The sequence below is a fragment of the Delphinapterus leucas genome, chromosome 1 (genome assembly GCF_059928025.1).
Source record: "Delphinapterus leucas isolate spDelLeu-1000000601 "Yukka" chromosome 1, BTC_Dleu_Yukka2, whole genome shotgun sequence".
Classification (NCBI taxonomy): domain Eukaryota; kingdom Metazoa; phylum Chordata; class Mammalia; order Artiodactyla; family Monodontidae; genus Delphinapterus; species Delphinapterus leucas.
In genome coordinates this window covers 112,327,157-112,615,514 of record NC_143129.1, presented here as the reverse complement: position 1 = coordinate 112,615,514, position 288,358 = coordinate 112,327,157, and the positions used below count along the sequence as shown (strand labels likewise).

The 288,358-nt window shown below is 36.4% G+C and overlaps 2 protein-coding genes and 1 non-coding gene across 10 annotated transcripts; 1 reads left to right on the top strand and 2 right to left on the bottom strand.

Moving 5' to 3' along the window:
• The first annotated feature begins 101,410 nt into the window (after positions 1-101,410).
• Positions 101,411-270,851, top strand: PKN2 (protein kinase N2). Of its 5 annotated transcripts, none has more exons than XM_089919907.1 (24): positions 101,413-101,834; positions 140,080-140,380; positions 157,360-157,514; positions 164,414-164,531; positions 164,865-165,010; positions 165,101-165,314; positions 189,029-189,214; positions 190,187-190,296; positions 206,166-206,309; positions 206,629-206,704; positions 207,300-207,474; positions 207,704-207,830; positions 209,896-210,026; positions 210,107-210,182; positions 210,261-210,352; positions 215,998-216,174; positions 220,469-220,531; positions 221,779-221,855; positions 223,891-224,033; positions 226,165-226,272; positions 226,478-226,558; positions 229,840-229,869; positions 244,425-244,575; positions 249,006-270,851. In XM_089919907.1, exons 1-24 carry the CDS (start codon positions 101,787-101,789, stop codon positions 249,068-249,070), a joined length of 2,994 nt encoding a protein of 997 aa, XP_089776033.1. In that variant the 5' UTR covers positions 101,413-101,786; the 3' UTR covers positions 249,071-270,851. The 5 variants fall into 5 exon arrangements, with proteins under 5 accessions (XP_089776039.1, XP_089776033.1, XP_089776038.1 ...); XM_089919909.1 differs by lacking the exon at positions 101,413-101,834 and adding an exon at positions 101,841-119,566; XM_089919913.1 differs by lacking the exon at positions 140,080-140,380 and having other exon boundaries at positions 101,411-101,834.
• On the bottom strand, positions 228,221-280,507 carry GTF2B (general transcription factor IIB). 4 transcript variants are annotated; one of them, XR_016394787.1, is made up of 8 exons: positions 280,399-280,507; positions 276,268-276,374; positions 260,017-260,150; positions 257,638-257,784; positions 257,383-257,512; positions 255,923-256,204; positions 244,311-253,761; positions 228,221-243,263 (listed from the first exon to the last, which is right to left on the bottom strand). XR_016394787.1 is itself a non-coding variant. In XM_022553316.2 (7 exons), exons 1-7 carry the CDS (start codon positions 280,413-280,415, stop codon positions 253,628-253,630), a joined length of 951 nt encoding a protein of 316 aa, XP_022409024.1. In that variant the 5' UTR covers positions 280,416-280,507; the 3' UTR covers positions 228,221-253,627. The 4 variants fall into 4 exon arrangements, 1 of the variants encoding a protein (XP_022409024.1); XR_016394788.1 differs by having other exon boundaries at positions 246,001-253,761; XR_016394789.1 differs by having other exon boundaries at positions 246,051-253,761.
• Positions 262,944-263,016, bottom strand: TRNAR-CCU (transfer RNA arginine (anticodon CCU)). The gene has a single exon. It is a non-coding gene; the product is annotated as a tRNA-Arg (tRNA).
• Positions 280,508-288,358: the final 7,851 nt, after the last annotated feature.

Below are 288,358 nucleotides of genomic sequence, written 5' to 3'. Positions count from 1 at the left end.
ATAATGTTCTAGACCATAATTCTATGAGCCTCTACTAGCATTAAAATCATGGACAGAAAAATGTAAGAATAGAAGTTACCGTGGATGATCTGTGCCCTGCTTACCAAAACAACTAATAAATAATATCTCTCTCTCATTCTAACAAATATATAGTAATAAGTATAATATATTGTACATATATGTGTTTAATATACACATACTGATTTAAAAATAGATGCACAACTTGAAAACATACTAAAAATTCATTTAGGGTGTTCTGTTTTAAAACTTTAACATACTTTTAAGACTGGGGAACTTACTGTCACACAGGAACAATTATTGAAACATACATTTTCAACACCAGGGCAGAGCAAACTGCTTCGATTAGGAAACCTAGAGGATATTTCATTTGATTGCTCCAGAGATGAAAAGGCAAGAAAGAAAAAGGATGAAACAATTTCAGATGCTTTCAATGCATTTATCAAATCAGAATGAACTGCTTTTGACGGTGCGTGTAGTAAGTCAGAAGGCATTCACTAAACCAAAAGGCAAGAACTTCTTTTCCACTGTGACTAATTCAACTTAATGAAATTATTAAAAAAAATAAAAACTACACATATTAGATATAAGAAGAAAATGGAAGATGATAGAAAGGCAAGCAACAGCTAGTACATTTCATGAAAAGACAACAGCCACAATTTTGAACCGATTAATATTAGAATTTCTACCTGACCTTGAATTTGACAAAACTCACTCTAAAGGCCAAGCTTACAAAAGAACTTCAATTATAAGAGGTTATCTAAAGAGTGTTAAACTGGTTCTCCAGATGAAATACTAACTGAAGTTTGTATTTATTTCGTAAACAGCCATGTTAACCTTGCTATTTGTGCTGCCAATGACATCTTCCCAAAACTGTAGAATCCCTCTGCTATAAATCTTTATAGATAAGCAGCTCATTCCTTGTTTGTCAAACTATGGTAGGAAGTTGTACCAGGAAAATAATAAAGAAATGAATCAAATGCAATAATGTATATTAAAGAAACAAAATATATTATAGCACATGCCATATAATTCATAATAATCTTTTCTCCCCTAGAAACAAAATTGACATTACAGTAACCAACACTTATACCTCTGAGAATGGTCTTAAGAGCTAGTAAAATATAATAATAGCATTAATAATCCCTTGCATGTGTTTATTGCTTTATAGTTTACAAACCTCCTTTGCCAGTGTTCTATCAGTTGATCATTACAAGAGTCCTGTGAGACAGGTAAGGCATCTGAGACTTAGGGAACTTGATTTACCCAAGGTCATATGGCTAATAAGAGGAAACTTAGAATTCAAACACAATCTAGTTTTTTGGGCAACTATTTCTCTGAAGTTAATATGGCTGTTCAGGGATAGGAGATATGCAACAAGAAAATATTGCAGTGTCAACACTCATAAAATTTTATTTGATCTATTATAAAAAAACAGAAAGCCACAATTCTTTCAACATTTAATATTTCTTCAAATTGTCTTCCACAGATTTAAGATTTTAATCAAGCAATATAGCACAGAATTCCTTATACAGCAGGAGCCTTCTTATCAAATGTAATCAGGTCCAGTATTAGGACCTGATTGAAATCAGTGGAAGTATGAAATCCCTAAAAGATAATAAATACTTTAAATATTTTATTTTGTTAAAACCTATAAATGTTTAAATGCTTTGTATGAAACATTATATAAAATATTCATTCACCACTTTTTTAAAACGTAGAGTCAAAGACTTCTGTTTGAGAATGGGCTCAGTGACTGTCCTCCTAAATATCCGTCTTATAACAACCCCACCTATAACTTATCATGTACAAGTACTTGAGGAGAAACGGGATTTGCCTAACCCCAAAGGATCTCCCCCAAGAAAGATACCAACTAGAAAGGGAAAAAAAGAAACTTTACAACAGAGAAACCCATCAGTCACCCCCTTAAGCAAGTGATCACTTCACCAGCAGTAAAATGTATCAACATCATAAACCCTTTGATATGACATACTGAGAAGAGCAGAACATCACTTCTGTGGTATTTTTGCCCAAAGTGTGTAAACTCATTCCAGTCATAAGAAAACAGGAGACAAACCCAAATTGAGGGGCATCCTACAAAATAACTGGTCAGCTTTCTTTAAAAGTGTCATGGTCACAAAAGACAAAGAAAAGATTGTGCAACAGTCACAAATTGGACAAGATTAAGGAGAAGTAAAGGCTAAATGCAATGTGGGATCCTGGGCTGCACGCTGGAACACAGAAAGGAAACTAGTGGGAACACTGGTAAAATTCAAACAAGGTCTGTTAGTAGTTAGTTTAGTAATATTATGCTAATGTTAATTTCGTGGTTTTGTTGATTGTGCTATGGTTATATAAGATTCACACATTAGAGGAAGTTGGGTAAAGGGTATACAAGAACTCTATGCACGATATTTATAAATTTGTAAGTCCAAACAAAATTAGTTCAAAATAAAAATTTAAAAATAACAAACACACAAAAACACTTGCAAGGCAATCTGACTGCAAACGAGTAGAAAGGCAGTCAAACCCCAATAGGAAAAATAAGCAAAAAGGAGGAGAGCAAGTTGTAAAAGGAAAGGAGACAAACGGCCAGCAGTAAGCACAAAGAAAGAAGGTTCTTAACTTAGTAGTTAATCAAAGAAATGCAAATTAAAATGAAATATTTTTGTCTTCAAATTGGCACATTGATTTTACCTATAAAATTCAGTGTTTTATGTATACAGTTCAGCGTGTGAAGATACAGGGAGAAAAGCATTCATAACCACTACAGGTGGGAGTGTAAATTGGTATAAACTTCTCTGAGAAACATTTTTAAAATTTAAGTGTCTATATCCTTAAGACTATATCCTTAAGCATTTCCATTTTCTAAAAAATTATTTTGAAGAAATAAATGTCAGGAATACAAAAGAAGTTTATTGCCTGAAAAATTTTAAACAACTTAAATGTTCATCAATACGGAAAGGTTAAATTATAATGATATACTCATATAATAAAATATTATGAAATAATTTTAAAATATAATATAGATTTATATTCATTGACATAAATAAATATACATGAATTATTATTATGTGACTTATGGTTATCAAAGAACACTTATAGTAATTGTCAATTATAGTACAATTCATAATATAAAAAACATTTATAGTATGTATGTGTATATACATATACACCTGATTTACTTTTTTCTTTTTTTTTATATTTTGATCTTCTATATTTTCTACAACTAACATGTACGACTTTGCAATAAAACTTTTAAAATTCATGGCCCACTCAAACAGTATTTACTTTTCAGGGATCTTTGTGTGAGGAGGGTCACTTGACTCCATTCTGGGACGGGATAGAAAACCATCTATGGGATATGCCTGCACTTTTAGGAATTGTCACTAGGTGGTACACTGTTTCTCTAGGAGATATTCAAGACATTTTAATTTAAGTTTGCCATACACACTTAGTACTATGACCCAGAGACAATAACCCAGTCCCATACAGGCATACCTCGGAGATATTGCTAGTTTGGTTCCAGACCACTGCAATAAAGCAACATTGCAACAAAGCATGTCACGAGAATTTTGGGGTTTCCCAGTGTATAAAAAAGTTATGTTTACACTGTACTGTAGTCCATTAAGTGCACAATAGCATTATATCTTAAAAAAAAAAAAGTAGATACCTTAAGTAAAAACACTTTATTCCTAAAATTGCCAACCATCATTTGAGCCTTCAGTGAGTCATAATCTTTTTGCTGGTGGAGGGTCCTGCCTTGATGCTGATGGCAGCTGACTGATCAGGGTGGTGGCTGCTGAAGGATGGGGTGACTGTGACAATTTCTTAGAATGAGGTTTGCCTCACTGATTGCCTCTTCCTTTCATGAATGATTTCTCTGTAGTGTGCAGTGCTGTTTGATAGCATTTTAACCACAGTAGAACTTCTTTCAAAACTGGAGTTAATCCCCTCAAAACCTGCTGCTGTTTTATCAACTTAGTTTATGTAATATTTTAAATCCTTTGCTGTCATTTCAACCATCTTCACAGCATCTTCAACAGGAGCAGATTCCATCCCAAGAAACCACTTTCTATGCTCAACTATAAGAAGCAACTTCTCATCTATTGTAGTTTTGTCTTAAGATTACAGTAAGTCAGTCACATCTTCAGGCTCCACTTCTAATTCTAGTTCCCTTGACATTACTCCTTGGTCCATGTGCTGCAGAACGGACGCTGGCTTAACAGGCATGAAAACAACCTTAATCTCATTGCACATCTTCATCGGAGCTCTTGAGTGACCAGGTGCATTGTCAATGAGCAGTAGTATTTTGAAAGGAATCTTTTTACTAAGAAGTAGGTCTCAACAGTGGGGTTAAAACACTCAGTAAACCACATTGTAATCAGATGTGCTGTCATCCAGGCTTTGCTGTTCCCATTTATAGAGCACAGGCAGAATAGAGTTAGCATAATTCTTAAGGACCCTAGGATTTTCAGAATAATAAATGAGCATTGGCTTCAACTTCAGGTCACCACCTGCATTAGCCCCTAACAAGAGAGTCAGCCTGTCCTTTGAAGGCTTGAAGCCAGGCATTGACTTCTCCTCTGTAGCTATGAAAGTCCTATATAGCATCTTCTTCCAGTAGAAGGCTATTAGATGAAATAGAAACTAGATGAAGTTGAAAATCTGTTGTTTAGGGTAGCTACCTTCATTAATGATCTTAGCTGGATCTTCTGGATAACTCACTGTAGCTTCTACATCAGCACTTTCTGCTTCACTTTGCACTTTTATGTTATGGAGATGGCTTCTTTATTTAAACCTCATGAACCAACCTCTGCTGACTTCAGACTTTTCTTCTGCATCCTCCTCACCTCTCCCAGCCTTCAAAGAATTGAAGAGAGTTAGGGCCTCACTCTGGATTAGGCATTGGCTTAAAGAAATGTTGTAGCTGGTTTGATCTCCTATCCAGATCACTAAAACGTTCTCCATATCAACAACAAGGCTGTTTTGTTTCGTTATCATTCATGTGTTCACTGGAATAGCACTTTTAATTTCCTTGAAGAACTTTTCCTTTGCATTCACAACTTGGCTGTCTGACACAAGAGACCTAGTTTTCAGCTCGTCTCGCTTTTGATATGCCTTCCTCACTAAGCTTAATCATTTCTAGCTTTTGATTTAAATTTAGAGATATGCAACTTTCTTTCACTGGAACACTTAAAGGCTATTATATGGTTATTAATTGCCTAATTTCAATATTGTTGTGTCTCAAGCAATAGGGAGGCCAATAGAAACAGAGAGTAAATTGGTGGATGCCAGGGGCTGGGGGGTGAGAGAAAAGGGAAGATGTTGATCAAAGAGTATAAACTTCCAGTAAGATGAAGAGCTTCTAGAGATCTAATGTACACCATAGTGTTTATAATTAACAATACCATATAGTATTTTTTAAAGTTCCTAAAAGAGTACATCCTAGGAAGATGGCGGAAGAGTAAGAAGCGGAGATCACCTTCCTCCCCACAGGTACACCAGAAATACATCTACACGTGGAACAACTCCTACAGAACATCTACTGAACGCTGGCAGAAGACCTCAGACCTCCCAAAAGGCAAGAAACCCCCCACGTACCTGGGTAGGGCAAAAGAAAAAAGAAACAACAGAGACAAAAGAATAGGGACTGGACCCGCACCAGTGGGAGGGCACTGTGAAGGAGGAAAGGTTTCCACACACTAGGAAGCCCCTTCGTAGGCAGAGACTGCGAGTGGCGGAGAGGGGAAGCTTCGGAGCCGCGGAGGAGAGCACAGCAACCGGGGTGCGGAGAACAAAGCAGAGAGATTCCCGCACAGAGGATCAGGGCCTACCGGCACTCACCAGCCCGAGAGGCTTGTCTGCTCACCCGCCGGGGCGGGCGGGGCCTGGAGTTGAGGCTCGGGCTTCGGTCAGAGCGCCGGGAGAGGACTGGGGTTGGCGGCGTGAACACAGCCTGCAGGGGGTTAGTGCGCCACGGCTGGCCGGGAGGTAGTCCAGGGAAAAGTCTGGACCTGCCGAAGAGGCAAGAGACTTTTTCTTCCCTCTTTGTTTCCTGGTGCGCAAGGAGAAGGGATTAAGAGCGCTGCTTAAAGGAGCTCCAGAGATGGGCGCGAGCCGCGGCTGACAGCGCGGACCCCAGAGACGGGCATGAGATGCTAAGGCTGCTGCTGCTGCCACCAAGAAGCCTGTGTGCGAGCACAGGGCACTATCCACACCCCTCTACCGGGGAGCCTGTGCAGCCCGCCACTGCCAGGGTCCCAGGATCCAGGGACAACTTACCCGAGAGAATGCACGGCGCGCCTCAGGCTGGAGCAACGTCACGCCGGCCTCTGCCGCCGCAGGCTCGCCCCGCACTCCGTGCCCCTCCCTGCCCCCCGGCCTGAGTGAGCCAGAGCCCTCGGATCAGCGGCTCCTTTAACCCCGTCCTGTCTGAGCGAAGAGCAGGCGCCCTCCGTCGACCTACACGCAGAGGTGGGGCCAAATCCAAAGCTGAGCCCCTGGGGGCTGTGAGAACAAAGAAAACAAAGGGAAATCTCTCCCAGCAGCCTCATAAGCAGCGGATTAAAGCTCCACAATCAACTTGATGTACCCTGCATCTGTGGAATACATGAATAGACAACCAATCATCCCAAATTAAGGTGGACTTTCAGAGCAAGATTTATGATTTTTTTCTCTTTTCCTCTTTTTGTGAGTGTGTATGTGTATGCTTCTGTGTGAGATTTTGTCTGTATAGCTTTGCTTCCACCATTTGTCCTAGGGTTCTATCCGTCCATTTTGGTTTTTGGTTTTTTTTTAATTTTTTTTCTTAATAATTATTTTTTATTTTAATAACTTTATTTTATTTTACTTTATCTTCTTTCTTTCCTTTTTTCCTTCCTTCCCTCCTTCCTTCCTTCCTTCCTCCCTCCCGCCCTCCCTCCCTTCTTTCTCTCTTTCTTTCTTTCTACTTTTATTAATTCTTTCTTTCTATTTTTCTCTGTTTTATTCTGAGCCATGTGGATGAAAGGCTCTTGGTGCTGCAGCCAGGAGTCAGTGCTGTGCCTCTGAGGTGGGAGAGCCAACTTCAGGACACTGTTCCACGAGACCTCCCAGCTCCACATAATATCAAATGGCGAAAATCTCCCAGAGATCTCCATCTCAACACCAACACCCAGCTTCACTCAACGACCAGCAAGCTATAGTGCTGGACATCCTATGCCAAACAACTAGCAAGACAGGAGCACAACCCCACCCATTAGCAGAGAGGCTGCCTAAAATCATAACAAGTCCACAGACACCCCAAAACACACCACCAGACATAGACCTGCCCACCAGAAAGACAAGATCCAGCCTCATCCACCAGAACACAGGCACTACTCCCCTCCACCAGAAAGCCTACACAACCCACGGAACCAACCTTAGCCACTAGGGAGAGACACCAAAAAAAACGGGAACTACGAACCTGCAGCCTGCAAAAAGGAGACTCCAAACACAGTAAGATAAGCAAAATGAGAAGACAGAAAAACACACAGCAGATGAAGGAGCAAGATAAAAACCCACCAAACCTAACAAATGAAGAGGAAATAGGCAGTCTACCTGAAAAAGAATTGAGAATAATGATAGTAAAGATGATCCAAAATCTTGGAAATAGAATAGACAAAATGCAAGAAACATTTAATAAGGACCTAGAAGAAATAAAGATGAAACAAACAACAATGAACAAGACAATAAATGAAATTAAAAATACTCTAGATGGAATCAATAGCAGAATAACTGAGGCAGAGGAACGGATAAGTGACCTGGAAGATAAACTAGTGGAAATAACTACTGCAGAGCAGAATAAAGAAAAAAGAATGAAAAGAACTGAGGACAGTCTGAAAGACTTCTGGGACAACATTAAACGCACCAACATTCGAATAATAGGGGTTCCAGACGAAGAAGAGAAAAAGAAAGGGACTGAGAAAATATTTGAAGAGATTATAGTTGAAAACTTCCCTAATATGGGAAAGGAAATACTTAATCAACTCCAGGAAGCACAGAGAGTCCCATACAGGATAAATCCAAGGAGAAATATGCCAAGACACATATTAATCAAACTGTCAAAAATTAAATACAAAGAAAACATATTAAAAGCAGCAAGGGAAAAACAACAAATAACACACAAGGGAATCCCCATAATGTTAACAGCTGATCTTTCAGCAGAAACTCTGCAAGCCAGAAGGGACTGGCAAGACATATTTAAAGTGATGAAGGAGAAAAACCTGCAACCAAGATTACTCTACCCAGCAAGGATCTCATTCATATTTGATGGAGAAATTAAAACCTTTACAAACAAGCAAAAGCTGAGAGTTCAGCACCACCAAACCCACTTTACAACAACAGCTAAAGGAACTTCTCTAGGCAAGAAACACAAGAGAAGGAAAAGACCTACAATAACGAACCCAAAACAATTAAGAAAATGACAATAGGAACATACATATCAATAATTACCTTAAATGTAAATGGACTAAATGTTCCCACCAAAAGACACAGATTGGCTGAATGGATACAAAAACAAGACCCATATATTTGCTGTATACAAGAGACCCACTTCAGACCTAGAGACACATACAGACTGAAAGTAAGGGGATGGAAAAAGATATTTCATGCAAATGGAAACTAAAAGAAAGCTGGAGTAGCAATTCTCATATCAGACAAAATAGACTTTAAAATAAAGACTATTACAAGAGACAAAGAAGGACACTACAGAATGATCAAGGGATCGATCCAAGAAGATATAACCATTGTAAATATTTATGAACCCAACATAGGAGCACCTCAATACATAAAGCAAATACTAACAGCCGTAAAAGGGGAAATCGACAGTAACACATTCATAGTAGGGGACTTTAACACCCCACTTTCACCAATGGACAGATCATCCAAAATGAAAATAAATAAGGAAACTCAAGCTTTAAATGATACATTGAACAAGATGGACTTAATTGATATTTATAGGACATTCTATCCAAAAACAACAGAATACACATTTTTCTCAAGCGCTCATGGAACATTCTCCAGGATAGATCATATCTTGGGTCACAAATCAAACCCTGGTAAATTTAATAAAATTGAAATTGTATCTAGTATCTTTTCTGACCACAACGCTATGAGACTAGATATCAATTACAGGAAAAGATCTGTAAAAAATACAACAATGGAGGCTAAACATACACTACTTAATAACGAAGTGATCACTGAAGAAATCAAAGAGGAAATAAAGAAATACCTAGAAACAAATAACAATGGAGACACGACGACCCAAAACCTATGGGATGCAACAAAAGCAGTTTTAAGAGGGAAGTTTATAGAAATACAATCCTACCTTAAGAAACAGGAAACATCTCAAATAAACAATGTAACCTTGCACCTAAAGCAATTAGAGAAAGAAGAACAAAAAAAACGCCAAAGTTAGCAGAAGGAAAGAAATCATAAAGATCAGATCAGAAATAAATGAAAAAGAAATGAAGGAAATGATAGCAAAGATCAGTAAAACTAAAAGTTGGTTCTTTGAGAAGATAAACAAAATTGATAAACCATTAGCCAGACTCATCAAGAGAAAAAGGGAAAAGACTCAAATCAATAGAATTAGAAATGAAAAAGGAGAAGTAACAACTGACACGGCAGAAATACAAAAGATCATGAGAGATTACTACAAGCAACTCTATGCCAATAAAATGGACAACCTGGAAGAAATGGACAAATTCTTAGAAATGCACAACCCGCCAAGACTGAATCAGGAAGAAATAGAAAATATGAACAGACCAATCACAAGCACTGAAATTGAAACTGTGATTAAAAATCTCCCAAAACAAAGCCCAGGACCAGATGCCTTCACAGACGAACTCTATCAAACATTTAGAGAAGAGCTAACACCTATCCTTCTCAAACTCTTCCAAAATATAGCAGAGGGAGGAACACTGCCAAACTCATTCTACGAGGCCACCATCACCCTGTTACCAAAACCAGACAAGGATGTCACAAAGAAAGAAAACTACAGGCCGATATCACTGATAAACATAGACGCAAAAATCCTCAACAAAATACTACCAAGCAGAATCCAACAGCACATTAAAAGGATCATACACCATGATCAAGTGGGGGTTATTCCAGGAATGCAAGGATTCTTCACTATACGCAAATCAAGCAACGTGATACACCATATTAAAAAGTTGAAGTAGAAAAACCATATGATCGTCTCAATAGATGCAGAGAAAGCTTTTGACAAAATTCAACACCCATTTATGATAAAAACTCTGCAGAACGTAGGCATAGAGGGAACTTTCCTCAACATAATAAAGGCCATATATGACAAACCCACAGCCAACATTGTCCTTAATGGTGAAAAACTGAAAGCATTTCCACTAAGATCAGGAACAAGACAAGGTTGCCCACTCTCACCACTCTTATTCAACATAGTTTTGGAAGTTTTAGCCACAGCAATCAGAGAAGAAAAGGAAATAAAAGGAATCCAAATCGGAAAAGAAGAAGTAAAGCTGTCACTGTTTGCAGATGACGTGATACTATACATAGAGAACCCTAAAGATGCTACCAGAAAACTGCTAGAGCTAATCAATGAATGTGGTAAAGTAGCAGGATACAAAATTAATGCATAGAAATCTGTGGCATTCCTATACACCAATGATGAAAAATCTGAAAGTGAAATCAAGAAAACACTCCCATTTATCATTGCAACAAAAAGAATAAAATATCTAGGAATAAACCTACCTAAGGAGACAAAAGACCTGCATGCAGAAAATTATAAGACACTGATGAAAGAAATTAAAGATGATACAAATAGATGGAGAGATATACCATGTTCTTGGATTGGAAGAATCAACATTGTGAAAATGACTCTCCTACCCAAAGCAATCTACAGATTCAATGCTATTCCTATCAAACTACCACTGGCATTTTTCACAGAACTAGAACAAAAAATTTCACAATTTGTATGGAAACACAAAAGACCCCGAACAGCCAAAGCAACCTTGAGAACGAAAAACGGAGCTGGAGGAATCAGGCTCCCTGACTTCAGACTATATTACAAAGCTACAGTAATCAAGACAGTATGGTACTGGCACAAAAACAGAAAGATAGATCAATGGAACAGGATAGAAAGACCAGAGATAAACCCACACATATATGGTCACCTTATCTTTGATAAAGGAGGCAGGAATGTACAGTGGAGAAAGGACAGCCTCTTCAATAAGTGGTGCTGGATAAACTGGACAGGTACATGTAAAAGTATGAGATTAGATCACTCCCTAACACCATACACAAAAATAAGCTCAAAATGGATTAAAGACCTAAATATAAGGCCAGAAACTATCAAACTCTTAGAGGAAAACATAGGCAGGACACTCTATGACATAAATCACAGCAAGATCCTTTTTGACCCACCTCCTAGAGGAATGGAAATAAAAACAAAAATAAGCAAATGGGACCTAATGAAACTTCAAAGCTTTTGCACAGCAAAGGAAAGCATAAACAACACCAAAAGACAACCCTCAGAATGGGAGAAAATATTTGCAAACGAAACAACTGACAAAGGCTTAATCTCCAAAATTTATAAGCAGCTCATGCAGCTCAATAACAAAAAAACAAACAACCCAATCCAAAAATGGGCAGAAGACCTAAATAGACATTTCTCCAAAGAAGATATACAGATTGCCAACAAACACATGAAAGAATGCTCAACATCACTAATCATTAGAGAAATGCAAATCAAAACTACAATATCATCTCACACCAGTCAGAATGGCCATCATCAAAAAATCTAGAAACAATAAATGCTGGAGAGGGTGTGGAGAAAAGGGAACCCTCTTGCGCTGTTGGTGGGAATGTAAATTGATACAGCCACTGTGGAGAACAGTATGGAGGTTCCTTAAAAAACTGCAAATAGAACTACCATATGACCCAGCAATCCCACTACTGTGCATATACCCTGAGAAAACCATAATTCAAAAAGAGTCATGTACCAAAATGTTCATTGCAGCTCTATTTACAATAGCCCGGAGATGGAAACAACCTAAGTGTCCATCATCGGATGAATGGATAAAGAAGATGTGGCACATATATACAATGGAATATTACTCAGCCATAAAAAGAAACGAAATTGAGCTATTTGTAATGAGGTGGATGGACCTAGAGTCTGTCATACAGAGTGAAGTAAGTGAGAAAGAGAAAGACAAATACTGTATGCTAACACATATATATGGAATTTAAGAAAAAAAAAATGTCATGAAGTACCTAGGGGTAAGACAGGAATAAAGACACAGACCTACTAGAGAATGGACTTGAGGATATGGGGAGGGGGAAGGGTAAGCTGTGACAAAGCAAGAGAGTGGCATGGACATATATACACTACCAAACGTAAAATAGATAGCTAGTGGGAAGCAGCCGCATAGCACAGGGAGATCAGCTCGTGCTTTGTGATCGCCTGGAGGGGTGGGATAGGGAGGGTGGGAGGGAGGGAGACGCAAGAGGGAAGAGATATGGGAACATATGTATGTGTATTACTGATTCACTTTGTTATAAAGCAGAAACTAACACACCATGGTAAAGCTGTTATACTCCAATAAAGATGTTAAAAAAAAAAAAAATAGGGAGACCAAAGGAGAGGGAGAGAGGTGGGAGAATAGCCAGTCAGTGGAGCAGTCAGAACACACAACATTTATCAGTTGAGTTCGCCGTCTCACATGGGCATGGTTTGTGGCACCCCAAAACAATTACAATAGTAACTTAAAAGATCTCGGATCAGAGATCACCATAACAAACATAATAATAATGAAAATATTTGAAATATTTCCAAGAGTTTCTATCATATGACACACAGACACAAAGTGAGCAAATGCTGTTTGGAAAATGGTGCCAATAGATTTGCTCGATGCAGGGTTGCTACAAAACTTCAATTTGTAAAATATGCAATATCTGCAAAGCACAATTAACTGACGTACAATAAAACAAGCTGTGCCTTTTTTTCATTTATTTAAAAATTATTTTACCTTCTCCCAAATCTCTGTTCATTTAATAGTCAGTTGCTCCATTGCCTTATGGTAGGCATTCAAGAAATCATTGTTGGGCAAAAAAAGACATAATTAAAAATAGAAATGACAGACATCAAAAATTGAGCAGTTTCTTCACATAATTTTGTTGTCTTTCTAAATGAAGTTGAACTGTTTTCATGAGGGCCTTTAATATGATATTCTGCATTGTGAATCTACATTAAAGGAAAGGATTAGCATTTCTCAAATGTATTTCATTCCTTTTTTTCATAAAGTATCTTTGAAGGAATGACATTCTAAGGAATATGATTTGGAAAATCCTGGCCTCAACACTTGTCCATCTTGTTTAATGTAATCACCCTAGCGTCAACCCAGCTGAAGTTTCCATCTTCCTCACTCCTTGTTGTGGATTTCACCTTGGCTGTTCTCATATTCCCCACAGCAATCAGGTCCCATCTTGGCACTTGCTATCATGTTGCCTCCTAGGTGCTGAAGTCTCATATACAAACTCTCTGTACTTAAAACTCCTCTCCCTGAGTGTCAGTGGTCTCGTCACAGGTGTTGATTAAATAGATCCCTTTCCTATTCACATCTGATTCCAGTCTGAACTAAGCTCAATTCAAAGGCAAAAACATGCCACCTCCCTGGCCTCCAGTTCATGTGAGATAATAGGATTTCATTTCCCTGAAATGCTTATGAAATAGAGTTAAGTAGGTTGATTTACCACTCATCAAGGCAAACTTTGAAAATGTCCTCATTGTCTAAAGAAAAGAAAAAATCAGTCAGGAGGATAAGCATCCTTTATCATACATAGTAGTGATAGTCTTATCACTACTAAGAAATGGTTTACAGAAGCAATTATTATTGTCTGGGTACTTGTTTGTCTCTCACACTAGACGATGAATTCATTGGAAATAGGAAATATGTATAGTTCATCTCAGTATCTCCTACTAACTACCATGGTATCTGGAACATCATAGGCCTTATTATACATTTGAAGAATGGATAAATTAATAAATAAGTAAATGAGTGAAAACAGTGATATATTTGTTAGTAAATACTAGAAGGAGCAGCTCAGTTCTAAAAACACCAAAATTAAAAACCTGTATTAAATATGCTAACATCAAAATGACTTTCTCACTCGTTCATTCACTGATACAAAAAATGTTTATTAAGTACACAGTGTATTGCAGACACTGTGCTAAGGATACAAAAATGAATAAAAAATAATTCTGCCTTCAATAAGTGCACAGTGTAGTAGATTAAAATAACTTATGTTTATTTAATACTTCAAATACTTTCATGTCAGATATTCACAGTAATCCAACAAGACTGATATCTTTCCATATCTACATTTTAAATCTTTTAAAAGTCATGTGTAGCAAGATGGCAGAGGAGTAAGAGGTGGAGATCACCTTCTTCCCCACAAACACATCAGAAATACATCTACATGTGGAACAACTCCTACAGAACACCTACTGAACGCTGGCAGAAGACCTCAGACCTCCCAAAAGGCAAGAAACTCCCCACATACCTGGGTAGGGCAAAAGAAAAAAGAAGAAACAGAGACAAAAGAATAGGGACAGGACCTACACCTCTGGAGGGAGCTGTGAAGGAGGAAAAGTCTCCATTGACTAGGAAGCCCCTTCACTGGCGGAGATGGGGTGTGGCGAGGTGGTAAAGCTTTGGAGCCACAGAGGAAATCACAGCAACAGGGGTGCAGAGGGCAAAGCGGAGAGATTCCTGCAGAGAGGATTGGTGCTGACCTGCACTCACCAGCACATGAGGCTTGTCTGCTCACCCGCTGGGGCAGGTGGGGGCTGGGAACTGAGGCTCTGGCTTTGGAGATCAGATCCCAGGGAGAGGACTGGGGTTGGCTGCATGAACACAGCCTGCAGGCGGCTACTGCACCAAAGCTAGCCGGGAGGGAGTCTGGGGAAAAGTCTGGACCTGCGGAAGAGGCAAGAGACCATTGTTTCTGGTGCGCGAGGACAGGGGATTCTGAGCACCACCTAAATGAGTTCCAGAGACAGGCACAAGCCGTGGCTATCAGCTTGCACACCAGAGATGGACATAAGACGCTAAGGCTGCTGCAGCCACCAAGAAGCCTGTGTGCAAGCACAGGTCACTATCCACACCTCCCCTCCCGGGAGCCTGTGCAGGCCGCCACTGCCAGGGTCCTGTGATCCAGGGACAACTTCCCCGGGAGAACACACGGTGCGCCTCAGGCTATGCAACATTACACAGGCCTCTGCCGCCGCAGGCTCGCCCTGCATTCCATACCCCCCTCCCCCAGCCTGAGTGAGCCAGAGCCCCCGAATCAGCTGCTCCTTTAACCCCGTCCTGTCTGACCAAAGAACAGACGCCCTCAGGCGACCTACATGCAGAGGCAGGGCCAGATACAAAGCTGAACCCCAGGAGCTGTGCGAACAAAGAAGAGAAAGGGAAATCTCTCCAGCAGCATCAGAAGCAGCGGATTAAATCACCACAATCGACTTGATGTACCCTGCATCTCTGGAATACCTGAATAGACAATGAATCATCCCAAAATTGAAGCGGTGGACTTTGGGAGCAATTGTAGACTTGGGGTTTGCTTTCTGCATCTAATTTGTTTCTGGTTTTATGTTTATCATAGTTTAGTATTTAGAGTTTATTATCATTGGTAGATTTGTTTATTGATTTGGTTGCTCTCTTCCTTTTTTTTAATATATAGAAGTATTTTTTTTTCCTTTTTCTCTTTTTGTGAGGGTGTACGTGTATGATTCTTTGTATGATTTTGTCTGTATAACTTTGCTTTTACCATTTGTCCTGGAGTTCCATCTGTCCAATTTTTTTTTCGTATAGTTTTAGCACTTGTTATCATACGTGGATTGTTTTTTGCTTTGGTTGCTTTCTTCTTTCTTTCTTTTTTTTATTACTTTTTCATTTTTTTATTTTTAATAGATTTTTTATTTTAAGAACTTTATTTTATTTATTTTTTTCTTTCTTGGTTGTGTTCTCTCTTTCTTTCTTTTTTTTTTTTTTCTCCCTTTACTTCTGAGCTGTGTGGCTAACAGGGTCTTGGTGCTCCAGTTGGGTTTCAGGCCTGTGCCTCTGAGGTGGGAGAGCTGAGTTCAGAACTTGGTCCACCAGAGACCTCCAGGCTCCACGTAATATCAAACAGCAAAAGCTCTCCCAGAGATCTCCATCTCAATGCTAAGAACCTGCTCCACTCAATGACCAGCTAGCTACAGTGCTGGACACGCTATGCCAAACAGCTACGAAGAAAGGAACAAAATACCACCCATTAGCAGAGAGGCTGCCTAAAATCATAACAAGGTCACAGACACCCCAAAACACACCACCAGACATGGTCCTGACAACAGAAAGACAAGATCCAGCCTCAGCCACCAGAACACAGGCACCAGTCCCCTCCACCAGGAAGCCTACACAACCAATGAACCAAACTTAGCCATTGGGGGCAGACGCCAAAAACAATGGGAGCTACAAACCAGCAGCCTGCAAAAAGGACACACCAAACACAGTAAGTTAAGCAAAATGGAAAGGCAGAGAAACACACAGAAGTTGAAGGAGAAAGGTAAATACACACCAGACCAAACAAATGAAGAGGAAATAGGCAGTCTACCTGAAAAACAATTCAGAGTAAACATGATCCAAAATCTTGGAAATAGAATGGAGAAAATATAAGAAATGTTTAACAAGGACCTAGATGAACTAAAGAGCAAACAAACAAGGATGAACAATACAATAAGTGAAATTAAAAATTCTCTAGAAGGAATCAATAGCATAATAACTAGGCAGAAGAATGGATAAATGACCTGGAAGATAAAATAGTGGAAATAAATACTGCAGAGTAGAATATAAAAAAGAATGAAAAGCATTGAGGACAATCTCAGAGATCTCTGGGAAACATTAAACACACCAACATTCGAATTATAGCAGGCCCAGAAGAAGAATAGAAAAAGAAAGGGTCTGAGAAAATATTTGAAGAGATTATAGTTGAAAACTTCCCTAACATGGGAAAGGAAATAGTTAATCAAGTCCAGGAAGCACACAGAGTCCCATAAAGGATAACTCCAAGGAGAAACACGCCAAGAAACATATTAATCAAACTATCAAAACTTAAATACAAAGAAAAAATATTAAAAGCAGCAAGGGAAAAGCAACAAATAAGATGCAAGGGAATCCTCATAAGGTTAACAGCTGATCTTTCAGCAGAAACTCTTCAAGCCAGAAGGGACTGGCAGGACATATTTAAATGATGAAAGGGAAAAGCCTACAACCAAGATTACTCTACCCAGCAAGGATCCCATTCAGATTCGATGGAGAAATTACAACCTTTACATACAAGCAAAACTTAAGAGAATTCAGCACCACCAAACCAGCTTTACAACAAATACTAAAGGAACTGCTCTAGGCAGGAAACACAAGGGAAGGAAAAGCCCGACAAAAACAAACCCAAAACAATTAAGAAAATGGTAATAGGAGCATACATTTGATAATTACCTTAAATGTAAATGGATTAAATGCTTCAACCAAAAGACATAGACTGGCTGAATGGATACAAAAACAAGACCTGTATATATGCTGTCTACAAGAGACCCACTTCAAACCTAGGGACACATACACACTGAAAGTGAGGGATTGGAAAAAGATATTTCATGCAAATGGAAATCAAAAAAAGCTGGAGTAGCAAATCTCATATCAGACAAGACAAACTTTAAAATAAAGACTATTACAAGAGACAAAGAAGGACACTACATAATGATCAAGAGATCAATCCAAAAACAAGACATAACAATTGTAAATATTTATGCACCCAACATAGGGGCACCTCAATACATAAGGCAAATGCTAACAACCATAAAAGGGGAAATCGACAGAAACACAGTCATAGTAGGGGACTTTAACACCCCACTTTCACCATTGGACAGATCATCCAAAATGAAAATAAATAAGGAAACACAAGCTTTAAACAATACATTAAACAAGATGGACTTAATTGATATTTAAAGGACATTCCAACCAAAAAAAAAGAATACACTTTCTTCTCAAGTGCTCATGGAACATTCTTCAGGATATATCATATCTTGGTTCACAAATCAAGCCTTGGTAAATTTAAGAAAATTGAAATCATATCAAGTATCTTTTTCAACCACTACGCTAACAGACTAGACATTCAATTACAGCAAAAAATATGTAAAAAATACAAACATATGGAGGCTAAACAATACACTACTAAATAACCAAGAGATCACTGAAGAAATCAAAGAGGAAATCAAAAAATACCTAGAAACATATGAAAACACGACAAACTCAAAACCTATGTGATGCATCAAAAGCAGTTCTAAAAGAGAAGTTTATAGCAATACAATCCTAACTCAAGACACAAGAAACATCTGAAATAAACAACCTAAACTTACACCAAAAGCAATTAGATAAAGAAGAACAAGAAGATCCCAAATTAACAGAAGGAAAGAAATCATAAAGTTCAGAACAGAAATAAATGAAAAAGAAATGAAGGAGACAATAGCAGAGATCAATAAAACTAAAAGCTGGTTCTTTGAGAAGAGAAATAAAATTGTTAAACCATTAGTTTAACTCATCAAGACAAAAAGGGAGAAGACTCAAATCAATAGAATTAGAAATGAAAAAGGAGAAATAACAACTGACACTGCAGAAATACAAAGGATCATGAAAGATTACTACAAGCCACTATATGCCAATAAAATGGACAACCTGGAAGAAATGGACAAATTCTTAGAAAACACAACGTGCTGAAAATGAACCAAGAGGAAATAGAAAACATAAACAGACCAATCACAAGCACTGAAATCGAAATAGTAATTAAAAATCTTCCAACAAACAAAAGCCCAGGACCAGATGTCTCCACAGGTGAATTATATCAAACACTTAGAGACTTCTCAACCTCTTGCAAAATATAGCAGAGGGAGGAACACTCCCAAACTCTTCTGCGAGGCCACCATCACCCTGATACCAAAACCAGACAAAGATGTCACAAAGAAAGAAAATTACAGGCAAATATTACTGATGAACATAGATACAAAAATCATCAACAAAATACTAGTAAATAGAATCCAACAGCACTTTAAAAGGATCATACACCATGATCAAGTGGGGTTTATGCCAGGAATGCAAGGATTCTTCAATATACGCAAATCAATCAATGTGATACACCATAATAACAAACTGAAAGAGAAAAACCATATGATCACCTCAATAGAAGCAGAAAAAGCTTTTGACAAAATTCAACACCAATTTATGATAAAAACTGTCCAGAAAGTAAGCACAGAGGGAACTTACCTCAACATAATAAAGGCTATATATGACAAAAACACAGCCAACATTGTTCTCAATGGTGAAAAAATAAAACCATTCCCTCTAAGACAGGGAAGAAGACAAGGTTGTCCACTCTCACCACTAATATTCAACATAGTTTTGGAAGTCTTAGCCACAGCAATCAGAGAAGAAAAAGAAATAAAAGGAATCCAATTGAAAAAGAAGAAGTAAAGCTGTCACTGATGAAAGAAATTAAAGATGATACAAACAGATGGAGAGATATACCATGTCCTTGGATTGGAAGAGTCAACATTGTGAAAATGACTATACTACCCAAACCAATCTACAGATTCAGTGCAATCCCTATCAAACTACCAATGGCATTTTTCACAGAACTAGAACAAAAATTTTCACAATTTGTATGGAAACACAAAAGATCCCGAATAGCCAAAGTAATCTTGAGAAAGAAAAACGGAGCTGGAGGAATCAGGCTCCCAGACTTAAGACTATACTACCAAGCTACAGTAATGAAGACAGTATGGTACTGGCACAAAAAGAGAAATATAGATCAATGGAACAGGATAGAAACCTCAGAGATAAACCCACGCACAGATGGTCACCTTATCTTTGACAAAGGAGGCAAGAATATACAATGGAGAAAAGACAGCCTCTTCAATAAGTGGTGCTGGAAAAACTGGACAGCTACATGTAAAAGAATGAAATTAGAACACTCCCTAACACCATACACAAAAATAAACTCAAAATGGATTAAAGACCTAAATGTAAGGCCAGACACTATAAAACTCTTAGAGGAAAACATAGGCAGAACACTAGGACACAAATGACAGCAAGATCTTTTTTAATCCACCTCCTATAGAAATGGAAATAAAAACAAAAATAAACTAATGGGACCTAATGAAACTTAAAAGCTTTTGAATAGCAAAGGAAATCATGAACAAGGCAAAATGACAACCCTCAGAATGGGAGAAAATATTTGCAAATGAAGCAACTGACAAAGGATTAATCTCCAAAATTTACAAGCAGCCCATGCAACTCAATATCAAAAAACAAACAACCCAATTGAAAAATGGGCCAAAGACCATTTATCCAAAGAAGATATACAGATTGTAACAAACACATGAAAAGTTGCTCAACATCACTAATCATTAGAGAAATGCAAATCAAAACTGCAATGAGGTATCACCTCACACTGGTCAGAATGGCCATCATCAAAAAATGTACAAACAATAAATTCTGGAGAGGGTGTGGAGAAGGGAACCCTGTTGCACTCTTGGTGGGAATATAAGCTGATGCAGCCACTATGGAGAACAGTATAGAGGTCCCTTAAAAAACTTGAAAAAGAACTACCATATGACCCAGCAATCCCACTACTGGGCATATACCCTGAGAAAACCATAATTCAAAAAGAGTCATGTACCACAATTTTTACTGCAGCTCTATTTACAATAGCCAGGACATGGAAGCAACCTAAATGTCCATCAACAGATGAAGGCATAAAGAAGATGTGGCACATATATACAATGGAATATTACTCAGCCATAATAAAAACAAAATTGAGTTATTTGTAGTGAGGTGGATGGACCTGGAGTCTGTCATACAGAGTGAAGTAAGTCAGAAAGAGAAAAATGAACACCATATGCTAACACATACACATGGAATCTAAAAATAAACAAAAAAAATTGTTCTGAAGAAACTAGGGGCAGGACAGGAATGACAATGCAGACGTAGAGAATGGACTTGAGGACATGGGGAGGGGGAAGGGTAAGCTGGGATGAAGTGAGAAAGTGGCACAGACTTATATATACTACCAAATGTAAAATAGCTAGTGGGAAGCAGCCACATAGCACAGGGAGATCAGCTCAGTGCTTTGTGACCACCTATAGGGGTAGGATAGGGAGGGTGTGCAGGAGATACAAGAGGGAGGAGATGTGGGGATATATGTATATGTATAGCTGATTCACTTTGTTATAAAGCAGAAACTAACATGCCATTGTAAAGCAATTATACTCCATTAAAGATGCTTAAAAAATAATGTGTAAGGTATACTGTATAATGACTTAACAAGCTTCTGTGTAGGCTCCACCCAACTTAAAAACAAGAACATTTAGATCCTCCATCTCCCCTTTTATTCCTCCTGAGAGGAAATGGAATCCTGAATTTTCTCTTTACCTTTTTTTTCCCAGTTTATATTTAACCATGTTGGTTTTATCAAGCACTATATTACATAGTTTTGTATGCTTTGGACTTTGTACAAGTGGAGACATACTGGAAGCTTACTATTTCCACTCAACATTGTAGTTCTGCCTTGTACATGTAAGCCTTAATCCACATGTATTTCATTTTTTTTCCATTTTTCATGTTGTGAGATACGTTTCTGAAGTCATCTTTTCACATTCAGATTACCAATTGTTCCAATTCCATTATTGAAAAGTTTATCTTTCCCTAACCAATGTGTAGTGTCAATGTCATCTCAGTCAGAGATAAATTGTCCATTTTTGGTATTGGTCTTGGGGCTCTCCTTTCTATTTTTTTGTCAATATGTACAGCCCTGACCTAATCCCAGACCATCTGAAGAAATAGAGCTGTATAATAAATTCTTAATTTCTGATAAAAAAAAAACAACAACTGTCCTTCCACCTTGTACTTCTTCTTTAGGAATGTCTTATTTATTCTTAATCATTTGCTCTTGCATATAAATGTAAAACTCAGTTTGCCATATCTCCTTTCACATGTAATTGAGCTATACCTCAAAGTGGTTCACAGTGAATTTTGGTGAAGCCAAAATTTGAACCCATTCCATGGCTCCTTCCGTATAATACTGAACATTTCAGAGGAGATCTTCTCTTAAATATTCCAACAAAAGACAAGCTTGTAAAGCTACTTCAGTATGTGTCATGCAACTAATTCATCAGGAGACCCATCAAAATGTAAAATGTTCTTTAAAATAAAGGGTTCCCTGGGCCCTTGCTAAGGTTTCTCAAAAGATAGTTACAGCAAGACTGCTAGTGTTGATTCAATATCCATTCTCCCATTGTTCCTCACTGACAGAAACTTTATTTTGTTGGGAGATGAGGGCAAAATGCCCAGCTAATAAAAACTAAATTTCCCAGCCTTCATTGTAGACAGATGTACACATGAACAGAGACATCCATGTGTCAGAGTTCTAGCCAAGTAGAAATAAGTAGGTGTGTGGAGGCAGGAAAAATAAAAATATGTAAAGAAGGTGGGGACAGACTTAGCTGACATGTCCTTTCTACCCTGTGTGCCCTTTGTTCTCTCGCCTTCATGCATCCTCAAGTGCAAGCATGATGGCTGGTACTGTAGCAGCCACTTGCATTTGACCACAAAGGAAAGGCTAGGAGGACCTGCAAAGATCTTACAGACTTGATATACTTGAGCTTCTTACCATGCCTGCCTTCCTGCATACTTTTTGTTTCATGAATAAAAATTAAGCCCCTCTCTAACTCAAGTCACTATTATTTGGGTGTTTTACTGCACACAGCCAAATTTAAGCCCTATTTGATAAAAGAGTAATCAAATTGAACATTTGCTCTAAAGTGATACCTGTGTACAGTTATCTTTTTCATGGTATATAGCACAGAACTTCAGGGCTTCAAGCAGCCATTAAGTCAAAGCTCTTTTCTAGAGCACAAAGGAGGCTCCAAGTACAGGTACACCTACCACTCATGTTTATGCTCAGGTGGGTTAGCCCTCTATATGCCCCATGTAAACTTTCACTGTTATTCCCTTTCAATTTCTCTCATTCTTGGGTTTGACATAAATGACTCTACTTTAGTAAGCACATATCAACACTTCAAGTACTTTTCAAAAGAGTCATAGGCCCTTAGAGGTAGGCATAAGGGTAGAAATTAGTACAACCTCCCTTGCAATGATGGAAGCGCAGATCTCTGTCATTCTAGACATTAACCATCTGGAAAAACATCACGCTAAAGGTTGTAAGGGATTCAGACGTTTAAGATATAGCCCCTGTCCTGAAAGAGTTTATAATGTAATAAAGAAAACAGACTCACTTGATGATTCAGCCTTCTGAGGTTGGGACTCAAATACTTGGGATATGTGATTGAGTGCAAGGTCAAGGGGAACCTGTTCATTTCTACAGCTGCCATGGACCCAGAAAAAAAAAGAATTGTGGCAACATTTTTCTTATCTCAGATGTCAGAGAGTACCAATTTCCTTAAATTTACCTATAAGATCTCTGTTCTCTTTTATCCTTATTTCCTTATTTTGCATAATGGGTACTATCCCCATTAAATGTGTAAGTCCCCAATTCCTTTTGAAAAAAGAACATAAAACTAATCTATGTGATATAGTGCAAAGACCATTTGTTTTTGAAGACAAATATTTGTTCCAAGACCCATTAGCTATGTGATCTTGAGTAAGCCATCTAATGTCTCTGAACACCATGTTTCTCCCCACAGCCTGAGTGTAACGCTGCTTACCACTTAGAGTTCTTATGAGGATCAAATGATTAAAAATGTGAATTCAGCAAAAAAAAGCAATTCATTGCAAGTCTATCATAAACAAGCACTATTCAAAACATAGTGAATAAAAAAGATACTTCCCGCCCATATGTAATTACAGCGTATATAATAGTATCAGTAGTGATAGTGTTAATAGCAAAAATAAAGTAGGGTATGTAATTATCACTATAATTGAAGATACTGCATTATTGGGGGGAGGTACCTTTTTTGGTAGGCTCAACAAAGAGGAGCATCATTTGAGCAGAGTCCTAAATGAAGTGAGAGAGGGACCATGCAGGTATCTGGAGGAAAACAATTCCAAACAAAGAGACAAAAAAGGCAAAGGCCTAGAGGCTGGAGTGTGTTTGGCCTGTCAAGTACTCAGCAGGTATCCAGGACAGAATAGTTCCTTTACAGCAGTGGGAGTTCCAGCTGCCCACTCTTCAACAAAGTTGCACCGTTTCTTCATCTCCTTTGCTCTGGATTCTGTACGTGACACAAGCTCTATCTTTCTTCTAGATTCCCATAACACAAGCATTCTCTCTCTTCTTCTTCTCTTACTTTCAACCTAAGCCTAGATTCTCCCCAAAAATGCTTAAAGTGTTCTCTTTTTTTAAGTTAACACATACTGAGAGCTAAATATATGTCGAGCACTTTACTAAACAGTTTGTGTATCTTAAGTTATTTGATCCTCAGAAAAATCCTAGAGTGTAGCTCTTCTTGTGTTCCAAATATGGAAACAGCTTTGAGAGGTTAATACGGTCACATTCACATAGCTAATCAGAGCTTGAGTTGGAACTTGAACCCAAGCCATCTCATATTTATGTCCAACAGATTAATCACTGTCCTATGCTCTTGCTTGTACATTGAAGAAGGACCCTGCAAGCCTATTGATGAGTAGATTTGACATGGTCTCTTTCAGGGAAAATCAATTTTCCTAATAAAACGATTCCCAGCCCCAGCCTTTCAGAACATCCAGGATATTCACATTCATTCATTCAACATTTCTTGCACACCAATTATGTGTAAGGACTATGCTGGGTTCTGGGGACAGAACAAGCTGCTAAGAGTTGCCTCTGTCCTAACGAGTCAAAAGAATGTCAAAACCCTGAAAATGAAATTCATGTTCTCCCTTTAAGAGCACATGATATCATACAAAAAAAATAACAAAATAATTATAAATAAACCATTACCACCAAGGTATCTTAACTGCAAATAAAAGTTGATAATCACCTCTCTAAATAAGAGGTGGAGTGTAAAGTAGTCTGCCCTGTCACAATCAGGTCCTATTTACCATCCCCAAGAGACTTCTCTCTACAATAGATTTTCAAGTATCCCATTATAAGAATTAAGCAACATTAGGTCCAAACGTGTTCTTTATTGTTTGAGGATTTCCATCTATGTGCATTTTTATTACTACTTGGGTTTTGACAGGCTTCAAACTAAATTTCAAAAACCATAAAATCTTAAAATGCTATTAACTTCCAGTGAACTAACTCCTTCATTTCCTGCCTCCTTCACCCTTACTGGAGTTTCACGTTTTCTCTTTCCTCTGTGCATACCGGGCTCTGTGTGCTTATGTGGGTGAGTGGCTAGCAAGCACCAAGACTATATTGATTCTGTTCTTATGCTACACAGAAGATTAAGTCCTGTCCTTCAACTACAGACTACAGGCTGGCAAAGCCGAGGAGCAATCAGAATAGCACACTCTGTTAGGCAGGAATGAATTTTACGAAGTTTAAATGATCCCTAACGACTTTGGGGGACAAAATCCAAGCTAACACAATCAGCACTGTGAAATAGAATTTTCTGGGATAACAGAAATATTCTGCGTGTACTGTTCAATACAATAGCCACCAACAATGGTGATAGAGCATTTGCAATGTGGCCAGTGTGACTGAGAAACTGAATTTTTAAATTTCATTTAATTTTAATTAATTTAAATGTTAAAACCCACATTTGGCTGGTGGCTACCATATTGGTCAGCACAAACACATAAGGAAAAGATTTCCCATGATTTTTAAATATTCCTAATGGCATGAAGACTGCTAAAATTCTTAAACTGACTTTTATCATAAAACAATCATTTCATAATCCTCATCTTAGGTCCTCTACTGCTAATAAAAAGTGGCAGTAACCTGATTTGTAAAATTACATTTTATTCTTGAGTGGCAACTGCAGATTTTATAGCTTGTTCATTAATGCCACAGACCTAAATGCCCTACTTTAAATGGTTTATATTTATTTAGTGCAAGATTTGAGGGCATATTTAAAATAAGACTCCACCTAAACGGCAGAAAAAAGCATTTCAGTCCACAGTGAGTGAATGAAGGAATAAACAAAATGTGGTATATACTTAAAGTAGAATATGATTTAGCCTTAAAAAGGAAGAGATTCTGACACAATCTACAAGTGGATGAACTTTTTTTTAATGTTTTTTTAATATCTTTATAAGAGTATAATTACTTTACAACATTGTGTTAATTTCTGCTGTATAACAAAGTGAATCAGCTATATGTATACACATATCTCCATAACCCCTCCCCCTTGAGCTTCCCTCCCACCCTCCATATCCCACCCTTCTAGTTCCTCATGAAGCATCGAGCTGATCTCCCTGTGTTATTCAGCAGCTTCCCACTAGCCATCCATTTTACATTTGGTAGTGTATATATGTCAGTGCTACTTTCTTACTTTGTCCCAGCTTCCCCTCCCACTCCCATGTCCTCAAGTCCATTCTCTGCCTCTGTGTCTTTATTCCTGTTCTGCCACTAGGTTCATCAGTACTGGTTTTTTAGATTCCATATACGTGCGTTAGCATACGGCATTTGTTTTTCTCTTTCTGACTTACTTCACTCTGTATGACAGACTCTAGGTCCACCCACCTCATTACAAATAACTCAATTTCATTCCTTTTTATGGCTGAGCAATATTCCATTATATATATATGTGCCACATCTTCTTTATCCATTCATCTCTCGATGGACACTTAGGTTGCTTCCATGTCTTGGCTATTGTAAATAGTGCTACGATGAACATTGTGGTACATGACTCTTTTTGAATTATAGTTTTCTCAGGGTATATGCCCAGTAGTGGGATTGCTGGGTCATATGGTGGTTCTATTTTTAGTTTTTTAAGGAACCTCCATACTGTTCTCCATAGTGGCTGTATCAATTTACATTCCCACTAACAGTGCAAGAGGGTTCCCTTTTCTCCACACCCTCTCCAGCATTTATTGTTTGTAGATTTTCTGATGATGGCCATTCTGACCAGTGTGAGGTGATACCACATTGTAGTTTTGATTTGCATTTCTCTAATGATTAGTGATGTTAAGCATCTTTTCATGTGTTTGTTGGCAATCTGTATGTCTTCTTTAGAGAAATGTCTATTTAGGTCTTCCACCCATTTGAATTGGATTGTTTGTTTTTCTGATATTGAGCTTCATGAGCTGCTTGTATATTTCGGAGATTAATCCTTTGTCGGTTGCTTCATTTGCAAATATTTTCTCCCATTCTGAGGCTTGCCTTTTGGTCTTGTTTATGGTTTCCTTTGCTGTGCAAAAGCTTTTAAGTTTCATTAAGTCCCATTTGTTTATTTTTGATTTTATTTCCATTACTTTAGGAGGTGAGTCAGAAAGGATCTTGCTGTGATTTATGCCAAGGAGTGTTCTGCCTATGTTTTCCTCTAAGAATTTCATAGTGTCTGGCCTTACATTTAGGTCTTTAATCCATTTTGAGTTTATTTTTGTGTATGGTATTAGGAAGTGTCCTAATTTCCTCCTTTTACATGTAGCTGTCCAGTTTTCCCAGCACCACTTATTGAAGAGGCTGTCTTTTCTCCATTGTATATTCTTGCCTCCTTTGTCAAAGATAAGGTGGCCATAGGTGCGTGGGTTATCTCTGGGCTTTCTCTCCTGTTCCACTGATCTATATTTCTCTTTTTGTGCCAGTACCATACTGTTTTCATTACTGTAGCTTTGTAGTATAGTCTGAAGTCTGGGAGCCTGATTCCTCCAGCTCCATTTTTCTTTCTCAAGAGTGCTTTGGCTATTTGAGGTCTTTTGTGTTTCCATACAAATTATAAAATTGCTTGTTCTAGTTCTGTGAAAAATGCCCTTGGTAATTTGATAGAGATCGCATTGAATCTGTAGATTGGTTTGGGTAGTATAGTCATTTTCACAATGTTGATTCTTCTAATCCAAGAACATGGTATATCTTTCCATCTGTTTGTATCATCTTTTTGATTTCTTTCATCAGTATCTTATAGTTTTCTGAATACAGATCTTTTGCCTTCTTAGGTAGGTTTATTCCCAGGTATTTTATTCTTTTTGTTCCAATGGTAAATGGGAGTGTTTCCTTCATTTCTCTTTCTGATTTTTTGTTGTTAGTGTATAGGAATGCAAGAGGTTTCTGTGCATTAATTTTTTATCCTGCTACTTTACCAAATTCATTGATTAGCTTTAGTAGTTTTCTAGTGGCATCTTTAGGATTCTCTATGTATAGTATCATCTGCAAACAGTGACAGTATTACTTCTTCTTTTCCAATTTGGATTCCTTTTATTTCTTTTTCTTCTCTGATGCCATGGTTAAAACTTCCAAAACTATGTTGAATAATAGTGGTGAGAGTGGGCACCCTTGCCTTGTTCTTGATCTTAGAGGAAATGCTTTCACTTTTTCACCATTGGGAATGATGTTGACTGTGGGTTTGTCATGTATGGCTTTTCTTATGTTGAGGTAGGTTCCCTCTATGCCCACGTTCTGGAGAGTTTTTATCATAAATGGCAGTTGAATTTTGTCAAAAGATTTTCCTGCATCTATTGAGATTATCATATGGTATTTTGGTTTTTTGTTTGTTTGTTTTTTTGCAGTATGCAGGCCTCTCACTGTCGTGGCCTCTTCCATTACGGAGCACAGGCTCCGGACGCACAGGGTCAGTGGCCATGGCTCACGGGCCCAGCCACTCCATGGCAAGTGGGATGTGGGATCTTCCTGGACCGGGGCACAAACCCGTGTCCCCTGCATCGGCAGGTGGACTCTCAACCACTGCGCCACCAGGGAAGCCCTATCATATGGTTTTTAAGAATGGATGAACCTTGAAGACATTATGCTAAGTGAAATAAGGCAGGACAAATGCCATATGATTCCACTTATATGACATACCTAGAGTAGTCAAATTCACAGAGACATAGGGTAGAGCAGTGGTTGCCAGGGGCTAGAGAGAAAGGGTAATGGGGAGTTATTGTTTAATGAGTAGACAGTTTCAGATGAGGAAGAGGAAAAGTTCTGGAAATGGATGGTGGTGACGATTACACAACTATGTGAATGTAGTTAATGCCACAGAACTACACACTTTAAAATGGTTAAAATGATAAATGTTATGTTATATATATATATATTTTTTTAATAATTCTAAAAAAAAAAAGCATTTCAGATGATGAGCTCTTACAGAGTAAATCACACATTACAATATAGTTAACCCTCAATCTGTCTGAAGCTCATAAAGATAAAGTGCAGCTCAGATTCAGCAAATAGTAGACAATCCCAAATTCTTAATAACTCAGACATTCTGCTTAATTTGAGAATCTGTGACTGGGTAATTTTTACTTTTTGTCTTGAGACCATCTTCATCAGTAGGATTGGCCTACAGAAATACTGAATTGCCTGAGTATGCACCACTGACAGCAACTGGTAGCAGAGAGATTTTGGTCTAACTTAGGACTTCCAATGAAAGAATGCACAAAGTACATAATCCACAGACTGATGATGTGGAGGAGGAGGGAGCTGTTAGATCGGATAAGCCAGGGTCATGTCAGTGGTGTTCGCAGCTGCAAATCTGAGACCCAGAACATGCCTTTATGTAGTAGACATTTAGTAAATGTGTTGATAAGTGAAAACAATGAGTTATTCATTAATTAGCCAAGAACTCCAGTTTCAGCCTTAAACTGGATGTCTACATGTTTGGGCTGGTCGGGAAAGCATAGGGTATATTATACCTGAATTCTATTCATTTGTGGGACTGAGAAATAATTTGGGGAAATAGTTCTGCTACAAGTCAAACATGTAAGCTTGACTCAGTAACAATGTTTCAATCATCAGAGAATGGAAGAATGATTTTGAGAACATTGGGTTTTTTGTTACTCAGAACTGTCTTCCATCCCAACACCCAGTCTTGCTGTGAGCCATAAGGAGAGAAGAAGCCATGTGGAAAAGCTAAATTCACTAAAATGTCTATAACATGTTGGAAGCTCTCATCAGTACTTCATCAAGACCAAAGATGGGCTGGGAGGTGATTTAAAGTGTAGCAGGATGGGTGATGGCTTGAGTTGGCACCAATGGCTTTAGCAGAAATGGCAGGCATAAGGCTGCACCAACAGCTTTCGAGAGAAAGCTTTGAGAGTGACTAGAAATTACACTTGACACAGACTTCAGTGCCCTCAAAATGGGCACCAGTGAAAACATCATTTGTAAAACACCTACATATAGTTTCATGGATTTCCAAGTTTCCCAGAGTTGAAATCTAAAAGGATGTTAACAAATATGAAATCCCAAAGAGTTTCAGAAATATTTGAAGGAAATTTTGTGGAATCCTGGAGGTGAATGAAGGTGAAACCTAAATAATTATTGTCTGTTATCATCATTGTGCCCCTAGGTTGATGTTAACAAAGATGGCACACTTACACTTGAACACTGTGACTAAGAAGGTTAATGGGCTCATTCTTGATGGCACAGAGCCATCAAGAAAAAAAAGAAAAGGATCACACTTCCCAGTCTCCTTTGTAGCTATGAATGACCATATGACTCTGTTCTAGCCAAAGAATATGCGCAGAAGTAAAATATGTCCCCCTAGTGGATATTTGACAGGTCTGAAGTCATTTTCATTGACACTACTGGGGGTAAGGGGGATGCTACTGGCATCTAGGGGGTTGAGGCCGGGGATGCTGTTAAACACCCTACAATGCACAGAACATCCTTCCTCAACAAAGAATAATCTGCCCAAAATGTCAATAGTGCCAATGTTAAGAAACTGATTTAAAGAAAAGAAACGTATCCTCCCCTTCTTTGCCCCTTCCACTGGAATTGGGACATAGTAATGACCCATGTTGGACCATAGAGCAACACCCTGGAAAAGGCAGAGCAACACCCTGGTCCTTTCCAATTTCACAGTGCAGAACCACTATACCATTTCAGACTTTAAACAAGAGTGAAATACACTTCTATCTTGTTTAATATACTGTTATTTTGAGTCTTTATTTCATGCACCTGAAACTATATTCTAACCTAAACAGAAACTAAACTTAACTGAAAGTCCTTATCAGGTAGAATGCCAAAAAAGAGAGAAGAAAAAAATTAAGGGTGGCAAAAATCCTTTCTTTGCTCTTTATCTTCCATTTCCCCATTTATCCAGAAACAAAATTTCCTTTGGCAAAATCCTCCAAGCCTGAGTCTCTGCCAACTCAGCTGAGTGGGAAAGATCCCACCCCCACCCCCACCCCCGTGGAGGACACTAATTGACTTAAGCAAAACCTCACAACCCCAACTCCCTGGCCATGGTGACCAGCTCGCAGGAAGAGAAGCTTTCACTCTTCCACTGGATTTTGTAGGTGAAGATATGAAGATTAGAAATGCTGCCACCATCTTGTCTCATTAAAGAAGCAACCCAAAAATGAAGCTGCCACACCAAGGAAGAAAGAGTTGAGAGGTGATGAGAAACCCTCATATGATCTCCCACATCAAACTGCATCTATGACAAGACCTACCTCTGGCCCTTTCAAATATTTGAGCCAATAAATGTTTTGCTTACACAAGTTTGAGTTAATTATTTTGTCACATGCAACTGAAAGATTTCTAAGAGACATAGAAAGTTTTATGGTAGAAAAAAATTCTGATAAGGGAAGGTTCACATTTCAGACCTTTTCATTTTACTCAAGGATTAGGACATCATGTGCAAAGTTTCCTGTAGCAGGAAAACAACTGCAACAGAAGTTTTGCCATTGCCTCATGTATGTGTACTGGGGGAAGTGGGTGTGAATAGATTCGAATCACCAATGTTTCTTGGTGTGATATATACCTCATAGACTTTAGTCTACTACTTTCATGTATGACATACCTGCTTCTCTTCCCCATACTTAACTTACCCAGGTATCTAAATAATCAGACTGGAGAGGGACTCTATTTTCTTTCTTGTTGTTACTCTTGTGATTAGTTGTTAGTCAAGGCTAGAGATGTTTAGCAATCATTCTGATTATGTTTGATTGCTCAATTTCCCTAGGAATCATAAACTGTCAGCCTATGTAAATAGACTTTTATATTTGGGTTTCTTAAACTTCCACTTCATTTGTCTTGCTCTTATTCCTCAGTTCCAGGTTCCTATCTTTACTAAGCATTGCCTAGGAACTTTTTTTGTGCTCAACAAGTTATGGACTTTAAGAGAATTTTAGGAGAAAATTCATGTTCCCAAGACTCAACTACTCTAAAAATAGGATGTTAGGAAGGAGCGATGGCAGGTGATATTGTCAGTGTTTTCAGACTAGAAGGGCTTGATCACTCAAATCAGACAATGAATATGCTTCTGTCTATGATAAGAGTTTTAGTTCCCTGGTTGTCCTGTATTTTTACAGGTAGTAGTCAACCTCTGTGGTTATTCTTGATTTTCATATATTTCAGTGGTCATATTGCTTTTGATTCTAATATGTGGAGAACATTGTTGCCCCAGGTCTAGCCTATAGTTGATATAATAACCATGATTTAATGGCTCTGTAACCTCTGGAAAGGTATATAAGCTCTCTGTGACCCAGTTTCTTCCCTTTAAAATGAGAAGAGATGGAAATAATGGTATTGAGTACCACTGATAATTGCAGTGTTTCATTTCAAAGAGTCAGATCTTAAAAACCAAAAGCTTTGGAATCTTACCAATCCACTGTCCAGGGGTTTATTTTTTAAAAAAATACCTAGAGAGCTTTCAGGGATGGTACAATTCCATCTAAGACTTGAGGCCAAAGAACAGTTGCAAATGGATAAACCTTACAACTTTCATACACCAGATATTCAATGGAACTAACTACTACATTTTTCATAAACAATTCAAGTGAGGATTTCTTACCTGGCAGAGCAGCTATCTTGAAATTTTTATTAAACTACACTGACTTTTGCCTAGGGCCTTTGCACACAGTGTTCTCTCTACTTGGAACATTCTATCATCTCTCTGCCCTGCTCTTACCCATACTTCCCATGAGACCTCAATATATCTCATATTTTCCCATGAGAGCTGAAGGATCAGCTCTCACCCTAGACATCACTTTTTGTGGGAAACCTTCCCTAACCACCACCCTACCTAATCTAACCATCCCACAGTTTTCTTCCCAACTATGGTCTTTATAAAACTGGACTTAAGTTGTCTATTTACTATTTACACAAGAGTATAAGTTCCATGAGGACAGGGATCTTATTTGTTATATACAAATACTAAGTGCTCAATAAATACGCGTTGGGAAAAAAAAGGACGGGAAAGACAGATTGATGGATAGTTGAATCTTAGGAAGGATGAAAAGATTGGTACAGTGAATTTCCTCATGGTTGTCCCTTGCAAATCTGAAAAATGACAGACCCACCTACTATTGCAAAGCATTTTTTTTTTTTTTGCAGTACGCGGGCCTCTCACTGCCGCGGCCTCTCCCGTTGCGGAGCACAGGCTCCGGATGCGCAGGCTCAACGGCCATGGCCCACGGGCCCAGCCGCTCCGCAGCACGTGGGATCCTCCCGGACCGGAGCACGAACCCATGTCCCCTGCATCGGCAGGCGGACTCCCAACCACTGCGCCACCAGGGAAGCCCGCAAAGCGTTTTTAATTTTCAAAGTATTTTCTTTATACAACTTTCCTGAGTGAGAAAGAAAACAAAGGACAATCTATCTTTAACATGTAAGTGTAAAGATTGCTTAAAATATAAGAAAGTGCAGAGAGTTTTAAATGACTTAAGAAAACATAGCTGTATGGAAATCTAATTTTCTGAATTCTAGCTCTGTATTTGTTTTGTTTTTCCACATTCCTCTCCAGGCTTTGAAGCAAGGGCTTGAGAATAAAAAAGGCCACTGAGAAACCCGAATAGTGTGACTCTCTATTCACAATAAGAACTTATTCTACTGCCATCTTAATATCTTCAATCATTTGCATTAGTAAAAATGAAGATATACTCAATGATGATATCAAGAAAACAAATGAGGTTAATTGAATATGACCAACCTGTAAACGTATATGATTGCTTGGACTGCACACAATGGCCATGTGTTTTGCATATTGTTGTTTTCTAAGGGGCTGTAGATTGCAGTTTTGATTAATTGTACTAATTCTTGGACTTAAGAGTCAAACTGAGAGCTATGTAATTCTTAGGCCCTTTCATGTCCTTTATAAACCTTCTTTGGAGGTCTTGAAAATGACTTTCAAAAACTGAAATTAATTTTCTTTCTAATCCCCTAGAGATCAATGCAGAGAATTTCATCATGCCATGATGATTAAAAATGCTGAAATGAGTCATGATATAATTAGGAATTTCTTTGTGCAAATCAAGCTCCATGAACTATACCTAACACTGATTCCGTTTATAAAAATCAGTCTGTTCCTCCTGATGCAGAAGACAAATTTTGGCAAGGAGACATAAAAATCTCATAACTTTAAATATATTTATTAATCGGTCAATTTCTTTAAATGGTACTAAAATATCTCAGTAAATTGGCAGCTTATGCAAAGACATAATAGCAGAGAACAAGGAATACAATGAGAACTTCAGGAAAGCCAGTATGGCTGAAACATGTGTAACAAAATGAAGAAACATTTACTCTCTTAGCAGCTGGTAGAATAATTCCTCTAGGAGCTTAACACAATATTTTTAAATAAACTGTTTAATAAGCTACTTGGGATGAGAGGTGAGACTACAAGGGACATATTCAAACTAAAAATAGTGGCACTAAGCAAGAATGGAATCTAGAAATAGAAGGGCACTTTGTTTTGTTGAGCCCTTGGATGGAGTTGGGAATGTACGTTTATAATCAGGGGCTGGGGCAAAGCCAAATTGCTCAGTATAATAAAGGGATGAGTGTAAAGAGCTGGGGTAGGGGGCAGGCATGATAGGTAGATCCTATCAGGTAGATCCAGGAAGACTGTATACCTTGGGGGAAAAGTAGAGACAAAGAAAAAGAAATTTCCTAAGAATGCCACAGCAGAAAAGAAACTTTGGGGAAAAAATGTCAAATGGTGAATTGGAGGTTGTTACTATACCACATATGATAGAATATTCCCTCATCTCCCCTGTGAATTCTGTGTTTCTCACTAGGACTTTTGTAAAAATGGATTTGGTAACAGAATGTGAAGACATGTAAGAGTTCTATGTCCACATGGGTGTAAGATAAAAACAAAGGTTGCTTTTATAGAGGAGACAGCTGGCCTCTGGGCTTCTATAAATTGTAAGAGGACAGTGAGAAGGAATGAGTCTGGAAGAATAAGCAGGGTGATTTTATGAGAGATCATGTGAGCTATCTAAAAATGTGTGCATCTTATCTCAGGGCAAATAGGGAACAGTTAAAAAGATTGAAGCAGAAGAATGACATCATTAGGTTTGTAGTTTAAAAAGATTAGCAGCAATTCAGAGAATGGGGTAGAGGAAGCAATGATAGAGGCAAAGAAAAGTTACAAAGCTTTGCAGCAACCCAGACAAGAAATGTTACAGCCTTGTACTGGCAGCAGTGGAAATGGAGAGAACTGGACAACTGGACATATTAAAAAGTTAGAGTCAGTGGATCTTGATGATTGACTGGATGAGAGGGAAGGGGCGATCAGCCTCCCTGGTTTGCCCAGGACTGAGGGATTCCCAAGATGTGAGACTTCCAGTTTTAAAATGGGGACAACTCCAGGCAAGCCATTCCAGTTTCCATGGATGTGGGACCCTTTACACTAAAACCCAGAAAGTCCTGGGAAAACTGAGAAGAATTAGTTACCCTAATGGGAGTTGAAGTTGTGGATGAGTGAGGATGACAGCTAATTTCTGGCTTGGGAATGGAGGTACCAGTCACTGACACAGGGAAGGCAGGAATAGGAACAAATTCAGTTGGGAAGAAAACACTGAATTTCATTTAGGGGCATGTTTCAGGAGCCTATAGGACATTAAAGAGAGAATATGGAAATATCCAGTAGACAATTAGAAACTTCTAAAAATCTGGTACTCAAGAAAGAAAGTTGAATTTAAAATATAGTGTTGGAAGTTACTGGCATATAGATGGCACTTGAAGCTATGTGAATGAATGATACTGCCCAGGAATAGTTTATACCAGAGAAGAAGAGAAGAGGAGAGGAGAGGAGGGAAGAGAAAGAGAGGGGATAGAAGGGGAGGGGGCTGAAGACAGAACCCTGGGAAACATCAAGACATATTTACAAGACATATAAAAGGTGACTGAGATGGAGCAGCTACAATGGTAAGATAAAAACTAAGAGTGCGCTGTCTAGAATTCAGGGCAAGACAATGTTGGAAGGAGGTAAGGTAAGTGTCAAGTGCTACAGGCAGATCAAGTAAGATAAAGACTGAAAATTATCCTTTGGATTTAAGAATAACAGATCATTATTGATCTTGGTGAAAGCACTTTTAGAGAAATGGTAGAGAGAATCTAGACTGAAGAATGAATGGCAGATAAGAGAACAGAGATAAAGAGTAAAAAAAAGTCTATTTCAAAAAGTTTCAAAGGAAGAGAGATATAAGTGGAATGGATGGAGGAAGATGTGGGATTGAGGACAACTTTTTTATAATCAGTATCTTGGCCCACGTCCTCTAGGAAACAGAGCCTGAAGTAAGGATTAAAACACTTTTCTTTATTTGTGAAATGTAAGTCCAGGGAAGTAAGGGTAAGGAAAGTGGGAAATAAGACAAGGAGAGATGCAAAGCAATGTGATGAGCTGCTTGAAGAACTGATTGCCAATTTATAATGATCCACAAAGAAACATGGGCTGCTCAGCAGGTATATCTGCAGGGCTTTTTGAAAGGCTGTTAGAAGAAATCACACCTCAGAGTTGTCTGCAAAGGGGAAAGATTTGGGAATTTATTTTATCCTTTCCTACTCTTGAATCTCAATGGTGAAGTTTCATCCCATAGGCAACTTACTCCTTCACATTCCAGGCTATATCATCTGGCCTTCGCAGTCATCAGGAAGTTAAATCCCGTGCCCATAGTATAGTTTTTAACCCGATCTGAATGAAACATTAAGGGCACCCTGGAACAGAGGACTCAGTGTGTGAGCCAGGAGAGCCAGGCAGGCCTAAGGCTCCAACTCAGACTGCAGCCTGTTCAGAGAATTCAGCAAAGGAGAGTAAAGGTGCTAGTGATGGCAGTGGTAACAGTAAGGTCCAGGAGCAAGCAGTGTCTTTGTAAAGAAAGTAACCAGGAGAATCTGAGAAGGTGCCCAAGGTTTGTGTTTGAATTAGTAGAAAAGATTTAACACATTTAAATGTCATTGGGATGGAATCAATAAGAAGAGATTGAAGGTACAGGAGAGAAGGTCTCTCTTTGACTGAGAGGTTTGGGTATTAAGAAAAAAGTAGGTGGAGATAGAATTAATTTCACAGGAAAGGTGAAAGGAGATTGTAAATTCCCCACGTAAACTCTATTAAATTACCTCAGTCCTGGAGCATATTTATTTAGTGCTCACCTCCCTGATACTATTTGAACTGGGCACCAAGGAAAAAATCTACACTATAGTCCACCAACCTTAATCTAGTCTTCCTCTGCCTTTAGAAATCATATGTAATTTAAAGTCCTGCGCTCTTTGGGGGCAGAGACAAAGATATAAGGTGGAATAAGCTATATAATCAAATGTCAGAAAACTAACAACCTGGATAATGTCATCAAGGAATAAGGAATGGCACACTTTCCTGGGAAGGCCCCCTTGGAGAAAGATTGGAGAGGCTGGCAGTGCACCATCATTTAGGCTTTAAGCATTTCTGTAGGACCTGGGTGCTGATCTTACTTTGTCATCTATTGATTGTATCTGCCAAAATTACTGAAACTTTTTAAGTCTTAGTTTCCTCTTCTGCAAAATGGAGACGACAATAACAATTTCTAGTATTTTGCACTGGTGAATTAAATAATATATGATAGGAAAATACTTTGCTTAGCACCTGGAACATGCTAGGTATTATTATTTATGGAACCTAAAGCTATGTTAAGTATTGGGGATACCATGATGAACAAGTCACAGATCCCTAAACTGGATAACCTTGTCAAGGAGGTAAAAAGGTTCGTACATGGAAACAGATCATTGATGAGGAAGTCTCCGCACTCCCTGCTTCTGCCCCACTCTTGACACCCCTGCCCTGGCTCTAAACACAGAAATTCTGGACACAATTTAACAAAAATGGCAAACTTTAAATGCATAGATAAATTGTGAGCAAGAAACAAAAACTATCTAGGGGTTAGAAATAAAGACAGAATTCAAAATGAGAGCTGTAAGCAGAAACTGAAGCCAAAACTTTACAAGGTAATTAGAAAAAAAAAAAAAAAAGAGGCCTGGGGGCTGGGTCTTTAATACCTACCTGAGGGACAGAGATGTCTAAGCCTCAGATACCTGACCTCGGGGACCTGGGCCTGAGCTACATGCATGAGCCTAGGAGTGAGGAAGGCAGCTCACTATGTGAGATGGACCTCGAATAGGTTCATCTATGCTAGAGGCAGTTCTCTCTGTGGTGCAGGAGATTAAAAACTTCTAAAAAATATTAAATCCATGGTCTAAGCTGCACAGAGGCATGTGGTCTGAATTCAAACTACCTATATGGTGAGGTATCCTAAGCTAGGAAGTTGACATAAAAAACCTGGTCCAGAACAGATGGAACTCTTAAAAGTAAAAGCAAACTTGAAACTGTTCATAAGAAGCTCTCCAGGACCCAAGATTCCTATGAAAAACAACTTGCACGAAGTAACAATCCACATTAAAAAAAAGAAAAAAAAACAGGATTTTTATCTTTAAGAACTAGAGAAAAATAAAAATCTGAAATAAACTTCAAAATAAATGAAGTGTTTAAAATTATAAAAGAAGAATATAATAAGGCAATAAAAGAACTGTGCTTCTATAAAACAACAGATAGACTTTTTAAGATAATGAAATAAAAATTCTGGGAGTGAAAAATACAAGCACTAAAATTAAATACTTAATGGATAGGTTGAAATGTAAAGTAGACACAGCTGAAGAGAGAACTGATGAATTAAAAGGTAGAACCTAGAAAATCACTCAAAATGCAGTTTAGAGAAAAAAGAGATGAAATACATGAAAGCAGAATCAAGAGAAATTATGGATAAAGTGAGAAATTCCAACAGACAGTCAATAGAAATTTCAAAAGAGTGAGAATCAGAAAGATGTAATATTTGAAGATAAAATGGCAGGAAATGTTTTAGAACTGAAGAAAGATCCATGTATAGAACATGAATGGTATACATACCATTTTAGTGTGTGTCTCAAGCTTGCCCGTCTCAGCCTTACAGTCTCTTTGAACTACTACTGCAGTGATTGACTTCATGCAGGCACAACCCTTACCTCATCCCCATGTTGCACACTTCTCACTTGTTACCTTGAGGCTTCTGTATTGATATCAAAGCCCAGATGCTACAGTACCCATACATGCATACCCCATGAATGAAAGGGAATTAACACTACATGGGGTGAATCTCTGACATCAGCTAAGTTTTATGCTTATCAAGAATCAATTTGTGGTGTGTTTTCATTACTAATTGCTCTACTGAAATAAAAATTTTGTAAACTGATGAAGTATGTGTGAGAAAAAAGAGAAATTTCTTTAATGAAATTTAAGTGGAATGCTTTGGTAAGACTAGATAAAAGCAGTTGCTAAAAAAAATTGCTGTCATCGTAAGTGTAGGTGAGACAAGCATAAAAGATTGGGGGAAAAAATTAAAATCTTAAGGGATAGTACACTAAGATTGTTTTGCAAGTATCTTTAAACTTTTCTTTGGCTTTCAAGAAAGCAAAACTGGAAATCACAGGCAATGCATTACAGTTATGGTTGTAGCAAAAAACAAAAAAAAAACTTAGAACAAAATAAGGTCTTAACCTAACATCAAAATATTGGTGCATATATGTACATCTTTGGGTTTTAATATAAAGTAAAATGTTAATGTATCATTTTGAATGATTCCCTACTTTAACTGACTCTTTAAAGTGATTACCATTCTCAGTAGCCTTCCACTATACACCACTTCCATGCTTATCTTCCAAATGCTGTGTTTGTTTCCCAAATCCAACCAATAAACTAAACCCTGTGGTTTAACAAATTCTACATAATTTTACCTAACTTAATTTTCCAATTTTATTTTCTAATTGTATATCTTAACTTTAGCTCAATTAGACCTATAATCCTCTGAACACATGCTCTAATGTTAAGCTCCTGCTAGTCTCTTTAACTGGAAGAAAAGGAAGGAGAGAGGGAAACAGGAAGAAAAGAAGGGAAGGAGGAAGAAAGGGAGATGAGGGAGACAGGAAGAAAGAAAGAGAAGGAGGGAGGGATGGGGAGAGACAGGAAGGAAGGAAGGGAGGGAAGGAGAAAGAGAGGGAGGGTGGAAGGGAAAAAGGATTAGCTGGATGAGCTAATTTCATCCCATCACAGATGCCCTGGGACAGATGCTCCCAGGGCATCTGTCCTCCCACTCAGCTCTAGCTACCCCACTTATTATATATATCAAAATCTATGGATTCACAGTAATGTGCTAAAGTGCTATTAAGTGTGGCAAGTATAGGGAATACATCAACCCATGAAAGAGTATAAGTGAAACCAATCTTGTGAAAGAAAGCAGAATTCAAAAATTCTATAAATAGAATGTATGTAGCTAAACTTTAAAAGGACGGATGTAAATTTTGAGTGATGTAAAGAGCTAATGTTCATTTGACTGTTTTATTCTGTAAATTTGCTTCAGTTCACAATCAAAAGAAATTTATAAACATATACAAAATCTACAAGACGAGATTCATTGTGAAGTGAATTGAAGGAAACTAAACCACTCTGAATTGGGAAGGAAAAGACAGGACCCTCTATTAGTTTATAGCTAGTTGAGCCCCAAGCAGGAAGTTCTAGAACAACCAATAGACTATGTGATTTCAAAATAATTTCTAAATTAACAAATACTTAAGCTTTTGAGTCTCTTCACTTCTTTCTTACTCCTGACCCAAGAGAGAATTAACAATTTGATTATTTTCCCATTTTTTGTATTACATTTCTGCCTTTTATTTTTTTCATTGATTCAATGAAGTTTTTCTTAAAAGTGACAGAATTATAAAAACTCTAAGCTGGAAACGACCTTGGGCTATTATCTTCCATTTCCCTACTTTCAGACAACATGACAATAATGCTATCCCAGGCAGATGAAGAGCTATGTTATTTTTTAAACCTCCAGAGAAGATTCTAAAATCTCCCAACATTAACACCTCTCACTGTCAGGAAATTCTTCCACATATAATCTAAGTCTCTCATGCTGCTGTTAAAATCAGTTTCCACTTGGCAGAGCTGAGTCGACATTGAGAACAGCTGGTCTTCAGCCTCTATGTAGAAATTCTTCATTTGCTGCCACTGTAATGTAATGAGATTGAATTTTCTGTATAACTTTGATTTAGTCCTTAGCTTATATCCTTCTCCAAGTTGATTAACCTCAGTTCCCCAACCTCTCCAGAGAGTTCATTCATACTCTCACCTGTATTCCCACTTCACTTTGTAAGCTTCTCTACCAGAACATTATCACAATTTAGTGTAATCCTATGTCTGCAGGACTGTCTCCCCACACCTCTTCCTGTCTTATTTGTGTGCCTATCTCTGTGACTGACATATAATAGGTCCTCAATAAATGACTATTGAATGAATCAATGAAATGGCATACAGATAAACCATTTTCTTCCAACCATTCAGCCATGGTTGTGGCCATCTTGTGTTAGCTAAGTTTCTTTTGATAACAAGTCATAGAAACCAACTCTAGTAGTATGAGCAAAAACAGGGAATTGGTTGCAAGAATACTGGAATATCTTACAGAATCTAAGGAAGAATTAAACCAAGGCTCAGAAAGGGTAGGAACTAGGGCAACTCCATGTATTTCTTCTGTAGGAGGCTGTGGGCTTTTCTCTCAGAGCACTGCAATGTGTCTCAGCTACCAAGAACTTCCAATAACACTGATGCTCTTCTAGCAACATTTCCAGTTCATGGGAGAAACAAATTGATGGGCTCGCCTTAGGTGAGATGACAGACCAGAAACAATAAGCCACGGTCCAGGGGACACTTTCCTAACATTGAGATGGCTGTCAGGGTGGGGGAAAAGAGAGGCCCTATCTGTGCATCTTGGCAGCTCCTCAGAGAAGGGGAACCCTGCACTGTGGATCCACCACAAGAGGTGTCCACTCAGGCTCATTGTCACTGTTGAATTCTTGTGAGGATGTCACAGCTAAATAAATAAGGTAATTCAACCGTAACTTTTCCTTTTCAACTATTTTCTTTAGGACTGCTGGTACCAAGATTTAAGAAGGCAAAAAGTTGTCTTACTGTGTTGGAGTGTAAATTTCCTTTGCACTATGGATCAGTACTTGAGTTAATGACAAACATTATCACAAGATTTACGGCACACAGAAAAATCTTCCTTTCTGAAATCCGATTCAATTTATGCATCATTGAATTGGTAACAGACTCATACATGAAATACTGAATAGCAAGGAACAAATAGGTAGTGGCCAAAGCCCCAAACATGCTCCAGTTGTCTCGGTATGCTCTGCAGTATCCTGTCTTGAACTTCCTCAATAGCATACCTGCCAAAAAGACCCTGGAGAAGGAGAGAAGGAACAATGGGTCAGCTACATGACAGTAACACTCTGCAGTGATTCAGGAGTTTTCCATTTAAGTCCAATCCTTTCATACCTCTTACCCCATTTTGTAATTGAGTTAAACACCTATGATAGATGAAAATTAGCCACCAATTCTTTCTATCTAGCCTCATGAAGAGGAGGAAATTTCCCCATCCCTTGAATAGGGGCTGGCCTTGAGATTTGCTCTGACTGAATGAGGAGGAAGTGACATTGCGAGAATTACAAGCCTAGGCCTCAAGAGACCTTGTGAACACGCCAGATAAGAGGATAGGAAACCATGTGGAAACTTCCAGATTTGGGGGGTGGGGGGGATGCAGACACAGATAACATACATCACAAAACTCACAGCTAATTTCAGACTATAATAAGAAAACAGGGATCCAATAAGTCATTTATATTAAATATATATTTACAAGTACCTCTTGCCTTTTATTTGGTATGACACAAATCTATAATCTTCCTTTAAATTTTTTTGATATTTTTTTTTCTTAACCCATCAAATTTATAAGCAAGTTAAGCTTGGTTTCCTAACATTTTGGAATGATGTTCATACTTAGAATTTGGCTAATTCAGGATCATTCTTCTCCAGGTTATTTAAGACATTCAGACAGTCTATAAAATCTTTTTCCAAATGTAAGACTGTTTTCAAAATTCTTGCAACTCTTTTTGCATCATTTACTGAGAGAATTAAACTTACGTTTTATATGTTTCCAGCTCTGTTCTCCTGAGTGAGTTATCTGAAAGTTAACTGGGTAGTTGAAATCTATGGTCCATCTCCCTGGATGTGGAGATTTGGCTTTGTTCCACTTCATCTTCCCTGACTTCCTGATTTGGAGATCTGTCACAAGACCCTGCTGTGAGATCTTTATTCTGTTTTCTTTTTATCTTTACCTAGAGACTTTCAAGAATTCTTTGTTCCTCTTATTTCCATAGATACTTTGGTATTTGAATACTTCCTATGTCTCATCCTGCTAGAGAGAGAAGTTTATGGATGCTTAGTTTGAATATGGAATGAGAGCTGGGATATTTCATAATTAGCACAGAAGCCAGCCTAGAAATTCCCACAGCTGGCCATATCATATACCCTTCTGTACTCATTATTTTTACTATGTTTTTTGATAATATTCTGCTTCTCAAAGACTAAATGAGTCGCAGTTTCTTGCCTTAAAAAATATATTCATTTTATATGGCTCTACCTTTTATTCATTTTTAATCTAATACCTTTATTGTCCTTATGTCGGTTTCTGGTTTCTGATTTTCCTCTCTCCCCTGATGACTATTGGGTTTTCTATACCTCACTTTCTCTACTCCCCTTTCTTTAAGTCTAGCTTCTCTTTTTACCTCAGAAAAGAGATTATAATCACTCTGATAAACAGTAGACAGAAAACTAAATTCTATAGAGCAAGAGTTAGAAGATTATTTTAAGATATTTCTTCATTCCTACTATTTTCCAGGCACCAGTATACTAGGTGCCTCTATTCATATCACCACTTGCCCTTCTAAAAGAAATAATGCTTTTCTGGAAGGTTGGGGAGAGGGTGGGAGGGTGCTCCATAACAAGATCAGAACATTATTGCCTGAAAACATCAAAAAGAAACTCTAATCCTTTTTATAGGGAGTTTACACTGAGGGGAGGGGAGAGAAAGACAAATATTTGATCCCATTTTTCAAAAAGCACTTATTGAGCACCTTGGTAATACAGTTTACATCTTCATGCCTCAGTTTCCAACGTGTTTCACGTAAATTATCTTATACGTGAGGTAAGTAGGCAGATAATAAATGAGTTGTACATGAAACACTCTAATACACTATATAAATGCAAGAAATAATATTTCCATTTTACACATAAGCAAATGGGGGGTCTCAAAGAAGTTGTGAGACCTATCTAATCTGATATGCCTGCTCTCCTGACCACCATAAGCTTCTGCATCACACTCTCCCACTGTGAGTCTCCTCTGTGCAAATGTCTGACTTGAAAGAGTTTACGAATCAGTTATGGGAAAATAAAGTACACATAAAAGAACAAATAACATCGCCATCACCACGACCATCATCATCATTTAGTGATTACCTTGTGCCAGGCATTGTTTTACATGCAATGATTCATTTAATCCTCTCAGAAATCTTGTTAGATAGGCATTATTTTTATCTCAATGTAGCGTAGAAATAATTAAGGTGCAGAGAGGTTTAGCAACTTGACTGAAGGCACCAGGATAGTGAGCGGTAGCATCAGGATTTGAAGTCAGTTGCCTGTCTCCAGAGTCTATATGTCAGACCACTATACTCGACTGCTTTTCTACAAAACAGTATATGGAATTCCATATTCATGATAGAATGAGTGTGGTAGAGTGTCAGAGAAATTCATGTTGGGGAAAAGAAAGAGAAACGGTGGTGGGGAGGAGAAAAGAAGGAAAGGAAGGAGGATGGAGAGGGAGGGAGGGAGGAAGACAAGATTTTGTCTCACAAAAAAAACTAGTATAGAACAGAAATTTAAGTTAAGATTTACTTAACTGGAAGAAGCTAAGAAAATATCATAAGCAGAAAAGAAAAAGAAAGTCGGTGCTTGGCATTTTCAGGAAGTGCCAATGGAACCATTCTGACTAAAGCAGAGGATTTAGGTAAGGGCATAATGGAAATTAAGACTGGAGTATTAGGTGTGAATAAGTTGTGGCTGGTCTATAATGAAGAGCTAACTTTGGAAACCACAATGGCTTTTTAGTAAGGGACTAAAATCCTCAAAAATTTGTTTTTCTGTGAAAAACAGGACAGATTAGGGAGGGGAAGACACAAGACCTGTGGAGATGAGTTAAGCAACTCTTGCAGTAGTCCCTGGAGGCGTGAGGTCACAAGGGCTTGAACTAGAGTGATGTGGAGAGGAAGGGAAGGACAGAGAGGCCAAGAGGACATCATTCACAGAGGATTCACAGGTTCTGGTGACTGATAGGACGGGGAAAATGGGGATCTCAAAGGTGACTCAAAGCCTGTGTGAATAAGAAAATAATAATGCCATTCATGGGAACAGGGATATTCAGAAGGGAGCTGATTTGGAGACACGTTAGATTTGGACATAGTAGATTTGGGGTGGCAGGATGACATACAAGGGGATACATCCAGGAGTCAATCAACAAATATCTATTGAACCCCTACTTTGTGTTAAGGCAATGTGCTGAAGCCTCGGCTAGTGCTGTGACAAGACAGACAAGGTCTCTATACTTGTGGAGCTTGGGGTATAACCTGGACAGTTAAAGGACTAGGAAGATTTGAAGAAAAGTCAGGGACAGAGAGGAAGAGAGGAAGATTTAGAAGCCTACCTATTCAAGGTGGTGACTAGAACCCGGATGCTGGCCTATTTTCTCTTCTTTTCTCTCTGCCTCTTTTTTATTTTTTATTTTTAAACCTTCTAAGAGATTCAGTTATTACTATTTAACCTCTTACTCCATCAAATGATTTACTATGAAAAGTTGTTTTTCTTCACAGATAATTACAATTTTTAAATGCTTACTTAGGAACCCCAAAGAGGCAAGGAAGTATTCCAGGTCAAGAACTTGCTTGAGTTTGCTACAGATAGGAATGATCAGGCTCCCAGTCACAAGCAGCATCAAAAAGAAGAGAAGGAAAGGAAAAGGTAAAATAGATCATTTTTTAAAAATTCTACACAGCAGTCTATTTGCTGATAAATGAGCTATAGGCCCCTGATGTTGGCCACATGGTCCTAAGGCCAGTGACAACTGTTTGCAGATCATGTCTGTGCATGTCATTGGACCTGGGACTTAGTTGCAGAGCAGAGAAACCAAGAGCTTGGCCATTTTTAATGTATGGGTCAGAGATTGCAAATGGTGCCCAAGGGTTAGATTGGCCCATAGTCCTGTTTTGTTTGGCCTGCACAGTGTTCTTTTAAAATTTGGGTCAACATTTAAAATTCAGGTTTTGAATTTAGAGGTTAAACACAAAACTCAAGATTTCCAAATGCTCTTGAAAAATCAGAGTACCTGTCAACACTGGGTTAGCTTTTCTGACTGACAATACTGGGATGGAGTTAAGTCAGATCTGTTCTTTTGGACACAGCTCATACCCTCGCACAAGAAATACAGCCTCTGAAATGTGTAGTTCTCTGGGGAAGTTCAGCAAAGGCACTTGCCTGCAGGAGATAGTAGACCAAAGATCTGTGGCCCCATCCTAAACTGACGTACTAAGAGGAATAAAAAATGGAGTTGTTCAATAACCAATAGGGGGCTTTTTCAGGAGAAAGGGGCTTTGGTCATTAACAGCGACACCTTGAGCAAGTAATTTATATTTTCTGAAACTCAGCTTCCTGATTTGTAAAATGAAACTAATAAAATTTACCCCCAAAATTCTTGGTGCCATTTAGTGAGGCCATGCTACATAAAACACTTAGTGCAGTGCTTAGCTTCAGGTGCAAATACAAGCTGGTTTTTCTATATATTTTATTCATGCATGTTTATTGTGCACCTCCTGTGGCTCTATCCCTATACAAGACATCAGAAATATATAAGAATAAACATAGGTCATGTCTTTGAGGAATTCCCTAGTAAGAAGTAAAAGGGTTAGAGAAAAATGTGTTAACAAGAGAAAAGAGTTTCTGAAGTGTACAAAACCATCTAAGATGAAAAATTAGAAATAAATGACTGGAAAGAGGCAAAAAAAGTTCAAGACCAGAGTATATGGAAAAATGTCACAAAAGGTGAAAGCGAAAGAATGTTTTAGATTATGTTGAATTTGGAATTTCTAGAAAGAAACAACATTCGTGCTCCACAGAATGAGTATCTTCAAACAACTCTGTAACAACTAACCCCTATATCACTTACTACTTACCAGTCACTATTCTAAGTGCTTTATATAAATTAGTTCATTCACTTTGCAGAACAACTTTTGAGATAGGTAAAATGATTTCCCATTTACAAAAAAATAAACAAGGGCCCACAGAGGTCAATAATTTATCCAAGGTTATCTACTATTAAATGGTGGAGCTAGGATTTAAAACTAGGCATGGCCATAGTCTATGCTCCTAAGGGAATCTGCAAATAGATCCAGGAAGAATGAAGGTATGTTCATGGTAGACACCTTCCCAAGGAAGGTATGTTCATGGCAGACACATTTCCAAAGAAAATATGGTCTAACTTAGTCAACCCAGTGTGCTATTTTCCTGGAATACGTATGCAAGTAGCTTTATGGAAACTGTCCTTCTTTTTCTGATAAATTTGCCTTCAGGAAAGTTTGGCTTTAGTGCCACACCATGGTTTTGAAGATTTGAGGAGGAAATTATCAGACTTTGGGAATGCCCAGGAGCAAGCACACCATCTCTGCTTTCCAGGTGAGTGCTGAAATCCTGGGAGAGAAACCTGGATTTGGAAAGTGAATGACTGACTATATAAATAATGTTGCAGGATGGGACCTGGGTGCTGTCACACTTAAGATATTGCAATGAAGAGACCCTCCCTCAGTGGGAACACTTCACTGACTCGGGGAAGCAAGAGATTCCCAAGGGCTTGCCAAATGGATACCTGAATGCTTGTCACAATTCAATTACCCACCAAATCAACACCCAGAAATCCACAAATACACAAAAGGCAGTAATAATACTAGGAAAATTTCACTGAGTATTTATTCTGTGTCAGAGATAGTCCCAAGTGCTTTCCATGCAGTACCTAATTTAACCTCCATGAGAGGGGTAGTATTATTTTCATTTTATGGATGAAGAAACTGAGACACAAAGGCCTCTCTGGCTAATCAGTGCTGGTGCCAGAATTTGAACCCAAGTAGCCTGACCTGAAGCCCATCTTAACCACAGTTTATTACATTCAAGTACACATGTAATCTTTATTTCTAAATACCTTTAAACTAGATTGATATTTTCCACACAACTCAGAACACTTTTTAGGCCTTATTAAAGCCTGAGTCAAATTCATGCTCTTAACTTCAGAAGGGCTGATCTTCCTACTAGCATTTCTCTCCTACTAATCCAGGCTAGCCCTAAATTTTCTTATATTTCCAGGATAATATATGGATTTTAAATGTAGGTATAGACATAGATATCAGTGCTAGTTCCTAGACTGATTGAGGAAGAAATAATTATTTGAAATTTGACTTGGTTAGCAAATACATCTTTAGGTCTAGTTAGATTAGGTAGTGATGTTTTCTTTTTATGTGGAATAATTCTTTGTCAATTAAGTGGCATAATAAGATGGTGAGTCTATTAAATGCTTACTAGACCAAATTTGAATAAAATCTTCGCCATGAAAAGCTATTATAAAATCTCTTCACTAAAGTCATAAAGTCTTCACTAAAGTTTACCACTAGATGGAGCAATTAAATTTTATATTTTTCCACTCATGGCAAACCTTTAAGCTTGTTTTGAATTTAGTCTGGATTTTAGGTTACTTATTAACTGCTCTCGTTTCTTTTTCTTTATCGGATGTTTGTACATTTATTATAGTCTCTAGTAGAGAAAATTTAACAAAACTACATTGCTATTAGTGCATTTTATGCTTGTAAACTTAAAGCTTTGTGAGAAAAGGTTGATCATAGACAAAAGTTCAGAATTTCAAGCAAAATACATAAGAAATTCAACTTAAACAGACTTTAATATGCTTAATAACTACATTAGCTGCCCTCCTATCTGTAATCTGCTACTGAACAATGTGACCCATCCAGTCACATTGTTCCAAGCAAAAAATACCTCTGACCCACCAGAACAAGTGCCACAGGGTTGGTTTGTAGATGGCTTCATGCATCAATGGTTTTGTGTATGCATTAAACAGTGCAGGTCCTGGCTGGAAGAGCCAGGATGCTGTTTGATAGTGTGGCATAGGAAACGCAACAGTTTAGGGCCATTGATTTCTGCGCAATTGAGGGTCATTTTTCTAGACCATGTGTGTTATTCTCTTCCCACCGAAAACCAGAGGAATTATCCATTCATTTAATATTTACTGAGAGACTGCTATGTATTGTACATCATAATCTCCACTGACTTTCATCTCAGAGACAGAACCTTGTCTCAGAATTAGGCTGAGGCTGACTGTGCACTGGAAATTTCAGCATTACGTGGGGCTGTTCTGGAAAAACAAGAAGGAAGGAGAGCTAGAATGGATGAAAAGAACTGCTGAAGCTTGTGAAAACCCAGATGATGGAAGAAGAATCTAAACTGAATAAGGACAGAGACATTTCTTTACCCACCACTGACTAAGGGTATCACCATTTCCTGGACATAGAATATTAGAGATCAACATCAAAACCACACAGAACATTAAAGTTTGTTCTGAGCATTGTTGTTTAATACACTTATAAGTTATGTGCTCATATTTCAGGCTGAGCCATTTCCATTATAAAAACCTGAGTTAGAGAATACTTTTATATATAACATTAAAATTCTCTCTAGACCAATAATAAGAGTCAAGATTCTGTTGATCAGAAAAACGCAGGTCAGGTAAGCAGTGCCTCTTAACAGAATGATGCCTCATTAAAGCTTTTTCCTGCCTGAATGGGCCAGCTGCAGTAATGCTGCCTTTCCTTATAAGCTAGTTGGTTAAGCATTCACTCAAAGATTGTTTCATTTTATCTTATTTAGAGTTTGAATAAGCCTGGTTATCTGGTTTCCTAATCCTTAGCAGATTTGAAATAACAAATGAGAAAGAGAATAACAATAACAAACATTTATTGAGCATCCATTATTTTCCAGGCATTGTTTCTAAGCAGCTTTATTTCACTTAATCTTCATGACAACCTCACGAGGTAGGTGCTATTATTATCTGCCATTACATACATAAGAAAACTGAAGAGCAGGGCTTCCCTGGTGGCGCAGTGGTTGAGAGTCCGCCTGCCGATGCAGGGGACACGGGTTCGTGCCCCGGTCTGGGAAGATCCCACATGCCGCGGAGCGGCTGGGCCCGTGAGCCATGGCCACTGAGCCTGCACGTCCGGAGCCTGTGCTCCGCAACGGAAGAGGCCACGACAGTGAGAGGCCCGCGTCCCAAAAAAGAAAAAAGAAAAAAGAAAACTGAAGAGCAGAAAGGTTAAGAAACTTACCCAGGCTTTCCTGCTCTTATGTGACAGATCTGAGATTTCCACCCAAACAGCCTGGTTCCAGACTCATTCTTAAGACCACAACCTCTACTGTGAAGAAAGGCTATTAGCTGGCAGGCCCTAGAAATGGCCTGACAGCAAAGGAAGAGAGGACTTGTGAAGGGCAGCCGAACTTATTTAAAATGCACAACAACCTGGGGTCATTTAAAACACCAGCAAACTGCTCTTTGATTACATGTTTTCTGGATTTTTCAGGACACTTCAGATTTTAAGTATTTATTTCCATAATCCCCATAGGGACACTCAAACTTTTTGAACTGTTTTCCCTAATTTTCAATTCAGAAAAATAGTTACTATACCCCAAACTTACTTAGCATTAAGTACAATTAATAATGAAATGTAGCTTAGAGTTTGTGAGAGTTAGTGTCTGAATGTGCTTGTGTCCTGGAGGAAATGTCGCCGATCCCAGTTCTATTGAGTCATTTGTGCTCCAAGTACTAGGGACCATGATTAGGGGCCGGGATTTCCACGAATGAGAGCTTGAGTCTAAAGAGTACATGCAGAGGCCCTCTGCTAAGGGGAAGGCTTAGAGAGAAGCCACCATAAATCTTGTTAAGGTGGCAGGGCATGTGCCCCAACCCAGCTGGAGAGCTAGTTACTGGACCTGCAGGTGTGCATACTAAGGAACCAGTTCTCATAGCCAGTCTTGTGACTCAGCTCAGATCACATGTCTCAGATGAGAAGATGTGAAAGCTGTGATAATACAACCCCCAACCCCCATCTGTAAGACAAATGGACACAAGGGAACACTGAGTACTACTGCCTGGCTGCCCTGGGATCAACATCCCAAGCTAAATTTTCAGGGTATGTCTCTTTTTTCCAAGAAAGGAAGAACTAGAAAGCCTTTGGGGAGGCTCTGTCAGCTTCTTATAGGAAGACAAAAATAGTGTAAAATAAAAAGTTCTGTATGTAAATGATGCTGAGAGAGTGGGGTGGGTACAAGGGTGGGCCCAGGTTTTGTGACGCCTGATGCTAACACAATTTGGGAGCATCTTTTAAGAAAAGGAATAAAAACTTATGAATTTAAAACACTTAAGGTGAAAAATGAATATTCGTATAGAATAAGAAAAGAAATGACAATAAATTACAAACTTTGAAAAGCTGAAAAATATCACAAACATCCCTAAATCCAGAAAAATAATATTTTAATAATTAATTTTATGACATAAACTAGAATATTTTTCTATATTTTTTGGCTGTGTATTCTCCGATAACAACTTTTTTTTTTTTTTTTCTTTTTGCTGTGCACGGGCCTCTCACTGTTGTGGCCTCTCCGGTTGCGGAGCACAGGCTCCGGACGCACAAGCTCAGCGGCCATGGCTCACGGGCCCAGCCACTCCGCAGCATGTGGGATCTTCCCGGACTGGGGCACGAACCTGTGTCCCCTGCATCGGTAGGCGGACTCTCAACCACTGCGCCACCAGGGAAGTCCAACTTTTTTTTTAATTAACATCTTTATTGGAGTATAATTGCTTTACAATGGTGTGTTAATTTCTGCTGTATAACAAAGTGAATCAGCTATATGTATACATATATCACCATATCTCCTCCCTCTTGCGTCTCCCTCCAAGGCTCCCTAACGCACCCTTCTAGGTGGACACAAAGCACCGAGCTGATTTCCTTGTGCTATGCGGCTGCTTCCACTAGCTATCTATTCTACATTTGGTACTGTATATATGGCCATGCCACTCTCTCACTTTGTCCCAACTTACCCTCCCCCCTCCCCATATTCTCAAGTTCATTCTCTACATCTTCATCTTTATTCCTGTCCTGCCCCTAGGGTCTTCAGAACCATTTTTTTTTTTTTTTAGATTCCACATATATGTGTTAGCATATGGTATTTGTTTTTCTCTTTCTGACTTACTTTACTCTCTATGACAGACTCTAGGTCCATCTACCTCACTACAGATAACTCAATTTAGTTTCTTTTTATGGCTGAGTAATATTCCATTGTATATATGTACCACATCTTCTTTATCCATTCATCTGTCCATGGACATTTAGGTTGCTTCCATGTCATGGCTGTTGTAAATAGAGCTGCAATAAACATTGTGGTACATGACTCTTTTTGCATTATGGTTTTCTCAGGGTATATGCCCAGTACTGGGATTGCTGGGTCATATGGTGGTTCTATTTTTAGATTTTTATGGACCCTCCATACTGTTCTCTATAGTGGTTGTATCAATTTACATTCCCACCAACAGTGCAAGAAGGCTCCCTTTTCTCCACACCCTCTCCAGAATTTACTGTTTGTAGATTTTTTGTTGATGGACATTCTGACCAGTGTGAGGTGATACTTCATCATAGTTTTGATTTGCATTTCTCTAATGATTGGTGATGTTGAGCATCCTTTCATGAGTTTCTTGGCAATCTGTATGTCTTCTTTGGAGAAATGTCTATTTAGGTCTTCTGCCCATTTTTGGATTGGTTTTTTGGGTTATTTGATATTGAGCTGCATGAGCTGCTTGTATATTTTGGAGATTAATCCTTTGTCAGTTGCTTTGTTTGCAAATATTTTTTCCCATTCTGAGGGTTGTCTTTGTGTCTTGTATATGATTTCCTTTCCTGTGCAAACTTTTAAGCTTCATTAGGTCCCATTTGTTTATTTTTTATTTTATTTCCATTACTTTAGGAGGTAAGTCAGAAAGGATCTTGCTGTGATTTATGTCAAGGAGTGTTCTGCCTATGTTTTCCTCTAAGAGTTTCATAGTGTCTGGCCTTACATTTATGTCTTTAATCCATTTTGAGTTTATTTTTGTGTATGGTGTTAGGGAGTGTTCTAATTTCATTCTTTTACATGTAACTGTCCAGTTTTCCCAGCACCACTTATTGAAGAGGCTGTCTTTTCTCTGTTGTATACTCTTGCCTCCTTTATCAAAGGTAAGGTGACCATATGTGCGTGGGATTGTCTCTGGGCTTTCTATCCTGTTCCATTGATCTATATTTCTGTTTTTGTGCCAGTACCATACTGTCTTCATTACTGTAGCTTTGTAGTATAGTCTGAAGTCAGGGAGCCTGATTCCTCCAGCTCCATTTTTCTTTCTCAAGATTGCTTTGGCTATTTGGGGTCTTTTGTGTTTCCAAACAAATTGTGAAATTTTTTGTTCTAGTTCTGTGAAAAATGCCATTGGTAGTTTGATAGGGATTGCACTGAATCAATAGATTGCTTTGGGTCGTATAGTCATTTTCACAATGTTGGTTCTTTCAATCCAATAACATGGTATATCTCTCCATCTGTTTGTGTCATCTTTAATTCCTTTCATTACTGTCTTATAGTTTTCTGCATACAGGTCTTTTGTCTCCTTAGGTAGGTTTATTCCTAGGTATTTTATTCTTTTTGTTGCAATAGTAAATGGGAGTGTTTCCTTAATATCTCTGTCAGACTTTTCATCATTAGTGTATAGGAATGCAAGAGATTTGTGTGCATTAATTTTGTATCCTGCTACTTTACCTGATTCATTGATTAGTGCTAGAAGTTTTCTGGTAGCATTTTTAGGATTCTCTATATATAGTATCATGTCACCTGCAAACAGTGAAAGTTTTACTTCTTCCTTTGTGATTTGGATTGCTTTTATTCCTTTGTCGTCTCTGACTGCTGTGGCTAAGCTTCCAAAATTATGTTGAATAATACTAGTGAGAGTGGACAACCTTGTCTTGTTCCTGATATTAGGGGAAATGGTTTCAGTTTTTCACCATTGAAAACAATGTTGGCTGTGGGTTTGTCATTATGGCCTTTATTATGTTGAGGTAAGTTCCCTCTATGATTACTTTCTGGAAGGTTTTTCTCATAAATGGGTGTTGAATTTTGTCAACAGTTTTTTCTGCATCTATTGAGATGGTCATATGTTTTTTCCCCTTCAATTTGTTAATATGGTGTATCACATTGATTGATTTGCGTATATTGAAGAATCCTTGCATTCCTGGTGTAAACCCCACTTGATCATAGTGTATGATCTTTTTAATGTGCTGTTGGATTCTGTTTGCTAGTATTTTGTTGATGATTTTTGCATCTATGTTCATCAGTGATATTTGCCTATAGTTTCTTTTTTTGTGACATCTTTGCTTGGTTTTGGCATCAGGGTGATGGTGGCGTCGTAGAATGAGTTTCGGAGTGTTCCTCCCTCTGCTATATTTTGGAAGAGTTTGAGAAGAATAGGTGTTAGCTCCTCTCTAAATGTTTGATAGAATTCACCTGTGAATCCATCTGGTCCTGGGTTTTTGTTTGTTGGAAGATTTTTAATCACAGTTTCAATTTCAGTGCTTGTTATTGGTCTGTTTATGTTTTCTATTTCTTCTTGGTTCAGTCTCAGAAGGTTGTGCTTTTCTAAGAATTTGTCCATTTCTTCCAGGTTGTCCATTTTATTGGCATAGAGTTGCTTGTAGTAATCTCTCATGATCCTTTGTATTTCTGCAGTGTCAGTTGTTACTTCTCCTTTTTCATTTCTAATTCTATTCATTTGAGTCTTCTCCCTTTTTTACTTGACAATTCTGGCTAATGGTTTATCAATTTTATTTATCTTCTCAAAGAACCAGCTTTTAGTTTTATTGATCTTTGCTGTTGTTTCCTTCATTTCTTTTTCATTTATTTCTGATCTGATCTTTATGATTTCTTTCCTTCTGCTACCTTTGGGGTTTTCTTGTTCTTCTTTCTCTAATTGCTTTTGGTGTAAGTTTATGTTGTTTATTTGAGATGTTTCCTGTTTCTTGAGGTAGGATTGTATTGCTATAAACTTCCCTCTTAGAATTGCTTTTGCTGCATCCCATAGGTTTTGGGTCATCGTGTTTTCATTGCCATTTGTTTCTAGGTATTTTCTGATTTCCTCTTTGATTTCTTCAGTGATCTCTTGGTTATTTAGTAGTGTATTATTTAGCCTCCATGTGTTTGTATTTTTTACAGATCTTTTCCTGTAATTGATATCTAGTCTCATAGCATTGTGGTTGGAAAAGATACTTGATACGATTTCAGTTTTCTTAAATTTACCAAGGCTTGATTTGTGACCCAAGATACGATCTCTCCTGGAGAATGTTCCATGAGCACTTGAGAAGAAAGTGTAATCTGTTTTTTTTTTTTTTTTTGGATGGAATTTCCTATTAATATCAATTAAGTCCATCTTGTTTAATGTATCATTTAAAGCTTGTGTTTCCTTATTTATTTTCATTTTGGGTGATCTGTCCTTTGGTGAAAGTGGTGTGTTAAATTCCCCTACTATTATTGTGTTACTGTCGATTTCACCTTTTATGGCTGTTAGCATTTACCTTATGTATTGTGGTGCTCCTATGTTGGGTGCATAAATATTTACAATTGTTATATCTTCTTCCTGGATTGATCCCTTGATCATTATGTACTGTGCTTCTTTGTCTCCTACAATAGTCTTTATTTTAGAGTCTCTTTTGTCTGATATGAGAATTGCTACTCCAACTGTCTTTTGATTTCTTTTTGCATGGAATATCTTTTTCCATCCCCTCACTTTCAGTGTGTATGTGTCCCTAGGTCTGAAGTGGGTCTCTTGTAGACAGCATATATATGGGTCTTGTTTTTGTATCCATTCAGCCAGTCTATGCCTTTTGGTTGGAGCATTTAATCCATTTACATTTAAGGTAATTATTAAATGTATGTTCCTATTACCATTTTCTTAATTGTTATGGGGTTTTTTTTGTAGGTCTTTTCCTTCTCTTGTGTTTCCTGCCTAGAGAATTTCCTTTAGTGTTTGTTGTAAAGCTGGTTTGGTGATGCTGAATTCTCTTAACTTTGGTTTTCTGTAAAGGTTTTAATTTCTCCATTGAATCTGAATGAGATCCTTGCTGTGTAGAGTAATCTTGGTTGTAGGTTTTTCCTTTTCATCACTTTAAATATGTCCTGCCACTCCCTTCTGGCTTGCAGAGTTTATGCTGAAAGATCAACTGTTAACCTAATGGAGATTCCCTTGTATGTTATTTGTTGTTTTTCCCTTGCTGCTTTTAATATTTTTTTCTTTGTATTTAATTTTTGAAATTTTGATTAATATGTGTCTTGGTGAGTTTTTCATTGGATTTATCATGTATGGGACTCTCTGAGCTTCCTGGACTTAACTGACTATTGCCTTTCCCATGTTAGGGAAGTTTTCAACTATAATCTCTTCAAATATTTTCTCAGACACTTTCTTTTTGTATTCTTCTTCTGGGACCCCTATAATTCAAATGTTGTTGCGTTTAATGTTGTCCCAGAGGTCTCTGAGACTGTCCTCAATTCTTTTCATTCTTTTTTCTTTATTCTGCTCTGCGGTAGTTATTTCCACTATTTAATCTTCCAGGTCACTTATCCATTCTTCTGCCTCAGTTATTCTATTGATTCCTTCTAGAGGATTTTTAATTTCATTTATTGTGTTGTTCATCATTCTTTGTTTGCCCTTTAATTCTTCTAGGTTCTTGTTAACATTTCTTGTATCCTCTCCATTCTATTTCCAAGATTTTGGATCATCTTTACTATCATTACTCTGAATCCTTTTTCAGGTAGACTGCCTTTTTCTTCTTCATTTGTTTGGTATGGTGTGTTTTTACCTTGCTCCTTCATCTCCTGCATATTTCTCTGTCTTCTCATTTTGCTTCACTTACTGTGTTTGGGGTCTCTTTTTCTCAGGCTGCAGGTTCATAGTTCCCATTGTTTTTGGTGTCTGCCCACTCTGGGTAAGACTGGTTCAGTGGGTTGTGTAGGCTTCCTGGTGGAGGGGACTGGTGCCTGTGTTCTGGTGGGGGGGCTGAATCTTTTCTTTCTAGTGGGCAGGGCTACGTCTGGTTGTGTGTTTTGGGGTGTCCTTGAACTTAGTATGATTTTAGGCAGCCTCTCTGCTAATGGGTTTGTTTGTGATCCTATCTTGCTAGTTGTTTGGCATGGGGCATCCAGCACTGGAGCTTGCTGGCCATTGGGTGGAGCTGGGTCTTAGCACTGAGATGAAGATCTCTGGGAGAGCTCTCACCAATTGATATTACTTGGGGCCAGGAGGTTTCTGGTGGTCTAATGTCCTGAAATCAGCTCTCCCACCTCAGAGGCTCAGGCTTGACACCTGGTCAGAGCACCAAAACCCTGTCAGCCACACGGCTGAGAAGAAAAGGGAGAAAGAGAAAGAAAGAAAGAACGAAAGAAAGAAAGAAAGGAAGGAAGGAAGGAAGAAAGAAAGAAAAAAAGGAAAGAAGGAAGGAATAAAGAAAGAAAGAAAAAGAAAAGAAAGTCATTAAAATTAAAAAAGAAAAAGTAATAAAGAAAAAAAGGAAGAAAGAAGGGAGCAATCAAACCAAAAAACAAATCCACCAATGATAACAAGCACTGAAAACTCTACTAAAACAACAACAACAAAAAAAAAACAGACAGACAGAACCCTAGGACAAATGGTAAAAGCAAAGCTGCACAGACAAAATCACACAAAGAAGCATACATATACACACTCACAAAAAGAGAAAAATGAAAATACATATATATATAAAAGGAAGAGAGCAACCAAATCAATAAATATACCAATGATAATGAGCTATAAATACTAAACTAAGATAAACATAAAACCAGAAACAAATTAGATGCAGAAAGCAAACCCCAAGTCTACAGTTGCTCCCAAAGTCCACCACTTCAATTTTGGATTGATTCATTGTTTATTCAGGTATTCCACAGATGCAGGGCACATCAAGTTGATTGTGGAGATTTAATCCGCTGCTCCTGAAGCTGCTGGGAGAAATTTCCCTTTCTCTTCTTTGTTCGCACAGCTCCTAGGCTTCAGCTTTGGATTGGCCCTGTCTCTGCGTGTAGGTCACCTGAGGGTGTCTGTTCCCCACCCAGACAGGACAGGGTTAAGAGTGGCTGATTAGGGGAGTCTGGCTCACTCAGGCTGGGGGAAGGCAGGGGTACGGAATCCAGGTTGAACCTGCAGCAGCAGAGGCCAACATGACATTGCAACAGCCTGAGGCTCACCGTGTGTTCTCCCAGGGAAGTTGGTCCTGGATCACAGGACGCTGGCAGTAGTGCGCTGCACAGGCTCCTGGCAGGATAAGTGTGGATCGTGACCTGTGATTGCACACAGGCTTCTTGGTGGCTGCAGCAGCAGCCTTATCATCTCATGCCTGTCTCTGGTGTCCATGCTGATAGCCATAGCTCCCACCCATCTCTGGAGCTTGTTTAGGCAGTGTTCTGAATCCCCTCTCTTTGCGCACCCTGAAACAATGGTCTCTTGCCTCTTCAGCAGGTCCAGACCTTTTCCCGGATTCCCTCCCTGCTAGCTGTGGTGCACCAGCCCCCTTCAGGCTGTGTTCACACAGCCAACCCCAGTTCTCTCCCTGCACTCTGACCGCAGCCCAAGCCTCAGCTCCCAGCCCCGCCCTCCCCGGCGGGTGAGCAGACAAGCTTCTCAGGCTGGTGAGTGCTGGTCTTCACTGATCTTCTGTGCGGGAATCTCTCCGCTTCGCCCTCTGCACCCCTGTTGCTGCGCTCTCCTCCATGGCTCTGAAGCTTCCCCCCACCCCCCATCTCCGGCCGCGAAGGGGCTTCCTAGTGGTGGAAACTTTTCCTCCTTCACAGCTCCCTCCAGAGGTGCAGGTCCCGTCCCTATTCTTTTGTCCCTGTTTTTTCGGTTTTCTTTTGCCCTACCCAGGTACGTGGGGGAGTTTCTTGCCTTTTGGGAAGTCTGAGGTCTGCCAGCGTTCAGTAGGTGTTCTGTAGGAGTTGTTCCACATGTAGATTTTTTTTGATGTATTTGTGGGGAGGAAGGTGATCTCCATGTCTTACTCCTCCGCCATCTCAAGATTTCAGGTCCCCTGATAACATCTTTAAATGATGGTGATTTTATAACATTACCTGTAGAGGGAATTCAAAGATAATTCATCTTTCCTCTAGAATGGTTGATCAAAATTTTTTTTTTTTTATTACCGATAGATTAGAAAAGTGTCTTTCAGATTCACAGCTCACTACTCCCAATGTCATTTTTAGGACTGCTGTCAAATTTTGAAAATATCAAATTTTTTATCATAAATCAACTACAAGATTTTAGGGCAATTCAAGTTTTTTTGGCAGGAACTATGTTAAGATACTCTTTGAATTCACAACATTCAATTAACCATATTGCTGGTGTCTTGGAAGCAGCCTAGATGGGTGGTGGGCCCTGAAGCTTAACCTTCAATAACTTCATGATAAACCCACTTCTGCATGAGCAGACAATTTCCAGTTCAGATTTGGGAACCTGTAGAAAGTTCAGTGGAAGACATCAATGGCAGCTAGCTAACTATAGTGGAACACTCCCACAAGTAGCCATTTGAAGACTTTGGGAATCACTTCCAGTCTCAAGCCACACAGCACCAGCAACAACACAGAGTCTTCAGCCAGGGGATAAATCTCTGCCAGCAAAATAAGGAAGCATCACATGAATTTGACCACGTCAGTCAGTAGTAAGAGTGGCCTGAGCTATTATACATTATCGCTCAGAGGGAAAACATACGCCTTCTATTTCCTTTCCCAAGGCCTGACTCCTTTAGAGGAAGTTTAATAAGAATTCCGGGCAAAGAAAAAGGAAGAGTTCATCATAATAGGTGGTTTTCAAAAAATCACTACTTTACTTCATTTTAGAGGAGACCTAGGAAATATGGTATTGTAATTAATGGTGTTTGAAGGTCACACCTGATAAAACAGTGTATGGGCTTTGGAATGAAGTAGACTGAACCTCCGATCTCATCACCCACTTTCAAAATTTATTAACTCATGCTAACCTGGTTTCTCCTATATCCCAACCCACACCCAACCCCCTTCACCTCCAAGTAATTTTAAAAACAAATTCCAGGAATCATAACTGCTCACTGGCAAATATTCTAGAATGTATCTTTAAAGGAAAGGACTTGTTTGTTTCAGCTTGGGCTACTCTAACAAAATACCATAAACTGGGTAGCTTATAAGCAACAGAAATTTATTTCTCACAGTTCTGGAAGCTGAAAGTCAGAGGTCAGGGTGTCAGCACATCAAGTTCTGGCCCTCGTCCAGGCTGTAGACAGCTGACTTCTAGTTGTAACCTCACATAGCAGAGCAGAAAAAGGAAGCAAGCTCTCTCCTGACTATTGTAATGGCATCATTCCCATTTATGAAGGCTCCACCCTCAAGTCCTCTTCTGACCCTACTCTCCCAAAGGCCCAATCTCCTAATACCATCACATGGGGGTAAGGGTTCAACATATGAACCTTGGGGGGACACAAATATTCAGTCCATAACAGGACTCTAAAAAAATCATAGTAACCATAACATCACTATCATACCTTCGAAACTAATAGTATAATATCAAGAAATATCTAGGCATATATTTCCTTTACTAATGTAAAAAACTGAAAACTTAAAAAATTAAGAACAAAAATAAAACGAAATAAAACAATGAACTGACAGTGAAAAAAATTATGTTTAAATCTTAGTTTTGTCCAGTATGTATCCATGGCAAATTCTGAACTTCGATTCATAGCTCATACAATGAAGAAAATTCCTGCCCCACTTAACTCTCATTCTCTCATCATTATTACAAAGAGCAAATTACTTAACTTCTTGTAGCTTTAATATCTCATCTATAAAATGGGAATAATAATAACCATGTTTAAAGTTGTTATGAATATAGGAGGAGACAAAACATTTGAAATATCTGGCACACACCACCATTCAAAAAAATATATTAGTTCTCTTTCACTTCTGAATCCCAAATTCAACTTCAAACAGTACTGCTACATTTCACAGTGTACAATCCATGCTATGATTTTCTCTCTCAGGTATTCACAACAATCTGGAAAAGTAAATAGCTCAGGTTGTGTGTAATCCAAGGCTCAGAGCGATTGACAGACTTGCCCAAGTGCACAGATGTTAAATGATGGAACCAGAATTTGCACAGAAAAATCTCCTTAATCTCCTGTGTCTCTTCTTCTTTTGAACCTGTGACATCAAGTGAAAGCTAAGTTTTATTCTGAATGTTCGTTCACAGAGGCAGGTATATATAATAGTCTTAAGGAAAACTTCCATCTAAAATGATTATATATTTAAAGTTTTTTGAACTAATGGAGAAGACTAAGTTATCTCAGAAACTCATTTCTTAGGTGTTCAGTTTCAGTTTTACTCTATGTGAAAAAGAGCCATGTGAAGGTTTTAAAAAACTTAACTACATTGAAGCTCAAGTGTCCAATTAGTTACATATTTAAAGTGCAATTTTTTAAAGCTGAATGTCTATTAGCCTTACATAAATAATCACATTTTAAATCTAACAATGAGAGTCCACAATGATTTTTAATTTCTTAACAAAATGCCTATATTTTCTCATAAAATAAAACTAAAAACTATTGCCTGCAAGGAACACCGCAACCTGACCGAATGTTCGTTATAATTAGCATGTCTATTGTAATTTGGGTTGCAGTAATTTGGGTTGTAATTTGGATACCTTCCAAATACATCTTGATTTGGTGTATTTAGAAAGTAACAAGTCACAAAGTGGTGTGGCTTCCCAACAGCAGCTCTTCCGCTAGAAACACCAGCATCCGTTTGCTTAACTCACTATAGTGCCTCCTGGGTGAATGCTAAGTCCTTCTCAGCTACAAAACCTGTAAAAAATTATTTTATAGCTCAATAGTCCTGTATTTTTCTTTACGTGAGTCTCACATGATTCTTCTTAAGGTTATTTCTAGGTATTTTATATAGTTCGTTGCTATGTGGGTGAAATTACCCTAAAGGGATTTTCTCACTGATATTTGCTGATATGTAGTAAATTATTGCAAACTTAGTGTGAACCTGGTGAGAAGATAGAAGTGATGCTCCCAAATGTCTCTGGTTCAACATCATTAACCATTAGAGAAATGCAAATCAAAACTACAATGAGATATCATCTCACACCGGTCAGAATGGCCATCATCAAAAAATCTAGAAACAATAAATGCTGGAGAGGGTGTGGAGAAAAGGGAACACTCTTGCTCTGCTGGTGGGAATGTGAATTGGTACAGCCACTATGGAGAACAGTATGGAGGTTCCTTAAAAAACTACAAATAGAACTACCATATGACCCAGCAATCCCACTACTGGGCATATACCCTGAGAAAACCAAAATTCAAAAAGAGTCATGTACCAAAATGTTCATTGCAGCTTTATTTACAATAGCCCGGAGATGGAAACAACCTAAGTGCCCATCATCGGATGAATGGATAAAGATGTGGCACATATATACAATGGAATATTACTCAGCCATAAAAAGAAACGAAATTGAGCTATTTGTAATGAGGTGGATAGACCTAGAGTCTGTCATACAGAGTGAAGTAAGTCAGAAAGAGAAAGACAAATACCATATGCTAACACATATATATGGAATCTAAGAAAAAAAAAATGTCCTGAAGAACCTAGGGGTAAGACGGGAATAAAAACACAGACCTACTAGAGAATGGACTTGAGGATATGGGGAGGGGGAAGGGTAAGCTGTGACAGAGAGAGTGGCATGGACATATATACACTACCAAACGTAAAATAGATAGCTAGTGGGAAGCAGCCGCATAGCACAGGGAGATCAGCTCGGTGCTTTGTGACCACCTAGAGGGGTGGGATAGGGAGGGTGGGAGGGAGGGAGACGCAAGAGGGAAGGGATATGGGAACATATGTATATGTATAACTGATTCACTTTGTTATAAGGCGGAAACTAACACACCATTGTAAAGCAATTATACTCCAATAAAGAAAAAATATATATGTCTCTGGTAATGGATAACCATTAGCCAAAAGGTTGCATCAGAATTCAAAATGACTTTGGATAATTAGAGAAGTGCTAGAAACAAAGAATATAGTATTAAGTGGAACAGGTGCAACACAAAACAGCAACAACCAATTTTTTAAAAAGAAAGGGATTGTGGCTATACAAAAGCATGTCAGCAAAACATGTAGGGTCAAAGTGAATAAGTAGCTGACCATGAATAAGCAATGAAGCCCTCCACTTTTTTCTGATCTGTAAACTGGAATCTGGTACGTGAGGAACACCAGGCAAACTCCCTGGTGTGTTTGGTGCTAGTGCAACCTCTACCACGAGGCACACTAATGCTGACAGCCACCACTTTAAGAGCAAGGTAGAGATGTTAGAACCTAAGTTGACGTGACAACTCTGAGGACGCATATAAAGTTTAAAAAAATTAGAAGATGGAATTCCCGAAAAGATAAAGGAAAGGTCCTATAATAATAGGACAGAGACCAACTGTAACCATGTACACTAATGACAAAAGATAAAACAGGCTTAACCTACAACTTGAAGTCTTGCCATAAATGGCAATGTTTTTGGATAGCAGGTTTATTAGTTGTTAAAATGGATTAATTCATGAGATGGTCAAATTTTCTGTTCTGGAAATGTAATTTATTAAAGTTTTCTACTGTGCTCCTCGATTCTAAGAATACTGACAACTTCAGTGACCTCAGGCTGTTTTTGAAGATGCTAGTGGCTAAGCTATCCATAGCTAAGAAAGTAAATAATTCACCTTTTTCCTGAATACAAACAAAAGGACTTTATAGTCCAGCTAGTGAGTGACTGGTAAAGAACAGAATGTTTATCTTACAGTGCTTAGTGGAAGAGGGACATGGGGTGTTTGTTATACCCAGCAACCATCCAGGTCTAGTCTGTGGTGTCTGCTGTGTTTCACAAGAAAAGACAAAGAGAAGCAACTTGGAAGAAAGGTAGGACCTTATTGGGTCAAATACACACCTACCGGGCTTCCCTGGTAATGCAGTGGTTAGGAATCCGCCTGCCAATGCAGGGGACATGGGTTCGATCCCTGGTCCGGGAAGATCCCACATGCTGTGGAGCAAATAAGCCCAAGCACCACAACTATGGAGGCTGAGCTCTAGAGCCTGCGAGCCACAACTACTGAAGCCCAAGTGCCTAGAGGCTGTGCTCCACAACAAGAGAAGCCACCGCTATCCACAACTAGAGAAAACCCACACGCAGAAACGAAGACCAAACACAGCCAAAAATAAATAAATAAAAATAAATAAATTTATTAAAAAAGAACCCTACCTGCTAACCAGTTCAGAGAACAGGCAAAAAAAAGAGACCCCCAGCATGTGAGAAACAAGCCCCTAGTTGAGAGGGACAAATTCATTCAAAGAGATTTAGGACCAAGGTATGTGAGTTTAAGGTTGGTGTAACCTCTTAGAGAAAAATGCTAAGAACTGGCAGGGGAAGACAACAGCAGTGCTGAAGATGATAAGAGAGCCTAGGGCTTCCCTGGTGGAGTAGTGGTTAAGAATCCGCCTGCCTAATGCAGGGGACATGGGTTCGATTCCTGGCCCAGGAAGATCCCACATGTCGTGAAGCAACTAAGCCCCTGTGCCACAACTACTGAGCCTGCGCTCTAGAGCCCGCGAGCCACAATTACTGAAGCCCACATGCCACAACTACTAAAGCCGGTGCGCCTAGAGCCCGTGTTTTGCAACAAGAGAAGCCACAACAATGAGAAGCCCACGCACCATAAGGAAGAGTAGCCCCTGCTCACTACCACTAGAGAAAGTCCACACACAGCAACAAAGACCCAACGTGGCCAAAAATAATAATAAATAAACACAAACAAATAAATAAATTTATTTTTAAAAAGAAGAGAGAGAGAGCCTAAAGAATTATTCTATGCTCCATTTAAAAATAAAAGGATTGTACCTTTTCTTTGATGGTGTATTCAGGACTATTTGAGATATGGCCTCTTGAACTGCCCTAGGTCAGTACTGACATTTTTATTCACCTCCTTCTAGACCCCCATGATGACCATTGTTCAATTTTTTGTACATACTAGTATATTTTCCTTTCCCATAGTCCTATATGTTCTTTCGTTTGCAATATGCTCTCTTTTCTTACTTACGACTTATTCCACAATTCATTACATTTATCCTAAAGACTGCTTCCTATTGTCTTAAACTTAGCCTCATGAAAAATGTGCAGACAAATCTGTAATGCAAACTGACTCTTCCTAAATTGGCTATCTTACGCTTTTCCCACTTTATATCATGTCTTGACCTATAATTCACTACATTGGCAGTGCAGAGCAATGACACTGGGTAAGCCTGGATGAGAAACTGGAAATACATGTGGAAGAGTCAGTCTACTACTTACAGAAGGAAACGATACCTAGAAATCCTACAGTACAGAGGCTTGAGTTGGTGTAGGTTGGAACAGAACATGTGTTCCCATCTTGAATACAAGGAAGTAATACTTTTTTCCTTTGCATTTCTTTCTCAAACTTTTCAGGAGACATCCTTAGAATATCAGATTAATGCTGACCTGAGACAGCAGAGAAGGGTTTCCAGTTCTTACTTCCTGCTGACAACAGATCTTTACACATGGATAAATTATAGGATGTCAACATGACTTTTCTGCATAGATAACAGTGGCACACTTTTGTTTTGTTCACAGGGAGTCCTTGGTTTGGTATGAGTTAGGCTTTAATCATTTTCAAAACATTTTATAAAAGCCCCAGATTTTACAATTAATAAACATTAACAAGATATTATTTTAGGGCCATTTAAAAAAGATGAAAATAATACAATATTTGATAGTTCCATGAACTTTAAAACTATTGCATTTGAATCATTTGAGATTTGGCAGAAATAGCAATAGATTATTACTCTGAATAATCTAGATCACAAGGGGCCTTGTATGACATACAAATGAATTGGACTTTAACTGGGAGGTAATGGGGAGCCACCTTAGAAGGAGTAGCAAAACCAGATTTGCATTTTAGAAATGCATTTCCAGTGGCAGTGTAGAAGATGGATTACAGAGAAAGTGAGGCTAGAGACAGGAAACCCTTTTAGAAGGCTATTTCAGAAGCCCAGAAGAGGCAACAAGCATCTGAGGGAGGACCCAAAGGCAATGGCCATGAGGATTATGAGAAGAAAACTAATCTGAGGCATGTTAGAAGAGTAGGTTTGACATGACTAGTATTAGATGAGAGGTAAAACACAGAACTGAGGACAATTCTGAGTTTTCTGGCTTGCCCAATTAGGTGGCTAGTGGTGCCATTAACTAAAGTAGATAATACAGAAGGAAAAGCAGATTTGGGAAAAACAATAAAATGAGCTTGGTTGAAGATATGTGGGGTTTGAGCTAGAAATACTTGGTTGTTCTTAGAAATATTGTGTTGATTAGAACAAAAGTATGAGCAGAATACAGATATGCATAAGTATTAGCCTAATTAATAGGAGTTGATGAGCTGGCCCAGGTGTGAAACACTGGTTCCTACCATTTCCCAGCCCAACACACCTGCATGATATATCACAGCCCCATTGGTGACTGTGGCAATATAGTGACTTTATAGGCACATGCTCTCAGCAGTCTCCCCTTTGAGTGTTGAGAAACATAAAGTGACAGAATCCCTAAGAGTGGCAATACTTAAGGCACTACTGCTTCAACTTCAGTGTGTGTAGAACACCCAGTAAGCTTGTTAGAACGAACATGCTTAGACCCACCCCCAGACACTTTGATTCAGTGGTGCAGGACTCAGGAATCTACATGTTTAGAAAGCAACTTCTGCTGTGTCTTACACACAACAAAGTTTGAGAAGTTCTTCTGGAAGACCTAATAAAAAGGAAGAAAAAAAAGTAGTCAGAAGTTGGATATGTGAGTTTTGCCTTTAAAATGACCATGTATTTTACTTGAATCAGATTATTTCTTTTGGTTTTAAAGTTCATGGTTTTAGTCAAAATCTAGAGATTACTTTTCCCGGAAAAGTTTATAACAAATAAATTTGCCTGCTTTGATTCATAACAGCATGATTCCATAGGCTTAACAAGGAAAAAAATCTAAAGTTAAAAACAAAACAAGCAGTGAAACGCAACTGGCTTGCAGAATTTGAAAATGACTAATTTAAAATTTTGGACTCATTATGCTTAATGGAAAGGGTGCTGGACTGAAATTCAGAAAACCTGCATTACTTGGCATTAGTAACCTTGGACAAGTCCTTTGAAGTTTCTAGGCTTTCATTTTCCCATTTATCACAATAAAATGTTGGGTTGGAAAAGTCTCATAAGATTCTGGATAAAATTGAAGTGTAGTCTTTTAACTTGTACAGTAGGTTGAGCCAAATGAAAATGATGATATTTAGCCATTTTGACCTACAAATGGTAATTTCATATGGTTCAACATATCTAGGATCGAGCTGACCCATTAGGCATGAGCAGCCCAGGGGCTCTGTATCACTTCATCTCACAGTCAGCTTGCTTTATGTTCTCCAAGTACAACTAGTCTTTCTGCATGGCCATAAGCAGACCCACCTTTCCATCCTTTATCCTCTGTGATTTCAAAGGGCAATAACCTTCTTATCTCTAAATTGAAGACTCCTAGAGAAGGATTCAGATTGACATGGCTTGGACCATACCCTCACCTCAGCCAAATGCTGCAGTCAGAGTACTATTACTAGCTGGAAATGGATCACTTTCCTACTCTAATGACCAGAGGGGTAGAATAGCATGAATGGCCGCCTTTAGTGCTTTAAATGAGGTGTGGTACTGAACAGGCAAAAACTAGATATCCTCTACATGTCTACATGTCTCTGGGTGCGTGATGATTTAAAACATACTTTATTCATTGAAAGTAGACATTATGACTAAACTAAGCCAGAAAGAAGAAGATTTGGATTCAAAATCTTTATGACTTGGGAAGTTATTTTCTTCTTTTGAATCTATTTTCTCATCTGAAAAAATATATTATAAATACCTCAAAGGGTTATTATGGGATCACATGAAATCATGTGTGTGAAATTTTGAAAATTGTAAAGCACTGTAGAATTTAAAGAATCTTTCATTCCATAAACATCTATTGAGTGCCTACTGTGGCTTGTGAACCTTATTAGGTGCTGGGAATATAAAGATGAATACAATATGAAAATTTTTGCCCTCTGTAACATCACAATAGGTTAGGATAACATTCAGTATGTAAACCATCTCAGTGCATCTTTTTAAATATTTTAAATAAATCAAATGCTTGACAGTCAAGTCAGAGAGTACAGCAGTTTAACAAATGGAGGAATAGTCAACATATTAAAGAATAGAGATATTACTCAAAATTGAGTATAAAATGAATTTCTTCAAAGCAAACTTTTCACTTGTTTTACCTATATTGACAACACTATATTTGGTACTGCTCACCTCTTCAACAAATGATTTCTTCCTCAAGATGAACACTTATTGCCTCAAAACTGTCTTTTCTCAAAAATGATCCTGTAGCTAATATTCTACTCAATGTGTCTTGTGTCTATACACACTTAACCTGAATACAGCAATTCTTACCATGTAGTCTCCCTCACACACTATCTTCAAACTCTTTCCCGAACAAGTCAATTTCGAACTTGATTCATGTTAGCTTTTATTTTTATCTTTTCTTGGCACAATTCTCTTACTAAATTATGTTGTCCCACCCAAGCTCATGCTTTGGGAAAGGGTTGATAAAACTGAGACTTGTCTATAAAATGATCTTACAATTGTCCTGCCATTCTGAATCTAAAATTACCAGTTTCACTTGGGGCAGTCAAACATTTCTCATGGTGGTTTACATTCCCATCATCCTAAAATACATTTTGAAACATGACTTATTAAAAATGTTAACAAGATTAAACAATAAATTATAAGAGACTTTTCAGGAATGTCCTGCTAAAAAATATTTGCTTGTTCTGCACACAGTTTATATGCCAATCACATATTTATTCAGCATGAACTGGCCACATTGCAATGAGTTCCTGTCACCACCAGAACTGTATAAAATTCCCACGTTGAAGGCTAGTTTAGTGGTCATAATGCCACTGTTTATTGCTGGTACTTTATACCTATTGCTCAAAGTTTTGTCATGGGTCCCTAGCCTGCTCTTCTTGAAATTCTTTGCCTGGCTTTCCTTTTTCATTTCTTCAGCAAATACTTACTATATCTTCGTTGAGTAGGTACAAGATTAATAAGGCACAGTTTTTGCCCTCAAAGTCCTTACAAAGCAGTAGAGAAGACAGAGACCTAAAAAGACAATTCCAATGCAGGAGAACAGTGGACTATGGGAAGTACTGTTTGTGTTTGTCTCCTCCTAGTTTCTTTAGGCAATTCTTCCTCAATGCCACTGATCTGAAAGAGGCAATCGCATGGGTTCAGGGATGGGCATGAAACTGTCCCAGGTCAATGAAAGTCCTCCTCAGAGCTTTCCTGCTGGAGTTAGAATGGGAGTAGTATCCCTATGTTGCTTTTGGGTCACAAACTCCAAGTGTGGAGTCTAAAGCATGCAGGTGATTGCATTGTTCACGTTAAGTGTGAAATGAGAAGTAGCACTTTTCCCACCATATGGAGAAAGTAATCCAAGAGATACCAAACGTAACATTCCAGGAGGAGCAAAGGAAAGCAAGGCCTGAGAGATGAAGAAAGCTTGTCGATCCCTGGGTCTGGTATGCCTGAAGCTGTCACTTGCCTAGACTGACCAGTTATGTGAGGAGGTAGGCAGTCCTGGGACAGTATGGTGACTCCATAATCATCAGGGATCCAGGCTCCTTCTGCCTTTCTGCTCTGCAATCCTTAACATTTGACTTCCATCCTCAAATAGCAACTGCACTTTTACTGAAGTCCCCATCATTTCTTAATATCTCCCAGATACTGTGTTCTGTGCCAGTTGTCATTTATCCTCAAGCTTATAGTGTTGTTTTCCTTATGCTCTGCCTAGATCACTCATAAACATAACCCACGTAGCCCCTGTAAGCTTTGAAAGTATGGTCCCTGATCAAAATCAAAAGGGACATCTACTTAAGTGCATCCCTACTGGGCTCAAGCAAGAAATCTAACCACTCCTTTGTTGTAAATCTTTTGAAGAAAATAAAGACCCACCAATGGCAATGTCCTCAACCTCAGGGTCATGGGACAATGGTGTATCTACCTATTGTGAAGGATATGCGGTATATCTCAAATAATTCTTACCAGATAGAGATGTGCTTTTAAAGATTGCTAACAGTGCTCTCTTTTTTTAGAGATTTAAGGTCATTCTTATGATAACATTATTTTCTTTCTCTTGCACTCTTGTATGCTTTATAAAAGGGGAAGAAAAATGATCAGAATTACTGGTTAATTCACAACATTGAATTACTGGTTAATTCACAACTGGTTAATTTCACAACATTCACACGTGTGTCACAGATTTGAACTTCATCCTTTATATGTAGCGCAGCAGAATGCCTAAAGTGTAACCACAAAGCAGATAGACATTACGGTAAAGCTTTGAAGGGGACAGGGAGTAGAGACCAACTGTCATCACTAAACATGCAAGTGATTTCACTATTCATGCTAAGTGCCAAATGGAATTCGTTTGTTTGGCCAACTGGGGGCCTATGTGAGCTTTAGTATATGTCAGTAGTCTCCAGGGAAAGAAAGTCCCACTTTATAGTTAGGAAGAGAAGATTGAAGGTAGGTTAGGGATGGGGTGTTGTGAGTAAGAAAAGAGAATGATCTTCTTTGAGACCATGGCTCACTCCTCTAGTAATTCAGAAGGAGCAAGCTGTAAACACAGGGGATTTAAGACTAAGTGAGAATTTCAAATCAGAGATGGTGCTGCCAGAGATGTGGGCTCTGCTACAAGATTTGTCATAATAGAAAAACAGAAGGAATCTAGGCCTTCAGGTGTAGCTGTTAGCCCCAAATGATGAAAAAAGAAAACCAGCCAAGAGAAAAGTGCTGGAGAGAACGCAGAGAACAATATGATGGTGGTGTTGACAGCAATAAGCAGATCCTAGCAGCAGAAAATGCACCAGCCAATTCTGTAGGAACAGCTCATCCAAAAATCCTGTGATTTGGGAGAATACTTAATAAGAGATATTATGAGCCTATGAGATATATTGGAGACAATGACTAGGGAAGTGATCTTAGGAAAAAAGTAAGAGATGGATGTAAGAAACACTAATGAAGTAATAAACAGACAAGACTTCGAAATTGACAATGGGTGAGGTGGGAAAGGAGAAGAGAGTTAAGGAATCAAAAATCACCTTGTGATTTTAGGCCTGAATAACTAGAAGAATGAAAGTAATCTTCATAGAAATAAAGAAACCTGACAGAGAGACTATTTTAAGGGGAAAGGTGATGTGTTCAGCTCTAGATAATTTGAGTTTGAGGTGAATGAGAAATATTCAAGTGGAAATATTCAGAATAGTCAGTAGGTGATAAGAGATGTAAGGCTGAAGTTAAATGAGAGAGGTCAAGTCTACATTTCTAGAGTGGCAGTTATCTCTCAGTGAGGTCAGTGGAAGCTGGAAAAGTAGATGAGATAACCAAGGGAGGTGCTAGGGACCAAAGTTTGACATGTGAGGGTGTCTTTTCCTACATATTAATCTTAAATATGTGGACTGAGGATATTCAATTACTGCCTTGAACTGGTGATCATTTATTGCCTGTCGTCTGAGATATAACAAAACACGGTACTTGATTTGAATTTGAATTTCAAAATTAGATTAGTTCAATCAAGAAATTCAGATATACAGAGTGAGAATATTTGAATACCAAAAAGTTGCTCCTAACTTGTGTTATAAACTAAGTCTCATGTACATTAAAATTTAAACTTGCTAGCCGATGCCTAATGCATAGGTTGGCCTTCACATAATATTTTTCTTTAAATCTATTGTGGTATGTTTTCCAAAGAAGAATTTCCAAATCATCTCTGAATTTTCTTAATTGTATGGTTTTAAGCTAGGCAAATGAAATATGCCTTTTCAAATACCATGTTGAAGAGTTTAGTATACTGTATAATCCAAAGTATCTGTGTTGACGTTTAATTGTATAAAGAATGTTATGCAAATATTTAACTGAATAAGGAAGTAAGATATTATTAATGATGACTTGTGAGTATAATTAGAAATGAGTAATTAGGAAAAATACAATAGTAATAAAGAGTTTATTTCAAAAGTAGTACACTGGCGATATGAAAATAAGCCCATTATATGTCCTTTACGTACCAGTAGAACATACATATGGTGTTCCTGCCTATGAAAATGATTTGAAATGAAAAGGTAAGAATGAAAAGATCATAATGGTCTCCTATCCTCTGAGTAATTTTAATATTAAATACTATATTCTATCTATTACACAGATTTGAATAGACTAGAGATCAAATAAAATACATTCCTAGAGAAAGCCTTATCCTCTGTAGAGCAGATTATAATCTTATCTTCCAAAATCACATACAAAAAAGGAGTTTTGAGGCTGGTAGATCAAGATGGAAGAGTAGGAATATTCTGAGCTCACCTCCTCCCATGGACACACCAAAACTACAACTACCTATAGAAAAATTATCTCTGAGAATGACCTAAAGTCTAGCAGAACAGATTTCCTATAACTAAGGATATAAAGAAAAGGCAATACCAAGAAGGATGGGAGGGGCAGAGATGTGGTCTAGCCAGAACCCGCATGCCCAGTACAGCGACCCACAAGTGGAAGGGTTATCACAACTGTGGAGGTCTCCCCTGAGGAGAAAGGGGTCTGACCCTCACACTGGGTTCCTCAGCCTGGGGAACCTGCACCAGGAGGATGGGCCAACATAACATCTGGCTTTAAAAACCAGTGGGGCTTACATCTGGGAGAGCCAGAGGGCTGTGGGAAACCAAGACTCCACTCTTGAAGGACTTGCACAAAAACTTATTCCTTCCAAGTCCCAGCACAGAGGCAGCAGCTTGAAAAGCACATGGGTCATATGAGAAGGAACCTCAATGACTAACTTTAGAGCATGTGCCAGAGGGGCATGGATCTGATGGAACTCTCTCCAGGGATGGAAGCATTCGTGGCACCATTTTTTTTAACTCTCCTTCCACCTAGCTGGCATAGTGCTGGTAGGTGCCATTTTCGTCACTTTCTATCAACCTAGCTAACACCATGCACCTTGCCCCAGCATTCTTCTGAGGACCAGCCCTGCCCAACACACCTGCCCAAGCAGGCCCCTCCAAAATGGATCCTGCCCCTCCTCACCTGGTGGGCAGCACTGGCCGGCACCAGCAGTACCCCTCCAAAGTAGCTCCTGCTCTGGGAGGTCCAGCCCACACATCAGCATTCCCACAACAGTTGCAGCTGGACATTGCAGCCAGTCATGCTGGGGACTAGTCCAGCATATCAGTGTGCCCACAATCAAAGCAGGGCTTCTCAGCCAGCCAAGCTAAAGGCCAAACTCACCCACCAGCATGACTACAGCACTCACAGCCTAACCACAACAGGAGGACACATGCAGCACACACAAGGGATACCCCTGGAGCACCTGGCTCTGGTGACCAAGGGGGGTTGCACCACTGGGTCCCACAGAACACATTCTACATTAGGCCACTCTTTCAAGACCAGGAGACATAGCTGACTTACCTAATATTGATACATAGAAACAATCACAGAGAGTTAGGGAAAAATGAGCAGACAAAGCAATACCTTCCAAAGGGAAAAATAAGACAAAAACCTCAGAAAAGGAACTAAAGAAATGAGGATAAACAATTTACCAGAAAAAAGGTCAAAGAAATAGTCATAAAGATGCTCACCAAACTTGGGAGAAGAACTCAGTGAAAGTGTTGACAAAGAGATAGGAAATATTAAAAAGAGCCAATTGTAACTGAAGAAAACAATAACTGAAATGAAAAATACACTAGAGGGAATCAACAGCAGATTAGAGGATGCAGAAGAATGGATTGAAATCTGGAAGACAGGGTAGTGGAAATCACCCAATCAGAACAGCAAAAAGAAAAAAGAATTTTAAAAATGAGGATAGTTTAAGGGACCTCTGGGACAACATCAAGCATACTAACGTTTTCATGATAGGGATCCCAGAAGGAGAAGAGAAAGAGACACTAAATCTATTTGAAGGAATAATGGCTGAAAATTTCCCTCTCCTGGCAAAGAAAACAGACATCTAAGTCAAGAAAGCAAAGAGAGTTCCAAATACGATGAAACCAAAGAGACTTACACCAAGACACATTAGAATTAAAATGTCGAAATTTTAAAAATAAAGAGAATCTTAACAGCAGCAAGAGAAAAACAACTAGTTATCTGCAAAGGAACTCCCATAAAGCTATCAGCTGATTTTTCAGCATTAACTATACAGGCAAGAAGGGAGTGGCACTATACATTGAAAGTACTGAAAGGAAAAAAACTTACAAATAAAAATACTCTACCTGGCAAGGTTATCATTCAGAATTGAAAGACAGAGAAAGAATTTTCCAGACAAGCAAAAGTTAAAGAAGTTCGCCACCACAAAACTGACCTTATAAGAAATATTAAAGGGCCTTCTTTAAGTGAAAAAGAAAAAGCCGTAACTGGAAACAAGAAAATTATGAAGAAAAAATTTCACTGGTAAAGGCAAATATAAAGTAAAGGTAGTGGATCAACCACCTACAAAGCTAGCATTAAGGTTAAAAGGCAAAAGTAGTAAAAAATTATGTATATCTAAAATAACTGAGTGATATACAAAATTAAAAGATGTAAAATATGATATAAAAAACATGAAACAATGCAAGTGCTTTTTAGAATGTGCTCAAACTTGAGTGACCATCAACTTAAAATAGACTGCTATGTACATAGGTTGTTATATAAGAACCACATGGTAATCACAAACCAAAAACCTATAACAGATACAAAAAAAAAAATAGAAAAGAATACAAACATAACACTAAAGAAAGTTATCAAATCACAAGAGAACAAGAGAAGAAGAAAGGAACAGAGAAGAACTACCAAAAAAAAACAGAAAACAATTCAAAAAATGGCAATAACTAAATACCTATCGATAATTACTTTAAAAGTAAATGGACTAAATGCTTCAATCAAAAGACACAGGATGGGTGAATAGATTAAAAAAACAAGGCCCGTATATATGCTGACTACAAGAGACTCACTTCAGATCTAAAGACACACACAGATATACACACAGAAAGTGAAGGGATGGAAAAAGATATTTCATGCAAATGGAAATAAAACTGGGGTAGCAAGACTAATATCAGACAAAACATACTTTAAAACATAGACTGTAACAAAAGGCAAAGAAGGGCATTAAATAATGACAAAGGGATCAAGCCAACAAGCAGATATAATACTTATAAATGTATATGCACCCAACATAGGAGTGCCTGAATAAATAAAACAAATACAGACATAAAGGGAGAGATTGACAGTTAACACTTTAATAGCAGGGGGTATTAGGGAATTCTCTAGTGGTCCAGTGGTTAGGACTCCACCCTTCCACTGTAGGGGCCATGGGTTTGATCCCTGGTCAGGGAACGAAGATCCCACATGCTGCTCAGTGCACCAAAAACAAAACAAAACAAACAAATAAAAATAGTAGGGGATTTTAACACCCCACTTACATCAAAGGATGGATCATCCAGACAGAAAATCAATAAGGAAACATTGGCCTTAAACAACATGTTACATCAGACAAACTTAATAGGTATATGCAGAATATTCTACCTCAAAAGAGTAGAATACAGATTTTTTTCCAAGTGTAAATGAAACATTCTCCAGAATAGATCACATGGCATGCCACAAAACAAGTCTCAATAAATTGAAGACGATTAAAATCATATCAAGTATCTTTTCCAACCACACAGTATGAAACTAGAAATTCATTACAAGAAGAAAACTGGAAAAACAAACACATGGAGGTTAAACAACATGCTACTAAACAACCAATGGATCAACAGAGAAATTGAAGAGGAAATTAAACAATATACTGAGGCAAATGAAAATGGAAATACAATATTCCAAAATCTATAGGATGCAGCCAAAGGAGTTCTAAGAGGGAAGTTGATAGCAATAGAGCCTAGCCCAGGAAACAAGAAAAGTCTCAAATAAACAATCTAAACTTACACCTAAAGGAATTAGAAAAAGAACAAACACAATCCAAATTTAGTAGAAGGAAGGAAATAATAACAATCAGAGTGGAAATAAATGAAATAGAGACTAAAAAAAAAATAGAAAAGATGAATGAAGCTAAGAGCTGGTTCCTTAAAAACATAAACAAAATTGATACTCCTTTAGCCAGACTAGAAAGAAAAAAAAAAAAAAAAAGGGCCCAAATAAATAAAATCAGAAGCAAAAGAGAAGTTACAATCAACACCACAGAAATACAAAGGATCATAAGAGGGCTTCCCTGGTGGCGCAGTGGTTGAGCGTCCGCCTACCGATGCAGGGGACACGGGTTCGTGCCCCAGTCCGGGAAGATCCCACATGCCGCGGAGCAGCTGGGCCCGTGAGCCATGGCCGCTGAGCCTGCGCATCCGGAGCCTGTGCTCCGCAATGGGAGAGGCCACAGCAGTGAGAGGCCCGCGTACAGCAAAAAATAAAAAAAAAAAAAAAAAAAAAAGGATCATAAGAAATTTCTGTAGACACTTATACACCAACAAACTGTACAACCTAAAAGAAATGAATAAATTCCTAGAAACATACAATCTTCCAAGACTGAATCAGGAAAACACAAAAAATCTAAACAGACAAATCACTAGTAATGAAATAGAATCAGAAATCAAAAAAACTCCCAATAAAGGGAAGTCCAAGATTAGGAGGCTTCACAGGTGAATTCTACCAAACATTTAAAGAAGGGTTGATACCTATCCTTCTCAAACTATTTCAAAAAATTGAAGTGGAGAGAACACTTCCAGCATAACCCAGATAAAGACACTGCAAAGAAAGAAAATTACAAGCCAATGTTCCTTACGAGAATTGATGTAAAATCCTCAACATATGTTAGCAAACAGAATTCAACAATAAATTAAAAGGATCATACACTATGATCGAGTGGGATTTATTTCAGGGATTCAAATGTCAAATGCCGAAGTTCAGTATTCACAAATCAATCAATGTGATATATCACATTGACAAAATGAAGGATAAAAATCATATGATCTTCTCCATAGATGCAGAAAAAACATTTGAGAAAATTCAACATCTATTTATGATAAAAACTCTCAACAAAGTAAATATAGAGGGAACATACCTCATCATAATAAAGGCCATATATGACAAATCCATAGCTAACACCATATTCAATGGTGAAAAGCTAAAAGCTTTTCCTCTAAGATTGGGAATAAGACAAGGATGCCCACCACTGTCACTTTTATTCAACATAGTATTGGAAGTCCTAGCCTTGACAATCAGAGAAGAAAAAGATAAAAGTCAGCCAGATAAAACTGTCACTATTTGCAGATGGCATTATCCTATATAAAGGAAACCCCAAAGACTCCACCAAAAACTATTAGAACTAATAAATAAATTCAGTAAAGTTGCAGGATACAATATCAATATACAGAAATCTGTTGTGTCTCTACACACTAATAGCAAGCCATCAGAAAGAGAAATTAAGAAAACAATCCCATTTACAATTGTATCAAAAAGAATAAAATGCCTAAGAATAAATTTAACCATGGAGATGAAAGATCTGTACTCTTAATACTATAAGACATTAGTGAAAGAAATTAAAGACCACACAAACAAATGAAAGATATACAGTGCTCATGGACTGGAAGAATTAGTACCGTTAAAATGTCCGTATTAAAATGTCAAAGCAATATACAGATTGAATGCAATCCCTAACAAAATACCAATGTCATTTTTTACAGAACTGGAAATAGTAGTCATAAAATTTGAACGGACCCACAAACGACCCTGAATAGTCAAAGCAATCTTAAGAAAGAAGAAAGAAGAACAAAGCTGGAAGTATCATGCTCCCTGATTTCAAACTGTACTACAATGCTATAGTTATCAAAACTGTATGATACTGGCACAAAAACAGACACATAGTTCAAAAGAACAAAACAGAGCCTAGAAATCAACCCATGCTTATATGGTCAATTAATTTATGATAAAGGAGCCAAGAATATACAGCAGGGAAAAGACAGTCTTTTCAAATAAATGGTGTTGGGAAAACTGAACAGTTACATGCAAAAGAATGAACCTGGACTATGTTCTTATACAACATATAAAAATAAACTGAAAATGGATTAAAGACTTAAATATAAGACATAAAACTTGTAAAAGAAAACCTAGACAGTATGCTCTTTGACATTCGCCTTAGCAATATATTTTTGGATCTGTCACCTCAGGCAAGATCAGCAAAAGCAAAAATAAACAAATGTGACTATATCAAACTAAAAAGTTTTCTGCAGCAAAGCAAACCATCAACAAAACGAAAAGGTTGCCTACTTCATGGCAGAAGATATTTGCAAATGATATATTTGAAAAGGGGTTAATACCCAAAGTATAAAAAGAACTCAGACAACTCTGTATCAAAAAAAAAAAAAAAAAAGGTAAGACGCGGAGATCACCTTCCTCCCCACAGATACACCAGAAATACATCTACACGTGGAACAACTCCTACAGAACACGTACTGAACGCTGGCAGAAGACCTCAGACATCCCAAAAGGCAAGAAACCCCCCACGTACCTGGGTAGGGCAAAAGAAAAAAGAATAAACAGAGACAAAAGGATAGGGACAGTATCTGCACCAGTGGGAGGGAGCCAGGAAGGAGGAAAGGTTTCCACACACTAGGAAGCCCCTTTGCGGGCAGAGACTGCAGGTGGCGGAGGGGCAAAGCTTCGGGGCCTTGGAGGAGAGCACAGTAACAGGGGGGCGGGGGGCAAAGTGGAGAGATTCCCGCACAAAGGATAGGTGCCGACCGGCACTCACCAGCCCGAGAGGCTTGTCTCCTCCCCCGCCGGGGCGGGCAGGGCTGGGAGCTGAGGCTCGGGCTTCGGTAGGAGGCAGGGAGAGGACTGGGGTTGGCGGCGTGAACACAGCCTGCAGGGGGTTAGTGCTCCACGGCTGCCCGGGAGGGAGTCCGGAGAAAAGTCTGGACCTGCCGAAGGCGCAAGAGAATTTTTCGTCCCTCTTTGTTTCCTGGTGCGCGAGGAGAGGGGATTAAGAGCGCTGCTTAAAGGAGCTCCAGAGACAGGCGCAAGCCGCCGCTAAAAGCGCGGACCCCAGAGACAGGCATGAGATGCTAAGGCTGCTGTTGCCGCCACCAAGAAGCCTGTGTGCGAGCATAGGTCACTATCCACACCCCCCTTCCGGGGAGCCTGTGTAGCCCGCCACTGCCAGGGTCCCGGGATCCAGGGACAACTCCTCCGGGAGAACGCACGGCGCCCCTCAGGCTGGTGCAACGTCACGCTGGCCTCTGCCGCCGCAGGCTCACCCCGCCCACCGTGCCCCTCCCTCTCCCCGGCCTGAGTGAGCCAAAGCCCCCGAATCAGTGGCTCCTTTAACCCCGTCCTGTCTGAGCGAAGAAAAGACGCCCTCCGTCGACCTCCACGCAGAGGTGGGGCCAAATCCAAAGCTGAGCCCCTGGGAGCTGTGAGAACAAAGAAGAGAAAGGGAAATTTCTCCCAGCAGCCTCAGAAGCAGCAGATTAAAGCTCCACAATCAATTTGATGTACCCCGGCATCTGTGGAATACATGAATAGACAACGATTCATCCGAAATTAAGGAGGTGGACTTTGAGAGCAAGATTTATGATTTTTTTCCCCTTTTCCTTTTTTTGTGAGTGTGTATGTGTATGCTTCTGTGTGAGATTTTGTCTGTATAGCTTTGCTTCCACCATTTGTTCTAGGGTTCTATCCGTCCGTTTTTGTTTTTTTTTTTTTTTTTTTAGTTTTTTTCATAATAATTACTTTTTATTTTAATAACTTTATTTTACTTTATCTTCGTTCTTTCTTTCCTTCCTTCCCTCCTTTAGACAACGAATCATCACAAATTGAAGAGGTGGACTTTGAGAGTAAGATTTATAATTTTTTCCCCTTTTCCTTTTTTTGTGAGTGTGCATGTGTATGCTTCTATGTGAGATTTTGTCTGTATAGGGTTGCTTCCACCATTTGTCCTAGGGCTCTATCCATCCGTTTTTTTTTTTCTCTTAATAATTATTTTTTTATTTTAATAACTTTTATATTTTATCTTATTTTATTTTACTTTATCTTCTTTCTTTCTTTTTTCCTTCCTTCCCTCCTTCCTTCCTTCCTCCCTCGATCCCTCCCTCCTTCCCTCCCTTTCTTTCTTTCTTTCCTTTTTTCTTTCCTTCTTTCTTCCTACTTCTACTAATACTTTCTTTCTACTTTTTCTTCCTTTTATTCTGAGCCGTGTGGATGAAAGGCTCTTGGTGCTGCAGCCAGGAGTCAGTGCTGTGCCTCTGAGGTGGGAGAGACAACTTCAGGACACTGGTCCACAAGAGACCTCCCAGCTCCACATAGTATCAAACGGAAAAATCTCCCAGAGATCTCCATCTCAACACCAGCACCCAGCTTCACTCAATGACCAGCAAGATACCGTGCTGAACATCCTATGCCAAACAACTAGCAAGACAGGAACACAACCCCACCCATTAGCAGAGAGTTTGCCTTAAATCATAATAAGTCAACAGACACCCCAAAACACACCACCAGCTGTGGACCTGCCCACCAGAAAGACAAGATCCAGCCTCATCCACCAGAACACAGGCACTAGTCCCCTCCACCCGGAAGCCTACACAACTCACTGAACCAACCTTAGCCACTGGGGACAGACAACAAAAACAATGGGAACTACGAACCTGAAGCCTGCAAAAAGGAGACCCCAAACACAGTAAGATAAGCAAAATGAGAAGACAGAAAAACACACAGCAGATGAATGAGCAAGATAAAAATCCATCAGACCTAACAAATGAAGAGGAAATAGGCAGTCTACCTGAAAAAGAATGCAGAATAATGATAGTAAAGATGATCCAAAATCTTGGAAATAGAATAGACAAAATGCAAGAAACATTTAAAAAGGACCTAGAAGAACTAAAGATGAAACAAACAATGATGAACAACACAATAAATGAAATTAAAAATACTCTAGATGGGATCAATAGCAGAATAACTGAGGCAGAAGAATGGATAAGTGACCTGGAAGATAAACTAGTGGAAATAACTACTGCAGAGCAGAATAAAGAAAAAAGAATGAAAAGAACTGAGGACAGTCTCAGAGACCTGTGGGACAACATTAAATGCATGAACATTTGAATTATAGGGGTTCCAGAAGAAGAAGAGAAAAAGAAAGGGATTGAGAAAATATTTGAAGAGATTATAGTTGAAAACTTCCCTAATATGGGAAAGGAAATAGTTAATCAAGTCCAGGAAGCACAGAGAGAGCCATACAGGATAAATCCAAGGAGAAACACGCCAAGACACATATTAATCAAACTGTCAAAAATTAAATACAAAGAAAACATATTAAAAGCAGCAAGGGAAAAACAACAAATAACACACAAGGGAATCCCCATAAGGTTAACAGCTGATCTTTCAGCAGAAACTCTGCAAGCCAGAAGGGACTGGCAGTACATATTTAAAGTGATGAAGGAGAAAAACCTGCAACCAAGATTACTCTACCCAGCAAGTATCTCATTCAAATTTGATGGAGAAATTAAAACCTTTACAGACAAGCAAAAGCTGAGAGAGTTCAGCACTATCAAACCAGCTCTACAACAACTGCTAAAGGAACTTCTCTACGTAAGAAACACAAGAGAAGGAAAAGTCCTACAATAATGAACCCAAAACAATTAAGAAAATGGGAATAGGAACATACATATTGATAATTACCTTAAATGTAAATGGACTAAATGCTCCCACCAAAAGACACAGATTGGCTGAATGGATGCAAAAACAAAACCCATATATTTGCTGTCTACAAGAGACCCACTTCAGACCTAGAGACACATACAGACTGAAAGTAAGGGGATGGAAAAAGATATTTCATGCAAATAGAAGCCAAAAGAAAGCTAGAGTAGCAATTCTCATATCAGACAAAATAGACTTTAAAATAAAGACTATTAGAAGAGACAAAGAAGGACACTACATAATGATCAAGGGATCAATCCAAGAAGAAGATATAACAATTGTAAATATTTATGCACCCAACATAGGACACCTCAATACATAAGGCAAATTCTAACAGCCATAAAGGGGAAATTGACAGTAACACATTCATAGTAGGGGACTTTAACACCCCACTTTCACCAATGGACAGATCATCCAAAATGAAAATAAATAAGAAAACACAAGCTTTAAATGATACATTGAACAAGATGGACTTAATTGATATTTATAGGACATTCCATCCAAAAACAACAGAATACACATTTTTCTCTAGTGCTCAAGGAACATTCTCCAGGATAGATCATATCTTGGGTCACAAATCAAGCCTTAGTAAATTTAAGAAAATAGAAATTGTATCAAATACCTTTTCTGACCACAACGCTATGAGACTAGATATCAATTACAGGAAAAAATCTGTAAAAAATACAAACACATGGAGGCTAAACAATACACTACTTAATAATGAAGTGATCACTGAAGAAATGAAAGAGGAAATATAAAAATACCTAGAAACAAATGACAATGGAGACACGACGACCCAAACCCTATGGGATGCAGCAAAAGCAGTTCTAAGAGGGAAGTTTATAGCAATACAATCCTACCTTAAGAAACAGGAGACATCTCGAATAAACAACCTAACCTTGCACCTAAAGCAATTAGAGAAAGAAGAATAAAAAAACCCTAAAGTTAGCAGAAGGAAAGAAATCATAAAAATCAGATCAGAAATAAAAAGAAATGAAGGAAATGATAGCAAAGATCAATAAAACTAAAAGCTGCTTCTTTGAGAAGATAAACAAAATTGATAAACCATTAGCCAGACTCATCAAGAAAAAAAGGGAGAAGACTCAAATCAATAGAATTAGAAATGAAAAAGGAGAAGTAACAACTGACACTGCAGAAATACAAAAGATCATGAGAGATTACTACAAGCAACTCTATGCCAATAAAATGGACAACCTGGAAGAAATGGACAAATTCTTAGAAATGCAGAACCTGCCAAGACTGAATCAGGAAGAAATAGAAAATATGGACAGACCAATCACAAGCACTGAAATTGAAACTGTGATTAAATATATCCCAACAAATAAAATCCCAGGACCAGATGGCTTCACAGGCAAATTCTATCAAACATTTAGAGAAGAGCGAACACCTATCTTTCTCAAACTCTTCCAAAATATAGCAGAGGGAGGAACACTCCCACACTCATTCTACGAGGCCACCATCACCCTGTTACCAAAACCAGACAAGGATGTCACAAAGAAAGAAAACTACAGGCCAATATCACTGATGAGCATAGATGCAAAAATCCTCAACAAAATACTAGCAAGCAGAATCCAACAGCACATTAAACGGATCATACACCATGATCAAATGGGGTTTATTCCAGGAATGCAAGGATTCTTCAATATACGCAAATCAGTCAACATGATACACCATATTAACAAACTGAAGGAGAAAAACCATATGATCATCTCAATAGATGCAGAGAAAGCTTTCGACAAAATTCAACACCAATTTATGATAAAAACCCTGCAGAACGTAGGCATAGAGGGAACTTTCCTCAACATAATAAAGGCCATATATGACAAACCCACAGCCAACATCGTCCTCAATGGTGAAAACCTGAAAGCATTTCCACTAAGATCAGGAGCAAGACAAGGTTGCCCACTCTCACCACTCTTATTCAACATAGTTTTGGAAGTTTTAGCCACAGCAATTAGAGAAGAAAAGGAAATAAAAGGAATCCAAATCAGAAAAGAAGAAGTAAAGCTGTCACTGTTTGCAGATGATGTGATACTATACATAGAGAACCCTAAAGATGCTACCAGAAAACTGCTAGAGCTAATCAATGAATTTGGTAAAGTAGCAGGATACAAAATTAATGCACAGAAATCTGTGGCATTCCTATACACCAATGATGAAAAATCTGAAAGTGAAATCAAGAAAACACTCCCATTTACCATTGCAACAAAAAGAATAAGATATCTAGGAATAAACCTACCTAAGGAGACAAAAGACCTATATGCAGAAAATTATAAGACACTGATGAAAGAAATTAAAGGTGATAGAAATAGATGGAGAGATATACCATGTTCTTGGATTGGAAGAACCAACATTGTGAAAATGACTCTCCTACCCAAAGCAATCTACAGATTCAATGCAATCCCTATCAAACTACCACTGGCATTTTTCACAGAACTAGAACAAAAAAGTTCACAATTTGTATGGAAACACAAAAGACCCCGAATAGCCAAAGCAATCTTGAGAACGAAAAACGGAGCTGGAGGAATCAGGCTCCCTGACTTCAGACTATATTACAAAGCTACAGTAATCAAGACAGTATGGTACTGGCACAAAAACAGAAAGATAGATCAATGGAACAGGATAGAAAGCCCAGAGATAAACCCACGCACATATGGTCACCTTATCTTTGATAAAGGAGGCAGGAATGTACAGTGGAGAAAGGACAGCCTCTTCAATAATTAGTCTTGGGAAAACTGGACAGGTACATGTAAAAGTATGAGATTAGATCACTCACTAACACCATACACAAAAATAAACTCAAAATGGATTAAAGACCTAAATGTAGGGCCAGAAACTGTCAAACTCTTAGAGGAAAACATAGGCAGGACACTCTATGACATAAATCACAGCAAGATCCATTTTGACCCACCTCCTAGAGAAATGGAAATAGAAACAAAAATAAACAAATGGGACCTAATGAAACTTCAAAGTTTTTGCACAGCAAAGGAAACCGTAAACAAGATCAAAAGACAACCCTCAGAATGGGAGAAAATATTTGCAAATGAAGCAACTGACAAAGGATTAATCTCCAAAATTTATACGCAGCTCATGCAGCTTAATAACAAAAAAAACAAACAACCCAATCCAAATATGGGCAGAAGACCTAAATAGACATTTCTCCAAAGAAGATATACAGACTGCCAGCAAACACATGAAAGAATGCTCAACATCACTAATCATTAGAGAAATGCAACTCAAAACTACAATGAGATATCATCTCACACCAGTTAGAATGGCCATCATCAAAAAATCTAGAAACAATAAATGCTGGAGAGGGTGTGGAGAAAAGGGAACCCTCTTTCACTGTTGGTGGGAATGTAAATTGATACAGTCACTGTTGAGAACAGTATGGAGGTTCCTTAAAAGCTACAAATAGAACTACCATGTGACCCAGCAATCCCACTACTGGGCATATACCCTGAGAAAAGCGTAATTCAAAAAGAGTCATGTACCAAAATGTTCATTGCAGCTCTATTTACAATAGCCCAGAGATGGAAACAACCTAAGTGTCCATCATCGGATGATTGGATAAAGAAGATGTGGCACATTTATACAATGGAATATTACTCAGCCATAAAAAGAAACGAAATTGAGCTATTTGTAATTAGTTGGATAGACCTAGAGTCTGTCATACAGAGTGAAGTAAGTCAGAAAGAGAGAGACAAATACCGTATGCTAACACATATATATGGAATTTAAAAAAAAATGGCATGAAGAACCTAGGGATAAGACAGCAATAAAGACGCCGACCTACTAGAGAATGGACTTGAGGATATGGGGAGGGGGAAGGGTAAGCTGTGACAAAGCGATAGAGAGGCATGGACATACATACGCTACGAAACGTAAGGTAGATAGCTAGTGGGAAGCAGCCGCATAGCACAGGGAGATCAGCTCGGTGCTTTGTGATCGCCTGGAGGGGTGGGATAGGGAGGGTGGGAGGGAGGGAGACGCAAGAGGGAAGAGATTTGGGAACATATGTATATATATAACTGATTCATTTTGTTGTAAAGCAGAAACTAACACACCATTGTAAAGCAATTATACTCCAACAAAGTTGTTTAAAAATTTTTTTAAAAAAACCAATCCAATTTAAAAATGAACAGAGGGGGAATTCTCTGGTGGTCCAGTGGTTAGGACTCAGTGCTTTCACTTCCATGGGTCCCAGGTTCAATCCCTGGTCAGGGAACTAAGATCCCACAAGTAGTGCGGTGCAGCCAAAAAAAAAAAAGAGGGCCTGAATAGACATTTTTCCAAGAAAGACACACAGAACACAGATGGCGAACAGACACATGAAAAGATGCTCAGCATACTCGTGTGCACTGTTGATGGGAATATAATGTGGTGCAGCCACTATGGAAAAAGTATGGAGGTTCTTCAAAAACTTAAAAATAGAACTACTGTACCATCCAGCAATTCCACATCTGGGTATTTATCCAAAGAAAATGAAAACACTGATTTGAAAAAACATGTACATTTCAAAGTTCATTGCAATATTATTTACAATAGGCAAGATATGGGAGGAACCTTAGTGTGCATCCATAGATGAATGGATATAGAAGATGTGATATATATACACAATGGAATATTAGCCACAAAAAAGAATGAAATATTGTCATTTGAGACACTATGGAGGCACTGGGAGGGTATTATGCTAAGTGAAATAAGTCAGACAAAGACAAATACTGTATGATTTTACTTATATGTGGAATCTAAAAGACAAAACAAATGAACAACATATCAGAACACAAGCAGGCTCACAGATCAGAAAATAAACTTGTGATTGCCAGAAGGGAGGAGGTTGTGGGGTTTGGGAAATAGGTGAAGGGAATTAAAATGTAAAAACTTCCAGTTGTAAAATAAATAAGTCATGGGGATATAAAATACAGCATAGGGAATATAGTCAGTAATACCACAATAACTTTGTATAGTGACCGATTATTACTAGATTTATCATGGGCATCAATTTCTAATGTATATAAATGTTAATCACTATGTTGTACACTTGAAACTAATATAATATTGTATGTCAACTATACTTCAATAAAACGTTTTATTTTTAATTTTTAAAGGAGTTTTGCTGCATTTTGTCCAAAGAGGAAGATTTTATTACTATCAAGGCATAAGATGTCAATAAATATTAGGTATCAAAATTATGGCCCATCTATCTGATACTTAGCCCTAAGACTGAACCATTTGGTCAGGAGTCAGAAAATAAAGTTTCTGGCCTATCATTTTTTTGCTCTCTTCTAGCTCTGAAAGCTCTCAGACCTCCCAGACAGTGAATCAACAACCAAAAAAATTTTTTGAATGACTATTATGAGTAGGTGTAACAGGAAGAACAAAATAACCCAAAGGAGGGACTTCCCTGGTAGCGCAGTGGTTAAGAATTTGCCTGCCAATGCAGGGGACACAGCTTCGATCCCTGGTCCAGGAAGATCCACATGTTGCGGAGCAACTAATCCCGCGTGCCGCAACTGCTGATCCTGAGCTCTAGAGCCCGCGAGCCACAACTACTGAGCCCACGAGCCGTAGCTACTGAAGCCATGCACCTAGAGTCCATGCTCTGCAACGAGAGGCCACCACAATGAGAAGCCCGCGCACCGCAATGAAGAGTAGTCCCGGGCTTCCCTAGTGGCACAGTGGGTGGGAGTCCGCCTGCCAATGCAGAGGACACGGGTTTGTGCCCCGGTCCGGAAAGATGCCACATGCCGCGGAGTGGCTGGGCCCATGAGCCATGGCCGCTGAGCCTGCACGTCCGGAGCCTGTGCTCTACAACGGGAGAGGCCACAACAATGAAAGGCCCACGTACCGCTAAAAAAAAAAAAAAAAAGTAGCCCCCACTTGCCACAACTAGAGAAAGCCCGCGTGCAGCAATGAAGACCCAATGCAGTCAAAACTAAAATTGTTTTTTTCTAATTAAGGAAACCATCACATTTAAAAAAAAAGAAGAAGAAAAGAAAGAAACCCAAAGGAAGTATTCAGTATGGTACCACTCTCATTAAGAACTTCACAAAAATATCTGGAATTAATTTAACTGTGTCCCAAATCCTCTTTTTCTAGTAACTGCCTCACTCTACTTCTTTGGTTTCTGTACATGTGTTCTGCCTCAATCCATTAATAAATAGATTTTAGTGTTCATTGTTGGATGAGTGAGTGTTAGCATTAAGAGAGCATAGGCTCTGGAGCCAGACAACTTTGAATCCTGGTTCTGCTTCTTACAGCTTTGAAGCCTTGGGCAGTTCACTCAACTTCTCTGAGCCTCAGTTTCCTCACCTATGAAACATAAGTACTAGTAGTATTTACTTTGTAGGGCTGTTGGGGAGATAAAATATAAGCATTCAGAATAGTACTTCGCATAAATGTTTATTATTGTCATAAGAAATATATTCAAACCATGCAAATATGCATACATACATACACGTTATATTTTGTCGTATGTGATGGTTGGGTACAATGAGTACCAAGGCAAACAGGTAGACAGAAAGAGAATCTTCACTTCAGTCTCGACGAGTTAAACTTAGAGCTAGTATAGGTCCTCTGGAGAGAGGTAAAATTGAATGTGTGTTTTATTTAACTTCTAAGCTCTGTTGTTGTTTCATCCTCTTTGCTTCTTTGTTCTTTACTGTTTTACTCTTTGTGGCTCAATTAAATAGATGCCAATATAATCACACAGAGAAATACCAAACAGTGCAACACAGTCATGTAAAAACAATAACAATAAAATTGTAAGGGCAATTTGAACTAAAGCTAGAACTCAAATCTTAAAATCTGCCTGTCTGAAATGAAAAGAAACAATTTTCTTTTCTGCAGTTTGTCTGGTCATATTGATAAGGTCCACAGGATAATTCAAATTAAGAAGCAAATGGGACCCTAATACATTCCTTTGATATTTAAGAAAATTAAATTTGGATCACATGTAAACAGATTGACAATTGCTGGACAGAGAGTTGAATAAGTCATCCAATTAATTTAATTCTAATATATGCATATATCTGTAAATTATTTCTTTTGTTTTCAATTGCTAAATGTAAAAATCAGATAGTTATTCTATTTTTCAAGTTGAGAATGGAGAACTGACAATTTGACTGAAAAAAATGTGTAGATTTGACAAAAGGAAGAATTTTAAGATTGTAATTTATGGGGAACAGATGGATTATTTTCTTTTGGAAATTTTAAGGTTAGGATTATTCTCTTGGGATAGGTTATGTACAAAACACTTTAGAATTAATAAATTTTTTAAAGTATATATATGGACAAAAAAAAAAATCCAAACCCTGAAATGAATTGATGCTGTAGCTGTGGGATATTACCCTTATTCTACATGTCTTACTTCACCAATCCATTGCACCTAATTTCTAACCATGTGAGGTAAAGAAGGAGGTGAGTAGGGGAGGGCAGGGGGTCTATGTCAGAGGAAAAAATGATGGTATATTGAAAAGCATATTTTGCCACTTATAGATATAACTACAATTTGTCTACAAGCCATCTCCATCAAAGAGACACATCGATATCACAGCAAGTGTAGAAGGAATGAATATGTAGAAAAACCTGACTATCTCACTTCATATCTTTCTCAGCAATGTTCTATCTTTCATCAGTTAACACTGCCTTAGACAAAGGATGTTCTCTATGAACTGCATATAGATAACAAATCAAATCTTTAATATTTTTTAGCTCTGTTTTTCATAAAAGTTTTTATAGCTTCTGGCCTCATTTACTTTTCAAAAAAAACAAATGAATTGAATGTATTATTATAGCTAAGAAATTTAAGTTATCTCACATTTAAGGGATAGGAGAAGGGCCAAACTGAAATCACCTTTCACTTGGTACCTAGGGCAAGTAAAACAGGTGCTAATGAAAAATGATTCACTCAGAGCTGTCATTACTGGCATTATTAATCTATATCACAAGCCAGTGGGAGGAGAAGGATGTATTAGAAAGTTGATAGTTTTAGAATGACAGTTCAAAAGTGAAAATTTGAGGTACCATAAAATCTGCTAAATAATCAATAGGCTATAAAAAGTTATTTGCTTTATTATTCTGTTAACTATACTCATATAATGCCAAAGAAAGAAGTTGAAAATAAAATCTAGCTTATCTGCTGGCTTTATTAAACAAATATAACTGATTTTTATCATTGTATAGTTATACCCGAATGATGTCTACACAGTGAGCTATAAAATATAGTCATAACCTAAATAATATCTTTTAAATAACTGAAAAAAGTAAAAAATGAGCATTTATTTCCCCTTATGTATCTCCTTTATGTATCTATATTCCTTTGTCTTTATTCATATATTGATGAATATATCATAGTGAATTTCAAATTTTAATATGGTTTGATCAGTATCAAAGGTTATAATGTAACTGATTAATGTAACATTTTATTAACTGTCTCAGTACAGAGAATTGTTTATGAAATGTGTTTCAAGTCAGGAAGGCATGCATTTCTTAGGTGAATAATTACTCCAAATACAGATTTTATCAGCATAAGAAAACAGTGAAAAAGGATATTGATAATATAGATAAGCCATTTACCACTATATACTAAGTAAATATAACCTGGAAAAAAATTAAAAGTATGTCATGTTCGTTTGACTAAAAGCCCTTAAAATATGTTTATACCTAAAATAGGTTGTATTATATCATTGTATCTCCATTACTACAAACTTTGATAAAAACCTAATTTACAAGGTCAGTCATTTTCATTCTTTGTTTTAATATAAATAGTTCTGAATAGCTTTCCATTCTTAGCACGTAAAAAATAGGAAGTGTTTTTCTATGCAGCAAATGAAATCGTGAGAATATCTTCTCTGCAGCCCCAATTTCAAATCAATAGATTAAGTGCCCACATTGTTTGCACCTAAGTCACAGCGGTCTAAAATGCTTCAGAAATGTTTAGCAGATTGCTTTATAGCAGGATAACACAGTTTGAACCATAGTTTCCTGAATACATCTTGCTGAGAGCTTATCTCATTCAAATGATGAAGGCAGCTGAAGCATGGTATTTGAATCATCGACATTTTGTTCTAATAAAGAGAACTTTAGGAAGCTCTAGTTGTGATAGGCAACAGAGTAAAGCAATTGAAATGTGGATGTTATATTTTACACCATTCAAACTGCTTGTGTATGTGTGTGTGGTGATAAGATACTTTAAAAATAAAATTTCATTCGGCGAGAAGCTTACAATTAAACGGTAAAAGCAATACACAGATCATGTGAATTGCCAGCATGTAAAAATAAATATGCAAATGACTGCAGTACATACTCTTTTCCAAAATAGCATCTTTAATAGGAAAACCTTCATAAGAATCCTTATAAAGTGACATATTTTAAAGTCATTTTTATAATTCATAAGTACTTATAACTAGCAGTTCTTATTTTTAATTAGAAAATACACATCTCTTCAGCCATACCTGACTAAACTATAGGTATGAACACGAAGAATGCGTACATATATACACTTCTATTATAAATTTAAAAAATTCTTATAGATCAAACAAGTTCTTATCAAGTACTTTCTACTTATAATGAGCTTTACATATACTAGATGCTGTGGTGATTACAGAAGTCTGATATATATTAATTTCTTTTTCACTCAAGAAGCTTAAAATCTACTTGGGAAACATAAGGGTGAATATAACAGGGTCCTAAGGTGTGTGGCTTACAGATATAACCCCAGCAAGTGGTAGATGCTTCATAAATATTGTCAAATAAGTGAATTATATACAAGCTAAACTTTGTTTTTAACTGATTAGAGAATGTAAATTAAATATTTCAGAAAAATTCTATCAATGGGAAGTTTGAGAAGAAGACTTATCTAAATGTCCAGCTTGAAATGTACGTTCCAATTATCTATTGCCATGAATATCTATTGCTCCCCCCCCAAAACAAACAAATAATTTTATTATGCTCACAAATTATAAATTCAGAAATTTGGACGGGGCATAGCAGGGATTGTCTCTTCCCATAATGTCTATGGCCTCAAATAAGATGATTCTAACAGCTGGTGGCTTGAACAAATAGGGGCTGGAATAGCTGAGACAAGATTTGTTACCAAAATGGTTTCTTCACTCACCTGTCTGGTGTCTGGGCTGAAATGATTTGAAAGCTGGGCTTAGCTGGGACTATTCACCAGAATACCTACATATAGCCTTTCGGTGAGGCTTTGGCTTCCTGCAGAATGGTGGCTGGGTTCTAAGAAAGCTCAGACTAAGAGGGAGTATTCTAAGAGAGCAAGTGTTTTAACATAGTAACACTTGCTATAAGTGTGAAAGAATTTATGGGTTTTTTTTTTTAAACTGATACAATATATATTTACTCTAGTGACTGACTAAAGAATCTGATAGTTACAGGTACAGAGCTTGCATTTTAAAGCCTGAGAAGTAGAACACTTTGCTGATTACAAAAAAATCATTGAGGGGCTTCCCTGGTGGCGCAGTGGTTGAGAGTCCGCCTGCCGATGCAGGGGACATGGGTTCGTGCTCCGGTCCGGGAGGATCCCACATGCCGCGGAGCGGCTGGGCCCGTGAGCCATGGCCGCTGAGCCTGCGCGTCCGGAGCCTGTGCTCCGCAAAGGGAGAGTCCACAATAGTGAGAGGCCCGTGTACCGCAAAAAACAAAAACAAAACAAAACAAAACAAAAATCATTGACTAGAAAGTCTATGTGATGGATACTGCGAATTGTCCATTAAAATCCAACTTGTTCCTCTTCTTCAGTAAAAGAGTTGTGGCTTGGCCCATGACTAGTTAGAGAGTACACTTCTCAGCCTTGTTTGGGGCTGTGTGGTCAAATGCTTACATTCTCAAATGGAACGGAATCAGAAATGATATGTGCTAATTTTGAGCCTGGGCCTTAAAACACAGGACATATCATCCCTCATGCTCTCTTTTCCTTCCTACAAGGTAGATTGTGGAGTTGCTTGACCCATCTTCAACGATGCAGTTGAGAATAATGCCATGGTGGATGGCAGAGAAGTAGAACAGAAAGGCCCTGAATCTCTGGATGGCCTCACAGTGCACAGCCAGTCTGATAACTTGGATTTCTTACCTTGTGCAGTCCTTGCGTGTGAGGGAGTAACAAATTTCAGTGTTCTTTAAACCACAGTCTTGTGTCTTTTTGTTAAAAGTTTAGCTTTACTCTAATTCAGAGAGTAGATGCACATTATTCAATAATAGCTGGAATGATGGTAGGGAAAGCCAGCCACCTCCCTGGTGTTCACCTCCCAAACCCTTTAAAATGTTTGGTATGACTGATACTACGTTCTTTGTATCCATTAATTTTTATTGGCATTTTGCAGTTGCAGAAGAGTTTTCCTCTAGAGGAAGTGCCAGTAGTAAAACTGTCATGATTTACACAGATTTTTTCATACTATATTCCTCTTTCATTTTGACAAGGACAGACACATTTTTCGTGTACCACAGCAATATTTCACTTGAAAAGTCCAGAAGTTTGTAATTATTTTGGCATGGTAGTAGATCTTAAACTCTGGAAACACAGAAATCACATTCCCATATTCATATGCAGAGAAACTGTACTAATTCAGAATCATCAGAGGGAGCCTTATAGATTAGAACAGCACATCTCAAAGGGGGTCTGCAAGGTCAAACCTATTTTCATAATAATATTAAGATGTAACTCACCTTTTTCACTTTTATTCTCCCACAGACATAAGGTAGAGTTTTTCAGAGGCTAAGTTCATGGGATGAGGTCATCACTCTGATGGCTAATGAAATGTGAGCTTGTATATTCTTGTGCTTTAAAAACTCTTCAGTTTTAACTTCTAATACAGTAAACATTAGAAGATATAACCCACATAAACGAAAGCTCTTTAGAGTCTTCAATAAGTTTTTTTGGTCAATAGAATTTTAATTTTTAATTATTAAAATGTATTATGGAATACTTTATACATTCCAAAAGAACAAAAAGTTAACAAAAATCTATATGTTAACCACCAGCTGGTTTGCTGATTGTAGAGTACATTTTACTTAAATTATGTAGTACATATGTAATACATGAAACATCTACTTTTTTGCAACAGGCAAATGAATGCCTGCAGACTAAATTTTTTCTCCATTAATTTCTTTTAATTGAGGTATAGTTGATTTACAATGTTATATAAGTTTCAGGTTACAACACAGTGATTCACAATTTTTAAGGTTATATTCCACTTATAGATATTATAAAATATTGTCTATATTCCTTGTACTGTGCAATATATCCTTGTAGTTTATTTTATACATAGTAGTTTGTACCTTTTAATCCCCTGCCCCTATCTGGTCCCTCCCCCTTCCCTTTCCCCACTGTAACCACTAGTTTGCTCTCTATATCTGTGAGTCTGTTTCTTTTTTGTTATACTCACTAGTTTGTTTTATATTTTAGATTCCACATATAAGTGATATCATACAGTATTTGTCTTTATCTGTCTGACTTATTTCACTTAGCATAATACCCTCTGAGTTCATCCATGCTGTTGCAAGTGTCAAAATTTCATTCTTTTTTATGGCTTAGTATTCCACTCTGTGTGTGTGTGTGTGTGTGTGTGTGTGTGTGTACACATTACTTCTTTTTTATTCATTCACTTGTTGATGGACACTTAGGTTGCTTCCATATTAGGTTGCTATGAACATTGGGGTGCATATATCTTTTCTAATTAATGTTCATTTTCTTCAGATAGACACCCAGGAGTGGGATTGCTGGATCATATGGTAGTTCTATTTTTAGTTTTTTGAGGAACCTCCATACTGTTGTCCATAGTGGCTGCACCAATTTACATTCCCACCAACAGTGCACAAGGGTTCCCTTTTCTCCACAACCTTGCCAATATTTGTTATTTGTGGTGTTCAATAATTCTTAAGAGTATGAAGGGATCCTGAGGGTTAGAACAAAAAGTTTAACTTCTCAATGGTGGTTAAAACATTTGTTTTCCATTACTTCAAATACATAAAATTCAAAATGTTACCATTCGATGTCATGTACCGAGCTAGGAAAATGGTATTTTCTGGTATCCTTTTCAGGAGGACATTGCATATTTGGGGGAGAAATTTCCAAACAATCTTGTTTGGTATAACAGTTGAGAATCAGAAGGACCATGAGTATGGTCAAACTCTAAAAGCCTGGGAAAGGAGCAGGATTTGCTTGTTAATCTGTTGAGGGTGGAAAAAGAGAGGTAGACCCAGCGTCAGGGGGAAAGTCATCATATCCTATAGTGTGACCCCTCTTAAATCTTTGGTACGAAGTTAATGAATTAATAAATGCTTGAAAACAGCTTGTATTGGGGATAAGTGGTCATGGGTTGAGCTTTAGGTCCATGTCAATATAGGCAGAAACAAGGGCCATGGACAGTAGGGAGTGGTTATGGGAGTGTTTGTGGAGGGACAGAGAAGCAGGAAAGCATGTGTAAATAACATGTCAGAGTCCCCAAAACTGGATTGGGAGAAACAGAGTCTCTTGACTTTAAAGGCTATGAAACTGGGCATTCACGGTAAGCTTACCTAGCAGACAGTTATCCTAAAATATTTCTGTAATACATACATAAACACACCTACATACATAATATCTATGCATAAGAGATACTATACTAGGCCCTATAGACACATGGACACTCTTTAGGTGGGCTTAAGTCTAGCAGGAAAAAATATTGTATACAATGACTTGACAAAGAGGAAATTTAAGTGCCCAAATAGATGTATCAACAAAGTGCTGTGGGGAGGTTCATATTAGGTTTAATATATACTTGTTTATAATTTGTATATTTGCTGGTGTCAGAATCTTTTGGGAATAATAAGTAGACTGGATAGAAAATGAGTCATTGAAAGAGGAGACAGCAGTATTTAACTTTTGTTGCTTGTCCTACCCACTTCTACCCTATAGCCAGAATGGTGGTGTCATTCGTTCTCTGATGGTTCTCACCTTGGCTTGATGTCTTAACGTCTGCTTTAGAGTGTGTGTGTGTGGCGGGGCACATACACACAGTAGCTTTAGCAAAAAGAAAGACTTATTAGGGGAACACAGGAGACTCCCAAAACACGAGAATAGAGTAGCTGAACTTCCCAGAAGACCGGAGCAAGCAAATGGTAAGACACTGGGAACCAATTCACGTACATTTCTTCCACTGTCCTGGTGCCACAAAGTCTCTCACCTCTGCTTCTCTTTCCACATCACTAGATCCTCCTGTCTTTTAAATCTCTTGGCTTCTCTCTATTTCCAATGCCATGGCCCCAGTCTAAACTACTATTCATTATTTAATCCTAATTTTTCTCCCCCAGTCTACTCTTGCCCATTTCTAATCTTGTTGTCACCATAGCCAGAGTGAATTGTTAAAAAATGGAAAATTTATTCAATGGTTTTCCATTGCTCCTAGGATAAACATCAAAATCTTAAACATGGTGTGGAACTGGATTACTATTCACCTACATTCAGTGCCCATCGCTGTGGTGTCCCTCTCTGTAGGAGGATTATACAACCCTGCCCCTTGTTGCTTTCAGGCACAGCAAAAGTTTGGCTGATGAAATGTGAAAGAAATATGAGCAAACACTTTAAGAACCAGTGGGTGATTTACCACTTTTCTTTTCCTTCTGACATGACAATGGCAATACTCTAGATAAAGACTGCACTGTTAGCCTGAGTCCAGAGTGAAGATGGCATGGAGCAGAACCTTGGTGGCCGTGTAGCATGAAAGATAAATAAACCTTATTGTTGGCCACTGAGAATTTTTGGAATCATTTGTTACTCAACATAACCTAGCCCATCCTAACTGATACACATGATCTATAAGCTCCTGCTTATTGCTCTGTTTCTTTGCTATAGTCCCACTGGTCTTTCAGTACTTAATTAAGATGCTCCCTCCCATTCTAGAACATTTATCTAAGTTATTCTTTCTCTTTGGAAAGTTCTTTACACCTTTTTTGTCCAGTTAACATTTACTCACAAGTGAGATCTCAGCATAAGTGTGAAGTACTTAGGAAAGAATTGCCTGACCTGTCTTTAAAGTACCCTGAATTCACCTTCTTTGTTATTACGTCTCTTTAACTAACCATAAGCCCCATCAAGATAAAGGCCAGTTATGCCTCAATAACCATTATATTCCCAGTGACAGGGAGGAAGGACTTTGTTTTTCTTTCCAAAAACAGCTTTTTCTGCATGTTTGGACACATGGCAAAAAATAGCCATTCTAGCCCTACAACCATAACCCTCCCACCATTTCTGGTCTAGGGCCACCAATTGACCAACATTTCAATACTCTATTTTCAAATTCTTGGGGAGGTAATCTGGTTAGCTACACTTGGACATGTTCTATCATGGCCCACCCATAATTTGCTGAAAGATCTAGATTAAGCCAAATCAACATGGCTACAGAGACTTCTTTTCTGGTGGCAGAGGTAATTCTCAGAGAAGTGAACGTGGGCTGAGCAGACACCTCCAAAAGTATCTACTATGGTCGCTACAACTTAACTCTACTGTGTTCTCAACTTTAACAATCTTGTTCTCAAAATTATTTTCATAGAGCTTGCAAGGGAACATCCCTGCAAGGGGTTTCCTAAGGAAGAAAAAGGTGGTGACCAAGTAGTTCTGACTGTCTCTCTGAGTTTGCCTCTCCTTTGGGAGTCTCTTAGTTTGATTACCACTGCTACTTTACTTTTATCCCTTGGGAGTAGGGAGTTACTTTCTTTTTCTTCCCACTAACTTGCAAAAACAACAATAACAGCGGCTTCCCTGGTGGCGCAGTGGTTAAGAATCCGCCTGCCAATGCAGGGGACACGGGTTCGAGCCCTGGTCCGGGAAGATCCCACATGCCGCAGAGAAACTAAGCCCATGCACCACAACTACTGAGCCTGTGCTCTAGAGCCTGTGAGACACAACTACTGAGCCCATGTGCCATGAATACGGAAGCCCGCGTGCCTAGAGCCCGTGCTCCGCAACAAGAGAAGCCACCGCAATGAGAAGCCCATGCACCGCAACGAAGAGTAGCCCCTGCTCACTGCAACTAGAGAAAGCCCACGCACAGCAACAAAGACGCAGTGCAGCCAAAAATAAAAAAAGTAATAATAACAAACAAATCACTATTTCTACATGTTTGGTCATCTCTACTTCTTAAAGACCTTTAAAATATCTATGAAAATTTTTAAAAGCTACCTGCAAAATTAGTGACACAATTCAGATATTTTTTATGTCTTTAATTTCTTACATGGAAATTAGTAAAATAAAAAAATTCCTCTTTTTCATTGTCAATATAAATTAGAACATAACTTGAGGTGAACTATATTTAGGATTCCTCAAAAATATCTGCAAGTAGGGACTGAATATAGCTCATCTGAATCAACATGATATACGTTTCCATTAAAACTTTTTCAAGTATGCTTCATTTTGATAAATATATTCCATGTCCTATTATTTGTTCTTTTCCCCCACTTACCACCCCCCACCCCCTGAACATAAACAGTGATCTGGGTAGTAGTTTTCAGCTTAAGCTAATTTACTGTTTAAACCATCACATTTTCCAGATTCTCAAGCAGTTTTATATTGTCTTCGCTCCCTTTTGTATTGTACTACTTTCTCCAACATAACTAATCTCAGAAATAATTCCTATAATTTAAAAAACTTTTTATGCTGGTTGCTTACATTTACACGTGATATATAAAATTAAAATTACGATTAATACTTGATTTAGCACTAGAAATATGTAAAGTTTGAAATCTTTTTCTATGGTAAAATATTTGAGAGACTATAATGCTTTGAGTTCATTTTTTAATCTATTTTAAAGTACTTATAGCAGCATGGTTTAAGTTTAAAGAAGCACAGGATTGGCAATTAGGAGATTTAGATTCCAGTTTCCATCTCTGCCACTAAGGGTAATAATGTTCCCATGCTCCTAATAGTTAAGTAAATTATGGCTTATTTTCTTCTACGTATAGTAAGTGTTGGACTCAACATTTTAAGTCTCTTCTACCTTTAAAATACCATGGTGCTAAAAGGTGAACATCTTTCTCTTATATCTACATTTATTTTTAAAAAGAATGCTCATTCACTATATTTCTAACTCCTTACATAGGTACTTTTAAATTACATCATTATTAAGCACCTATTATGTGTGCCAGCTATCTCAAATCCATTCTGGAGTAAGGCAAAAGAAAAATAAGCAAAATATATCTGCATGCATTTAATGCCACTGAATTGTATACTTAAAATTGTTAAAATGGTAAATTTTATGTAATGTATTTTTAGTACACACAAAATATGTATATCTATCTATCATCTATCTGAATGCAGTGGTCCCCTAACGTTTTGTGACTATCATTTAAAATTGCACTATAGTTGTTTGGACACAAGTCTGTTTCTCCAAAGGACTCAATCACTCCAGGGACAAGGACTCTTTCTTAATCCTAGCTGTAGCTCCAGGGTCTAGAACACTGTCTGGCTCTTACCAGGGAGGGCATTTTTATCCTGGTTTTTCCAAGTGTTGTTATAGCATATGTTTTAATTATCATTTTCAACCAAGGCTATGTATTAAACATATAAACAGTTTTTAAACTTTTGAAAGACTCACCAGAAAAATTCTCTATCACATGAATTGGAGTTCAGAAAATGTGATCACAGAACTCTAGACAAGTGTTTGTCAAATAAATGCATTAGACTTTAGAAGGTAAAAGGATAAACTTAAGTCCTAGCATCAGCCCAACAGATCTTACATGCAGCTTAAGAGGTTCATGATAGCATACTTAAGAAGTATGCCTACTAAGCCATTCTTCAAGTAGCTATCTAACTAAACTATCCGTATCACTTTCCCTAAGTAGTTTTTAACAAAGCCATGGCATCTCAGCCTCAAATAATCAAAAGTTAAGCAGGTGCCTAGAATATGCATTCACTCCTCAGACAAAACAAGAGCTACGGGATGGAGATTTTGTTGACAGTCCTGAATATTACAGTGTCATTTCTTAAACCCCCAACTTAAGACTACTTAGCTACATGTTACTAATAGGTTAACCTGGATGTTTACTACAACAGGGAAAGCTGGCTTTTTCCCATTCATGGGGCTAATCCCGCCCCACCGCCTTCACTTTAAATTCAGTTAAAACAATTCAAGAAGCCAACTAATTAAATTCTAAACTCAGCGTAATACTAAAGCCCAAACCACAGTAGTGCAGCGCTTGGGAAAAGGTATCTTTAAAAAACTGTGCATTAAGGCTTCCCTGGTGGCGCAGTGGTTGAGAGTCCGCCTGCCAATGCAGGCGACGCGGGTTCGTGCCCCGGTCCGGGAAGATCCCACATGCCGCGGAGCGGCTGGGCCCGTGAGCCATGGCCGCTGAGCCTGCGCGTCCGGAGCCCGTGCTCCGCAACGGGAGAGCAATAGAGAGAGGCCCGCGTACCGCAAAAAAACAAAAACAAAAACAAAACAAAACAGAAAACTGCATTAAGAATTGCCAGAGGTCGAGAGCCGCTAACATTTCTTGAAAAGTACAGATCACACCCCACTTTCGCCAGCTGTGCACCTTACTGGTCGCAGAAGCGCGCAGAGGGTGGGTGCGAGCAAAAGGCAAGATTAATAGCTTGGGCTGGGGAATATTCTATCAGGTTTGAGTCCCGAAACTCTTTGGGTTGTGGAGGTTAGAAAAGGGTCCGTTTACGTTAGGTATAAACTGTGGCAAGCAAAGAGAAAAGGACCTGGGGAAAAAAACAAAAAGAAGCGAGTAGCTTCCCGATTTCTAGCGTTCACAGCGGGGCAGTTAAACAAGCAGGAAAGCGGGCGTGTGTTTTCTTCTTCCTCTTCCCGCTTCCCAGGAGACGCGAGCCCAGTCCGCTCCCCGCTTTTCACCCTGGCCGGGTCCAATGGCAGTCCCCGCCGCGGAGCCTGGTCGGAAGCCGCCCCGCCCCGCTCCCGCCCTCTGGGTCCCCTCCGCCCCACCTCCTTCGCCCGGCGGGAGGCGGCGGCCGCGGCCGTCACGTGCCCTGGCAGCCGCCAAGTGAGGCCGCTTTTGCGACGCGGTGACAGCCAAATGGTGCGACAGGAGGAGTTGCCGCCGCGGCCGCACAGCCCCGCACCGAGAGGTTCGAGGCGGCTCCTGGCGTCTCCCTGAGGCAGCGACTGAGCAAGGGAGTCCAGCACGGGCGGGCGGCGGCGAGGGGGAGCCCGCTACGAGTGTCCCGGCTCCCCGCCGCTCTCCAAGAACCGGGCGAAATAAGCCGCGCCTCCAGCAGGGGCTGCGCCTCCATGAATCCCTAGGTTTTTTTCTTTCTCTCCCCGCTCCTCACCCCCCACCCCGGATCCCGTCCCGCCTTCTCCCTTCGCCCGCCAGCAGCGGCCGCGTCCAGGTGTGGAGTCCAGAGCGGAACGCAATGGCGTCCAACCCCGAACGGGGGGAGATTCTGCTCACGGAGCTGCAGGTAAGGGCCGCGGCCCGTGCACGAGGCACTGGCGGAGCAGAGGGAGAGAGTCTGGCGCGGGGTAGGGGGCCTAGGGGAGCCGTGCGGCCGCCGCGCCCCTAGCCCGCTAAGTGAGGAAACTCGGGGATGTCACTCGGGAGCCGCTTCCTTCTGGAGCCAGAGCCTCTGCCCCCGCCGGAGCCGTGGCCTGCCACCAACTTAATTTGACTCTGCCTACGAGAGGGACCCCATCCTGCGGCCGGCGTCTGCTCTCACCCGGTCTCCGGGGCGGCCAGTTCGCCTCCCCCTCCCTTGTGTCAGAGCCGCCCGCGGACACCCCTGGCGCCCCCTACCTCCTGCGGGCCGGACCCCGCCCCGCCTTTCCCTCGAACACCGCTCCTTAAACTCCTTTGAATGACTCCCAAGCTGTTTTCTTGTCCCTCCCCTTCCCCTCCGACTCTGCACAAAGAGCGCCCCCATAACTTCCAGCCCCCAGACAAGTTTTTTTTTTTTTTAAAGAAAAAACAAAAATAAAGTGTCTCACTAAATGCTGGCTTCACTTCACCAACCCTCTTTAGGTGACTAGATTTCTTTCTTTTATTTTGAGGGCTAACCCATTTATTTCTTTTTTACCAAGTGATAGTTACATGGTCCCCTTCTCAGCTACTCCCGGCTCAGATCCGGAAGCTCAGATGCTGATGCTTTTCAGGCTTTCATTTTCCCTCCTGTTTGAATACCAAAAAAAGAACTACAGAAGTTGTTTACAAACGGCAAAGCAGTCGACTAAGGGAAAATGTTGGGCACCACATGGTTGCAGAAGATGGGAACAAAATAGATCCCTTAATTAAAGTCCACGTTGAGTAGCAATATTATTCTTCCCATTTTCCAGCTAAATATTTGATGATGTAGGCACGATATTGGTGTTTAGGTCTCTTTGATGTGCAGGGTACGTGCGCTACCTTGTTGGGTTTATTTTTCTTTACTTTGGAGTGTCCCAGAGATGTTTACATCTGGATTAAAGTTTCATGCTTGTTCTTTGACTTAAACTTATTTTGGTTTGTTTAAATATAGTCGTCTTTTAGCTACTCGAAGATTGAGATGGGAGTTAAAAGAAAATAAATAGCCTACTTACATTCGTTTTTGTGTGTTGGGCAGTTAATTTTTTTTGAGAAGGCTGAATCTAGACACTCTGAAGGGTTCATTCTTGATGATTTCAAAATTCAGTTGCTTCTAAGTTTTTTGCTGTTTAAATGTATTTTCGATAAATTCCTATATTAGCTTGGTTTATTGTGCAGTTAGATGTAAGCTTGAAGGTATATAATACTCGATCTTTCCTCCATAAAAATAGATTTCAACAAGGTATATCAATGCACTTTTGCAAATTTGGAATCCTTTGGAAATGCAAGGCTGAATTTCATATTATTGAACATGTTGCTATATAGTGTTTTAATTACTCTTAGCCTTTTCTAAGGAAGTCTTCCAGCATACCAGTTAGCTAAATGAATGGAATTTATTGTTTTATTACTTTACGTGAGCTTTTGAAATGAAGTTTGAGGCACATCAGAAATGCTTTCCACTGCCTAGTCTTGAAATTTGAAAAGCATATTTTACTTCTGACTGAAAAAAAGCCATGAAAATAACAGAATTTTTCCTTGAGTGGAGTGGCTTCAGAATCATAAAGTATTTGGCATCCTTATTTGTATTTTATAGAAAGTTGACATAAAAAACTCTTATTTTGGTACTGAATGTGAAAATATATTTTCATGTATATTAAAATATAACATTTAGGGACTTTTAATAAAACCATTTTTTACAATAACAAAGAAGCAAGTCAAATAAATAGGAATATTTAAATATGAGTATTTTAAAAATGGGACCAGACTAGGGGAACGTCCAATCTAAAGTTAGACTTTTAAATAAACTAAAATGTAACCCCCTCCAGTAAAAGAATAGTTTTTAATAAGTGTTACATTTTAGGTTGTCATGTATATCCAGGACATTTTTCTTGGTGTATTTGACTCCCAATTCTAATAAAAGTTATTGCATTTGGACTTTATCATGTTTATTAAAATAATTGAAAATATTATTTATATCAGCACTCAAGATGAACTATGATAAAATTTGCTTCACCAAGTATATGCATCTGTGCAAACATTTTATTATTTCATTGGGTCATGAAACTAGAATATAGTAACCAAATATTTATCAAACTTGTTTGGAGAAACAGTTTTTAAAAACCTTCTAAGTTGTTTGAATTTATTTAAATTGAAAAGTTGTTTAATGTGAGGTTCTTAATGCTTTTCTGCCATACAGATTTTAAGTAATTAAATAATAATTTGTGTAGCAAGTTTTTAAATTGTTTAGTTGAAATTGTTACTTTGCCATATCTTTTCTCACTCTGAAAGTTACATGTTACAACTTCTTTTAATGAAATTTATACTTATTTATTTAGAAACATTGTATATCCAACATGTAAAAAATTATTTTTCGAATTATATGGCAGAATTTGAAATACTTTACTTGAGGTGGAATTGGCTTATTAATAAGTTTTGATTGTGGAAAGACAAAGAAAATCTGAAACCACGGTCTTGTTAATTGTTGTAATATTTCTATATAATGTAATGTTTCTAACTCTTGTTAGTAATTTAAGAGACATTCAAGAAAGAATCATTAATAAAGTATATACAAACTTTGAAGGCTAGAGGCTTCAATGTGTAAGGAAGAATATTTGCTGTGGTAAAAATAAAAATAGGCTGTTAAAAAACATAAACTTAGTTGGCAATTTCTAATTTTTATCTCTTGTAATTAACTTGTTATGTCAAGTTCTCTTGTTTTTTATTTGAAGTGTAGTGGGAAAATGAGTGTGATACTTTCATGAGGCCAAAGAAATTAAAGTTTATTTTCAAGGAAACTGAGCTAATAATGAAAACTATATAAAGAATCTCAAAATGAAAATGTTGGCTACAACGATAATTTTGTAGAGTGTAGCCCCAGATATCGAGTAGCATACTTATAAAGTTACCTTGTTGATTATCGGATATTCATGTTCATCAAAATAGCTAATAAAGTGTTGGGAATCTTGAATTCCATTCTCAGCAGAATTTATTTAGGTAGAGGTGACTTGCTCAAGTGGAAGGTTGAGGTAGCTGGTCTTAAGCTACAGGGATTCATTTCAAGAAACCTTTATTGAGTATCTACCAAAGGTATATTGGAGGGCATAAAGATGACAGGATATGGCTTTCACTTTCTAGAGGAGAGTACAAATAACGTTTATTGATTATCTGCTGTATGATAGACATTGTACTTGGTACCCTGTGTACCTTATGTAATCTTTAAAACAATCCAATAAAGTGAGTGTTGTTATTACCATTTTACAGATCAGGAAACTAAGTTCAGGAATAGTTAAGTCAGTCATTCATGTTCACAATGTTAAGTCTGAGCTTGAATTTGTATTTATATCTTTTCCACTACACCATTTTGTAATATGCGGACCCATAAATGTTTTGCATTCCAATATTGTAAATGTGTGAACTTTCTAAAAATTGGCCCAAAATGTAGTTAACCAGAGTTAACTTTAATATAAACTTTATACTACTTGTTAGGTTCCTCTCGAACAAGGAAAAGTGATTTCCACATTTTATTTGGTAGTCTGTAATTTTTGTTTGTTTGTTTGTTTTTGTTTTTTTGCGGTACGTGGGCCTCTTTCTGTTGTGGCCTCTCCCGTTGCGGAGCACAGGCTCCGGACACACAGGCTCAGCGGCCATGGCTCACGGGCCCAGCCGCTCCGCGGCATGTGGGATCTTCCCAGACCGGGGCATGAACCTGTGTCCTCTGCATCGGCAGGCGGACTCTCAACCACTGCGCCACCAGGGAAGCCCTGGTAGTCTATAATTTAACAGTGCTTTATTATTGCAAATAAGGTATAACATTCTACAAAGAATAACAGTACAATAACATTTTTGCAGGTTTTCTTCATTTAACAATTAATGTTTCTGATGAAAGTTGTCAGATGTTCACCCAAAACCTTCCAAAAGATTTCACGTTTCTCTGTAGACTGTCCGTAAGATAGACTTTGCTTTAAAATTTTAAGCTATGTAACCAAGCTGTGTGTTTGGCACTGAGTAGGTACACAGTACATTGATGAGAAGGCTCCATTTGTTACCTAGGATGAGAAATGTCTTGACTGTTGAAAGTTGACTATGATCATTGACTTAAGAAATTACTTAGTTTTCTTTATTTTACATTTCTAATCCCTTGTCCCAAAAATATTCCCTTAAAAAGTTCAAAAGGGATTTCTGCACTAGTTATGTTATATCTATATATAGCACCCTCTTATTTTACACATTTGATGGGAAATTAGGAGGTGGCATCTAATTTTGCAGTGATACTGGAACGTAGAAGGTGTCTGTGTTGGGAGGATTAAGACTAGCATGAGTTGGGGGAATGTAGCATGAGAAAGTAGGTAGATGGTTAAGACACATTTTACAGTTTTTTTTCAAATTATCAATGTAATACAAGTGTATTCTAGAAAATCTGGAAAATGCAGAAAAGCATCAAAGAAAATAGAAGGTGCTAATAGTTCTATCAGAGTAATTGACAAGCTTTTCCAACTTATAAGTCCCATGGCATTTGAGTCCATTTCCTCTTTTTCCTCCCTTTTGTAAAAAAATTGAGATATATTTGACATACAATGTGTGATTTTAAGGTATACGACATACTCATTTGATATTTTTCCTCCCTTCTGTATCCTATTTTACTTATTAGAATTGTAAAGAGAAATGAGGTTCATAGAGTTTTAAGATAGAAATAGCTGTAGGTAAAAAATAAAATTGCCACTAGTTCTAGATAAGTGGATCAAAGTAGCTTTATTGACTTTTTTATCTCAAAATATTTTTATTTTGAGTAAATCTTTGTGCTGAAACTGGTATTATAAAATGATGGCTCTAAAATGATCATTTTTTCGATCATCTCTAATTAGTTAATAGAGAGATGAATATCACTTAAAATAATGTTACTTCCAGAAGCATACATGATATTTGAACAGAGTAGTTAATTTTACATCATTTTGTAGTACTGTGTACTCTGTTGAACAATTGTCAAATGTCTACTGTATTTCAAAAACGAATTTTACTCTAATCAGAGTATGACAGAAATCATGTAACATTTAATACGAATAACTTTTGGTATGCAGCAGAGTTCAAACTTGGCAACAAAGAAAGTCGAAACTAGTTAAAAGCTTTAAAAAGATACTTAAAATCTTGAACTGAGAAAAACGTACTAATGAAAAAGTAAACTTCTGATATCTTAGAAAAGCAGAAATAGAGAACATTTATTTTGATACATGTCTAGTTTCTCTTAATTTTATTTAATGAAATCTTATTTGAAACTAGCTCTGTTGTCACATTTAGTTTTTCACAATCTCAGAAAAATTAAATTTGTGTAATATTATATACATAAATATTGTCTGTTAAAAATGAAGAACAGGAAAGCCTGGGAGGAGTGTATTTGATGATAAATACCTTAGATTTGAAGGTAACTGTTGGTGTCATGTTATAGAGATGAACTGATAGACAAGAAATACATAATATATACTGTTATTAGGCTATATCTATTTTAGGAACTTGGCAATGTTTACTTTTTCTAATTGGTTGAAGCTTTACTGCCCTGGCTTACAAACAACGTAGTTTATTGGAAAGTTGTTATTACAGAATTTAGAATTTATTTTAGATTATAGAAAATACACTTATCACCCAATACGTATGCTAAATATCATATATTTTACAATTAATCATATTGTTTTCCCTTTCCTATAGTTGTTTCCTTAGAGATTCTCTAAGGAGGTGCTTTTTTTGTCTGTTTCAGAATTTTCATTGAATAAATTTCATTAAATTTTCAGATTTTTTTTCCCATTTATTAAACCTTAGGTACACTGGTTTGGATTAATCATTATCCATCCATATATCATTGTAATAAACACCCATGGACCACCACTCACTCCCCAACTCCCCCTAAAAGCTAGGAACTAACCTATACATGGTTTTTCTTCATTCCATCCCCCTACCTCCACCTTCTTGTCATCCAAAGTAACCATCATCCTGAGTCCTGTGTTCATTCTCTTTTTTTAGTTTTGTTGGATATACAATTCTAAAAGTTATATCTTTTATTTTAGTTGTTTTTATATAATTGTGTTAATATAATCTCTCTAAACTTGATTTTTCACTTATTGCTGATTTAACCATATTATTGTATGTTGCTGTAATCACTCATTTTAATTGCTGGGTGATATTTCAATGAGTAAAATATTCAACTGTCCCCTTATTGGATATTTGGATATTTATCCACTGACTTTTCCTTGTTGGGCCTTTATTTATTTTCTGGTTTTTGTAATTGTGAACGATGATACTATGGATGTTCTGTGTATTCTTTCTTATTGCATATATGTAAGAGTTTCTATTAATTATATACCCAGATGTAGAATTGTTGCCTCACAGGGTAATGCCCAGCTGCAGTGTGGTTGTGCCAATTTATAGTCATGTCAGCAGGTAAGAGACAAAAGATCCCTTGGTCATCCATCCTTTCTGACATTTGCTGTTGTCTTTTAATTTTTACAAATCAGAAGAGTGTAAAATGCGATCTCCTCAAATGGTCTTGATTTGCATTTTCCTGATCATCACTGATGTAGAACATTTTTTTTTTTAATGTTTAGTGGCCTTTTATGTTTCCTCTTCAGTGAAATTTCTGTTCATGAGTCTTGCCTATTTTTCTGTGTTTTTTAAATTGATTTATAAGAGTTCTTTATATTCCTCATATAAATCCTTTGTGTGTATTGTGAATGTCTTATCTCAGTTTGTAACTTGTCTTTTCACTTTTGGGGGTTTGTGGGAGGGACAGTTTTAAGTGTTTTACCTTTTTGGCAAATATTGAAAATCATTTACATCATTGTGATCAGCAAGCCTGCACTTAATATCTAGTCTAGGTTTGGTATAGAAAGGGTAAAGTTATACAGTTTATGACTCATGGATTTACAAAGTTTCCACAGGAACAGCTATAGGAAGTTGTATAAAATATTGTATTGTTTAACACATACTAGGCACTCAAATGTTATTTGACTCAAAGGGTAAATTTAGAAATAAATAGTGTAAATTATATATGTAAATAGTCCATCAGTTGCTTATTTTCCCATTCCATATCTTTTCAGTGCAAATTTATTACTATTACTAATTATTAATATTTTATTCTTTCATTTGAAGGACAATATATTCCAAGTCTAGAATTATGTGAATTGGTCATTCAGTCATATGCATAGCTTGTCAATAAAGTGCTGTAGCTGATCAGATTTAATACTGGGTATAAAATAGAAAATAATCATCTCTTGCAGAATTTACTGGTATTTACAAACCTGGAATCCTAAATGCAGTTCTTGCCATTGCTGTGATATCTGTTGATGAAAAAAAATTAAATTTAATTTTTGTTAAATTTATTGATAGTATGCCTAAAAAACTTTTGACTAATTGGACACTCCTTAAATTCCACTAAGAAAAATGTATTTGTTGAATATATAAATATATTCATATCATATAATCAAGAAGACTTTTACTTAAGGTACATTTTTAATAAATAAGTGAATTTAGTGATTCGTCATGTAGCATTTTGATCCATTGGCAAATTAGCCTACTTCTCATTTTGCAGCTCCTGTGATTGAATATATCATCCAATATGGCAGTTAATTGTTAAATTATATGTGTGTCTCCCACTTTCAGGACAGGAACTAGGTCTTACTCAGTTTTATGCCCCTAGCACCTGACATATGGCTTTCACTTGATATATGCTTGAATAAATAATGCTTAATAAATAAATGACTGATTTCTATGACTAATTCTGTGACCCGTTTACTATATCTGACTTTTCTGTATTTCTGAAGGTGATCATTCTTTTGTTGCCCGTGTTAGAAAGATCTGCTGGTCACTTTCATTTGACTGCTGTCTCAGCCTCTTCAGTTGATTCTTCTATTTATGTAAATTGAATTCATTCATTGCTTTGCCACTGCCCAAGTTTGGGCTCTCATTATCATTTGAATGATTACAGTATCTTGATATTCCACCTCTACTTCTTCAGTCTCATTCTGTTTTTGTTTAGACTATGTACAGCTGCTAGATTCAGAAGTTGTCTGCAGCATTCAGTGACTCCTGACTGCTTGTGAGATACAATCCTAATTCCTTAGCTCAGAGCTGAAAGCTGTCATTGCCGTGGCCCTAGAATACCTTTTTTTCTTTTTAATTTATTTTTGACGTAGGTGCAAAGGCAATCCTGTGGAGGATTTTCTTTCTTTCGTTTTTCTTTTAATTAATTAATTAATTTATTTTTGGCTGCATTGGGTCTTCATTGCTGCTCGCGGGCTTTCTCTAGTTGCGGCGAGCAGGGGCTGCTCCCCGTTGATTCTCATTGCAGTGGCTTCTCGTTGCGGAGCATGGGCTCTAGGCACACGAGCTTCAGTAGTTGTGGCATGCAGGCTCAGTGGTTGTGGCTTGCGGGCTTAGTTGCTCCACGGCATGTGGGATCTTCCCAGACCAGGGCTTGAACCCGTGTCCTCTGCATTGGCAGGCGATTCTTAACCACTGTGCAACCAGGGAAGCCCTCAAAAATACTTTTTTTTTTTTTTTTTGCGGTACGTGGGCCTCTCACCGCTGTGGCCTCTCCTGTTGCGGAGCACAGGCTCCGGACGCGCAGGCCCAGTGGCCATGGCTCACGGGCCTAGCCGCTTCGCGGCATGTGGGATCCTCCCGGACCGGGGCGCGAACCCATGTCCCCTGCATCGGCAGGCGGACTCTCAACCACTGCGCCACCAGGGAAGCCCCCCAAAATACCTTTTAATTCTTAACTCTTTTCATGCAAACAGCCTATGTTTTAGGCACACCATGATTAGTGATTTTTCCTCACCTATATTCTGTCTGTATTTTATTGTTTTATTTTTTTCAACTGGAATGTTTCTTTAGGGCCTAGTTTAGATTTGCTTTTTAATTTTTTTTCTTATTTTCCCCTAGTCATGTATAATGTCTCCTCAAAATTTACGTAGGATATTTTCTATCTCATGACTTTTACCATACATTGTATTGCACCATAGTTGTTTGCATCCTACCTCATTTTCTCTGCTGTGTTGAATGCTTAAAATCTTTGACAAAAAGAACTATATGTCCTGTCTTCACCTTTACGCCTTTAGTCCTTAGCAGAGCAACTTGTAAATAGTAGCTACTTGTTAATGTCTGTTGAATAAATAACAGGCTCATGTCCAAAAGTCCCCAGATTTTAAGTTTATTACCTAAAACTTTGTTCTTGCTTTTGTTATGGTCTTTTTGAGGGAGCAGAACTGCATTGTGTCGTTTTTCTTTGGGTAGGGCCACTTGACATGTACATGATTTTAAGTTTATTACCTTTAGTCATAATAATTTAGTTCCTCATCTCAGACTGAGAATTTTCTACTGGCAGAAGGAACAAAGTCTAGATACAACTGAAGCAAGTAATAATAAAAATAGCAATTTTTTATGTTATTAAAAACAAATTATAACTAATTTATATTGATGTTATTTCACTGAATCCTTAAGACAATTCTACTGAATTTGTACTATTATCTCTACTTTATAGGCAAGAAAGCAAAAGTTTAAAGGAAATAACCTCCATGGTCACATAATTGGCATGAACCAAGATGCTCTCTGACTTGAGAGGACAAATTCCTCTTAACCCATATACTATAGTTTCTCTTTCTTCTTTTGGCATTTTTCTCTGCTCCTCCTTTTCCCAGACTCACCCCACTCCAGTAACCACCCCCTATCTCCTGTCTGCTCAGGTTCTTACCCTAGCCTTTCACTTTGTGCAGCATCTCTTATATCATTCCTTCTCTCTCAACAATGCCCATGTTTGCTTTTTCATTAGGACTATTCTTGATGACTAGCTAGTTGATCTGAAGGACAGATCTTACCTTCAAGCTCTAGGTAGGATAGGCTTGAACCCACAATCTTATGGCCTATGGAAATCCTAAGTCTCCCCAAGATTTGTTTTCCTGGTGGGAAGCACTTAAATTCTCAGGGCACCCTCTGCTTCCTGGGTTTCTGTTTCTACATATGTTTATAGGCATGTAACAACTTAATTGGTTTCAGCAAAGATACTTATATTTCACTAAGTCCTCTCCCCCATAGTATACCCAGTTTCATATCCCATGGTTGGCTCCTCTCTCCTCAACTTCCTGTCTATTCTTCAATCCTTTCTTTCTTATTTGCCATCAAAACTCCAAATTCTTCTCTCCCTAAAGAAGAACAGTTCAGTTCCCTCAAATTCTTCCTCTTAAAAGGCAGAGCCAAGTTCCTCAAGTGTTCATCAAACAAGACCTTATATATTAAAAGAATCAGTCCTCCTTAGAAAACAGGTATAGTTGTAAACAGCAAAACTTATTTCTTGCTGTATCAGTAAAAGTTATCTAATTTTCTGTTCTCTTGGGAGCCTTGAGGAGCAGGGAAGTATTCTTTTATCTACTAATGAGGCTGTCAGTTAGAAGTGCCTGTGACAATAAAGATACTTGACCCTATCAATTCTTGATGCATTATCAGTTTGATACGTAAAGAAAAGGAAGCGTTGAGTTTTAAAAGTATGCATTTTTTTTGAAGATACTTAAGCATGTTACAACTAGTAAGTCATGGACCAGTGCTGTTCATGATGATATTTTCACCCTAAGAACAATGTTGTATGAGTATGTATTCTGTATATGTCTATATAAAGTTGCCAGTTTATAAGTAGAGATGCGGACTGTACTCCATTCTGAGATTTTGCTGTTTCTGCTTCTCTTTATATCCTTCCATTCTTGATGTCAAAATGTACTCTCTTTTAAGAAATGATTAGAATAATTGATAGTTATATTCTAACTGGCAAAATAATAAATCAGTAATCTTATATATATCTGCCAAATTTCTTTTTGGAAATTTACTGATCAATCATTTTAAGGCCTAGTTGAAATCACTGGTCTAGTAGGTAAAGTTTTGAAATCATACAGATCTAGGTTTAAATCCCATATTCAGCACAAATTAGCTCTCTGACTTTGTGGGTTATTTAGCTCCATGAGGCAAGTTTTCTTATAAAAATGGTGATAATTTCTGGCTCAGGGCTATTGTAAGGTTTTTTTTTTAATTGAAGTATAGTTGATGTGCAATATTATGTAAGTTACAGTGTACAATATAGTAATTTACAATTTTTAAAGGTTATACTCCATTTATAGTTATTATAAAATATTGGCTATATTCCCTATGTTGTACAGTATATCCTTGTAGTTTATTTTATACGTAATAGTTTGTACCTCTTAATCCCCTACCCCTATATTGCCCCTACCTCCTCCCCCTCCCCACTGGTAACCACTAATTTGTTCTCCCCCTCCCCACTGGTAACCACTAATTTGTTCTCTATATCAGTCAGTCTGCTTCTTTTTTGTTATATTCACTAGATTGTTGTATTTTTTATATTCCACATGTAAGTGATATCATACAGTGTTTGTCTTTGTCTGACTTATTTCACTTAGCGTAATACCCTCCAACTCCATGTTGCTGCAAATGGCAAAATTTCATTCTTTTTTATGGCTAAGTAGTAGTCCATTGTATATATACCACAGCTTCTTTATCCATTCATCTGTGGATGGACACTTAGGTAGCTTGCATATCTTGGCAATGGTAAATAATGCTGCTGTGAACCCTGGGGTGTATGTATCTTTTAGAATTAGTGTTTTTGTTTTTTTCAGATACATACCCAGGAGTGGAATTACTGGGTCTTGTGCAGTTCAATTTTTAGTTTTTTGAGAAACCTCCATACTGTTTTCCACAGTGGCTGCACCAATTTACATTCCCACCAACAGTGTATGAGGGTTCCCTTTTCTCCACATCGTCGCCAGCATTTATTTGTTTGTTTGAAATTTATTTTATGTTGGAATATAGTTGATTAACAATGTTGTGTTTCAGGTGTACAGCAAAGTGATTCTGTTATAAATATACATGTATCTATTCTTTTTCAAATTATTTTCCCATTTAGGTTGCTACATAATATTGAGCAGAGTTCTATGCACAATACAGTAGGTCCTTGTTGGTTATCCATTTTAAATATAGCAGCTTGTACATGTCAATCCCAAACTCCCTAACTCTCCCTCCCCCACACTCTTCCACCCTGGTAACCATAAGTTAATTCTCTAAGTCTGTGAGTCACTTTCTGTTTTGTAAGTAAGTTCATTTGTATCATTTTTTTTTTTTTTTAGATTCTGCATGTAAGCAGTATCATACGATATTTTTCTTTTTCTGTCTTTTGTTATTTTTGTTCTTTTTGATGATAGCCGTTCTGACCGGTGTGAAGTGATATCTCATTGTGGTTTTGATCTGCATTTCCCTGATGTATTTTTTTAAATGATGTACATAAAGTTCCTGGTATATAATAAACAGTAATCTTTCCCCTGCAGGTTTATGTTTTAGGATTACTTCATTTTTCTTTAAATATTTAAGTTTTGTGGTTGACAGGCTGGCTGAAGTTGGGCATAAGAGATCTAGAGAACTGACCATACTTCATAGGTTGTTTTCCCCTCTTTTCTTTCCTCTTTTGCTTCATAGAGGGTATAATGAGGATAGCTATCTGAAAGATGTGTGTATTTCCATGATTGTCTTAATTTAAATTATCAGTATGCTGAAGTTATGTGTGTAAGAATAATAAGAAAATGATAGTTTGATAAATGATGAACTTCTAGGATTGAGCTTTCATATAAGAGTCTGTTATTTGTCATGCAAAAAATATGCATTGTAAATATTGAGCAATAGAACAATTCAGAGATTTCATGAAGCAGTTTAAATAAGTTCAGATCCTTATTTTGTCCTTTCCTAGAGGCTTTTGGACTTTTTATAAATTTGAACTAAGATTATATATCTGCAGATTCCAAAATGGTCCCTCACATTTCAGCACTGAAGAAACAGACTTGTGGTAATATACTTCTGAATATTAATAAATAATATCAACTCTAATTGAATATGTTCGAGCTTTGATGTGTAAGTTATACTAAATGTCCAATTGTTTGTTGCTTATTGGTTAGAATAATTGACTTTTCATTTTGTTGCTGTGGAAACCTTGTCTTTGCACTCCAGCATCAGGAGAGTTCATTTTACTATAAATTTTTGTTCTGGTGTATGTTTTCATTGTGTTAAAACCTCATAAAACTCTGTATAAAATTCTACACTTAGTTTTGGTTTGTCCTTTTAAGGATTGGAAATCTTAAGTATCAGATCTAAAGTAAAATTCTTATCAAATCCCTAAAAAAACCCACTTGACTAAATCTTAAAAAAAAAAAGTGGACCTTTCCTTTCCTTTCCTTTTTTTTGAAGTTAGCAAGATGGCAGATAGTCTTTATTTTACTGTACTGTAATGGTAATTATAGAAGTGAAACTGGTGTTTGTTGGTTACCTCATACAAAATAAAGGAAGATGTAGAAAAAATATGAGTAATATTACTAATAGCAATATCACTCTGTTTGTGAAGCATTTTTGTGTTATAAAGCACTTTTATATGTATTATTTCAGTTGATTCTTAAGATGACCCTTTTAGTTAGGCATAGGGAGGAATTATTATACCCAGTTTACAGGTGTTCATGTTTACTCAGCCAATGCCTGCTTTAACCTAAACCGTTATCTTCTGACTCCTATCCCTCATTTTAGTACTCTATACAATTCTAGTTTTATTAACTTTTAAAGTTGTAATCTTTTTCTTTACTATGCTTAAAAAATGGTTAACATTTTTAAAGCTATTTTAAAAATGAATGTCATTTTTTTTTCAAGGGAACAGAACAGCTATAAAGGCAATACATAGTTTGCCACCTAGTTGTGCGTATTCACGGTAGTATCAAAGTCCTTTGTAGAATTTTTATAAGATAAAAATATTGTAGAGGCATAGTGATTCCAGCAGTAGTAGTGTGTAACTTCTGGAGAGTTTATCATGGTTTAAAGTTTATACATAATTTAAAAATCATTTAAAGAATTTATTACTAATGAAGTTGAATGATATTTTCTATATTTATAAATTATATATGTTTAAATAGGCCAATCATGTTACCCACAATATCGACTTGCAAAGTGAGTATTTTATATGCATGAGACATATTAGTGCACTGAAAAATTACTCATTTTATATCTTTTAAAGGAATAATATATATCTCTCATGTTAAAATTTAGTCTGCACTTATTTCTAGTTTGTTTGTGGGGGCAAATATCTTATAGTAATAAACTGCTTTAAATAAAAAAGTTTTTAAAACACCTTAGAATAAACTTCATTTTATAAGCCCTTTTCCACTTGAGCATCTAATAACTTTCCTAAAATATTTTGTTGTAACATGTTAACACTTCTAGTGATCATAGCATTTGGGCCTAAATACATTCAGATAGACTTGTGAGAAAAAAGGATGATCTATTTGTTTTTGTTATCTACATTAATTTTATCCTCCTTTCTTGTGCCTAAGTAATTTCTTATTAGTGGTAGTATTCTCATCCCTACCCTAGTTTTTCCTTGCTATGCTCTTTACAGTCTGAGAACTGTACTTTTATTATGCCCTACCACTAAAATAGAGTTCATTTTATCTTCTAAGGAAGTTAAAAATAGCTATACAGTTAACTGAATGTATTTCTGGGTTTTATTTTTCTTGTTGCTCAATATGTGACTCGCTCAAGGCCAGCTCTATTGCCAGTGCCTAAAACCAAACCAAACCAAACAACAAAACACTAAGTATCAATACTTTGCCATTCAGCTTTGACTTTACTCTGTCTAACCTTGCGCCTTCTTAAAAAAGACAATATTCTCTGTCCACCTAGATCCTGTAGAAGTAAAATGCTCAGCTCTTGGCTAGGCTATAATGGGATAATGTAATACAACTTGATTCCTAATGGGGTTACTATAACTTTCTTTCAGCAAATCTGATGTTTTCTTCTGTTAAAAAAAAAGCACTGTATTTCCTTTTTCAGTGACTTTAGATTTCCAGTTAGCTCTTTTATCAGAAGTACTTATTTGGTCAGATTATGATGCTTTTAAAAAAGTTTTTTAATTGTGGTAAAATGCACATAACATTTACCATGGTAATCATTTTTAAGTGTATAGCTCAGTGGCATTAAGTACATCCACCGTGTTGTACAACTATCACCACCATCCATCTGTAGAACTCTTTTCATCTTGGAAAGCTGAAACTGTACCCATTAAACACTAACTTCTCACTACCCCCTTTCCTCAGGTCCTGGCAAAAACTCTTCTACTTTCTGTCGCTATGAGTTTGACATATAAGTGAAATCATGCTGTGTATATCTTTTTGTGACTGGCTTATTTCACTTAGCTTATGTCTTCAAGGTTCATCTTTGTTATAGCATGAATTTCCTTCCTTTTTAATCCTGAATAATATTCCATTGTATGTATATACCACATTTTGTTTATTCATCCATTAATGGACACTTGACTTGCTTCCTTTGATGATCTTTTTTTAATATATATTGCACTGAGGTATTGTACCTAGTTGTGATCGTTTGATAGGGTATAACTGTTCAGTGCAGTAGCCACTAGTCATATGTAGCTATTAAAGTTTAAATTAATTGAAATTAAATAAAATTTAAAATTTAATTCTTCATTCACATTAGCCACATTTTTAAGTGCTCAGTAGCCACATGTGGCTAGTGACTGCCATATGGGCAGCATTGATATATAGAACATTTTGATCATCACAGAAAGTTCTGTTGAACAGTGCTGTATAATGAATGCACAGGCTTATTTTAATACCTTGAATTTAAGGAAGACAGAAAAGTCTCTTGTGGATTATGGAAATATTTTTATTTATATTTGAATAAAGAAATGTTTTAGTTTTGTTTAGAAAATAATTATGTCTGTTTAAAGACATTTTTTACAGTGAGTCAAGAGTTTTGGGTTCACACTCTTGACTGGAAAGTATTAAAGTACTTTGTGCTGAATGAATGTTAAATTGGTTTTCAAGCGAAGTAAAACAATGTCTTAGAAGTTTAATATATTAAAGCTATGTAAAGTGTATATATCAGAGATTTACAGGAAAGTAGACTGAGTTTGAAATCATATTTTATATCCATTATTCTCTTAGTTAGGAGAGTATGTGTTGTGTTTGCTTTTAGGAGTTGGAGTTAATTGATCTCAGGTGTAGAAGACAGCAAACGATGATTAGTAGTAATTTGTCCAGTTTCTTCATGTTGAGATCTTAAAACAACTTATTCTAGAAATTCTGTATTTTAAATTTTATTTTTTTATTGAGATATAATTGCCGTATAACATTGTAATAGTTTTAGGTATACAACATAACAATTTGATACATGTATATGTTGCTAAAAGATTATCACAACAATTCTAGTTAACATCATCATCACACATAGTTACAAGTTTTTCTTTTCTTATGATGAGAACTTTCATAAGATCTCTCTTAGCTACTTTCTAGTATACTATACAGTATTGTTAACTAGAAATTCTGTACTGTATTCTTAAGCATTTTTACTGTCACTGAAATTAGATGAAGCTTTTTTTTTTGCTGACAACCTCAAATGCCATCTTTAGAGAACTGGAGGGGCAGATGGTGTGTGTGCGTGTGTGCGTGTGTGTGTGTGTGTGTGTGTGTGTGTGTGTATGTAGCATTCCCTTTATTACTCTGTGTTGTGTGTTTTTATTAATACCAGTTTACCGACTTATCTTTTTAGATTACTTTTTAAAAATGTATCACAGGATATTTTAAAATGCATGAAACTGTTTTTGAACCTGCTGGCTATGTTTAGAAATTAATTTAATTGCTGAATAAGTGCTTGAGCTTGAGCTCATTTAAATCTAGCATTTTAAAAGTAATTTTTTAAACTTTTTATTAATTCTATGAGTATCTTATTTGAAAGACTGTAAGCCAAAAATAAAATTCCTCATTTCTTAGAATAATGGTTCATGTATTTCTTTTCAGAAGTAAAAGGAAATTGATCTAATCTCATTTTTAAAAATCTATCAAATGACTTTTTCCATATCAGAACTTTTAACTGTTACTGCATTAGTTTAAAAACAATCTTTAGTTAGAACTAGTATTAAGGAGCAAAAACTTAGGCTGTTGTTTGTTCTGATCTTGTAGAAAGAGAAGGGAGTGATTATTGACAATAAACAACTCTGGAAAAGATATCCTTTTAGGCTTAATTATTGGAGTTGAGCTAAGAAAGGATACCAGTTCACATTCCAGCTCTTTGTAAAACAGAAACTTTTGTTTTTCTGTTAATAACTTGGGTTTCTGCAGTTACAGATAATGAGCTGATGTGATAATGAGAAGTGGCTGAAGCTGAGGAAAGTAGATAATTTTTAAAATCTAGTGTATGTAGACACCATAAAACACCTACAAATAGCAAATAACAAATATTTAGTTCAGGAAAGAGTTATAAAACCAGTATTTCACAGTTCACTATTTGAACACTAACATTTTGTTTTTATCTGATGATACTTGCAACAAGTTTTTTCATATCTAGGCAAGGATATAATTCATTAATTCAGTCAATAGGAATGCCATTGTGTACCTACTGTTGTAATCATATTTGTACAAATGAATTTTGGTATTATTGTGAAGTTAAAATAGACACATTCTCTTTGTTTCAGTAGTCCCCAAAGGAACGTTTTAAAGAAGTTAACTTCAAAAGTTGCATTATTAAGACATGTATTTGAGAGGCTCTCCCTGAAAGGTGATTAATTCTTATGATTCGGGCATTGCCAACTAGACACCGTATGAAAATTTCCTATTCAGAACCTTTCGTTTATATAAAAAGAACAGTTTACTTAAGGGCTTGCATTGTTGAAAGGATTATGTATCATACTGGAGCCATTCAATTTAAAGTACACTATTTATAGCTTTAGAAAACTGATCAAAATTAATTCTTATATTAATAAAAAAATAAATTTTTTTTTAAAAAATTATTTATTTTTATTTTTGGCTGCGTTGGGTTGCTGCGCGCGGGCTTTCTCTAGTTGCGGCGAGTGGGGGCTACTCTTCGTTGCAGTGGGTGCTCATTGTGGTGGCTTCTTTTGTTGTGGAGCAAAGGATCTAGGTGCGCAGGCTTCAGTAGTTACAGCACGTGGGCTCAGTAGTTGTGGCTCACGGGCTTAGTTACTCTGTGGCATGTGGAATCTTCCCGGACCAGGACTCGAACCTGTGTCCCCTGCATTGGCAGGCGGATTCTTAACCACTGTGCCACCAGGAAAGCCCAAAAAATAATTTTTAAATGTCCATAGAATATAGAGCAGACGTCGCAACTAACATGCCTTCAGGATCTAGGCAAGTAACAAAGTAGTGAAGCAGGTGAATGTAGGGAACATATACACAATGTGGAATTGACAAGTATAAAAGCAGCTGGTGTCAATCATTTCTTGGCTGTGGTTGTTTCCATATGGGCTCTCATTGCCTTTTTGTGGGGAGCTATACTCTAAATTTTAAAATATTTGTTTAAATTCTTAAAAGACTTCTAATCAAACAAGACATGTTTGTAGGATTATCTCTTCCACTACAGTAATTTGTCTTTATTAAATCAAATATTGAAGTGCCTACCATATTCAGGTACTATGTTAAGAACTATGGTATATACAAATGAACGTTGGACCTGGCCACTACCCTTTAGAAGAGCATTCTTCAGTAATACTTCCTGGGATGGTAGAAATGTTATATATCATTTTGTTTATTGCCCTATATAGTAGCTACTGGCCATATGTAAATTGTGGCTAGTGCAACTGAGGAACTGTCTTTTTAATTTAATTTAAATTTAAATATACACAGCTGCATGTGGTTAGGGACTGTTCACTAACAGTGGTGCTCTAGAAACTAAATTCAGTTGCTAAGACCATCATGAATAGTTACCAGTCCAAGATTGAAATTATATTTCAGGATAGCAGTGGAAGAGATGACTGGAGGTCACACACAATTTCTCAGTGAGTTGCACAGGCAGTTGCTATAGGACTTCAGAGAAGGGAGTGGTCACTTTAAGATAAACTTTAGGGAGCAGGTGAAATTTAAACTGGCTCAAGGGATAGGTGGAATTTTATTAAGAGAAAAAGATGTTCTAGGAGAGTGGGATAATGGGACCCAAATGCATGCAGGCAGGGAAAATTAAATAAAACTTCCTATTTTTCATTTAGAAGGCTGCCCAAAATTATGTTTTTTGGTTTTTTTTTTTTTGCATTTTAACAGGCACATTATTTAATAATTGAAATTGGCCTTGATATATTTGCTGGTTCTAAACTTTTGTCAACAGCTCGAGAAATAAGGCATCGTGCTGTTTTTATTCTTTGAGGTCAACAGCCAAGAAGATGTAAAGAATGTGAACTTTTAAAAAATAGCTTTATGAACTTCGACTCAGTTTTGCTGTGAACCTAACACTGATAAAGTCTATTTTTTAAAAAATAGCTTTCCTTTATATCATATTTACTCCTTTTACTTGGAATATGCAGATTTCACCACTTAAAAGTTTTTTAGTCAGTTATGACTTCTTTCTCGTATGATGAAAGATATTTTAACTCAAAAGAGCTAAGAGAAAAGCAAATGAAAGCTCTCAAATGCTTAGTTTTCATGAGGTATCGTAGTTTCAGTTGAAAACTTTTTCTGTTTAGTAGTTGTTGGATCTTTTCTTTGGGGGAATTTAACTTGCAGCATGGTGTTTGAAATATTTTGTATTCTGTTCATGCATACACCAATTTAAAGGGATGACTTCTTAAGTAGTTTAGCCGGGGAAATCTTTGACTACTGATGCAGTGATATTTTGAGTAGGAAAATGATTTATGAATTAAAATATACTAAAATCCCTGTTAAATAATACCTTATGAGAGAGAGAGCATTTCCTTGATTATCTTATATAAAAGTAGCAGTACTTCCCACCCTACCTTCCAGTACTCCTTATCCCCCTTCTGCTTTCTTGGTTTATTTATGTAGATTACATGAAATAAAGCATTTATTACTTTATGTGCCTGATACTTAGTGGGCACTCAATAAGTATTCTTGTCTAACCTTCCTCATCATCATGAGTAACCAAATTCTTGTCTTTTAAAATGTATAGTGAGAGGTACTTTTTAAAGTGGTAGTTTTAATTTATGCTAATAAATGGTAATTATTTTCATGTATTACAATAAAGTCTAAAGTATGCAAATAGTTTTATAACTTTTTAAAATAACTTTTCTCTCTCCTTCCACCCCTCACCTCTGGTAACCACAAATCTGATCTCTTTTTCTATGAGTTCATTTCCTTGTTTTGTTTTTTGGTTTTTCTTTGTTTTGGTTTTTTTTTTGCGGTACGCGGGCCTCTCACTGTTGTGGCTTCTCCCGTTGCGGAGCGCAGGCTCAGCGGCCATGGCTCACGGGCCCAGCCGCTCCGCAGCATGTGGGATCTTCCCGGACTGGGACACGAACTTGTATCCCCTGCATCGGCAGGCGGACTCTCAACCACTGCGCCACCAGGGAAGCCCCATTTGCTTGTTTTTGAAAATATAATTGACCTATAATACTATGGTAGTTCTTGCTACACAACGTAGTGCTTTGGTATTTCTGTACATTTCAAATGATCACTGCAGTAAGTCTCGTTAGGATATGTCACCATACAAAGATATTACATAGTTATTGACGATATTCCCCAAATTGTACATTTCATACCTATGACTCATTTATTTTGCAGCTGAAAGTTTGTACTTCTTAATCTCCCTCACCTATTTTTTCCCTCCCCTCTGGCAACCACCTGTTTGCTTTCTGTATCTATAACTCTGTTTCCATTTTGTTGTTTGTTCATTTGTTTTAATTTTTAGATTCCACATATGGGTGAAATCACATAGTATTTGTTCTCCTCTGTCTTATTTCACTTAGCATAATACCGTCTAGGTCCATTCATGTAGTCAAAATGACAAGATTTCATTTTTTATGACTGAGTAATATTCCATTATATATATATATATATATATATATATACACACACACACACACCTCATCTTCTTTATCCATTCATCTATTGATGGGTGCTTGAGTTGCTTCCATATCTTGGTTATTGTATCTTGTGTAGGCATAGAGAAATAAAATTACTTGTTCATGTTACATAGCAAGTTAGCCCAACTGGAATTTGAAACTAGCTCTATCTAAATCTAAACCAATGCTCTTTTCACTATACAGTTTATATTTTAATATTTTAAACAATTACAGAGGTTTACTGTTGAATTTTGTAATAAACATTTTCCCCCATCACAGATGTGATTTGATTTACTATAGAATTCTTGGAACAACATAATATGATAAAAAGCTGAGGCTACTAGTCTATAAATCCATAAAATATTAAGTGAGATGGGCATAAAACATAATATAAAAAGCTGAGGCTACTGGTCTATAGAGCCATAAAATATTAAGTGAGATGGGCATACAACATAATATGATAAAAAGCTGAGGCTACTAGTCTATAGATCCATAAAATATTGAGATGGGCATATATCAATTTAGCCTAAACTCATTTTACAGATAAGAAAAATGAGACCCAGAGAGGTTAAGTGATTTGTCTGCCATCACTAAGTAAGGGAGCTGAGACTAGAACCAAGATATGCTAACTTGAGTAGAGATTTTTAATGAACAACCTTGAATTTAATAAAAGGAAAATATGACCATGTCTACAATAAGGGAATAAGATAATTAAAAAGGCTTTCTCTTTAAAAAAAAAAAAACCTTTCTTTAATGAAATCTAATTGACATTCAATAAACTGCACATATATAAAATACACAATTTGATAAGTTTTGGCACACCTCTACACTCATGAGACCATTACTGCAATCAACAATGAACATGTCTATCACTCCCTGAAGTTTCTTTGGGTCCCTTTGTAATCTTGCCATTACACCCTGTTCCCCAATTCCCAGGCCTAGAAAACTGCTTTCTATCACTATAGATTCATTTGCATTTTCTAGAGTTTTACATGAAAGAATCTTACAGTGTGTACTTTTTTTTTTAACATAACTTCGTACACTCCACATAGTGATTTTTGAGATTCTACCATGCTTTTGTATATAGCAATAGTTTGTTCCTTTTTATTGCTGAGTAATATTCCATTGTATGGATATACCACAATTTGTTTATCCATCTACCTGTACATGGATATTTGGGTCGTTGCCAAGTTTTGATTATTACAAATAAAGCTTCTATGAACATTTGTGTGCAAGTATTTTAGTGGATTTATGCTTTTATTATTCTTGGGTAAATGCCTGGGAGAGAAATAATTCATTTTGGTATGAAAAATATCTCATTATTTTAACTGCATCTCCTAACAGAGGTTTGGTAGTTTTTCATATGCTTATTGTCCATTCTGAATTCTACCTGGTTGTATTTTTTTAACCAAAATATTGAGGGAAAGCGACTCTAACATTTCACATTTGTTTACCCCAGAGTGCTCTAGATAATGGCAAAAGTAATCCATGAATAATTTACATTTGAATTACTACAGTACTTGGGTCAATAATTGTTCTTATATTTTTCTTTTGATGCATTTTTACTTGTTTTGTATATTTGAAGGAAATCCAGCTTATTGGACAGTATATGGGAACAAAAGTTATTGCCATTTGGTTACATTCAGTAGCATGACTAACACTAATGCTGATTGACAACCTGGAGTGGGGGAGGGGAATCTCAAATTATTATTATTGTTATTAAGTGTTTCCTTTATACATAACGCCTTAGTGAAATTCTGTAGATCTTCAGTTATAGCCTACCTGTTATCCTCTATGTTTTTGTGGTTCAGCCTGTCTAACCTGTAGTTCTTGTGTTAATGTGAATAGATAAAAGGAAACTAGTTATGGCTATTGACTGGTTCTCTGTAGGTTTTTGTTATCTAACCCCACCCATAATGGAATGTGTCATTTTATAAACTCTGTTCTATTTGGTAGTAAAGAATAAGATAGCTTGAAGTCTTATTGTGACTATTTATCTTCCTTTGGGGTGCTCCTTATACCAGTGGAAAAGTTGGTTCTTCACTTTGGAGAATGTGACCGAATGTGTTGTGATACAATATCAAGTCATACTTAAAAATTACCAATTTTAAATTGTGATTAAAATGTAGTTTTCTTTTATTATGTATTCAGTCATATTTTAATGTCTCATCAATGGGGAATGAAGTATATTTTCCAAATAAAGTATTCTTAACCCTTTAAACATATGAAGCACTGATTTTTAACATTGTTTTTAGAAATTACATTTATGTAGTGTATGTCACATTTTGCTGCCTGATTTACATAACATACATAGAAAGTTTGACTCTTTCTTGAAATATGTACTACTCCTTATTCCTGTACCAGATGACTTTAGTAGTTAGTATGATTCTTTTTCTTTTTTTTTCTTCTTCTTCTTTTTCTCTCAGGTATTACTTCTCACTCAGTATGTCAACTTTGAGCAGCCATTTCTCCATTCAACAAATATTGACTGAGCACTTTCTGTATTCGAAGCATTATTCTGGGGCCTGGTTATAAAATAAGGTTCAAAATGTTTAATAGTGATCAAATATACTTCCTTCTCTCAGGGAACTTAAATTGTGGAAGGGAAGATACACGTTAAGTAATTATACAGGCATATTGGGACTTACTGCTAAACTTAGATAATGAATGGGGGGAAAAAGGAAGCATACAATCCCAAATCATCATGACAGCAAAAGTTGTTTATAGGATTCGTAATGGATATAATGTAAAGTTTGAGTTAAAATTAGAGCTAAATGACTGTTTTAGAAAAAAAAGATTGAAACACAGTTTAAGAATTTGCCATGGGTCTTATAGCAAATCAGTGACAGAACCATGACTAGAATTTCGGTTTTCTTATTCATAATCTCTCTCTCTGTTGCCTTTAATATCCTACCTTTGCTTAATCATTATGGATAGTTTTGGTTGTGAAAAATGTTTCTGTGTTGGAAGCATGTGAGAGCCTGAGATTTGCACATGCTATTAAAATAGGTATGATTTTTAACTACATTTATTAATTGAGATGTCATTTTTACCAATAATAATTTTAGTAATATTAAATAGGAGATACGATTGAGCTGAAACAATGATTTCCATATTAATGAAGTGATTAAATCATAGATGTTTAAGTTATTACTTTGGATATACAAGGCATTTTAATAAAATGTATATACTTCTAGAATGCTTATAAAACACTACAATTGTAGATAGAAATGTGATCATTTTTATTGCTTAAGAAGTAGAGAGATGAAATCTCCATAATTTCAAACCTATTGGATTAAAATGAGGTTTGAGGAATGGTAATCAAAATTTGAGGAGGAAGGAACTGTGTTTTATGTAATTTTCTACAGTTCTAATATAAACATATTATGATTTGGTTGGTTTATAAAATTATTATACTTGGTATATTTATATATGTGTAGGCCTGGTAAGAAAATGGATACAATGTGGAGAAATTATTTTTAACCTACTTCTTTTTCCTGTGCCTTCATAATTCTATTGCTAAGATGAGTAAACTTTTGTGACACATTATTGGTTTAAAAAGTTATTTCTGCTTTACATATACTTTAGTGGCTTAAAATTATGCTTTTTAAGATAACATGACTAAAGTTTTTTAAAAAGTTATATTAAAGTAGATAACGCTTCTGTGAACTTAGATCTGAGCCACTACTTTATAGGAAGATTGGCTTGATCATCTTTGTATCATCAGTGTCTAGAATAGAACTTTACACATAGTAGACATTTAATAAATTGTTGCTGAATGAAACAGATTTTAAAACACAAACTTGTATGCTAAGTTATAGGACAGAAGGTATATGAGAGTTCCTACCTGTCAAGACCCAAATTATGGTTTATATCTGAACAGACTACTGTTGGCTACTGCTACTTCTTCCCATGTATGTTTTTGTAGTACCTCATGGAATATGACTTTTGTAGGAGGAACATGTTTGCAATTATGATTATTATATACTACTATAAAACTAAGAGAACTAAGCACTCCATATTCTGAATTGTTAAGAATGTAATGTGTATGATTCCTTCAGATGGGTAATAACCAGGGTTTGTTATGAATTATTAAAAACAGTGTTATTAAAATAATATACCATAAAGTATAAATATTTTAAATTAAGGCTGTAATTCAGAATCCATTTAAGACACCAACTTGACTCGTAATACATTTGTGCCATTTTAATTGTTTTATCTGATATATTAATATTTGGGGACACCAGCTTTATAATATGAGAAAAAATCAGTGAGATAATACTAAAAATGTAGTTAAGTAATAGCTAAGAAACTTCATTTTTAAGAATTACAAAAGAAGTTTATGTATTACATTGGTCACAAATTTAAATATATACTTAATGTTTCTTATGTATTGAAATATACCCGGTAACATGGCATTTAAACTTAAAAATTCTTATCATGTTTTTAAGAAAATGTACTCTCAGAGTAGAACAATTTTAAGAGGTTGGGAGGCCATTACCTTCAAAATTCCAGACAGGGGACTATCCTACATTAGAATTCTATAGCCTTCCGAAACTACTTTCTCAGTAATGAAATCCAGTATCTTTACTGTTAGATAGCGCTCTCCTTTAGTTTTTTGTATCATTCCTTCCTCATTTTATAATAAAATGTTATAGGCATACCAAAAGGTACATAGGGAGTATTAAAACACCATTGTATTCACTACCGATTTAAAGAAATACACATTACCAATGCAGTCGAATGAAGCTTTCTGGATACGTCTGACATTTCTTTCCCTTCCCATCCCTCCACCCCCAACTACTATACCATATCTGTTATATTTATAAATCATTTCCTCACCAGAAGTTGTTTCTTGATGAAATCTCTAGCTCTGAAACCCTCTTTTCCTTGTGTCATCAGCAGACATGAAGGCCAATATGAAGGACAGTCGGAAGGTTGCTCTTGTTTTCTTTCATATACCACATCTCTATCAATTTGCCACTAAAACACTTTATGACTCACTAAATTTTAACTTGTTTCAACGAAGTCTCTTGGCTCTCTTATTGTTTCTGTTTGTAAATAGCTGTTACTTATCTTGCATTGACTAATTAGTTTTACTTCCTTGGGGACCTTCTTTTGTATTCTGTATAGTTTCATTGCTGTGTTCCCAGGCCCAGCTCTGAGAAACTGACAACTTGTTCTCTATTTCTTCGTCCTAATCAGTGAAATAAAACATTTAATGAGAGCCCCAGCCTGATTCCCTCCTTCCCTTTTTCCCTCCCTCCCTCCCTCCCTTTTTCTCTCCATATTTGTCTGTCCGTCTGTCTATCTATCTGTTTATAGTCTTAGTTTGGTTGCCTTTTATTGTATACTTTCAACCAATGGGCTTTTCCTTTGCAGTCTTTTTTCTCTTAATATCTCTTTATTCTTAAGCTCCCAAATTCTTAACACTGTGCTTGAAGTAGATATGCTACATGTTATCTATTTCATTTATGCTTAGTCATTCTAAAAAATATTTAACACTTTAGCACATTGGAGTTTTTGTGTGATAGATCTGTTCTAAATTAAGCATGACAAATAAAAATTAATTTTTGTCCCATATTTTCTTCATTTTGATATCCTACTATCCTTTGCCCACTTTTTGACTGTTTTTAGTCATAATGGTAATAATTGACTAAATGAGAAATGTCAGATACTGTGACAAAGATTTTTATATTTTACTAATTTAATCATTTTATATTCCTTTGAGACAAAATCTTGATTGATCTTGATTGTTCTGATGTGCTTGTAGGTGTTATTATTTTATTGGAGTTTTTTGGCTTTCTATTTCATAGTATCTGGCTCTGCCTGGTCACTTCCCTGCCTATCGTCTGTCTCTATCCTATTGTCATCTTCACAGCCAGAATTTCCAAATATTTCCAAAATGATCCTAGGAGGTGGTAAAGTCCCTAACAGAAGCTCTGGCTAGGGGAAATGACTTGTGGTTCACATTTAGAGATGAAAGAAAAATATAATGTGTAAATAGCCCTTTAAAATTTTTTTTTTACCCTTTGTTTTTAAGAGTTTCAGTTAAAGTATAATGGTCAGTAATAGGTGTTTGAAACTATTATCATTATTTCTTATACTGTTAGGACTGTGGACACAAAACAGGGTTTGTATGTTTTATCTCCTGGGAAGCTCAGGAATGGGGGAGGTTCAGAACGAAGATCAACTGTTTTACCTTCAGAAATGTGAGAACAAATAGAATCTAGGCACTGAGAAGGATGTTTCTCTGGTCATCTGGAGCTCTGCTTAATATAATTTTTGAAGTTGTTTAAATTTTTAACATGGTTAATTTTATATAAAGGAGGTATTCTGGGAAATCAGTTAATCAAGGTCTTATTGTATGCCTTTTTTGCGAATATGGTATATTTTCCTTAAAAGTTTTTTTTGCATATTAGGTTCCTAAGAAATAGCTAATAGCTGGAACTGGTTGACAAAAGGCTAGACCTACATAGGTTCTGAACTTGGTGTGCTTGGATGGGCTTAGGGATCTGTGAACCCCTTAACCTCCTGCCACTGTGTGTGTGTGTGTGTGTGTTGCACACATAGAATTTTCTGAGAGTCCATTGCTTCCATCTGGATCCCAGAGTAGATCTGTAATCTGTGCCCCGCCCCCCACCACCTTCACCCCAGTCCACACAAACAAAAATATTTTGAGAACCACTGCTGGAAAATTGGTAAAATTGATCAGTGGAATGGTGATTACACTATACTAGTTTTTCATAGCTCTAATGTCTGTCACTTGATAATTAAACCTAAAAGGTTCTAAGAATTTGAATAAAGGAAAAAAGTAACAAAGGAAAATTAACCTAAGTCATTAAAAGAACAGTTACTAACAAAATTCAGATTTTACTCGCTGTATAATTTTTTTTGTGCTTGAATATATATGACTTAATTGAAAAGAACAAAGACTTGTGTCTGAAAGCCCTTTCCATATTATAAATGTGAGGATTTTCTTGATTTTTGACTCCAGCTGTTTGTGTGTTTCAATACCTTCCTTTTCTTTTTGCCTGAAACTTTTTCTATAACTAGAGCTTTTGGTGGGGGAGGGTAGAGTTTTGGGTTTGGATATGGGGGATTGCTATTCTACTTAGGAAACTTGAAGCATATTCTTTTTTTTAAATTCCCTTAAAAATATTTATTAATTACCTATGATGTACCAGATACTATGCTGGGGACACAGTAATGAACAAAACAGATAATGCCTCTGTACTTAGAGAGGGTTTGTCTTATTGTCAAGCAGGGAAGACAAACTAAGTTGTTATAAGCAATATGATAGGGTATATGCATGCGTACTATGGATCATCTCACAGGAGCATCTAAGCAAAAATTATTAGATGGTATTGTGTTTTTGACTTTGGTGTCCACATGGTCATTGTCAGTACACAGAAGTATGATTGATTTTTGAGTGTTCTTGTATCCTGTGATAGTACTGAACTCTTTTATTCTAGAAGTTTCTGGTAAATTTCTTGGGATTTTCTATGTAGATGACCGTATTATCTTCTAATAGGGACAGGACAGTTTTATCGCTTCCTTTTCAATCTGTATGCCTTTTATTGTCTTACTGAAGTGATTTGGATGCCCAGTACTGTGTTGGATAAGAGTGCTGAGAGTAGACATCCTTGTCTTGATCCTGATCTTAGGGGAAAGAATTTAGTCGTTCAGCACTACATATAATGGTAGTTGTAAGTTTGTTGTAGGTGTTCTTCATCAAATTGAGGAAGGTCTCTATTTCTAGTTTACTGAGAGTTTCTAATTATGAATGCATATTGAATTTTGTCAAATGCTTTTTCTGCATCATTATGAACTCATGTTTAGCTTAATGTAGATATGGATGTCTTTTTTGTTTTTTTAAACCACTGTATGTCCAGTGTTGAGTACAGCATCTAGCACATATAATAGGTATTCAGTAAATATTTGCAGGATGAATGGATCAGTCATGTTTGGCCAGGATGTAGGACAGCTCTGGTTTAATTTAGTGAGGTGTCCATCCTTAGATCATTCAACTGTGGCCACAGATCTATAGGATCATGTAAGAGCATTGAAGACCTCACTAGAATCACATGGTTTGAGTGAGATAAGAAATATTTCCCAGGGCTTCCCTAGTGGCGCAGTGGTTAAGAGTCTGCCCGCCAGTGTAGGGGACACGGGTTCGAGCCCTGGTCTGGGAAGATCCCACCTGCCGTGGAGCAACTAAGCCCCTGTGCTACAACTACTGAGCCTGTGCTCTAGAGCCCGCGAGCCACAACTGCTGAAACCAGCGCGCCTAGAGCCCGTGCTCCACAAGAGAAGCCACCGCGAGGAGAAGCCCTCGCACTGCAACGAAGAAAAACCCGCGCACTGCAAAGAAGAGTAGCCCCTGCTCACCACAACTAGAGAAAGCCCACTCACAGCAACGAAGACCCAACACAGCCAAAAATAAATAAATAAATAAATTTATATAAAAAAAATTCCCAGAAGCTCAGGGGAGAAGAGTATGCAAAATAAGATGAAAAATTACTAGTGGCATCCTTTGGAACAAGGGTGGAAATGTGACCCTAAATTCAGTTCTGTGGTATAAAATGAGATTAGAGTGGTAGAGAACACAAACACTTATAGGAGAACATTGGTCTTGATATTGGAAAAAAATCATATATATATAGATCTGGAATTGCAGGTATCATTACTAAATTACAGAGATAAAATTTCATGTTTCAGGGCTTCCCTGGTGGCGCAGTGGTTGAGAGTCCGCCTGCCAATGCAGGGGACACGGGTTTGTGCCCCGGTCTGGGAAGATCCCACATGCCGCGGAGCGGCTGGGCCCGTGAGCCATGGCCGCTGAGCCTGCGCGTCTGGAGCCTGTGCTCCGCAACGGGAGAGGCCACAACAGTGAGAGGCCCGCATACTGAAAAAAAAAAAAAAATTCATGTTTCAGAGCAGGGAGCTATACCTATCAATATTATTTGGGACTCTTATTTGTGGTAAGGGAAAACTTAAGTCAAACCAACTTAAGCAAAAAATGAATTAGTTGGCACTATGACTAATGAGTTTAGGGGCATGAGGGTATGTTTGCTTTAAGCATGTTTAAAGATTTAAGGATTTAGATGCTCAACCTGTGTCCTTACTTGATTTTCTCTATCTACATCTTCTCAAAGTGTTGGGATGGAGAGGTATAAAGTGGGAAAGAAAAGGAAAATTGTTTTTTCTTTTTTAACATAATGATAATGTTATTAACGCCCCCATCCCTTTATCTATTGAGAGTCAACAAAAAGTAGTTAATAATCAAAATTGAAGAGACTGCTTAGAGCTATCATTATGGCTCTAAGAGCTATCTTGCCTGGATTGCTGCAGTAGCCTCTGTATCATATGTCTCTGGTAGTGTAATAAACTCATCTCAGAATTCTGTGGGTATAAGAGGTGTTTCTTCTGCTAGTCTTGCCTGTGCTCACTTATGCAGCTGCATTCAGCTGGTGGCTAAACTGGACTGGAAATGTCCACTGTGGCCTTCCTCACAGGTCTGTTGCCTCAGCTGGAATAGATGAGACAGCTGGAGTACTTTGGTTCTCTTCCACATGGCCTCTCTCCACATGGCCTCTCTCATCCTCCAGGGTCCTCTCTCTCTAGCAGAAAAATCTGGACTTCTTTAAATAGTAGTTGAGTTTTCAAGAAGGAAGACAGAAGCTATGAGTCCTCTTGAGGCCTCTTCTTGAAGCTCCCTGCCCATCATCAGAATGTCACTTCCATTACACTATTAGAGTAAGTCAGAAGGCTAGCTTTGAGTCAGTGTGGAAGGAGGCTACATGATGATATGAATGTAGGAAAGCAAGATTCATTTGAGTCCATTTAGTAACAATCTACCATAGCTTCATAGCAGTTTTCCCTGCCCCCTCAAATCTGTTAACACAGGAGGTCATACAACATTACTTCTCTCCCTAAGCCCTACACCATTTCACTCAGAATAAAAGCCAGTCTTTATATTGGCCTACAAGGCCCTATATGATCCTTAGTGAGAGAGGGATTTATAGTTCGTCTGAGACAAGAAGTCCAAAGTAGGCAGTCTAGGACTTGTGTAGCAGTTCAGTAAAGCCATTGGGGTCCTAGGCTCTTCCACACTGCTTTGTCATCCTTGTTCTGTCCTATTTGCCTGTTACACCTTTAGGCTTTGGATCTGCATTCTAGGCAAAAAGAAAGGGAAAATTGGAAGCTTTCCCCAAAATCCTGGGCTTCCCTTTGCCAGGAATTGTCATGTAACTACTTCTAGCCGCAAGGGAGTCTGGTGAAGTGAGAATTTTATCTCAGCACTTTGTTGCATCTACCAAAATGGAAATTTACTTAGTGAGGAAAAGGGGGAGGCTGAATATTATGTAGGCACCCAGCACTATCTCTCAGTACTATGTGCCAGGAAATATACTATTGCTATGAAAGCATACTTCTTATTCCTAGCACAGCCATTATGAGACTTAGAAATAATACAGTCAAGGTAGTTGTAATAATTCCATTTTACAGAAAAAAGAAATTAAAGCTTTAGCATGGTTGCAGTATCAGAATTTATACATGGCCAGCCTGACTCCAAATACTTAGTTCTTTCCATCATACTACATTCTAACTGAGCTTTCTGTTAAGACACACACACAAACACACACACACACACACACACACACACACACACACACACAAAATATAGCCTACATTTGTTTAAAGCTTTACTGCTTCAGATTTTGTTTGGTTTTCATGTCTGTCTTCTTTAGTAAATTGAATACCTGAAATAAAGCAGGATTGTGTCATTTCCATTACCTAGCATTCAGTGAATATTTTGAATAAAGAAGTTTTAAAGGAACTAAAAGGTGGGAGAACCAAACATAATTTTGCAGATGGGTGAACAGGTACAGAGATGGAATAGCATGCTTGGGTTGCATAGCTAGTGACAGAGAGCTGGTGTAAGAACTGGTTTCTTGCTTTCTGGTGAGAGCATTCTCCCCTTAGACACAGAAGGTTGGATTAGGGTGATATGAGAGAATAAGAGGAAATATGTCCTGCCAGTACCCCTGAATTAAGGCACATAATATCCCTTAATTAATGCAAATCAGTTAGGTAAGGGTGTAGTTCAAATAAAGGGAAATGGATAAGAAGGTGGTATGGAGTAAAAGAGCACCAAACTAGGAGTCAGGAGACTAGTATGCTAAACCCAGCCAGTTCACTGACTTTTCTTTGTGACCTTAGGCAAGTTGCATAGCTGCTTTGAACCTGCTTTCCTCAAAACTAAAGGGAGTTACACTACATGATCTTTGAAATTCCTTCTAGCTAAACAGTATATGAATCATTGTACCCACTGAGTTTTTATGGGTGCTCTAACATTTCTTGGCATCTATCAGGTCAGACTGTTTTATATTTCTATAATATAAAGAAAGTAACAGCTTTTTCACTTCTTCTCTGGGAACTTGGCCAGTGAGAAGTAAACATCCTTTCCTGTCTCTCCCTAAATGAAGTACTTGGTCATAAGTGACAGACTTTTTTCTTCATTTTGTTCTTTGAATCTGATCCTGTTCTTATTTTAGTGTTTTTCTTAACTTCACTGTGAGTTTGTTGAAATGTAGTAAATAGAAAATGTCAGTTTATATTTTATTCTACAGATCAGAATTTTGTTATTTTATAAAATAAAAATAGTTGTATTTATCAAATACATATTAACACATTTTCATACTTGGAATACTTGACTGGCATATGACATGGTCTAGTTATAATGAGTGGAATGTGTAGTCTCATCCTTTGCAGTGGAATTGTATTGACTGGAAATAACCTAGTTAAATAATAGCAAATATACTGTAGAGTGTAAAGTATCATTATAAGCTTTTGCATTTACCAAAATTGAAATAAAGTGAAAGTTACTTTTGATGTCTTTAAAAAATGTAATTCCCTCCTATTAGACAGGCAGTATATATTAATTGCTAAAAAAAAATTGAGAAAATATGGAAAACTTGGAAGAACAAAATGAAAATCTTCTTAGATTTTTTTACCCAGAGATAATTATTGTTAATATTTTAATCTCTTTCCTCCCAGTCTCTTTTTGTCCATTCTTATTTTGAACATAATTTGAAATAAAACTGTGTACATAGTAGCAGTACATTGAGCTGGACATACTGCTGAGGAATAATAAAGAGTATAAATAAAAGAAACCTTTCCTTATTCCCTAGACTGTTTGAAATTCTTTTGTTATGACACTTATATCCTGAACTTTCTCTTTTCTATAAGTTGGTTTAAAGCCCTGCTACTTGTAAGTTTTGTAAGGGAGTCTGTCTGTGCCCAGCATATATTATTTTAAAAATTATTGTATTTACCATTCTATATAGTTAATAATTCCTACTTATCTTATTAGTTTACATTTCTAGAATTAGAATTACTGGGCCAAAGGGAATCACTATTTTAAAGATTCTTGTTATATAGTTCCAACTTATAAAGTTTTACAGCTTACATCTGGATTCTGGCCAACATTATGATTAGAAAACTCTTTGTCAATTTAAGAGGTAAAAATGGTACAGTCTCTCCTGCCATGGCACAACTTTTTTTTCTTCAATAGAAGTGAACATACACAGGAAAGTAAGCAGGGGAATGATGTAAGTGTAACATGGGCACTGGGTTAGTTCATCTGTCATTTCCCCAAGAATGTTAACATTTTGAAGCAGCTGGTTTTTAATTTTTTTTTAATTTTGGAGAAAGCCTTAGCAATATATGAAGATAAAGGCTGAAAATCCTGTAGAAGTTTGATAGTTTGGAGCCTCTGTTGTTATTAAAGAATAGTTTTCTGTTGATCTAATTATCATTCATTTGTAGATAAAATGCTTTTTCTCTCTATTTACTTTGTAGTTGCTGCGTTATTTTCATTTATCTTATTTGCAACTTGGTATGACCTTCCAGTCTAAGGATATATCATGCTTCAACTCTGGAATATTCTCATCCATTTATCTCTTCATGTAGCGCTTCTCCCCCATTGTCTTTATTCTGTTATTCTGGAGCTCTTACTGCGAGGATCTTGGATCCTCTCATTCTGTCTTACATGCCTTTAAATTTCTCATATCGCTGTATGATGAATTCAGAATAATTCCCTCAAGTTATCTATCTGCCAGGATACTAATTCATTAGCTTGGTCTAATCTGCTATTTAACCTGTCCACTGAGTTTTTAATTTATTTTGGTTCCTTTGAACTCCATCTAATTTTTACTCTTTGTTTCTTACTCATTGAAGTCTCTGTTCCTTTTATTTATTTAGCTGCTCGAAATCTACTTAACCTAAAAATCATTTCGATGGTACTACTATAAATCCTCAGTGTATTAATTTCACTAATGTTTTCCTTGTTTTTGGATTTGGCCCATCTGATTTGAAAGGCTGCATTAAGGATATAGATGATATAAAATACATTAAAAATAGGTAGGATTAATCATGAAAGAGTTGAAATATTTTTAAACATGATGGTGGATTTCGATTGATAGTGAAAGGAATAGGGTATAAGAAAGAAAGACATGGATGGGTAAGAGAATATAACAGCAAAGTGTTAGATTAATTTGACTAGAATGGAGTGGCTAACTAAGCTTGTTGATTTCAGTGATAAAAGGTTTGAGAATTAATGGGGTTTCTTTTATGTATATATGATTGGTAGAGAATCATGAATACTACTAGGAGTTTAGTTTTATGTTTAGGATTACTTCTGTGTTTTTTTCCTTTTTTTATCTCTTTCTGAGCATATTAATGAATTTAAAAGGGAGTTTGTGATTAGAGGTTGGATCTAACTTTGCTTGGTTTTGAAAACATGAGAAAAGGTATCTACTGTTTACTTTTGGGGGAGGTGTGAACTTTATTATAGAGTACAAAGAGTTGAATGGTGGATGAAAGGGTAAAGCTTATAAACATAAATTACTATAATGTTACTACTGCCTCTAAGAGAACCTACTGAGACAGATTATCACTGAAGATTTTCACTGCTTAAATAGCTATTTTTTTTTCCTGAGGCTGATTTATTTTACTGTGTCAAGAATATTATTACATTGCCTAGTACTGATTCCATTTATGATATAATTGCTCTTTTTTTTTTAAAGGGTAGAGACATAATTTAATAGATGGAATATCTCATTTCAGTTGTTCCAAATGCAAGAAAATTATATTTTCCAATAACTTTCACAGTTTATTGCAACTAAAATTTTTAGGAAAAGAGTAATAGAAAGTACTGTAACCTTTCCTATCTGCTGTCAGGGGGCATAGTTTATCTTAAGTTATTGATTATGGTGTATGTATCTCCTGCTCCTTTCCAAAAGGTATTTGAGTCATGTCACAACAAAAGATGGGAGTAAAAATACCGTTACTAGAAATTCAGGCCTTTTAGGAAGAGGAAGCAAACATGCTAACCACATATGATTTATATCTAATATCTAATTTTAGCCAGTATAGTTGCTATGATTGAATATCAGTTTTGCCTTAGAGCTCCCTGGAGTATGAGTTCTCTTTACCAGAAAGAGGAAAGCATGACTTCCTTAGCAGTGATAGACTTTCCTGAATTCTGAAACAAGAATATTAAGTAATGTAATCAAATCATTAAGAAAATAAAACAGAGCCACTCTGCCAGGCATAAGCTCTGCCCTCAAATTGCTCACAGTCTTTGGAGTTGTCAGATAAGGAAAGGAATACTTGTTTAAATAAAATCCACATTATCAGAGCACACAGGAGAGAGGCATTTAATCTAAATTCTAAGAGAGGGCATAGGCAGGAAATTCTTTCCTGGGGAAAAAATTATGGTAAACTTTGAAACAAAGTAAAAGTTAACTAAGAAAAGAAAGACTAGGAAGAGATAGTTGAAGAAAGAAGGGAAAATGATGCATCCCAAAGGTGCAGCATGCATAGTAGCTGAGCCAAAAGAGATTGTCTCTGGCAGTAAATTTCTGTAATTTGATATGATCGGCATTTAGGGAGCAAGTTGGAAAGTGGAAGTTGAAGTAGCCAAGGGTAACAGTGTTTTTTGGTTGTTGTTTTTGTTTGTTTTGTTTTTAACAGCCTTTAAATATTAGTACCATGATTTTCAAACTCTGCAACAAGGCTCTCTGGAGTGCCTCAGCAAGCTCTCAGGATGCTGCAGTATATTTTAAAAATTTCAGGGAAACACAGTGACACCATTTGTTGGATACCATGTGGACTAACTAGAGTCAGTAAAGTTTCAATATTAAGGATATTCTACAACCCCTTTGTACTGGCCGTATAGGATGAAGGTGGGAATGTGCAACTGATTTCAAGTTTTGAGAAATTGTGAAGTACCCAATAGCAGACATATATCCCATTAATAAGTAACTGTGGCTATTAAAGAATGAAATACAAATGTAATTTTCTTTCAATTTGTGTTATTTCAAACAGCTACTAAGTTGTTATAAGTATTGATTAAGTTATTTGGACTGTACTACTTAATAAATGGAATTGTTAGGTATTTCTTTTAGCCTATGCATCATAAAGAAAAAATTACTGAGACACTTAACGTTCTGGCTTAGTACCTAATATTAAAGTACAGATTTGTGAAAGCAATTCATGTAGTGTTTTCTAAGTTTATAAAGATAGAAATAAAACTATCTAGAGGAATGCATTTAGCTTAAGCTTTCTCATTTAAGAATTGTTTGCCTCCGTTCCCTTTACCTGAAGGTAGACAATAGAAATTTGGGATTTTATCTTTTGACAATAGTCATATGTTTTTGATAACCAGACAAAGGTGGATTTATAAACTTTGGAAACTGAATAAATGGATTGATATGACTTATAGTCCATTATAAATAGTGAAAAGCCTCGACATTATTTTGGCCCAGATAGGAGATCATTCTATGTTCGTATAGATAAGAATCAGAAATTTAAGGCCAATAGGTGTAGATCACCAGTTTCAGGAATTTTGAATCTAAGATCTATGGTACCTGGAAATAGTACATACAATAGTACATACAAACATGAATTTTCTTTGTTCTACTCTTTTTTTGTCAATTTCAAAGGGGTTGTTGGCCCTAAAAAGGTTAAGAACAAATTTATACATCAACTACTTCATTTTTTGCATAGTATGCCTGTTGGCACCAGGTAAATTGGTACCAATGCCAAGACTAAATCCTGTATCTTCCCATCCATTGTCTCACTGTTATGCAAAATACATGTTTTTCAGAGGTGAAGAATTAGACGTAAAGAGTATTTGCACGAAGTATTTAAATAGAACTTATTTTATGGGTGTGATGAATTCCCAAAGAAGTTAAAGAAAATCTTTTAATTACTTAGGTTTGTGGTTCAAAAGATACATAAAGGGTGCACAGTGAAATATAAATCTCTTTTCTGTGTCCTTCACAAGCTCGATTCCTCTTCCCAAAGGCAAAAGTTAACTCTAGTTTCTTGTGTTTCAGAAATTAAAAATGTAAAAACCAATAGTATTGTAGTAATGGAGTTTAAAATAGTGAATGATATACAAATAGCCAGAACATAACTTTGCCTGTTTTAAATGTAGATTAGATGTACTTACCTGATTTGATTTTCATTTTAAGTTGAATAACTGATACTGTGTACTCTCTTAGCTTCTGTCAGTAGGACATAATTTAGACATTTTTTAGTAGTGATGTTTATGTAGTCAGTCAGCCAAATTATCAATTGGGATAGATAGTCATGAAATATATGAATAGAATTCTGAAATTAGTCTTCCCAAGCCCTAATGCATTTAATTGCTTAACTAAAAAGTGGTTATAAGGATATAATTTTATTTTATTTTTGCCAATATTAGTTTATTTTTAAGAGGTTTCTTATAGAAGATAATATAGAATTTTATCTCACCTATGGAATTTAATAATAATCTTCACTTATTAAGTGACTATAGTGGGCCAAGAATTATATTTGGAGCTTCACATACAATATTTTGAATTACCACATTATCTCTGAAAAGTGCCTAATATTATTATTTAGATTTTACACGATTAGATTGAGCATTTGAAAGGTTAAATAACTTGCTCAAGATTCACAGTGTAGGTTTTGGAATCTAACTTGGGTTCATGGAATATCAAAAATTCATTGTCTGTTTATACAGCCCAAAGTTGTCTTTGTGTATAGATGTGTTTATTTTAATATAAAATTGTCAGGTAATGTTATTTAGTGAGTGGGCAGAGTTTTTGAAGAATTGCTTTAAGTACAGTTGTATTCTTATATGGCCTATTTTACTGAGCAGCTAACTTTCCTAAACTCCCACATTTGTGTGTTTATTTTTTTTCTGTAGGGAGATTCCCGAAGTCTTCCCTTTTCTGAGAATGTGAGTGCTATTCAAAAATTAGACTTTTCAGATACAATGGTGCAACAGAAATTGGATGATATCAAGGATCGAATTAAGAGAGAAATAAGAAAAGAACTGAAAATCAAAGAAGGAGCTGAAAATCTGAGGAAAGTCACAACAGATAAAAAAAGTTTGGCTTATGTGGACAACATTTTGAAAAAATCAAATAAAAAATTAGACGAATTGCATCACAAGCTACAGGAACTAAATGCACATATTGTTGTATCAGATCCAGAAGATGTTACAGGTATTTTATTTGATGTTTATATAGTATACTAATAAGAAATGTATTATTTTAAAAATAATAAGATTTGTGACATGTAGAGTCTTTAACTTTTTTGAAAGTACAGGGACTGTATTTTCTCCTACAGTTAAGGTCTTATTTATATTCTATTCAGAAGGTGCAGTGAGTTGATGAATATGAAAATTAAAACGTTTACTTAGAGATGAGTAATTCTCTGTCTACTCTCTTACCCTCTGTCACTAAGACATTACTTAAAGTTATTTTCCAGTATTTATGTTTTGTATTGAGTCAACCACTTGCTCTTACCTGATTCATCCTTGAGATCAGCAGCACGAGTTTGCCAGATGACTTTTTAAAGTTAAAAATGCATTCTATGACCAAGGGATATTTTTATTTTTTGCAAATATAGTTAATCAAACCTATGACCTTTGTTCTTTGAGCTCTAAGCAACTGAATTAACAACTACACTACCAGGCATTTTGTTTAAAAAAGAAGAAAATTTAAAAAGCCAAGCATTACTTTTTTTTTTTTCTCCAGTATAGAAAATGAAAGGAAAATACAACCTATAAGTCCAACCTAAGAGCATAATTTTTAAACAGTAGAATTAACAGATGTTCATGTTGGAAATTTTTCAATGGTACAGAAAGTAAAAATAGAAAAATGACCTCTATCCACTCTAGGCCCACTCCCTAAAGGTAGCATTACTAAGTTTTTTGTTGTTATGTCCTTCCAGAAAAAAAATTCTATATTTGTATCAATGTCCATCCATTCATATATACATTCTTTCTAAACCTTTTTACTTAACAAATCGTATAAGACACATTTGATCTAATAGTTTTGTCTTTGCAAAGAGGATATTTTGAGCTAGTTATTTAATGTCTAAATCCTTAATTTCTATATTTGCAAAGATAAGGAGTGGTATACGTAGAATGATGTATCTAGCACCACAGAAATTTTAGAAGAACCTGTATGATTAGCCAAGAAAAAACAGATATAAGTAAAATTAAATTTGCTTAAGGAAGTACATAAATCTGACCAAGAACCACAAATTTCTAATCTTAAAAGTTGTGTACAATGCTTCTAATATTCAGTGTACTTATAGAGCTTGTTTTAATGCATTACTTTCAACATCTGGGACTTACCTTAGGGGTTTCAATTGGAGACTGTCTATGTAGAGATTTCAATCTTGTAAGAATAATTAAATCTTAGAAGTGAAAGAAATCATAAAGAAACCAGCCTTCTTATTTTATAGCTGAAATAATCCCAAAGATGTGAATTAATTTGCCCAGAATTACAAAACTAGCTAAAGAACTCTTCAATCTAGTATTTTCTTACCCACAAATTCAGTAATTACATTATAAATGGAAATCTGTATTATGAAATGCTTTTTCTTCAGCAATATCATATAAACTTAGATATAGCCTATTCTGTTGGAACTCTGCCGAGCTCTACGTTCTTTGCCCATTACTTGTTTAGGAGAGGTCTAAAATAAGAAACTGTGCTGGAGCTTTAAACTCAGTTTAGAGAAAACATTTTTGATAATCACGGAATACCAATAACTACCTTGTAATTGGAATATAGAAGTGTTTTTGCCACCCAAAGAGTAGCCCATTTGGTTTCCCCAGTCCCTTGTAAAAAATTAACTTTACTGAAGTATGTAAATTACATATGATAAAATGCACATATTTTAAGTATATGATTTGATGAGTTTTAACAAATGTATATACCCAGGTAACCATCACTACAACTAGGGATCCTGACCATCACTTCAGTTCTCTTGTATACATACTTGCAATCAATCTACAATCCCCATCCCCGGCTTTAGGTAACCACTGGTCTGCCTTCTATCACTTTAGATTAGATTTGTCTTTCCTAGAGTTTCCTATAAAGAAATGACCTTTTAGTCCTACTATCAAATTCCTTTTCTACCTCAAAAGCCAATTTGGATATCTCTATGAAACCTTCCTTGACTTTCTCTGATTATCTTCTCTATTCTACTTTGTCCACTCATTGTTGTATTACAATTTATTTCTGTACATTTTTATATCACTTACTAAATTGTGTGATCCTTGAGGACAGGACCATGTTTTCATTCATTTATTTTCAAGGTTTATCATAAAGCCTGGAGTATAGTAGGTATTTAGTTGAGAGTATTATATCTCAAAAAAAAATCCCAACAAATAAAAACCTTGTATTAGTTTTTGTAATTAATACCAAAGCATAATTTATCATGGTACTTTAAATATTTAATACTTAGGGAATAAAGCCTTAAATAAAAGTTTTAGGAGAAATAATTCCAGAAACTTTCTTTGCTGTTATTGACTTATCAGATAACTGCAGGGCAAATGTTATATGAAATATAACTCTCTACTGTGACTTCTTAACACTTCAGTTTGTTTGGAATGAACTTGACAAGCTGGTTACAGTTTGAATATATTAAAAAAACAGTTCTCTTTGCAAATGGCATATTCACACATCTTGGTAATAAGTTGTTTTTTGGTTTGTTTGTTTTTTTTCTCATACTACTTATTTGACTGCATTAAAATGAACAACAACACAGAGGGTTAAAGGTAGTTCAATGTTAATTTTAGGTCACATTGCCATGAAATTTTATGTTTTACATTGTGTACTAAAGTAGGCAAAATCATTTAATTTGATTAGATCTGACATAAAGGGTCAAGGGCCTAGCATTTTGCTTTCAGTTCTCTAAAGTATGTAGATTAATAAGTATGTGCAGAAGTATTCGGCTAATTCCTGTTGTCTTGTGGGTATGTAAGCAGAATGAATGATTCAAGGAAAGAGGGACAGAATTTAAATTTGCATTGTATATATGATTACCATGTAAGCAGTTAGGAGGCCTGTTCTTAACTCACTTCTGCAATAATTAACTCTGTTAACCATTAGGTTCTAATTTGTAAAATAAGGACTTTTATCAAATGAACTTTAAGACTTTTAGCTATAAAACTCTCTGAAATGTTGCCTATTATAATGTCAAGATCAGATCATTTGGGACTGTTTGATGTTCTCTTCATGCCCATGATACTCTAAGCTTCCTGTTCACCTTCCATATACTTCAAGAATAGTCTCATAGAGTATTATTATTATTCCCACATGGAAATTATAAACATATTATAAAATGAGGCTGAATGCACCTTGTGAAAAAAGTCATTGGAGCTCTGTAAAGTGGATTAGTAATCTAAGCCTTAGTTGATACCTGAGACTCTGAAAGGAAATATTTAAGAAAGAACTAATTTTCTGAATCTTTGGACTCATATATCATCCCTAAAGAAGAGGACAAGAATATTTCTCATATTTTATTAGGTATAACTAATAATTTGTGTAGTGTAATTCCCTGTTTTTATCTTACTTCCTTCTCTTGTACCTCTTCCCATTTCCATTTTCTCAGACCCCACCAAGCTTAGATTGATTTTTACCTTTTGAGGTAATGAATATTTTCTTTAATATATAGTGTTCAGAAAGAAAATATTGATTTAGCATTGGAATTTTGTGTGTGGTTTTTTTGTTTTGTTTTTGTTTGTTTGTTTTGGCTGCACCACACAGCACATGGGATCTTAGTTTCCTGACCAGGGATCGAACCCGTACCTTCTGCAGTAGAAGCGTAGAGTCATAACTAATGGACTGCCAGGGAATTCCCTGGAATTTTTTGGAGTTAACCTTGGAAATTCTTCTAAATCCCAGAGATATATCTATATTGAGGGAGTCTTCTTAATGACTAAAATATAGTTTATGAAGTCTTTCTTGAATGAGAAGTGAGAATTTAAATTTCTTTTTATTATTGGCCTATCCACCTAAATGTAGCATAGAAATTATAGTTGAATTTTATATTTATTAAAATCTGTGTGGCCTGGTTTATTATGCAGTTTCTACATATTCCTTATTTCTGATTGAATTTCTCATTTTGAGGTAAGCACATTTTGTATTAAGTTGTGTACTCTTTTTTTTTTTTTTTGTGGTACGCGGGCCTCTCACTGTTGTGGCCTCTGCCGTTGTGGAGCACAGGCTCCGGACGCGCAGGCTCAGCGGCCATGGCTCACGGGCCCAGCCGCTCCACGGCATGTGGGATCTCCCCGGACCGGGGCACAAACCCGTGTCCCCTGCATCGGCAGGCGGACTCTCAACCACTGTGCCACCAGGGAAGCACAAGTTGTGTACTCTTAAGTAAAGGATTGCTGTTAAGTAGGTAACTGTGATCATTAATTAACAAGGCACTTTTAATGCCCCTGGGTTTGTTTTCTCATCTTTAAAATCATGAAATTAAATGATTCATAGACACCTAATACTTGAATCCTTTGGTATATATTTTTTTTAAGTTAATACACAGTAAAATTGATTCTTTTTGGGTACATCATTCCATGAATTTTAATATACATATAGGTTCATCTAAACACCACCACAATCAGGAAAAGGAACAGTACTATCCCTTTGTGGTCACACCCTCTTCCTATTCCATATCCCCCGTCAACCACTGGTCTGTTCTCTGTCACTTATGGTTTGCTTTTCAAGAATAACATATAAATGGAATCATAAAGTTTATAACCTTTTGAGACTGACTTCTTTCACTCAACATATTGCTTTTTGAGATTCATCCAGGTTGTTGCATTTATCAATAGTTTATTCTTTTTTATTGCTGAGTGGTAGTCCACTCTATAGATATACCACAATTTACTTATCCATTCCTTCACCAGGAACATTAGGGTTGTTTTCCAGTTTTTGGCAGTTATCAGTAAAGCTGCTGTAACTACCCATTAACAGGTTGTTGTGTGAACATGTTTTCAGTTCACCATGGTAAACACTTAGGAGTGTGATTCCTAAGTCATATGTTAGAATATGTTTAACATTATAAGAAACTGCCAAAATGTTTTCCAGAGTGGCTATATTATTTTTCATTCTCACCAGCAATATATGAGAGTTCCAGTTGTTCCACATCTCCTCCAGCACTTGGTATTGTTAATGTACTTTTTAACCAGTCTAACAGGTGTATAGTGGTTGATGATATATATTATTGTAATTAGGAGGAGGAAAGAAGAAAAATAAAGTAGCACCATCTTAAGGAGAATTTATGAAAGAACTGCGCATGGCCTAGGTACAGAGTTATGTACAGAATGAAGAAGTCTTTCCTACCAGAGATATGCAATATGCAGTTTTTAAACATTAGGATGTAATGTAGCATTGATCTGTATTTCTGTTTTTGTACCAGTACCATACTGTCTTGATTACTGTAGCTTTGTATTATAGTTTGAAGTTGGGGAGCCTGATTCCTCCAACTCCGTTTTTCTTTCTCAAGATTGCTTTGGCTATTCGGGGTCTTTTGTGTTTCCATACAAATTGTAAAATTGTTTCTGATTCTGTGAAGAATGCCATTGGTAGCTTGGTAGGGATTGCATTGAATCTGTAGATTAACCCACACACATATGGTCACCTAATTTATGACAAAGGAGGCAAGAACATACAATGAGAAAAGACAGCCTCTTCAATAAGTGGTGCTGGGAAAATTGGACAGCTACATGTAAAGAATGAAATTAGAACACTCCCTAACACCATACACAAAAATAAACTCAAAATGGATTAAAGACCTAAATGTAAGACCAGACACTGTAAAACTCTTAGAGTAAAACACTCTTTGACATAAACCACAGCAAGATCTTTTTTGACCCACCTCCTAGAGTAATGGAACTAAAAACAAAAATAAACAAATGGGACCTAATTAAACTTGAAAGCTTTTGCATAGCAAAGGAAACCATAAACAAAACAAAAAGACAACCCTCAGAATGGGAGAAAATATTTGCAAACCAAGCAACTGACAAAGGATTAATCTCCCAAATATACAAACAGCTCATGGAGCTCAATATCAAAAAAACAAACAACCCAATTAAAAAATGGGCAAAAGACCTAAACAGATATTTCACCAAAGAAGACATACAGATGGCCAAGAGGCACATGAAAATATGCTCAACATCACTAATTATTAGAGCGATGCAAATCAAAACTACAACAAGGTATCACCTCACACCGGTCAGAATGGCCATCATCAAAAAAGCTACAAACAATAAATGCTGGAGAGGGTGTGGAGGAAAGGGAACCCTCTTGCACTGCTGGTGGGAATGTAATTGATACAGCCACTATGGAGAACAGTATGGAGGTTCCTTAAAAAACTAAAAATAGAACTACCATATGACCCAGCAATCCCACTACTGGGCATATACCCCAAGAAAACCATAATTCAAAAGGACACATGTACCCCAATGTTCATTGCAGCACTATTTACAATAGCCATGACACGGAAGCAACCTAAATGTCCACTGACAGATGAATGGATAAAGAAGATGTGGTACATATATACAATGGAATATTACTCAGCCATGAAAAGGAACGAAACTGGGTCATTTGTAGAGATGTGGATGGACCTAGAGTCTGTCATACAGAGTGAAGTAAGCCAGAAAGAGAAAAACAAATATCGTATATTAATGCATATTTGTGGAATCTAGCAAAATGGTACAGATGAACGTATTTGCAGGGCGGGAATAGAGATGTAGACGTAGAGAACAGACATGTGGACACGGGGGGTGGGGGAAGGGGAGTGTGGGACAAATTGGGAGATTAGGATTGACATATATACACTACCATGTGTAAAATAGTTAGGTAGTGGAAACCTGTATAGCACAGGGCACTCAGCTTGGTGCTGTGTGATAACCTAGATGGGTGGGCTGGGGGAGGGGGAGCAGTGGCAGGGAGGTCCAAGAGGGAGGGAATATAGATATACATATAGCTGATTCACTTCATTGTACAGCAGAAACTAACACAACATTGTAAAGCAGTTATACTCCAATAAAAAAGAAAAGAAAAAAAATCTTCATTATATAAAAAGCCAGTTTTAAGCACAACACTGTAAATCAACTATACTTCAATAAAATAAATTTTTTTTAAGATATAATGTAACATATATAGGCAGTTCTGAAATTTTAATGCCTCCGTTGCTTATTTTACCTTAAATAAAAACACTACAACCCATAATCTTATCCGTGCTATTTTTGTAAAATACTAAGAAAGCTTAACCAAAGATTGTGTTAGTTATAAAATATTTCAGCAAAATTAGTTCAGTTGGTGACATCTGACATAGGTCATCCTGAGTACACAAAATAACTGATTTAAGAATCCATTAATAATTAGTGAGCATTTATTATAATCTGAGCAGTTTCCAGATGACTATATAAGGTAAGCATATCTGTTTAAACAAGAAAGATGGATTTTGGGGGAAATATAAACAGTTAATATAATTGTAACACATGTCAAGAATCTGGAGCAGCTTTTTTTAAAATATCTGTTTATAAGTACTAAGTGAAAACCAAAATGTTGACCAGTGAACAGTAACTACGAGACTTACAGATGGACGTTTGTGGAGATAGCTAAATAGTAAGATAGTGCGTCAGCATACTACTACTTTTATTAATTTAGATTTGGCTAGATTTACTTCAGTTATATTTCCTCTTATTTTTTTGTGAATGAAATAAATAGCCTTGTTCCATAAACAGACATTCTGGCTGTACAGGTACCACTTTATGAATATTGAGCATTGGGAATCAGCTGGGTATAAACTAAAGAACAAAGTTTCTATAATCCAAGGTCTTATCCCAGCTGGATCGTTACATAGTTATGTGTTTGTGTATCACTTGCAACCCCTCCAGGCCTTGTTTTTCTCATTCATAAAACAGAGAATAGAGACTGTATATGCTCTTTCTATGGTGTTTTGTGAACAAGGGTTTTAATAGCTTGAGGAAAGGTCAAGTATGAGGCGTTTAAGCTTTTCTAATTCTGAACATGAAACCTCTGGATGTAAGTAAAATCTGAGGAAGCTTTCCTGGGGCTAGGAAGTAAAGATTCAAGGTCAATTACATTACTAACCTCCACGAGAATGAAGTAACCAGTTTAAGGCTAAACCTTATTTAGGAGCCTTCTAAGGATCGAGACTGCTCCTGTTTTCTAGAACTCTTAACTCATTTTGGAAGCCAACTGCTCAGTTGTGGATTTAGAGAAAATAGAAAATACCAGAAACAGCATATCTGTTGCTCTACACATTGTTGGGAAAACTACTAACAAATTCAGTTTTTACTCATCATTCTAGCCTTGGAAAATCTCATCCCTGAGGAGATTTTAACCATGTTGTATTTTCTGCTGACTTTCAAAGTGGTATTTCAAACCAAAATGGATTTTCTGGGCTTCATCTCATAATTTACAGCCTTATAACCTTATGGATATTGCCTGAATATAGGTATTATTATCCTGTTGGCTTTGCCTCTTACCATGTTTAAAGTTGAACTCTTCCTTCCTGGGACACTGCCTCTAAATCTTTCCCTTTTGTTTTCTGTCCTGTTAATAGCATGACCCCTATAATCTGTAACTAAAATCTGACTTTTACTGTAGATGTCTGTCTTTCTTTTTACTTTCACTGTCCAGTGTAAGTGAAGTCACCAAGCCCTATAGATTCTACCTCTGACATAGGTCTCAAATCTGTATCTCTTCTCCATCCTTACTGCTAAAGCCTGCAAGTTAAGTATTTCTCTAATCCAACCTAAACACTACTACCAATTTTTTTTACTTAGTATTCAGAATTGATTCTGTTACTTTCTTGCTTTAAACCTTTCAGTGGCTCTCCATTCCCTACAGAATACAGTACAAATTTATAGCATTACAGAGATGCCTTTCATATAATCTGGCCTCTGCTAATAACTTCAATTTCTGATTGAAATTGTTCCTCCCAAATCTAATTTTCCCATCTTTCTTCGTACCATTTATGTTTGCTCTCTTTCTTTACCTTTCTACACGTGTGTGTGTGTGTGTGTGTGTGTGTGTGTAGATTGGCAAATCTAGGTGGTGGGTTTATGGGTGCTCACTATACCATTCTTTCATCTTTTCAGTATATTTGAAAATGTTCATATATACACACATACACTGTTGCACGAATAGACACACATACCCATTTATATAGGTACATAGAGGTTGTACCTGACTCTAAGCCCTTTGAGAAAAGGAATTTTTTTCTCAAGTCCTTTGCACAATACCTGAATATGTATGATGTAACCAGTTCCCTGTGTTAAATTCCCTTTGTTCAAAATATCTAGTGTGGTTTCTGTTTGTCAACTAGACTGAATGGTATACCTTCTTTACATACCATATAACAAACTTAGAATACTTTAATTTCAATCTACCTAACTCCAGTTGACCTAAGTGCTGTCATTGTTCATATTCTAGTTCTATCATTTTATCTTCAGTTCCACAAGTTACATTAATATTGTTTTATATAGTCATTGTTGGTTTATAATTACCCACGTGTTTATCATTTTCTTTGTTCAACATTTCTTCATGTTTCTCAGGCCTTCCTTCATCTTGTTTCTTTTTCTTCCTAAAGGTGTAGACTTTAGAAAGATATTTCCCCGGGTATATCATTCTAGGTTGACATTTATTTTCTCTCAGTACCTGGAAACTATTATTTTATGTCTTCTGGATTTCCCCTGTTGTTTTTGAGGGGGCAGTTACTGATCTAATGGTTAAACTATGCAGATATTCTGCCTTTTCTCCCTAGCTGTTTTTAAGAAACTCTTTTTCTGCATTGTTCTGCTGAATGGTATAGATTTCTTTTCATTTGATCTGCTTGGGTTATGTTGGGCTTCCTGGATCTGAGATTTGTGTATTTCATTGATTGTGGGAAGTGCTTAGCGCCTATCTCGTTGAATGTTGCATGTCTTGTATTCCCTCTTCTCTTTCATTTTGGAACTCCAGTTAGATGCATGATAATTTCTTCAAGTCTATCTCCATTTCTCTAATTCTTTCCATGTGTCCAGTTTGCTCTTGACCAAGTATATTGTATTTCTAATTTCTGTTTTGTATATGTATTATATATACACTTGCTACTACAAGTTCCGTTTTGTTAATCTTGGTAATTTTTGATAGTCTCTTGTTTTAGTCATTCTTTTGATACCTTTCTATTTAATTTTACCTATAAAATGTACTTTTTCACATTTTGTGTGAGGTAATGACAACAAATGAAATCTTTACTGTGCTACTCCTGTAGTTTTTTTTTAACTCACGATGAATTTTTTTTTTCTGCCGGAACTTTGTGATTTCTAGTTGTGGGCACATTTTCATTGGAACTTTATCTGTGGGAATTATTTTAGGTCTGGATTTAAAGTGCTTTCTTTCAAAGAGGATTTGCATTTGTTTCTGTAAGATGCCTGAAAGCATTATCAACCTGAGGCCAATTAAAATAAAATTTATGATTAATTTTGGGGGGGGCACATAGATAGTATGATTTCCTGCCTCAAACCTGTATGAGAGCAGTAAGAATTTTTTTTTAAAGAATATCCATTTCCCCTCCCCGCCAGTCACCCCAAGCCAAAAGCAAGTCAACAAATAATTCACCTGTTATGGATGACAACTTTTTAGGTTCCTGTCTTTAATCATGTTTTTCCTGATCTGACTGCCTACTTTGTAAGAGTCCTTGGGCCTTTTCTTGGGCTCTTATTAAAATCCAAGCTTTACTTCATCAAGATGATGAGAGCCTAATAAGTCTCTTTTGTTCAGAAAAGCAAAAACATTCTCAGAAAAACAAAGGTACAAATGTCTACTTATATCTGTCCCGGGATTGTGTCACATGCACCATGCATTCACTGCCTTCTCCCTATCCCCCAAATGCAAGTAAGTCTGAGAAATCTTGTTTTTTCGTTTTCTTTGTCCCCTTAACCTGCTCTTAATTTAAGCAAGAGAGAAGGAGATTGCACATGGAGTATTAAGTTAGTCAACCCACCGTTTTAGGTACTTAAAGATTGCAAATATCTTCTGACTCTATAATTTATTTGAGGTGCCTCGTAGCACCTTGATTTTTATAGGTAATTGTTATCTCTTGAGTTATTTTTGTAGAATTATAATTTCCTAGGATGTCCTCCAAAGACAAAGATATCACGAAAAAAGAAAATTACAGGCCAATATCACTGATGAACATAGATGCCAAAATTCTCAACAAAATACTAGCAAACCAAATCTAACAGTACATTAAAAGAATCATACACCATGATCAAGTGGGATTTATCCCAGGTATGCAAGGATTTTTCAATATCCACAGATCAGTCAGTGTGATACACAGTATTAACAAATTGGAGAATAAAAACCATATGATCAGGGGCTTCCCTGGTGGCGCAGTGGTTGGGGGTCCGCCTGCCGATGCAGGGGGCCCGGGTTCATGACCCGGTCTGGGAGGGTCCCGCGTGCCACGGAGCAGCTGGGCCTGTGGGCCGTGGCCGCTGGGCCTGCACGTCTGGAGCCTGTGATCCGCAGCGGTGAGAGGCCTGCGTACTGCCAAAAAAAAAAAAAAAAAAGGAAAAACAAACTATATGATCATCTCAATAGATGCAGAAAAAGCTTTTGATAAAATTCAACATCTATTATGATAAAAAAACTCTCCAGAAAATGAGGATAGAGGGACCATACTTAAACATAATAAAGGCCATATATGACAGTCCCACAGCTAACATCATGCTCAACAGTGATAAGCTGAAAGCATTTCCTCCAAGATCAGGAACAAGGCAGGAATGCCCATTCTTACCACTTTTATTCAACATAGTTTTTAGGAAGTTCTAGCCATAGCAATCAGAGAAAAAAAGAAAAAGGAATCCAAATTGGAAAGGAAGAAGTAAAACTCACTTTGTGCAGCTGACATGGTGCTATACATAGAAAATCCTAAAGATGCCACCAGAAAACTACTAGAGCTCATCAATGAATTCGGTAAAGTTGCAGGATACAAAATTAACATACAGAGAGATCTGTTGCATTTCTATACATTCACAATGAACTGTCAGAAAGAGAATTAAGGAAACAATCTGTTTACTATTGCATCAAAAAGAACTAAATATCTACAAATAAACCTAAGGGAGGCAAAAGAACTGTACTCCAAAAACTAAAGACTGTTGAATGAAATTGAAGATGATACAAACAGAAAGATACACGGTGTTCTTGGATTGGAAGAATCAGTATTGTTAAAATGACCATGTTAGCCAAGGCAATCTACAGATTCAGTACAATCCCTATCAAAATACCAATAGCATTTTTCACAGAACTAGAACAAATAATTTTAGAATTTATTATGGAAACACAAAAGACCCCGAATAGCCAAAACAATCTTGACAAAGAACAACAGAGCTGGAGGAATCAAGCGCCCTGACTTCAGACTATACTACAAAGCTACAGTAATCAAAACAGTATGGTACTGGCACAAAAACAGACAATAGATCAAGGGAACAGGATAGAAAGCCCAGAAATAAACCCACGAACTTACGGTCAATTAATCTATGACAAAGGAGGCAAGAATATACAATGGGGAAAAGATAGTCTCTTCAATAAGTGGTGCTGGGAAAACTGGACAGCTACATGCAAAAGAATGAAATTAGGATGTTCTCTAACACCATATACAAAAATAAACTCCAAATGGATTAAAGGCCTAAATGTAAGTCCAAAAACCTTAAAACTCCTACAAGAAAACATAGGCAGAACACTCTGACATAAATCACAGCAGTTATTTTTTGGATCCTTCTCCTAAAATAAAGGAAATAAAAGCAAAATTAAACAAATGGAGCCTAACTAAAAAGCTTTTGCACAGCAAAGGAAACCATTGACAAAACGAAAAGACAACCTACTGAATGGGAGAAAATATTTGCGAATCATATGACCCAATGAAGGATTCATACCCAACATATGTAAACAGCTCATGCAACTCAACATTAAAAATAAATAAATAAATAAATAATGGGCAGAAGAACTGAATAGACATTTTACCAAAGAGAAAATACAGATGGCCAACAGGCATATGAAAAGATGCTCAACATTGCTAATCATCAGGGAAATGCAAACCAAAACCACAAAGAGGTATCACCTTACAGCTGTCAGAATGGCTATCATCAAAAAGTTACAAAAAACAAATGTTGGCGAGGAGGTAGAGAAAAGGGAAGCCTTATACACTGTTGGTGGGAATGTAAATTGGTGCAAACTGTGTGGAGGTTTCTCAAAAAACTAAAAATAGAAATACATATGACCCAGTAATTCCACTCCTGGGTATATATCTGAAAAAAACAAAAACACCAAAAAGATGAATGCACCCCAGTGTTCATAGCAGCATTGTTCCAAAGTATGGCTACAACCTAAGTGTCTATCCACAGATAAATGGATAAAGAAGCTGTGATATATATATATATATACACACACACATATGATGGAATACTACTTAGTCATGAAAATGGCCAACAGAATTTTGCCACTTGCAGCAACATGGATGGATTTGGAGGGCATTATGCTAAGTGAAGTAAGTCAGACAGAAAGATAAATACTGTATGGTATTGCTTATATGTGGAATCTAAAAAATATGACAAGTGAATATAACATAAAAGAAGCAGACTCACTGATACAGAGAATAAACTAGTGGTTACCAGTGAGGAGAGGGAAGGTGGGAGAGACAATATAGGTGTGGGGGAGTGGAAGGTACAAACTGTTGGTGTTAGACTCAAGGATGTATTGTACAACAACAGTAATAGCCAATATTTTGTAATAACTGTAAATGGAAAGTAACCTTTAAAAATTGTATTAAAATTTTTAAAAATTAAAAAAAAATGGAAGGAAGAAAAATAGTTTGAAAGGGAAAACAGGTGAAATCTAAGGAAGACAGCAAAGTGTTTCTCTAATCTCTAAATGAGTAAAAAGTGGTCTTTATAAAACAAGACATTTCTAAAGTTAAATTTCTGGCTTGGCATATACTTTTGTGACCGTTGTAAATTACTTAACCTCTCCGAGTTTGATTTCTTATTTCTAAAATAAGGTTATACTACAAACCATTGTTAGTTCCTTTGAAGATTAGATGGCAGAAATAGCTGCTTAACTGAGCCCTGACATGTAATTTTATTGAGCCCTACACTTTAGCCTAAGCACTGTACAGGATTTATCTTCACAGTAACCCCAAATTTGTGGTTAGATAACTGTAACACGTATTAAGTAAGTATCTGATCAAGATCACACGAATAACAATCACAGGATTTTAACCCAGACATTCTGACCTCAAGAGCCCAGACTCTTAACCGTTGTGTTATTTCTTATGTTCTTAAAATTCTTATTAAAACTGAAAGTATACTTTTCCATGAAAACAGTGTTAGATATTATAATATTATTACGAATTCACAGACCGATAGAATCAGTGGGTATTTCAGTGTCTTGGACAACCTTCTTTAATGTGCAAGAATTTCTTAAATAGTATCTTTAATGGTTTGTAATCTAGCTTCTATATAAATGCTTCCAGAGACAAGGATTTTATTACATTTTTTAAGGTAAACCATTTAACTTTATAAGGAATTTCTCTTTATCCTGGGATGAAATTTTTGCACTCACTACATTTACCCTTTGGTTCTAATTCTCTGCCCTGTGAGGAGATAGTAAGAGGACAGCTTCTTTTAGAGACAGTTGTTTAAATGTTTAGGCAAGAATCATTTCTCTTACCCTAGGCTAAACACCATCAAGTATTTTACAGACAACAAATTTCCATACTTTTCTCAGCTGAGGTCCTTCTACTCTGAATGCATTCCAGTTCTTTTTAAAAATGTGCTTGCTATAAATTAACTTTATATACCAAATTTTGTATAATTTCAGTTTCTTCCAAGAGTCTTGTATCATTTATGTTAAAAAAAAAAAAGCAGGAAGTGGGGGAGAAAACCTATCTGTTCACAGATCTGAATGCACTTTTCAGTCATTGCTATAAATGTGCACTTCATTTATGGACTCAACAGAGATATACTTGACACTTGTACACTGACTAGTACTAGTTACTGTTTACTGGATATTTACTATGCACCATGGCCTTTTCTAACCTCTTTATACATAAATCATTTAGTCACAATAATCCTGTGAGGTAGATGTTATTTTCACTATTTAACAGATGAGGAAAATGAGGCACAGAGCTGTTAAGTAATTTATCCCATATCACATGGTTTGTACTAAATCTCAGTGCCAAAACTAGATTCAGACTTAGGCACAGCCAGTAGAGAGAAAGAGAGAGAGAGAGTGTGTGTGTATTTATTTATGTCTTAGCTTAGGCTGCTTTAACAAAATACCATAGACTAGATGGCTTAAACAACAGAAATTTATTTCTCATAGTTCTGGAGGCTGAGAACTCTGAGATTAAGGTGCCAACATGGTCAGAGTTATGGTGATGGCCCTCTTCCTGGTGTGTAGACAGTGTCTTCTCACCATATCCTTACATAACAGGGAGACTGCCCTTATGACCTAATTACCTCCCAAAGGCCTCACCTCCAAGTATCCTCACGTAAGAGCTTCAATGTATGAATTTTGGGGGTACACAAACATTCCGACCATAGCAATATGTTAAGTAGTTCTTTTGTGTGCCTGATCTGAAAGCTTGTCTACCTTTTATAGTAGTTTTCTTTAAGCATATGTCAACTTATAAAAATCAACTTTTGGAGCAGCTCATTTGTAATTTGGGAATTCAGTAGCAATAGAAACCTTTCTTGAATTTGAATCCTAGTTAATAACTGTAACTTCCTGATATGTAAAGTGTGGATAATATGTCTCAAAATGTTATTTTAAGGATTAATATGCATACATACACATTTGTGTGCGTGTATAATTATACTGTTATATATGTAAGTATACACACATACACACAGTGTTTAGTATAGCTGTTTACAAGGCTTTTAAATGGCAAAGAGGCAGCATAGCACAGCAGTTATGAAGCTAGACTTTGGAACAGAACTGACTTACTACCTGTATGACTTTGGGCAAGTTTCTTAACTTCCCTGTGCTCTAGTTTTCTTTTCAGTAATATAGGTGTAATACTTGTTTCAGGGTTGTTATGAGGATTAATGAGTCAATAAAGCCCTTAGATCAGGACTTAGACCTTGTAAAGTAGTATGTAAATGATAAAATAATATTATTTTATATCAGTATCTAACATAGCATCTGTATTTTTGTAAGTTAATTAACAAATTATGTTTAAATGTTTTTGAACTAGTGACTTTTTTTAAAGAAATATAAAACCAAATATGAAACATATTTATTAAAATTGGTTAGTCACACCATCTTTTATTAGAGAGAGAAGGGAACCCTGAAGCACAAAGGTTAAATGACTTGCAGTTTAAGCAGTTTTCTGGTGATTACCAAGCTACTTATAACTAAACCAGGTCTATTACTCTAGTCTTGTAGCTTTATTTATTTATTATTTTTTTTAATCTAGAGACCTGGTGTGGATAAAACACAAAATAACTTCAATATGAAGAAATTTAGTTATGTGGTAGAATTATTAGATGTGTTTCAACACTAATGAATTACTGAGAATAGTGTTCTATTTTGAAGCTTTTGTTTTTGTCTCAAAATAGAAGCACCATGGTATGCTTTATGAAAAGCAGTGGACTACACCCCCTACCATCATAGTAGAAAGCAAAATGTGAAGACTTTTATGCATACACTTAGATTATTTTCATTAATGCTAGCATTATATTTGAAGTACCCTTAGTCCTATTTATAGGTAATTATTTTAGTATAATTTGTATAATTTTGAGTATGCTTTGTTCTCTAATCAATCAGGTAATAAGTAGGGAATTTAGTTTAATTCTTAAATACGCTAGTCAAATTGATTTGATTTAATTTTAAAGTAATTGTGTTAGAAAAACTTTGGACAATGATCTAACTCAGCTTCAGACTCAATGTAGTCACTTCTACAGTATCCCTGGCAGATAGTTCTACAACTCTACTTGAATATTTTCTTGACTTGAATTCTTGTATTTTCTGTAAGCATAAGGAGATTCCATTTAAGTGACTTCAAGCTCATCTCAAACCTTGTAATTCTTTGAAAATATTAACTTCCAATTTTAAGCAGCAATTGGTCCTAGTAAATAATTTTTAATATACTATTTAACTTACAGATTGCCCAAGGACTCCAGATACTCCCAGTAGTGACCCTCGTTGTTCCACCAGCAATAATAGACTGATGGCCTTACAAAAACAATTGGATATAGAACTTAAAGTAAAGCAAGGTGCAGAGAACATGATACAGATGTATTCAAATGGATCTTCAAAGGTAAGTACAGTAAATAAATGTAAGTGTGTATACAGTCAACCCTTGTTATTCACCGATTCCACGTGTGTGAATTAACCTACCTGATAAAATTTATTTGAAACCCAACATCAGTACTTGTGGCACTTTCACAGTCATTTGTGGGCAATGCACAGAGGGGTAAAAAATTTGAGTTATCTGATGTGAACGTTCACAGCTTATGTTGAACAAGATGATACTCTTCTTGTTTAAGCTCTTATACTGTAAACAAGTATCCTTTTCATCGCCTATTTAGTACCACATTTTTTGCGTTTTTCCGCTTTTCATGATTTTGCTGTTTAAACACTGTATTAGGATTTCTGAGATCATTTTAGCCTCCAAATCTGTGTATTGACAATACAACAAATTGGAAACAAAAGATTTCTAAAATATTATTTTTAAAATTATTTCTACCAAAATCAATCAATAAAAAATTTTTAAGTAAAATTGTCTGAGTAAAGGGTACACAGGAACTCTCTACTCTCCACAGAAAACTACAACTTTCTGTAAATCTAAAATTATTCTAAAACAAAAAATTTATTTAAAAAAGTTTTGGCTATAATGAGTTTTCCATCACTACATACAGATCTTTAAGAAAGGACAAATGAAAAGAGAAGACGTTCTGTCATTAATGATTGTTTGGACTAGATCTTTGGGTTCTCAGGGAATCTGGTATGGGCATGTAACTCCTAATTAAAAACCAGTGTTACGGGGAACACTTGTTACTAATAGGAATGTGTCCTTTTCCTGAGATATAATGTGGAAGAGAAAATGATAGGAACAACTGAACCGGATTAACATGAAGGTCCTTTCCAATCTAAGGTTCTATAGTTTTATAATTTGCAAAATGTCTTAGAAAGGTTGATTTATTATAAAATCCACCATTCTACTTTCAACTCATTTATCTTAAAGATTTTTGCCTCTGCAAATCAGTTTCTTCCATATTTTAATAGATCTTAAGTAATTTCAGAATAAAAGTTTTAGGTATTTCTTTTTGTTTTTTAAGTTTAGGAAGAATTTGAAATTGGGGGGAGTGGAGGGGACAGTAGGAATCTTTGCTTGGAGACAAGTACCCTATGTACCCATTCAGATGAAATTTGTGAAGATGCTGAAAAGAGAGAAATGTGTATATGTATAAGATTTTTTTAACCTTATTTATGAAAATTAGTTCAGTTGTATGCCATATTTCAAAATAATTTCTAAATTATTTTTAGAGAAATGTATTTATTCCTACTTGATGTATTACTTACATGATCCGATACTTGATAGTATACTACTTCACTAACTTTGAACATTTATTATGGGACTTCACTAACTTTGAACATTTATTATGGGATGGTAGAGTTGGTTTTTCTGTTGTTTTTAATATTGACCTTTAGTTTGGGTTTTGTTTTTTTTTTCATTTTTATCAGATGTTATTTTGGGCTTTTTTTCTTTTTTTAAGGCAAATACTGTGTTCTTGGAACTGTGAATGCACCATATTATGCTGAGTGTTTTAAAATTAAAACACCTCTGGAGTAAGGTTTTTTAACCTACGGTTGCTGGATTAGATTGAGAGGTTCATGAATCCTTTGAAGTTATAGGAAAAGTGAGTGTGTATATTGATAAATGGATGAATAAGAGGGCCATAGGTTTCACTGTATTCTCAAAGTGGTCTGTAACCAACACCCCCACTTCCCAAATTTAACAGGTTTATGGTTGTATTAAAAGGGAAATAGATAACTTACAATAACCACAAGTCCAAAATAAACAGGGCTACTAGTAAGCCTGCTAAAACAAATAGATAAGTTCCAGTAGCCTTTTATTTTTAATTAGGAGATCCATTAATTTGAGAAGGGGTCAAGTGGAGGTCCAGAGCATATTAAAGCTGCTATAGTCTCTGAGGTAGGCCTGCCAGTTATTCTTGTCGAGATTTGGTGGTAACTGTTTCATTTCTCATCTTTAAACTTCTCATAGGGTCAAAGTATATCTTTATGAGAATAGGGAAAGTTGTACATTGAAGTTATATAGAATATTAATTTAGTCATTACGTAGTTAACAGTTTGATAACTATTATGCTGGGCTCTGGAGTATGAATATTATAAAAGTAGTGTCTTATACGTAGTAGGTACTCAACAGATAATATCCTGCTTTCAAGAGACACACTATCTAAAAAGCAGATCTCATGTATAAATAACTACAATATATAATAGTGGTATGTTCAAGTTACTTAGAAGCACAGTGGAGAAGAATCACTTAACTATCAGAAGAAATAATTAAAGTCTTAGTATAAGACTTGAAGGATGATTTAGAGTTTAAGAAGGAATTACTTTCTAGGGATAGTGATGTGGGTAAGCCCAGTATATACAGGGTAAGGAACTGTGGGATAGAGTGGCTTGCTTAAGGATGTGCTTTCGTATGGCAATTTCTTATCTGACATACCTGAGGGTAGGTAGGATGCACTTCTAATGGTAACAGTCATCAACTCTAGCAGTTATTTTCAATGAAAGGCCATGCCCTACTGGGGTAACATCTGAATCTGCAGAAAGACACCTTTTATTTGGGAAAAGTCCTTCAGATGAATCCAACAGGACTTTTTCTGTTCCCCACCAGAAGAGCTTTAAGCACATGAAGTATAGTGAGAGGTGTAGCATAATGAAAGACAAACCAGATTATAATGTACTTTGTACAAAATTAAGCAGTTGAGATTCTATCTTAGAAGGTGTAGGGAGTTGCTGAAAGACTTTTAGCAAAGAAAATACACGATCAGATTTACAGTTTAGAAAGTTCACATCCATCTTCCTCAGACTTGAAGAATTAATTAGAGAGGGTCAAGTCTACAGGCAGCAAGTTTAAGGAGGCTTCTGTGGTAGTCCAGGTTAAACATGCTTAATGCCTCTTGTAACAGCAACGAAAGCAAAGAAGAGAGAGTCAAGCAGTTTTGGTAGAATAAATGTGTGGTGCCTGGATATGAGGAAGAAGGAAGAATTGAAGATGGTTCTTAGATTGGTTATGTGAACAGACTGATGAATGGTGGTATCCTTCACAATGATAGGTAATTCATAATGGGGAGCAAATTTAGTGATAGGTATAATTAACTCAGCTTGGCAGTAGATAGTCCTCTTCAGAACTCTGGTTATTGGATTCTGTATGATAAAATTATTACCCCTGAACATTTTATAGCCAAAGTTGTCTTTTCAAAAGTTAAGTCAGATATTTTCACACGCTTGTTCAAAACCCTCCAGTGGCTTTCTAGCTATTTTAGAACAAAATCCAGAGTCCTTACTGTGATTCTGCAAGTTCATACATGATTTACCCCTGGCTACCTTCCAATCTTATCTTCCAAAACTCTTTCATTCTCTCTCATTACCCTCTAGCCATATTGACTTCTTTGCTATCTTTTGGACATACCAAGGACACTTTTACCTCAGGGCCTTTGCATTTACTGTCTCTGCCTAGATAGCTCTTCTCCCAAGTACTTTCATGGCTTTCTCTCCCACTTCATTACAATCTCTACTCAGATGCTGCCACTTCAGCAAGCTCTTCATTACTATCCTATGTAAAATAGCAACCCATGTCTTTCCTTATCCCTTTCACTGCATTACCACTACCTGAAATAACAATCAATTTCTTTATCATCTATTTTCAACATTAGAATGTAAATTTCATGGCTAAGTAGTACCACTGGTTTTCAGAATAATCTCTGAGGAGTTGATAAGACATGCTGAAGAAATGTTTCCTGTTCATATATTCATATGACAAACTAAGCTATTTATTAATATCTGGGGTTCTTTCTAGCCTCTATCACTTTTTTTTTTCTTTTTTTAAATGCTTCCAAGTCTTTTCTTTTTCCTCATTTGAAAGTATGGACCATCTATCTAGACCTCCCTTTCTCAGATCTTCCAAAATTGACATATTCCAGTCTTAACCTATATTAAAAGCTCACAAAATTTTTCTGGATTCCTTCCACTAAAACTGATCCCATCTTCCTGTGAATTTTTCTGTGACTACTTTTAACATTCTGTTACATATAATAATATCTGTATCTCTTCAAACTATAAGTTTTATAGGGTAGCATTCTAACTGATTAATCTTTGTATTTTTACTGGATGTGGCAACATTTAATTCATGCGAAGTAAGCCATAAATATGTGATGGAAAAATAAAGATAATGATTGGTTTATTTATTTCTGAAAGCTGTGTGTATAGTGTAGTTTATTATTTATAATATCACACTATGACTTTTAAAACAAAAAGTTATTTTTTATAAAGTAAAAAAGTATAATTTGAAAATATAAAATGTACTTTATTTTTATTTATAATTGTAAAATATTGTACATTTGAAATATAATTACTTGTAGAATGTAGTATGCTAATTACTAATAGTTAACAACTTTATCTAGTCTGTTAGTTTGAATATGAAATTGCTGTTTTTTAAGTTTAGAATCAGATATTGGCATGTTCATATGGTTCAACCTATATATGTAAAAATCTTCTCATAGTTTTAGCATAAAAGCCAGTATTTCTCTAATATATAAACCAGTTCATATGCTTTGGATCTAGCTTTCCTCTTCAACATATTAGGTGCGCAACACAAAAATCCATCGAATGCCTGAAAACATAAAACTGACAATAAAAATTCATTGAATGCTGGAAAGCATAAGACTGACATGTAGTAACTGTAAATTGCCTGTGTTAGGTAATATCCAATGTCAGTTTTAAAAACCTTTATCATACTTTGACATCTATGTACATCTTCCAGAAATATGTGTGGGAAAAATCATTTACTTTTTAAAATGAAATACAAATGCTTTTCCTTGCACGTTGAATTGAAATAGTTAAGAAGGGCATTTCTAAAGAAGTAAATGACAGAACTACTGTCTTTTCGCATAGTGATAAAATAATAAAAGGAGTAGCTTAATTGAAAAGCATATATAAATATTTATACTTTTACATTAGAACTTCATTGAGATCCTATAATTAATCATTATTTTTATTCCTCTAAAAGAGAACATTTTAATGCCAATAATATGCTAGGCAATATAATTTTAGTTTTATCTAATGCTTACAGAAGCTCTGTATTTTAGAGAATGGTATCCCTGCTTACATAGTTTCTTCAAGAAACCTATTTGTCCCATTAAATTAGGAGTTTTGAAATACTAACTTTTTCTCTTACTCTAATCTGGTCTCAGAGAAATAGAAAAGTTATTTCATATCTTCAGTTTGATGTTCCTAATACTGGATAACAAGAGGAATTAAAAAGTATTTTTATTTTAAATTTGGAAGGTTAATAGGTATATTCATAAAAGCATATCTAATGAGTCATAGACAAACACCAGATTCAAGCTAATGTTCTTAATGGTAAAGCATAATTTTAAAAAAGTATAGTGTGTGTGTGTGTGTGCTTCATGTTGTAAATGAATATTTAAGGGACTTAGTAAACTATTTAAGCTCAACTCAATGTGAAATCCAAATATTTTATTTAATAAAGAACAAAATCTGACCAGAAGCTCTCTCCTAAATGAGTGACCATGGGAACAGGAGAGAAATGAAAGAAAAATTCATAAGTTTGCTAATTGCTTTTTCCTCCACTGTATACAACGTGTTTAACTAGTTACATTGATGTTTAATGTGATATATATCAGCTCACTTTTTGAATGTGTTGTATTGGTGTTTAATGTGATATATTTCAGCTCACTTTTTTTTCCTCGTATATATTGCCTCTCCCATCACAAGTATCTCCATCCTCCCCTTAATTCAGTGTCATGATGTACTGTGTGTGTTTGATTTATTGATATGATGCACATCTGATGCTTGTCTCTTAGCTAGTAGTTTTGAGTCTTCTGGAGAATATAGGTTGATTGTATGCTCTTTTATTTCCAGATTAATACTGACTGCCTCAGTGATAAAAGTAGAGATGCTTAAATAATATGCAAAAATGGTCTTTCTTGTGAATAAGTGCTTCCTAACTTGATGCTTAGTTTTATCATTTCTTTTTTGTGGATTGAAGCCTACTAGACTTTGACAACTAATATAACTAAGTAGGAGATGGCATTAACTTCTGTTACTTTTCTCATGAAACGTTTGAAAAAAATTCTGTTAGTTTTCTGTGGTTGCTGTATCAAATTATCACAAATTTAGTGGCTTAAAACGACACAAATTTATTACATTACAGTTTCATAATTGAGAAGTCCAAAATGGACTTCACATTCTGGAGGACATAGGAGAAAATTTGTTTCCTTACCCTTTCCATCTTCTAGAGGCTGCCCATATTCCTTAGCTCGTGGCCCTCTTCCTCTGTCTTTGAAGCCAGAAACAGTGGCTCCGGTTCTTCTCATGTGACCTCCTCTTCTGCCTTCCTCTTCTACATTTAAGGACCCTTATGATTACATTGGGTCCATCTGGATAATCCAGGATAACCTCTGTATTTTGAGGTTGGGTGATTAACAACCTCAGTTCCATCTGCTATCTTAATTTCCCTTTCACATGTAAAGTAACATTCACAAGGTTCTGGGGATTGCCACATGGACATCTTTGGGTTGGGTCATCAAATGGTAAGTTTTTTGTGATTCAGTATTACTGGAACTAAACTGGGAGGTAGGACAGTAACATTATTTCACTTATATCGGGACCTTTCTTGAAGTCTTTAGACATGATAGAAGTTTATTCACTATAACTTACTCCCTAACTTTTAACTAATGGAGTTGTTTTTCTTATTTTTCACCCTATCAGTTTGATGCCTTTCAAAATAAATGTATCTACCCCAAGTATATATATTATAGTGCTCACAGTATTCTTTTGACCCTTGTTTTTCACTTGCTGATGTCATTTGATCTTAATTAGAAGTTATAAAAATGGTTTATTTGTCTCTGTAGCTGCTTACCTTTTCAAACTTATTCTTAATAGGATCGGAAACTCCATGGCACAGCTCAACAGCTGCTCCAAGACAGCAAGACAAAAATAGAAGTGATACGAATGCAGATTCTTCAGGCAGTCCAGACCAATGAATTGGCTTTTGATAATGGTGATGGAACAGAGATAAATTGTCATTCTTATTATTATGGGCATGTATAGTGCTAAATAAATTTTAAGGAAAGAAATGGTGGTTCAAAATTAAGGAGGAGGAGGCATTCTGTTTTTTTATCTTGAGTTTTTATCTTTGAGTTTTGATGGCTAAGATGAAAGACTGTATTTTAACGTTGTGTCTATTAAGTATTACTTCAGTGTTTATTGACTTTTAAGAACTAACTTTTAATGTTTTAAGAATTTATTTCTTTTTCTTGAGTTTTAATCCCTACGTATTAGAAAGTCAAACAAATGGTTCAATTAAGTTTGTTTTTTTTTTGTCCCCCTCTAGCCAAACCTGTCATAAGTCCTCTTGAACTTCGGATGGAAGAATTAAGGCATCATTTTAGGATAGAGTTTGCAGTAGCAGAAGGTGCAAAGAATGTAATGAAATTACTTGGCTCAGGAAAAGTAACAGACAGAAAAGCACTTTCAGAAGTAATTTTAAATAAAAATTTTAACTTAATAAATATGTTAGTCAAAGAATATAACTATTTAAATGACACCATTGTCTTTTCCCTGTTTAAGGCTCAAGCAAGATTTAATGAATCAAGTCAGAAGTTGGACCTTTTGAAGTATTCATTAGAGCAAAGATTAAATGAACTTCCCAAAAATCATCCCAAAAGCAGTATTATTATTGAGGAGCTTTCACTTGTTGCATCACCAACACTAAGTCCACGTCAAAGTATGATATCTACACAAAACCAATACAGTACCCTATCCAAACCAGCAGCACTAACAGGTACGTAGCATATATCATCCTGATTTTTTTTTTATTTTTCGTGCATTTTTAATCTACATCTGGTTCTGGTTTAATAAATGAATAAAAATGTGTTTACAGAATTTTTAAATATTGTGGTAAGATACGCATAACAAAATTTATTATTTTAACCATTTTAAAATACACAACTCATAGGCATTTAGTATATCCACGCTGCTGTATAACTATAACCAGTTTCTAGTTCCAGGGTATTTTCATCACCCCAGAAGGAAACTCAGTACCCATTAAGTAGTCATTCCCGATTCCTCCTTTCCCTTCAACCCCTAGCAATCACTATTGGCTTTCTGTTTCTATAGATTTGTCTATTATAGATGTTTCCTATAAATGGAGTTATATAATTTGTGGCTTTCTCTGTCTGACTTCTTTCACTTTCTGTACTGTTCAAGGTTCTTTCTTCTTGTAACATGTATCAATATTTCATTCCTTTTTATGGCTAAGTAATATTCTGTTTTACAGGTATATATCTGGTTTTATTTATCTGTTTGATGGACATTTGGGTCGTTTCTACCTTCTGACTACTGTGAATAGTGTTTCTATGAATATTTGTGTGCAGGTTTTTGTTTGAACACCTGTTTTCAGTTATTTAGGGAATATACCTAGATGTATAATTACTAGGTCATATGGTAATTTTATGTTTATGTTTTTGAGGGACCATCAAACTGTTGTCCATGGGGGCTGCATCATTTCACATTGACAGGGGTTCCAATTTCTCCACATCCTCAACAACACTTGTTATTTTCCCCCTTTTTTTTTATTATTGCCATCCTACTAGGTCCGTTATTGACAGTGAGGTAGCGAAGTTTCCAACTATTTTTGTAGACTTTCCTATTTCTCCTTTCAGCTATGTAAATTTTAGTTTCATATATTTTCAGGCTCTGTTAAGTGCATATATGTTTATAATTTTTATATCTTCTAAATGTATTGACTATTTTATCAAAATATAATATCCTTTTTCTCCTGTAACAATTTTGGATTTAAAGTATTTTGTCTGACGTTAGAGTACCCACTCCAGCTCTTTTTTGGTTACTGTTTACATGAATATCTTTTTCTATTCATTCTCATTCAGTTGATTGTGTCTTTGGATCTAAAATGAGCCTCTTTTGGACAGCATATAATTGGATCATAGTTTGGGTTTATTTATGTATTTTAATCCATTCTGCCATTCTCTGCCTTTAATTTGAGCAGTTTAATCCATATGTGTTTAAGATAATTACTGATAAAGTGTAATGCAATTCTGACGCTGACTCCCCAGAGTTAGGTCAAATTTCATAGGTTAATGGCACAGTCCCCCACAAGACTGTCCTCATTTCAGACACAAGCTGCCAGGTTGGAGTTTCCCCAAACACTCACACTTCTGACCAACTGGCTGCAAACTCAGGGGTTCCTACTACCACCTCATGCTCAGTAATTCCATAGAACAACTCACAGAACTCAAGAAAGCTCTGTATTTACAGTTACAGTTTTCTTGTAAAGGCTACAAATTAGGACCAAAGAAGAGACACTTAAGGAGAGATCTGGCAGGGTACCTAAAGTTTCCTTGCTTTCAGCATGCAGCACCCTCTCAGAACATCAATTTGTGTCCCCAGCCAGGAGTCTTACTTTAGCTGTGAGTATTCAGAATTTTTTTGTGGCTTTATTACATAGGAGTGATTGAATCATTGGCCACTTTGATTGAAGTCAATCTCCAGCCCCCAACCTTTTTCTGAAAGACCAAAGGTCAGGTTGATATGTGGCTCAAAGCATGAGCCCTCTAACTATGTAGTTGGTCTTTATGGTATAACCAGCGCCCATTCTGGAACTGTGTATGGGCCTACCGAGAGTCACTTTGTTAGCATAAACCCACATGTGGTCTGAGGAGTCCACCGTGAATAAGAAAGATGCTGCTATTACTAGGGAAATTGCAAGGGTTTAAAGCTCCCTCTTAAGAACCAGGGAAATAAACCAGCCAAATTCATTATTATAGAACAAAGAAGCTTACATCGGCCGTTTTGCTAATTGTTTTCTGTAAGTCTTAATCTTTTTTTTCCTGAATTCTTTTGCTTTCTTTTGTGTTTGATTGAATTTTTCTAGTTTACCTTTTTTATTCTCTCCTTGTTTCCTTTTCTGTGTGTGTGTGTATTTTTTTTTTTCAAATCTTTATTGGAGTATAATTGCTTCACAATACCGTGTTAGTTTCTTTTGCACAACAAAGTGAATCATCCACATGCATACATGTGTCCCCATATCCCCTCCCTCTTGAGCCTCCCTCCCATCCTCCCTATTCCACCCGTCTAGGTTATTGCAAACCACTGAGTCGATCTCCCTGTGCTATGCTGCTGCTTCCCACCAGCCAACTGTTTTACATCCGGTAGTGTATACATGTTGATGCTACTCTCACTTCATCCCAGCTTTGCCCTCCCACCCTATGTCATCAAGTCCATTCTCTATGTCTACCTCTTTTTTCTTGCCCTGCAACTAGATTCATCAGTACCATTTTTTTTTCTTTTTAGATTCCATAGATATGCATTAGCATATGTTATTTGTTTTTCTCTTTCTGACTTATTTCACTCTGTATGACAGACTCTAGGTCCATCCACCTCACTACATATAACTCAATTTTGTTTCTTTTTATGGCTGAGTAATACTCCATTATATATATGTGCCCGATCTTCTTTATCCATTCATCTGTTGATAGACATTTAGGTTGGTTCCATGTCTTGGCTGTTGTAAATAGTGCTGCAGTGAACATTGTGGTATATGTCTCTTTTTGAATTATGGTTTTCTCAGGGTATATGTCCAGTAGTGGGATTGCTGTGTCATATGGTACTTCTATTTTTAGTTTCTTAAGGAACCTCCATACTGTTCCTCATAGTGGCTGTATCAATTTACATTCTTACCAACAGTGCAGAAGGGTTCTCTTTTCACCACACCCTTTCCAGCATTTATTGCTTCTAGCTTTTTGTTTGTTTTGTTTTGTTTTGTTTTTTTTGCGGTACACGGGCCTCTCACTGTTGTGTCCTCTCCCATTGCGGATCACAGGCTCTGGACATGCAGGCTCAGTGGCCATGGCTCACAGGCCTAGCCGCTCCGCGGCATGTGGGATCTTCCCAGACCAGGGCATGAACCCATGTCCCCTGCGTCGGCAGGCGGACTCTCAACCACTGTGCCACCAGGGAAGCCCGCTTCTAGCTTTTTTGATAATGGCCATTCTTACTGGTGGTTGGTGACACCTCATTGTAGTTTTGATTTTCATTTCTCTAATAATTAGTGGTGTTGAGCATCTTTTCATGTGCCTCTTGGCCATCTGTATGTCTTCCTTGGTGAAATATGTATTTAGCTCTTCTGTCCATTTTTTAATTGGATTGTTTGTTTTTTTGATATTGAGCTCCATTAGCTGTTTGTATATTTTGGAGATTAATCCTTTGTCTGTTGTTTCATTTGCAAATATTTCTCCCATTCTGAAGGTTGTCTTTTTGTCTTATTTATGGTTTCCTTTGCTTTGCAAAAGCTTTTAAGTCCCATTTGTTTATTTTTGTTTTTATTTCTGTTTCTCTAGGAGGTGGGTCAAAAAAGATCTTGCTGTGGTTTATGTCAGAGTGTTTTTTCCCATGTTTTCCTCTGAAAGTTTTATAGTGTCTGGTCTTACATTTAAGTCTTTAATCCACTTTGAGTTTATTTTTGCGTATGGTGTTAGGGAGTGCTCTAATTTCATTCTTTTACATGTAGCTGTCCAGTTTTCCCAGCACCACTTATTGAAGAGGCTGTCTTTTTTCCATTGTATGTTCTTGCCTCCTTTGTCATAAATTAGGTGCCCATATGTACGTGGGTTTATCTCTGGGCATTCTATTCTACCATTGACCTATATTTCTGTTTTTGTGCCAGTACCATAGTGCCTTGGTTACTATAGCTTTGTGCTATAGTTTGAAGTCAGGGAGCCTGATTCCTCCAGCTCCGTTTTTCTTTCTCAAGATTGCTTTGGCTATTCAGGGTCTTTTGTGTTTCCATACGAATTGTAAGATTTTTTGTTCTAATTCTGTGAAGAATGCCCTTGGTAGTTTGCTAGGGATTGTATCAAATCTGTAGATTGCTTTGGGCAGTATAGTCATTTTCACAGTATTGATTTTTCCAGTCCAAGAACATGATATATTTCTCCATCTGTTTGTGTCATCTTTGATTTCTTTCATCAGTGTTTTATAGTTTTCTGAGTACAAGTCTTTCTCCTCCCTAGGCAGGTTTATTCCTAGGCATTTCATTCATTTTGTTTCAGTGGTAAATGGAAGTGTTTCTTTAATTTCTCTTTCTGATTTTTCATTGCTGGTGTATAGGAATGCCAGAGATTTCTGTGCATTAATTTTGTGTTCTGCAACCTTACCAAATTCATTGATTAGTTCTAGTAGTTTTCTGGTGGCATCTTTAGGATCTTCTATGTATAGTATCATGTCATCGGCAAATGGTGACAGTTTTACTTCTTCTTTTCCAATTTGTGTTCCTTTTATTTCTTTTTCTTCTCTGATTGCTGTGGCTAGGACTTCCAAAATTATGCTGAATAAGAGTGGTGAGAGTGGACATCCTTGTCTTGTTCCTGATCCTAGTGGAAATGCTTTCAGTTTTTCACCATTGAGAATGATGCTTGCTGTGGGTTTGTCATATATGACCTTTATTTTGTTGAGGTACATTCCCCCAATGCCCATTTTCTGGAGAGTTTTTATCATAAATGAGTGTTGAATTTTGTCAAAAGCTTTTTGTGCATCCATTGAGATGATCATATGTTTTTTATTCCTTAATTTGTTAGTGTGGTTTATAACATTGATTGATTTGCATATATTGAAGAATCCTTGCATCCCTGGGATAAATCCCACTTGATCATGGTGTATGATCCTTTTAATGTGCTGTTGGATTCTTTTTTTTTTTTTTTAAGGGGCAGTAAAAAATATATGTGGTCAACATTGTTATTTCGTTTGCAAATAAAAGAGTTGGGATGTATAGAAACCTGTACTTAACTTTTTATCAAGAGTACTTATCATCAAATTACTCCCATCCAGGCTTCTGCAGGTCTGGAATTTTCTTTCCACTGGATAGGAGTATGTGGTGGGAATTCCAGTTAACATTTTTATTAAAAAAAAAAAAAAAAAAGAATCAGCATAGTCAAGTTGTCTTAGTGTTAAGGATTTCTGTTTGCTAGTATTATGATCATCAGTGATATTGGTCTATAATTTTATTTTTTTGTGATGTCTTTTTCTGGTTTTAGTATCAGGGTGATGGTGGCTTTGTAGAATGAATTTGGGCGTGTTCCTTCCTCTGCAATATTTTGGAAGAGTTTGAGAAGGATCAGTGTTAGCTGTTCTCTAAATATTTGATAGAATTCACCTGTGAAGCCATCTGGTCCTGGACTGTTGTTTGCTGGAAGATTTTTAATTACGGTTTCAATTTCATTACTTGTGATAGGTCTGTTTATATTTTCTAATTCTTCCTGGTTCAGTCGTGGAAAATTGTACATTCCTAAGAATTTGTCCATTTCTTCGTGGTTGTCTATTTTATTGGCATATAGTTGTTTGTAGTAGTCTCTTATAATCCTTTGTATTTCTGTGGTATCAGTTGTGATTTCTCCTTTTTCATTTCTAATTTTATTGGTTTGTGTCCTCTCTTTTTCTTCATGAGTCTGGCTAAGGGTTTATCAATTTTGTTTATCTTCTCAAAGAACCAGCTTTTAGCTTTATTGATTTTTGCTATTGTTTTATTCGTTTCTATTTCATTTATTTCTGCTCTGATCTTTATGATTTCGTTCCTTCTACTGACTTTGGGTTTTCTTTGTTCTTCTTTCTCTAGTTGTTTTAAGTGTAGGGTTAGATTGTTTGAGATTTTTCTTGTTTACTGAGGTGAGATCAAATTGCTATATAAACTTCCCTCTTAGAACTAACTGCTTTTGCTGTGTCCCATAAGTTTTGGGTCATCATGTTTTCACTGTCATTTGTTTCTATGCATTTTTAAATTTATTCTTTGATTTCTTTGGTGATCTCTTGGTTATTTAGTAGCGCACTGTTTAGCCTCCATATATTTGTGTTTTTTACAGGGTTTTTTTCCTGTAATTGATTTCCAGTCTCATAGTGCTGTGGTCAGAAAAGATGCTTGATATGATTTCAATTTTCTTAAATTTTCCGAGGCTTGATTTGTGACCCAAGATGTGATCTGTCCTGGAAAATGTTCCATGTTCACTGGAGAAGAAAGTGTATTCTGCCACTTTTGGGTGGAATGTTCTATAAATATCAATTAGATCCACCTGGTCTATTGTGTCATTTAAAGCTTGTGTTTCCTTATTTATTTTCTGTTTGGATGATCTGTCCATTGGTGTAAGTGGGGTGTTAAAGTACCCTGCTGTTATTGTGTTACTGTCGACTTCTCCTTTCATGGTTGTTAGCATTTGCCTTATGTATTGAGGTGCTCCTATGTTGGGTGCATAAACATTTATAATTTTTATATCTTCTTCTTGGATTTATCCTTTGATCTTTATGTAGTGTCCTTCCTTTTCTCTTGTAACAGTCTTTATCTTAAAGTCTATTTTATCTAATATGAGTATTGCTACTCCAGCTTGCTTTTGATTTCCATTTGTATGGAATATCTTTTTCCATCCCTTCACTTTTAGTCTGTATGAATCCCTAGGTCTGAAGTGGGTCTCTTGTAGACAACATATATATGGGTCTTGTTTTTGTATCTATTCACCCAGTCTGTGTCTTTTGGTTGGGGCATTTAATCCATTTACATTCAAGATTATTATCGATATGTGTGTTCCTATTACCGTTTTCTTAATTGTTTTGGGTTTGTTCTTGTGGGTCTTTTTCTTCTCTTGTGTTTCCCACCTAGAGAAGTTTCTTTAGCATTTGTTGTAAAGCTGGTTTGCTGGTGCTGAATTCTCTTAGCTTTTTTTTTTCTCTCAAAAGCTTTTGACTTCTCCATCGAATCTGAATGAGATCCTTGCTGGGTAGAGTAATCTTGGTTGTAGGTTTTTTCTCTTTCATCACTTTAAGTGTATCATGCCCGTCCCTTCTGGCCTGCAGAGTTTCCACTGAAAAATCAGCTGATAACCTTTTGGGGATTCCTTGTATATGTTATTTGTTTTTCTTCCCTTGCTGCTTTTAATATTTTTTCTTTGAATTTAATTTTTGTTAGTTTGATTAATATGTGTCTTGGTGTGTTTTTCCTAGGGTTTATCTTGTATGGGACTCTCTGTGCTTCCTGGACTTGGGTGACTATTTCCTTTCCCATGTTAGGGAAGTTTTCCACTATAATCTCTTCAAATATTTTCTCAGACCCTTTCTTTTTCTTTTCTTCTTCTGGGACCCCTATAATTCGAATGTTGGTGCATTTAATGTTGTCCCAGAGGTCTCTGATACTGTCTTCAAGCCTTTTCATTTCTTTTTCTTTATTCTGCTCCTTGGTAGTTATTTCAACTGTTTTGTCTTCCATCTCACTTATTTGTTCTTCTGCCTCCGTTATTCTGTTACTGATTCCTTCTAATGTATTTTTCATTTCAGTTATTGTGTTATTCATCTCTGTGTGTTTGTTGTTTAGTTCTTCTAGATCTTTGTTAAACATTTCTTGTAGTTTCTCAATCCATGCCTCCATTCTATTTCTAAGATTCTGGATCATCTTTACTATCATTACTCTGAATTCTTTTTCGGGTAGGTTGCTTATTTTCTCTTAATTTATTTGGTCTTGTAGGTTTTTACCTTACTCCTTCATTTGTGACATATTTTTTTGGCATCTCATTTTTTTATTATTATTAGTGGGATTGTGTTCCTGTCTTACTGGTTATTTGTCCTGAGGCTTCCAACGCTGGAGTAGGCTATTGGGTAGAGCCGGGTCTTGGTGTTGAGATGAGGATCTCTATGAGACCTCACTCTGATGAATATGCCCTGGTGTCTGAGGTTCTCTGTTAGTCCAGTGGTTTGGACTCAGAGCTCCCACTGCAGGAACTTCCATTCGACCCTGGGCTCGCAAATCAAGATCCTGCAAGCTGTGTGGGGTGGCAAAAAAAAAAAAAGTAACAAAGTAAAAAATAAAATTAGACTATGAAACTAACAGGTATGTTATTAGAAAGAATGTAAAAATAAAAATATAGATGAATCAACACCCAGAAGGTACATCAGTACCACAATCATAAAAAAGAGGAGGAGGGAAAAGAAATGAAAAAAGGGGTGGGGGGCGTGGGAGGCCTTGGCTGTGGAGAGTGGGGCCTAGGCAAGGGTGAGGTTTGGGCAGTGGGTGGGGCCAATGCTCAGGACCCAAAGGGCTAGAAAAGGCCCTGGGGGCTGTGGGGGGTGGAGCTTAGGCTCAAGGAACAGAAGGGGCCCAGGTATGTCCCCCACCCCTGGCCTCAGAGGTCAGGGAACCTCACCTGGGAGCCCAACAGGCTTCCTGCTCGAGTGGGCAGGACAAATGCCCTCTCCTCTCCTGCTCCTTCAGTCTGGGGTCTGGGAGGGCCCCTCCTGCTTGCCTCTCCTGATCACCGCATCCTCCCTCCTATGCCCCCAAGGACCCACATAGCCTGGAGGGGCCCTGGAGGGCAGGTGATTGGCCTGGGAGTTCAGCAGGCTCCCCAAACCTGAGTGGGCTGGCCAATTGCCCTCCCTCTTCTCCCGCTCCTCCCAAAGGGCACTTCCTGCCTTCCTTTCCTTTTCTCCCCTTGGCCTCCTTCCTATACCCCCAAGGACCCAGGCAACCTGGAGGGGGCTTTGAGGGCAGGGGATTGGCCTGGGAGCTCAGCAGGCTCCCTGGGCCCCAGTGGGCAGGGCAATCGCCCTCCTCCCCTCACCCACTCCTCCCAGGGTGCCCCTCCCACCTGCCTCTCCTAATCTCCCCAGCCTCCTTCCTATGCCCGCAGGACCCACGTTGCCTGTATGGGGCTTTGGAGGTGGGGGAACCGGCCTGCCTCTCCTGATCTCCCCGGCCTCAGGAGGGCTGATCTTGTCTGGCCTCCACTTCTCTCCCCTTGGTCCCCCTACGTCCTACCGGTTCACTCTGGGGCTCCTCCCATGTCCTTGGGGGTCAGAGTCCGCCACCAGCGACTGGCAGGCACCCTAGTTGTGGGAAGACGCTAACTCTGTGTCTTCGCACAATGCCATCTTGACTTCTTCCCCCTTTTCTGTGTATTTTTAAATTACTTTCTTAGTGGTTACTCTAATGGTTACAGTTAACAACCTAAATTTATCACAGTAGCCTACAAAAGCTCTGCTCCTATACAGCTGTGCCTCCCCATCGTTATATTTTTGTTGACACAGATTATGTCTTTATACATTGTGTGCCCTTTATATTGTATTATTATATATTAGATTATAATCATTGTTGTATGCATTTGTATTTTAAGTCATACAGGAAACAAAGTTACAAATTGAAAATATAGTAATACTGGCTTTTTAATTTACCTATATAGTTAGTTTTACTGGTGTTATTTTTTCTGTGATTTCAAGTTACTGTCTAATGTCCTGTCATTTCAATCTGGATGACTTGTTTTAGCATTTCTTCTAGGAAGGTCTACTAGTGATAAGCTCCCTTAACTTTTGCTTATTTGGGAATCGCTTATTTTCTTCATTTTTGAAGGTAGTTTTGCATATATAGAATTCGTTGACAAGCTTTTTTCTTTCAGCATTCTAAAAATTTCCTCCCAGTCCCTCCAGGCCTTTATGCTGTCTGATGAAGAATCAACTTTTAAACTTATTGAGGATTCTTTCTAAGTGACGAGTTGCTTCTCTCTTGCTGCTTTCAATATTCCCTTTTGTCTTTGGTTTTCACAATTTGATTATAATGCATCTCAGAATGGTAATTTCTTTTGAGTTTTTTTACTTGGATTCTTTGAGCTTCTTGATGTGCAGATTCATGTCATTAATCAAATTTGGGAAGTTTTCTGCCATCATTTCTTCACATATTCTTTCTGCCATTTTCCCTCTTCTCTCCTTCTGAGATCCCCATAATGTGTATTTTTGTAGTCTTTATGGTATCCCAGAAATTGCCTAGTCTCTGGGTTTTTTTGTTTATTTGTTTGTGTAGAACAAATGTTTATTGATGTACAGACATTTTGAGGGGGGCTCAGAGACAGATGTAAACACAGAAACAAGCATCAGCTTTCATGAATATCAAATATTATGAAGCAGAGACAAGCAGCAGAACTCAGGGAGTCCTCCCACCAGCAACCTCCCATGAGCCTGTTCATAAACATGAACACCAAGATCTCTCCCAAAACCTAGCTTTAGTAGAGCTCAAAGAGAAGTTCTCATAAAGTCTCTTAACATATTAAGCCAGGTATCAAATTGGTTAGGTCGATTGCAAATCATTTTTAAGTCTATTGAGTTTTACCTTCTGTTTGCTTTGCTTTGTCTTGTTTTTAATTAGTAGCATACACATTTAGTTTTATGTCTTACTGATCAACTTACTCTTTTATCATTATAAATATTTCCTGTTATCTCTGAAAATAGACTTATAGTTTACTTTGTCTGATATTAGTAGAGCCATACTATCCTTTTTATGCCTAAGGTTAACCTAATGAAGTTTTCCATCCTTTTATTTTCAACCTGTTTGTTCTTTTCCACTTAAAGTGATATATTTTATGTACATCATATAGATGTCTCTTTTTATCTAACCTGAAAATCTAATTGAAGTTGTTAGTCTTATATTTTTTAACAGCTTTATTTGTATACATAAACTGCACGTATCTGATATGTACAATTTGATAACTTTTGTCATATCAACCCTCAAAAGTTTCCATGTACCCTTTATAAACTGTCCTTTTAATATTATTTTTGATATTTATTTAACTCTACAATCTTGATGTTTGAATTGCATTTACTCTTTTTTCTCTGTTCATCCTTTCCTTCTCTTTGTAGTTGTTTTTGAAGCAAATAGTTCCATTATTCCTTTTCATGTCCCATAGCAGTGTTTTAATTACGCCTGTGCATGTGTGTGGTGAGTTTATTGCTTACTTTAGAGATTCAAGTATGCATATTGAACTTATTACAGTCTGTGATCACAGTGTACTCTCTTACTTCCAAATCTGTTTAAAAATTTTATGGAGAAATATTTGTAAATTCTTCCACTTCACCCTGTTTATCCTCATTGTAATATATTTTACTTCTACCTGTGCCTTAATCTGCAGCTGACCCTTGAACAACACTGGGGTTAGGAGCACCAACCTTCTGTGCAGTCACAAATCTGTATATAACTTCACAGTCAGCCCTCCATGTCTGGACTCAACCAGCTGTGGATCATACAGTACTGTAGTTATGTATGTAGTGAAAAAAAATTCACGTATAAGTGGACCTGCACAGTTCAAACCCATGTTGTTCAAGGTTCCACTGTACATCTTCTAGTGTTGTTTTTACTTAAAGAGCTAAGAACTTTAAGGATATACATGACCCGTGGTTAATTGAATCTGTGAGTGTGGGATTACAGATATGGAGAACCTACTGTTAAGTTACATGTGGATTTTCGACTGCAAGAAGGGTCAGTTCCCCTAACCCCCACATTGTTCAAGGGTCAACTCTAATTTACTTCATTACAAAGTATTTTTTCAAAAACAAAACAAAACATTGTTCTTTATATCTAATGGCTCATTTATCCTTACTGTTATTCTTCACTTATTCTTGTTGTACTTGAGATTTCCTGTTAGAATTTTCCTTTAGCCCTTAGCCGTTTCTTTTAGCATTTATTGTAGTGAAGATGTGGTAGAGTCTAATTTTTCCACTTTTTTCTTGTTTATTTCATCTTCATTTTTAAAGAATATTGTCGGTATAAAACCTTTATAGGTGTTTTTTTCCTTTCAGCTCTTTAAAAATGTGATTTCATTGTCTTCTAGCTTTCCTCTTTGTATTGGGCTGGCCAAAAGTTTTGTTTGTTTTTTTCCATAAGATGGCTCTAGTAGCACTTAGTTGTCATTAACTTCATTCAAAACAATTTTGTTAGATTGTATGTGCAGCTGTTATATCAGCCTGCATTTTAAAAACGACTTATCAAAATTGGTGAATTTTTGTGTAGCCATTTTAATATTGAAGATGGAAGAAAAAAACAACATTTTTGGCATATTATCCTTTATTATTTCAAGAAAGGTTAAAACGCAACTGAAATGCCAGTGCAGTGTATGGAGAACGTGCTGTGACTAATGAAACATGTTAAAAGTGGTCTGCAAAATTTCATGCTGGAGATTTCTCACTGGATGATGCTCCATGGTCAGGTAGACCAGTTGAAGTTGATAGCAATCAAATCGAGACATTAATTGAGAAGAATCAACGTTATACCACATGGGAGATACCCAACATACTCAAAGTAACCAAATAAAGTGTTGACAATCATTTGCACCAGCTTGGTTATGTGAATTGCTTTGATGTTTGGGTTCCACATAAGTTAAACAAAAAAACCCTTCTTGACCATATTTCTGCCTGCAATTCTCTACTTAAACATAATGAAAGTGTTCCATGTTTAAAACAAATTGTGATGGGCGATGAAGAGTGGATATGTACAATAATGTGGAACAGAAGAGATCGTGGGTCAAGCAAAATGAACCACTACCAACCACACCAAAGGCTAGTCTTCATCCAAAGAAGGTGATGTTGTATATATGGTAGGATTAGAAGGGAGTCCTCTATTATGAGCTCCTTCCAGAAAACTAAACGATTAATTCCAGCAAGTACTGCCCAAGTTAGACCAACTGAAAGCAGCACTTGATGGAAAGTGTCCAGAATTAGTCAACAGAAAACACCATAATCTTCCATCAGGATAATGCAAGACCGCATGTTTCTTTGATGACCAGGCAGAAACTGTTACAGCTTGGCTGGGAAGTTCTGATTCATTTGCCATATTCACCAGATGTTGCACCTTCATATTTCCATTTATTTAGGTCTTCACAAAATTCTCTTAATGGAAAAAAATTTCAGTTCCCTGGAAGACTGTAAAAGGTACCTGGAACAGTTCTTTGCTCAAAAAGATAAAACATTTTGGGAAGATGGAATTATGAAGTTGCCTGAAAAATGGCAGAAGGTAGTGGAACAAAAGGGTGAATATGTTGTTCAGTAAAGTTCTTGGTGAAAGTGTGAAATGCGTCTTTTATTTTTATTTAAAAACCGAAGGCACTTTTTGGCCAACCCAATATTATGAGAAGTCAGCTGTAGTTCCTATCAATGTTTCCCTTCATGTAATGTCCCTCATTCCCCAATTATTGAAGTAACATAGAATTACGTTGAATTTTCTTCATTTTTTTTTCTTTCTGTTCCTAAGACTGGATACTTCAATTCAACTATCTTTAAGTTTTCTTATTCTTCTGGATGCTCAAATCTGCTGTTGAACATCTCTAGTAAACTTTTAAAATTCCAGTTAGCATACTTTTCAACTCCAGGATTTCTATTTGGTTCTTATTTATAAATTCTCTATCTTTATTAATATTCCCTATTTGTTGAAATACCATTCTCTCTTTTTCCTTTTGGTTTCTTTTAGGTCTTTGACCACATATAAGCTTTGACCATATGTAAGACAGTGGGTATAGAGTCTTTGTCTAGTAAATCCAATGTCTTCCTGCAGGATGGTTTCTGTGAATTTCTGCTTTTCTTGTGAATTGGCCATACTCTCTTATTTCTGTGCTTGCCTCATAATTTTTTATTGAAAGCTGGATATGGTGAGTATTATAATGTGTAACTGGAAGATACTCCCCTTTTCTATAATTTCTTATTGCTGTTTGAAACAGGGTGTAGTTGTTTAGTGACTTTATTGGCTAAAGACTGTATTTTTTGTCATGTGTGGTCACTGAAGTCTCCATTAAGTTAGTGGTCAACTAGTGTTTTGACAGACTTTTTTTTTTTCTTTAATTGGAGTATAATTGCTTTACAATGTTGTGTTAGTTTCTGCTGTAAAACAAAGTGAATCAGCTATATGTATACATATTTCCACTCACTCTTGGACCTCCCTTCCCCCCTCCCCCCCATCCCACCCATCTAGGTCATCACAGAGCACCGAACTGAGCTTCCTGTGCTATACTGCAGGTCCCCACTAGCTATCTATTTTACACATGGTAGTGTATTTATGTCAAACCTCATCTCCCAATTCATCCCACCTTCCCCTTCCCCCTCTGTGTCCACACGTCCATTCTCTATGTCTGCATCTCTATTTCTACCTTGCAGAAATATTCATCTGTACCATTTTTCTATGTTCCACATATATGCATTAATATACGATATTTGTTTTTCTCTTTCCGACTGACTTTACTCTGTATGACAGACTCTGGGTCCATCCACATCTCTACAAATGACCCAATTTGGTTCCTTTTGATGGCTGAGTAATATTCCATTGTATATATGTACCACATCTTTATCCATTCATCTGTTGATGGGCACTTAGGTTGTTTCTGTGTCCTGGCTATTGTAAATAGTGCTGCAGTGAACATTGGGGTACATGTGTCTTTCTGAATTGTGGTTTTCTCAGGGTATATGCCCAGTAGTGGGGTTGCTGGGTCATATGGTAGTTCTATTTGTAGTTCTTTAAGGGACCTCCATGCTGTTCTCCATAGTGGCTGTATCAATTTACATTCCCGCCAATAATGCAAGAGGGTTCCCTTTTCTCCGCACCCTCTCCAGCATTTATTGTTTGTAGATTTTTTGGTGATGGCCATTCTGACCAATGTGAGGTGATACCTTATTGTAGTTTTGACTTGCATTTCTCTAATAATTAGTGATGTTGAGCATCTATCTATTCATGTGCCTCTTGGCCATCTGTATGTTTTCTTTGGAGAAATGTCTATTTAGGTCTTCTGCCCATTTTTTGATTGCGTTGCTTGTTTTTCTTGATATTGAGCTGCACGAGCTGTTTGTATATTTTGGAGATTAATCCTTTGTCAGTTGCTTCATTTGCAAATATTTTCTCCCATTCTGAGGGTTGTCTTTTCATCTTGTTTATGGTTTCCTTTGCTGTGCAAAAGCTTTTAAGTTTAATTAAGTCTCATTTGTTTATTTTTATTTTCATTACTCTAGGAGGTGGGTCAAAAAAGATCTTGCTGTGATTTGAGTGTTTCAAACACCTCAAAACACTTCAAAGAGTGTTTTTCCTGTGTTTTCCTCTAAGAGTTTTATAGTTTCCAGCCTTACATTTAGGTCTTTAATCCATTTTGAGTTTATTTTTGTGTATGGTGTTAGGTAGTGTTCTAATTTCATTCTTTTACATGTAGCTATCCAGTTTCCCCAACACCACTTATTGAAGAGACTGTCTTTTCTCCATTGTATAGTCTTGCCTCCTTTGTCATAGATTAGGTGACCATGGGTGTGTGGGTTTATCTCTGGATTTTCTATCCTGTACCATTGATCTATATTTCTGTTTCTGTACCAGTACCATACTGTCTTGATTACTATACTTGTAGCATAGGCTGAAGTCAGGGAGCCTGATTCCTCCAGCTCCGTTTTTCTTTCTCAAGATTGCTTTGGCTATTCGGGGTCTTTTGTGTTTCCATACAAATTGTAAAATTGTTTGTTCTAGTTCTGGGGAAAATGCCCTTGGTAATTTGATAGGGATTGCATTGAATCTGTAGATTGCTCTGGGTAGTGTAATAATTTTCACAGTATTGATTCTTCCAATCCAAAAACATGGTATATCTCTCCATCTATTTGTATCATCTTTAATTTCTTTCATCAGTGTTTTATAGTTTTCCGAGTACAGGTCTTTTGCCTCCTTAGGTAGGTTTATTCCTAGGTATTTTATTATTTTTGTTGTGATGGTAAATGGGATTGTTTCCATAATTTCTCTTTTTGATCTTTCATTGTTAACGTATAGGAATGCAAGAGATTTCTTGCCTTAATTTTGTATCCTGCAGCTTTATCAAATTCATGGATTAGCTCTAGTTTTCTGGTGGCATCTTTAGGATTTTCTATGTATAGTATCATGTTATCTGCAAACAGTCACAGTTTTACTTCTTTTCCAATATGTATTCCTTTTATTTCTTTTTCTTCTCTGATTGCTGTGGCTAGGACTTCCAAATGCCTGCAAGCAGAAAGAAAATTTGCCATGTTTGCAGCTGAATTCTGTGTTTGTGTGCCAAGGCATACCTTCAACATTCACCCAGGCATTTTGTAACTCTGCCTTTGCTTGCACAGAGCTTGAAGATCTGCCAGATGTGAGAGCTTAGGACCTTTTCAAATCTCTTCTGAGGATGTCTCCTTTTGCATCTAGCCTTCTGGTTTTCCAGTAACACGTGGAAACATTGCAAAGCTCTTATTCCTTAAAACAGTTTACTCCCTAGCTTTTCGCCAAGACTCTAGGATGTCTATTAAACAATATAGACAACGATATCCTTTACTCCTGGCTTCAGTGGTTGTTTCATTTGCCTTTAAGTGCCCTCCACTTAACTATTTCTCTGTCCTGAGAGATTTCTTAGGTGAAAAGAAGGTAAACCCTTTCTGTTAGTCCTTCAGGGAGCCTTCAGAGAGGTCAGAGCAGGCATCCACAGTTCTTTGAGTATGAAGTCTTCTCTGCTCCCTCTGGCACTGGGACCCTGTACCAGGATTGCAGCCTGCTATCTTCAGGACTATCACCAAACCATTAGGGGCAGGGGGGAGGAGGGATGAAGCAAAGATAAATTAAAATGCCAGAGAGCTCTCCTACCAAGTATTCATTGCATTTTTTGATCAAGCATTTGTTTGGTTGCAGTAAACCTTTGTTTCCCAGATTTTTGTTAAAGTTGATTATAAGTAGTTTCCCGGTTTTATTTGTTTGTTTTCCTGTGTTTCTGTGGAAAAACTGCCTTTGGAGTTTGCAACTCTACCATTTTCTTACCATTACCTACAAAGGTTTTTATGGCCCATGTGAATGTGGCATATTTTTGATACACAGGCCTCCCTCTTCTCCAGGAATCCTTAAATTATCTTATCAATATGAATGTCAGAGAGGGCTTTACCTTAAAAACAATTGTCATTAAATATTTTGAGGATATGAAAGTGTTCTTCAGAATTGCATAGCATACTATCACATTTTCGTACTTTTGGGTATCATTAATCAGCTTTATATTATGGCAGACTTTTACATTCAACCTTGAAGGAGAAATTTACAGTTGAACAATGCTGTTGCCACTATTAAGATCAGTTTAAATCTGCAGTTACCAAATTGAGTTCCTAAATCTGAGGTACCCTGGGATGCCAAAATGAATTCACGAGGGTACAGCAGGATATTTTAAGTTTTTGAGGGAAACGCAGTATTACTTCACTTCCTACCATCACCATTAATCTTCTGGCTTCAAGGTAGTTGGAGTTTCAGCATTAGGTCGAATGACATGCCTTCTGATTTTGTCACATATTGATGAAGCTGGGTGTTCCTGGTTTTTCCTTCACTGCTATAATGATAAATACTATGGGAAATCAATGTGGAATAGGAGATAAGGGTGGCACTTTCAAATCTAATCCCAAAGTTTGATAAGTTACACAGTGCCCAATAGATACACACATCTCATTGGGAAGTGATCATGGTTATTTAAGAATGAAATAAGATTACTTTTTTCTTTCAAATTACGTGTATTATTTTTCAAATAGTTATTAATTTGTTACAACATCTTATGAAACAGAACTGTTAGGTACATTGTTCAGACTAGAAGCACAATGAAAAAATTGAGACATTAGGGTATCATGATACGAGAAAGCTTGGGAACCTCTGTTCTAAATTCTTCATTGTATTTTAAATATTTATTATTTAAATCATTTATCTTATGAGGTATCACCTCACACTCGTCAGAATGGCCATCATCCAAAAAATCCATAAGCAGTTAATGCTGGAGAGGGTGTGGAGAAAAAGGAACCCTCCTACATTGTTGGTGGGAATGTAAACTGGTACAGCCACTATGGAAAACAGTATGGAGGTTCCTTAAAAAACTGAAAATAGAGCTACCATATGATCCAGCGATCCCACTGCTGGGCATATATCTGGAGAAAACCATAATTCAAAAGATACATGCACCACAATATTCACTGCAGCACTATTTACAATAGCCAGGACATGGAAGGAACCTAAATGACCATCAACAGAGGAATGGATAAAGAAGATGTGGTCCATATGTACAGTGGAATATTACTCAGCCATAAAAAAGAACGAAGTAATGCCATTTGCAGTGACATGGATGGACCTAGAGATTGTCATATTGAGTGAAGTAAATCAGACAGAGAAAGACAAATATCATGATATTGCTTATATGAGGAATCTAAACAAAGGGTACAAATGAACTTATCTACCAAACAGAAATAGAGTTACAGACATAGAAAATAAACTTATGGTTACTGGGGGAAAGGGGGAGTAGGGATAAATTGGCAGATTGGGACTGACATATACACACTACTATATATAAAATAGATAACTAATAAGGACCTACTGTATAGCACAGGGAACTCTACTCGGTACTCTATAATGGCCTATATGGGAAAAGAATCCAAAAAGAGTGGATGTATGTATATGTATAGCTGATTCATTTTGTTGTACACCTGAAATTAACACAACATTTTAGATCAACTGTACTCCAATTAAAAAAATAAGTAAATAAAATAAAGCATTTATGTTTCCAGCCACATCTTCTATAACTCCTACCATGAATCTTCTATTACAATTAATCTGGTTAGTGCAGAGTGCCTATTTAATGTCTTTGACTTATTATCCATTTCTTACTATTTTTTTTTTAAATCAAAACTGGGATATAGACCTATGAAGACCTTGTCATCTACCTACATGTAATCTTAACCCCTATCACAAGATACTTTATACACTCAGTAGATATTTGGTAAATGTCATTTGATAATAAGGCAGGGACTGTACATCTAAGTTTCACCATCTTATGGCTCAGGGCTGAACATATTTTTAATATTCAAGAATTTCAGAATGATCCATTGGTTAAAATATGGTTGTTAAATAGTATTTTTAGAAAAGTAATAAAGCCGCATTTTTGAAAATCAGCTAATATGGCTGGAAATTATTTTCCTTTTCTATTCTGGTTGGCTGCTCTTCCCAACTCTTTAACCTCTTTTTAGTTCTCTCTTTCCCTATTCTTCATTCCCTTAATGAACTTTACTCACAGTGATGTAAATCACCAGTCTAAAAGTAAGTATCTTATAATTCTTAAGATATTTTGGTGTTTTAAAAAATTCCTTTATCTACCAGACCTTAAACTAAATATGGAGTTAACTAGGAAGAGAAATAGTAGTGGTATTAATAAAGGATTAGACATGATAAAGGATTAGCATAGATAAGTAGTAGGAGTATTTACCGCCCTGAGTTTTTACTGTATGCTATTATTTGTGGTTTATCTCATTTATACTCTGGTTTCTTTCGTGGTTGTATGATTATAATACTAAAATTTGCAAATTACTTTGATATAAAGTATAATTTAATTTTTAGTCCAAATTTTGAGACATTTACTAGTTTTTATAAAAGAAGATTCCTCAGAATTAAAGAAAAGTTAATTGTACCGAGATGAAATACTGAATTAGTAAAATTGATATAAAACAGTTTTTCCAGAAAGTTAAAAGAAATATAAAAGTATTTAGTTGTTCTAATGGAATTTTAGCTATTGCTTATGAATACAAACACTTATTTTTTGGATTTGCTTGTTTTTAAAATTTCATATTATGGGTCATAAAAGTAAAAAATGTAATTTTAAGCCACTTCTTGTATGGTTATATGCAATAGCAATTGTGTCACCTCATAAAAGAAAGAAACTTCTAGATACTTAATAAAGATCTTAAATCCCTCCAGGTTTTATTCTAAATGAAAGCAGGTGTTGAACATTGTCATCCCCTAATACATTGAAATTACTAAAATCTTTAATAAGCTATAAGCTAGCAGGGTTTGAAGTAGTAACCAGATGTTTACAGTTTTCCCAGGATGACTTTTACATCTGAGCATTTACAGTGGAAATGAACTAAGTTTGCTACCTTAACAACAACAAAAAAGCAAATAAAACACACAGACACAAGTTGTTTCTTTGGAACCAGAATTGAAATGATTTCCGTTGTACTTAATCTGCCTTAATACTTTACAGTAAGATAAGATTTCCATAGCCTAACCAAACATAAGATTGAAGTTTCCCCTCATGTTTAGAATCTTTATTGGGACATAATTTATACACTATAGTATATAAATTTTCACCGATTTTAAGTATAGTTTTAAATTTTTAGGAAATACATATACTTGAGCCACCATTATCAATATCCAGTTTTTAGAACATGTTTTATTGCACATATTTAAAGTGTATAATTTGACAAGTTTTGTCATCTATTTAAAGTCTTGAAACTGTTACCACAATCGATAATTATATCCATCATCCCCAAAAGTATCCTCATGTGCGTCTATGTAATCTCTTTTTCTTGCTCTTCTCATGCTTTCCTTCCCCACACCTGTCCCCAGGCAATCACTGGCCTGTTTCTGTCACTAGATATTAGTTTTCACTTTGTAGAACTGTATATAAATTGAATCATACAGTGCATACTCTTTTTTTTGTTGGGGGTGGGAATCTGGCCATTTCACTCTGAATAATTCTTTTGATATTTGTCTATGTTGCATGTATCAGTAGTTCTTTTCTGTTTATTATTGGTAGTATTCAATTGTGTGAATATACCATAACTAGTTTATCCATTCACCTGTGATTGATACTTGGGTTGTTTCCATTTTGTACTTTTTTCAAATATAGCTGCTAATAAGATCCCTGTATAATTTTTGTGTAAACATAGATTTCACTTCACTGGGATAAATACTTAGGAATTGTGTGGATGGATCACATGGTAATTTGCTGATAATGGGTTCTTTATCCATTTTTATGTTTGAAAAAGCTTCATTTTTGAAAGAAATTTTCAGTAGACTTAGAATTTTAAGTTCATGGTTTGTTTCCTCAGTACTTTAAAGATATTGCTTCTCTGTCTTGCTTTCATTGTTTCTAATGAGAAATCTGCTGCTGTCCTAATCTTATATGTACATGTCATTTTTTCTGGCTGCTTTTAATACTTTCTCTTATTGTTTGTTTTGAGAAATTTGATTATGTTATGCTTTGGTGTAATTTACTTATTTTTCTTTTGCTCGGTGTTCATTGAACTTCTTGGATACTTCTTGGGCTTATAGTTTTCACTACATTAGGCAATTTTTCAGTCATTATTTTTTCAAATATATTTTCTGTTCCCTATCCTCTTTGCTTTTCATCAGGGACTTCCAAGTACACATGGATTAGGCCACTAGAAGTTAAACTCACAGCTCACATATGTGCTGGTTTTTTGTTGTTGTTTTTGCCCTCCAAGTCTTTGCTTTCTGTCTTCTATTTTTGATCATTTCTGTTGCGCTAGCTTCAAGTTCAGTAGCCTCTACTTTTGCAATGTGTAATGTGCCACCAATCCCATCCAGTTTTGGGGTTTTTTAAAAAAATCTCAATGTTATTTTCATCTCTAGAAATTTGTTTTGTGTTTTTCTGACTTCTTCAGTGTCCCTGTTCAACTTTTTGAACAGATGGAATATATTTATAATAACTGTGTGAATGTGTGCTAATCCTAACATTTATATCAGTTTTGTATTGGTTTTCATTTGATTTTATTTTTTTAATGGGTCCCACTTTTCTGTTTCTTTGCTTCCCTGGTGTGATAGGCAGAATATTAAGAATGACCCCCAGAATCCCTCCCCCATGAATATGATGGGGTATCACTTCTGTGATAATATTCCATTACATGGCAAAGGAGATTTTTGCATATGTAATTTAGGTTACTAATCAGTTGACTTTGAGTTATCGTAAAGGACAGTTACATGGGTGGGCTTAATAAAATCACATGAGCCCCTTAAAAGTAGAAAATTTTCTCTGGCCAGTGGCAGAAGGGGAAGTCAGATATGAATCATAAAAAGGATTTTATGTGCCATTGCTGGCATAGAGATGGGGGGGCTGTCACATGACGAGGGATGCAGGTCCGCTCTAGAACTTGAAAACAGCCCCTGGCTGTCAGCCAGCAAGGAAATAGGATCCCTATTCTTACAGCTGCAGGAAACTAGATTCTGCCAATACCCTGGATGAGCTTAGAAGCAGGTTCTTCTTTAGAACTTCCAGATAAGAGCCTAGCCTGGCAGATACAATGATTTCAGCCTTATGAGATCTTTGACAGAGAGTGCAGACCAGCCCACTCAAACTCTGGCCTACAAAACTGTTAGATAATAAATGAGTGTTGTTTTAAGCCACTACATTTGTGATAATTGGTAATGCAGCAATAGAAAACAAATATACCTGATAATCTCTGATTAAATGCCAGACATTTGGAATTTTAGCTTGTTAGGTGCTGGGTATTTTTGTATTCCTACAAATATTACAAATATTTTTGAGCTTTGTTCTGGGTCATAGTTAGGTTACTTGGAAACAGTTTGATCTTTTGGGTAATGCTTTTAAGATTTGTTATGTGGGGCTAGAGCATCATTTATTCTAAGGGTAACTATTCTCTACTCCTGGGGCAAGACTGAATACTTGGTCTGGAGAACCTTCTGCACACCTCAGGGATTCTGTCTCTGGACAGCTGTATTTTTTCCTTTACTCTGCCTGTGAAATCTCGCCACCTCAGTCAGTTCAGCCTCAATACTCTCAGTTCTGTCTCCTTAACTCAGGTAGTCCACTTGGCTCCACCTGAGTTCTCCCTCCCTGTGCTGTGTCCTAGATATTCTCAAGGTAGTAAGCAATCTTAGGACTCTTCTCTCAGGGATCACTGTTCTTCATTGCCTGATGTCCCTTTCCTTTAACACTGTTTTTTTCATATTTTTTGTCTGATTTTTTTTTTTTTGGTTGAGTTGAGATTAAATACAAACTTTTTTACTTTGTTGAAAGAGTCCTTTGGTTACTTTTAAATAATTAAAAAATTAAGTTTTAATTATTTAAGTTTAATGGGACAGCTTTTACCAGGAAATACTCTTTCTAAAGTGCTATACTATGGGCAGTATCTAAAATTTTAATACTGAGGCACCATTTTAAATTTTAATACACTAAGTCTAGCCCAAATGATGACAAAGCCATATCTCCAGATGCCTAAGCTCACAGTTCCTCATTTTCATTTGAACACTTTTAGTATGTATTTGCCTAAGGAAATTATAATTACTTTATGCTTAGATAATTATAGCCCATAATTATTTGACTAAACTATTAAAGTGAGAAGATAATGTTATTTTACATCTCAAATAGAACAGAACTCCATCTACTTATGCCAAAAAAAAAAACCCCTGTAGTCCTTTTCTGTGTTAACTATATAACTATTAAACACAACTGTTATTTACATTGTCAGATTTCCTTGTTTCTAATTTCTTTATGTTTATTTTAGTAGGCATATTATTTAGTTTTATGTTTCCCCTCCCACATGTTTTATCCACATAATTCTGTAATTTTTCCATGGAATTATAGAAATGAGTATTCAGATACACAGGAAGTTTAAGTAACTAGTTTTGTTCTATGCCTGACAGCTTTTGGCTGGTGCTGTTCTTTCTATACATTTTTTTATAGTTGTTTTAATTAATTAAGAATTTTTAATAGGTTTCTCTAAATAAAGCAGTAAAGATGATAGTTACCTCGAAGATGCTCTGGAAGAAGAGATTTTGTTATTTTAGCAGATATTTTTCCCCCCTATTTCTAAATAGGTAACAACGACGTCATTTTATATGTTGAGTATTGATGTTTTCTTATTTGATATTTGCTCATGCTACAGGTACTTTGGAAGTTCGTCTAATGGGCTGTCAAGATATCCTAGAGAATGTCCCCGGACGGTCAAAAGCAGCATCGGTTGCACTACCTGGTTGGAGTCCAAGTGAAACCAGATCATCTTTCATGAGCAGAACGAGTAAAAGTAAAAGTGGAAGTAGTCGAAATCTCCTAAAAACCGATGACTTATCCAGTTCAGTAATCAGATTTTTTTATCAATCATATAACAAATTAAAGGGCCTATACAAAGGGCTGAGCAGTGGGGACAGAGAAGAGTGAGACGAGTTAGAGTTAGACAACAAACTTTAAAATTATGATTTCCATAATTTAAATTTAAAATATCAAAAGCTATAATGACAGGAAAATTTAAAAGGCTACAAAATTCACCCTGCTGAAAATATGTTAGAAAACTGAATGACATATAACATTAATTCTTTTGGAATAATGAAATATTGAACATCACTCTTTATGTCAAACTCTTTGTGTCACATCTTGATTCTTTTAATGGTATAATGACACCTCTAAACTAACGTTGAAATTTTGATAGCTAACCACTGAACTAAACATGTTTAACTAGGACTGGGTCCCAGAAGTAAACTGAAATGGGGCAGTGGGTAAAGGTGGTAAAGTAAAATGGGAGAGGTTTATGAAGTACTTTGGAGACACTGTAAAGTAATCATAAACTATGATGTAATTATACAACTGGTGGAAAAGGCATGTGACAATTCAACCTAGTACAGTATGTCTGTGCTTTCCTGTATCTAGAGAGAGACTTTAGGAAAAATGTGAAAATAAAAATTGTTTAAGGTAACAACATTAATAAATAGCAAATGTAGACAGAGAAAAACTGGATGATTGATATTGACATATAAATATACACACACACCTGACAAACAATTACTGGTCACCTGTTAGTCCTTTCAGTTACATTTTAATATAAACGAAATAGTGATTACTATTTGTTTTTGTGAAACACAAAGGATAACTTGGGAGGGTCTAGTGGGAGTGTATATATAAAACTAGCCATTTAAGATTCAAAAGCTTCAGTAGTGAGTAAGAAAAACTTATTTTCAAAGGATCATAAGACTTTTGTTGATATTAAACAGTGGCATTTCTATTTTAAAGGTTTTAAAATATTTAAGCAAGTTTTAAATTGTAATTACAGATGATGTCTGTGCAGTTTTGAAGCTAGATAATACTGTGGTTGGCCAAACTAGCTGGAAACCCATTTCCAATCAGTCGTGGGACCAGAAGTTTACACTGGAACTAGACAGGGTAAGATGAGAAACTTTTTACTTGAATTTTCATTATATTTATAATTCATTTTTAATGTAAATTTTGTTTTAGAAGACTTTGGTAAGTTTTATTCTTAACAGCATATAAGAAGGACCTAGGTATTTTTGACATTTCTCATGTGATGAGGTATACATAAATCTACCTTATCAGATTGCTGCAGGAGTTTTCATTTGTGCAGTGATTTGAAAATGTATACTTTGTACTACCCTGAAAGATCAGCAATCAGGTGACATCTAATATTGAAATTTTTTTTATTTTAATAGTGTGCTCTCTGACAACTAAGGTGATTCTTCTGACTCACCACTTGTTGGTTATATTATCAAAGCTGGATTTGAAGTGAGCTATTGTGCTCAGACAACCATTCCTCCATGTATCTCAGTGGCTTTCATGAATAATGTGAGTGGCTAGAATGCAATCTGTAGCTGTAGAACCCAGCAGAAGTTAACTTGGTCCACAGTAGATTTAAATCCACGACGATAACTTTATTATTTAGATTCTAATCTATCCGTTGGGGTGTGGGAAGAAAATATTAAAACTTAATCATAATTTTATCTAAAAAATAAGAAAGATATTAAGCTTTTTATCATTTAGTATTCAGATTGATGGTACATATGTCATTTTAAAAATTATATATATGGGGGTGGTGGTGGGGGTGGAATGAATTGGGAGGTTGGGATTGACATGTATACACTAATATGTATAAAATGGATGACTAATAAGAACCTGCTGTGTAAAAAACTAAAATAAAATAAAATTCAAATATAAAAAAATAAAATAAAAATTACATATGTTAGTGAGAGCAGATTTGCAGTGCTTAATGATGATGTGAGGTGGCAATTACTGCTCTGGCCTCTACTTTTAAAATACTTTTTCCAGTTTATTTTTTTCTGTCTCACAGCCAGTATCTTAATCAGGCCCTCATCATTGCTTTTCTTGGTTCACATACTGTGTCTGACACATAAATATTAAATGTACTTGAACAAAATGCTTAACTTTTTATGTATACCAGTTTCCTTATCTTTAATACTATCTACCTCACTGAAATGTGTGAGGATTAAATCCATGTAAAAATCTTAGGCTAGTGGTAGGAACTCAATTAATGTTGGCTATTTTTACTAAAGTAATTTACTAACTAATCTCCATGTGTCTGAGAACCAGACTGATCTTCAAAGAATAATACTTTCATCTAGGCATTCATTCTCTAGTTTAGGATCATTCATTTAATTCATTAAAAATTATTATGAAATTATTTGTTCATTTATTCCTTGATGCATACTGTATTCCAGGCACTTCCAGGTGATAGATTAGCAACAAACAATATAAACAAGATCTCTCAAGATTTTCTTAAGGAACTTATACCTCAGTGGCTTCTCAGTATATGTCTGATTATTTGCAGACTTTTTACCATTACGTCTGAAACTGTATGATTTCAGTTAAAAAGATATTGAGGACATTGAATACTAGGCTAAGGTGTTTATACTTGTTGGCAGTGGGGATGAGAGAGACATAATGGAAAAATTGATCTTGGGGTATGTATGAAGAATGAATTTGAGAGAATAGAGACTAAAGGCATATAAATTGGCAGGAGGTTACTCCAGTGCCACAACTGTAAGGTGAAGAGAACTTGAAGTAAAATGTGGCAGTAGAGGCTTCCCTGGTGGCGCAGTGGTTAAGAGTCCGCCTGACGATGCAGGGGACATGGGTTCGTGCCCCGGTCCGGGAAGATCCCACATGCCACGGAGCGGCTAGGCCCGTGAGCCATGGCCACTGAGCCTGCGCGTCCGAAGCCTGTGCTCCACAACAGTGAGAGGCCCGCGTACCGCAAAAAAAAAAATGTGGCAGTAGGAATAGAAAGAAAGAGATATATGTAGGAATTGCTGTAATGGAATTCTTAGGCTTAATAGTCAGTGATTTTCTGTTCTGTGTCAGGCACCATTCTAGATGCTGGTTATGATTGACCAAAATAGTCAAAGTCCCTATATTTATGGACCCTATATTCTAATGAGGGAAGACAAATAGTTAACAAGTTTTTTTTTTTTAAATCTTCAAGTGCAATGAAGGAAGTAAATAAAGTATTGTAAAGAAGGGGGTGGGGGCTATTTTAGGTAGAGGACATAATTAGGGAAAGTCTCTTTGAGGAGGCTACGTCTGACTTGAAACCCAATGGGGGGAAAGTTGCCAGACTTACAAAGATCCAGGTAGAGTGTTCCCAGCAAAGGAGAAAAAACATACAACGCCTTGGGGTAGGAGAAAACTTGATGTGTTGCAAGAATAAAAATCATGAACAGAGATCAGTGTAAAGAAGTAAAAGAGCAGATGCAGGTGGGTGTCAGATTACTAGGGTCTTTATAGTCAATAAATTAGAAGATAGTGAAGGACTTTTAATAGGGGATTTTTCATCATCTGATTTAGATGATCAAATAGAAATAATATAAATATAGAAGCTAATAAAAGAGTTAGCAGCCCATAATGGGAAAGAGTTTATAAAGAAAGAATAAAAAGGTCTAACAATCAAATCTTAAGTAGTGTTCCAAGTATAGGAGGAGAAGGAAGGTTTGCCAAAGAGAAATAGAAAACTCTGGGTTGGATCAGATCATACCCTAGATCAGATCTTAACCTTATAAAAGCTTATCCAGTGAAGAGTTGCTGGAATGGTGAGGTGATGAAAATCCTGTTACATATGGAACAGTTGAAGGAAAATGGGATTTAAAATCTATTAAAGAAGAGATTTAACAAAGATTTGGTAACTCTTTAAAGTTAAAAGGGGGAACACGTAAAACAAGAATTAAACTAGTGATAGCAGTGAGATTTCCTTTTGTGTGTGTTGACTCTGATGGATTGGTGGTAACTTTCTGGAGCTCACTGTCAAGGTTTACTGGATGGGTCCTTGTTTATGCTGATCAAGTAGCAGTGTTTGCCAGATGCTTGGAAAAGGGGCAAGTGGTAAGCTGTAGTACAGGTTCCTTCCATCCTTGGATTGACTGTATACTTTGTGGGTGTGGAAGACAAAGCAGAAGTCAATGATGGCAGATTTCATTTCAGTACAAAGAATAGTACTATTAAAAAATGAACTGAGCTGCTGTAGTAAGTTCTCTCTCAGTAAAGTTTTTTTTTTAACTTTTTATTTTATATTGGGGTATAGTTGATTAACAAAGTTCTGTTAGTTTCAAGTGTACAACAAAGTGATTCAGTTATACATATACATGTATGTATTCTTTTTCAAATTCTTTTCCCAATTAGGTTGTTACAGAATATTGAGCAGATCTCCCTGTGCTATACAGTAGGTCCTTGATGGTTATCCATTTTAAATATAGCAGTGTGTACATGTCAATCCCAAACTCCCTAACTATTCCTCCCTCCCACCCTGCCCCCCAGTAACCATAAATTAGTTCTCTAAGTCTGTGAGTCTGTTTCTGTTTTACATAAGTTCATTTGTATCTTCTTTTTTTATAGATTCCACATATAAGCAATGTCATACAATACTTCTCTTTCTCTGTCTGACTTACTTCACTCTGTATGACAGTCTCTAGGTCCATCCATGTTGCTGCAAATGGCATTATTTCATTCTTTTTAATGGCTGAGTAATATTCCATTGTGTATATGTACCACATCTTCTTTATCCATTCCTCTGTTGATGGACATTTAGGTTGTTTCCATGTCTTAGCTATTGTAAACAGCACTGTAGTGAACATTGAGGTGCATGTATCCTTTCGGACCATGTTTTTCTCCGGGTAATGCCCAGGAGTGGGATTGCAGGATCATATGGTAGCTCCATTTTTAGTTTCTCAAGGCTCTCTCAATAAAGTTGAATGAGCAACTCATATAAGAGAGATTTAAGGGAATTGTTGTATCAGAAAAAGATTACACTTCCAAGATTTTTTTCAAGTCTGATATTTTCTGTTTTTCAACTCTGATTTTTTTTCAGCTCTGATATTTGCTAGAACTAGTATTGTTACATGCTGTAAATTAGCTGTTTAATTAAATAGTTAGACCAATATAATTCAGTCAAGCCCACCAGAGAGGGAAATGCAGTTGAGGTTGTTAGTGTATATGGATATCGTTATATACATGTCTTGTTATATTTGCATCTTCCTTCTAAACTGTGAATACATGTAATATTTATGACTCTAAAATGTTTCAATTTCCATTCATTCTTAAATTAATAGGTTTGCTATAACATTGGTCTTGAAGCCAGACAAACTGGATTCACTTACTTATTAGATATTTGATGGTAGACAAGATACATAACCTTACTACTGGGCATTTATTTCACCATCTCTAAAATGGGGATAAAATATAATCCTTATAGGACTGTTAAGAAGAAATGCTTTGTGTTGCCTGGCACATTTAGCTACTCAGTGACTTTAGTTCTTTCTTTAGCCCTAGGCTGTGACACGTGGCTATGAATTTGAGTATAATGGAAGAGCATGTTAAGTAATGGGAAATTAACTGGTTGAATGTCATTTTCTTTCATTTCAGAGCCTATTTAAAGTAATTATAGGATTTTAATGAGTGTTATGATCAAAATGAAATTTAAGACATTTATTGTTAAAGGGAAAATGGCTGGTTAGAAGATTTCTCTTGTAGCCAGGTTATTGTGTTAGAGTTTTGTATTTAAAATAGAACTTAAAAGTAGTTAAGTGTCTTGCCATCATTTTATAATTAAGGAAACTGAGAACCAGAGTGATTACATATTGATAAATTTCAGAGCTGGTACTAGACCTCGAGTGTCCTTCAAACTGCTCTTTCCTCTGTAGTGATTTGTATGAGATAGAAAGTTAGTGGCAAAAAGGAGGAAACAGCAGAAGACGATGAAAGCCTGGTAAAGAGAAAATAATTCAATATTACCCAAGCTACAAGCTTAGAAAACTAGAAAGACTGATAACTGTTGATTGGTTGTTTTTACTTGCACTTTTAATTCTCACCTAAAATTGTTTTTCTTCTTCATGGCATCAGACTTTCTTCCTACTTTGGAGTAACCCTCCCTTAAAAACATTGAAGACACTGCATAGCTAAGTAAAGCTGTTCTCCCAGAGGCCAGTTAGACCTTCTGGGTTCCTGATATGCATGTTATGTATCCCTAATTGGATTATAAGCTCCTCTTTGGAGGCCACATTCCTTATTGTGATAAATCCTTCTGTTTACACAGTACATTTTACTTTTCATGTGCTTTTTTTAGTCTTTTACTTTATTCCTTATATTTATAGAATATTTATTTATAGAAAATGTTTATAGAAACATTTATAGAAAATATTATCTTAAACTGACATGTTCATGCTCAGTATTTTGCCTCAAATGTCAAGTTTCTTTCCTATGACATTCTGGAACTAAGTTGTCTATACTGTTTCTATCCTTTCCAAAATACAGAAATTCATAGGTCTTTTTATTTATTTTATTTTTATTTTTGGTCACGCCATGTGGCTTGTGGGGTCTCAGTTCCCCAACGAGGGGCTGAACCCGGGCCATGGCAGTGAAAGCCCAGAATCCTAACCACTGGGCCACCAGGGAACACCCAGATAGGTCTTTTTTGAGTTTTGAGATACTATAGAAATTATCTAGATCTAGAATGATCTAGAAAAGTTCAGTTATGTTCCTGGGAGCTCAGGGCTCTGCAGAATTATTTCAGATGGCAACACAGACCCTTTTTTTTTTCTTTTTGTTTTGAGATTCTGGGTAAGATGTCATTTGGAATTTGCCACTTTAAAAAAAAAAAAGTTTTGAAAATTGCTGGTGTAATCCAGCCCCCTCGTTTTACAGATTAATAAGGATATTATTATGGCCTAGGGGTTAAATAACTAGCCTAAGCTATAATCTAGGATTCTGAAGTGTCCTGTCAGTTCTGTGTTCTTTCTGTTATCAGGTTACCCTTTTTATATTTTCTTATAAAATTTGTTCTTTCTTAATGTTTATTATAAACACAGTAGCTATGTAATTTCACATTTTTTCTGAATTCCCTCAGCCCTCCTGCTGTAAAAGTTTAATCCTCCCATGAGAGATTGAAATAAAAAGCAGGACCCTTTATATCTAACCTTTTCCCATTCCCATTTCCTTTTGATTTACTTTGCTAATGTAATAGAGAACGATCTTTATCAATATTAGAAACAGGATGAACTGAAACTTAGAAAAATTTTAGCAGGAGCCAGTTCTGTTAAGAGCAGAGTACTAGAGAACGTTCACTGATCAATGGAAAAGGAGGAAGAGAACATCCAGGAAGTGAGAGCCAGTAAAAATGTAATAGGGTTAATAGATTAGAAGTAACAGTGGCATTGAAGGACCAGTGGATGTTGAGGGACTAGAAAGAGTGAGCTAGTAGAATGTTAGGAGGTGATGGTCAGAGAGAAGGATTCAAACAGCTGAGATTGTGGAAAGATTGTAGATATTGGTAGGAGTGAGAGGCTAAGGTATCCAAGAACTCAAGGGATTCTTATTATTTATTGGTTTCACATTTTCAGAAATTGCCTATACATACTACTCTTAAACCATCCACACTCCTATCCTCATTCTTCCAAATAATTAGGTTAAATCAGTAACTCAGTGTTTATATTATTATGACTATGTAAATATTGTTTATAGATGAACCATGTTCCATACCATGATTACATTCTCTTTTTAGTAGCAAGACTCACTTTGGGCAAATAATTGCCCTTTTTTTAATTGTTTATTTTGTTTTGCCTTGCTTAGCTTTCTATATACCTATCCTTTATCACCAGAATCTCCAGAAGGACTCTAGAATAACTCTATGTAGGCAGTTATATCAGCAAGCTGTCAGTCATCCTGGGACCCACTCTACTCCCCAGCAACATCCTTTCTGGAGCCTTACATCTTTCTGCTCCAATTTAAATGACTGCTATATAGCTTTTATCTTTCACCATAATCCTATTGGATCACCTGAGTCTTGAATTTCTCTTTCAGCTTTCTTGTTTTACTTCCTCATTTTGGTGGATCATATCCCACATTTACATGCTGAGAAAAGAGTGAATGAAAGTTTTAGAGATCTTGCATATCTGAAATATCTTTATTCTGCTGTCATGCTTGGAGTCTAGAATTCTAGGTTGGAGATTATTTTCATTAAGAATTTTAAGGAATTGTAGTTCTAGTATTGTAGTTGAGATTGCTTATGTGTCTTTGATTTCTAATCTTTGATTTTGATTTGCTTTTTCTCTTTTAAAGATTTAAAGATTTTTATCTTTTTTTCCCTGGGGTTCTGTGATTTCTTAATGGTGTACCTTAGGTGTAGGTGGTTTTCACTCTTTGTGATAGGTACTGTGTGGCACCTTCAGTTTTGAAAGCTCATTCTTCAGATTTGAGAAATCTCATTTATTTGATAATTTCCTCTTCATTTTCAGTGTCTCTCTTGCTAATTGAACCTTTTAGATTGATCCTCTGATTTTCTTATCTTTTTTCTATTGTCTGTCAGTGTGTCTTTTTGTTCTGCTTTCTGGGAAAGTTTGATACTTTTATTTGCCAAGATTTGATTGACAAACTTATATCTGATATTATATTTTTAATTTCTAAAAGTTTATTCTTTTAAATATCTTGTTTTCCTCTCACGAGGATAATATCCTCTCTTACATTTTAGAGGATATCAGTTTTACGTTTTCTTCTCCCTGAATTAATTGTCTTTATTTATCCTGAGATCCATTTCATAATCTCTGTTTATCATATTGCAGATTTGGTGAAATGTATGGCCACCCTTGGCTGTCTTAAAATGAGCCATTAAGAAAACGATTGGAAGTTTTGTATGTGGGGCTCTTCCTTACCCAAGTTCTGAACTAGTTAAAAGAAAGAAAGGTGTGACTAATGGAAAGTAAAATGTCATTATGAACTGATATTTGAAAGTGTGGTTGGGTATGCAACAATAATGGGGCTATACTCAGTCCCTTAGATCATTGTGGGCTCCAGCTCATATAAAACTTAAGGCATAGCAGAGAAAAACAAATTGTATACTTCCATTTAACAGCCCGGCTCTCAAGGAAGAAAGGAAGAAATGGACTGGATTATTCATGTCCAGTTTCTCTCCCAGTCTTTTATCAGATAACTCACTCCAGGAGATGAATAAGAGGGTTAAGGTAGAGACCTAGATATTTAGGAGAAGAATGAAAATTATTCCTCATAGAAACCATGATAATGAGCAAGATGTTTTCCTCCCTATAAAAGGATAAAAATGCATGGAAACATCTAAATGGGGTGTGAAACATCTTAATATAGAACAAGCCATAGAATAGAAATACAAAGAAATTTTAATTTCTTCCATGTGTGAGCTAACATTCAGCATATTACTGTTGTTTTTGGCCATACCACGCGGCTTGCAGGGTCTTAGTTCTCTGACCAGGGATTGAATGCAGGCCATTGCAGTGAAAATGCCAAGTCCTAACAACTGGACTGCCAGAGAATTCCGACATTCGGCATATTGTTTAATCTGAGATGCTATATTTTGTTTGTTTGTTTTAATATTTATTATAGTTGATTTACAGTGTGTGTTAGTTTCAGGTGTACAGCAAACTGAATCAGTTATACATATACATATATCCACTCTTTATTAGATTCTTTTCCCATATAGGCCATTACAGAGTACTGAGTAGAGTTCCTTGTGCTGTACTGTCCTTATTGATCATCTGTTTTATATATAGTATTGCATATATGTCAATCCCAATCTCCCAGTTTATCCCACCCCCCTCCTTACCCCCTGGTAAACAAATAAGTTTGTTTTCTACATCTGTAACTCTATTTCTATTTTGTAGATAAGTTCATTTGTACCCTTTTTTTAGATTCCACATGTAAATGATATCATATGATATTTGTCTTTGTCTGACCTACTTCACTCAGTATGACAATCTCTAGGTCCAGTCCATGTTGCTGCAAATGGAATTATTTCATACTTTTTTATGGCTGAGTAATATTCCATTGTATATATGTACCACATCTTCTTTATCCATTCCTCCATAATGGACATTTAGGTTCCTTCCATATCCTGGCTGTTGTAAATAGTGCTGCAATGAGCACTGGGGTGCATGTATATTTTCGAATCATGTTTTTCTCCGGATATATGCCCAGGAGTGGGATTGTTGGATCATATGGTAGCTATATTTTTAGTTTTTTAAGGAACCTTCATACTGTTCTCCATAGTGGCTGTACCAGTTTTACATTCCCACCAACAGTGTAGGAGGGTTCCCTTTTCTACACACCCTCTCCAGCATTTATTGTTTGTAGATTTTTTGATGATGGCCATTCTGACCAGTGTGAGGTGGTACCTCATTGCAGTTTTGATTTGCATTTCTCTAATAATTAGTGATGTTGAGCATCTTTCCATGTGCTTTTTAGCCACCTGTATGTCTTCTTTGGAGAAATGTCTGTTTAGTTCTTCCACCCATTTTTTGATTGGGTTGTTTCTTTTTTTGATATTGAGCTGCATGAGCCATTTGTATATTTTGGAGATTAATTCTTTGTCGGTTGCTTTGTTTGCAAATATTTTCTCACATTCTGAGGGTTGTCTTTTAGTTGTGTTTATGGTTTCCTTTGCTGTACAAACACTTTCAAGTTTAATTAGGTCCCATTTGTCTATTTTTGTTTTTATTTTCATTACTCTAGGAGGTGAATAGAAAAAAATCTTGCTGCGATAAAAGAGTGTTCTGCCTATGTTTTCCTCTAAGAGTTTTATAGTATCTGACTTTACATTCAGAATGGTCTTTAATCCATTTTGAGTTTATTTTTGTGTATGGTGTAGGTAGTATTCTAATTTCATTCTTTGACATGTAGCTGTCCAGTTTTCCCAGCACCACTTATTGAAGAGACAGTCTTTCCTCCATTGTATATTCTTGCCCTCTTTGTCATAGATTAGGTGACCATAGGTGCATGGGTTTATCTCTGGACTTTCTGTCCTGTTCTCTTGAGCTGTATTTCTGTTTTTGTGCCAGGACCATGCTGTCCTGATTACTGTAGCTTTGTAGTATAGTCTGAAGTCAGGGAGCCTGATTCTTCCAGCTCCGTTTTTCTTTCTCAAGATTGCTTTGGCTATTCGGGGTCTTTTGTGCTTCCATACAAATTGTAAAGTTTTTTGTTCTAATTGTGTGCAAAATGCCATTGGTAATTTGATATGGATTGCACTGAATCTGTAGATTGCTTTGGGTAGTATAGTCATTTTCACAATGTTGATTCTTCCAATCCAGGAACATGGTATATCTCTCCCTCTGTTTGTGTCATCTTTGATTTCTTTCATCAGTATCTTATAGTTTTCTGAGTACAGGTCTTTTACCTCCTTAGGTAAGTTTATTCCTAGGTATTTTATTCTTGAGATGCTGTCTTTTAACTTATAATGGAACTATAATAATACTTACCCTTTTTACCTCTTTTGCTGCTTCCAATTCTATTACTATCAAATGACACGTCATATCCTCTGAGGCTATATGAGTTCTCTGAGCCAATGAACTATATATATAATTGTCTTTTCCCCCCACCCCTCTATCATCTCTTGACCACCAGGCACTTGCCAGTATCCTTAAGGACTTTGGTTCTTCACTCCAGCATCCCATCATCATTATGGGGGATTTTAAACATCTAACTATCTAAACAACAACCCATTTAACATATTATTTCAAACTTCTTTGAATGCATCAACCCCAGTATACCTTTGCTCCTTGTCATTTTAGCAATGAATTGTTCTGAAATCTTAAATTTAGTATCCTAAACTGTTACCAGATCTGCATAAAGCACCTAGTTTAACCCCTTGTACATAATGGTTTTGCTGTAAATGATAGCTTATGTTATTATTGTTACTCCTCTGGCTCTTTTACTTCTTTGTTACCACACAGCTAGATGTTTGGTCAAACATTTCCATTTCCTTGATTCTTCAGGAAGGAGTTTAGGAAGGGGCCATCAGAAAATTTCATTTTCTTCTCTGTTTACCCTAAAACTATTGTTACCCTTTACCATTTCCTTACTGATGCCCCCACAGCATCCTTCAACTTTGTCTTTATAGGTATGTAGTTTTTGGTTGGGAAATAAGATACATGATTAGAAATAGGAACTATATATGTAGACACTGAGGCAGAAATGTTTGTAATAGGTTTGGAATAATAGTGAGTCTTTGGAACTTTTTCTAGGATGTGAATTGATATAGGGTGCAGTTATATATAACTGTTACAGCACTAAATAGTTTGTATCACAATTGTTTTCTTTTCTGCTCCCACATCTATAGGGGGCAGACTTTTCAAGCAGAGGTCATAGCTTTGTATTCTCCATTATCTCAGTCTTCTCTGTGTTTCTCATTTTCCCAAAAGATCCTAAGGTTTCCTTCCTTTTGTCACATTAGTTCCAGCTGAGAATCACCCTCATTGAACTCCTGAACTGAAAACAGATATCACTGTTTCCTGAGGTGGTAGTTTTCTCTTTGCCCCATAGTAGATTCTGATGGCCCCCTTCCCTGTCCCCCTCTTTGTCTCTGGAGGCTGATAGCTGCAGGTTTGAATCAGTGGGCTCTGACATGAAAGGGGAGACAATGTTAGACGATCTAAGGGCAGGAGGAGAGGGTAATCAGGGTGTTTGTTTCCTTCTCTCCTTCCCTTTTTTACAGCAGTGTTCATCTATGGCTACAGTTCCTGTTTGACAGTCCCTTTTCCAAGATCCAGTTCTCACTGAATTCTGATAACTGTTTCTTCTTGCTCATTCAGGCTAGGAGTGGTAATAGATTTCTGCTGTAGCTAATCCTTAGATACTTCCATCCTTGTTGATTCCTTAACCTGAATCTTACCTTCATAAATAGCCAATTTTTAAAACTTAAACTCTTTTTGAGTGTGCAGTCTCTTTACTGCTGGGACCCTAGTTGATGTTTCCCGAGCCTATGTTGTCCTCAGAAGCCCATAGAAGACCAAATAATCAAAGAAGGAGACCAATTAATGTGACACCTGACATGTGCACCTTTACAAATCTCACCTTTCCTTGGCTTTTGAATTTTCCATGCTTTGAATAATTTTCTCTCTTTTAGTAGCTGCAGAAAGTTTGCTTTTTGCCCTTTCTTTCCTTTTCAGCAGTGAAACCTGCCTCTCATTTTCACCTATCAGAGGTTCCCAAACTTTCTCGATTCACAACATCCTCAGTGTTCCAGTAATTTTTTTACAGTGCGTCTCTAGGCCAAAAGAAATGCCCAGTAGTTCCATTTATTAAGAAGTAGTTACTGGGAACTCCCTGACAACCAGTGGTTAGGACTCCACGCTCTCACTGCCAAGGGCCCGGGTCCGATCCCTGGTCAGGGAACTAAAATCCCACAAGCCGCATAGTGTGGCCAAAAATTAAAATTAAAATTAAATTAAAAAAAGAAGTAGTTACTAACAAAAAGCTTGTGCACAGCAAAGGACACCATCAAGAAAATGAAAAGGCAATCTACAGAATGGGAGAAGATATTTGCAAGTCATCTATCAGATAAGAAATTAATATTGCAAAATATATAAAGAACTTGCACAACTCAATAGCAAGAACAACAAAAAAATAATCTGATTTAAAATGGGCAAAGAAACTGAATAGACATTTTTCTAAAGAAGACATCCAGATGGCCAACAATTACATGAAAAGGTGCTCAACATCACTAATCATCAGGGAAATGCAATTCAAATCCACAGTGAGGTATCATGTTAGCATGGCTGTCATCAAGAAAACAAGAGATAAGTGTTGGCGAGGATGTGGAGAAAAAGGAACCGTTGTGCACTGTTGGTGGGAAGGTAAATTGGTTCAGCCACTGTGGAAAACAGTATGGAGGTTCCTCAAAAAATTAAAAATAGAACTGCCATATGATCCAGCAATCCAACTCTTGGGTATATATTCAATGGAAATGAAAACAGGATATTGAAGAGATATCTGCACTCCCATGTTCATTGCAGCATTATTCACAATGGCCAATATCTGGAAACAGTCTGTGTCCATTAAAAGATGAATGGATAAAGAAAATGTGGTACATATGTACAATGGAATATTATTTAACCATGAGATGGAAGGAAAAACTGCCATTGTGACAACATGGTTGGACCTGAGGACATTATCCTAAGTGAAAGAAGTCAGACAGAGAAAGACAAATATTACATGGTATCATTTACATGTGAAATCTTAAAAAGTCAAACTCATAGAAACCAAGAGTAGAAAAATGCTTGTATGGAGAGGTTGGTAAAAAGGTACAAACTTTCAGTTATAAGATAAATAAGGTCTGAGCATCTAATGTATATAGTGCAATGTATAATGGTGACTAGTTAATAACACTATATTGTGTGAATGAAATTTGCTAAGAGAACAGAACTTAAATGTTCTTACCAAATACAAATATTTTGTGTGTGTGTGTGTGTGTGTGTATGTGTGTAAAATAGGTGATAGATGTGTTAATTAGATGGGAGGAATTCTTTATTAGTATATATATGTATATGTGTATCAAATCATCATGCCAACTACTTTAGAAAAAGTAGCTGCTATTTACTTTTGGGCCTTACAGAGACTTCAGACAAACCATAGATTCCTTAGTTCTACCACAGTTTCTTCTTTGATCCTAGGTTCAGATTCATAAGACGACAAAATGAAACACAAGTTGGGACAGTTTGCCAGTATTGCCAATCTGTACTTAGCTCAGATCATACTGCTCAGCTATTTTGGCAGTGGTTTTACTCCATGTAGAATTTTGTTGCTCTTGAGGTTTGACATTACCTACAAACATGCCCTTGCTTTATGGAATGGACCTGCTTCATCTGGAAAATTGCCAGCAAATGAGCAGTCATACTTGCAGTTTAAATTCAATAAATATCAGTGGCATTTCCCTATATGGAGGGTACTTTGCTTTTCAGATACTATATCCCTGCTTTACTGAATTGCAGTAGATGTTAGGAGTTAAAGGAGGATTGGGGTTCCATGCAACAGTGTTAGGAGTAGACATAAAATATCTTAATCTGCTTTGGACTGTAGCCACTCTCCCCCCTTAAATTGTAGAGAGAGAGATACAGGGAACAATGCAAAGTAACAAAAAGTGAAGAGCTTTATACCTAAAATTTCATGTAGAACTCCAGGAAAGCTAATGTAGGCCTTAAGATAACCTTCCATCCCAAATCTCAGGTGTTTCTAACATACTTCAGGTTGAAGAACGGAATAAACAGACAGAGGAAAGAGAAATGAGTTAATATGTGAGTTTTACCAGAGTGGCTAGAAAAAATATAAAGGAGGTGATTTGACCTTCTCTCATCCAGAGAAAGATATACTCTTACAATTTTAGCAGTGTGAAAAGTATAAGAACTTTTAAGAATTACTAATTTCGTCCCTAGTATCTATACCACTTGCATTTGCCTTATCCATAACAAGTTTTCCCCCCTGATACCGTGGAAGAAGATAGGAGAAAGTAGACCTCTCCTTTTCTAATCTAAAATAAAGTAGTCTAAATTACCAACCCCTGGTTCAGTTATGCAGTTTATTTCCCAAAATAACTGTTTTCAAAATACTTAAAATTTTAACTTGAATGGAATATTATAGCATTAATACCCACCACTTCTAAATGCCATTTGCTGATCTTAAAATAATTATCCTCTACTCATCCTTACCCTTTCCTGACAAGTATTCTCTCCCATAGTAATTATGTGTCAGAGAGAAGCAATGAGGTAGGAAGTTCTGAGCTCATATACTCACTGCCAAGATATCTTTTTCTAGTCCTTTTTTTCTGTCTATGAGACCTTTTGGCACATTGTGTCTTGACTCATTTTTTTCATGTTCTGTTTTTTATAAGTGTTTTCTGTGTTCATTTGCATCAACTAGTTTTATTATTTAAAGTCAAATGGCTTTTTATTTTGCCTACTAGAAGCTTAGATAATAAGATGCATAAGTTCACAAATTGAAAGTTTTTATATGAAAGAAGTAATTTATTACTTTGTTGAGCCTAAAGGGAAAAACATTTATCTCTTTTTGTGGGTGATCCACAAAATCCTGAAAAACAAAATAATGGAGAAGTCTTATGCTTTATAATTAAAATATATGCAGATTATGACTTATATGTAGAGGTCAATTTATGGCTTGACCTCCAGCTTATAAACTGTGTCCTACAAGTACATTTAATAATTGATGGTTAAAACCTTAAATATATTTTCCACATAAGCATTATTTTTAATGACTACATAATGTTCCCTCATGTAGATATGGTATAATACTCTTAAGTTGTCCCTGGTTTTGGGGGGGCTTTTTTGTTTCGTTTTGTTGTGTTTGATGTTGTAATAAATGAACATTTTTCTGTATAAAACTTAGTTTCCTGTTTGCTACCTACCTACGTAGGCCCCTGTAATCACTGGTCTTATTACCTGGTGGTATTCTTTAGAAGATTAAATGACCTAACATTCTTAGTGTTTGGTATAGTGTGTGGCACACTAAAAGTGGAGAATAAATGCTATTCACAGACTTTTTCCTGATCAACATTGGGATAAAGAAATAAGAAGGTTTGAAATGGGTTCTTTGAGGTGAACATTGAAGTCTAACAACAGCACAGCCTATGAAGCCAATAGGAGAAGGAAAATCCAAATGATTGAAGCTCTGAGATGGAAAGAGTTTCGGTGGTCATTCAAATGTATTGATTGTTCCCAGTTGTGTATTCTTTATCTAAAAGGAATACCTTAACTGGAGAATGTTGGAATATGAATGTCTTCCTTTTAGTTAAAATGTGTAAGTTTGTTAAAGTAATATATAATAGAGAAACATTATAAAAGCACTCTTTAAAATAGTGCAACCGTTGTATATGTTATCTTTGTTTATTGTATTTGTATTTTATATATTTTATAATATTTTATTCACATGTGTGCCCAATGATGTGTTCCCTGTTTTCTTTATTTTTTATTTAATTATTCTAGTCACGTGAACTGGAAATTTCAGTTTATTGGCGTGATTGGCGATCTCTGTGTGCTGTAAAATTTCTGAGGTTAGAAGATTTTTTAGACAACCAACGGCATGGCATGTGTCTCTATTTGGAACCACAGGGTACTTTATTTGCAGAGGTAATAAATGTATTTTATTAAATATGCATAACTACCATTGAAATTATATATGTAGGCAACATGATGTAGAAGTGGGAAGAGTATTAGGCTGAATGGCAGACAACTTGAATTCTTGGCTCAACTCTGCCACTAAATAGGTATGTTACCCTAAGACAAGTCATTTATCCTCTCTAGGTCTGTTTTCTCATCTAGAGAATGAGGAGATGGAACTAAATTATATCTCAGATTCTCTAAGTTTTCAAACTTGCAAGTTTATTGAATTTCATGAACCATAAATCTAATGCTATAGTCATGTCAACTTGAATTTTCTTCACTGCAGGTTACCTTTTTTAATCCAGTTATTGAAAGAAGACCAAAACTCCAAAGACAAAAGAAAATTTTTTCGAAACAACAAGGTAATTACTGAGAAATCAAGTACAAAGTATTTTGGTGTTATCTTAAATACTTTAAAAATGTATATACTATTTAAAAAGTGACATCCATCTTTTCTTTTTGTTTTCTTCTTATTTGTTCAATTATTTACTTCTAAATTTCGTTACGGAAAATTTGAAACATGCATAAATATAGAGACTAGTGTGATGTGCCATCACTCAGCTTCAACAACAGTCAGCTTATGTCTAATTTTGTTTCATCTGTGTTCCATCACTCACAACTTCCTCAGATTATTTGAAGCAAACCCAGACATCATATAGATTCATCCATAAATATTACAGTTAGTATCTCTAAAAGATAAGAATTCTGTTTTTAAAACCTTAACCACATACCATTACTAGACTTAAATGAGCAATTCCTACGTATTTATTTTTAAAACTGATTTTGCTTTTTTGCACTAGCCTTTAATAATGAATAGTTAGGAACTGTTTTTTAAGTGACAAGTATTGTTTTTTCTTCATAAATTATAAACCAATGAATATGAATTCTTAAATTATGGCTTTTGGTAATATATTTAAAAAATACTTGTTCTGTTTTCTTTATTTACAATATCCACAGGCAAAACATTTCTCAGAGCTCCTCAAATGAATATTAATATTGCCACTTGGGGAAGACTAGTGAGAAGAGCTATTCCTACAGTAAATCATTCTGGCACCTTCAGCCCTCAAGCCCCTGTGCCTCCTACAGTGCCAGTGGTTGATGTACACATCCCTGAACTAGCACCTCCAGCTAGGTATGTGTCTTAAGATTTTTAAGCATTTCTTTTATAAAATAGTTATTGTGACATTTGTACATATCGATTACAGTGAGCCTATTAAAAGTCTCATTTTTTCCAAATAGTATTTTGAAACTAGTGCTCTGCTTACTTTTAAAACAATAAAATTGTTTGCCTTAATTGTAAAGTTATTTAAAATATATACTTTTGATTACTGCTTTTGGTGAATTGCTTTATCTTTTATAAGTGATTCTGCAGTAACCAAATTGGACTTTGATCTTGAACCTGAGCCTCCTCTGGCCCCACCACGTGATTCTTCCCTTGGAGAAATAGATGAATCTGCTGAATTAAGAGATTTGGATACACAAGGACAGGTAAGGCATTTTAAACCTTGTATAATTCCTTTTCACCAAATGAATTACCAGTAAAAGCATCATAGTGAATGAGATGTTAAAAACGTCTCATTTAACATTTTAGTTAAAAAATGCCTGTGTGAACTGTGTTGTTTATGTTTCTTGTGAATGAAACATAAAAACCTCTGGATGCTCATGAGCCAGGAGAGATGGAATAGGCTGCTTAATCTAGGAACATAAGAGCATGGCTGATATTGGATGACATGTTGCCTGAAACACTGTGCATCTTCTAACTAGGTTAACATGATTTTTGAAAATGCATGTAAGATGAAAGTAATGTATTCATTTTTTTAAATTGAAATATGGTTGATTTACAACATTGTGTTTCAGCTGTACAGCATAGTGATTCAGTATTTTTTCAGATTCTAGTTCATTATAGGTTAGTACAAGATAATGGGTATAATTCCCTGTGCTATACAGTACATCCTATTGCTTATCCATTTTATATATAGTAGTTTGTATCTGTTAATCCCATACCCCTAAATTGTCCCTCCCCCCTTCCTCCTCCCCTTGGTAAGCACAAGTTTGTTTTCTAAATCTATGAGTCTGTTTCTGTTTTGTATATACATTCATTTGTATTATTTTTTAGATTCTACATATGAGTGATATCATATACTATTTATTTCTCTGTCTGACTTATTTCACTAAGCATAATATTTTCTACGTCCATCCATGTTGCTGTAGAGGGCATTATTTCATTCTTTTTTTGGGGGGAGTAATATTCCAGTGTGTGTGTGTGTGTGTGTGTGTATACACACACACACATTTTTTAAAAATTTTATTGAAGTATAGCTGATTTACAGTGTTGTGTTTAATTTCTGCTGTATAACAAAGTCACTCAGTTATACATATATATATTCTTTTTCATATTCCTTTGCATTATGGTTTATCACAGGATATTGAATATAGTTCCTTGTGCTATGTTGTAGGACCTTGTTGTTTACCCATCCTATGTATAATAGTTTGCACCTGCTAATCCCACACTCCCAATCCTTCCCTCCCCCAAACCCCCTCCCCCTTAGCAACCACAAGTCTGTTCTCTATATTTGTGAGTCTGTTTTTGTTTCATAGATACGTTCATTTGTGTTTTATTTTTGATTCCACATGTAAGTGATATATGGTATTTGTCTTTCTCTTTCTGACTTACTTTGCTTAGCATGATAATCTCTAGGTCCATCCATGTTGGTGCAAATGACATTATTTCTTTTTAATGGCTGAGTAATTCCATTGTATGTATGTGTGTGCTATATATATATATATATATATATATATATATATCTCACATCTTCTTTATCCATTCATCTGTTGGTGGACATTTAGGTTGTTTCCATGTCTTGGCTATTGTAAATAGTGCTGCTATGAACATAAGGGTGCATGTATCTTTTTGAATTAGAATTCATCTGGGTATATGCCCAGGAGTGGAGTTGCTGGATCATATGGCAACTCTATTTTTAGTTTTTGAGGAACCTCCATACTGTTTTCTATAATGGCTATACCAATTTAAATACACTCCCATCAATAGTGTAAGAGGGTTCCCTTTTCTCTACATCTCTCCAGCATTTATGATTTGTAGACTTTTTAATGATGGCCATTTTGACTGGTGTGACGTGGTACCCCATTGTTGTTTTGATTTGCATTTCTCTAATAATTAGTGATGATGAGCATCTTTTCATGTGCCTGTTGGCCATCTGTATGTACCACATCTTCTTAAACCAATCGTCTGTTGATGGCCACTTGGGTTGCTTCTGTGTAACTGGCTATTGTAAACAGTGCTTCTGTGAACATTGGGGCTCGTGTATCTTTTCAAATTAGTGTTTTTGTTTTATCCAATGTATTCATTTTTTTACCTTTTTTAGATAAGAGTAATATATAATTAATAACTATAAAAATGAATATCCAATATCTGAATTTTATTTTCTCACTCATATTTATATCAACTTTTAACATTTTTTTCTTTAACTATCCTTACCTAATAAGTTGTTTTCTGAATGTTTCTATGATTTAATGAGTGTTTAATATTTTACAGGTTTCAGAAACAGTTTTTGATACTGAGAATGACAGAAATAGACTACTTCCAAAATCTCAATCTGAATATGAGCCTGATATTCCTCAATCAGGCCTAGAATATAGTGATATTCATGAACTTGAGGACAGAAGGTAAAGAATATGTACACAGCTTTGCTACATGTTTAGTCCCATACTTTTGCCTTATTTTTGATTGACATTACTGTTTTCAGATCTCAACAAATGTTTCAGTTTAATCTACAAGACTTCCGGTGTTGTGCTGTCTTGGGTAGAGGACATTTTGGAAAGGTAATCTTTTAAATTTTCTTGGAATGCCTACAACAGTAATAACTCACATGGGAAATAATTATTTTAATCTCATTTCAGGTGCTTTTGGCTGAATATAAACACACTAATGAAATGTTTGCTATAAAAGCCTTAAAGAAAGGAGACATTGTGGCTCGAGATGAAGTAGACAGGTTAGTTTTTTAAAAATGAAATTCTTTATTTTTCTGAAAATGTAGCTTATCGTGAAAAATCTGTATGTATTGCAACAACAAAACTTTCTATTTTCCTAATACACTTGACCGTTGAATAACATGGGTTTCAACTGCATGGATCCACTTAAACATGGATATTTTTCAAAAGTAAATGCTACAATATTACATGGTCTATGGTTGGTGAATCCACAGATGTGGAGGAACTGCAGATACAGAGGACCGACTATAAATTATGCACGGATTAACCCCCATGTTGTTAAAGGGTCAACTGTAATAAGTAAAGAAACTAAATAAATTACTGCATAAGGTAGGCATTAATTAAATGTTTTTCTTTCTATCTAACTCCCTCTTCCCCTACTTAAGACATTTTACTGCTGAGTGAATACCAAGGAAAGATGATGAAATGTTTAAACTAATTCTAATAAGCTTTTATACTTGGAAATGTTAAACTGTTTATATGGAATAGGAACTGTTATACATCTGTGGTTGGGTGAGGCTATTTCCTGTTCATACTACAGAAGTGATAAGATGTCATTTACAAATAATCTTCAGTTAACTGAATGGTTAATATATTCTGCTTTTGAAAATGCACCTACATCTATTTTTTGCTCTATGTTTCTGAAAATGGTATTTTTTGACCACAGCATCTTACATTTCTGGGTGTACATTGATACGGATACCTCTGCCTCTACAATTATTAAAACGTAAGGACTTTGGGGATAATATTGTAATTAGGTTAGAGAATATACTTTAAAAAGACTATCTCAAATTAATGGAGTGGTTCAACATGGAAATTATTGTATAATAAAGTGGCATATTTATTACAGAATGAGGCTTTCATTTGATATTTAGAAGGAGCAGTATTTTTCTTAAACCACCAGTTCAGGAAGCACCAGTTGATATTAATAGAAGACAGCCCTGTATAATGAGAACAGCCTGTGATTATCAGTGAGAAGACTTCTCTAGTTCTGATTGTTCCTTCTTAATTAATGATTTGATCCCAGGGCAATTCACTGAACATCTTTGAGCCTCAGTTAACCCACATATTTTTAAAATATATTTTTTGGTAATACTTGCCTTACCGAATTATATTAAGTGCCATATAGATATATCAAATTGCTATTTTTAATATTTTTTCCATGATATGGGAAGTTCTTAGAATTAGGATAGATCTTAAAAGATGCAGGTTTCCTTTATATAAAAAAATCTTTTCCTTTTGGATTTGCCTATTTGTTTTTTATCCATTTCTCATACTTCCCAATTATATCAAAATAAACTCCTCCCTGATCTAAAACTACTTAGAGAGATTTTGCATAATATTTTTGAAATATTCTGAACACTAGAGTATATGCTAACAACTGTATATTTCTGTTACATAAATAGTTAAAGCAAACCTTTAATTACACTGTCAGTTTGTTTTAATTACAATAATAATAAGGTCAAATGTTTTTCTTTTCTGGAAGAATGTTTGCTTTATTCCAGATTCATATATGGTAAATTCGTTTATATCCTAAAATAATAGGAGACTGGTACTACCCAGTTAATAATGGGAAAGTGGTAATTACTTGGTGGTTTATATAACTTTCTGCTACATTGTTACTGCTTTGAGCCACGTCTCTGTAGGAAAAAACTTCCTAATTAAATATAGATAGAATAATATTAATATTACTTTTAAAGAAGTATGTCTGGATTAGAGGATGAAGCTTTAGCCAGAACCTGGGACATTACCCCTACTTAAATTTAATCCAGCCTTAGTGAAAAGTTGATGAGTAATCTTTATCTAACTTCAGTTATAAATCCATGTATTCAGTAACATGGAAGTAAAATAATCTCCAGTAGAACCAGAAAAACAGAGAAATGTAAAATTCAGAGTGAGAAATAAAACTCACTCTTAGAGGACTTTGAGGAAGGCAGCAGAAAAAAGAGCAATTACAGGAAGACAAGAAAAAAAATTAATTTAGAAAATAAGAAAACAGACCAGCATAGTTATATAACTTGCAAGTCTGAATAGTAAACAACTAAGCAGAAATCTTTTATATCCACTTTCTATCTCATCCTTTTAATAGATCCATAGAATTCAATGTTATTGCATATCAGTGGGAGTTTTTTTCCTATAGATGTTTCTGAAATACTTGATGTTTCTTAACGACAGTTTTCCTTTCTAAATTTTCTCTTTCTAGTGTGAATTTTATTATTTTACTTATAGAAAATTCCAAATCAACTTGTTTTTTGTTGTTATTTGGTTTGGTTTTTTTTCTTCTAGTTTTATTGAGATATAATTGACATGCAGTACTGTATAAGTTTAAGGTGTATAGCATAATGATTTGACTTACATACATCATGAAATGATTGTCAAAATAAGTGAACATCATAGAGATACAAAATTAAAGAAATAGAAAAAAAATATTTTCCTTGTGATGAGAACTCTTAAGATTTACTCTTTTAACAACTTTCATATATAACATACAGCAATGTTAACTTCATCATATTGTACATTATATCTCTAGTACTTATTTATCTTATAACTAGAAGTTTGTACCTTTTGACTGCCTTCATCCAATTTCCCCTCCCCTCACCCCATCTCTGGTAACCACAAATCTACATCTTTTTTAAGGAACACAAATTATGCACTAACTTCAAAGTAATGTAATTCATGTACAAAGATCACGTTTTCCACCTACCATTAGTAGAACTTCTTTCTGAGTGCCATCTTCCCCCACTCCTGAGTAGGAATGTTAAATGTGTGTTACTGTTATGCCTCACTCAGCTTCCTTGTCTTACCAGTTCACATTTCAAAACAACAGAATAGACTTGGAAGTATATTTTTGTAGTTGCAGAACAAAAACACAGCTAGCCAGATTTTCTATATATATCATATATACGTATATATGATTTAATCCTAAGATTAGCCTTATTAATGTTGTAATTTTCCACTGACCAAAATAACTGTTTATATAGTTTTTAAGTTTCTATCATGTCTAATAATGTACGGAAGGAAGTACACCAAAAAATGTTAGAATGGAACTAGTCACTCAGGGAGATAAAACATAAATACATTAGTTATATAAATAAAACAGATTAGATATGTTTGAGTTTTAGCTGAACAATATAGATAATCGCAGCTCATAACAGGGGGAACATCAAATGAAGGTGTGCTGGTGGATTTAGGTAAGGCCTTGTAAAGAAGATTGGATTTGTGCTGATCCTTGGCAGATGGAAGATATTTGGGAACATGGAGAGGAGAGAAATGACAAGATAGAGGAAAATGTTCTGGACAGAATGAAGTTTGAAGTTTTGAATAAGGTTGGATTGTTTCATGGACTTTTAAGGAGAATATACAATTTAGATTAGATTGGGAAAAGTTAGAGACTTACGGAGCAGCTTTCTGGTGTGCTGTATAATGCTTAAAATTAAAATTATTGTTCCTGTTGGGGTCTATAAAGATCCTTCCTCCTTTACCTAATAGTCCTAAGACATCTATCCAGCCCTCATCAATATTGTCAGTCCTCATCAAACAATTCTATGAATGGCATTAAAACCATTTTAAGAGGAATTCTGGTTAATCCTTTAGACCATTTACATGTTCAGCACAGGTCTAACCTTATACTTATCCAGGTGAGAATTAGTAATTCACCCATAGTGGATTAGTAATTCACCCATAAACCATACACAGTGAAGAGGCCACGTTTGCCATCTAGTTGAGCCCAAAACATCTTGCCAGTTTGTCTTATTTCACCTGAATATTTTATCCTCATTAGCCAAAATTTAGATTGACATAGTAAATCAATTGTTTTAGAATCTGTCTTACAGATCTTGCCCAATTAGACATTGTTTTCCAATAAATTTAAATGGTGATAAAGTCAAAGCTGTTAACTGTTCTTTCTAATCTTCTGTGAATTTATTTCTAATAGTGACTTAATTTGTAGTAACATTTAGAAACCTTGTAAATGTATGTAGACATAAGCCCAACGCTTTAGAAACAATTACAGTGGGGCTTTCTGTTTTGAGTATATGTAAAGTTGTAAACAGATTGTGTGAAATAAGAGGGTAAGAGTTCATCTAGAATGTGACCATATTAAATGGAGTTTAAACACTATTTCATAATAGCTGCATTTACTGTCAGTATTTAAAACTGAACAGGTGTTTTAGTTCATAATTCGGAATACAACTGTATTAACAGAGCAATAAAAATTCCATGTTCCTTCTACACAACAGGTATACTCTTAAATGTTCATAGCAGTATAATCTGGATACCCCAACAAATGCTTTAATCTTTAAGTTAAACTTTTTAAAATTAACTCTGAAGAGATCCAAAAGAAAGGAGTATGGGTCTACCTCCTTCTAACGTTAGAATTTTGGTTTGGTATTTTGAAATCAATAACCAAATACACACACACACACACACACACACACACACACACATCTAAGGAGTTCTTTAATTTTAAAAATGAAAGCATTATTAATGCTTTTCAACAAACATTAATGTCAATTTTTGATTCCAGTCTCAGAAACAAACAAAAATGCCTATTTTGTATTAGAAACATAAATGTAATTTAATTGGTAACAAAATACATCTGTAGGTATATTTATTTTGATCAGGTGTTTAAAGTGTTAATTCCAAGTTGTATTTGAATAATATTTGACCTGGTTTTCTTCTGCTTTGAGGTGTTTTTTTTTGTTGTTGTTTAGATTTTGTTTTCTTTTTTTTTGTTTTTCCCCAGTTATACATACACATGTATCTATTCTTTCTCATATTGTTTTCCCATTTACGTTTTTACATAGTACTGAACAGAGTTGCTTGTGCTATACAGTAGGTCCTTGTTGGTTATCCATTTTAAATATAGCAGTGTGTACATGTCTGCTTTGAGTTTTAAGTCAGGTTGACTTACTAAATATTTTCAGGGGGAAGAAGAGTGGTATTTTTTGCTATTTAGGCAAAATTGTTTCAGAGTCAGTAAGTTTGACCACTGCTCTTTTAAGCAGCTTGTAAGAGTTCTTACAGGGAAACCTGAGATAGCTATAGATTTTATAGATAAATTGTATCATTCTCCAGGAGCTTCCTTGAAGTATGTTATAGAATTCTCCATGTAACCTCTTTATTTTCCAGTTAGCCTTCTAAATTAAAATTTTATGCAGTGTATCTTTACCTCTCAGCTTCATATATTATATGATAGAATATTTGGATACCATAGCTTGTGAATTATAAATATATACTGTCCTTGAAATTGCCTTGAGCAGAAAATTTGTATTTTAAAATTATGCTTTAGGTTGCTAAATCCTTTGACCAATTCCTGAAAATTTTTCACAATTCACTCCTAATTAAGCCTTTTTTATTAACTATTACCACTAGCCATATGTGTGCTACTCTGATACTATCAATGTGAACTTATGTCATGCTAATCATATTTAGTTTTCATTAATATATTTCTATTAAAGTTATATATATCAAGTAGCCCAAATTTTTCAAAGCATTTGTAGCAAAACTAGGACACATTTTATGGTTTTAAAGTTATAATGATTAAGAACTTTGCTCATTTTAGAGTTTACTAATTTTTAAAGAATGTTATTTCCAACTAGAACTTTAAAAAAAAGTACCAGTGATTTTAAAATGTTTTCTCTTACAGCCTGATGTGTGAAAAAAGAATTTTTGAAACTGTGAATAGTGTAAGGCATCCCTTTTTGGTGAACCTTTTTGCATGTTTCCAAACCAAAGAGCATGTTTGCTTTGTAATGGAATATGCTGCCGGTGGGGACCTAATGATGCACATTCATACTGATGTCTTTTCTGAACCAAGAGCTGTGTGAGTATTTAGCATTTCTCTGAGTTTCTTCATGACTGATTTCTTTCTGGGAAGGAAAAAAGCTCTCTGAATTTTAGATTTATTTTTTTCCCTCATATGGAAAATAGATGAAGAAATAATAGAACTCCTTACTTACCTTTTTGCCATAAATAAATGTATCTATTTTTCTCTGTTGTTCATGTTGAAAATTTCATGGATTACCCTAAATCACAATTGATAATTTAGATATACAATTTAGGTTTATTTTAGTAAAATTTCTTTTTTTCCAGTATATTTTCTCCCTAGGGAATGCCATCTAGGACCATGGCTTTAAATATTAACTATACTCAAAGTACACTGTTAAGTGAAAAAAGAAAATGTAGAAGAGTTTGTATTATATATTTGTATGAAATATTTGTATTTGCATTTTAAAGGGTAATTTAAAAGAGTATGTCTTAAGTGTTTGCTTGCATGTGCTTACAATACCTCTGAAGAATATAAAAGAAATTGGTATGCGTATCACCTCCAATGAAAGGCATGGAATCCAGATATGATACTTAATAAATAACTGGGTATACTGTTTAAAATATATATTTCACTGAATGCTTATAGGATGTCAGGTACTGTGTTAAATATTTTAATTTATCACTAAAACCCTTTTTGTAGTTTTTGAATTTGTTATTATATGAAGGTTTTACTTACTCAGATGCAAAAGAATAAATAATAGCAAACATTTGTGATTAAACATAATTATATATATTCTTCCCCTGTTGTTATCCCAGTTTTAAAGCTCTTAAGTGTTGGAGCTAGGATCAGAGCCTAGGAAAATGCTCTTAATAGCTACACTGTATATGCAGGTGTTTACCAAATGTATATCTCCAGCCCTTACCTCTTACCTAAACTTCCAATTCCAATAACATTCAGCAGCCAACTTGACTCTTCCCTTTATATGGCTAATAAGAATTTCTTGTTTAACATCTCAAAATGAACGCCTGATATTTCCCATTTTCCCCCACCTCACCCACCACTCCCCAGCCTGTTACTCTTCTAGGCTTCTCTCTTATTAAATGGCAATACCATCTACCAGTTGTTCAAGCCAAAACACAGGAGTCATTCTTGATTCTCTTTTTTCCTTACATGCAACATCCAAATTCTACCTCCAAAACATAACCCAAATCATAAAAATCATAAACCAGTAGTAAAACTTTATTGAATTTATTATTGAATTTTTATCACTTGTCTGTATTCTGACAGCTGACATTTGTGTAACATTTTTACTTTCATTCCTTTATTTGATTCTCATAACCATCAGAAGTATAATACAGCAGATAGTAGTACTAGGGCATTAGTTCTGATGGGTAGTGAAGCTTTCAGAAAAGGAGGCAAAAGCCACAAAATAATAGAAGGCTACTAATAATTAATTCCCTGCATATTTAAAAATTAATATTTAAAAATTAAAAGCAGGGCATCTAGACTACGCCTAGCCTTGTGCTAACTGCCTTGGGAATTTGTTTTGTTATGCCTTTTCTTTAATAAATATAAAATCCTATTCTGCCTTAACAAACTTTTTATTTTTGCTGAGAGTACAAATTATATAGTACCAATGAAACAATTAAGCCCAGTGAAATACAAGAATAAAACGCTTTATTGCAATACTTCATATCTAAAGTACCTCCCTCTAATCATTCAGATCTCACCTCAAATGTCATTTCTTTGGAGGCCTTTCCTCATTACTTTAATTAAAGTACCACTGTATCACTAATGTCTAAATCAGGCCACACTCTATTCTATTTTATATTTTATATTCTCCATAGCACTTTATACCTGAAATCACCTTATTTATTTTTTACATTTTTATTGTCTGTCTCCCCTCACTAAAGGGGAGCAACAAGGACTATGTGTATTCTATGTACTAGTGGAACACCTAGAAGGGTGACTCACATATGCTAGGCAAACATTGTATTCTTATTGCTTGAGATGAAGGAATGGAAATTAATTTGAGTCCTAGCTTTGCTGTGTTCTGGCTGTGTTGCTTTAGATAAATTAGTTACTCTTTCTGAGAGCTTCATTTTCTGCTTCTGTAAAATATTTGTCTTAAAGGTTTGATTTGATGATATCCAGTATACCCAGTTATTTATTAAGTATCATTAGGACAATCTGTTTACAAATAATGGAGCAAAAGAGAAATCAGAGTATTTTTATGATTGTTACAGTATTGTTTTGCCACCAAAATAAGTTTGCTTAAAAAAAACTACCTTAAGCAATTTTAGAATCACATTTGTTTTAATGGACTTCAGCTAAATCTTTTAAACTTATGATAAATAATTACATAAGATCTAATGTATAATCAAATATTTATAAATAGTTGCATTTAAAAAATCTCCAAATTATGGTTCCATTTTTGTAAAAATAAAGAAACACAAAACATATCTACATGTACACGTAAATGCATTCTAACATTTGAAGGACATTCACCAAACTAACAAAAGTAGTTACCTTTATGGATAGTAGTGGCATCAGGGTGAAATGGAGATGGATGAATGAAAAATTGTGCTTTAGGGTAGGGGTATTATGTGTATTTTATAGAGGAAATATCCATGTGTTACTTGTAAAATTAAGAACTGATTCTCCTAAGTGTCTCCTTATAGGCTATTCTACACTGAAGACAGATCTGCATTTTTTAATTCATTCATTTATTTATTACCTACCTCCTTATTCAGTAAGGCTATTGTGTATCAAGCATTTTGCTAAGCATTTAGGCTAAACACTGAAAAAGACAAACATGGTCCGATCCCTCAAGAGTTAATATTCTAGCTGGGTTGAAGTTTTTCTAAGATCTAAACCTGTTTATCCATTTCTAGACCTCTTCACCTGTCCCAAGGCAATTTGAGGTCAATATGTCTAAAGGCAAACTCACTTTCCCCACAAAACTTTGGCTACTTCTGTATTTCTCCACCTATTCATTACAATAAAAAGGAAACCTTGAGAGTTATCTTCATCTTTTCCCTTTCCCTCATCCTTTATAGCTAATGAGACACCAAGTCCTATCATGCTCGTTTTAAAGTTTCTCTTGAATCCATCTCTTATTCTCTTTGTTGCCACTACATTAGAGGTACTCATGATCTTTCATCTGTACTATTATTTTAGCTTTATCTGTTCCTTTTCCCTCTGGATATCTACCTACTTCCACTCCACTTCATACTACTATCAAGAAAGTTCTCTAACATAAATCTGATTATTCTGCCCTGATTAAAATTGTTTGATTTGCTATCACTAAGAGAAGAATTTTCAGTACAGGCATACCTCATAGATATTGCAGGTTCAGTTCCATACTGAAACAAACATCATAATAAAACAAATATCATAATAAAGTGAGTCGTGAATTTTCTGGTTTCCTGGTGCATATAAAAGTTACATTTACACTATACTGTAGTCAGTTAAGTGTTCGATAGCATTATGTCTAAAAAAAACCAATATACATACCTTAATTAAAAAATACTTTATTGTTAAAAAATGCTAACAATCACCTGATCCTTCAGCAAGTCGTAATCTTCTTGCAATAATGATGTCAGAAATCACAGATCACCATAACAAATATAATAATGATGAAAAACTTGAAATATTGAGAGAATTACCAAAATGTGACACAGAGACCTGAAGTGAGCAAATGCTGTTGGAAAAATGGAGCCCATAATGTTGCTCCATTCAGGGTTGCCACAAACCTTCAATTTGTAAGAAAACACAGTTGCCTGTGAAGCACAATAAAGTAAAAACACAGTAAAACAAGGTATGCCTGTGTTCATAATATGACATTCAAGGTCCTTCACAACTTGATCTCAGGCTCTTTTCAGCTGCATCTCCTGCTACTTCTTCCTTATCCTTTACTTCAGCCACAACAAACTCATTATGGTTGTCAAACAGGTTATGCCTTTTACACGCCTATTCCTTTCCCTCTTAGGAGCATACCCTATATTTCCCATACAAAAGTTCTACCTTTCATACCGTCCTGCCTTTAATGATGGCATATTGTACTTTCTTCGAAGAACCAGATCAAATGTCTACCACAACGGCTTCAATGACTCCACCAGGCAAAGTTAATGGCTTCCATTTTAGAGACTGCATTTTTCTTATTTTTAAATTTCACGCCTAATATTTAGCACATATCTTACTTATATGTCTGGCACATAGTAAGGACTAAATAAATACTTGTGAAATTAGTTAACTACAGAGTTCTGCTTTGAAGCATAAAAGTACAAACCGGGATTCATGAGTAGTGGAATTTATTAAACTTCTTTTGATTTAATTCTTAAAACAGATTTTATGCTGCATGTGTAGTTCTTGGGTTGCAGTATTTACATGAACACAAAATTGTTTATAGGTAAGTAAAGTTTTGATATTTTCTAATTGCTTATTTTGATATGAAGTAGAATTAAAGATAATTAAGAAGGATATTTTGTTTAACCAGCTTCTTAATTTTCTCTTTTGTATGATAACTGATCACTAAGAAAGTTAAACTCCAATTTTGAAAGACATGGTTAACACAATAATTATATGATAAATTTCTTTGTTACTGGTCCTCTGCCCATTACCTAATTAGAATAGTCAAATTATAAGTTGACCTATGATAACACAATTTACCAACAATATTCATCCTGGTGAATACTTTATATTCAACTGATCCACTTGTGCCAGATTATAAAACATCACCTTGCTTCCTTCATTAAGCCTTGCTGTCAACTAGACAGTGTACTTGGTGACATATCTGATTTATGTACTGGCACAAACTCCTTACCAAATTGCAGACTAGTTAGAAAAAGTTCATAGCCCAGCAATTAGTCTGTGGTTAACACTTTGAATAACATTGCTCTAGATCAGACAAATTATGGGAAGGCCAGTAAGAATTAAAAGACTGTAAACATCAGTTTATTCAAACTTCTAACAATGTTTCCAAGATAACAGTTTCCTAATGGCCCTATTTAACTTAAAGAATAAAATATTTTCAACTTAATTTGTAATCATTTAATATGACTTAATAGCTTCCTCTTTATTTTGAATTATTCTCTTAGAAGGTTAAACCTGCTCCCTTATACCTTACTTATACTGTTTGTTTGATAATTCATTCTTATGGATGGCGTGTAGGCAAACTTCAGTTAGTCCAAGTCCAAGAGCTCCCTGATGGTCTGGTGCTTTGGATTTGGCTCTTTCACTGCAGTGACCCAGGTTCAGTCCCTTGTAGGGGAACTGAGATCCCCACAAGCTGCCTGACATGGCCATTAATTAATTAAAGAATTAATTAATTAATTAAACTTGAGTTAAATATCCATGAACTCCTTCTGAGCTTTAAGATATATATTTAAATAGATCAAACATTTCTCTTTTAGATACATTCTTCCTTTTCTGCATAACGGGGAAAATATTCAGAAATTATTTTTTGTAAAGTAATAAACTTGCCAAAAGGAAGAAAATGAACATTTGTAATATAGTATTTAAATCTCAAACCATAACTTGAAAAAATTCATTTTTAGTAAAGAGAAAGTACGGCTCCTATTAAAATGATATTTTTATTATATTATCTACTGATTTTATTGATTTTTTTTTCATTTTGCATTTTTTTATCCTGAACAGAGATTTGAAATTGGATAACTTATTGCTAGATACAGAGGGCTTTGTGAAAATTGCTGATTTTGGTCTTTGCAAAGAAGGTAATTGGGTATTTTAAAGTGCCTTTTCTAATAGATTACTATTCCTTTGTACTTTGGAAGTTTTCAAATTTGTCTATGGAGAGCAAAATGTATTTTTTAATTTATTAAAAATTAAACTTTAACTTATTCTTTATTGAGACTTATAGGTTGTTCATATAACCTAATTATCATATTATTAAGAATTTATTCTGTGAATATGAATAAGGTTAGGTTTTCAGAAATCATAGTATAAAAATAAGATTCTCTTTTTATGATTAATAATTCTCTCTACTCTAAGAAAGCATTGGTTAAGCACCAAATTTTTTGCTTTGCTGGGATTGTGCAGAGTAAATTATGCGTGCCTAAAAACTTCTCTCCTGCTTCTTAAAACTTTTAACATTTAAAATAGGAAAAATATATGCATATGCCTCAAGAATCTTTTATGTACCTATACGTGTGTGAGTACACACACAAACATATGTAAATAAATATGTAAACTGGGGAAATTTGAATCAAGAGGTAGCATAAGAAAATATAAAGAGCATGGGCTTAGGCACCACACAGTCCTAAGTTTGAATCCTGGCGCTGCCACTTATTTGCCCTGTGTCTTTGGACAAGTTACTTTTAACCTCATTGAGTCTGATTCCTCAGCTATAAAATAAATATAATCCTTCTTGTTTAGGAGTATTATGAGAATTAGAGATAAGTATGTGGCACAGTGTCTAACATATAGTAAATAGGTACTCTTAATACACTGTACTGTAGCAAACATTGTCTGTCTCCCCCTCTACTCTGATAGCTTCCTGTTTGTTATTCAGCTTTCTTTCCATAGTATATAGTATAGTGCTTGGCACAGCTTAAGTATTCAGTGAATGCTTAATTAATAAGTAATTGGATGAATTAATGAATGAACTTTATAAATCTGTGTCCATCAGTTACCAACTGACCTCCTAATTATTGAATCTAATGAAAGTTTTTTTTCCTTTTTTGGACACTATTGACTTAAATGTTTTTGTTCCTCTAGAGTCTGGCCTTAGCCCATTGCTTTTCTCAGGTAGTTTTTAACTAGCAGCTATATTCTAATGATTTCCAAATCTATTATTTCCTTTCCTGACATATATAGTCAACTATCTACTAGACAGTTTTACTTGGTCAGCAGGTACCTCAAACACTGCACAAGCAAGTTTCTTTTCCTCCGTCTCGTTTGAAGTTGATGGTGCCACAATCCTCTCAATCTCCCAATTTGAAAATGTGGAATTATCCTGGACTCTCTCCTCTTCACTACTTTCTGCATCCCGTTAATCACCAAATTGTGCTGACATCTACCTCCTTAATATTTCTTAAGTTTTTCATCTTCCCTCTACCTCTGCCAAGCATCATCTTGTTTTGAAAAGACTACTTTAATAGCCTTTTAACTTTTCTGTCTCTGTTCTTTTTCTCCCTCAAATCAGTCTGCCATGTAATTGCTAAAATGCAAAAGGGGCACATATACATACAAATCTGACCATGGTACGCCGCTACTGAAAACCTTCAGTGGCAAAGATGTGATATACATTGCCCTTCCTGATCTGCCTACCTCCTTCTCCAGCCAGATCTCTTGCAGCTGTCTGCCTAGTACTTTCTATTGCAACAACAATAAACTGCTTACAGTCTTTGTCCACCACTATCACTCATCTCAGCTCTATTTGCTGACTAATGTCTGCTCATCCTTCACTCAACTCAGGTGTCACCTCTGCAGATAAGTTACCTGAGGCTCCTCTCCTCCTATCCCAACTAACAAGTCAGCTTTCATAAGATGATGTGTATAATGTGCTTTTAGCAGTTTAGAATACAATGAGACATTTTCTTCAATATGTAGAATGTATATTTGACTAATTTATTACTAAATTTTGAGAAACATATTTAGAAAACAAGTTAGCTAAAGTCTTTAATGTATTTTGAGTTTGATTACCATGCACAAATATACACCTTTAATTTTGCTTCCTAAGGATATCTTCTAATTTTTTTGCCAGATTTTTTTCTGTGTTAACAAATATTTGAATTTTACCTTTTTCAGGAATGGGGTTTGGAGATAGGACAAGCACATTTTGTGGCACTCCTGAATTTCTTGCCCCAGAAGTATTAACAGAAACATCCTATACAAGGGCTGTAGATTGGTGGGGCCTTGGCGTACTTATATATGAAATGCTCGTTGGTGAGGTAAGCAGTATAAAATAGGTAAAAGGGAAACGTGATTGAAAGAACAAAGCATGTCACTTATAAAACCACTTAATATGTTTCCTGCATAAGTAGAACTTAAGCTTAATAAATATTTATATATATATTAGTAATTGCCTATGATCCTATATTACCTTCACCATCTTTTTTAGAGTTTTATATTATCTGTGGAATGTATACCAATGCTTCAAAAATAGTTTCTTATATTTCAGTGTTGCTCTGGTTATATTTTTAATCACACATAACTGATTATTTCATAAGAAATAGAAAGCAAGAAGACTGATAAAAGGAATGTACTCTGTACCTGTAAAGAAACGTCAGCTATATATTAGTCAAAAATAAATGTTACCTTCAAAAGCGATACAGTAGAATTGAAAATATTAACATTTTTTTCCTACTATTTTCTTTAGATTAACTTAAAATAAATTTCTGGGCCTAACTTAGTTGTATGCAGAAATTGTTACCACTTAGAAAACAGTGAATTATATCTAATTAATAAAGCAGTAAGAAGAGACTATTTTGTTGTAAGTTTTTGGAAATGATAAATTAGGGTGGAATTAAAAAAGAGTAAATATTTAGACAAGTAATTGAAAATTACTTAGATGGGTTTGATGATCTTGAGATGCAAGAAAAATTACCTTGCATTGGTTCATTGTTCTGCTGTTTCCCTAATGCCAATGACCAACCTTGAACATTCTAGGCATGAAAAAACTAGTAGCTGAATGATGAATGACTAAATTATTGAATGTCAGAAATTTCTAAAGTTTTGCTCTGTGATTGTCATTTAGTGACACTTATACCAAACAAGTAAATAAATGAATTTAGTTCATCCAATGACAGTACCTTTTGATATGTCAAATTGGAGTGGAAACTTGGAAAAGGAAGAAAAGAAATAGCAAATTAAAACGTTTACTGTGTGCTAGGCACTATTCTATGTGCTTTATAAGTATTAGCTCATTTAATTTTTCAGCAAACTTTAATGAGCTCAATAGTAGTCTTATGTTTATCTCCAGATGCATAAATAGAGACACAAAGAAGTTAATAGCTTGCTTAAAGTCACACAGCTCTCATATGGTGGAGCAGGGATTTTAACCTGTCTGTAAACCATTGTGGTTTGCTGCCTGCAGGATAGGGTATTTAATATACCCAAATTTATTTCTTTTCTTAAGACCATGGGTTCAGATCTGAATTTTTCACCTCTATTTAGAAAAGCATAAAGATGGAAAGATATATTTTATCCCTAATCCACAGTGGTCTTTACTTTCTGTGAGTGCCAGAAGTACTCATACTAGTTGTTTCTGTAAGCTCTGACATACTTGAACTTTTTTTTTAATAGGTTTATTTTATTTATTTACTTATTGATTTTTGGCTGCGTTGGGTCTTCGTTGCTGCATGCAGGCTTTCTCTAGTTGCAATGAGTGGAGGCTGTTCTTCGTTGCAGTATGTGGGCTTCTCACCGCGGTTGCTTCTCTTGCTGTGGAGCGTGGGCTCTAGGGCGCAGGCTCGGTAGTTGTGACACACGGGCTCTAGAGCATAGGCTGAATAGTTGTGGCGCATGGGCTTAGTTGCTCCATGGCATGTGGGATCTTCCCGGACCGGGGCTCGAACCCGGGCTCAAACCTGTGTCCTCTGCAATGGCAGGTGATTCTTAACCACTGTACCACCAGGGATGTCCCGGCAGTTACTTCTAAGTACAGTCATTATGCCTGCAGTCTCTAATTGTGTTTTGCCACCATTAATTTGCTGTTGACTGTGAAATTCAAACCACATCCATGTCTGATGTATTTCTACAAAGTCTGTGCTTCCCTCTGCAGTAACACGTATTACTGTATTTGCCTTACCCATTTCCTTCTGTCTTTCCACAAGAAGATTTCAATAAAAGTATATGGATATGGTGTATCCTCTGGTTAGTAGTTACCTATCTATTGTGTGTCTATTGTGATTTCTTGTAGTCCTTATTTGTTTGATGTTTTGGTGGGTCTGTTTTTTTGTTTTTCCTTTTTCTTATTTTCCTCACTATCTGGTTCTTGATTGTACTTCGGAACTTTGAATAGATGATGAGATTTTACTGTACTGAAACTCATTTTGACTGACTCAAGGATATTTCTTCTAGTCTCCCTTTCCTGGTGATGATGAAGAGGAGGTTTTTGACAGTATTGTAAATGATGAAGTAAGGTATCCAAGGTTCTTATCTACAGAAGCCATTTCAATAATGAGAAGGGTAAGAATTAATGATTTATAAAACTACTGAAATTTTTTAAAGAACATTTCCCAGTAGAATTTTAGAAGTTGTTTTTCAGTTATAGATGTTGCATGGTTTAGACAAACACATACCAGAAGAAACATCTAAAGCTTTGCAAGTTACGAGAATCCTTGTCAATGAGTCCCTGGTCTTATATTAACTTTCTTCCTTTATATTGTGTTAGTTATTAAGAAGAAATCCTGAGCGGCGCCTTGGAGCTGGTGAAAAAGATGCAGAGGATGTAAAAAAGCACCCATTTTTCCGAGTAAGTATGAAAGTTTAAAATTTTTTATGAAACTGTAGCAATTAGGAGTAGGAGACTAAACTGGTCATTTTATATTTTGTAATCCAGCTAATTGATTGGAGTGCTCTGATGGACAAAAAAGTAAAGCCGCCGTTTGTACCTACAATTAGAGGGCGGGAAGATGTTAGTAATTTTGATGATGAATTTACCTCAGAAGCACCTATTCTGACTCCACCTCGAGAACCAAGGATACTTTCAGAAGAGGAGCAAGAAATGTTCAGAGATTTTGACTACATTGCTGATTGGTGTTAAGTTGCTACACAATGTGAAACCAAGCAGACTGACTCATAAGAAGACCTCCTAAAAATAGCAACCCTTCATTTGCTCTCTGTGCCAACAAAAGCTTCTGAGTTTTTTTTAAACATATGAAGATGTGTTTAAAAATACTATTCTAATACCTTCTTGAAAAGTGGCTTTTCAATGTATTTTCAACGTAAATCTGAACACTGGAAACAGTTTCATGGAGTTTAAGCTGAATGAACATCGGCCATGAAAATCTATCAGAAATGAATACTTTTGGATCAGTAGTCTTATTTTTTAAAAAAAGAAGAAACAAAAAAAAACACTCTTCTACAGTCCCTAGCTTTGCTGTACTCCTGTCTTAAATGGAAGGAAAATTAATCAGTTAACTTTCCTTAGCTGTATTTTACAAAAAGAGGAAAAAAGGGCTTGGGATGCTATTACTATTCACACATAGTATGATTCTGTTTGAATAAGGCAAATGCTCTTATTTTTGTAAAGAAATTACTGTAATATCAAAAAAATTAGTTTGTGCACATTTTGGGGCTTTTTTTCTTTAACAGAATGAGTTGATGTATTATAAATTTTCTATATTTATTAGGAGAAAATTTTTATTGCCTTATCTTTACCAACTGTGTAACAGAGCCTCATAGCTTTCCAACAGAGCTACTTGCCAAACAATTATGTTTATTAAACCAACTATGCTGAAACAAACAGAAACAACTAAACATCTACATTTACTTAAAATTTTAAGAATGAGGACTTACGATCAGCCTGAACCAAGATACTGTTACCTGTATGCATTCCCAAAGTCTAGATACTCAGTATGTTCAGTCATACCTTTTTCCTAAATCAGTGAACTGATTACTCCTTTTTTTGATATTGTACATTTATCAACCTAGTTCATCTTGTTCTTGTGTCTACTGTAGAAGGGAACTATATCTTTGTTAAAACATAGGGATTATCATTGTATACATGCTGTGAACATGTATATGTGCAAGTTGTAATGTATTCTATGTTGTAGGTTTATTATTTAATTTCACCACTTCATCACTTTTGTACAGTGGCCAAGCAGACACCTCAGACTCCAGCATTTACGTTAAGTGCATTTGTACATTTTAGGCCACTGGATCCAGATTTTATATTGGCAGTTACTGAGGGCAAAAGCAATATTTTATAACAGAATGTATAAATATTTTTGATAAAACAGTCTATATTTTATAAAAATTATTATAACACTAAAGCTGTACCTCAAAAGTCTCAAAAATAATTTGATCAAATACTTTTTTACAACTCTTCAGAGGATCCATTTGTGGCTTTTTAATGCTCTTTTAAGGATAGGGAAGTCTTTCTGCAAGCCATGACTTTTCTACTTGCCTGGAGTTTTGGGTTTTTTTGTTTTGTTTTAATTGTTTTCCCTCCTAGTCTATGACTTTATTGTTTTTCCCTAGTTCAGTAATAACATCTTTGATTCTGTGCTTAGCATGTTAGGGCCATCATACCTCAGGAATAGCAAGTTGTTAACTAACCATACTGAGTTAACCATTTAATCACTATGATCTCATGTCTCAAAAGTTGTTCAAGTTTAAATCCTATGAGAAAAATGAAAGCACATTGATTTATAGAGAATTAAGCTTAAAACATTTATGAATATTTCAGCCTTGCCAGGACGTGTTGGCATGTTTTTGCTATACTCTGAGAACAGTTAAATTGTTCAGAGATAATTCCTGTTTCCTTACAAATTGATTATTACCCATGATCCTTTGGGGGAAAATCTTACAGGAAGAGGGAGCAGCAATATGTTGTTTAAAATTCTTTTAAAATGCCAGTTAACTTCCTTGGTGAAGGACAGTAGAGGATCTTAGCTTAATTGTCTGGTTTTAATGTAAACAGTGTTAATACAACATTAAAAAAAACACTAAATACTTTTGAGGTACAGTCTGCTCACCTTTTCTGGTTCTCAAATGTGCATAGAAAGCAATGTCTAAAATAGGCGTTTAGCATTAAAAACTGACATAGCATTTTGTAACTACACAGTGTACAGAATTTTTTTTTAATTGAAGTCAATCACTAAAAAAATTAGAGGGCAGGGTATATTCACACAATTAAGCTGAAGAAAGCACTAATTTTTTCTGTAGTTTCAAAAATATATATATTTTAGTCAGATTTAAAATTTTTAAACTCTATAGAATGTAAATATATTTTGTTATTACTGTATGTGTAAGTGACTGCTCAAGCACTTTGTAAGGAAATTAAGATATTTTAGAATGGTACACTATGCATTCAAATTAAATGTGCCTTTATGTCATTTTAGGAAAAAGTGTTTTGCAGTCATAAATTACCACAAATGCACAAATTAAAGTTTATTAGATTGTAATTTGTAACTTTGTTTTTAAGTATTATTTCCTTTTGGAAACTTCCTATTGGTCAGAATATGTATTAGCTTTCCTAGATTCAAGATCTCAAAGACTAGTTAACTTTAGTTAGCCTTCTTGCAGGTACTTTTTGTCCTAGGGAAGGGCAAAATCATTAAGAGTCAAACCAAATTGTCTACTTCACTGGTAACAGTGGGGAAATTTTGCATTCTGTTCCTGTAAGTTTAGTAGCATCTTTCATTCAGTGGTTACTTATGGGTTGTCTTCTGTGTGCTAGACACTAAGGATAGAAAGGTGATTAAAAAAAAAGGCACCAAAGTCTTCATAAATGAAGAATGGTAAACATTAATGCTAAAATGCAAGCACTAGTACTATATGTACTTTTCTCTTGTTTGAGAATAACTTATTTAATTTTAGAATCTGACCTTTCAGAAAATAGGTAAGTGAAAACAGAATACTAGCCATTTTATAGTCATCTTATTCAAAAATTACAAATGGAATATTTCAGAAATGTAAAAAGAACCCTGCTATCTCTGTGACACAGATTAAGGTCATAATGTAATCACCATTGTATGTTGACTAGGTGAAAGCTGCATTATAGATTCAAATCTAACAAAATTTTTACAGGTGCTGCTGATCTTCCCAAAGCAACTGAGGGTGAGTATGAGAAACCCAAAAGAACAAATGCCGGATCATAGTTTTAATATAGAATTCTTGTTTACCTTCTAGCTGTCTTTTGAGATCTAGTGTTTCTCTGAGATATACGCTTTATATGTATATACATATATAACTATATGTGTTTATAAATATATGTATGTAAATATATACATATATAAATAGAGGTAAGTTTGTAAAGTAACTTCTAAGTGTCAAAAATCTTGTGTAATTTCTTCTAGTATCTTGTCTAAGTAGAAACTCTCAGACATCCAGTACGAAACATAATTTGAGTCATTGCTGGTCTCATTAAAGATAAGAGTGGTCTCTGGCAACCCCTCACCCCAAAGTAAGCAAACAAACTTGAGCATGAATCTGCACACACTAGGGCTTCAGCACCTAAGAGTTAGGGAATATCCAAGCACAAAAGTGAGAATACTCAGAGCTTGGGATGGAAGCTGAGTCCACAGATTAGGCCAGAGAAGTAGGAAGTTGGAGAGGATAAGAGCCAAAATGGCAGGGAGCTGACTTTGGAAATGCAGACACCCAGAAGAAGTGGAGTTGCCAAGGATGGATTTCTATAGCAATACCTTTATGAGGATAACACACCTTGGAATTGCAGTAGAACTTATATGTTCTGTGCTAAAATTCTCTTGAGGAGCTCAAGTTCTATTTTGCAGATCACTGTCTATCTACCAGTAGAATCAAATACTTTCTCAATGAAAGCTTTCCTGGATGGAAATATATAGGATTTCAACAGGTTAAGATCAAGTAATACACTATCACGGATCACCAAATACATGAGAGACAGCAAGTTATCTTGAATGAAGCCAATAAAAATAGTAAATATAGACAGCCCCTCCAAAAGATTGCAAATATTAGAATTCTCAGATACAAAATTTAAAATAACTATATAAAAAAGTTTATATACCTAAAATTTACCAGGATAAATAGTAAAATGAAATTTGAAAGGAATTAACAAACATTTTTAAAATCCAAAAATTAAAAAAATATATATAAATGACCAAATTTTAAACTCAGTGGAAGCATTACAACAGATTACATAGGTGAAAAAAGAACTGGAGAACTGAAAGATACATCTGAAAAATAATCCCAAGTAAATCAAATAAAGAGATAAGGAAATGGAAGATATCAAAGGAAAGTTAAGAGATATGGAAGATGGAAGGGAGACACAATTGGAATAAATGGAAGAGAGGCAATATGTAAAGACATAATGGCTGCAAATTTCCCAGAGAAGAAAAATATTTAATAAGTACAATATTCTCCATACAGAATAAATATAAATTTATGCATAGGATCATTGTAGTGAAACTGCAGACCACAAAGACAGCATTTTGAAAATACCCAGGGAGAAAGGAAAGACTAACAGCTAACTTTTCAATAGCAATAATAGAAGCAGTGGAATATTGCCTTCAGAGCACTGGAAAATAAAATGTCAACCTGAAATTGTGTAGGACGTAAACTTTTTTTAAGAATGAAATCAATTAAAATATTTTTTAAAGGAGGGTTTATGATCAAGGTCCTACTCTAAAGGAAGTGCTTCAAGAAGAAAGAAAATGATCCCCCAAGATGATCAAAGATACAAAAAAGGCTTGTGAGCAAATAAATGGTAAACACTTAGGTAAATCTAAATAAACCAAATCCATACATAGAAGCCTTTTTTTCTATGTTAAGTCAATAGAAATTCTGGACAACAGATGTAAGAAAATTGAGATAGAGAAGATCAGAGCTAAAGTATTCTATTGCGTTGTTGGGGTGTCTAGGTCTTCTTTGTTTTAACATGTTTATTGGAGTATAATTGCTTTACAAGGGTGTGTTAGTTTCTGCTGTATAACAAAGTGAATCAGCTATACATGTACATATATCCCCATATCTCCTCCCTCTTGCGTCTCCCTCCCACCCTCCCTATCCCACCCCTCTAGGTGGTCACAAAACGCCGAGCTGATCTCCCTGTGCTATGCGGCTGCTTCCCACTAGCTATCTAGTTTACATTTGGTAGTGTATATATGTCCATGCCACTCTCTCACTTTGTCAGGGAAGGGTAAGCTGGGTGTCAAGGTATTGATCAGTTAAATGTACAATCATAAAATGTCAAGGATATTCACTGAAAGAATATAGTGTGTATAAATTCCAAACCAAAGGTAACATGGTAGAAATCTAAATGTATAGCAATATAAATGGAGCAGACTCACTAGTTAAAACCAAGGTATAGATTTTTAAAAGGAAATCTGACTTTATAATGTTTACAAAAAGATAAATCTAAAACATATGTATGCAGAGAAGTTGAAAGTAAAAGTAGGAGGAAATACACATAATGCAAAAACCAATCAAACTAAAGCTATAGTAGCTCTATTTAATATCAAACAAAACTGATTTCAGACCCATCTTGAAAAAAATGTGTCACTTAGAGTGTTTCTACACAATGATAAAAGATTCAATTCACCAAAAAGCTATAATAATTCCAAGCATATATGTATTTAATAAAATAGTCTCTAAATACATAAAGCAAAAATTCTTACAGCTACTTTAAAAAACTAGCAAATATCCATCAGGGTGGAAGAATTCAACTCATTATTGGACAACAGACTTTCTAATCAGCAAAGATATAAAATGTTAGAAGAAAACAGTAAACTTGGCCCAGTGGACGTACATAGATTTCTGCCTCCAACAATTAAGGGATTCCACAGTTTTTTTCAAGTACATATGGAGCATTTACAAAAATTGAGCCATAAAACAAATGGCAGAAAATTACAGAGTATAGTTATACCAATTATATTTTCTACCTGCTTAGAACAAAAAGATTACATATATGTATATATATGTGTGTCTGTATATAAAGTATTTGAGAAAAAAATTTACCCTTTCAATAATGGAGAAAATGAAATAATAGTAATCATTAAATACTTATAACTGAGTAATAGTAAAAACATTGCATTACATACCAAAACTTGAGATGCAGCAAAAGTGGTTCTTCCAGGGAACTTTATAAACTAACTACTTATTAGAAAAAGGAAGGTTAAAAATGGATCAAATTGTTCAGTTTAAAAAGATAGGAGAAAAAAAAAAACACCAATAACCAAAGTAAATAGTAAAAACAGTCAATATAATAGAAACAAAAGCCAAAATCTTGTTCCTTTAAAATGCTAACAAAGTAGACACAGCTCTGAAAAGATGAAATGAGAGAAGGCATAAAAAATACTACCCATTATAAATGAAAATGCAAGTGCGAGAAAGATTTTTTAAAATTGAAACGAGGGCTTCCCTGGTGGCGCAGTGGTTGAGAATCTGCCTGCTAATGCAGGGGACGCGGGTTCGAGCCCTGGTCTGGGAGGATCGCACATGCTGCAGAGCAACTAGGCCCGTGAACCACAACTACTGAGCCTGCACGTCTGGAGCCTGTGCTCCACAACAAGAGAGGCGCGATAGTGAGAGGCCCACGCACCACGATGAAGAGTGGCCCCTGCTTGCCACAACTAGAGAAAGCCCTCGCACAGAAACGAAGACACAACACAGCAAAAATAATTAATTAAAATTGAAAGAAAATACTTCAACATAACACAAATTTGAGAACTTAAAATAGTGCAGATAATCTTTGAAAACGATAAAAATACTAACCTAGAAAGAAATTAAAGACTGAATAATCTCATAACTATTAAAAAAAAATAAAAGCAGAAGTTAAAAGTCTTTCCATAGAAAGACTTTTTTTTATGTTGAGGAACGTTCCCTTTACGCCTACTTTCTACAGGGTTTTTATCATAAATGGGTGTTGAATTTTGTCAAAAGCTTTCTCTGCATCTATTGAGACGATCATATGGTTTTCCTCCTTCAGTTTGTTAATATGGGGTATCACGTTGATTGATTTGCGTATATTGAAGAATCCTTGCATTCCTGGAATAAACCCCACTTGATCATGGTGTATGATCCTTTTAATGTGCTGTTGGATTCTGTTTGCTAGTATTTTGTTGAGGATTTTTGCATCTATGTTCATCACTGATATTGGCCTGTAGTTTTCTTTCATTGTGACATCCTTGTCTGGTTTCGGTATCAGGGTGATGGTGGCCTCATAGAATGAGTTTGGGAGCGTTCCTCCCTCTGCTATATTTTGGAAGAGTTTGAGAAGGATATGTGTTCGCTCTTCTCTAAATGTTTGATAGAATTCGCCTGTGAAGCCATCTGGTCCTGGGCTTTTGTTTGTTGGGAGATTTTTAATCACAGTTTCAATTTCAGTGCTTGTGATTGGTCTGTTCATATTTTCTATTTCTTCCTGTTTCAGTCTTGGCAGGTTGTGCTTTTCTAAGAATTTGTCCATTTCTTCCAGGTTGTTCATTTTATTGGCATAGAGTTGCCTCGATCTCTCATGATCTTTTGTATTTCTGCAGTGTCAGTTGTTACTTCTCCTTTATCGTTTCTAATTCTGTTGATTTGAATCTTCTCCCCTTTTTTCTCGATGAGTCTGGCTAATGGTTTATCAGTTTTGTTTATCTTGTCCAATAACCAGCTTTTAGCTTTATTGATCTTTGCTATTGTTTCCTTCATTTCTTTTTCATTTATTTCTGATCTGATCTTTATGATTTCTTTCTTTCTGCTAACTTTGGCGTTTTTTTTTCTTCTTTCTCTAATTGCTTTAGGTGCAAGGTTAGATTGTTTATTTGAGATGTTTCCTGTTTCTTAAGGTAGGATTGTATTGCTATAAACTTCCCTCTTAAAACTGCTTTTGTTGCACCCCATAGGTTTTGGGTCGTCGTGTCTCCATTGTCATTTGTTTCTAGGTATTTTTTTATTTCCTCTTTGATTTCTTCAGTGATCACTTCGTTATTAAGTAGTGTATTGTTTAGCCTCCATTGTTGTATTTTTTACAGATCTTTTCCTGTAACTGATATCTGGTCTCATAGCGTTGTGGTCAGAAAAGATACTAGATACAATTTCAATTTTATTAAATTTACCAAGGCTTGATTTGTGACCCAAGATATGATCTCTCCTGGAGAATGTTCCATGAGCGCTTGAGAAAAATGTGTATTCTGTTGTTTTTGGATAGAATGTCCTATAAATATCAATTAAGTCCATCTTGTTTAATGTATCATTTAAAGCTTGAGTTTCCTTATTTATTTTCATTTTGGATGATCTGTCCATCGGTGAAAGTGGGGTGTTAAAGTCCCCTACTATGAATGTGTTACTGTCGATTTCCCCTTTTATGGCTGTTAGTATTTGCCCTATATATTGAGGTGCTCCTATGTTCGGTGCATAAATATTTACAATTATTATATCTTCCTCTTGGATCCATCCCTTGATCATTCTGTAGTGTCCTTCTTTGTCTCTTGTAATAGTCTTTATTTTAAAGTCTGTTTTGTCTGAAATGCATATTGCTACTCCAGCTTTCTTTTGATTTCCATTTGCATGGAATATCTTTTTCCATCTCCTCACTTTCAGTCTGTATGTGTCTCTAGGTCTGAAGTGGGTCTCTTGTAGACAGCATATGTATGGATCTTGTTTTTGTATCCATTCAGCCAATCTGTGTATTTTGGTGGGAGCATTTATTCCATTTACATTTAAGGTAATTATCGATATGTGTGTTCCTATTCCCATTTTCTAAATTGTTTTGGGTTTGTTATTGTAGGTCTTTTCCTTCTCTTGTGTTTCTTGCCTAGAGAATTTCCTTTAGCATTTGTTTTAAAGCCGGTTTGGTCGTGCTGAAGTCTCTCAGCTTTTGCTTGTCTGTAAAAGTTTTAATTTCTCCGTCAAATCTGAATAAGATCCTTGCTGGGTAGAGTAATCTTGGTTGCAGGTTTTTCTCCTTCATCTCTTTAAATATGTCCTGCCAGTCCCTTCTGGCTTGCAGAGTTTCTGCTGAGAGGTCAGTTGTTAACCTTATGGGGATTCCCTTGTATGTTATTTGTTGTTTTTCCCTTGCTGCTTTTAATATGTTTGTGTTGTATTTAATTTTTGACAGTTTGATTAATATGTGCCTTGGCGTATTTCTCCTTCGATTTATCCTGTATAGGACTCTGTGTGCTTCCTGGACTTGACTAACTATTTCCTTTCCCATATTAGGGAACTTTTCAACTATAATCTCTTCAAATATTTTCTCAGTCCCTTTCTTTTTCTCTTCTTCTTCTGGAACTCCTATAATTCGAATGTTGGTGCTTTTAATGTTGTCCCAGAGGTCTCTGAGACTGTCCTCAGTTCTTTTCATTCTTTTTTCTTTATTCTGCTCTGCAGTAGTTATTTCCACTAGTTTATCTTCCAGGTCACTTATCCGTTCCTCTGCCTCAGTTATTCTGCTATTGATCCCATCTGGAGTATTTTTAATTTCATTTATTGTGGTGTACATCATTGCTTGTTTCATCTTTACTTCTTCTAGGTCCTTGTTAAATGTTTCTTGCATTTTGTCTATTCTATTTCCAAGATTTTGGATCATCTTTACTATCATTATTCTCAATTCCTTTTCAGGTAGACTGCCTATTTCCTCTTCATTTGTTAGGTCTGGTGGGGTTTTATCTCACTCCTTCATCTGCTGTGTGTTTTTCTGTCTTCTCATTTTGCTTATCTTACTGTGTTTGGGGTCTCCTTTTTGCAGGCTGCAGGTTCGTAGTTCCTGTTGTTTTTGGTGTCTCCCCAGTGGCTAAAGTTGGTTCAGTAGGTTATGTAGGCTTCCTGGTGGAGGGGACTAGTGCCTGTGTTCTGGTGGATGAGGCTGGATCTTGTCTTTCTGGTGGGCAAGTCCACATCTGGTGGTGTGTTTTGGAGTGTCTGTTGACTTATTATGATTTAAGGCAGGCTCTCTGCTAATGGGTGGGGTTGTGTTCCTGTCTTGCTAGTTGTTTGGCATAGGGTGTCCAGCACTGTAGCTTGCTGGTCGTTGAGTGAAGCTGGGCGCTGTTGTTGAGATCAAGATTTCTGGGAGATTTTCGCCCTTTGATATTATGTGGAGCTGGGAGGTCTCTTGTGGGCCAGTGTCCTGAAGTTGTCTCTCCCACCTCAGAGGCACAACCCTGACCCCTGGCTGCAGTACCAAGAGCCTTTCATCCACACGGCTCAGAATAAAAGGGAGAAAAACAAGAAAGAAAGAAAAAGAAAGAAAGAAAGGAAGGAAGGAAGGAAGAAAGAGAAAGGAGGGAGGGAGGGAGGGAGAAGGGGGGAAGGAAGGAAAGAAAGAAGTAAAATAAAGTAAGATAAAATAAAGTTATTAAAATAAAAAATAAGGAAAAAAACAAAACACGGACTAATAGAACCCTAGGACAAATGGTGGAAGCAAAGCTATACAGACAAAATCTCACACAGAAGCATATACATACACACTCACAAAAAGAGGAAAAGGGGAAAAAATCATAAATCTTGATATCAAAGTCCACCTCCTCAATTTGGGATGATTCGTTGTCTATTCATGTATTCCACAGGTGCAGGGTACATCAAGTTGATTGTGGAGCTTTAATCCGCTGCATCTGAGGCTGCTGGGAGAGATTTCCCTTTGTTTTCTTTGTTCTCACAGCTCCAGGGCTCAGCTTTGGATTTGGCCCCACCTCTGCGTATAGGTCGCTGGAGGGCGTCTGTTCTTCGCTCAGACAGGACGGGGTTAAAGGAGCAGCTGCTGCGGGGACTCTGACTCACTCAAGCCGGGGGAGGAGGGAGGGGCACGGAGTGCAGGGCGAGCCTGCAGCGGCAGAGGCCGTCGGGACGTTGCACCAGCCTGAGGCGCGCCGTGCGTTCTTCCAGGGAAGTTGTCCTTGGATCCCGGGACCCTGGCAGTGGCGGGCTGCACCGGCTCCCGGGAGGGGCGGTGTGGATAGTGACGTGCGGTCGCACACAGGCTTCTTGGTGGCGGCAGCAGCAGCCTGAGCATCTCATGCCCGTCTCTGGGGTCCTCGCTGTTAGCTGCGGCTCGCGCCCGTCTCTGGAGCTCCTTTAAGCAGCGCTCTTAATCCCCTCTCCTCGCGCACCAGGAAACAGAGGGAAGAAAAAGTCTCTTGCCTCTTCGGCAGGTCCAGACTTTTTCCCGGACTCCCTCCCGTCTAGCCATGGTGCACTAACCCTTTCAGGCTGTGTTCACGCAGCCAACCCCAGTCCTCTCTCTGCGTTCCGACAGAAGCCCGAGCCTCAGCTCCCAGCCCCGCCGGGTCAGCTCCCAGCCCCGCCCACCCTGGCGGGTGAGCAGACAAGCCTCTCGGGCGGGTGAGTGCAGGTCGGCACCGATCCTCTGTGCGGGAATCTCTCCGCTTTGCCCTCCGCACCCCTGTGGCTGTGCTCTCTTCCGTGGCTCCGAAGCTTCCCCACCTCCGCCACCTGCAGTCTCCGCCCGCGAAGGGGCTTCCTAGTGTGTGGAAACCTTTCCTCTTTGTCACAGCTCCCTCTCACTGGTGCAGTTCCCGTCCCTATTCTTTTGTCTCTGTTTATTCTTTTTTCTTTTGCCCTACCCAGGTACGTGGGGGTTTCTTGCCTTTTGGGAGGTCTGAGGTCTTCTGCCAGCGTTCAGTAGGTGTTCTGTAGGAGTTGTTCCACCTGTAGATGCATTTCTGGTGTATCTGTGGGGAGGAAGGTGATCTCTGTGTCTTACTCTTCCGCCATCTTCCCCTCCAACTCAGCCTGGTATTTTTTAAAACTTAAAAACTAAGCCAAACTAAACATAAATGTGATTTTTTTTTTTCTAAAGCAAGTAATTGTTGAACGAAAATTGATAGGGGTTATCTGATGAGACAGAAGAATATGATAGCGGTGCAGAATACCCTGACAGGTAGAAGTTGCTGGTAGTGTTTTAGGTCATCAGTTTGGGTGGTGATTTAATCAGTTCAGTATATTAATAAATAATATACTCCTCACCATCTTGAGTCCTCACTGTTCTCCTTTTCCACCTTAAATTGCCATATCCATCATACTCTCCCACGTATGTGATCCTCAGCTCCCTGCTCCTTTCTTGCTTCTTTGTACAACCCTGTTAAACTCCCACCCAAACCCCTGTTAAATCTATTTCTGCATCTGAACAACCATGCTAACTCATCTCACTACCATGAAGTGAGTCAATACTAAATTTCCTTAGTCTAGTGGTTCTTAAACTTTATGGTGTATCAGAATCACTGGAAGGATTTGTACATGGGCCTCATCAAGCAGATTGTTTGTTTGTTTTGGTATTGAGTTGTATGAGTTCTTTTTTTTTCTTTTTAACGGTACGCGGGCCTCTCACTGTTGTGGCCTCTCCCATTGCAGAGCACAGGCTCCGGACGCGCAGGCTCAGCGGCCATGGCTCACGGGCCCAGCCGCTCTGCGGCATGTGGGATCTTCCCGGACCGGGGCACGAACCCGTGTCCCCTGCCTCAGCAGGCGGACTCTCAACCACTGCGCCACCAGGGAAGCCCTGTATGAGTTCTTTATATATTTTGGATATTAAGCCCTTATCTGATACACGGTTTGCAAACATTTTCTCCCATTCTGTAGGGTGCCTTTTCATTTTGTTAGTTGTCTCTTGCTGTGCAGTAGCTTTTTAGTTTGATGTAATCCTGCTTACTTATTTTTTCTTTTGTAGCTTGTGCTTTTGGTGTCATATCTAAAAAATCATTGCCCAGACCAATGTCAAAGAGCTTTTTTCCTATGTTTTCTTCTTGGAGTTTTATGGTATTAGGTCTTATGTTTTAAGTCTTTAATCCATTTTGAGTTAACTTTTGTGAGTGGTATGAGAGAGGTCCAGTTTCATTTTTCTGCATTTTTTTCATTTTCCTAACACCATTTATTAAAGGGGCTATCCTTTCCCCATTGAGTGTTCTTGGATCGCTTGTCAAATATTAATTGACTATAAATGCAGGGGGTGGTTATTTCTGGGCTCTCTATACTGTTCTATGTCAATTTTTATGCAAGTACCATGCTGTTTTAATTACTATAGCTGTGTAGTACTGTTTGAGTTGAGGACATGTGAATGCCTTTGGTTTTGTTGTTCTTTCTCAGGTTTGCTTTGGCTATTCGAGGTCTTTTGTGGCTCCAAACAAATTTTTAGGATTTTTTTTTTTTCCTGTGGAAAATGTTATTTGAATTTTGATAGGGATTGCATTGAATTTATAGATGGCTTTGGGTAATACAGATATTGTGTATAGAAACACAACTGATTTCTATATGTTGATTTCACATCCTACAACTTTACTGAACTTGTTCATTAGTTCTAATAGTTTTTTGGTTCAGTCTTTAGGGTTTTCTTTAGATCGTATAATCTTCGAACAACAATTTTACTTCCTCCTTTCCAATTTGGATGCCTTTTTATTTCTTGCTTGACATTTTTATCATTCCAATTTTGATTGCTTGCTGATTTTGTTGTAGCTTTATTTTCCTTTACTTTGGAGACAGAAATACTGTCTTTATGTCAAAGAAATAAGTTTGTCCTCTAGCATCAAAACACATTGCTATTCTTAAATTGAGAATAGGTTTAAATGATGGGCTAACATCTAGGAACTATGTTGTAAGAGATGGAGTAGAATGAGAGACAAGACTGGTTACAAAATTTATTTTTCTTTCTTTCTAGTGTGTGTGTGCATGCCAAGTAGGTATTTGTATAAATTAAATACCTATTTAATCTGTAAAATACCCCTCCTCCCTTCAGATAATCAGCACTGTATATCTCCTAGGCATGAACACACATAAACAGAAAGCCAGAAATCCAAGATATCAAAATCACCATCTTGGCACTGGACTTTCTAGGGCAGTTTAAGTGTTCCTATTTTCACTGACTTTTTAGACCTTGCCTTTTTTTTCCCCCTTTCTACTCAGATCTACTTTAATTCACTTGCTTGTCATCCTGTATTAATCAGTTCTCTGACTTGAAACCATTGAATGCTTGTGACATTAGTATTACCATCTTTTTCTGTTTTTAGAAGTAAAATAGTGTATTTTAAAACTTTAGTCTCCCATATATGATCTCATTTAATCCCCAAGACTACCCTATGAAGTTGGTGGAGTGAAGTAAGTTGTCCCAGCTCACACAGCTGCTAAGTGGTAGAGCCAGAACTATGACCCTTTCCTTGCCCAGTACCTTTTCTGTTACACTACAAACTTTCTGTTTAAGTTGGTTTTAAATTAGACCAGTCAATGGTTAACTCCCCCTGAAAGTAAGATGAAGACAGAATAAAGTTAAAACTCCCCTCTCCCTTCCCCCAGGAATACTAACTACATCAGTGGTATTACATCTTACTGCATCACATCGGGAGATAGTAATCTCAAATTTTTCCACTAAGTTTGATCACTTGGTTAAGGTGGTGATCATCAGATCTCTCTTTCTGAAGATACCGTTTTACCCTTATAACTAATAGACAATCCGAGATAATACTTGAGGATCATTTGATTTCCAAAAACCTTCCTCCCAATACTCATCTGAGTAAATTATTACACTGGAAGTTGCAAAATAATTTTCCAGCTCTAGTATTTCATCTACATGCATTAGCTGCCATTCTTGTTTTTGTTTTTTAAGCTTTCCCTTTTTCCTCGTAACCTCACTTCTTTTTTTTTAAATTTGAGTGTCACTATGGATGCAAGGACTTTTTAAAATCATTGTGTTATAGTCCATTACTATTACTGCTTTTTTCTTGGATGCTTAAATTGTTCCCAGATTTGAGCCCATTTGTCTTTGAGTACCTCCTTGCTTTCTTGCACTATAAGATGTTCCAGGCCCACTTCTTGTGTTCCCTGCAAACCTGGAATTAGCCTTTTTTTTTTTTTTTGAGAAAGAATATTTAGGAACTAAAATCTGATTGCTATTGTGAAGTCATGATATCTAGACCCTTTCAGGTGATAGACGAAGAAAATAAACCTCTTTGAAAATCATGAGTTCATGCTAATTTAAATGGAGCCTCACAGGATTCTTTTTCAACTTATCCTCATTTCATATTTTCATCTCTCTTCTGCCATTATAGACCCTCATTTTTAAGAGTCTATGGTGATTCAATTTCATACTAGAAAGCATTATTTTTACTTGTTTTAGAAAAATTTGTTCAGTTTACCAAAGAGATCAGTATACTTTATTTGAAAATTAAAAGGAGGGACTTCCCTGGCAGTCCAGTGGTTAAGACTCCGCATTTCCATTGCAGGGGGCACAGGTTCGATCCCTGTTCGGGGAACTAAGATACCCCGCATGCTGTGCGGTGCGGCCAAAAAAAAAAAAAATTAATATGAAAGCTTAAAAACCTCATGTCACTACTTTCAATGTCTCAGTAAGAAACAGGCAAGCAGATCAGTGGTCCTAAAAAAAAATCCAGTTTTCAGGTGATTGTTGTTATAGTTCCTAATTTCTATTTTCTTTTTAGCTGTTTATACAAAGTCATCACAGTCACAAATTTACTTCTCCAAGTGTACAGATTCACATTTTAGATTCTCAATGGAATCCAATTCAGTATTTTTGACATTTACAGCATTATGCTGAATTGTAGCATTTGCTTCTTCATGCTTTTATATTTCAGTGAGCTACTTTTGAGTGGTTGGTTTACTTCTTGAAATATGGACATAATGCAATACAATAAAAATAATGAAAAATGCATACTAACCGAAACTAAACAATATGCAAATGACAAATACCTTATTGCCTTATCTGATAAACGCAGTCTGTGTAGTATGCATGAAATATTTAAGAGTGTAAGTATTAACAAAAGAGTTAGGTTTCTATGGAAATAGTAACTTATCTTTTACAAATTTGAAATTGTGTGAAAAAACCTTAATCCCAGTAATTTTATCTCTGACCCCCAAACTGCATGTAAACCACTTAGTAGACGTCCAGGGATTTCTAGCATCTAAACACTGTAAAAAGGAGTTGTACCTTTTTCTAATCCACCATCCTGGACTCATCAAAGCCCAGGATCTTTTGGATAAAGTAAATAAATTGCAATTCGATTTCTAAAGAACCCCTGATGCCTCCTTGGTACCTGCTTTATCTTTACACACTGATACTACTGCTTTACTCCTCCCTCAAGTTGTTTGTGTTATAGTCTAGTTAGAATAGGTAGAAAATAAATGCCAAAATGGCCTTTAAATGTTGTCATTTGAAGCTAACACTCCAAATTGGAGACCTTTGAAATGAGGCCTTTGAAGAAGAGAGCAGTCTAAATTGAAGTGTGCATAATTGTTTTGAACTGGAAATTACCTCTAGTTTAGTGAATAAAACCTATATAAATTAAATAAAACAATGCATATATATTTCTTTTTTCTGCATTATGTCTTATACTTATCCATGTAGAGATGTCCAAGCATAGGATTCAGGAAGAGGACTGGGCTGGAGATATGAGGGTCGTTGGATGGTAACTGAAGTCACAGGGGTAGATGAGGTCACTTAGGGTTGAGTGTGGAGAGCAACAAGATAGAAGGGTCAACCAAGGACAAAATTCTAAGGGATGAGTAGAAGAGGAAGACTCAACAGAGACCTAAAAGCAGTAACCAGAGGTAGGAAGGAAATAAGGAGAGAATTAGTATTATGAAAGCCTAGGGAAAGAGAGTTTCAGAGAGGATTGAAAATGGACAACAATGTGAAGTGTTAATTGGTGAAGATGAGGTCTGAGATGTTCCACCTGCTGTAGCAACATGGATATTTTTGAGACCATGATGAGAGTAGTTTTACTGGTGTGCCCAGGGCTGAAACTAGCCTGCAATGCTTTACAGTGGGAATGAGGGGGAATCTTTCAAGAAGTTTGGCTATGAAGAGCAAGAAAGTGCCAGGGATCAAGGAGTTTAGGACACAGAAGACATTGGAATGTGTTTACATGTTGATGGGAGGGAGCAAGCCAGCCACACTGCTTGTAATCCCCACAGAACCATGCAGTATGAGGCCTCCTTGTTCAATTCATGGTGGTCATCTTCACTCTTCCCAGAGATGGGGCTAAACCCAGTGAACTTAAGTGCTAATCATCTTCCAGATTCTGCTAAAGTAAAACAGTCTTTCTCTGACCACTCTCTCCCAACACAGAATTAATCAAATCCTCTGTGTCCCCACCATAACCTGCAAAATACTCTCCATGCTTTATTGCATTTATTTGTTTACATGTCTCTTTTCTCCATAAGTTGTGTTTTATTCATCTTAGATGCCAAGTGCACAGCTCTGTCGCTGATACACTGTAGTGTTCAATAAATAGTAATAGCCTTTTATAAAGCAATAACCTTCATTTTAAAAAATCAGGTATTTTGTGTTACCATATAGGATCTTCACAACAACTCTGTGAAAAAAGCACTGTAATATTCTCATTTTATAAATAAGAAACTTGAGACTTAAGAGAGCTAAGCAACTTGTGCAAAGTCACATAGTAAGCGGAAGAGACAGGACTCAAACCCAGTCTGTTAGCAAGATTCATGCTCTTAAGCTCACTATAGTCAATGCAAGATTGAATAAATGAATGAATGGATGGTTATCAAGGAATTCAGAAGGACAAAGCTCCCACAAATGAACTACCACACCATTTGTTAAACATAACACATACTGAGAGTGTCCAGTTGCTCAATAAATGCTTTCTGTTGGGAACAGTTGCAAAACTGACATGTAAACTTCCAGACTGTTAACCACCGGAGCCTTCTTTCTTATTCTTCCTTTCTAGAAGACAAAAAGGATTAACATCCATGCTCTCTTTGTTCATCTGTGTACACCTTGCTCCAAGAGCTTAATGATACAGATGAAAGAACATGGCACTTTTGAGGAAATGAAACTTCACAGTAGCTGGAGTATATGTAAAAACTGCAATGGAGTAGGTGAGTAAAGACTAGGAAATGCAGGCATTGTGGGCTGTGTTCAGAAAGGTGGGGTTTTTTGCTCGTTTGTTTTTAATTTTTATTTTATATTAGAGTATAGTTGATTTACAATGTTGTATTTCAGGTGTACAGCAAAGGGATTCAGTTATACATATACATATAGCTATTCTTTCTCAGATTCTTTTCCCACATAGGTTATTACAGAATATTGAGTAGAGGCCCCTGTGCTATATAGTAGGTCCTGTTGGTTGTCTATTTTACAAATAGCAGCGTGTATATGTTAATCCCAAACTCCTAATTTAGCCCTCTCCCAACCTTTCCCCTTTGGTATCCATAAGTTTGTTTTCGAAGTCTGTGAGTCTGTTTCTGTTTTGTAAATGAGTTCCTTTGTACGATTATTTTTAGATTCCACATATAAGTGATATCATATGATATTCATCTTTCTCTGACTTATTTTATTTAGCATGATAATTTCTAGGTCTATCCATGTTGCTGCAAATGGCATTGTTTCATTCTTTTTTATGGCTGAGCAATATTCCATTGTATATATGTACCACATCTTCTTTATCCATTCATCTGTTGATGGACACTTAGGTTGCTTCCATGTCTTGGCTATATTGTAGATAGTGCTGCTATGAACATTGGGGTGCATGTGTCTTTTCAAATTATGGTTTTCTTCAGATATATGCCCAGGAGTGGGATTGCTGGATCATATGGTAGCTCTATTTTTAGTTTTTTAAGGACCCTCCATACTGTTCTTCCATAGTAGCTGTACCAATTTACATTCCCACCAACAGTGTAGGAGCGTTCCCATTTCTCCACATCAGAAAGGGTTATTTGTCATAGGGGCAGATCTAAATTTTGCGGGGCCAAAAGTATATACAATTTGGGGGGCCCTCTTTAAGAAATCCATGATTTTGTATTTATAGCTACAGAATTAAGTTCAGAGCCTTGGAAGGGGTCTGTGCAAGTGCACCTTAAGTTTCATTAGCTTTCTGATAAATCACCTATGCCTCAGAGCCACTGAAGCATCTTCAGCTGGGAGAAATGTGGTTAGATTTGCATGGGGAGAATGGATCAGAGGGCTCAAGTCTGAAGCCTGGAGCAGTAGCTTGGAGCCACCTCAGCAACTGTGGGAGATGATAAAGGCCTAAACTAGGGTAAGGCAGTTAGGAGAGAGAAAAGTGAGTGAATAAAGCCTCTTCAGGTGGTAGAAACAAAGGACTAGGACTGACTACAGGTAGCCCATAGGGGCCATATACCAACCACATCACAGAAATGTCTCCCCAAGCAATGTGATTTCCACTTATCCTTTAAGGGCCTTTTCCAGTTAAGAAGTACTTTTTTCCTCTTTGTGCCCTGCTCTTTCCACACAGGTACAATGAATGTCTCCTTCTCTCTGACTCCCTTGGGCTTTGTACACACCTCCATCTTATACTCGCTCATAGCATCAGGACAGGGCATGCCTTATTCACCTCTTGTATCTCCAGAGTCTTCATAGTGGAGGATGAAGGAATGGCCTGCTTTGCTCTATACAAAGACATTTAGAATAATATAAAATATTAGGAAGTTTCTATGAGTGATTGAGATTCAACCTACGATTAGTTGTTGATATGAATTGTAGTTGGGCTCCAACATAATATGTGTCCCTCTGACAACCACCACAAGAGTCATCCCTTATTTAAGTTTAGTTCTTCCTGATCTGTAGAGAAGTTCCACATATAAGCTGTCACTTAAAACTTATAGCGGGCTTCCCTGGTGGCGCAGTGGTTGAGAGTCCGCCTGCCGATGCAGGGGACACGGGTTCGTGCCCCGGTCCGGGAAGATCCCACATGCCGCGGAGTGGCTGGGCCCGTGAGCCATGGCCGCTGAGCCTGCGTGTCTGGAGCCTGTGCTCCGCAACGGGAGAGGCCACAACAGTGACCTCTCCTCTTTGCGGCCCATGTACCACAAAAAAAAAAAAAAAACAACCTTATAGCTACTTGGAAAATCATCACATGGAGGTAGCAAAGAGACCTAGGACTAGCCCTTATTTTGCTACTATTAGTGTGACCTTGGACAAGTGATTTCACCCTACTAGTGATATGTGAACATTTCACCCTAATGTTCTCATCTGTAAAATGACGAAGTTATAGTAGGTCATTGATTTTTAACCTTCGTTTTCAAACAAAATCTTCAGTATTACTCCAGCACATAACAAAGCCAGAGCAGAAGCAGGCTGGGGGCCCAGTTTGTCACTCACTGGAACTAATTCTGAGGTCTTCCATCAAAGCCCCTAGCCTACACAGTTTGATGTCCATGCTACTAGAAGATCCTTAATTAAATGCCTTAGAGCTGTCATTGACCATCTCCAATATGATGGTCGACTCAAAGTCACTGAGCTAAACTGTGGTATAAGGGCCAAAATCCAAGCCCCTCTTTTGTACTGAAGAGCAAGACCTCTGCTCACAATGACAAATTAGGACAGTGAAAGAGGAGTTGTTCAAATACCACAATATTTGTTGGGCCACAGCAATGCAGGAGGATGTTGAAAGTTCTGAGTCCATCATTAAGTTTTCTGGTGTCTCATAGCTGTAGAGCTAGAAGGAACCACAGAGGCAGTAAGGTCTGTCCAGAGAAATCTCTTACAGATCAGCTAAGTCTCTGCTTAAATACCTTCAGTGAAGTCTTCAACCTGACCATATGGTCGTCTGGGAGCTCCATGTAACTTTTGCATCCTAGACCTTTCAGAACAGTATAGAACAAAGTAGCCTTTCTAACGTCTTTAAGAGCACTAAACCCAATTCTTTTGTGGTTTTAACTTTCTCAACTATGTCAATTTAAAACATCTTTTGACAGAATCTTAAATTCAACATAATATCCCTCTTTGCTTGTTTTTATTACTCTTGTTAAGTACTTTACATACCAATGATCTTCTTTCCCAGATGTCTCAAAACATTTATTTCAAATAATGGCTGTCTTTTTCCCATTGTATATTCTTGCCTCTTTTGTCAAAGATTAACTGACCGTGGGTGTGTGGGTTTATTTCTGGGCTCTCTATTCTGTTCCATTGATCCATGTGTCTGTTTTTGTGCCAATACCATGCTGTTTTGATTAATTACTGTAGCTTTGTGGTATTGTCTGAAGTCTGGGAGAGTTATGCCTCCTGCTTTGTTCTTTTTCTTCAGGGTTGCTTTGGCAATTCTGGATCTTTCATGGTTCCTATAAATTTTAGGATTATTTGTTCTAGTTCTGTGAAAATTTTCATGGGTAATTTGATAGGAATCACATTAAATTTGTAGATTGCTTTGGGTAGTATGGCCATTTTAACAATATTAATTCTTCCAAGCCAAGAGCATAGGATATCTTTCCATTTCTTTGAATCATCTTCTGTTTCCTTTATTAATGTTTTATAGTTCTCAGAGTATAAGTATTTCACCTCCTTGGTCAGGTTTATTCCCAAGTATGCAACTGATTTCTGCATGTTAACCTTGTATCCTACTACCTTGCTGAATTTATCAGTTCTAGTAGTTTTTGTGTGAAGTCTTTAGGGTTTTCTATATATACTATCATGTCATCTGCATATAATGACAGTTTTACCTCTTCCCTTCCAAGTTGGATACCTTTTATTCCTTTTTCTTGTCTGATTGCTGTGGCTAGGACTTCCAAAACTATGTTGAATATAAGAAGTGAGTGGGCATCCTTGTCTTGTTCCAGATTTTAGCAGGAAGGCTTTCAGCTTTTCACCATTGAGCAGTATATTGGCTGTGGGTTTGTCATAAATATCTTTTATTATGTTGAGATATGTTCCCTCTATACCCACTTTGGTAAGAGTTTTTATCATGAATGGGTGTCAAATTTTCTGTGTCTATTGAGATGATCATGTGTTTTTTGTTTATGTGGTGTATCACAATGATTGATTTGTGTATATTGAATCATCCTTGTGAACTTGGGGTGAATCCCACTTTGTTGTGGCATATGATCTTTTTTATATGTTGTTGGATTTGGTTTGCTAATATTTTGTTGAGAATTTTTGCATCTGTATTCATCAAAGATATTGGCCTGTAATTTTCTTTTTTGGTGGTGTCTTTGTCTGGCTTTGGTATCAGGGTGATGGTAGCTTCATAGAATGTCTTTGGGAGTACTCCCTCCTCTTCAATATCTGGAAGAGTTTGAGAAGGATTGGTATAAGTTCTTTGTATGTTTGGTAGAATTTGCCTGTGAAGCCATCTGGTTTTGGACTTTTGTTTGGAGGGGACTTTTGCTTTGTAGGGAGTTTTTACAGATTCTATTTCACTTCTAGTGATCAGTCTGTTCAAATTATCTATTTCTTCTTGATTCAATTTTGGTTGGCTGTGTGTTTCTAGAAACTTGTGCATTTCTTCTAGGTTGTCAAATTTGTTGGCCTAATTGTTCATACTATTCCCTTATGGTTTTTTGTATTTCTGCAGTGTCGGTTGTTATGTCTTCAGCAAGTGGTGTCGGGAAAGTTGGACAGCCGCATGTAAATCAATGAAGTTAGAACGCTCTCACCATACACAAAAATAAACTCAAAATGGCTTAGAGTTAAGCATAAGACATGACACCATAAAACTCCTAGAAGAGATCATAGGCAAAACATTCTTTGACATAAATTGTACCAATGTTTTCTTAGGCCAGTCTCCCAAGACAATAGAAATAAAAAACAAAAATAAACAAATGGGACCTAATCAAACTTACAAGCTTTTGCAGAGCAGCAAAGGAAACCATCAACAAAATGAAAAGCAACCTACAGAATGGGAGAAAATATTTGCAAATGATGCAACTGACAAGGGCTTTATTTCCAAAATATACAAACAGCTCATACAACTCAACAAGAAAACAAAAAACCCAGTCAAAAAGTGGGCAGAAGACCTAAACAGACATTTCTCCAAAGAAGACATATGGATGGTCAAAAAGCACATGAAAAGGTGCTCAACATCACCAATTATTAGAGAAATGCAAATCAAAACTACGAGGTACCACCTCACACTGGTCAGAATGGCCATTGCTAAAAACTCTACAAATAACAAATTCTGGAGAGGATACGGAGAAAAGGGAACCCTCCTACACTGTTGGTGGGAATGTAAGTTGGTATAGTCACTATGGAAAAACAGTATGGAGGTTCCTCAGAAAACTAAGAATAGAACTACCATATGATCCAGCAATCCCATTCCTGGGCATATATCCAGACAAAACGAATTCAAAGAGATACATGCACCCGTGTTCATAGCAGCACTATTCACAATAGCCAAGACATGGAAGCAACCTAAATGTCCACTGACAGATGAATGGATATACAATGGAATACTATTCAGCCATAAAAAAGAATGAAATAATGTTAATTTGCAGCAACATGGATGCCACTAGAGATTATTATACTCAGTGAAGTAAGTCAGAAATACCATATCACTTATATGTGGAATCTAAAATATGGCACAAATGATCCTATCTACGAAACAGAAACAGACTCATGGACATAGAGAGCAGACTTGTGCTTGCCAAGGAGGCGGGGGCTGGTGGAGAAATGGAGTGGGAGGTTGGGGTTAGCAGCTAATATATATAGAATGAATGGATAAACAACAAGGTCCTACTGTAGAGCAAAGACTCAGTATCCTATGATAAACCATAATGGAAAAGAATCTTAAAGTATATATAATGGAATCACTTTGCTGTACAGCAGAAATTAACACATTGTAAATCGACTTCACTTAAAAAAGGAATGACGACCTAAAAAAACCCCCAAAAACGGCTATAGCAGCCATAGGCTGTTGCAGATCAGAGAAAAACCATGAGGTTGTGATACTCTGCAGAAGAAAAGTTTCACGGTCACCTTTTCCCTGCTCCTCTTTCACCAAGTATAAGCTTGAGCGTCCTAGAATGGCAGTTAAAAGTCCCCCCAGCCAGAGAAATGCCAGTAAGGATTATGAATGGAAGTTTGTGATTTTGAGAGATGCTGGCATCCCTGCAGCCTAGAGATCAGCCAAATAGTGGTTCTGTATGACACCTTAGGACCTTGAGATCCTGATGTAAGAAGTATGTATGTGTAATACCTGGGAGGGAGAGAGTGAGGTGTTCAGGGGGCCAAAAATCTCTCAGTAGCTCCATAATTTGCAAATGAGATTAAAACTCCAGCAACAGGAAAAGTCAGGGCCACTGACAATTGGAAATATTGGCATGGGGCACAGAGGCCTCTTGGCTGGATTAGGACCAGATGGGTAATAGGCTGACCCCTCCCAGCTGTTCATCTTGACAATCAAAGTAAATCTTGCACCTGTGATACAAAATTAGCTCAGAAACCAAAGACAACCCTGGGTAAAGTACATTTGTTGCTTTGAACAGAGGCTTACTATCAAGAGACATTTAGTTTAAGAAGCATTTCATTCGGAGGAAGAGCTAAAAGAACAATTTCTAGCTATTAACTAACTCCTTGTCACCTGAGCTGATTTAAAAATAATTCAAAAACTCTCTCTGAAGAGCTTTCCCCAAAGAGCCAGATACAAGTATTGCACTGAATAGTTCTGTTCATTTATAAATTGAAAAGAAGTCTATTTGAAAGCTACAACTTAAGTCAGGCCTGAAGCAGCTTCCTGTGAAGTAAGCTTCACCAGTATGGTTCAGTGGAAAGGAGCAGTGGATTGAGTGATCAAGAGACCTGAGTGAGTCCCATCTCTGCTAAGTGAACTTGGACAAAGCTTTTGGTTTCTCTAGGCTTCTCTGAACTACAAAATGGGGAGATCAGACGGGAGCAAACTCAGATTCCATGAAACTTATCAAGTCCTTGAACTAGAGTAATAGAAATTGTTCATAAAGGTGGCTTCCAGCAAGTCTTTGTTTTAAATACCCGAATGGAAGGGGCCACAGTAACCAAGTTTTCAACTCTTTGTTTAAAGATGCTAGCATGAACAGGATGGATCTACTTTATCTTCATAGAAATGGCCTTGCATAGCTCACTAATATTCGTAACCTGCTAAAAATGCAGGCCCCAAACAGAAACAGGCTTCACATTCTGCGTATGATCAGCTCCCAGTGAGGTGGTTGCCCACCTATGTATGGGGAGTTTTTCCACCCCTGGAGGTAAGGCTGTAAGCTCCACTCTCTGAAACAGCAAATACACCCTCTGCCCACAGATTACTCTTTAAAATCAGTTTTATTGATCCATGTTTTTAAAATGTATTCTAAAAAATAGACCAAAATGTTGACATAGTTGAGTGGCAGGAGCTAGGTCCCTCCCTTCCCTTTATGCTTAGCTGCATTTTTCTAGTTATCTAATACATTTTCGTAGCCAGGAAAATGAAAAAACTAAACAAATCACATTACTATACCTGAACTGCACCTATGTTTTAAAAATAAAGCATAGCAAACAGCTGGAAAGAAAAAAAATGCCAAAACGCTGGTGGCTATTTTTGGGTGGCTCATGGATTGTTTTCATTATGCATTTCCCAAATGTTCTATAATGTGCATGCACTAACCTTCGATAACTGCAAAAATAACTATTTTAAGATTTACTTAACTGGTTGCAGCTTGCAGAGTCAGGCATTACTGAATGGGACTTTTGTGGTCAATCAGCAGAAACTGGGAAGCATTAGAGGAGGGAGGCTACTGCTCTCAGTTCATACTTGGAAAGATGGAGATGTGTGGTGCTGGGGACCAAAACATTAACCTAGGGACATTAGCCTAGGATTTCTTTCCTTCTTCGGTCTCACTCTGGGTAAGATGGGTTCTACGTGCCTGGCGTATACATTTCATCACTATCCTTGCAATCCTGTATTTGGGTTATATTGTTCTTGTGTTGATTTGTCTGGTGTTCTTCCACAGCTTTAAGTAGTAGTGTTTGAGTGTCCTACATTTTATGTAAGGGAGAAATACCATTTGTCTTCGTAGTCCAATACCTATCCCCCTCCCATGGTCAACAGAAATGACAGTGGAAGTCTGATCTTACAGAGGGGAAAGTTCCTCTCTGGACCGGAGATGCAATCTGCCCACCAAGGCCACAATAGGAGATTGTCCTTTTAATCTAGTGCTAACCTTTTTACAAATATGTAAGAACCATGACACCTGTTTTATAGCAGTGGGTATGTTTGTTTAGCATGGATTCAAGTCCCCTGTACAAACTACCTAGCTGGCAAAAAGGCAAAATGTTGTTGGTCTTCGCTTACATTGCCTAGCAGTCAAGAGACCTTAAATCAGTGTTCCTTGGAGTGAGATGCAAAACATGTACACATCACAATCACCTAGGGGGAAGGTGCTGGTTAAACAAATTCCTGGACATCCTCAGGCCCAATAATCTCCATTTTAAATATTCTTTAGACTATGAGTATCCCAATTAGTAGAAATAACAAAGAACTGTAGATACACAGATTCTATACAGTGAAATGTAAACATCTGGAAATTGAAATCTGTCTGTTACTAATTATTTACTAGCATCATCTTCTGCTCAAAAAGCTCACTGAGAAAAAACACATAAACATTCTTATATCTCTAAAGCCAGTGCCTTTCAAGGCCCTGTTCATCACTTCTTGCTTTTTAATATACATATATTAAGAAATCACACACACACCTCCTTTTAAACTGCAAACTAAATATGTTCAACAGTGGTTCCTCAAAAGCCTGTTATTTCCATAACTTTATTAAAATAAGAAAATTAAATATATATGAAAAAATAATGAAAAACAAGGACTTCTATCAGCTTCATTAGCTACAATATGCATTATTTGTAATTATAAATTATATAAATTATAAATTACATGTAACATAACTGTAACAAAACCTTTAGTTTTGAAAAACGTTTTATTCAAGAATTATGTAATTTCAAATATCTTCCAAAATACAGTTTCCTAGATTGCTACAAAAGAAAGCAAATTGAATAAGAAATTTCATTAAATATGTTTCACTAGTATATACATATGAATGCCAAGCAATTAATATTTAGCCCTGGAATGCGTACCATGTCTTTGTTTTTCCTTATTAAAGGCTCAATCCAGCACTTTGTATAGGCTATGTACAACAGGCAAAAGTTCAGTGTTCATAGGAGTTTCACATTAGCTGCCTCAATTTATAGCTGTGGTAGTTTGTCCACAGGGGTGTCAAATTTGAAGTCTGTAGGAAACAGATCTGGGGCCCGAGGATAGATCAGCCTGTAGGACTGTCTGATTGTAACATCAGCAACACCAGCAATATCTCCAATTTCTAAAAGACAAAAATCAAAATACTAAGTTTAACTTCCATCCTACCTCCCCTTCTACTACCTGCGTTTGTGAGACATGGTACTATAAAACGTCTTAAGTGAAAAAGAAAAAAATATTTTCAAAAACTAAAAAGTAGAAAGCAGGGCTACAGTAACAACAATAATAATGGTATTAGTACTTTTCGCAAAGCATTGTCGAATTAGTTTAAAAGGTTTACTATACGGAAAACATTTAAACAGTGCTCAAGGCATAGCACTATGTGTGATAGCTATTATATTGCTCATTGTATTTAGAACTGACTTCTTCACAATAAATTTTTTTGAGGATCACAGAATCTATGAATACATTCCTGTAAAGAAATTCACTTTATTAGTTCTGTGTTTAAAAGTTCCCCTGCAACGTCTCCCCTAGCTAAACCTCTATTAAGAGGTTCTTGTTAGGTTAAAACCAAAATGGGATCATGTTGGTATTTTTCTTTTTTAAAAAAATATTTATTTATTTGGCTGCTCTGGGTCTTAGTTGCAGCACGTGGGATCTTCGTTGCCGCGTGCAGGATCTTTAGTTGCGACATGTATGATGATCTAGTTCCCTGACTAGGGATCGAACCCAGGCCCCCTACATTGGGAGCTTGGAGTCTTAACCACTGGACCACCAGGGATGTCCCTATAAGTATTTTTCTACAGCCTCTTTTTTCTACTTAACATATCTGAGGTCAAACAGCTGTATATTATAGCATGATATAGATGTTTTTCACTATTATAAACACATACTTGAGCACATATATTGAGCTCACGTGAGTTATTTCTACAGTCTATTACAGAATCCAAGGATCCACTTTTACCATTCAAAGTCAGTGTCATATTTTCCTTCCATTTTTTAAACCAAGTCCCAAAGGACTGCCACTTGACAATTATTTGGTTAGTTATACTTAATCAAAATAGATTTTTTAAAACACACCCTTTAATACAAACTCATTTTACCATCTTTTCAGAGCCAGTTCAAATCGGTGAGATTTTACAGCTTTTCAGTGTGGATGCTGCCATCAGTGCACAATTAGCTAATTTTAAATTTCCTTATCGTATGTTGCATCATATTTTTCTAGACATAAATACCAATCAATGTCAACTATGTGAATGTCAACTGGCTGCTGGGCAGCAAGTAATTTCACTACCTCACTTTTAAATTTAGAATTGACTGCTCCCTTTTCTTTATAAATCTTTTTGAGGATCATGGAACTAATTAAGGAATGCATGCTTGTAAAGAAATTCACTTAATACTTCTGCTTGAAAGTTCTACAACAGTAAATTCAAAAATAGCTGCAGAAGGTTTAACTACTTATGTTAGCATTTTCACGAAGAAACTGTGAATAGCATACAAAAGAAGAAAGAGAACAGGTTTCACAGAAAGTTAAAACTTGATGGTCAACACATATTTATAGTGTGCCTCTCTGTAGGGTACCATGCCAGCCAATGAGAAACAAACCATGGCCACCTCCTCTCAAGATTTAAAAAGTTAAGTTTTGAGGGGAAAAACAGACTATTCAAAATAACCAGGAGAATTTAGGGGGAACAAGTAAAAACTTCTAAAAATGAAAAATGTACAAACTAAAATTACTTACTTAATTCAAATGAAAAAAATGTTAAGTCTGTACACAGGGTTATGCCTCCAAATATTTTTATTTATGAGACACTTAAATGCTGTATTTTCTTAAGTTTTGATGCTAAGGAACTACCTCTTAAACATGGGCTCTAGATATTTAGTGGCGTCCCTCAGAGATATTGCAGGTTCAGTTCCAGACCACTGAAAAAAAGCCAATACTGCAGTAAAGCAAATCACAGGAATTTCTGGGATTCCCAATACATATAAAATTTATATTTACACTATACTGTAGTCTATTAAATGTGCAGAAGAATTATGTCTAAAAAGATAATGCATATACCTCAACTAAAAAATACTTTATTACTAAAAAAATGCTAACCATCATCTGACAATTCAGAATTGCCATAAACCTTCCATTTGTAAAAAAAAAAAAAAATGCAGTATCTGCAAAGTGCAGCAGAACCAAGTAGGCCTGTACCTGCTTCGTACTTAAAATGGAAATACAATCACATACTACAGCCTTCATTAATTTCATCACTACCCTTCCTGATGAACAATCCTACCTTTTTGGGTCCTTTTCTCAGCTGATGCCTGTGAGGCCATGTAAATGGCAGCTGCTGCCACAGATATTGGGCTCCTTCCAGGAACCAAGTCCAACTCCACAGCTTTACGGGCTATATGTGTAGCTGCCATCTGTACTTGTTTAGGAAGACAAAGGTTGGAACAAAACCTGGACATGAAGTCCCCAGTTGTAATCAGATCCACACTGGTTTCTAAAGCTTTCAAAATAAGTTTAAAACATCGACCGATTTCTTTCTTAGAAATTCGTGATACGGCACATATTTCTAAAAAGAGAAAAAAATTAAATAAATAAATCCACATAGGCCATGTAGTTCACTGTAAAATCTATCATTTCTGATTATAAAAGTAATATATTCTAATTGAAAAATTCAATCATGCCTTAAAGATCAATCTCTAATCCTCTCAGTGATACTTCTCATAGAGCTAATTTAAAATTTCTGTTAATTTAAATGTTTATTACACTTAAAAGAAGTTTTTAAAAAGTTAAATGTAGGTTTTAATATTTCAAAATATTAACTTCTCTTAAGTTTCAATTCATGCAAGTTTCTTCAACCAATCAAAAACTTCTTTGGTATTTATGTATTAATCTGTTGTAAGGAGTATGTCAAGAAGATGAAAGAAAATACTCAAACTAAAGAAGGCTTCTCAAGTTACACAATGTCATACGTACATGCAATCCCTGAGATTACAAGCTATTGAAAAATGAGATCAAATATTTGACCCTGTTATTCTAAAAATTCAACTACCACTTTCAGAATAAATTTAACAAAAGCCTTAGTTTTAGCTGTAGTAACCCAAAAGATGGTAACGATAATGGTCACTGCCTCTTCACTCTGACACAAGAAAACGTAAAAAATATTCATGGATGAATGAAGGGTAATTATAGTCTTAAGCTAAAATGTGTAAGTATCACAGCAACACTGTGAATAAGCTGTAATGTTTTCATGGGTAAACTACAAATTAGATAAACACTGGTTCTTGCAAAGCCTCCAAGCGAAGTGTGAAAATACAAACTGTCTAACTCAAGAGAAAAAGTTTCATTCATGCTTTCTAAGGCTTGACTCCCTCACCTGTAGAGACCTGTGCTGGGAGCGGAAACTTTTCTGTGCATCCAGTGTACAGACTTACTACAAAGGCTTCTGATGCTAGGCCTCAAAGCGCACAAGATATAGTCAGAAGATCCTACTAGCAAAAAACAGAGGGCATACATGGACTAACATGACTTTACATGGGAAATAGCCTGAAAAGAACATGATCAGTATGATCACAGAATTTTTGTCAAGGAATAAAATAAGGTGGTGTTTAGAAAGGTACTTAGGTGGATTACTGTATGTAACCAGGAAGACATGACTTATCTACCTACTGTCAAAGCTGCTTGACTTTGGTCTGTCACTTTAATATGAAATAGATAACATTTATATCTAAGCAACTAAAAACTTACCTTTAAATGTCCTAGGAACTCCTTCCTGTCTGCAGGCAATATAGAGACAAGCAGAAGCTATGGCATCATTAGCCCTTCCCTTCAGGCTCTTCTGTTCATACACTTGCTTGAACAGATTATTTGTTCGATCCTTCAAAGCAGAGAAACTAAGTTTAATTAATTCTAGGCCATTTAATTAGCCACAATAGCAAAATTTCATGTTTTCACTAAATTATGCTAAGTCAAAGCCAGCATGGCTTAAAGACAAGAACTTACAACTATATTTCGAGGGAGGTTGATTCTGTCTGCCATGGTAGTGATTTCTTTGAATGCATTCATCATTGCCCGATCAGAACTACTCATGGTTCTCCTATTCTGGTACTTAGAATTACCGAATTCATCAAAACTTGCAGCTCCTGTACCCTATAAAACAAAGTTTTATAACTTTACGCAAAAAACTTTGAAAACCTGAATGAACAATTTCTAAGAAAACTTAACTTATACAATCTGACTCCATATTGCCCAAGAAATCTACCCTGAGCAACCTCTCTATTCCTCAAAAGAAAAAGTACCAGGTTAAGATGGTTTTAAAGAGGTTTTCTAGCAAATACTTTAAATGTAAATATATTATTAGAAAATCTAATAATATAAACCATCATATTAATAGACCTAGGAGAAAAGTCACATGATAATCTTCAAAGGTGCTTAAAAAAGTTAAGCAAACAAAACTCCCAAGTCCAAAGCCAGCACAATGATTAATGAAGAAACATTAGCAGCATTACCACTGAAGTCAGAAGACAAAAACACCTCCTACCACTACCATTTTCTAACACTGTACTAGAAAAACTAACCAACATGATGTAATTTTAATTATATAATGTTATTATATAACAATTATATTAATTACATTAGTATAATTATATTAAAACTCAGCAAGAGAAAGATTAGAAGTACAAATTTGAGACAAAAGTGATAAACTATTTGCAGATACTACCTTTGTATTTACCTAGAATACTCAAGAAAATCACTCAAACTGCTATAAATAATAAGAGAATTCATTAAGAGGGCAAGTTCAAAATTAACAAATAGAAATCAATAGCCTACATATGTGTAATCAACCAGTTAGAAGACGAAAGAAAAAGCTGCAATTACAACAGCAACAAAAAAGATAAAATATCTAGGGATCAACTTAAGAAACATGCGAGACCTTGATGAAGAAAACTTTAAAACATCCACTGAAGGACACATATGACCTAAGGAAATGGAAATGCATACTATATTTCTGGATAACAAGATTTTTTCCTTAAGAAGTCAATTTTCCCTAAGGCAATTTGCAAATCTAACAAAACTCAGTGAAAATAATACCCAAGTTTTGTTTTTTGTTTTTAAACTAAACAAAGTTATCCTAACTTTAAATGGAAAAGTGAAGAAAATGCTGAAAAAGGACAATAAAGCCAGATATCAGAACAGTGTGGGGTGGCATTGGACTAACTAGACCAGGTTAGAGAAAGCATGCAAAGTCCAGAAATATCCCTAAATACATTCAGAAATTTAACATATGACAAATGTACCGTCTTAAAAAATTTCTTTGCCATATAGGCATAAACAACTTTCAAAAGAAACAGGAGAACCTAATAGTGGTTACCTGTTCTGACAGGGAAAGGGGGCTGCAAGAGAAACAGAGTTTAGGGGTCAAGGGTGAGGAAAAACCACTGTGGTTTTTTTTACATTTTTTTTTTGAATCATGTATTTCCTATTGAAAAAATTAAACATTAAAAAAGTCACAGCATTAATTAGTTGCAATCTTAAACATTTAAAACTGTCCTTACTATACTTTTTTCCAGCCTGTAAAGCTAAAGCAAACACAGAAACCTCCTACTTTAAAATATTTCTGAATATTATAAACTTTTTAAATTAGCCTACACCATTTTTCAAACTTAATATGTAATTTATAGACCATGAAAAAATAATGACCTACTTTTGAATACTTTCTTAAAAATAGACTATGCAGTAATACAGATTCAGTCCTAAAATAGCATACACTTCCTTGATGAGTCCTTTGGAATAATGCCACTACTACTTCCAATTCAGATAACAGAACAAAAAACAGCCAGGCTGCCAGGAAGATTATGCTCCTGCTTTATATAATAGCAGCAGGTACCATTTATTGAACACATTCTACACACTACATGTGTTATAGATACTTTACATACATTCCCATGTAACCCTCAATATCTCTACAAAGTAGTATTATTCTCACTTTACTGATGAGGAAAGTAAACTCACCAATATTAGAAAGTAGTCTATACTGAGATCCAATTTATCTTAGGTGGTATCGAGGGAAAAGAGAAAACATTCATATTCAAGGAACATGTCAATATGAACTCAAAGAACATACTACACTCAATTTTTTGTGCAAAACTGCTTCATGAAAACAAGGGCCTGAGATACAAAGAGTCTGTAACTTCAATCTATTCGTCTCCCATTTAAGATGGAAGAAATGCATAAGGCAACCATCATTCACAACAGTAGTACTGGCAAATCTTATTCTCAGATCAAGATTACTCACTGGGGCAGACTGATACTTTTGCAAAGTTCCCAAACAGGTCTTTAGTCAGTCTGCACCTGGTACTTCCTGCCAAATGGATTTATTACCTTGCCAATCATAGTAGACAAATCTCCATCACTCAGAAGAGGATTCTGAGAATCTCCAACTCGAGATGGATCTTTTGTTGCTTTATCATTGCTGAAAGTTCTCCACTCAGATCCTACATCGATAACCCGGTCACCTGAGAATATAAGTGCGAGTCTAAATTGTTTTGTCAAGATGGGATTTATTTAATGCTACTTAATGCCCAACTCGGCCTTATTATTCCCAGAAAATCTCAACACAAACATCAGGTTTCAGCTTAAGTATCTTGTTTCAGGCATTTGTCCTATAGCATTCCTATTGTGCCAGTCCAATAATAACCCTCTTTAAACATTATGCTATGATTAATCATATTCTAACTCCTGGAACAAAGAATTAGTCAAAATAAGGACAAATAGCAAAATAAAGCTATTCATATGTGATGCAAAGATAAATATAACCATGAAGAACCAAAATGTGCAACAGGCATGGAAAAAAACAGAAAACACTATTCACAATGGTATTAATACACATAGTTTAACATTTAAAAAATTACAAAGTTTTCATGGGCAATGCTCTGCAAAGATCTAGGCCTAAGGATATGTTTTAGTAACTATTTGATGAAAAAATATTTTGGGCCAAATAATTCATACAGAATAAACTTTAAGCCTAGAAATCAGTAAGCAAGAAGCCAGACATGGGTAGATCTGGTGTAGATTACTGCTTTGGGGGGAATGCTCAATGGCTGGTAACACCTCCAACCACAGACAAGAGTTAACATGAACACATGCATATGCTAGTGATTGTGCCCTTTGTAAATGTTCTCTTTCAATACTGAAAGCCTTATAAAAGGTAGGTACCACTTTTATTGCTACACTAGAAATAAAACTAATTTGCCAAAGGTCACACAGCTAAAACTGAAACGCGAATGGGATTCCAAAATCTGTTGTATACTGCGTTCGTAAAACATGAGCTTTTCCACCAGCTGTGATAAAACTGAAAGCAGGAACCAGATCATTTTCATCTGTGCCTATACACAACAAACAGAAAGGAGAAAGGAATGGCAGAAGTAAGTTACCTCAGTAGTTAAAAGTCTGGTATTCGTAGAGAACAAAAGTAGGGATACCAAGGGAGGCGGGTGAATTGCGAGACTGGGACTGATTTATATACACTACTATGTATAAAACAGATAAATGATGAGAACCTACTATATAGCACAGGGAAATCTACTCGGTGCTCTGTGATGACCTAAATGGGAAGGAAATCCAAAAAAGAGGGCATATATGTATACACATGGCTGATTCACTTTGCTGTACAGCAGAAACTGACAGAGCAGTGTAAAGCAACTATACTCCAATAAAAAAATAAATAAGAAAGGAATTAAAAAAAAATAAGTCTGGTATTGACAGTCAATTAATATAATGGTTAACAGTGTGGACTCTTGCTGCTTAGCTTTGGACAAATTTCCTCATTTCTGTGCCTTCACTTCCTCAGCTTTAAATTTCCCCAATAACCTCATTTTAAAGATTTAAACATTAAATAAGCTCATACAGGTTCAGTACACATGAAGTGCTTAAAAACCAGTTCAAAGTAAGTTGTTTGGTATTAGCTATTTATAAGCTATAAAAATAATAAGATAACATTCTGACATTTTGACATTCATTCTGAATAAGAAGAGCACCCGTTGTAAAATATTAATCTCCATATTAGACTTTTACAGGATCAATATCAGAGTGCTTTGCTGCAGTATTTGATCAGTAGGATCAGTAGGACAGCAAAGGAGGCAGAGAGAGAACAGAAGGAAAGAACTACATGTAGATTGTGCTAAATCTTCTAAACGTTTTTATATATGGTACGTTAACTAAAATGCTTATAAATAGAGTACAGTGATCTGATCTTAGTGTTATATTTAAGGAAACAGGTAAATACACAACAGAATCATTCATTCCTGATGGTTTTGGGAAAATCTGTTTTTCTCTGAACGCTCAGGTCACTTGGGAAAACCAGATCTCACTTGGACTATCGTGTGTCCCTGTCACTAGGGAACTGGGATACAGCTAGGATCCCCATTTGCCATACCTTATGCAATAAGAATGACCAAGGAAAGCAGAAGCAGGGAGATCAGTTTAGGCAACTTCTGTGGATCAGAGATTGGGCAGGTGGCCCAAAATAAGGAGAAAAAGTTAAATTGATGGGATGGTCATGATGGATTTCTCTGCTTCCTTCTCATAAAAGCAAATATCACTAGACTTGGGAAGCAATTCTAATTACATAAATTAATAATGATTTTTAAAACTTACCTGAAAGAAACATAAAATCTGTAACTGTGCACTGAACTTTACTATAATACTAATAAGCAAGGCCCATGTCTCCAAGAGACCACTCTAAAGAGACTGACTTTTCTTCCTTTTTACAGAATAGCTGCTTACAAAAAATAGTTACATAAGCAAAACAAAATTACCTGTATTACCAACACCCAAAGACAGCCACTGTAAATATTCTGGCATATATTCTTTCTGTCTTTTCATTCGTGTGTATATATACTTTTTTTGTAAGATTAAAACTATATCATATTGTGCCTATTCCACTACAAGCTCTTTTCACTAAATTTCTATCAAAACACCAAAACAAGATTTTTATTTTTTAATTTTTTTTTGCAGTACGCAGGCCTCTCACTGTTGCGGCCTCTCCCGTTGCGGAGCACAGGCTCTGGGTGCGCAGGCCCAGCGGCCATGGCTCACGGGCCCAGCCGCTCCACGGCATGTGGGATCTTCCCGGACTGGGGCACGAACCCGTGTCCCCTGCATCGGCAGGCGGACTCTCAACCACTGCGCCACCAGGGAAGCCCCGATTTTTATTTTTTGAAAATATTTATTTTTATTATTTATTTATTTGGCTGTGTCGTGTCTTAGTTGTGGCATGCGGGATCTTAGTTTCGGCATGCAGGATCTAGTTCCCCGACCAGGGATCGAACCTGGGCCCCCTGCATTAGGAGTCCAGAGTCTTAACCACTGGACCACCAGGGAAGTCCCCCAAAACAAGATTTTTAGACAAAGTTTAGTCCCTTTAATAGCATCCACTGATCAAAGTGATACCACAGTGTCTCCATGCTTCATGTTTTCAAAGGGAGAAAAGTGAATCCAACTTTCCTAGTCAGTGAAATGAAAACACAAATGTACACAAAACAAAAAACTACTGTGGCCTTCAAATCTACAGTTACTTAATAAATTTAAGTTAAAAAAAATCAAATGTCATCATTAACTTTTAATATCTTAATTAACACAATGGCTGTATTAAGAGAATATTTTAGGGACTTCCCCGGTGGTGCAGTGGTTAACAATCCTCCTGCCAAAGCAGGGGACACAGGTTTGAGCCCTGCTCTGGGAAGATCTCACATGCCGCGGAGCAACTAAGCCTGTGCGCCACAACTACTGAGCCTGCGCTCTAGAGACCACTAAGTCACAACTACCGAAGCCCGCGCACCTAGAGCCCATGCTACGCAACAAAGAGAAGCAACCGCAATGAGAATCCCGTGCACCACAAGGAAGAGCAGTCCCCCACTCGCTGTAACTAGAGAAAGCCTGCACGCAGCAACAAAAACCCAACGCAGCCAAGCAGAAACTTAACACACCATTGCAAAGAAATTATACGCCAATAAAGATGTTAAATTTTTTTTTAATTAATTTTAAAAAAAGAGAATACTTTATCTTTACTAACTCACATCTTTTAAGTCTCTCTGGGACTCTAAGTATGATAAAATATTAGTTAGCCAACATGCTTCATTTCACAGCATTTTCCTTTTGGCCCAAAAGTAACTTACCATGAGTTTCTTTTAGTGCTTGCTTTGTACTGCCTCAAAAAAGACAAGATGGATTAGGGAGAAAATAAATTTTAAAAAAAGCTGGCCCAGGATAGTATAAATAGAAAGACCAGAACTGGGTAGTGATGTAATTTTTCCACATACGTGGGAATGATCTACATGACTCATTCAACAATCTGTGGTTTGTGCTAAGAGCTATTCCCTCTTTTTATATGTTACTGCTCAAAACATAGCATTTGTAAAAAATAAAATTTCCAAAATAACTCAAAAAGCACATCATGAAACTACAATTAGACCACCAGATTAAGTGCATGAGTAACAAGAAATAGGGCAGATCATTCAGAAAAAAAGTCAGAATACATAAAGGATTTTCTTGGAAAACATCTAAATGGTCGCACTTTTAAAAGCTGCTCTGGAAGGAAACTGCATTACAGAATTTTTCAAGGAGTAAGTGTATAAGGCAGCCATACTGTTTGGGCATAATCAACCTTTGACAAGAAGTTGCCTGCCAATTAGCACATGTGCACATAACACACAACCTCACAAAGCCTTCCATGTTCTAGAAACAGAGAAACACGCCAACTTTCACCAGTTCCTTTCTTAACCACACACTGATTTTTGTAAAATTTACACCAGATAGAAAGTCTATATATAAAGGTTTTTAATAGCCAAAATCATAGCAGGACTGTTATGTACATAATAGCACTACTCCTCCCTCCATCTATAGAGTATGATCTCTAACACTCTGATCAAGTTCCCCATCCAAAAAGGTAAACAGATTCAATATGTACATCTAGGTATTACACACATGCACAGTTCTCAATCCACGTATCAGTGGTGTCTAAAGAGTATTAACTAAGATATTACACTATATTCTACAACAATGAGTTTCATCTATTTTTTCAAGAAGAAATTGAGAATAATTGCCAAAATCATTCACACCAGTTTAAAACTGTTCAACTACTTTGGCACCTACCCACCTTATGATCTGGCAATTCCACTCCTAAGTATTTGCCTACAAAAATCTCACACAAGAATATGGGACTTCCCTGCTGGTCCAGGGGTTAAGAATCTGCCTTCCAATGCAGGGGACACAGGTTCAATCCTTGGTTGGGCAACTAAGCCCGTGAACCTCAACTACTGAGCCTGAGCACCACAACTAGAGAGCCCGCGCGCTCTGGAGCCCGAGCATCACAACGAGAGAGAAGCCCACGCACCACAACGAAGAGCCCGCACGCAGCAACCAAGACCTGACACAGCCAGATAAAATAAATAAATATTTTTTAGAAAGTCTCATACAGGGCTTCCCTGGTGGTGCAGTGGTTAAGAATCCACCTGCCAATGCAGGGGACACGAGTTTGATCCCTGGTCCAGGAAGATCCCACATGCTGTGGAGCAACTAAGCCCGTGCACCACAACTACTGAGCCTGCACTCTACAGCCCGTGAGCCACAACTACTGAGCCTGCGCTCTAGAGCCCACGAGCCACAACTACTGAAGCCCATGCGCCTAGAGCCCATGCTCCACAACAAGAGAAGCCACCACAATGAGAAGCCCCCGCACACCGCAACAAAGACCCAACACAGCCAAAAACAATAAATAAAATGAAATAAAATAAATTTATTAAAATAAAGTCTCATACAAGAATGTGCACAGCAGCATTATTCATATTAGCTAAAAACTGGAAACCCAAATGTCCATCAATGGGAAAATGTAAACAATGGAAAACTCAGCAAGTAAACTACTAATAATGCAGTAACAAGTGCATTTCGAAAACACTTTTGAGTAAAAAAAAAAGTCACACACACATAAGAAAAACCAACCATATTATATGATTTTATTTGTAGGAAGTTCAAAAACAGGCAAAACAATTTCTGGGATAGAAATCAGTACAGGGATTGCTGGGTTGGGTTGGGTTGGAGGTGGGGGGCGGGGTAGAGGTGACTGACTAGAAAAAGGCATAAGGGGACTTCTGAGATGAGGGAAATGGTCTAATCATGTTTTGTTTGTTTGTCTGTTTGGTTTTTTTTTTGGCTGCATCGTGAGGCTTGCAGGATCTTAGTTCCCTGACCAGGGATAGAACCCGTTTCCCCTGCAGTGGAAGCCCAGAGTCTTAATCACTGGACTGCCAGGAACTCCCTAAATATCTTGATTAGTGTGTTGGTTACACCAGTATATGCAATGACAAAATTTAAACCATACATTTGGGATCTTTGAATTTTATTGTCTGCAATTATACCTTAATAAACTAAAAATTAAAATTCACCCCCACCAAAATACTGTTGAATTTGAATTAAACTGTATCAAACCTATACACTTTGGGGGGAGTGACAGAACAATTTTTATCTATCTTCTTGGACAAGGGAATATACTCTTTCTCAAGGTCTTCTTTCAGATTACATGTAGGTCACATTTAGACCTTTTTGTTGTTAAGAATCTCATTTTCTAACTAGTAATTGCTATAGTACTTTATATGCTTATATTCAACCACTTTTAACCAGTGGTTTTAATTCAACCACTTTTACATGCTTATATTCAACCACTTTTACAGTCTATTAATTTTAAACAATTGATCTGAATAGGGACTTCCCTGGTGGCACAGTGGTTAAGAATCTACCTGCCAATGCAGAGGACACGCGTTCAAGCCCTGGTCCGGAGCAACTAAGCCCGTGTGCCACAACTACTGAGCCTGCGCTCTAGAGCCCGCGAGCCACAATTACTGAGCCCAAGTGCCACAACTACTGAAGCCCAGGTGCCTAGAGCCCGTGCTCTGCAACAAGAGAAGCCACCGCAACGAGAAGCCCGTGCACTGCAACGAAGAGTAGCCCCTGCTCGCCGCAACTAGACAAAGCCCGCGCACAGCAACGAAAGCCCAACACAACCAAAAATAATTTTTTTTAAAAAAAGAGAATACTTTATCTTTACTAACTCACATCTTTTAAGTCTCTCTAGAACTCTAAAGATAAAGTATTAGTTAGCCAACATGCTTCATTTCATAACATTTTCCTTTTGGCCCCAAAGTAACTTAGCATGAGTTTCTTTTAGTGTTTGCTTTGTACTGCCTCAAAAAAGACAAGCTGGATTAGGGAGGAAAAAAAAAAAAAAAAAGCTGGCCGAGGATGGTATGAATAGAAAGCCCAGGACTGCTTTCTATGCAGTCCTTATTCAAGATGATGGAATTCCTACCACTTGAGACATGCCAGTCACCATGCTAGGGAAATAGGTTTCTAATAGTAACATTTCTACTCACATACCATTGGCCAAAGCCAGTCAAGTGGTGATGTTTAACTTCAAACGGAGTGGGGAAATTCAATTGTACCATGTGGCCCAAAAGAGAAGAACCAGAAATATCAGGGAATAGTCATCAGTACTGTTCCACATGACAATTAGCAAATAAAACTCAGCTTTGTATTTTTGTGGATTTATGTATAAATTTATTTTAGAAAGATTGTTCTATGACCTCCTTTCTGTGTCACAAGACAAACAGGAATCAGACTTAACTTCATTGTATTCCATCAATAAAATTTTAGGTCCCTTCAAAGTAATGTTTTTACTGGTCGGTTGCTTGCAAATTTTTATTAATAAAACTTTTTAAATGTTAAAAGGATACATTCCCCAGTGGTGCGTGGGAATCTTGATGTGCAACCCTAAGGGTCTTCTGTGAGGAATGTCAAGTTTTCTTCTATTGCACCTTTAATATTTTATCATATTCAGCTGGATCTTCAAGTAGTACCATAGTGGCTATCTTGTCTTTACCACTTTCCAAAATTCACTCTTTATATTCTCAGGTTTGTTTTCTGCTTTACTGATTCAATTTTCTGAATGTTAAGTCAGCTCATTGTTATCTAAACAGTTTTACTGTTTGTCTCCTTGTACTATCTTCTTTATTTCTGACCACTTTTAATAGAAACATTAAGGAAGCTTTATTTCACTGATCAGAAAAAGCAGTTATTTTCTATAACTTTTTTCTAGTAAACTGTATCAGAAGCAGAATTTTCTGTTAAGTCCATAGGACCACTGTTCCTCTTTACTGTAGTTTGTATTCAAAAGCCTCAGGCTGATGTTTATGCTTATTCATCCTGTAATAAAGAATTATCAATCCAAGTCCAGTGGTGGCAGTGATGTTGGAAAACCTTCCAATCCACCACTGCTAAGTACTCCCAGCCTCTCTGGGTACTCACAAATCCCTGGCAGACAACAGAGAATCCAAACAAAAATAAACTCCCAATATGATTCCAAAAATGTATTAGGAAGGATACAGGTAGGTCTGTAATCAAAGCAAAAACAACAGCAACTTCAACGACATGGAACTTTCTCAGGTTACCATAGTTAATAGTTTTGGATTAGCGTGATTCCCAGGCTCCTCCTATCTTTTTTGATAAGCCATCTTCATCATGACTTGCATTTTGTAGTGTATGATGGCTGCTGGTAGTTCCCTCCATCATGTCTGCATTCTAGCCAATGGGAAGGAGAAAAAGGGAGAGCACATCCCTTAGGGCAGGATCTAGAATTGCACAAATCTCTTCTACTTTACAGTGCACTCTTAGAACTTAATCAGGTGGCCATAACCAACTGGAAGGGAAGCTGGGAAATAAATACAGTCTAGCTGAGCAGCCACAGGCCCAGTGGATTCTTATTATTAAAGAAAGAGTTGGGTAACAGATACTGGAAAACAACCAGCATCTTCTGCTACAAGGAATAATGCCATAGCGGGGGAGAGAGATAAGAAAGGATGTCCTGTAGAAACAAGGTACTTTGCTTGATGGTATAAAGGAAACAGTACACAAAGACAAATTAAACAGACATGTAACCTTCTTACCAGGCAAGCTATAAATGGTAAATACAACCAAAGATATTCTGTAGTACAATATTAAAATCATAATGGCTTAAGGTAGCAATTTTAACAAAGGGGAAAACTGCAACATATCAAAAGCAGCCAGGAAGCCAATACTGAAGATAATCTGACTTTCCAACCTGACCTAGACTCAGGATATTTTTGTTTTCTGTTTATTATTGTAAATTAATAAAGAAATTTTTAAAAAAATATTATTTGGTTGCGTGGGGTCTTAGTTGCAGCAGGCAGGCTCCTTAGTTGTGGCATTTGAACTCTTAGTTGTGACATGCATGTGGGATCTAGTTCCCTGACCAGGGATCAAACCCAGGCCCCCTGCATTGGGAGCGTGGAGTCTTATCCACCATGCCACCAGGGAAGTCCCAATAAAGGAATTTTTAAAAAGGGAATATTAAGAGGAACTGCCCAGAATTTCAATTCTTTCTGCCATCTTTTAAGCATTTTGGCATACCACCTTTGGTAGAGAATTCAGAAGTAAGAGTCTTAGAACAATATCCCCCAAGCTACTTGTTTTCATAGGCTAGATTTATCTAAAATCATTTAGTTTAAAACTACAAAAGTTTTCAAAATGTGCTAAGTCAAAAACTTCAATAATCAAAATGTATTATTATTCAAGATGGATAAATCCAAAGCACTGAATTTTTTAATTAAAAAAAATCAAGGTGCTCTGGGAAACTGTTTAAGCCAACACACTGTATTTGTTAAATCTAATGCTGAAAATGAAATGCATCATTAGTTTCCACACCTTCCTCAGTCACCTAACCCTTCCTACCATTCCTTCTCACATTTCAAAGAATCCTGATTTTTAGTCTAGGGTTACTATACATTCTTATCAGAAATCTTGCATTAAAGATAATTTTGAAGGGAACTTTGATCAAGAGATATTTTATAAAGAAATACTATTAATAATATAGTCAGTCTCTAAATCAGTTTATGTTCCCACAATGTAAACTGGGTACCAACCCAAAATGAATTATCCACTAGAAACAAACCATATCATGGTTAATTTCCCAGACCAGCCCATAAAATCCTATTTTATCCATGTTTAGACCATTAAAAAACAATAAAAGCAAAAAAAACCCTGTACAAGTCAACAGTGTAACTACCATTAGGAAAACAGTTTGTAAAGGAAAATACATTATAAGTTCCATCCTTGAATATGTGAACAGACCTTGCTTTTCCTGAAATATGGGCAGGTATGCAGCAAGCAGCAGCAGCAGCAGCATCTAAGCTAAGGAGCCCTGGCTCTGGTAGAAGATGCATCTTAACTTAGTCACAATACATTTAGTCCTTCACATACTAATATTGATACTTTCAGGCCTCCATCTTATGGCACATGTTTCTTTTCCCCTCTACCTGGCATGACTTTCCCTCCATAAACCCTTACTCATTCTAATGATCATGTTTTCAATGTAAATTCAACAGTAATTTCCCTAGGAAGTCACCACTTCCTTCCTACGTGTTCTCACCGAACTTGGAAGATCTGTAGTAGAACTTTTACCACTCTTTGTTGTTTTAATTTACCTTCCTCCTTTCCACACAGTAGACAAAGAATTGGTCCAGAGCTTGCTTATAGAATCTCATCTTTCTATCACTCTCCTTGACCAGCACAGTGTTTAATGGAAACATGTAGTACAAAGACCAAAGGCTTTTCAAGTCCAATAAATCTGGATTTAAGTGGCTGTGTCACTTACTAGGTGTAGAATCTTGAGCTAATTACCCAAACACTACAAGCCTCAGTTTCCCTTTCTTTAAAATCAAAAAACTACCTCAGAGTGGTTGTGTTACCCAAGTAAAATTAGTGGTTCTCTGATGCTTAAGAGAAAGTAGCATCTAAATTTAAAATTTCTGAATTAGGTAAAAAGGCTGTGTCTGAGGGCTTACAAGAGATGACAAAGCAAGAATTTGAAAGTGAATACAAATATTCCTTAATTTTAAAATATAACTTGGCTATAGTAAACTAAAGCTGAATATTTTCCTTTAGGAAACACTGCTAATGCAAATTTAAAGATGGTAATCCGATAATGTTTAAAATACTACAATTGCAGCATTAAATATGCCAGACCCATAACAATCACTAAAACACATTTTGCAATCGACTTGCTAGGAAGAATGGCATCTCAGATTTGGAATCACCCTTTTTTTTTTTACAAGGTTAAGAAAAAAGGAGTACTTATATCCCTAAAATACGTATCACTGAAATCTCATACTAAAATTATACTATGTATTTTATACATTATCTCATTTTATTCTTAACAATTCCTAACAAATCTGAGATGTATGGTACATGTCCTTTTGGGGGGGGTGTACTTATTTTACACATAAAGAAAGTTAAGCTTGGAGAAATTATGTAACTTAACCTTAGTTACATAACTTATTAAGTAGTAGAGCCAAGTCTAGACTCCAGGGCCACTGACTCCTAGTTACCCTAGGAACTATGGACACACATAGATATCTGTCTTATAGGAATTTGCAGTCTAGGTCTGGAGACATGGGAAATATGAAAGCAAAGATGAGAAGCCTAACTGTACAGAGATCACAAAGAATGTGCCAAATTATAAAGTTTACAGGATAGATCTGTGTTTCTTAACATGTTACCAATGTATGACCTGAGCTAGGGTTTCTGGAAGTGGGGCCTGGAATCTTTTCAAACATATTTCTCAGCTGATTCTTAATGCACATTCACGTTCATGCCTCAGATTCACTAGTATAAACAACATCCAGAATGAACTTAGGAGGGGAAGGTCAAATCGACTCATTTTTCTCTTTCAAATTCATCTAAACTATTTTCCGGTATTTTCCTTATAGTACTTTTTTTTTTCTTGCGGTACGCAGGTCTCTCACTGTGGTGGCCTCTCCCGTTGCGGAGCACAGGCTCTGGACGCGCAGGCCCAGTGGCCATGGCTCACGGGCCCAGCCGCTCTGCGGCATGTAGGATCTTCCTGGACCGGGGCACGAACCCGTGTCCCCTGCATCGGCAGGCGGACTCTCAACCACTGCGCCACCAGGGAAGCCCTCCTTATATTACTTTTAAAATCAATGGAAGAATTCCATTTTAAATGCTACACAAAAAGTGGCTTTAAGTAGAAATGATACCACTAGTTCTAAACAACACCTCATTGTGAAATCCTAATTTATAAAGGTCTTGATAACCAACTTCATGTTTTAATAGCTGTTATGACAGCTTACTAATCTTACACTTTGCAGCCTATAAATCATGCCCAAACAATATACAAGGTCAAACTTATGAACAAAGTGATAATCTAAATATGATTATACTGCCACCTAGTGCTCAACTTTTAAAGTGTCATAATCACACAGGATTTGGGGGAAAAAACCCACACAGTGCTGTTACAGCCAACATGGTAGAAATGACAAAGCTTTGCTTTAAAAATTGGCCCTATTTTAGAGATCACTACCAATATCTTAAGGGTCACTGATGAGACAGCCAATGACAAATCATAATACTTCATATGTCTAAAATAACAATCTTATAATTCAAATACAAGAGGAAAGTCAATTAAACTATTACATGTTATAAGTAGTACTACAAACAGCTACAAAAAATTGGAAACAATCTAAATTACCTGAGAGACTAAATACTACACAACCATTTAAATACTGGGGAAAAATTAAACAGGACATCAAACATGTAACAAATTGTATTTTCCAAAGATGGCAGCAATAATATTTCCCATCCACATGTTCTTCTGCAACATGACCTTGTCACCCTCACATTGAGGGGGGGCTATTTCTCCTCCCCTTCCAATCTAGGTGGGTCCTAGGGCTGCTTTGACTAATAAAATGCAGAAGTGACCCTGTTCCAAGGCATAGCCCTTAACTACTTGAGTCCAGCTTCCGTTCTCTCTGAAAACACTTGCTCCTGGGATATTTCTCGTAGAAACCAACCACCATGTATGAAATATGACTACTCTAACACAACTATGGAGAAGCTTTAGAGGATGACAAACCTCTGTGGGGAGGTCAAGGAACAGAAAGGCATCAAAATGCAGATGAAGATGCCGTTATGGAAGTGGATCCTCCAGGTCTAGCCAGTGCCGAAACAATGGCCCAGATGAATCCTTCCCAAATTAATGACCAATAAAATTATGAGCAAAATGAAATGGTTGTTATAAGCCACTAAATTTTGAGGTGATCTGTCATGTTACTGAAACAGAAATTGGTTCCTGAAAGTACGATGTTGCTTTAAGAAAGTCCTAAAACACATGGCACTGGTTTTAAGACTGAGTGGTGGGCCTCAAGGAGTCTACCAATGAAGGTTTGAAGGACAGTGAGAAAGGTGTTATTAGAGACTAGAGAAAAGGTATATTATATAAAACATATTTTTTGTACTATGAATTTCATTTAAAAAGATAATAGTAATGGACTCTCCTACTTGATAACTCAGTTGAGAGGGATAATATATGGCTCTGAAGGTAACAGTTGAGCAGTATCTAGTCTTGGGTTTAAAATTAAGGGGAGTTAGTGACAACAGGCTGCTTTAAGTTTCAAGAACATATTAAATATTAAGTAAGTACAGAGTGGTCCAAAAACAATTCTAAAAGAGTTTGTTTCTAAGGTTGTCTGGTGATTATTTAAACAGAAAGCTATTCAAAATGCTTATTCAATAAATATGTTATAATCTAAAAACTTTCAGACAATGTAAAATTTCATGGCAAGTACAATCAAACTATGTACACCAAGATTATTTATTAGGAAACACATGATGATGTTGTCTAGATATAAATCTCTATGAACATCAATATCTCAAACATGAAAGAAGCCACAAATTTTATGCCCTCAATGGACTGCAGAATATTTGTCCAGCTTAATTTCTTCCCTATTTCCATAGTATTAGAGAGAAAAGTTGAATTGAGCTGGCAACAAAGCATATACCTTTAAACCAGCAAGATGATGCAAATCTAAATTTATTATTGATATATGACAATGATATACATTTGTGTGTGTATGTACGTATGTATATGTTATTTTTAAAATTTAGACCCATGGAATGTCATGATCAATTAAACTATTCTCAACATAATTTGACTGATGATATCCCTAGCAAAACAGAACTTTTTTAGCAGCCTCTTGCCTGCCTCCCCTTGTCTAGTCATGGAATAGATTCTTCACTTGCAGGACGTCATATTACACATTTAACCACAATATCTGTGAATAAGGCTACTGTATATTTTAAATCAAGTGTTTGTTACACTTTACATCAAAAAAACCAGTATCATAAACAGGTATTTCTATATAGAGAGAAGTTTAATCAGATTCTATTTTTAAGTTTTCAGGTCTTAAAATTTAGCCTAGTAGGTTTAGTTAGATTGAAAAATAGTAGTTTTGATGCTGTTCAAGACTAATAATAAAGCAAAACTAAAAGAAAATTAACTTCCCTTGGTTTGATATAACAGAAAAATGCAACTAAAAATTAAGGATTCCAAGCACAAAAAAGCAGGTAAGCCTTGAGAATTATATCTTCCTTCTCCAGTTGCTTAATTTTACTTACCCAACTATCTTGCTAGTCAAAGTGGAAGTGAAGCTGATGGAAAGACTGGAAATATAATGCAATATTTTTGCACTACTTCTTTTTAAGTGGCTACAGAAGTTAGGAGAGCCAAGAATCTGAAATTATCTTCAGTCTTCTGTCTCCGTCTCACTCTTCCATATTATCAGTTCAATCTTAATACTTTGGAAGAGACAGAATGCTCTCATTTAACTTAGGGGTCAGCAAACCTTTTCTTTAAAGGGCCAAAGTAAATATTTTCGGCTTTGCAGGTCAAGAGGCCAAACTGACTTATGTTTATTCTTTTATTTTTGTGAAGAAATTCTGCTGTGATGAGATATTCCACTATATATTTTCTAAATTTTCTGACCATTGTTTTCCTGAGTTAGTAGTATTGTGGTAAGTGCTTAGTCTGGTAATGTCAACGTCTGTTGTATTCTTCTGGCACATCTACAGTATCACTGCATAATGAACACAATGCTTTGCCATCTAATTCAGTAACAAATAACCTACGCTCCACTGTGCCTTAAAAGCATGACATTCAGAGTTCAGCTTTTTTTCTCATTTTCACATGATGGGTATGCAATGGTAACTAACTAAATAAATAAAATGTTTCAGTATGGAGATATGCCTGGCACTCAGAAATGCTGTGGGTTTATAACTGCTTCACTGGGATTTGTAGTGCACTAAGCAGCAGTGTGATGTGATGAGAGCACCACATACGGCTTCTGTTGCAGCCACTAAATTCCGCTATTGTAACATGAAAGCATCCATAGACAATATATAAACAATTGAGTGTGGCCATGTTCCAATAAAACTTTATTTATGTGTACTGAAGTTTGAATTTGATAATATTTTCATGTGTCCCCAAAATTATTCTGATTTTTTTCAAAATTAAAAAACATAAAAGTCATTCTCAGCACACACACCATATAACAGGTGATAGGTCACAGTTTGCCAATCTCAGATTGAACTCATTTTATTACAAAAGACAACGGCAGGATAGAAATTTGGCTCCCACGCAGGCAGTGGAGCTAGACTGCCAGACTACTTAAACTCCAGTTTCTGCACCTCTAAAATGAAGACACCTCACAAGTGTCTCCAAGGATAAACTGAGTGAATATGTAAGTCACTTAGAACAGTGCCTAGCATATAAGTATATTAACTGTTAATACTGCTTACTGAGCAGAATATAATTGCAAATGGATTCCAATTCCTATTAACAACTCTGTATGATTTAAAACTCCCACTGGAGGTCTGAGGCAAGCAGCCTATTTGCATGAATATTACAGATGTCCTCCAAGCAAGACACTTCCACAGTATATCACCACCCATGTTTCTGTTATACTTCCCACAATCCTACTAGCAGTTTCAACCTTGAGTATTTCAAACTTCAAGTAGTACTCCTTTTCTCAGGTGCTGGCGGCAACCCCACCATAAGAAAATTTTTGAACAGACTATCTCTATCCTCAAGTTATGCTACATATCTAGATTAGTGAGAAAGTAGAAATAAAAGTGATATTTTAAGAAGTATTATTTTGACACTAACAATTTCACACTAGAAATTCATAAACAAATCATTCTGTATGAGCAAATGAAAATTAAATCATTTTTGATGACTAAAAGGCCTTGGATGAGACTCAGTACCTTTATAAAGATATACCTTTATTACTCCAAAATAAATCATGCTTATCTACCTTTATTACTCTAAAATAAATCATATTTAAATATACAAAAGTCACAAAAGTTAGATTACATTTATTCATTATTTCATATGCACAAGAGTGCAAATGTTTAAGACTACGGATGCAGGAGACAAAGGACTAAGGGCCTTTTCTTCTGGATCAGCTATCTCAATTTGAGATGTTCCCTCCTACCCCACATTATGAAATATATGCGTTTGTACAGACAATAAAATATGGTGTCTCTGATTTCACTCTTATTTCCTTTTTTCTAATTATTTTTGTTTTACAATAAATATGAATTACCTGTAGGGGGAAAAAGTCAGAATGTATTCATTAAAAGAGAGTTTGGAAAATACACAAAAACAAAATGCCCCAAATAGTGATTTCAGTTAAAACCATAGTAATTGCTCACCTACAACCAGGCCACATTCAGGACAGATCATATCACCAGCTCTGTAGTCCTCCACTAAGATCGCATCTGGATGGTTTGGACATGTGACTCTTGGAAGAGCATCCAAACTAAATGAAAAAAAAATTTTTTTTTAATATCCTCCTAACCAACATGCAACAAAGTACTAATCCTTTGGGGGGGAAAAGAGGAGGATTTTGAACATTTTTCCAATAAATTTATAATACATTTACATTTATAATACATTTAAGCTAAATTCTCAAAGTAAAAATCCTAGGTTAGGTTACTTTAAATCCTAGCTAGTATTAACAGATACGATTGGAATTGTTTTTTGTAAGAACAGTTATTGGTTTGCAGAATGGAAGGCTTTAAAAACTTAAATGGAAAACAAGTGTTTTTTTTCTTTTAACATGTAGGCTACTAAAATGTTTATAAACCTTGATTACCACAGAAATGACTAGCTACCATAATAACGTGCAACATTTACACATAACCATCTGGGTTTGTGACCCTTGCCACTTATTTCTATGGTCAGATAATGAATTTCAAGTCTTTGTTTTCTACATGCTGCATACCTTAGTAATACACTTAGAATAGTACACTGAACCTAAAAGGTATACAAACAAGGGTGGTAGAGGTGGCTAGGACCTGATGATTTCATTTAGACCAGAACTAAGTTTGTGGGCCCTCAAGAAATTGTTTCAAGATCTACTTTTTAATCTATCTGTGATATTAACAATTTGTTTGATTAACTTATTTTGAAAATAAGGCAGTCTGGGGAAGACACATCAGCCTTAAATGACCTAACAGAATCAGTTCTAAAAAGCATCAAAGATATTTAACATAGATTTAGTAATTATTTCTGTGGGTGTGGCCTTACAATCACAAATGTCTGGTATCACTGAAAATAAGCCCTTTTTAAAAGTTCACCTGAAGTTAATACAGAACAAGGTTATGTTATGACCACCACAAATATACACATAAAAGACAACATCAAGCATTCTTAAAGTATGTAAATAGGTATCTGTGGTTTTGGATAAAGTTTCTCAAAGTAGCAAACAGTTCAGAATGTTAACTTTCAACATAGGTGATACCCACAGAAAAAATGATAAAGTAATCCATATTCCCAAAATTTATATATTCAGGTTAACCAGAACACATCTTGGATCTTTTCATTGCGGAAAGAGGGAATGGAGATTTGTTTTATATTCACGTTTATTCCATAAATTTCTACTAGAAAAATATTTTAATAAATTATGACAAATAAAACATTAAGAAATTAGTATAAATTATTAAAGAAAACTATGTAAAAATAAAGGAAAATGTTAGTAAAGTAACAGTAATTACAAATGCATAAAATGGGCAGCCATGTGGCACACAGCACACCAAGGACTGATATATTTCATACTATTAATAAGTAGACATACTATTGTGTGCGTGTATACGTATATAAAAATGATATGGAAACATCTCAAAGATATCCTAAGTGAAAAGAGTAAGGTGGGGATTTTACAGAAAACTGAAAAAAGTATGAACTACAGTTATATGCAGTAACATGAATAAATCTCAAAATGCTGATAAAAGAAACCAGACACAGAGGAATACATATACATTTATATATAAAGTTTAAATCAGGCAAAACAAACCTATGGTGTTAGAAGTCAGGATGTGGTTACATTTGGAAAGGGGTAATGATTGAGGGCATAAAGGAGGCTTCCAGGGTGCTAGTGGTATTTGATTTCTAGACCTGGGTGGTAGCTATGTGTATGTGCTCACTTTGTAATTGAACTGTACACTTAAAATGTGTGTGCTAATTTCACAAAAAAGGTAAAAAGCAAGGTAGCACACAGTGTTTATATTAGACTACTTTTTCGAAGAAGAGAGGTTAGGACTATATGCATATGTTTGTGAAACCACAGAATCACTATGAAAACACCAAGAAACTGGTTATAATGACTGCTTTGGAGAATTAGATGGCTAGGAGCTAGGGAAAGAAGGAACTGCTTTTCACTTTTCTTCTTGCTTTTCTATGATTTGCCTGTGTTACCTATCCAAAATAAAATGAAACTGTGCTCAAGCAGTCAATTTTAATGAAATTACCCACAAGGGTAATACAAAAGAGGAAGCACAGGAGTGGGGTGGTGGGGAAGTAAGGGAGAGAAACAAGAGGGAAGGAATGGAGTAAACCACCACCACTGAGATTAAAATAACTCAGGCTGCCTAAGAAGCCACATAATGCCAAACTTCACTTTATAGCTATCATGTATTAGGTGCCTACTATGTGTCTAGTACTATACATATGTTATTAATCTTCATTAGCAATTCTGAAAATTAAGCATTACCTCCATTTTAAAGATTATGCTCAGAAAACGATTTTCCTAAAATCACTGAATAAGTGGTGGAGTTTAGATTTTAAGTCACAACATTTGTGTTCTTCTCTGTGAAAACACCAAGCAGTTTCATAGCCTAGTCACTGTACATCTTCCTCAGGGGGAAAAAAGCTAAGGACAGAAATACTAACATTTACCTTTGTTCTCACTGGTAGAAAAACTCAACAGATGGACAGCAATGACATACATTTAAGAGCTGGACATGCCTAGAAAAAATTTACTTCAAAGAAATATTTCAAAGATTTTTTTTAATGAAGAGAATAAAGGCACACAAAGGAAATGTATTCTTTTGGTAAAGAATCTATCAAGTGAATTTACTATATTTAACTATTACAACATTTCTTACAAATACCATTTCCTGTTCTATTATATACAAAAGCTGAGCCCAAATATGACCACGTTTACCTTTCAGATCTACTGCCATGAGAGAATACAAGTCATAGATAAGTGGTTTGGGAAGCTACTTCTCCATTTACCTACAAGGAAGCCTTACCTGGCAGAGCCACACCCAGTTAGAATGACTGAGCATTCAAACACTGAATTAGCAAACAAGTGTTTACTAATTCAGTAACAAGTGAACAAGTGTCCCTGGCTTTAAGAGCTGTGTCCAAGTAGTTTTAGCTAAGGCTGCCTCCTCCCCCAACCTTTTAAAAATACAGTAACATAAAGCAGTAAGCCTTAGTAGTTTACCAGAAAGGGCCTGGATTTCTCCAGCTTACTATTTTGTGATAATGGCTTTCATCGCGAATTCAATTCCAGAGATGATAACAAGCTCAGAAAAATTATGCCAGAGCTACCTTGCCTTCCAGAAGCTACAGAAGTTAATTTGATACTTTTAATACATGAGTTAACTAGAGGCCAAGTGTGACAACAGGAAATAGATATCTGAGACTCTACACTCTGTTCTAACACTAACCTTGGATAAGTCAACATTGGCATGACTCAGTTTACACTTACGCAAAAATCCTAACATATACCTCATAGTGGTCATGAGAGATATAATTAGGGTCTGCAAACATTTTTCACGTCACAGGATTAAAGGCTGTCTCTAATGGCACTGTATGCACTTCCTGTAGATATGGGTACATCACATTTTTAAAATATAATATTAAAGAGTGACTTCCCAGCATACGTAATTTTCTGCAGGCAAGATCTTCTTCAAGAGTATGCAGACGACATCTGTAAAGAAATCTCTTAGAAGAGAACTTATCAACTCTTCAGAAATGCCCTAGCTTCCACTTCAAAAGGCCTCGGGGATGGCAATCAGTTTCCCTCAGCCTTACCAATGCTAACGTCCCTAACTGTCTGGCTTGTCAGATCAATAGGGACCTAAAATTAACCCTTTCCCTTTAGAGAGGAGGATTCACGGACCCTCGGGCTTGTTGAGCCACAGATGGAAAACCAAGCGTAGAAAAAATTAACAAGAAAAAAAGGACGGGTGAAATATCCGTAAAAGACGCGAGGCCAGGGGCTGGGGACACATGACCCTTCACACGGTGGTGCCTGGGTGAGAAAACGGCTTATGACGCTGGCGGAGAAATGCCGGCGGTTCGGTACCCCCTGCGACACCCCTGTCAGCCCTGCCTCTGGGAGTGCCTTTGTCCGGGGCGACCGGCCGGTCCTAACGCCTCTCCCCGCACCTCCGCGGCGTTTTGCCCGACGCGGAAGTGCCGGCGGCCACCTTGCAAGCCCCCGCACTCGCCGCCCGCCCCTCAGCTGCCCAAGCTCCGCTGGACGTACTTACCGGCTGGTAGACGCCATCTTCACGGCCACTGCAATTCCAGCCACCAACGACGACAGACGTACCGCAAACAGGAAGAGATTGTGACGGAGAAACGCTGCGAGACTGGCTTTTATAGGCGAGTCGCCCACGCAGTCGTAATAGGGCGCGGCTACGGGTCGGGAGAAAGGCCAAGAAAAGTGAGCTACGCCACGTTCTTTGCGTTTTCTTATTTTCCTATTCAGTTTCGGTCATTCACTGTGGTGCCTGAGCCAATCGAGGAAACTACCTAGGAAAATTCACAAGGGCACCCTGCAAACGAGCTACACCAGAGGTACCCTCAACTTGACTGAGTTAAAACACAAAGATAACCCGGGCATCATGGAGAGGGCAAAGCCTGCATTCCCGATGGCTAACCACCCTTCCCCCCGCCCGGAGTCAGCTACTCGAGTTTGAGCGCAGTTCTTACTTGCCCAGAGGGGTGATTCCACCAAGGTACTTGGAATAAAGAGAAATTCACTTGGGTCAGCCCGAACAGGTGTCAATTCAGGCTCTGTCATCAGCTAGCAAGCTGTGTCTTCTTAGGCACGTCCCTTTGCGCTTTGGTGCAAGGGGTAATAGTATCTGCCTTTCAAACCCTTTTAGAATTGGCAGGAGATGAAACAAAACCATGTAAGAGCACTACACCGTGAGGCAGGGAGATGTGGGCCCTAACCTGACTGCTGTTTCCATGGTCTTTGCAAATTTGGCATAGCTGAAATATAGAGAACTTAGCAAAAATGGTTAGATACTGCAAAAGCTCCCTAGATTTATTGATTAGCCAAACTAATGTCAGAATAGTACTAAAAATAACAGCAACACTATCACTACTTGGCTGAAAACAAACCACCCTTGGCCCTGTGGGAATCGGAGGAAAAAGGGTTTCTTTGGGGATGAGAACTTAGGATATAGTGGCTGCTTTATTCTTTTGGGCATGGGACTTAAATGCCACTGAGCCCCCATTGTTTTCTTGAAAGGTGGGAAAGACTCGCTTCCTTAGAAAGAACAAGAGGCAGAAGTTTAGGAACTGAAATCCAGATGGGGATGGGAGAGCTTTTTTTTTTTTTTTTTTGGTCTTCCGTGCTGTAATTTAAAAACTTGACTGTACTTTTGTACTTTTATGGGGGGTTTTCTCCCTCAATGTCTGGTAAAGTTTCAAAATGCCAATTTATTTCAGCTGTGCCAAATGCAACCACGAAAGAGCTTGGGGGTGCTGCACCCCAATCCAGCAGGAAGTTTTCATAGCAGAGCATCTTGGCTTGGGAGAAGAGGGAGAGGAGGAGGAAGGGAACTGGGCACCTCTTGAGAATCAAGATAAGGACCTACCACCTAATGGTTTATGGTAGGCATTCAATAATGTTTGTGGAAGGAAGAAACCATCAGACAAATTGAAACCCCAGAGGATGGAAGCTGGGCAACTGGTTAATTACTCCTGCCCGCCCCCACCCCAGAATGTCTGTCATAACCTAGTTAAGATTTCTTTTATATTAAAATAGAAGCAGCTTAGGTAGGCCATTCCTCTTTTTGTTGTTAGTACAGCATTGGCAATTTATAAAGCATTTTCATCAACATAATCCCACTTAATCTTTGTATCTGATCCTGAGATTGAAACACACACAGAGGTGGGGTTGTGTCACCTAGGAATCAATAACCCAGACTATCATTTACCAAAACTTCCGGCTTGTTTATATCATCATTTTTATTTAACTTAACTATATGAATTAAATAAAATTATTTATTTAAATCAATTATTTAAGCGAACTCATCTTTTTTAAACTTTTAAAATAAAATTTTAAGTTTATGTCACTACTGTGAAATCACAACTTGATAGGTTATAATTCTTCCCAAGTATAAAATGCTTTACATACCTAATAAATGATTTTTTAAAGTTTGTGACCCAACTAGATATATATTTTTTAAATTTATTGAGGTATAATTACATACCATAGAATTTACCTGTTTAGAAGTCAGTGATTTTTATTAATTTTACCAAGTTGTGCAACCATCCCCATAACCCAGTTTTAGCACACTTCCATCATCCCAATAAGATCACTCATGCCCATGTACAGTTAATGCCCATTCCACTTCCAGCCCCAAGAATCACTCATCTACTTTCTGTCTCTATAGATTTGCCTTTTCTGGACTTTTCATGTAAATAGAATCATATGATATGTTGTCTTTTACATCTGGCTTCTTCCTCTTGGCGTAATGTTATGGAGGTTCCTTAGATTTACCTGTGGCCTTGCTTGTGGAAACACTGATATATAAATGTCTGTTATAAAAGTGTCTGTATGGTGATATTGCAGAAGATGACAATTTCCTAACTTAAGCAAGGTTTGACAAATACTTGATTGGAAATTATAGAATATTTGAAATATGTCATATGACATATTCTGCTGGACTAGGAAGAATAGAGGATTCACTGAAATGTATGACCAGCTCTGACTGGGACTCTTGGAAATGAGATGAATTGTCTAGAATATTAGACAAACCTCATTTAACTGGTGGCTGAGGAGCCATATGTATTACTTCTAGAAATGTGAGGGGTTTGTATTTTAATTTTTCAAGTGGTTTTTTATGTATGAAGATTTTCAAACACTAAAAATTAGAGACAATAATATTATGATCCTCATATACCTATCATCCCGATTAAACAATTATCATGATTTTGCCAAATTTTTTTGTGTATACTTTTCTTTCCTTTTTTCTCCCTTTACTAAAGTATTTTAAAAATAAATCCCATATATCACTTTGACCCATACATACTTTAGTCTACATTTCTAAAAAACATGGACTTTTAAACCTTTTTTATAAAGCATTATAATACTTCCTAAATTACCAAAGATATTTTTACTCACTAAGTTTTCAGTTGGTGATTGTCCTGGGCCTGCTTCTTGCTGGTTTGGCTTCACTGGGCAGAAAGGTAAAACCCTGCTGAAGGTGGCAGAGAGCCAGAGAGGGAAAGGGAGGGCCCCACATGGAGCTGCAAGAACTAGGTGAGTTCTTGAAAGTAGGCCTGAGGTCCTTTTGCATGAGGCCCTTTGTCAGGCACCTCACATTCATTATCTTATCTAGTTCTTCGTTATCTTGTCAGGCAAGTATTATTATTCTCCTTTTAAAGTCTTAGAGAGGTTGAATAGATAAATTGCCCAGTGTTACACATAAGTTAGTGGTGGTGATAGAATTCAAAGCCAGGAATGACTGACTCTAAAACTGTCCCACTTCTATGCATGCCTACTATGTAACTGTTATTGCAAGACTATATTTTTAAGCCCAAATTTCTGTGCCCTGGGAAATACAGATTATATTTGTAGAAGCATTCATTATTCTTTTAGTCTTTAATAAAGGCATAAAACTTTATTTGAATACAGGTAGAAGTAGTAATAAACAATAATCATGATATTAATAGTATCAGTAAACACTCATATAGTGCTTACTATGTACCAGGTACTATTTTAAGGCTTTGCATATATTAACTCATTTAATCTTCCCAACAACTCTATGAGTTGGATACTATTATTGTCCCCACTTTATGGATGGAGAAATTGAGGCACAGAATGCTTAAGTAACTAGCCTGAAATCACACAGCTAGTAAATGGTAGAACTGGGATTTAGACCCTGGCAATTTGGCTCCAGAGTCCAGGCAGTATGCCTCCTATTAGAAACTCAACATACAGAAACTCACCTTATAGACCTTAAGATCAGGAAATGGATTCAACAAGCAGTGCACCTGCAGCTATCGTGTGGGCTGATTTTGTGGGGCAGCTGTACTCTAAAATATTCTGGCCAGCTGTCTGCCTAAGGACACTTGTGTTTGTCAGTTCATGTGCTACCTAAACTGAAATGTGCCTGGCTCATATCCCGTTGCTAAATGTACTTGCATATGTGATCCTGAATTGAACTTTTCAACTTGTTTGTTGATTTATTTGAAATCTTTGATTCTCCAGTACTGGCAGCTTGTTGTCCATTTGAGAATAAATCTACTTGTTCACTGAGAAAAGGAAGTAGAAAGTAGAATATAGGCTTAAAACATTAATAATCTATAAATAGAAAACTAGAAATTAACTCACTTTTTAATTCAATGTTCAGTGGGCAATAGTTTTCTTCTAAACTTCTAAATTACTCTGCTAAAAACAAAACAAAACAAAATAACTCTAAAGGGTTCACGCTAGTAGCTTGTGACTTTTAAAATCAGTATTTTTTCCATAAAGATATCGTTTGCCATTAAGTATGACTTCAAAAGTTATGCTATGCTATTTAGTGTTGTTTTATTAAATGTTTTGAAGCTATTATTTTTTCCCAAAATAACAACGTTCTCATTTTATAATAAAAAACATAGGGAGATTGAATGATATATGAGAGTATAATTTCCTAAAAATGTTTTTTAAGTATATTTATTTTAGTGTAAATGAAATTTGTCTTTAAAGTCCTATTAATGGTTTTCAAGTAATGAACTGTTGGGGGAAAATGAGAACATGAAACATTCATGTGACCCGTTACTTGACACTTTCTTAAAGAGAGAATTTTAACATTACTGTTCCCATGAAAATTACATGCTAAAAATCTTACTGTGTAAAATAACTACCTATTTTCAAGAAATCTCATATTATTTGTGTATTAAATTAAAACTCCATATTAATTATAAAGTATGACCATGTGATGAGAATGTAAAGTTGTTCTCATTACTGTCTCTCATGATGGCCACATATTGCTCACAGTATTATAAATTGATACAACCCTTTTAGAAAGCAATTCAGCAATACTCCAGAATGATTTAGATGTGAAAACCTCTTGAGCCAGTAATCCCACTTCTGAGAACTGGAGTAAGGAAATAACCTAAAATATGGGATACTATATTCATGAAGATGTCCGTTGCAATGTTTTTTACAATAACATTGGAAGCAAGATAAATGCTAAAAATAGGAAAATTGTAATTTTGGTTATAACGTTATGAAACAGAGGCAGCATTTACCTTTGAAATAGGAAAATGATATACAGACAGTCCCTAAGGTCTTAGTGCAATTTAGGTGGTAAAAACCAATTCATGTACCAAGACCCTTTTCTAAGCAATGCTTTACCATGGTTGATTCTACTACTACAGGTGCTTGAAAATAAATGGTGGTGAGCTCACTGAGGGCTGAAGCATCCAAATTTTTCCTTTGGACCTCTGTGACTAATCTTTTGCATAGAGAAGACATCCAATAACTGTGGTTTGTGTGAGTTATTGATTGATTGAATGAAATAATGTATTTTAAAATATCATTATTCTGACTGTTCTTCAGAGTAATTAAACCAAATTAGTGAGGTTTATGAAGAGGGTTTTTCCATTAAGGCTAGCTTTTCCTTTCTTTTAACCCTAGTGTTTTCTCTCCTCTACAAAATTGTCCATTATACCTGCTCATTCTCACTATTTTCTGACCTTTCCTACCTAGGATTTTGCTCTTTCACATTAACGAGATGAAAGGACCCGCCCTACACTTGTGAAATAAAGCATTTGCCAGCCACTGTTCTGCCACTGATCTTAGCCAAAATGGGTAATCTCTACTCAGTGTCTCATGTTCAGACATCACAAGAGTCCACGTTATCACCACTAGTATTATTTTCTGAGTATTAACAACATGCCCACTCTTGAGTGTTTTAAACGGCAGTAAGATAAGCAGTTCCCATATATAGCTTAATAGAGGTGGTATTCAGTACACCATCAGTTACTTAGAATACTTTTATTGGGATGGGTTTTTTCAAGTTAAAAAAAAAATGAAAGTTAACTTGAATGTAGTTTTTCTATTAAAACCACAAAACCCACAATGGTTTAGCAATCTTCCGCTGTTTAATGACTTTATGGCATTTGCAACCAAATGCAGTATAAAAGCTGCATAGGAAGCCCGTGCCACTCTTTGCATTCATCTGTTCCCACCCAATGTTTGGACCTTTCAAGCTAATTTTGTAGCATTCTCATCAAAATGCACACTCCTAATATGTCTTTGGACTATCATCTTTACTTTTTCAGTTAGGTTAAACTCTGGCTGTAGTCTGACATGATTGTCTGTTTTGCAAATGAGGGCTTGGTATATCTTTCTGCTTTCTTTTCTGGTATGTGGAAGTTAATGTTAAAAAACAAATCCCCACAAACCTAAGGTCAGTAGTTTGATTTTACAGTAGAGATCCTAAGAATTTCCCACTAAATTAAATGGTCGCAACTTTCTACATTTAAAATAACTAAACTTGCTTGAGTCTTTCAAATTTTCAAAAAATTGTTCCAGAGTAAAATGATATGAGCTACACTTTAAGTTAATGAGAATTTAGTTATGGCTTGCTTTCAAACAACTACGTACTCTGTGATAGATCATTCCTTTTATTTGAGTACTTTTATTTGGAACTCAAAAGTATTTGTATGTATTAATATGGAAATACACTTCCATTTAATTGATTATGAAATAAAGAGAAAGACTATGTGACTTCTTAAGATAATTTGTTGAGTGCTGTAGACAGCTACTCCCATTTCCTGAACAAAAGGCTATGCATGGGGGTGTCACACCACACAGGCAGTCGTTCAGTTCCTCTGACTTCCCAAGCTCCTTCAACCTCAGCATTTTAGCCAAAAGATGACACTGTTTACAGCTCAGGTTGACACTGCCATGTTGCAATTGTATAAGCAAGAGGCCTGCCAGTCTTGAAGTTATGTACTTTTTCAAACAAATTTTTTATTTGAGGAAATGAAAATTATTTAAAATTCTGAGCATAAGATTGTATTAATATTTTGATGTGGTCTAACACCTAATTTGCATAATTCAAATTCATATAAGATACATCCATATCGTGCCCAGGGATAATCATCTATTAATGTATTTTTGTTTTATTTGCACAAGCAGATCACGTTCAATAGTCTATTCATTTTTTTTCAAGTAACAGAGATGAACTGCATTCTTTGACTAGATACCATAATTTATTGAACTATTATGCCAATAATGGAGGAATTGATTGTTTCCAGTTTTGTGATATTATAAACAATGCTGTCATGAACATTCTTGTTCACATTTGTGGGTGAAGGTTTGCATGTTCAAAGTGTAAATACCTAACAACAGAATCGGGGCATCAAAAGACATGCTCATACATTTTGATAGATATTGTGAAATGGCCCTCCAGAGATGTTGCACCAATTCAAGTGTCCATTTCCCCAGGTTTGGAAGTCAGGGGCTGAGATAGCATTATCAGCATCATTTCAGACTGAGAACCAGGCCCTCATTAGAAATATTTATTTGCCAGGCAAAAAGGAGATAGATGTAATTCCAAGCGTGTGTGTGTGTGTGTGTGTGTGTGTGTGTACATGTGTGTACGTATGCATGTGAACATATGCACTCCCTGGCTTAAAAATGCTTGCATACCACTACTCTATTAAATCTAATTGTCTTGGAGCCAGGAGCCAAGTGCAATTTTGAGTGCTGTATCCTGGGATTGGGTTTCCAGAGGTCAGATAGAGTCCCACATTATTGATTAGCTGAAGCTTTCAGCACAGGTGATTCAGAAGCCTGGCTAACCATATCTGCAGTTTTAGGAACAATATTTGGCACTTCAGGAAACTATTAATAAGTGAAAGACATGGGCCAAACAGAGACCCAAGGTTAAAAACAAAACAACATCAAAAAACCAGTGGTGTTCTGAGGGCCAAATTCCATTTGCAGAAATTCATTTATTCAGTGCTACTTTATGCCAGACTCTGCTTTAGGTGTTGTGGATACAGCCATGAACAAAACAATAAAAATCCTTGGTCCCATGGTACATATGTTAGGAGAGGATAAAAATGATAAATAGAATGAAAGAAACATTTTAAGTTCAACGGTAGTAAGTGCTAAGGAGAAAAATAAGGCAGGGAAAGGGGATGAGGAGAGCCAGGATTTACAATTTTAAATGGGAGGTCAGATAAGTTCACCTGAGATGACATTTGAAT

What these genes read in the sequence shown, in the direction of transcription:
- PKN2 (XM_089919907.1), top strand. Translation starts at nt 101,787, where the DNA reads ATGGCGTCCAACCCCGAACGGGGGGAGATTCTGCTCACGGAGCTGCAG. An exon ending in AATTTTTTCGAAACAACAAG is followed by an intron (nt 206,705 to 207,299) that starts GTAATTACTGAG and finishes CAATATCCACAG; the next exon opens with GCAAAACATTTCTCAGAGCT. An exon ending in ATTTGGATACACAAGGACAG is followed by an intron (nt 207,831 to 209,895) that starts GTAAGGCATTTT and finishes AATATTTTACAG; the next exon opens with GTTTCAGAAACAGTTTTTGA.
- GTF2B (XM_022553316.2), bottom strand. An exon ending in ACCTCCCTCGAAATATAGTT is followed by an intron (nt 257,513 to 257,637) that starts GTAAGTTCTTGT and finishes TCTGCTTTGAAG; the next exon opens with GATCGAACAAATAATCTGTT. An exon ending in TGAGAAAAGGACCCAAAAAG is followed by an intron (nt 253,762 to 255,922) that starts GTAGGATTGTTC and finishes TTTGTCTTTTAG; the next exon opens with AAATTGGAGATATTGCTGGT.